We start from the raw sequence: 288,358 nt of genomic DNA, 5'->3' as shown, positions 1-288,358 counted from the left end.
CCACATGTTGGATGCTACAACAGCAGATGGAGTTGACGGAACACCAACGGAAAGCTCATGGGAACACATGACACACACATGACATAGTCACATCGTGGCACGCTGGGAGTCACATGTCAGGTGTAATTATCCATGTACCTGGCATCAGGGGACAGTTGCGGGTGTTGCTGACTGTGCCATACCAGTGATGCAGTGCTTGACACGTGTGTCGTACATGCACACATGTGCAAAGTGTGAAGGGGAAGTGTGCCACGTAGTGCCCCATCACACATGACATGTGTAAACAGCTCATCACACATCTATTGTGCCACAACATGAGGAGACATGTGCCACATCACTGCCTGACACACCTAGGCCCTGCACATGAAGGACTGCACTGACAATGACTTGATGTACAGCCTTGTGCGAGTCTGACACCTCCATTCCTTTCGTGTGCGCCCCCTATCACCAGTGTAAGCAGTGAAACGCAGTACACACGCTCTGAGGGCATGTGAAGGGCCCATACTCAAGCGTGAGTACCTGCCGTACACGCGTGAGTACGTGCCTATCACTATAGTCATGTTACTTTAGGTCCGAGTGATACGGCACGTACTCACGCGTGTACGGCCCGTACACGCGTGAGTACGTGCCGTTTCACTAGGCCCTACGGTACCCCCAACTATAGTGATAGGCATGTACTCACGCGTGTACGGCCCGTACATGCGTGAGTACGTGCCGTATCACTCGGACCTACAGTAACACGACTATAGTGATAGGCACGTACTCACGCGTGTACGGCCCGTACACGCATGAGTACGTGCCGTATAATTAGGCCCTACGGTACCCCCAACTATAGTGATAGGCACATACTCATGCGTGTACGGCCCGTACATGCGTGTGTATGTGCCGTATCACTCAGACCTACAGTAACACGACTATAGTGATAGGCACGTACTCACGCGTGTACGGCCCGTACACGCGTGAGTACGTGCCGTATCACTCGGACCTACAGTAACACGACTATAGTGATAGGCACGTACTCACGCGTGTACGGCCCGTACACGTGTGAGTACGTGCCGTATCACTCGGACCTACGGTACCCCCAACTATAGTGATAGTCACGTACTCACGCGTGTACTGCCCGTACATGCGTGAGTACGTGCCGTATCACTCGGACCTACAGTAACACGACTATAGTGATAGGCACGTACTCACGCGTGTACGGCCCGTACACGTGTGAGTACGTGCCGTATCACTAGGGCCTACGGTACCCCAACTATAGGGATAGGCACGTACTCACGCGTGTACGGCCCGTACACGTGTGTGTACGTGCCGTATCACTCGGACCTACAGTAACACGGCTATAGTGATAGGCATGTACTCACGCGTGTACGACCCATACATGTGTGAGTACGTGCCGTATCACTCGGACCTACAGTAACACGACTATAGTGATAGGCACGTACTCACGCGTGTACGGTCTATACACGCGTGAGTATGTGCCGTATCACTCAGACCTACTGTACCCCCAACTATAGTGATAGGCACGTACTCATGCGTGTACGGCCCGTACACGTGTGAGTACGTGCCGTATCACTTGGACGTACAGTAACACGACTATAGTGATAGGCACATACTAACGCGTGAACGGCCCGTACATGCGTGAGTACGTGCCATATCACTCGGACCTACGGTACCCCCAACTATAGCGATAGGCACGTACTCACGCGTGTACAGCCCGTACACTCGTGAGTACGGCCCGTATCACTGTAGTGATGGTGCCCTAGGGGTACATGTGAAACACGCCGTACCTGTGTGGGGATTTAAGAATTACAATGGGGACACATGAGGGACAAGTATTAGGGCCTAAATGCATGCTGGTTGTCATGGATACCGAGTTTCAAGTTCAAAATTTTACATCATGTGGTCTGGAAAAAGCAGTTGGCCACATTTTACATTGTTGCAAAGTGGTTGTTGACTTGACATGATGCTTCTAAATCGAAAGATGCAAAGGCTGTCACTGGTGTATGTTTAAAGGGATTGGAGGAAACGTAGGATGCAAATGTGTCTGACCAATCACTCTGTACTCCTGTACATGAAATAGGCCAGCAAGGCAGATATAAGGCAGGCAGAACCCATGAGAGGGCACTTGCCTGCACAACATGTCAGTCGATACCACTGCTGCTGTATTGTCTCCCTCTGGCACCATGTCAAGGACTGTGGAGAGGGCCCAGCCTTTCACCCAGGAGGAGAACGAGGCCCTGCTGGATGTGATCCTCCCACGGTACCCCATGTTGTATGGTCGACCAGGGGAGCAGGTGAGTGCTGACTCCACTACCTTTGCCTGTGCACCTTTATTGTATCTGTCACTTCTGGCATTGTGGCCAGGTGTGACAGACATGCAATGTTGGGTGGAGTGGGTCCCAGGGGGGAGGATGGCTTATGTCTCTCATGCAGGGCTTGATGTAGTTCATGTGTGCACTCCTCACTTGCATTGTGCTTACTGTGACATTCACTGCATAGTACATGGCACATTCCGCCAGCCTAATCCTCTTGGGCATTCTTGTTCTATTGTCCTGCGGTGAGTCAGTGGTCACCCTGGTGTGACAGGTGACTGCACCCACAGATGTGTGTGAGAGTTGAGTGGAGCTGTGGTGAGAGTGGTGAGAGTGTCCAAATGATGTGTACGCCCTCTGGACATTGATGTGTGTGAATGTTTCTTGTCATGTGGGTGAGTGTCTATGTGGAGTGTTGCACCACAGCTGCATGGAGGAGGCAACTGCTCAATCCATCTGATGTGTGAAGTAAGCCGTGCTGTATGTCTGACTTGCTGAGCTAGCCCCACACCTGTGACCCCCCCCCCTGGCAAGTGGCACATGTGCAGAGTGAGGTTTGCATCCGCTGTTGCCAATGGCAGGTGATTGATGTATGCCTGTGTGTGTCTGTGTACTCTGCTGAGGTTTCGTCAGTGGCCTGGGGCATGTGACTGCTTTGCGGTGCTGTACATCAGCCTTGTGTTGCTTGGGATGCACAGTGTGTGCCATGATCAGGGATTGTGTCGCACCCCTCATGCCACCTGTGTACTTACTATGCCATGTAGTGCATTGGTGCGTCCCCCGTGGAAAAAGTCCCTATGACTAAGGTGCTATTACTTGCGAGCATACTATGCCCTGTTGAACAAATCTAAGATGTTCAAATGTGTGTCTCTGTGACATGGTGCAGGTGTAGTGATGTTGTCCCACTTTGTCATCCACACAGGTATACCCCTACCACAAGGGAAAGATCTGGAAGGATGCCGTCAAGGCCGTGCAATCGGCGGAGGGTCGCAGTCGGCGCCTGCCACAAGTGAGGAAGAGATGGCAGGACATCCGGTGCTGGACCCGGAGGATCGCCCGGGTCATGCTGAAGGAGGAGGCTCCTCGCAAGCATGGCGGGCGCCGGCGCCTGACCCACCAGATGCGGAGTGTCCTGGCGGTGGTCTTCCCTGACCTGGATAGGCGGATACAGGAGTTACAGCAGCAGGAAGGGGGTAGGTACATGTGTGTTTGTTGTGTGTCGCCAGCTTTTGGAGCTGCTCAGTCGCCTGGATACACTGCCAGGCTATATATGTGCAGTGCATATCCTGTACCCCAAAGTCAACCTGTGCTGTTCTTCCTCCCTTCCCCTCCTTGACATGTGTTACCTGGTCTGTGTGTTATCACTATTGCACATGGTCATCTAGGCTGCCAGTTTATCAAGGTGCACACTGCTTTCAGCATCATGTGTGGGGGTGGTCTGCCTGTGCCCTGTCCTGTTCAGTCATTTGGGGGTGCATAATTGTTGGCACTGATGCTGAGTCCCAACATAGGAGTGTGAGGGTTCAAATGAACAGACTTGCTGCATGTATTACCAATGTTGTGGCCTCAGACATGATGTGCATGAGTGGGATATATGCATAGTGCCGGGACGGTTGCTCCTGTAACAGTCAGCTCATTCCAGGACCATGGAGCAGTGTGCACACTACAGTCCCCTGACACAGCCTGCCCTCCTACTCATGTGTGTCATCCAACACTGTGCACATTCACTGTGGGTTCATCATGGCTCTGCCTCTGTGGCATTGTTCCCTGGCCTAGGTAGTAGTTTTCACATGTGTGATACATTTGCCCACTGGACAGGGATACACCAGTTTGCTTGTGCATACTCACACTGGGCAGTGCCTGTGTGGCTATTCACAACAATCTGTTGATGTTTGTTTGTGACCAATATGTTTTGCCAGCCCTACAAGGTGATGTCGTGTTAATGAAGCGAGTTTTCAAGCACAGTTATTGTAACCCTGAATAAGAGGTTTCACTTCTTGATCGGTATCAGTCACATTGACTCAGGTATGGGTGTGTGTATGCGGGAGGGGCGTACATGTTCAACCCTGATGTTTCATTGCCAGTTCTGACTTGTGTGTGATGATTCGCAGTACAGAAAGTCATTTTGCAGTGCCCCCGTGATGTTGGCCAGTGCTTAATGTTCGTGATTCATTGCCTGTGTCAGTTTTTGACAATCATGTATCCTGCTTGTACATTTTTGGCACCTGTGTGTGGTTCAGATGCTACACAGTTGTGACTTTGTGTGCTGACATCTGTGGGTACATTCTGGCTTGCCATGAGGGGGAACCCAAAGTACAGCTAGGCTTTTTTGCTAAACAATTGCAGGCCCATTAGCTTATGCATTGTCCTGGGTGTGGACATGTGTGCCACCCCAGATGACAGTCAGTAGGTCATATGTGTAGCCAACTGTGTGATCAGGTGACGGATAGCCATGTGACAAATGACATTATTCAATTTGTTACTCAGAGGAAATGTCCATTGGCACTCACTACACCTGTCAACATGTCTCAATGTTTCATATGCTTGACCTTGTTGTTTGGTTGTGAAGGACAATGATGTGCCTGCATGACAGATGTCTCCCAAGGAAGTGCACAAGACACCACCTTTACACTTTCCAGAGACACGCTGGCACATTTTAAAGTAAGGCACAGTTTGAACGAAACTTGTTTGGAGTTCACACATATACATGTTCCCACAGTGTGCTAGCATTTGGGTTAGTCCTTGGTTGTTGCTGATACCAATTTACGAGTGTCAAGTCATCCAGATCACCCTGGTGCCATGTATATTTACTTACTGATACGCCATTTCTGCCTAACAGTGGCTGATTTGAATGAGTCTGGCAGCTCAGACAATGACTGTGTACATGTAGTTTGGTGTGCACCTCCTTGTGTGACTTCTGCTATACAGACACATGTGTGTTGTGTTCACAGAGTGCCACATTCACACATGCTAGACATGTACATTGTGGAAAGGGTTGTGATTCTCCAGGAGTCACAATGTATTTCTTTGGGGTGTCAAAAGTACTCACAGGTCTCTGAGTGTGGGGACACCTTCTGCATTGGCATGTGGTATTTGGCCTTGGTTGCGACAATACTGTTTGGTTCACAGTGAACAAGAGGCCTTCATAGTCTTGCTGTGCTCAACTGATCCCAGACACTAGCTTCTCATGATCTTGTGATTTCAAGTAATTTGCTGTTGTGTCCTAATTTTCATTTTTTCCAAGTGGCATGGTGGGTCAACCAACTGGGGAGTGCAGGGCTTACATATGTGGGGAGTATCCTAGATGTTACTCATGATGCCTTTCCTGATATGCACTGTTGCCTATTTTGTTTGGACTCATGTGTCAGATGTATACAGGTGACTGATTTTTTCCTGTCTCTTCACCTTGCCCACAGCATCATCGGAGGACACCGAGGGAGACACCGGCACGGACGTGGAGGAGGGATCGAGCAGTGGTGCCACCACTGCTGAGGAGTCGGTGGAATCTAGTGGCACAGAGGGCGAGGGGAGTGAGGCGGAGGACCTGCCCAGTACCAACACTGACTACGAGGCAGACTGGTCAGAGGCTGAGCTCCCAGAGGGGGCGGAGGCTGCTCCCACAGCTGAAAGCAGCAGTACATCTCTCGCCGCCCCCTCCATTCCCATCACTGCCCTCCCACTTGCTCGGGTCTCTTCTGTCCGTGCTAGGCCACACCGTGTCTCCTTCGTGCCAGGCACCGCACCCCCTGCCCCTGTCCCCCCTGCTGCCCTCACTGCCGAGTCTGTGGACATTCAGCGGCAGTTGCAAGTTGGGCATACATCGATCCTGACTGTCCTCCATGGCCACACCAGACTGCTGACCCAGATGGTGTCATACATGGAGGGCATGTCCTCAGCGATGTCTGACCAACGGATGTTGCTGAGGTCCCTGGACTCGACACTGACGGCAGTAGCGAGTCACCTGCAGCACTGCGTCCCCCCCACCCCTGCCCCATTCACAAGTCCCACACCCATGCCTGTCCCAAGCACACCAAGACATCCACACACACGCACCCCACCAGACAGGAGCAACACACCACCATGTAAGGGCAAGCGCACACCTCCTGACACGCACACTCAGGGGGAAGCAGGCACACCCACTGGGTCTGGGGCACACAGGCAGGCACGCAGCCACAGTCCACATGACTCACTCCCCTGTCCCTCCGATGTCACTCCCCTTGGCTCCCCTGCCCCAGATTCGGAGAAGGAGGCCTACTTTGCTGGGCTGGGCCTCAGCCCCACTAGTTCACCTGGACGCAAACGGTCAAGGCACTCCACAGGTAGGGGAGTTAAGTCCCCCAGCCCATCCACCACCTCCCCCAGTAGCGCTGCAACCCATCCCTCCGACCCCCCCACTCCTTGGGGCCTGTTGTTTCTCCGGGTGCAGGGGAGACACTTGAAGAACTGGCAGAAGTGTGCAGCGCCGAGCTCGCCTCCACCTTTGGCGCTGCCCCACCCCCTGTGGTGGAGTCGTCCGTCCCTGCACCCACCACACCTACCCTTCCCCCTCCTGTCCCTGCGGTGCCTGGTCCTTCCCCACATGATGCCCCTCCCAGTCGACGACACAGTCTTGTGATGTGCAGGCAAGCTAGGGGAGACTCATGGCCATGTGTCCCCCCCCCCAAGGACTGATGATATGGACTGGCCATTGGCCTTTGTGAATAGTCTCGTTTACACATTAATATTTTCATGCTGAATAAAGCATTTTCTTTTTTGTTTGACAAGTCTTGCATTTCAGGTATTGATGTTGATGCTGATGCTACAGGAGTTGGAGTTGTGGGCATGTGTTATGTTTCAGGGAAATGTTGTAGTCTGCTGCTCATGGGGTGGAACCTGGTATCTGCGTGCCATCACAAGGTCTCTGCAAAGATTCTTTGTCGTGTATGCTCTTTGTGTTTGGAGACATAGTCCCAAGGAGTGTTCCTTCCTCTGTGTCACCTGACATATCCCCTGCAGAGAGTTGCACAATTGTTGTGTTGCCCTATGTCTACATTTCCTTTGTTGGTGATGGATCCCTTCAACTCTGGCCATGCCTGCTCAGCAATGTGTCCGGCTGCATCGTCTGTGCCATCCTTGGTACTCACTGTACTTGTGTATAGAGTATTTTGCCATGCCTTCATGGAGAAATTGTCCCTTTCCTGCACAATGCATGTGTGTAATCCCAGCCTAGTACACATGGTACTTGTTATGCTGGGGATTTGAACACCTGACTCACAATTGTGGCCATTGTATCTGTGGGAACTCCACCCTATTCCTTCCATGACAGACAACATCTTGGTGGCTAGCCCAGCACCTGAACATTCCTATCAGTCCTGGGATGTGCGTGACAGTGTGTGTTCTCTATGGCTCTCTTAGTTTATTAGGCAGTGACATGACTATACAGTCTTGTGGCATGATCTCAGTGTGTGTATTGTGCTGCATCTGCCAGGGGTGGGTATGCATGTGTTATTTGTCCTCACACCCACATGTGGTGTGTCATGCAGTGGGGGAAAGACATCCATCCTCCTGGGAGTGGGACACTGCTGTCAGTGATGTGTTGTTATGGCACTATCATCATTGTCCTAAGTTAGGGATACGTACATTCACCCATGGAGCGGTGGTCATCTGATAATGATGTACACCCCCCCATGTCTCTGTCCACTGCTTGAAGTCCTCTGCACCCACCCCCATGTCTGTGTCCACTGCTGGTATTCCTCTGCACCCACCCCCATGTCTCTGTCCACTGCTGGGAGTGATGAGCACCCACCCCTCACATGTCCCTGTCCACTGGTGGTATTCCTCTGCACCCACCCCCATGTCTCTGTCCACTGCTGGGAGTCCCCTGCACCCACCCCCATGTCTCTGTCCACTGCTGGGAGTGATAGGCACCCACCCCTCATATGTCTGTCCACTGCTGGGAGTGATAGGCACCCACCCCTCATATGTCTGGGCACTGCTGGGAGCGATAGGCACACACCCCTCATATGTCTGGGCACTGCTGGGAGTCATAGGCACCCACCCCTCATATGTCTGGGCACTGCTGGGAGCGATAGGCACACCCCCCTCATATGTCTGGGCACTGCTGGGAGTGATAGGCACCCACCCCTCATATGTCTGTCCACTGCTGGGAGTCATAGGCACCCACCCCTCATATGTCTGGGCACTGCTGGGAGTCATAGGCACCCACCCCTCATATGTCTGTCCACTGCTGGGAGTGATAGGCACCCACCCCTCATATGGCTGGGCACTGCTGGGAGTCATAGGCACCCACCCCTCATATGCCTGTCCACTGCTGGGAGTGATAGGCACCCACCCCTCATATGTCTGGGCACTGCTGGGAGTCATAGGCACCCACCCCTCATATGTCTGTCCACTGCTGGGAGTGATAGGCACCCACCCCTCATATGTCTGGGCACTGCTGGGAGTCATAGGCACCCACCCCTCATATGTCTTTCCACTGCTGGGAGTGATAGGCACCCACCCCTCATATGTCTGGGCACTGCTGGGAGTCATAGGCACCCACCCCTCATATGTCTGGGCACTGCTGGGAGCAATAGGCACACACCCCTCATATGTCTGGGCACTGCTGGGAGTCATAGGCACCCAACCCTCATATGTCTGGGCACTGCTTGGAGCGATAGACACACACCCCTCATATGTCTGGGCACTGCTGGGAGTCATAGGCACCCACCCCTCATATGTCTGGGCACTGCTGGGAGCGATAGGCACCCTCCCCTCATATGTCTGGGCACTGCTGGGAGTCATAGGCACCCACCCCTCATATGTCTGTCCACTGCTGGGAGCAATAGGCACACACCCCTCATATGTCTGGGCACTGCTGGGAGTCATAGGCACCCAACCCTCATATGTCTGGGCACTGCTTGGAGCGATAGACACACACCCCTCATATGTCTGGGCACTGCTGGGAGTCATAGGCACCCACCCCTCATATGTCTGGGCACTGCTGGGAGCGATAGGCACACCCCCCTCATATGTCTGGGCACTGCTGGGAGTGATAGGCACCCACCCCTCATATGTCTGTCCACTGCTGGGAGTCATAGGCACCCACCCCTCATATGTCTGGGCACTGCTGGGAGTCATAGGCACCCACCCCTCATATGTCTGTCCACTGCTGGGAGTGATAGGCACCCACCCCTCATATGGCTGGGCACTGCTGGGAGTCATAGGCACCCACCCCTCATATGCCTGTCCACTGCTGGGAGTGATAGGCACCCACCCCTCATATGTCTGGGCACTGCTGGGAGTCATAGGCACCCACCCCTCATATGTCTGTCCACTGCTGGGAGTGATAGGCACCCACCCCTCATATGTCTGGGCACTGCTGGGAGTCATAGGCACCCACCCCTCATATGTCTTTCCACTGCTGGGAGTGATAGGCACCCACCCCTCATATGTCTGGGCACTGCTGGGAGTCATAGGCACCCACCCCTCATATGTCTGGGCACTGCTGGGAGCAATAGGCACACACCCCTCATATGTCTGGGCACTGCTGGGAGTCATAGGCACCCAACCCTCATATGTCTGGGCACTGCTTGGAGCGATAGACACACACCCCTCATATGTCTGGGCACTGCTGGGAGTCATAGGCACCCACCCCTCATATGTCTGGGCACTGCTGGGAGTGATAGGCACCCACCCCTCATATGTCTGGGCACTGCTGGGAGCGATAGGCACACACCCCTCATATGTCCCTGTCTACTGCTGGTATTCCTCTGCACCCACCTACCCACCCACTTGCGCCCTGCTGTCCTGGGCATACACCACCCCCAATTTACAGCTGATGTGCTGCACCAAGCCGTACACCTACATCCGTGGCGTGTGTACGCCTTGTATCCATCATGTAATGGGCCTGTAGGGGTACGCGTGGTACGGCCCGTACCCACGCTCTGAGGGGCGTGGGTATGGTCCGTACCACCATTGTAATGGTGATGTAGGGGTACGCGTGTACGGACCGTACCCACACTCTGGGGGCGTGGGTATGGTCCGTACACGCGTACCCCTACATCACCACTACAATGGTGGTACGGCCCGTACCCACGCTCTGGGGGGCGTGGGTACGGTCCGTACCACCATTGTAGTGGTGATGTAGGGGTACGCGTGCACGGTCCGTACTCACGCTCTGGGGGCATGGGTACGGTCCGTACACGCATACCCCTACTTCACCACTACAATGGTGGTACGGCCCGTACACACGCTCTGGGGGGCGTGGGTACGGTCCGTACCACCATTGTAGTGGTGATGTAGGGGTATGTGTGTACGGACCGTACCCACGCTCTGGGGGCGTGGGTACGGGCCGTACACGCGTACCCCTACATCACCCTACAATGGTGGTATGGCCCGTACCCACGCTCTGGGGGGCGTGGGTATGGTCCGTACCACCATTGTAGTGGTGATGTAGGGGTACGAGTGTACGAACCATACCCACGCTCTGGGAGCGTGGGTACGGGCCATACACACGTACCCCTACATCACCACTACAATGGTGGTACGGACCGTACCCACGCTCTGAGGGGCGTGGGTACCTCCCGTACCACCATTGTGGTGGTGACGGGTACGCGTCCAAGTCCACTTCCGTTGTGGCGGGACGTGGGATTGGTGGACACGCCCCCCGAAGTGACCAGACCATGGAGGTAATTAATGTGCAGGATGTATTAGTATTTTGTGGGGTGTGGGTTATATTTCCTGCTCCTTGCACCCCCCCCCCTTTGTCCCTGGGGGTTGTTCTGAACTTCTGCGGCATCTGCGTCGGTTTCTGAACACGAGGTCGTAGGCTATGAGGGCTGGGATGATGCGTAGGTTGGGGTCCATCGCTGTCCGTTGCGTACCGGTGCTCCTTGTTCGTGTCGTCCTCAATTTCCCGGCTGTTTTTGTCTCCCGTAAAAAATGCTACGTGCGGAGTGACGTCGGCACGAATTGTACTTGATGGTTCGTAAAACGCTGCCTGACTCCGTCCGGACATCGCGTATGCGCCGTCCAGAATCAGATTTGTAGGTATTTATTTGCCGGTCGGTGTTTTTTACGACTCGTACGGAAATGGTATTTCTGTGCGAATCGTACTTGCGAGTTTGTAAGGTGTTTTTCCCGGGTACGGACGGAGAAAACGCTCCGTACGACCATTTGTACCCGGGTTTTACCGGATCGGAATCGGCACCTAAGTTGGGCAGCCCGGGGCCAACAAATAGACATACACACTGGGTTCTGGTCAGTATGCACGTTCTTATGGATAGAGTAGTTCAAAATGTGTGTAAAGGGAGTAGAGAAGAAAATAAAATGAATGAATGACTCACACCCTCTACCAGTAAAAGTAAGATTGATAGCCTTAGTCTCCAGGGACAACTTGTTCTTGGCTAAGGTTAAATCAAACTCATTTACAATGGCATTCAGTAAATTATCCTGTGACGTATACTCCATGTGCAAGCCGGACAATCGTGCACAGCCTGTATGTTTAATCCCTTCATGTCTCGAGGCCCAACACATGGGAATATTAAAATCGCCTGCAATCACAAGGTTAGCGTAGCTCTGTTTTCTCGAACACAGGTTTCTCAGAAAAGAGCCCAGGCGGGAGATATGATAGTCTTTGGCAAGGGAGGATGCAGAATTATAAAAATTTAAAACCAGCAACTTATTGGTCCCCCTAAAAAACAACAAAGCCTGCAGAGTGGAAAGATCCGTGGTCACCGCTGCAAGACTGCTACAAACAGCCAAAGAGACAAAGCTAACCAGACCCCCCTTAGTTCTGCCCACACTAGAGGGAGTGGCTGGTACAAAGAAGCTCTTAAATCCTTCTAGAAAAAACTGTTAACGGTGGTCCACATTTCCTGAAAGCATATCACATCATCCTGTTTTATATAAAGCATCCAGCTTGGATCGTGAAACTTACTCGCCAACCCTGCGAAATTCAAAGAGATACATTTGCAATCAATGGATGCCGGCATGACCTGTCCCAGAGGCATGTTTAGCGGCTGGTTCAAAAGGATTTGGGGTTCTGATATGGCTCCAGCAGGCAGTCAATCACAGCATTCTAGTGATCCCAGTGCATACCTATTGTACGTGTCAATGCCAGAAGCAACCCCCTGCCATGTCCCCTGGCCCAGATCATTGGGTCTACACAAGATCCTGGAGCCAGAAAAGAGCAGGTAGATTGGGCGTCTGTAGAAGTAACCCAAGAGGAGGGCCATAATGACTGAGGTGGTTCCGATTCTCATGGACTGTAAAGTTAATGAAAGTATTCTGCCCACAACATGGGGATTTTTAAAATTAATGACGATACAATTGCCATTCCGAACCCTCCTGGCCCTTCCCACCCAGCTTATTCTCTTCAACATAATGATATGACTTTCCACCCTCAAGCCTGGGGCAGTGTTGGAGTTCAGCCAATGCACCACTTTGTTCTTGAGTTGACCCTGATGTCACACATCTGCGTACTGCAACATGCTGGGATGGATGAGGCAGTTGTGCCTCAAGTCCTTGCACCGGCTACCACAGGATCAACTTTCTAATGCTGTTAGGCATTGGACAATGGGATCTATTTTAAGGTCCAAGGCAGCTGTCAAAGAAGCCACAAAGGACTCCAAGATGGCTATCAGGACAAGTTTGGATATACCCGACGTTTCTGGAGAACTGGGATGCACTCCTTTACTCTTTCATCGTTTGGCGTTACTCCAGATGGGGGGGCTCTTCCTTTTGGCTCTTGCTCCCTTCCTCACCCCAGGATCCTGTGCAGAAATCTCTGGAGTCACCCCCCTGTCTGATATCTGGAAGTTATCTTGATCCGAACAGAAACCAATTCCCCTACCCTCAATCAAAACAGTGAATAACAGAACAGGAACTATGGTGGGTTCATAGTGATCTGAGTTATGAGGGAAGAGGCACTCATATGGCCATTGAGTACATGATTTACTAGGGAATTGGAAAGACTTCGGGCAGCTAACTCAATGTTCTCATCCAAGATGCGACAGCTCTTTGTAAAAAAAGCGTCTATAGTTGACACTGTGTTCGCAGGCATTTTGGATGTTCCCTCCGCTAATGCGCTTGCCCATGAGAGCATGCCAACAGGGCCAAGATGGATTCAAAATATATACTACAGAGTTAATCACAGTCCCTCAGAAGCTACTTAGCAGCTTGGGTTAGAAGGGTCCCAGGATGATACCATGTCATAAGCAGTAGGTCAGGTGAAAAAGTCTATTAATTATAAAAGGGCCTCGTACAGGCAACAGAGAAGATGCTTATGCTAATGCTAACAGTGCAACAGGATGACAGGATAATGTCCAAGGTAACCTAGGATGGGGGAAAAGAAGGGCGAGGACCCCCTTCCTGGCTCCACAGAGGATTCCAAAATTCCAAGTTTCCTTTCTTCGTGGTCCAAAATCTGCTCCTCTCTGACGGAAGGATGGGACCAGGTCTGAGGACCGAAGACAAAAGGGGATGCCCCAGCCCATTCTCCTTTGGTCTCTGACGGGCATAGATGGGCCCGCCCTTGGTCCGAGTATGGCCCGCGCCACAGGAGGTGTAACGCACATTTAAGTGCAGGGCACTCGCATTACAGGTGCAACAGCACAGAATTCTGGGACAGCGGGTACCTCATCAGCTTCCTGGGTCCTCTCTAAAACCTCACAATAAACAAAGGCATCCCGCGCCACGGGAGGTGTAAAACACTTTTAAGTGCATGGCACAGGGATAACAGAGGCAGTAGCACAAGATTCTGGGACAGTGAGTCCCTCACCAGTGCCCTGGGTCCTCTCGAATACCTCACAACAAACAAAGGCGTAAGTTATTATTTCCTATGAACATACATTGCGTTCAGGAAGTTAATACCTTGCCATAGCTGAATAACCTAGACCAGCTGTCTAACACATGCTTTGGTGATCACTGCCCAAAGCACTTAGTGTTGCTGAGATTGGAAGGCTGTACTGTCCAGCCTGACCCCCAGTGCACCATATTAGGGAGTAGGGCTCTCTTCTGTCATCTGCTGAGGAAGAATGAACATGTACTGCTGAAGGGGAGAGAGGAATTTGCTCATCTCCCTCTGAAATGAACTGCAGTGCTAGACAACCTGTCGAAGGAGCTCTTTGACATCCTTAGCCAAATGGTCAAAGTGGGCAGTATCGGCAGGGCACAGCATGCTCCTACCCCTTTAATCCAATTGCTTCCGTTCCCCTACTTTTTTATTTTAAATTTGCATTCCTGGACGGTAGAAATAGCAAAGGCCAATAGATGAGGCTCGGCGTTCATGGCCATTTGGGGATGGGCAAGGCAGGCAGAGAAGGAAAAGGACTCTGTCTTTTCCTTTTTGCCAAGAGAAGACAAGGACAGTGTCCACTTCTGCTCATCCGCTGGCAGCTGTCCCCCCTCTCAATGGAATCATGCGCAGTTTTTGTAAGGATTAGAAGAAATGACGACGAAGAGGAGGAGGGCCGCCCGGGGATGCTGCACTACAGGTAAGTGGGTTTTAATTTTCTTTTAAGTACTAGAATTCATTGTTAATATAGGGGGGGTTGAGGGCGGGGCTGACCAACTCCGCTACGCTGCAGAGTGTGTGAAGATTTGCCTTCTCCGCTTTCTCCGCAGAATGCGGAGAAGGCAAATCTTCGCACGCTCCGAGGGCAGAGCGGAGGTCTCTGCCCGGGGCTACTCAACAACAACACATCCTTTGTAATGCAAGTGGGTTCACACCCAATCAAATCTTACACATTTGTGGTGGGGTCTACGCCGGTTCCTAAGACGGATGGCTTTTCATATTTGGGGGTTGTGTTTGACGCCGCCATGAACTGGCATCCCCTTATCAGTAGGGAAAAAGCGGATTTTATTAGGGCCAATACTGCCATTTTCAACTTGCCATCTAGTTAGGACAAGGCCAGGTGTATCACTAAGGTGGCCTATGGTAGTGAGATTTGGGTATATATGGAGCATGCAGAACTCCAAATTGTCAACAACATTTTTTTAAAAGGACTATTATGTTTACCGCAGAGTATCTCCTCCATTGTAGTGCATGAAGAACTATTGATGGTTTTTCTTTCTGACTTGTTGTTTTACCGCCCCCTATCACTGTGGATAAACTTGTGGCTTAGGAAGAAAATTTGCATTAAGTAAGGATATTTTAATTGACTGGCTCTCTCTGGATCATTAGCTCTGTATTCCCTGGCTCAAGTACGTCAGGGATTGCCTTACAGATTTGGGCAGTGTCGACCTATTTACCAACCCAGAGAATATGTGAAGAGATCAGTGTTTGGTGAAGGAGAATTTCTTTAAAAAACTGCAGATGGATTGGGGACAATGGGAGCTGAGGAAGCCCAGCGTGCATAGGTACTTTCAGTTGAAAACTGTGCCACGACTGAGCATTACCTTCTATGGCTTAAAAGCAACCACAATTGATTTTGATTGACTAGGTTTCGTTTGGACTTTTCTCATTATCTCCTGGCCCATCTGGGTGGGGCACAAAGGGGCCAGAGTCTCCCTCCCTGTGGCTGCGAAGGGAAGTCTCCACAGGACATGATGCATTTTTTCTATGTTTTGCAGTTTTTATGCGGTACCAAGAAAGTCTTACCTCATTCTCATTTTAAAGAAGGCAACGTTTAGGCAGGATAGAATAGCTTTTAGTTTTTTACAAATGCTTTCCAGTAACTCTCTGCTATATGTCCTTAGTTTTTTTAGGTCTGCGGTCAGGCTTATATCTAGTTGCGATTAACCTATATAACTGTGGCAACCAAGGAATGTTGTGATTGTTAGATATGATATCTTTAGTTTGTGCCATAGACTGTTTTATTATCCTTGTAACTTAGGGGGCCGGCATTTAAGAACTGTACTGTTAAAAGTCTTTAGAATTGAATCCATTCCCATTTAGACTTTTATGGGCATAACCCTTAAGATCATTTTTGTAAATTATGAGACATGATAAATGAACTGTACCACCACAAGTCCATTATATTGATGTACACTGTGTGGTTTTAACTTAACTTATTCCTTTTTTTCTTCCGCTGTAAACATTGTTCATAGTTTTTAAATGAATTTTGACAATCTTAGGAGAAATGTTGGCAGGTGGGATTGCATAGCGGAACCCTAGTCGAGGTTTTTGCTTTTCCCCCCTCCCCTTTGATTTTAGCTCTATAAATATAAAACTATCCCTAGGGTATTTTTGACAGGCATTTGATGAAAAGACAAAATATCGCCATTTTATGAATCTTTTTAATTATGTACTGGAAAACATGTAGTTGCTTATTTATTGTATTGTGAATATTTTTCTTCTTTTTTGTACTTGTATGGTCTATCTTAATAGATCAAATAAAGTTTACTATGATGATGATGATGAGATATAGTTCAGCTAACTATAACTCGTGCCCCCACAATGCACTGCTGATGATGTCCAAGGGTTGGTGAGTAGCTACATGAGTGTCTATTTGTGTTATTGATTTGTTGTCTGAGTATCTGTATGGGTGCCTGAGTGTCTGTGTTGTGTGACTCTATGCATAGATGTCTGAGTGGGTGATTCACTGGTTGTATGGATTCAAAAGTGCATCTGGGAAGGGCTGTATGGGTGAGTTAGAGTGTGTATGGTTGTGTTGGTGAGTGAATGAATGTCTCAGTGGTATGTGTGTGAGTAACTACATATGTTTTAAGGCAGTATATGTGAGTGTTGGAGTATATAAATGACTATACGTGAGAGTAAGTTATTTGAAGAGTGGGTGTATAAATGAGTGTCTGCTGGTATCAGTGATTGTATAAGACAGTAAGTATGTGTTAGTATCTGCATAAATAAGTGATGTGGTGTGTGTATAAATAACGGAGTTGGTGTGTATAACTATACATGAGTAAATGGGTATGTGATTAATTCTTTGCATGACTGACTAGGTGTGTGAGTAACTCTATGGATGAGTGGCGGAGTGTGACTGTATATATAGGTGTATGAGTGCATATTATAGTTCTGTATTGATGAGTAACTGCATGAATAAGTGACTGGATGCGTGTGTAGACCTAGGAAATAGCGGCTGGTATGTAGTATCTGGCATTGTTGTGTGTATGGTTTCAAAAATAGTAGTCTGTATTTTAGAGTGCGTGTATCAAAGTTTATATTAGAGCATCAGTATGTGCTTCAGAATATCACGTGGATGATGTCATCAGTGATGTCATCAGTGATGTCATTTGAGATGTCATCAGCGATGTCACTGACCATGTCATGAGTGATGTAATATGTGACGTCATCACCAGTGCATTGCGGGCGCGCAAGTTATAGTTAGCTCAGCTAACTATAACGGGCGAATTTCTCTGGTTTTATATGAGTCAAATGTCCAACTAACTATAACATCCCTGAAACCTATGGTTTTTTTCAGTGAATTTCTAAGGTTTTTTAAATGCTAATTCCTAACTATAACGTCTGTAAAACCTATGGCTTTTTCAGTAAATTTCGAAGGTTTTTTTAATGTTAATTTCATATTTTAATATTTATAAAACCTATATTTATTCTATTTTTTTTTGTAATGTTTTGGAACTCTATTATCCTTTTATTTTAATTATGCAATTTTTAATATCTTTAAAAAAAAGTATGCATATCTTTTTTTTTTTTTTGAGAAAACTGGACTCCCGTACCGGTAGTTTACCAAGCTCCATCAGCACGCGAATCCTCTCCGCCATATTCCTAAACTCGTAAAGGATGTGCATTTCATATCTGACGGCTTCGTGGCACCGCATCTCGCCTAACATCATATATGTATAAGTCGCGCCAGCTGCTAGTTTGGTATGCGACGGGTGCGCGGTACCAAGCCGTGCGTTACATCATATACGTATGGGGTCGCGCCGGTTGTGCGTTCTTTATGCGACGAGTGCACGCTGCCAGGCCCTGTGTTACATCATAGATGTATGGTGTCGCGCCGGGTACGCCATTCCCTAATTTTTTTAATGTCTCAAAACTATATCTAAATAAGTTTAAAGTGTATATGAGAGCAAGCGATAATCTAAAATATTTTAAACATTTATATATTTCTAACTGTAATAAACTTATATTATGGTAAATACATTTTCTCATAATCACGTCGGGTGCGGCCTCCTTGCACGCTCGGTGCGCGATTGCCATGTGACCTTAAAAAAAAGCATTTGATTGGCTCATAACATTTCCCATTGTAACAGTTGGAGGACTCTACCCATTTTAGTCATTCTCTCTACAGCGTTTGATGAGAGACACCTCTTCTGCTTAGAGAGCTTTTTTGAAAAGCTTTTTGCTGTGTACACATATCTTATAGTACACACAACATGCAACGATCATCTTGATCAATATTCACGCTCTGTACAGTAGCCTTCCACGAGAGATGGCCATGCATCTGAAACGTTACATCAAAAAACAAATGTGTGTTACACGAAGCCCTGGGTGTGTGTGCGCATTATTGTGCTGCCTTTCGGCCTGGGTATTGGTGGCTCGAAGAGGTATCATCAGCCACGGGCAGAGTGCACATCCTAGATCACATGTGACAAACAGTAAAGAGTAATGTGTAGATTTGTGTTGCAGTATGCTCTGTTGTCAGGCTTTACCAGTATAGTAGTGTGTCATATGTGAGACATTCAGATTCACGTTTGACATGCATTGCTTGACTGTAATGAGCGGTATCACTGTGTATGATGTAGCCTCACTGCTGATCCTCCCGCCATCTGAGCGCATTCACATGTGTGCGCTTCGCAATAGCAACACTTTCAATAATACCGCACACCATTTACATGTGTATCTATGCATATCCACAAGCTTGACAATGACATGTGATGTTGTCCATTCATTTTGGACAGCATCTCATTAGCGATAGTTGCCGCCCTCCCGGTACATGCTACACTAATGTAAATTACAGATTGTGCGACGTCAAAACTGCAATAGGGACACACACATAAGTACACTTCCTGCCCAGGCAGGAACTGAACAACACCCAGGTCCCTGGAATAATTATTCACACCCCTACGCTGGCCTGGCATACGCAAGCCCAGCCCACTTTGCATATGTATAAATAGGATAACAACGACGCCACATGTCCCAGTTCTTCCACACTGCCTCAGGTGATATGGCCGCATCCACCTCGCATATCACAATCCGCAATAAAAAAAAGGGATCCATGAAGTTTACACCATCCTGGCAATCAAAACTAGATCTGAATTGTGAACCCTGCTGGCCGTCGTGTTTGGACACACACCAATAACAGCAGGTGAGCAGTGGGGCCTGGGTGCACAGGGGCTGCAACTGAGCGCGGTGCGGCGGGAGGGGTGGGGTGCATCAGCCTGGGTGCACAGGTGTGAACAAGCGATATTGCCGTGCGTAATGATGTGATCTCTGACCTCATTCAGTCACATCTCTGTCTCATTTTAAGGACTTGCTGGACCGTACTGTAGGCCTGAGCCAGCGGGCAGCGCTGCCCTACAGACACGTGGCATTGGCTTTTGGGATACTGTAGTGAGCTGATTACTAAGTGTACATGCACACAGGCTTGCGCCACTGCATTACATGCACACATTATGCTTCTAGCATGCACTCTGTTCCTTTGTATGTGAACGTTGGCATAACATATTATTATTTAACCTTGTGTATTCTCGTGCACTCCAACTCCTCTTGGAACCACGATTACCACTAACAGTTGGTAGATCGTACTTCAAGAAGGAAGGATGCACTCAACTGATGTTCTCTATTAAGCTTGAAATAAACCTTCATTTGCCTCAAGACGTTTCCAGCATTATATTATTTCTCCCTTTTCAGACACTGAGTTAGTGGCACCAAAATCGGCGGTGCGGATGCTCAGCCCGTGATGAGGCCCTGGGCATTCTGACGCCTTCCATCGTGGTATCAAGACACCGTCCCCGACCGGAGACCTGCTGTGCCACCCTGAGAGAGGCACCCCGGAGTTAGAGCTCACACCGGCACGTCGTTGGACACACCAGTTTGGCAGGTGAGCAGTGAAGCCTCATTGCGCAGGAGCTGCAATTGAGCACAGTGCGGGGGAAGCGGCTGGGGTGCAGCAGCCTGGGTGCACAGGTGCAGGCAAGCGATGTTGCCATAGATAATAATGTAATCTCTGGCCTCATTCATATCTCTGTTTCATTTTAAAGACTTGCTGGACCGCACTCTTTCTCGTGGACCCCAGCGTCCCAGACACACGGGTGATGGGAGGTGAACAGTGAGGGCTGGGTGCAGTAGGCTGACGCTCTATCTCCTCCTCCCTCTGTTCTTTTGACTCTCTCTCCCTTTCTCCCTTTCACCCACTCGCTCTCTGTCCCATTCTCACTTTCTTCCTTTCATTCTGACTACCTTTCTTTTTCTCTTGGACATGGCACACATACTTATGTTTATTTATTGTCTTGCAGGTTTTGTACGCTGCTTCCAGAGGAGTCCCATCCACTTATTTCATGTTTTACTGTTGTTTGTTCGAATAAAGTTTGTTTCCATTTATTTGTGTTGTTTTTTTTACCAATAAATAAGTGAGTGTATGGGTCTCCTTTTTCTGACAACACTTGTCTGTAGTTTATTGTGAAAATCGGCGGTTGATAGGAGGTTATGAGGGAAAACATTAGTAATATTGCGGTGCACCTACCAAATATAAACAAACAGACTATTACATAAATGAAGCCTAGGTAATTCTACAACAGCAATGGTTCTATGAGTGCATCACTTTATAACACTATGAATGCTGCCCATGTGATTACAGAACCAACAAGGCACTTCCTAGGGCCACCGAGGCTTCAGGAACTGGCGACACCCACCCTGCATATTTAAGTAAAGTCCCAGAGGGTGGCGATCCCCAGACTTGAGTTGGCCTCGAAGCCCCCGAACAATTATTAAACAATACCCGGGAGGTGGCGATCCCCTAGGCTGCGGAAAGTTTCTGTGCCCTCCTGCGCCTAATTTACATGTGAGATTAAGGTCCCCAGTGCTGCAGAGACCCAGCAATATAATAATAGGATTGGCCCCGGAACATTACCCACCAGGGGGCTCATTTAAATGAACGGGTGAGACCCCGCTTCATTTTTTTCTCAATTTTTACCATCTGGATCCGCTTTATTGAAGCGATATGAGGTTTTCCTCCTCTCGCTTCAATGAGGCAAATAAGGATTTGCTATCACAGGGTGGATGCCATGCTCCCGCCCTGTAATAGCAAACATAAATGTCCCGCACATGCACAAACCGGGACATAGTATGATGCGCCTGGGAGGTGGCGCTCCATAGGGCCATGATGCATTGGTTACTGCATAACTACAGAATTAGTATAAATGCATACTAACACTACTTGCACACATGTTGTACAGCGACCAGAGTGTAGTGAAGAGGCAGAGGAAGCCCAAAATCCAAAAATGTAAATCCTACCAGAGGTCGGATGACATAGTTCGATGAGCCGACTACCCTGGGATGAGTAGTACAGCTTCACGAAGAAAACGGGTCTTCAGCCGAACGCAAAGAAGCTCAAAATATTGGTGAGTGCTGCCTTCTTTTTACCTTCTCCCGCTCGTCGCCAAATTTATCTAGTGAAGAGGAAGATAGCAGTGGATCCAATAAGTAGATTTATTGAAGGAAAAGAAGAAAGCTTAAACAGCCACCAACAGGAGCAGACAGCAAGGCAACCCCCTTCTCCAGCACCGGGTACAAACTCCCCAAGATTCCCCTCATGACAGCCCTATATTCTAACATTACATACTTACATTCTAGTAGCATTACATACTAACATTCTACTATGACTTACATTGGAATACTACACAGAGCACATGACTTTACAGCAATGAGCTCATGGTTTCATCCACGAGTCTTGAGACCGGTAGGGGTGAGTAGTTTGCCTCCAACTCCCTGTATTGTATAAACGCAAACTAACACTACTTCCACAGGTATGCTACAGCGCCCAGAGCACATCACTTTAAAGCAATGAGCTCACGGTTTAATCCCCGGGTCTTCAGACCTGTAGGGGTGAGTAGTTCACTTCCCACTCCATGTATAGTGTAACCGCATACTAACACTACTTACACAGTTATACTACAGCAGCCAGTATGCTACAGCGTCCGTAGTCCATCACTTTACAGCAATCAGCTTGATTTGATCCCCGAGTCTTCACACCGGTAGGCGTGAGAACTTCGCTTACCACTTCCGGTATCTTATAAACACACGTTAGAGGTCAGTAGTTCTCTTCCCACTCCCTGTATGGTATAAACGCCTACTAACACTACTTGCACAGGTATGCTACAAAGACTAGAGCACATCACTTTACAGCAATGAGCTCACGGTTTAGGCTCTTGGTTTCATTTCCGAGTGTAGCAGCATCTCATCTCAGCACCATGTCACTCTGAGCAACACCGCACTTTCAGACCGGTAGGAGTGACTACTTCGCTTCTCACTCCCCCACAGAGGTTACATTACTCCTATCCTCCTGTTTCCTACTCTTCTTGCCCTTTTTTCCCCTTACTCGTTTCAACGGAATCACAAAATGGCTGCCAACACTTCCTAGTTGCAACAGATCACAGCCAATAAGCAGCAAGCTCTTGCTCGTAACGCCTCAGCCAATCAGATGGCAGAATTCCCAAATATCGATATCTGCAAATTTCAATATTTTTCCAAAACTACTGAACGGATTTACACCAAATAAACAAAAGTGTGCTTTCTAGACCAAGACCTTTCTCCCTGCCATATTTGGGGTAATACCGTTCACCCGTTCGACCTGTGGCCTTATCTAAAGTTTCCTATGGAAATTGCATGGAGAAAACATGTTTTGTGACCCCCCTTTATTCTCGCCCCCCGTTAACGAATCACCCCCAAACTTTAAACATAGGAGCTGATATGAACAAAGAATTAGTTTGGAAAATTTCATGATGATTCATCAAACGACGCTAAAGTTATAAGCAAAACAAAAATGCTCTTCCTATGAAAACTTGGTCCTAACTATAACTACCTACTGGCGACCGCCAGCAGGTAATATATATATAAATATTCACTGAAAAAACCATAGGTTTCACACATGTTATAGTTAGCTGGACATTTCACTCATACAAAACCATTGAAATTCCCCCGTTATAGTTAGTTCAGCTAACTATAACTCACGCGCCCGCAATCCACTACTGATGATGTCACATATTACATCACTCATGACATGGTCAGTGACATCACTGATGACATCACTGATGACATCTCAAATGACATCACTGATGACATCATCCATTTACTATGTGTTTCTGAACAGTTTTAATATGTTTAAAATATATAGGGAAAGGCATGTTGAAGAATGAGTGGATGTACAAGTTTGTGAATGGATGATTTTCTAGTTGCGTAACTGATTCTATATGTGAGTCATTAAATGTATATTACTGCATACTAGAGACTAAACTGTGTGAATCTCTGTATGTGTCTGTGTGTTTGTGTATAACTGGCTGCATGGTTTTGTGAATAGCTGTATGAGTATCTATATGGGTTATTTATTGGTTGTCTAAGTATCTGTATGGGTGCCTGAGTGTATTAGTGGGTGAGGTGTGTGTGACTCTGTGCATAGATGTATGAGTGCGTGATTCTATGGGTGCATGGTCTTTAGAGTGCATCTGTGATGAACTGTACGGTTGAGTGAGTGTATGTATGGGTGTGTTAGGGATCGAATGTATATCTCAGTTGTAGATGTGACAGTAACTACATATATGAAACACATTGAATATGTGAGTAAGAGTATATAACTATCTATATCTAAGAGTGTGTGATTGCGGGACTGGCTGTATGGATGAGTGTGTGCTTGTACTAGAAATTGAATAAGAGTATCAAAATGTTTTAGTATTTTTATGAGTAAGTGAACTTAAGTGTGTTTAACTGTATAGGTGAGTCAATTGGTCTGTGTTTAATTATTTGCACAACTGACTAAGTCTGTCAGTACCTCAATGGATGATTGGAAGTGTGTGAGTGTCTATATATGTGTATAAATGCATATGATAGTCTTGTACGGAGTGACTGTAAGAATGAGTGACTGTACAGGTGAGTGAGTGGAGGTGCATGTAGATGTAAGAGTCAATGAGTGGGTATGTAGTTATTAGTATTGGAGTTTCTATGGTTTTCAAATTGGTCATCTGAAAGTTTGAGTTGGTGTTTCTAAATTTATATTAGGATGGGAGAAGATGTACTATTTTTTCACATATATGACGTCATCATTGATGTCATCAGTGATGTCATTTGAGATGTCATCAGTGATGTCATCAGTGATGTCACTGACCATGTCATGAGTGATGTAATATGTGACGTCATCAGCAGTGGATTGCGGGCGCGCGAGTTATAGTTAGCTGAACTAACTATAACGGGGGAATTTCAATGGTTTTGCACGAGTGAAATGTCAAGCTAACTATAACATGTGTGAAACTTATGGTTTTTTCAGTGAATTTGCAAGGTTTTTTAAATGCTAATTCCTAATTATAACGTGTGTGAAACCTATGGTTTTTTCAGTGAATTTTCAAGGTTTTTTAAATGCTAATTCCTAACTACAACGTGTGTGAAACCTATGGTTTTTTCAGTGAATTTCAAATGTTTTTTAAATGCTAATTTTTGAATTTTTTATTATATTTTTTATATATTTCTTTTACAGCAAGTTACCTATGTATATATTTATAGATTATCTGTATCCTTTAATTTGGAATGGCTCATCTTTTCTTTTTTTTATTTGGATAAAGTTGAACAGCACAGTTAATATCTTCTATTAACTTATATACATTTTAATTCCTTCATTTTTTTTTAAAGGTTTTTTTTTACCGTGCGCGCTCGGTGCGCGCACCCAGTACGCATGCGTACATTTTACGTGTACGCATGCGTACGTTATCTACGTACGCATGCGTATGTCATAGCGCGCGCTCGGTGCATGCACTAAGTACGCATGCGTACGTAGATAACGTACGCATGCGTACTTTCTCCACGTACGCATGCGTACGTCGTGCGTGCTCTGCGCGGTATGTTCGCGCATGCGCACGTACTACGCGCGCTGAGTTCGCGCATGTGCGCATAGTACAATCGCGCATGCGTGCGTGCTTCTTACGCGCGCTACGTACGCGCGTAATACATACGCGCATGCGTGCGTGGTTCGTATGCGCACTACGTACGCGCGTAATACTACGCGCATGCATGCGTACTCGTTCGCGCATGCGTGCTTGCTCCGCCGTGCGCGCACCGAGCGCGCACCACAAGTCATGTGATTAAAAAACAACACTTTTCATTGGTTCATACTAGTTTCAGTTTTAGATTCTTCCAACACCACACCCACTCCCCTCATGGCAAGTCATGTGATCAAGAAACAACACTTTTCATTGGTTCAAAGTAATTTCAGTTCCAGATTCTTCCAACACCACACCCTCTCCCCTCATTATTACTTCTGATTCACTAGGAGAAGGAGCTAATCTGTTTTTGAGATACAATGGCAGAGCAGCAGCCATCTTCTGAGAGTGAACAGGATACTCTTGTGAGACTGAGTCAGAGGAAGCAGAAAGACTCCTTCATATGGCAGTTTTTCACTTTTCCAGAAGGCCAAAAGAAGGCGAATGCCCCAAAAGTCACCTGCATTCTTTGTCAACGGACCTTATCACGTGGAAATGCTAATAAGAAATACTCTTTTAGTATTCACACAATGTTAAGGCACGTTGAAAAAGTGCATCCTGCGACTTTTGCTCGAGCTGTTAGTGAAAACCCACCAGCAGCTCATCCGAGCACATCTGCAGCAGCTCAGCCGAGCACACCATTGGCAGCTCAGCCGAGCACTTCTTTTGCGGTGGTGCCTTCTCCTACTTCTACACCTCTAGATATCCGCCCTTCTTTTGGGAGGCTGTATACACGGTGCATGGACTGTCATACTCTCATTTCTCTGGGTGAGACCAGTATTGATCTCATTGAGAGGAAATTAGAGCAGCACTTATGCACCAGGCCATAGTTTTTTCATTTTTTCGTTTTTCTCTTCCTCTGTCCCTACATTAACACAAGGGCTCTTTTAGAGCCACCTAAAATCTAAACACAAACACTTGTTTTTTAAATCTATTTCTCTATTTTTTTTTTAGGGTGCGCGCACCCTATGATTTTTTTTAAAAAAGTTATCGTTTTTTCCACTCTTTGTGATCTTTCAGGGACTCCCTGACAAAGACTAGGGGGTCAGGAAGTCTCTACCATGCCCCCTTTCCATGTTCTCCACCTTTGTTTTAAATTTAAACACATATGTAAATGTTTTTTTTAAATTGCAAGTAAAATGGATTACATTTCCTAAATTTTCTTTCAAGATCTGAAAAAAAGAAAAAAAATATTAATATTTAACAATACACTTTCTTAAGCAGTACATATTTTTTCATATTTATCAAAGCAATTTTTTGCCCTTTTTTTGCTGTTTTCAGAATGTATTGAATTTCACTGAAAATAGTGATATCAATTGTTTTCATCATTTAACAGCGGGGAAAAAAAAAACAATCTGAAAGATTGTTTAAAAAAAACCCTGAATCTCTTCTCACTAAAACAGACCTTGATAGAAATGTCGCAAATATATTAAAAATACCTTCTAAGAACAATAACTATTTGCAATAAATAACGTCTGTAAATCTTGCTGCTTAAGCACGTACACCAAAATAATATCTGTCAAACAAGACCACAATTGTTACCTTTACCTTTCCTTGAGGCCAAATGCTAATTTTAAAATCCTTTGTAAGTGAAATATCCAATGTTAATCCTATAAAATTGAAATAATGGTTTCTTCAGATGCTGGAATTTGTATCTAAAATTTTGGTTTTAGAAAAATTAAGTAACAATTTGGTAAATCATAAGGCAAACGTTGCTTGAAAATCAATTGAGAATCATTACATAGTGTCCATCCTTTTTCACATTTAAGATAAACTGTGTAATGACCAGAAGTTATAGAAGGTCCATCATGAAAAATAATTGCAACTGCAACAAAAGTTTTACCTGATATTGATAATTGATTTCCTACAAGCTTCTTTAGTAAAGTTTCCACTTTAGTTCCATCTGCTCTACAACGTTGCATCATTAAAATTACATACTGTCCATATTTATGTAAAAATAACGTTGATAACATGTCTGATTTACATTGAGAACATTCCATGTTGTGATTTGCATCTTTAACTAATTTACTAAAAGTCACTGTTTTACTCTCTGGTAATGTTAAATATATGAACCTTTCAGAATCAACATTACTGCTGCATGTGTTCATACAGTTTTCACAACAATGTTCCCATTTATATGAGACACCTAATATATTTTCTATTTCTACCCCTTCATCTTCCAGTACCATAAGCATATACATCAAGAATTCCTGTGCATCTTGCTGGACATCTTGTGTAAACTGTGTACATCCAGACATTCATCTAAAAGATTTCTAACATCAGAAGCACTTTCTATTTTAGTTTTATCATTACTCAGCTTCTTATAAAGGAGATTCAGCAGAGAACAGAATGTTTTTTCATGATTTACTATTATCTGCTCTTGCAAAATTTGAAGATAAAATACAACATTGAGCACTACATTTGCGTAGCAGTTGACACCAGAGCTATTTTCAAAATGACAACCAACAACCTCTTCAACACTGTCCTTTTTCTTTTTGCTTGCAGTCACATCACTCTCTTTTTGTTTTCTCTTCTGTACATCCTCATTACAGATATTCTCAAATCTCCTTTTCCGACAAACAACACGTTTTTCAAACACAGGATACTGACCTAAATGAGGAGCATAGCTCCTTCTTAATCTATTATACTCCTTTACACAGTTTGCATCAGCACTTACTTTTGAGTCATCAAAGTCTATCATGAATAAACCAGATATTTTTTTCACGCGTGACAAAGCAACATATGCCATACCTTCTTTAAACACAGTAGATCCAATGTTTACAAATGCACTATCTACAGTTAATCCTTGAGATTTGTGAATAGTTACTGCATATGCTAGAGAAAACGGAAACTGCTTCCTACGTACATATAAGTCTTTCACAAGCAAGAAACGAACTGAACAACGACAAATGTCATTAACCTCTTCAATCGGATCAAATTTTATTTTTAAAATTTCAATTCCAACTTTTTTCTGGTAATTAACAAAACCCACAACTTTACCCATAGCTCCGTTCACTAAACCTTTTTCTACATCCAAATTACATCTTAAAATTACTCGACAGTTCATACATACATAAAGATTCTTTTCTAAACCGGCTGTTTTCGAGATGTTTTTCTCTAGAGAATCCAATTTACTTGTCAATTTGTAGGTCAATATAATAGTTATTCCTTCATGTTGTATTTTATCCACAGCTTCCAGTTTGACAATCTCTTCATTTTCCAATTTCAAAAGTTCTTGATTGAATATAGAGCATTCATGTAGTGTTGGCATTAAGCAGATTACAGTATTTTTTCCAGCAATGTTCTTGTATATTTTCTCTGGAACTATTTGTTCTGTTGGAAACACATTACATAGCAATCAACTCTGTAAAGCTTTTCTGCCATGTTCTCTGAGTAGTCCAATTCTGATATCTTTGAGAATACTTGCATAATCCTCATCATTGGCTTGCCGCATATTGGTAATGAGTTCTTTATACTCAAAGTATGTCCAAATATTCACATTACCTATACTTCCTAATGACTTTTTCGTGTCTTCATGTGTAAGGGTTTGAAATACTGGTTGTCCTTTAACTGGAGTAAGCTGCAGAAGATCCCCAAAAACTATAAAATGTTTTCCTCCAAATAGCACGTTATAGTTTGTCTTTAGAATTTGCTGCATTCTTAAATGCACAAAGGAAAGCATTAAGTTTGATACCATGCTTACCTCATCAATGATGAGAACTTTCATTTTTTTCAATACTCTTGCAACTTCAAAACATGCTTCTCCTGTTAGCTTGTGGTATTGTATTTTGTTCTCGTGCTCTACTGGTAACATTAGCAAACAATGGAGGGTAATTCCTTTTATGTTATATGCTGCTAACCCAGTTGGAGCAGTAACAACACAAGACAAAGTCGAATCTGTTTTTTGCTGTAGGTAGCTTCTAATTACTATAATCAAGAAACTTTTTCCAGTTCTGGCTTGTCCACTCACATACATTCTGATTGGTTGAAACAATGTGCATGAGCACTCTTTATTTTCATGTAGTAATCCGTGATCAATTTTTTTTCTGACTTCCTCATAAATTTGTTGTTGTTCAACATTCAGTTGTTGTTCCATATTTGGTAAGTTTATTAAATCTTCCTGAGCTTGATTCATAGCTGTTTCGACTTCAGTCATGGCTATTGCAGCTTCATTTTCTATGATTGGTTGTCCTAGAGGATCTTGACTGAACGTCCCAGAACTTTGACTGTCTTGAGAACTGTCTCTAGCTACTTCAGCTGCAATTGTTGCTTCTTGTTCAATTTCTTCATTTAACATTTGAACATAAGTTGAGAAAGTACTGCATTCTATGCTATCTTTGCAAGCATCAAAGGAATCTTCATAGCTCTGAAAATCTCCAAGTAGTTCGTCCTCTGAACGCCATGGTTTAAACAGCTGTAAAAGTGCCAAGTAGTAAAATTCCTCTTTGTCAGTAGTGTCACAACTCAGCTTCCGGTGATTAATCAAACTTCCTTTTGTTTGTTTTACCAAACATCCTTCCTCACCAGTGACTTTATATTTTCCATTGTTGAAGTCTTCTGTGGTATTCCGTTTACAAATGTAGTTCTGCAGCACTTCATATAGACACATGTTCTCAAGATGATGACTTCTTTGTGGGTAATATGTGTCCAACATGTTTGTTCTTAAAATGTCTGTACTCTCAGGTTCGTACTCTGCTAAATATTCAATTTCTCGAACAGATTTCAGTACCCGATTTCTCATTCCTGCAAGGCCTAAACTTACCCAAATTATTCTTCTGGATTTGGAGTACAGACTTGCAGATGATAACCTATCTGAGCATTCGTAGGATCCAATTTCTCGATGCGATAACATCTTTAAACTGAAACTGTATAGCTTTTTACTGACAATCTTCTCGTGAGAAATCTCTTCCCACATTTCTTTCAATTCTGTTTTCTCAGATTTAGTGATGTAAGATGTGACATACCGAGCAACAGCAATAGAATTGTCATCTACATACTGTATATCCATGTTAGCATTCCACATGGATAAAATGACTGGGTTGTAGTCATTTATATATTTTGACTCTTCTTTTCTTCTTAGGTTGTAGATATTCTTAGGCGATTTTCTTGTAATAGTATGTCGCACAGCTGACATAAAACTGTTTACTCTTCCTTTCGAAAGAACAGGTCGTGGAAATCCAAATCGACATTTTGTGTAGAATTTATCTTTACTCTTGTACTTTCGTCGACAGTATTTTCCACACTGATGTCTTTGGAAACGTAAAACTTGCTCTTTTAAGTTTTTTTCTTCTGTGCTTTTAGGTATAGCACATGTTGCATATTCTTCAATGAATGATAAAACTGCATCATCAGAATCTGTTCCAAATTTTGGGGCATCCTTGATCCTCAACAGCATATGAATATGACGAGCACCTCTTGCTTGGAACTCTTTTCTCCAAAAGAAATCCACAACTTCTCCAAGAGGTGGATTTTTTTTATTGCAGATGAAGGACATCATAGCCTCAAATCTATGATTGAAATATTTGCAAACATTAACCGGATCCAATGAGCACAATTCTCCTGCTGTCTTGTATTGGATGTTTTCAATATTTGAATTTGCCTCTCGAAGAAAATCCAGTAAATCATCCCAAGCGTACTCAGCACAGCTTAGGGTAAGGAACCATGTAGGAGTTCCTAAATTCTGTAATATACATTTCAATTCTCCATGGCGTCGGTACCAATATTCATTAGTTCCTCGCTGACAAGCCATCAAATTTATCAATTGAGATTCCAAATGATCATCTCGCTGTTGCACTTTGTTCATAAAATCCTTTGCAGACATATTATGTAGATGTACTCCAGTTTTTAAAATGTGATTTACTGCATAAGATAGTGCAGACAAGTCACTTTCAAATAAAAGATGGAACAAATATGGAATACTTTGATGAAATCTTGGATCTTCTGCATATAACCTTGTAGTCCGATACTCAGAAGCAGGAATCTGTACTGGACGTTCATCATATCGTCCACCTTTTCCTGTAGGAAACAGCTGGGGAAAACAACGAGCTTCCAAGCTCTCCTCCCATACACTCACGGGAGTTCCTTGTGCTTTTTTCATCTGAAACAGATCAATAGTGTTTCCCATAACTTCTTTAGAATGAAGAGGATGTATGCTGAAATGTTCATAAATTTCTTCTTCTTTTGACTTATCCACTTTTTCAGATTGCCCAGCTGGTATTCCTGAGTCTGCTAGTAAAACTTCTTCATCTTCATCCATATAAATTGTTTCATACCATTTATTATTTCTTTTCAAATATAAATTTGCTCTTTGTACTTTTCGTACATCTACCAGCTCCTGCCACATTTTCTTATTCTTTGTTGGTACTCCATTAACCAGAATAACTAATGGTTCAGTTTCCAATCTATCTGCATCAATTGTTTCCATATTTGTTTTCAAATCCAATGGCAAATAGACAACTCTTCCTTTTAAACCTCTTTGTAAATCCGAAGGAGATAATTTACCTGTTTTTGGCTCCATACGCACTATGGTCTGAAACGGATGGACACATTGAATGAGTATAGACTCATACGTATTTAAATCAGAAAGTTCTGCAGGAATATCAACCAATTCTAAATTATTATGTACAGCTCTGGCTGGCATTCTATTTTCTTCTAACTTGTTATAACAGTATTTACAAATACGCTGATCTTCACCCAAATCAAAACTATTTTCCAGAAATATATATGTTGCAAAATCCTTCCACTTATAATTTTCTTGATTTTCACTTTTTTTATACAGATCAACATTTCTTGTTTGAATTTTATAATGGCTTCTCCGGCAACAAATACAAGTAATATTTGGTCTTTCATTAGAGATGATAGCAAATTTTGTCATTTCAGCTTCAAAATTTTTACTAACAGTGAGTTCTACATTCTCTTCCACATTTTCCTCAATAACTGTGTCATTTCCTGCACTTTCTTGCTCTTGACCAAAGTAACAAAACTGAATATCATCAGTAACCTTCACTACATCTGATACAGATCCACGGAACAGAGCACTATTCAACTCATTTAACTTTAGTGCTGGACTTTTAGCAAAATACAATGTTCTCACAAACTTTCTCATTTCAGTACGATGAACAGCCAGCATCCTAAAATGGTGAAAAACACTTTGGCAAACTTTCCTAGATAGACAAGCAAGAGAATGTCCTTGCAAACCAGTATTCTCTCTCACTCTGCATGGGTCTAGTCTTTGAAGCACCTTAATCTTCTGTTTAACACTCTTTTTACTATATTCTCTTAGGAAGTCACGTAATTTATCAATAGATTCCTGTCGCACAGTGCAAATACTACTACAATTCCAAGTGTATACTGGGGCTTTAGGACGTCTCCCCATAACCTCATCAGCTAACACTTCTTCCTCATTTCTTGGAACCATTTTCTCCTTTTCCATTACACAACCATCTTTAACTTCATAAGCTCGACCATTGGTGTCAACTGCATGCAACAAACTATTACTTTGAAGATAACTCTCTTCATTAAAAAATGGCTCAGTACTTGAACTATGCTTCCATTCTCCTAAGAACACTTTACAAAAGTTATTTTTTTTCACTACTCTTTTCCTTTTGCTTTGTGACTTCATTGCTTTGACTAATTTTTCTAATCTACGCATCCTGTTCAAAATTAAAATGAATAGTTTTCGTTTTATTTCCAAAGCCTTAGCAACAATTGTTTCAATATATTTCTTTTTTTTATAAAATTAGTTTTTCTTCTTATATTTTTTCACATCCTTTAGCAAATTTAACATCACTCTTCTCTGAAACATTTTTCTACGAATGTTTTTAAAATCTATTTTTCGTGTTAAGTCACTCTTTCTTACTTACTTCTGATTCAACATTGGCTTTTCGTATTTTCTGTCGACTCTGTTGTTGGTTTGTACTTGAAACACTATTTGCAGTGGATATATTCTTAACATGTTTTCTTTGTTTGAAGATATTTTAAAAAAAATCCTTAGTCTGCTTACCAAAAGACTTTTTCTTTTTTCCAACATGAGGTTCTTCAACTATTTTTTTTGGTCCAGTTTTCTTCAAATATAGATGTTGTTGCTGTTCTTTTCTCTTTCTTGACTTTATAGGCATCTTTAATTAATTTCACTGTTGTTCAGCAATAACGGAAAGAAACTAAAAAAAAATACCTTTATGTAATTTTAATACATTACGATTTTTTATCAGAGCTTTTCAAATCCTATCATATGACCTGTCCCTTTCCTTCAACTGCAAGTCTGACAGAACAAGAGCAACACTTATTATATCTCTAACATCAATTTGTGTGTGCACACAGACTCATGGTGTGATTCTAGGCAAAAAACGATTTTGGTTTGGCAATTTCAAAGCACATTTACTACTGTGGAAGAGTAAGTGATAATTACTATGGCAGCCTGGCACATTTTCCTTATATTTTAGAGAGGCAGTAAAGAGTACATGTCCTAACAGCTACTTGAGACCATCAGCATGTGTTACAGGGTGAGTGATTAGAGTAGAGCAAAGGAAATGAGCCTTGGTGACGTTGAATGTGTTAGCATTACACACTGCTATCTGAAATACCACACAGAGCTGAATAGTAAGCATGAGAGTGCAGGAGAAGCACCTGTCTGTGTGCTTAGAGCGTGCTTCTGGAGACCGTGTATTGTCAGGTGCAACACAGATCTGCATGTCCGCTTGCACAACTGCATGAAGACTGCAGACATGTATGTAAGACTACATGTGTGGTAAAGGTTAATTGGACTTTTGAACATGTAAAAACTACCTCACCCATTGCGGGAGTGGAAGGAAAATGTACCATGCTAATTTCAAATGTGTTAGCATTTGCCTCTCATTTGTGAGAAAGTGATTTCTGGTAAATGCTAACCATCACAGTTCTTTAAAACAAGCTCCCCCTTTCCTGTGAGTGCAAGTCTAACAAAGCAAGAGTAACACGGAATAAATCTCTGAGAAGAATTCCTGTGTGCACATAGACTTATGGTGTGATTCTAGGCACAAAACAGTATTTCTGGGTGATACCAGTACACCTTAACTTATGCTGCAGACATACTCCATAATATCTTTCAAGTTAAAGGCACTTAGATATCTTCCTTAACATAAAATGTAAAACACAACTTTTAAAGTGGTAGGAAAATGTACCATGCTCATTTCAAATGTGTTAGCATTTGCCTCTCATTTGTGAGAAAGTGATTTCTGCTGAATGCTAACCATCACAGTTCTTGAAAACAAGCTGCCCCTTTCCTGCGAGTACAAATCTAACAGAGCAAGAGCAACACAAATTAAATCTCTGAGAAGAATTCCTGTGTGCACACAGACTCATGGTGTGATTCTACGCACAAAACAGTATTCCTGGGTGATACCAGTACACCTTAACTTATGGTGAAGACATACTCCATAATATCTGACATGTTCAAGGCAGTTAAATATCTTCCTTAACATAAAATGTAAAACACAACTTTTAAAGTGGTAGGAAAATGTACCATGCTATTTTCAAATGTGTTTGCATTTGCCTCTCATTTGTGAGAAAGTGATTTCTGCTGAATGCTAACCATCACAGTTCTTGAAAACAAGCTGCCCCTTTCCTGCGAGTGCAAGTCTAACAGAGCAAGAGCAACACAAATTAAATCTCTGAGAAGAATTCCTGTGTGCACACAGACTCATGGTGTTATTCTAGGCACAAAACAGTATCCTGGGTGATACCAGTACACCTTAACTTATGGTGAAGACATACTCCATAATATCTTTCAAGTTCAAGGCACTTAAATATCTTCCTTAACATAAAATGTAAAACACAACTTTTAAAGTGCCAGGAAAATGAATGTACCATGCTATTTTCAACTGTGTTTGCATTTGCCTCTCATTTGTGAAAAAGTGATTTCTGCTGAATGCTAACCATCACAGTTCTTGAAAACAAGCTCCCCCTTTCCTGCGAGTGCAAGTCTAACAGAGCAAGAGCAACATGATTTAAATCTCTGACAACAATTCCTGTGTGCACACAGACTAATGGTGTGATTCTAGGCACAAAACAGTATTTCTGGGTGATACCAGTACACCTTAACTTATGGTGAAGACATACTCCATAATATCTGACATGTTCAAGGCAGTTAAATATCTTCCTTAACATAAAATGTAAAACACAACTTTTAAAGTGGTAGGAAAATGTACCATGCTATTTTCAAATGTGTTTGCATTTGCCTCTCATTTGTGAAAAAGTGATTTCTGCTGAATGCTAACCATCACAGTTCTTGAAATAAGCTGCCCCTTTCCTGCGAGTGCAAGTCTAACAGAGCAAGAGCAACACAAATTAAATCTGTGTGAGAAATTCCTGTGTACAGACAGACTCATGGTGTGATTCTAGGCACAAAACAGTATTTCTGGGTGATACCAGTACACCTTAACTTATGGTGAAGACATACTCCATAATATCCGACATGTTCAAGGCACTTAAACATCTTCCTTAACATAAAATGTAAAACACAACTTTATAAGAAGAATCACATTTCTATTATTTATATCCAACTACACTACATACATCCCCTCTCAAATTCATAACTCACCTTTAAAAGTAGTTAGTTGAGAAAGAAATGTGCCACTCACACAGCAGATTAGCAGAGCCAGAATCTCTGAACTGTACACCTCTCAGCAGAACCAGTAAATGGCAATCTTTCCCTCTCTTTTTTCACACATATACATGTTAACTTCAAATCACAGTGTTTCCCACATTTTTTCAAATGGAATCACACATTTCTATTGCTTGCAAATTTCAACCCTTTTCCAAATGATCCCTTCCCCCAACATGACTTCTGCCTGCTACCATAGCAACAGGTCATGGAACACTGGTGTGAGCAGAGAGGTCAGAAGTTCAGCACACAATGTTTCAAATCCAAAGAGCAAGAGTGCTTGACTTTTCAAACCTAACAGCAAATCCAAACTAATGTTCTGTGGGAACACATTTTTCTGAACCAATACAAAACATGCTTTTAAAAATGTAAACATACAGCCTAGTTTTTAGTGTTGAATGGTCTTAAACAGCCAATGATTTCTTTTTATTTTGAAAAAAGTATGTATTCCTCCATTTTACATCTATCTTTCCTTTCATATTGCCATTCTACTGAAAGACACCTTCTGAGTGCATCCAGATCTCCTTGGAAGATGTTCACAGTGTGGATTATAGGTCACAGCTATGTCTTCTGGAGTGAAAAGTTTGCAGAAAAAAGAGGTATTGTGAAATATCTTGCTTTGCCAAATGTAGACATTAAATGGATTGGTCAGAGAGGGTTAAAGTGGCACCAATTAATGCCTTTGGTGAAAACCTTTCTACAGCTCCCACAGCCTAACCTTATTATTGTGCACTGTGGTGGAAATGACCTAGGCACTTTAACTGGGGTAGGTCTGGAAATGCTTATTAAGGACACCTTTGTGCAATTGATGTCACTTTTTCCACAAACTGCCTTTGTATATTCTAATATATGCCAAAGGCAAAAGTGGAACTGGTCCAAGCAACATTGTCCGCAGATTGAAAAAGCAAGAAAGCACGTCAATAAGTCTGTTTCTGCTTTCCTCAGAGACTATAGTATGGGTTCTATATCCCACAACAACTTGCGTTACAACATGCAAGGCATTTATAGAGGTGACAGTGTAAATTTCAATGATGAAGGGAACAGAGTCCTCCTCTTGAACTTTAGACTCTGCATCGGTACTTACTTGTAGGTACCAAAAAACACTCAAAAAACACAACGGCTCTTTTTAGAGCCACCTAATATCTAAACACTTAATCTTCATTTTTAAATCTTTTTTTCAAAATTTTTTTTTGCTGTGCGCGCTCGGAGCGCGCACCTCGCGATTTTTATTACAAGATTAAAAAAAAATTTGCCCTTCGGGGTCCCACTGTGACCCCCTGACAAACGCTAGGGGGGTCAGGAACTCCCTACCCTGCCCCCTTTTCACATTCTCCACCTTTCCTTTTCAGTGTGACAGACAAAATGGCGACCGACACTTCCTGATTTCGACCGATTTGAATGTTTACAGACATATAACAACCAATCAGAATTTCGCTCGCGCACGTTAGCGTGCGCGCACCGTACGCATACGGTGCGCGCACGGTACGCGCTTATAGATATTTATATGCTTTTAAATGCTATTTTCTCAGGAACTACTGAACATATTGACACCAGACCTACAAAAGGCACTTCCCTGACCTGAGGACTACTTCTCTGCCAAATTTCAAGTAATTCTGTTCAGCCGTTCGGGCTGTACCTTCGACTAAAGGTCCTATGGAAAAATGCATGGGGAAAACGCATTTTGGGACCCCCCTTTTTTCTCAGCCCCTGCTTGACGAATCACCCCGAGACTTTCAGGGTAGGAGCTGAGCGGAGCGCCCCATTAGTTTTGAAATTTTCGCGCGGATTCGTCAACCGGCGCCAAAGTTATTCAAAATAGAATTTTGAGATTTCCTATGGAAACACGGTCCTAACTATAACTATCTACTGGCGACCGCCAGTAGATAATATATACATATATATATATATATATATATATATATATATATATATATATATATATATATATATATATATATATATATATATATATATATATATATATATATATATATATATATATATATTATCTACTGGCGGTCGCCAGTAGATAGTTATAGTTAGGACCTATTTTCCATAGGAAATCCTCAACATTCTATTTGGAATAACGTTGGCACCAGTTGACGAATCCTCGCAACATTTTCCAAACTTTTGGCCAGCTCCGCTCCTACCCTGAAAGTTTTGCGGTAATCCGTCAAGCGGAGGCCGAGAAAAAAGGGGGGTCCCAAAACACGTTTTCCCCATGCAATTTCCCATAGGATCTGTTGTCGCAGCTACAGCCTGAACCACTGAACGGAATGACACCAAATTTGGCAAAGAGGTAGTCCTCAGTTCGGACTCGTGCCTTTTGCATATATGGTGTGAATCTGTTCAGTAGTTCCTGAGAAAATGAGGGTAAAAAAGTTAGTGATATCTATGGCCGCGGAGGATCCGCGGACCGTACCCGCACTGTAAGCGCACCCTCCCCGAACCGAGAGCGCACCCTCACGATCGCGCGCTGAATGCTAATTGGCTGTCGAGTGTCTCTCTATATTCGAAACCAGGAACTATTGGCGGCCATTTTCTGCCTCGGCAGAAGCGAGGCTGAAGATGCAAGGGGAATAAGTGTGTAAAACATATAAAGGGGGCAGAGTGGAAATACTCTGACCCTCTAGAGGTGCTTAGGGGGTCCCAGAAGGACCCCCTGGGGCCCCCGTTTTAAAAAGAAAAAAATACGGGAAAATGCGCGCACGGTGCGCACATCCTATCGCGTTGGATGCACGGATTCTTTCGCGGTGGGTGTGCGGATCCACGGCAACGTTTTTTGATAAACGACAAGAAATCATTGGTTATATGACAACTTTCTACACCGAAAGGTAGGGTGTATATTTCTGTTTTTTAAAGGTATGATTGTTATTGGTTAACAAAAACAGATTGTAAGGGACATTATATATGATAAGCTGATATGTTGAAAAGTCAAGCACACTTCCTGTCTTGTGTAGGAACATTGTGTGCTGAACTTGTGACCTGTGAGCTCAGTGCAGTGTTCCATGACCTGTTTCTATGGTAACAGGCAGAAGGCAGATTGGGGGAAGGGTTGAAATGTATTTCAGTTGGAAAGGGTTGAAATGTTTAACCAATAGAAATGTGTGTTTGCTTGTGAGTTTATGTGCGAAGGATTGTGATTTGATGTTTACATGTATATGTGTGGAAAATGAAAGGGAAACTTTTCCATTCTTTGCTTTTGCTGAGAGGTGCACAGTGCAGAGATTCTGTAAAAGAAAATATGGTGAGTGATTGATATACTTCTTAATCTACAAAATAACTTGAAAGATGAGTTATTTAATTGTGAGGGGATGTATGTAGACTATTTTGATTTTAATCAGACTAATGTATTTTTCCTGCTAAAGTGTAAGGAGTACTTTTTTTCTCTACAATGTGTGTGCATGTAGAAACCATTCTGTGATAAGCATTTGTGTTTTTCATGTGTTTGTAGACAGATAACTGTGCTGTTTTTATATTTTGGGAGAATTACAAACCAGTCATTGTTTATGAATTTGTGAAATGAGTTATGTTATGTTTCTATACTAAAATGTAGTACTACTTCTAGATGAAGAAATGAGTTTTGGTATAGTGCAAGGGATAGTGTTGTTTGTCTAGAATCACACAGTGAGTCTGTGTGCATTTGGGAACCACTGTGAGAGAAGCATTTGGTAACATCGTGTATTTGCTGACAGATAACTGTTTTAACTTGTCATGTTGTGAAGTTTTAGTAGCAATAGAAGACAGTTATGGCTTCTGATTTGATTAAATGAGTCAGGCTTTGACATAAAAGTGCAGTCCTGAAATATGTAGATTGTGTGCAGTTCCCTTACCAGTTGCACTGTAGTGAATGAGTTTTGGTAAACTCCTAGGGATAGTGGTGCATGTCTAGAATCACAGTGTGAGTTAGTGTGTATTTGGGATCAGTGTGAGAGAAGCATTTGGTGATATCATGTATTTGCTTAGAGATAACTTTTTTAAAACCTGTCAAGTTGTGAGGTTTTAGTAGCATTAACGCCAAATGCGATGCAGCGAGCGCAACAAAATTTGTTTTATTATTTTTTTTAGTAACTTACCTGAAATCGGCCTTTTGCCGCGTTTTGCAACCCCCCACCCTGCCCCTCCTCAGTGCCACGTCAGCGCCCCGGTAAAACGCCCTACACGGGCCGTCACTGCCAGCACTAAATCACTTGTCCTCTCTGGACTTACTAGACATCGAGTTTGTCAATCAAGGAATACATAATCAAAATGAAAAAACTCTCTGAACCTGGAGGACAGCAGACATCCCCTCATTGATACTAACTGCCGCACCCGAGTCCAAAGCATTGGGTATCAAGCTTTCAGTTCCTAAAAAACAATGGCGCCATTGCTCTACCGTCAAAGGTTGAAACAGGATGATTCAGCCGCAACCCGAGTTCCCTCGGTTTTACAAAATGCTAAAGGTAACCAAGGCACGATTGGCTTAAAACTTAATCTACAAGGGAAAACACACAAAAAACTGATGGAGCCAGAAAGGGCATTAAACAAGTATGAAATATAATTTAAAAATAAAACAGCTCAGGGATCATCACTTAGCCTTTCATTATGGAATATAGCAGGCGCAAACCAAAAATTGCGGGATTATATATTTCCAGACTGCGGGAAGAAGTATGAAATAATAGCCCTTCAAGAAACATGTCTGACATCTCCAATACAAGTTGCAGGATACATTCTTTACTTTGAAAAAGCCATAAAACCACAGAGGTATGGCAGACCAAAGGGTGGTCTTGCCGTCTAGATTTCCGCTGCACTAAATACTACTTCCATCCACATGCCAACCACCACCGCAGACATGCAAATAATAAATATGGACTGACAATAATATGTCAAGCACCATCATACTCTTTAATGTGTATGCTCACCCGATGCGAGAAACGGAAAAAAATCTTATTCAATAAATTGATAAGGGCAATAGAAGAAATAAGGTTTGAACACCCAGCTTGGGACAATAGTAACCGGCGATTTTAACTCAAACCTAATACACACACCGGATGAGGATGAGGATGTAATAACAGCAAATACAATATGGGCAGTGCAACCCCAAGATCGTCCAGTGCACAAATGCCATGATTTAAATTGGCAGAAACTGGTAGCAGACCTAGAACATCTAGGGCTTTGGTTATTGAATGGAAGATCTGAGCAAGACAAACCCCCGATGTGTACTTATCACGGCCCTAGGGCCAGATATCCCATAGATTATACCATTCTTACCCTGCCACTACTTGAACAATAAAAGGACTTTTCAGTCAAATATACCACTGAAAGTGACCATTCAGCCCAACACCTCGTGCTGGCAGCTTCTCTCACTAGACACGCAATAGTGTCACCCAAACTAGGATCAGTAACATCATTTAACCTAAAACGTCTAAGATGGACAAACAACTTCCTGCCAAAAATCTCCTCAAGGGCAAAGGAAGTGATTGTAACCCTTGGTGCACAGGAAGGCTTACTGACAGAAGTTTGGATCATATTCAGAACAACACTACTGAAGGAATTTTTGCAAACCTACCATTGAAGCCCCATTGTACGCGACCAGGGTAGGCATCTGAGTAAGACAGCATTAAATCTAAGAACAGAACTAAGAAGAAGAATCAAACAGACAAGGGGAACCACAGTGTCGGAAGCCACTTGGGATCAAATAAAAAAACTGTCGAGGCAATATAAAAAACGAATTTGGGAAGATAAACAGATCAAAACAGATAACTTATGGTCAAAGATTTTATTTAATGTCAAAAGATCGAACACAGGAGCTTTTTGGGAACTAGTGAACGGCATTACAAGACCAAAACCGGCAATAAATAACACCTGTGTAACTGAGCTAGCCTGGATAACATACATAACCTAAACCTTCTGCATCACGCCAGGTAGAAGGGCTGAAGATGTGGAAAAATATAATCACCCCAGCACTAATCTCTGCAATTCATTGATCCATCCATGCTCAATAAGTCTGACCCTACCGGCTACACTAGTTGAAGAAGCAGGACAAAAACAACATTTAGACGCAATACAAACAACGGTTAGGGAACCCAAAGTTCCAGTAAACATTTCAAATGTCATGACGGTAATAAGCCCGCAATTTCCTCAATACACAGTAGAACAAACAACCAAGGTGATCCAGGCAGGCAGACGTGAAGGGGCCCAAGGCCCAAATGGGATCCCAAAAGCAATCTACAAACAGGACCCTAACTTTTGGCCAGTCCCGTTGTCTCGCCTCTTCCACGAGGTGAGTAACCTACATAGCCTGCCAGAGAGTTGGAAGGGATCAATAATTAACCCTGTATATAAAGGAGGGGATTGAGATGACCCAGCCAACTACCGAATGATTGCCTTACTTGATACAGAAGCCAAATACTATGCATCACTGATTCTATCGGATCTCCTAGACTGGTCAGAGTCTAGTAATAAAATTCCTTGTAACCAGTCGGGATTCCGCAAAGGCGGGGGCACTATCGCAAACCTTCTTGCACTAGGCTTAATGGCAGATAAGACTTTACTGCAACATAAGAGCCTAAATCTCTGCTTTATAGACTTTTAAGCTGCATTTGACCGAGTAAACAGAGGTTTACTGTGGCATAAACTAGAGCAATGGGGCCTCCCAGAAACAATATTAAGAGCCATCCAGCTACTATATACGAATACCTGGATCCAAGTCAAATTTGCCGATGGCAGCAACCTTACCAAGAAGATCTATACAAGTGCAGGTTTAAAACAAGGGTGTGCTTTGGCCCTACTCCTATTCAATATTTTCATGCCCGATCTCTCACCAAAGCTCGGTGAGGTGAATTCACATCCACCACCCCTTGGTATATTGCCCATCACCCATCTATCCTATGCAGACAACATCGTGCTGCTAAGCCAGACACAAATAGGGCTACAAATGGCAATTAATTGTACTGGCGCAATTTGCCAAAGAAAATCTGATGGAAATTAATATTTCAAAAACAAAGGCCATGATTATAAATCGTCGTGCTCGGAAACATAGCCAATTTCAAATTGGCAATATGTACCTGGAAGAAGTTAGCACCTATAAGTATCTGGGAGTGCTTGTGGATAATCAACTGTCTTTTCAAAACCAGAATGAGATGCAAACGAAAAAAGGAAATGGCTAATAGTCACCTTCTGTTCAATGGCAAGGAGCCTGAAAGGTCCATCGTTCACTCCACTGTTAGCAGTTATTAAAGCCAAACTCCTCCCCACAGTGGCATATGCAAGTGAAATCCAGCATGGGAAAGATACGGCTACATTGGACACCTTACAAACGAAAGCTTACAAAATAGTATTTTCTCTATCCCGTAATTCCTCCCCGGCCCAGGTGAGGTTAGAGTTCGTGTTGAAGCAGCATACTATTAACATACTATTAAAACATGGTATAAAATTTGGTCTAATCAGCAAATCCCACTCAATAATGCGGATCACTGACAAAATATCGACGGACCGAATATCGAGGTACCAGAATATCGACTGAAAAAATCTACACCATTATAAGTACAAACATATCGGATAAAAATATCGATGTCAAAAATATAGTTGTAAAATGTAATGTTAAAAATAATGTCAAATAAAGCAAATAATACATATAATTAAAAGAAACATAGTTAAAAATATTAAACCATGTTTAAAAATAATAACTAATACATATAATTTTAAAATAAATTAAAAATATACATATATAAAATAATATATATACTTACTCCACAGAGTGCATCAGTAGAGAAAGTGTTGGATAGCGTAGGGGTAAAAATTACTATTCCAACTCCAGAGAGTGAAACAGTAGGGAAGGTTTCGGATAGCGTAGGGGTGAAAATTACTATTCCCACTCCAGAGAGTACAACAGTAGGGAAAGTGTTGGATAGCGTAGGGGTAAAAATTACTATTCCCACTCCAGAGAGTGCAACAGTAGGGAAAGTGTTGGATAGCGTTGGGGTAAAAAATACTATTCCCACTCCAAAGAGTGCAACAGTACAGAAAGTGTTGGATAGCATAGGGGTAAAGATTACTATTCCCACTCCAGGGAGTGCAACAGTAGGGAAAGTGTTGGATAGCGGAGGGGTAGAAATTACTATTCCCACAACAGTAGGGAAAGTGTTGGATAGCGTAGGGGTAACAATTACTATTCCCACTCCAAAGAGTGCAACAGTAGGCAAAGTGTTGGATAGCGTAGGGGTAAAAATTACTATTCCCACTCCAGAGTGTGCAACTGTAGGGAAAGTGTTGGATAGCGTAGAGGTAAAAATTACTATTTCCACTCCAAAGAGTGCAACAGTAGGGAAAGTGTTGGATAGCGTAGGGGTAAAAATTACTATTCCCACTTCAAAGAGTGCAACAGTAGGGAAAGTGTTGGATAGCGTAGGGGTAAAAATTACTATTTCCACTCCAGTGAGTGCAACAGTAGGGAAAGTGTTGGATAGTGTAGGGGTAAAAATTACTATTCCCACTCCAAAGAGTGCAACAGTACGGAAAGTGTTGGATAGCATAGGGGTAAAGATTACTATTCCCACTCCAGGGAGTGCAACAGTAGGGAAAGTGTTGGATAGTGTAGGGGTAAAAATTACTATTCCCACTCCAAAGAGTGCAACAGTAGGGAAAGTGTTGGATAGCGTAGGGGTAGAAATTACTATTCGTACTCCAAAGAGTGCAACGGTAGGGAAAGTTTTGGATAGCGTAGGGGTAAAAATTACTATTCCCTCTCCAGAGAATGCAACAGTAGGGAAAGTGTTGGATAGCGTAGGGGTAAAAATTACTATTCCCACTCCAAAGAATGCAACAGTAGGGAAAGTGTTGGATAGCATAGGGGTAAAAATTACTATTCCCACTCCAAAGAGTGCAACAGTAGGGAAAGTGTTGGATAGCGTAGGGGTAACAATTACTATTCCCACTCCAACGAGTGCAACAGTAGAGAAAGCATTGGATAGCGGAGGGGTTAAAAATATCATACTTATAAATTAAATAATTGTTGTAATTAAATAATGATGTATTAATAAATTAACAATAAATTAATTAAAATACCAATACATTAAAATTAGTTATTACTTGAATAACATTAAATTACTTTCCACCCTATTCCCCAATAAACACACAACCCACTCTGCAGAAAGTTTCACACAATTAATTTAATTATCAATTAATCAATGAATATCAATTTATTACAAATTAATAATTAATTAAGAATACATTATCAATACCAATAAATAATAATTAATAAAAATGAATTCACAATTAATAATTCATTAACAATGAATTGAATATCAATACCCAAAAATAAAAATTAATACTTACTTAATTACAATTAAATTACTTCCCACCCTATTCCCCTATAAACCCACAACCCGCTCCAATAATAAATTAATACAATTAATATAATTATCAATTAATCAATTAATAAAAATACAATTACCAATTTATAATTAATTAACTATAAATTAATTATCAATACCAATAAATGAAAATTATTAATTACTTAATTACAATTAAATTACTTCCCACCCTATTCCCCTATAAACACACAACCCGCTACAGAACTAACATGCAAAATTTAATTAGAAATATTAATAATTCCTAAAAATTATTATTTAATTTACTATATTTATATTATTTCCCACCCTATTCCCCTATAAACCCATAACCACTACGGTACTAAAACGCATAATTTACTAACTTCTAAAAATGTTATACATATATTTAAAAAAACAGAACAATACTTAACAAAAAGTATAGAACATATACATATAAAATACATACTAAAATACATAACACTAATTTAAACATCAATAATATAAACATCAATATATCTGCTATCGATATTACTAACTTCGATATTAACACAAACGATATTTCTTACCTTCAGTTCGATATTCTGGTCATCGATATTCTTGATGTCCATATTCTGTCCATACGATATTTAAAACTCAATATTAATGTAGTTTGCTATTAAAAACTCAATATTATGTCTATGCACCCAGTAATGCACTATGGAGGGCTCTAGATAAGGATCCTCATTCTGCCTATACTAAGTACTTATGATCATCCTTAAAACTTACAAAAACTACGGGGCAGATTTACAATGACTGGCGCATCCCTGCATATCAGCAGGGATGCGCCAGTTTTTTTGCGTCACGGCAGAAACCTCTTGTTTCACTATGGATGCGCCGCATTCACAATGCGGCACACCATGGCGCAAGAATAGACAGATGCGTGACGCATCTGATGCCGTAAAGGTGACATAGTGCTGGAGTTGTGTCGCAAGCGCGACGCAACTCCAGCACTGCTTGGGGCGCCCTATACTTGCTGTGCTGCGTCACTCCTTACGCCTGCTACAAGCAGGTGTAAGGTTTTGACGCAGCAGGGTCGGAAAAGTGACTGAGTGAAATCTTGTAGATTTCACTCAGCCACTTTTCCGAGGCGGTCCTGCGCCGGAACGCCCCCCCCCCGCGCCTGAAAGCCCACATGAAACTTGACGCAGGTTTCATGTGGCGCAGGGCTTTACAACGTGAAACATCTCCCTAGATACCCCACAGCATGGCACTGCCTTTACGCCGCCACTGCGTCACAGAAGTGACGCAACGGCGGCGCAAAAGTGGCATGCAGGGCTTGTAAATCTGCCCCTACAAATCTTTGGCAATTGAATCGTCGATTCCCTTCCTTTCAGCGAATGCTAAAGAAATTGGCTATGAAGCACTAACTAATAGAGGACAAAACAAGTTTGAGTAAGAGATCCCACACAAGGATGGTTCTGCAATCATAAACCAACCTACAACCAGCAATGTATTTTGGTGAGACATATGCCCCGTATCTAAAAAACAAAGTTCTTAGCACCACATTTTGGCTCAATTCTATCAAATGCCGAACTACTAAGCTGGCAATATAAAGGCCCGAAAGCATGCAGTCTTTGTGGAGCATTGAATCAGGATCTAATACATTTAATCTGCGTCTGCCCCAACCTAAAGCCATATCGCCATTGGTTACTGAAAAAAACATTTTAAAACATGTGGCATTCGCACTTGTAGAGCAACAATATTAAAATGCCTCGATCCAAATGATCCACACCTCAATTGTAATCTGGTAAAATTTTTAACCCTGTATGAAAAATTCATAAGATCCGGCCTAAAGGGAGTTACAGAATAGCAAATTGGTGGGCACACACTCTACAATGGCACTCGTTGGTACGGTTCTGCATTAATACCCCAAAAAGCCCAAAGAATGAAGACTGTACCTCATAAAACAGACTATGTTGGCATGCACTCTGAATCAATTGATGTTTAAAAAAAAAGTTTTTGTGTAACTATTTTCAGCTTTATTATAATTAACTAAAGCACATTGTTATGGTTTTAATTAACTAAAACAAAACAAACAAAAAAAATATTATTTTTTTAATTTTAGACCAAATAATTTTGGATCCTTTATATTTCGTACACCACATATGCGGTGTACGTAGGTCAATTGCCTACCTTATAGGTGAAAAACGAAGTCTACAGTTTATTCTCCACTCTGCCCTGAAAATAACCATTAGTAACAGATTGCCTTGCAATACCAGGCTGGAAAAACATTTCCTCAGTCAATTTAGGCAAACTTTTGCCTCAGCTCTGCAATATTTCATAAAACTAATAAAAGCAAATCAAAGTTCGAGTGGACACAATTAAGAAATTGAAAGTAAACTTTTCATCAGACGTTCAATTGCATAGTCTGTGATAAATTGCCTGCCCAGTCACCAGGAGATAGGATTTATCAGTATGTTGCCATAAAATAAATTTAACATAATTCTGTGTGAAACCATCAAGCTGTTGTGAATCTGCATTTCCAAATTAAAAGTGCGTTCTGCATGTACAAATGTTTATTGGGCACAGCTGCATATGCAGATTTCTTTTTCTTGGTCGGAAATATCTTTCCCCGATTGAGAAAGCCCTTTCACTACATACCCACCTATTGGCAAAGGATCTAATCCTGCCCTTTAAAAAAATCTCCGCCATTGTTTCAGGATGAACAGGGTAATGAAAATAATTTAAATACCCAAGTTTGTGGTTGTTCCCAAACTTTTCAGGGCTTTCTCTTCCTGGAATGCCCGTGGTCTGCCCTTGAAGTAGGATTTACATCTATCTAATAGAGTAAACCATTGTATAGTAACATTGCACATGAGCATACTGTTTTGTGAGTACAAGTTCACGTTTTGTGAATATCTTGCATCACTTAAACAAGCCACGTGCCATTGTGGACTTCACTGTCTGTTACCTGCTGCTGATGTCTTTATATTACACTGGAATGGACAAATCAACTCAATCTTTTTCTAGTAGCCAAGTTGGACACAATGTCACTGGTTTCAGCCAGCTATAAAATGCTGAGGTTGAATTCAGTCAGTGTGAAATATAATGCCCTCCTTCATCTTTATAATTTTTTTTTACTTTCCATCCCCATGATGAAAAGATGGAAATGCGAACAGACCTAAGTGCATTGGTCAAGCCATGTAAGAGCTCAATTTCAAAATAATTTTTATGTATTTGTTATTTTTTTGTCATCTTATTTTGTCTGATGAATTGCACTTTCAAATGGGTGGCTTTTCTATACCTGCATCTGGCGGAAAAGGAGAAAATAAGATTTCATACCATCTACATATAACCCCATGGCAGATACATTTCCTCTCAGTAGGATTCTGGTCAGATGGAAGATGTAGGTATTCATATTCTTCTCACTATGATTGGGGTGTGATGAAGGACTAGAGGCCAGATCACAAAACATATTTGACTGAGGCTATTACATCTCATTGGTGGTATGTAATGCAGTGCTTGGAGGAAAATTCCCTTGTCAGTGTATTATGGGAAAAAGGTTTTTTCACGTTGGTAATGTCTGGCAAGAAAAATAGCGCCCACTTGTTGAGTTGCATTTTTTTGTGGTGGATGTGAGGTGTGTGTTTTTGTGCTTTTGTGTTGTGTTTTATAATGTTCCAAGGGACTGCTGTGTTGTCCTGTTTTTTTAGATTGTGTTTTGCTGCACTGTGTTGTGTTTTAAAAGGGTTGTTATGTTGTTTTGTTTTATCTTATTGTGTTATGTGTTTTACTTCATGGATGTGAACAAATGCAGATACATTTCCAGCCCCAAAAATACACTCCTTTAAAGTTTCATTCATAAACAATTATTCACCAGTGACTAAGGTGGTAAAATAGACCTGTTTCAGCTCTTTAACTATTTCAGATACCAGTCAGCCCAGAGCAGTGGCATAGTGGCATAGTGCCATCTTAAATAGAACTTTGGGTGCTCAGTTCATGTGATACAGCCACTGGAATTCACTTTCTTACAGTTCTTCCTTCAACAGTGAATCGAACCAGGCCCCTTCCTTAAAAATGCAAGGTCAGATTTACTAAGGGCTTGTGTTGTCCGTGCATAAAGCAACATGATGCAAGGTAATTCATGCTTTTAAGTGGCATGTATTAAGGCATGCAAATCCACCTTGCGTGGCTCAATAAATCTAAGGTAACACAAGGCAGCTTGTTTCGCTACCTTGCGTTGAATTGAGGCAGGGAGGCATTCCTTGGATGAAGTGTGTCCCCCCACTCATCCACCTGTAGATTTTGGTGCATTCCAAGAATTAGAAAGAGTTGTAAACCTGGTAATATGTAAAAATGGTACACCTCCTAGACCCAGGCGTAATAAGGAGACATATATTTATTTCTCCACGTTACTTCCTTTTTCTAAGTGTGACTCATTCAGCATCACACATAGAAAGAGGAAATTGCCTCTAAGTATTGTTTTTCTACAGGAAGGTGTGCCTTCCTGCACAGCAACAAATTGCCTGTAATGCATGCACCCTTGAACCATGGCACAAGGGTGCCTGCGTTGGTGCTAGGCAGCACACAGTGCACGAGCACGGGGAGACAGCAGAAATGCCCCATATCTTTGTAAATATGGTGCATTTCTACTTCCTTCTTTCACACAGTGCAGCGCTGCAAGTTTCCTTGCTGCGGTGCGTTGTGTGAAATGTTAGTAAATCTGCCCTGCAGAATTGACACAATCAGGAAGGAATCTTTTCAATGCATTTCTTATTCTGGTTGGAAGCCTTATCATAGAAGCAGTTATTCATATGGACAAAGGAAGCAATACATATTGTTTAAAGTAATAGATAAAACTCACTGATATTCTTAAACCCCTATCAGCAATATACAATATAGACGATCCCTTTTAAAATCAATCACGAGCTAAGCAAAAACAGTACAATATTAATTAGAGTATACCTTGCAAGGGGAACCCAGGTCAATATAAAATGACCAAAGATGGTCAAGGTAACATTTTAATTACACTGCTGAAATTTTCCCCAAAATTTCAAAGTTTTGCATGATTCAATTCTGCATAACTTTTTATCACCTCGCATAAAAAAAGACTTGGACGATACCGACAGGAGACTTATTCGCACAGATAATGTTCCTACAGGGTCATTTTCAGCCCGAACCAGTCTTTTAACTGTAACGTGCTTGAATTGTTTACGCTTAATAAAGTCACGCGAGGTTCTGGCAAATAATATTGTGCTCTGAGAGCATAATTTAGTGTAATGTCACAAAATCTTTATCAAATGTCACAAAATATCTCAAAAAGGAAATTACTAATTTCTGCACAACCTTATCATACTTTTGCTGGAAGCAGGCAATGAACGATATAGTTTGAGAAAAATATCCCCATGGGCAGGACTTCTCAGGCAAGCAGAAAATACCTAATTCCCCTATCCCACCCCGGTGAGATCCACACTATAGCAAAAGAGTCTGAGGCCTTAGCAATTGCAATCAAGCAGGGTTATTATTAGGTTATTAGCAGGTTGACCAGATATAGCCAGTGCTTAATTTGAGCAGGTGCTTTCCGGTGCTCAGCACCGGCACTTGATTGGTTTCCGGTGTTCGGCACCTAACTGTTCTAAGTATGGTGTTGACATTCTACCACATGGTGGCGCTGCTCATCTAATTTAGAGATGAGCCGAACAATGGATGTTTATGCATACAATATACCTTAAAATTGCTAATTCCTGCCTCCCCAGCCATTCCTTTAGCTTTGGGGACCTGGAATAATCTGAACTGTCGCATTTACATGCAAGAGAGATGGTTAGTGGTTGTTTTGGCAGCGATGACAGGGGCGATGGGTGGCACAAGCTGCAGTGGCCTCCTGGTCAGAGCCCTGGCACTTAATATTTTACAAATTAAGCACTGGATATAGCCATGCTTACTATCCCCATATGAACTATTCCAGGAAAGAGGATGCTGCTCGCGGAAGACTGTGCAAGGAGCTGCAAAAATTGGATTTATGAATTACTTATGTGATGCTTTGCAAGCGATCGCCCTCCGGCTCCAATTACCTATAGTGGTTCTGGATAGGAAGGCAAGTAAGGTCCATGGACAAGCACAGAATAACAATGTTCAGCATTGCATTTCCTCATTGCAATCAGGTATGTTAGCAGGTATCTGCCTGATTCTCCTTTACTTGTTCATTAAGTGTAGGCTTCTGTTGATTTACAGGAGTGTTGTAATCATGAACCACCCAATTACAATCACCGTCGAAGCAAGGAGCTAGTAATTGACTCCTGAAGCGTCTACTGTGAAAAAGAAAAAGGCTGAATTGTCCTGAATGGTTTGTCTGTACCCAATTATGTTTCCATGTCATTTTCTGTTATTGTTTACAGAAACTGGCGCCTACATAAGTGCAAAGTGAAACAATGGGCATCATCTCAACCCAGTCGCCATGGTTCACTGGGCTGATGTTGTTATTCAAATCTCGTGAAATATTATAGCTTCTGATTTCTTGTTGTGAACTATCATTCTAACTTAATAGAGCCCTCATTACGAGTTACTAGACTGAAAAGGCGATTATAATAGTTCTTTTTTAACCCCTTGGCTGCGGCAGGAATTCCGCTGCAGCGCTGGGGGGGGGTTTGGGGGCACTGCGGCGGCGCCGTGCTCATGACGGAACCACTCCGTCCTGAGTCACGGGCGAGCTGTGCTCATGACGGAGTGGTTCCGTCATGACGGAGTGGTTCCGTCATGACTCCGCCCACTGCGCTAATCGCCCGCACAGGCGGGGAATTAGCGCCGCGTGGGCGGAGCGGCCGCCAACGGCCGCAGCATGACGGAACCACTCCGTCATGAGCACACGGCGCCCGTGGCTCATGACGGAGTGGTTCCGTCATGAGCACGGAACAGGTTAATAGAGCCCTCATTACGAGTTACTAGACTGGAAAGGCAATTACAATAGTTCTTTTTAAAAATGTGACACTACTGGGGTCGGAGTTTAAAAGGTAAGAACATTATCGCCTCTTACATGTTGTGACCTTGAAAATGGGGCATAACATGAGTGTTTTGGTACTTTGCACACCAAAATCAGTACGTACTGGTATCTACCATGCATTTCCCCCTAGTAAAATTCGGCAGGTTTTACCTGCCAAAATGTATCTGGTTAAAATGGCGAGTCATGAGGTTTCTACCACAAAACTTACAATTCCTATTCCTGTGCAAACAGCAGTTTGCACAGGGACTGGGAAAGAATAAGCCACTGGTAATAAGGGTATAGGCGTTTTATGAGCCCTTACACAAGTGCTGCACTACAGAGGGATGGAATCCTTCTTTACCTATTAACTAACAGCAGTAATTCTTAAAAATTAAAAAAATCAAATGGTTTAAAATGAGTCCCTAATAAAAAAAAAGACGTACCTTGAAAGATATCAATGCAACCTGGCACCTGCTATCCATCTGTTATATGATTTACCCAGGGCCTAATATTTAAAGGTATTTTAAAAGTTGCAAAAGTGAGCAATTAACAAAATCACAGGGTCTGTGATAGCAAAACAAGTTTTTACCATTTATAAAAGACCTTTTATGAGTCAGAAAAGTTTTTCTGACTTGCAAAAGGGGTTTTGTCACCATGTTTAAATAGCAAATCAAAGAGGTCATGAGAGCAGCGGTGGCTGGTACAATAAGGGACTCATTACGATGTCAGTCGGAAAGCCTCAGACCAACAGTTGGATTCTCCTAGACCGTGTCAGAGTCCATCCGCCCGACTTGGGGGCCGATTACGATCTCGTTAGGAAAACATTCCTACTTAGCCGGGTTAGGAATCCTTGCCATACGCATCGCACTCCTAGAGTCCGACCAACCTAGTACGATGTGCCCGTATGTGTATGGACTCAGTTCGTTCGGACTCCCATTGAATTCAATCGGAGCCTGTGTACCCAACGTGAACACAGGCTCCCATTGGAAAAAGGGGTGGGTGGGGAAAAGCGTGCACCCTGTCGCAGGCCCCAATGGTGCCAGCCACACTGTGTATGCATGGAAAGGGGGGACCCACGGGTACCCCCCTGCAACCGATTTGGAGGGCCCAGTTGGAAGGGCGGCCTGCTACGGCCCCCCCCAAGTCCAATTCCCACAGCCTTTTCATCTTGTCAAAACCGATTTGCTATACCTGTCAGAATCGGTCATCATACTCGCTCTTTCGGAAACCGTCCCCATTGCTCTACACAAATCGGCTCCGAACGAGTCGTAATGACTGAATCACGTTTGGAATCGATTCGGTCAGTGCGGATGGCTTCCTCGCGTCGTAATAGGTCGTTCGGAAAGGGGGACGATTCATTCATAAACATAGGCTCCGAATCGGATTTGCTTTTTCCGAAAGCTTTTTGGAACCCTTCCTAACGAGATCGTAATTGGCCCCTTAGTCGGAAACAATTACCGGCCAACCGATTATGATGCTCGCGGTCTGAAGGGTTCTGACCGGCAATCGGAGAACCCGAATTGGTCGGAGGCGATGCATACAGCTCTACGGACAGCCTTTCAGACCGACTGATTACGATGTCGGATTCTGACAGCCTTTCCGACTCGAATCAAGAGAGAGGAACAAAACCCACTGTCTACACTAAACTGATTTCACTATGCCCAATCATGGGTCAGATTTGTAGAAAAGAGCCAAGGGCCAAGACAGACTCGGGAAGATAAAGAGAAAAATAGGATATAACAAAGCAAAATGTATTTAAATGACAAAATGATAATCTTTGCACAAAGGATGAGCAATATAACATACAATCCAATTTACACATAAACGAAAGTCCCACACATAGAACAAACATAGAACAAACATGTCATTCAGACATCATACTCATGTATAGGACGGAACAAACATATGTACAAAAATTATACACATTAATTTCCAATTAAATTTAAAAATAACATCAGCATTATATGAATTTAGCAAAATAACAGTTCAAACAGGCTCGTGCGTTCCCAATTCATAAGGGCAGATGGAATCTTCTGATGGGCATGAGAAAATAAGAGCCAACGTACGTTTCGGTGTTTGCCCATACAAGGCTACACCTTCATCAGGGCAACGGTGATAGAAGGCGTGTGTGACAACACAGGAGAAACCTTTCAATCAGGTGTGCTATTAAAAATCAACTCTTCAAGGTAACGTTGGAGGAGCAATATATATGCATCAAATAAAAAGGCACATCAGTTCCAAGGTTGGGTCCCGTAAGTAGCGGTCTTCAAAAGCGGCCAATGTGAGGCTACTCGAGGAGGGTTTAAAGCATCAGGGGTAGATTACTCTGAAGATAGAAGATATGTGTATCAGGAGGGGCCGAGACCACAAGAAGAACTGTTCCGAGCAGAGAGGGCCGCTGTCGGGCGGAACAGTAAGCTTAAACACACCGCAAACTGATCGCAGTCGTAGCTAGACAGATGAGAATAGAGAGCATCTCAAATCCGGCCATATGATGCAGGGCCATTTAGGTAAAGAGCTCCGTGGCTTTGAGGCAAGATCTATACATAAATGCACCGCTCAGAAGTAATAAGCCTTTCCGACTCGGTCTGTCCCACACGAAAATGCTGTTGGAAACTAACTTTGGGGACCCCTAGTAGGCCCCCCTTCATCCTGAGTCCTCTGGTTTGGGAACGAGGGGCTACCCAAGGGACCCCACCCCTGTAAAACCATGCACAGTGTGGCAGGCACCATGGGTGCCTGCCACAGGGTGCAAGGTTTTCCACAGACATCCATTTAACCCATAGGAGCCTGCGTTGTCAGTCAGAACACAGGTTCTCATTGAAGTCAATGGGAGTCCTTCCGAACGGGGTTCGGAAGCATCATAATCAGTCAGGCGGAACAGCCGACCATGAGTCGGTCGGAGCCGAATCCGACAAGGAGTCGGGCGGTTTGGTTTCTGACTGACATCATAATGAGGCCCTAAATATTTAGTGGGGCAACCAAATATTTAGGGTACCAGCCACCACTGTGTCAAAAGAGAATATTGCGCGGGATTGTTGCGTGGATAATACTGTGTCATAATAAAGTACAGTGCACTTTCCAGCGGAGAAATGGTAACAACTTTGTCACTCTTTTCAGGTCTGTCCTTTGTAATCTAGGAAATCTTGCCGCTCCAACATGAGGCATTACTGAGTGGAGGTCCAATCCAGATCAGATCGGACATTGGACAGAATCTCTTCCAAGAGGTTGGGATTCATTTCCACTTTTCACATGTTTTAACTGTTTTAAAGGCTGTTAAGGAGCATAACAAATGAAAACAAACAGAAAAACGGAGTCATACCAGCACATGGTGCGTTAAAACAATGCCTCCAAGCCTGGAATTAGCGTAAGAAAGGAGCCCATACAAGAGAAAAAAGAGCAATACAGAAAATGGTGGAATATACAACGGTGAAGTAGCAAATACAACATGTATGAAAACAGTACAATCACGAGGATCCAAAATTAGATCTGACTCCGACACTTCCTGTTTGGGAATCAAGACAGTAAAATCAAGTAGCCCAGGCATTGGCCAGAGGACAACTGACAGCTTTGAGTGATATCTTTCCCCCCAAAGATCTCTTTTAAAAAAACATACAGATTGGCACCATCCCTTCAATGGACACGGATAATTTAAAAAAATGTTCCCTTCTTCCCTGTACTTGCAGGCCTTCGCAGAGGATCGCAAACTGTGCCCTGCATAATTAATATTCACTATTTAGGTCATTCTGTGGCTTACTGCAAACTCATAATTTGTAATGCGACAAATCAGTACATTGATCACAGCTGCAAATTGCATTCCCATTCGCAAACCAGTTGGTGTGCAAATTGCACATCCCTTTGATTACAGATGGGAAAAGTACATCAGCACCCTACTCACTTCAGAATTTAATAAAAACAAGCTATCGCACTTTGTTTTATGTACCAACATTGTAAATTCAGGAAATGTGAGCAACACCAAATAAATTAGAGTTAGTGCAATTATTCAGTTACCAGCAAATGTGCCTGATTCATTTTCTTAATTTACGTTTATTTTTATTGCTTTCAAGCAAAAAAGATGAAACGCACATAAACCGGTTGCAATACCTGGAAAAGATACATGGGTAACATTTTGATGCTAAGAGCTTTAATCACAATATATATATAACATGCATCATACTCTGGACAGCGCTGTAAGGCATAACATCTGTAGCGATCATCACCTAGGGCCAAAATATGAGTTTGGCAGTCCGATGAACTGTCAAACCCATGGTGGTCGTGCGGCAACCACCGCATCGTCAGTCCAACTGCCCTATTAGGAGTTTGGCGGTCAAACCAATATTGGACCACTGCAACCGTCTGGGATCCATGGTCCCTTGGTGATGGCACAGCGGTTAGAGGGTCCCAATATGCTGGCGGTGCCCCAGCAGCTCAGCCAAGCATATTACGAGTTTTCTCACCACCACAGTTTTCATGGTGGTGAGCCTGCCATGAACAATGTGGTGGTGAGGAAACAAAGAGGGCCCTACAGAGCCCCCTGTTACCGCAATGCCTGGAGATGCATGCATGTGGGCACATGGTGCTCCCCCGTGTGCATGCACCCACTGTTCCTGAACAGCATGAACTTCACAGTCCATGCCGTGCAGTAACAGGCTTTGACGCTCCCACAGCGCTGTCTTGCTAAGGCTCACATATGAGCCTTAGCATGGTACCACCATGAGACCACCAAAGAACCGCCCGCAAGAACAGGAGAAAACTCCTAATCTGGCGGGCAGTCGGTGGGCGAGTTTGACGGCCCGGGAGCAGGCAGTGGCATGGTGGCCCAATCCCACAACGTCAAACTCATAATCAGGCCACTAGTCTTGTGAACCAAGAGAACACGGCCAGATCACATATGATGATTGTTCAACGTCATTCAGAGTGATTTATCACTGGATTTATAGTTCATGGAGTTGACAGAATGGGATAGTGTGATAGTGTCCTATTCCATCACACCACAGGTTTCTATTGGCGTGGACACAGCAGGCATATTGAGGACTTCTCCACTTGAGCACATTTGGGAAGTACAGAGCTCCATTTATATATATATCAAGTTTCTGTGAAACCTTCCAGTGAACTGGAATCAAATGTTTAGATGTAATCAATGCTAATTATTTTGGCATGTTACAGCCATTGCATTAAACCCAGTAGGCAGACCATAGCATTTTGTTCATTTGCTTTGAAATGTTGTTTGTTCATAATACGATAATACTGTAAAGGATTTATTAATTATGATACCTGAATTTATGTTTTGTTCTGTATTTATATGCTATTGGTTTATTTATGAAAACTTTGTTAACGAAAACACATGAATCAGATTTTTATTATGTTTAAAATTTGAATAAGTTCCGTTGCTGGGAATATATTTTCTGATATTCATTAAATTTAATTTACATTTCAATGTTTATGCTTGTTTGTTTTGAAGCATGCCATTTTTGTGTTAAAATATTTGGAATGGTGGAATAAAAAAAAAAAGTTCCTAATAGTGAAAAGAGTGATCGAATATATGTAAAGTTATTATGAATTTATGGGTTTGTATTTTACGTTAGTGTCTTTTTAAAGTAATTTGTATTTTATTTTATAGTTAGGAAATTGGGTGCAAGCATGGAGTATTGATTGTGTATGCCCATATGTCCTTTTTTCTTTAACTCAGGCCAACCCTGATGTTATTCTATCATCGTGTTTTTGCAGTGTTTGCACTTGTACAGGCACTTTTTCTATCGTCTACTGGGGTCCTTCTAACTGATAGACTTTCTTCATTGTCCTGCTGTTGTCCATGTTATGACTACCTTGCAGAGCCTGTAATCTAGCTTGTGAGCAATCCTTTTAATACAAGCCGCAAACCAGCCTAACTAACCTTACAGGGTTCGCAAGCAATGGTAGTATACAGCCTGAACCCTTTGAGGCTGGTTGGGCACATCGTCATGGGGAGGCGTAAGCAAGCAGGAGGTTTGTCAAAAATGGCTATGAACTCAGTCTCTCTCTCGCTCCCAGTGAACCAGGCACTTAACTGCCCCTTGATCCCCCCCCCCCACAACCTCAGTTCATCCCGATTCCATCATGGTTTGGGGCTCACCAGGTACTGATTTGGTTGAGGGCAGCAGAATTGGTTCACATTTGGACCAAGGTACCTCTCAGTCATTCGACAGGGGGGCAGCCTCAGCAATACCCGCACAGTACTCTGAAACAGGGAAGGGAGCGAGAACCAAAAGGAAATGCCCTCCCATCGGGAGTAATAACAAATGACAGAAGAGCAACGGGGTGAATCCCTGTTCCCTTGACACTCCGGATATATCTAAATCAGACCTGACTGCCATGCTGGAGCCCCTCATCGCCTTTATCACAGCTGTCTGGACCTTAAATTAGATCCTATTGTTGAACGCCTATCTGCACTAGAAAGGTGTCTTTCCTCCATGAATTTGTCTTTTCAAGGCAACTTTGGGGCAGAAGCTGCAAAGCCCCTGGCTCTAACTGCTTTATCTATCTCAGCGACTTGCATTGCACAGGCATATAACTTTAGAAACCCATCAGCCCAGCCCCAACTCCCCCTTGAGTCAGCATTGGACGGCACCTCCATCCCCCCACGTTTATCCCGACCTCCTATTTACCCACCAACCTCGTCCATAACATCGAAAGAGGTGGTCCCTTCTTACCCCAAGCGTAATTCTGGAGAAGCTGTGACACCCAGAGGAGAGGCAAATAACCTTGGTCACGAGGCAGCTAACACCATCACTCGATGCACAAGTACTCTCCATCTACCACCAGAATCTACCCCCTTGTAGTAGTTCTTGCAAACGTCCCAGCTCTCCCAGTATGAGCAGAGGAAGAATTTAACTAACTAAAGAACAAGATGGTGAATTGGCTGAACTCCAATGCTGTTCCAGGACCGAGAGTGGAAAACCAAATCATCATGTTGAGGAGAATAAGCTGGGTGGGAAGGGTTAGGAAGGTTTGGAGTGGAGATTGCATTGTCATTAATTTCAACAATCGCCTTGTTGTAGACAGAATACTTGCGTCGATCTTGCAGCCTACAAGTATTGGCCAACTTCGGCCATCAAGGCCCTCCCCTTGGGTCATTTTTATAGGCCCTTGATCTACCCACTCCTTTCCGGAGCTAGGAGCTTGTGTGGACCAAACGCCTGTGACAGGGGGTCACGGCAGGTGTTCGCTCCTGGCATTGATACATACAATAGGTATGTACCATTGAGATCGCTTGACCTTTGTGATTGACTGCCTGCCAGAGCCTCTTCGGAACCTAAGACGTTTTCTAACCAGCAGACAACCGGGCCCTTGGGGCAGGCCAACCAGGTTTCTTCTGAATGCAAATTTATCTCTTGGAATATTGCTGGGCTGGCAAGCAAGTTTCACGATCCAAGTTGGATACTTTTTATAAAACAGAACGATGTAATATGCCTGCAGGAAACATGGGCCATTGAAAACAACTTCTTCATGGAAGGTTTTAAAACTCTCTTCTTACCAGCTACTCCCTCAAGAGTGGGCAAAGCCAAGGGGGATGTCTGGTCAGTTTTGTCTCCCTGGTTGTCTAAAGTAGCTTTGTAACAGTGCCCACGGATTTCCCCACCATGCAGGCTTTGATGTTTTCAAGGGGGCCAAATAAGTTGTTGGTCAGGAACGTTTATAACGCTGTTTCCCCTCTTATTGAAGGCTGTAACATCTCCCGGTTGGGCTCCTTCTTGGGAAACTCGTGTTTAAAAAAACAGAGCCGCACTAATCTTAAGATTGCAGGAGATTTTAATATTTGCTCATGTGGGGATTTGAGGCGAGAAATGATGAACCACATGGGATGTGCATGGTTGCCAGGGTTGCATATGGAGCACACGTTCCACGGCAATTTACTTAATGCCATTGTAATGGAGTTCAATTTGACACTTTCCATGAACAAGTTGCTCCCGGAGACTAAAAATATCAAGCCAGCCTATTTGTGTCTCTACTCCCTTTTTTGCACATATTTTGGACTTATCCATTCAGAAGAGTGATCATAACCCAGTGTGTATGTCTACTTGTTGGCCCTGGGCCACCTGAACCAACAGAGTAGAACCCAGAAGGTTGCTGTCAACAACGGACGGAGGGAGGAGATTGAAGTGAGTACCCATTTCTCCAGATACGTTTTATGAGTCCTTGCTCTCTCAGTGTCATAAAGAGTTTGCAACCTGCATAGATTGTCAGGCTAAGCCATCAGACATCTTAGGGGTTTTTAATGCAATCTCAGGTGTGATTGTTAGCTTATTAAAGGCCCCGGCAGCTCAGCATCCTTCTGGAGCCAGAATGTACACTGAATTTGAGAGTAGCCCTGTGAACAAAACCAAGAAACCAAGAGACCCCTCCACTTATAAAGCTGCTCTGGCTAGCCATAAATCTGCCTTGAAGGAAGAAGCCTGGGCAAATCTAATAGAAGCCAGTACCCTGATGAACAGTTCCAAGTTTTGGAGTATCGTCAATAATCCCTTCCTGGCAGGTGATGACACCAATCTCCTGGACTCGCACATTACCAAAGTTGAATGGGTAAGGCACTTTGAGGACATGTTCTTGTCCCCTTCTCCGCAAAGGTAGATCTGTGCCGAGGTGAGGGGACCCCTATGTTGTTTTTACATCTGAGGAAGTTAGAGATGGTATAGCAGGGCTAACAAAAAAGAAGGCTCTAGGCCCTGACGGGATACCTCCGGACCTGTCCATTCCAAACATGGACACCTGGGTACCGACTCTCACCGTGGTTATTAATGCCGCAGCTGAGTCCGGCTGTCCGGCCTCTTGGACACTATCTATAATTGTACCGGTCTTCAAAAAGAGAGACCAGGATAGTACCCATTGTTATAGGCCGATCTCTCTACTGGAGTCAGTGGTAAAGGTGGTAGGCTGCATCATTCTTAATAGGCTCTCTACTTATGCAGAGGACAATAACATTCTGTCTGATGCCCAATATGGTTTTTGCCCAGGTCGATCCACAGTAGACCAAAGTTTAAACCTGTACATGGTACTTAACATGTACACTGTTGCATGCCCCGGCACAGCATATTTAGCCTTCATGGACCTGACCTCAGCTTTCTACCTTGTTAATAGATCAAAGCTTTGGCAGATCATGTTGTCCTTAGGAGTTAGCCCAGACATTGTACATTTTGTGAGGGACTTACACAGAGATGCCAAGGTGGTGGTACGATATACTAAGGACCTGATAGTCATCCACCAGCTCTTAATTGAGAGAGGGGTTTGACAAGGGTGTATTCTGGCCCCCTTTCTTGTTAATTTGTACATCAACAACTTGGAGCAGACTCTTGTGAAGCTGAAAACTAACTGTCCACAGGTGGTTCGGCGGAGCCTTCCTGTACTACTGTATGCAGGCAAAGCCATTCTCATGGCTAGGACAGCCAGGGGTTTGCATACGTTATTGAATTAATTTGCCCATTTTATGGAGGACCTGGACTTGCTGGTGAATCACAACAAATCCTTCATAATGCAAGTAGGTTCATGCCCCAATAAACTTTATACCTTTGCTGTGGGATTGACACCAGTCCCTAAGACTGATGTCTTCTTAAATCTGAGAGTAGTGTTTGACGCTGCCATGAGCTGGCGTCCCTTCATCAGTAGGAAAAAAGGGGATTTTGTCAGGGCCAACACCGCCATTTTCAATTTTTCATCTAGGTTGGACAGTAGACCTATCGGGCCCTCTTGAAGATTAATAAGGCCAAGTGTATCACTAAGATGGCTTTGGTAGCAAGATTTGGGGTTATACGGAGCATGAGGAACTCCAAATTGTTGAAAATACTTTTTTTAAACGTCTCCCTTTCATCCATCTGAGGTCGTCAAAATGAGTACCATTGAGTTGGGTAATGTTCCCATGATCGTTTGCTACTGACTAGGTTCCGTTTGGACCTTATTCATTACCTCCTGGCCCTCCCTGCTGAGGCACATAGGGGAAAGAGCTCCCTTCCTGTGCTTGCAATGGGAAGTCTCCACAGGACATGATGCATTTTTTGATGTTCTGCAGTTTCTATAAGGTACCTAGAAAATCTTATCTTATTCCCATTTTAAAGAAGGGCAATTTTAGACAGGTGAGACCAGCATTTATCTTTTTACAAATGCTTACCAGCAACTCTGTGTTACACGTCCTTAGCTTCTTGAGGCCCGCAGTCAAGCTTAGATCTAGCTGTGATTAATTGACATGGCCGAGTCCTTAAAGAAAATTGTGTGACCGTGATTTACATAATTGTTCCGGTCCATGTTTCAGTCCGTTTTTATCTCTGTAACCTACCAAGCAGGTGTTCTTAAATTGAACTGTTAAAGATACATCATATTGTTTTTAACTATATATATTTTTATTTTATTTCTAATCGTAATCATTGTATATAGTTTTAAATGAAGCTTGATGATTTAAGAGCAATTGAAATTTATAGTGGATCGCCAATTGAGGTCAGCATCTTTCTCTTTGATTTTAACTGAAATTGTCAAATCATTAACTATTTTTATATTGAACTGGTAACCACTTCATCTTCTTGCATTGTACCGTAACTTCTTTTATTTTTATTTTACTTTTATGGTCTATCTTGATAGATTGAATACAGTTTTGTGATGATGATGATGATTGTGTATATTCAATGTTCAGTATGTAGAGCCTTGCATAAAATCTTTTACAATGTGATGCAAATAGTTAATGTCACCCCTTTAGTGTCCAAAACAATCCTTAAAATAGTTTGATTTTGAGTAAGAATAGTAAAGGCCACTCCATTAGTGTCCAACACCTTCTCCAATCTGGTGCAGATTGGAGTGATCACCCCTTTAGTGTCTAACTCCTCCTTCAAACTGATATATATTGAAATGGAAATAATAAATGTTATCCCTTTGGTGTCCAACACCTTCTCCAATCTGGTGTAGATTGGAGTGGGAAAAGTAAATGCCACCCCTTCAGTGTCCATCGCCTTCCTCAAATTGGTTTAGATTGGATTAAGAATAGTAAATGTCACCCCTTTAGTGTCCAACACGTTATCCAAATTGGTTTAGATTGGAGCGAGGATAGTAAATGTATCCTTTTAAAGCCCAACACATTCCCCAATTTGGTTTACATTGGAATGGGAATAGGAAATGTCATCCCTTTATTGTCAAACACTTTCCCCAAACAGGCTTATAATGGAGTTTTAATAATTTGTGTTACCCTTCTAGTTTCCAACAACTTCCCTAAATGGGTTTAAATTGAAGAGGGAATAGTAAATGTCACCTCTTTAGTGTGCAACACTTTCTTAAAAATAGTTTACGCTGGAGTGTAATTATTTTGTATAATTTTAGTGTGAAATCCTTTGTTTTAATCATTTTTGTTTGTAGTAGAAATAGTTATTGATATTTACTTGATATTGTTAGTGTTTAGAAATATAATACAAAATAGTTGCATGTTTGTAATAAATAATATTATTAATTGCATATTTTTATAAAGACATACCACATTTTCAGAATTTTAGTTATGTTTTTAACCTTTATTTAGTGTATATTGTTACATTTTCTAACATATTGATATAAACTTAAAAATAAACATTTATATATAGATAAATACACTTTTTTGAAAGATTTTTATTATTGCATACAAAAATGTAAAACTTAGTTAAATAACAGTGTATGTTGTAGATTTTCCACTTTCTTTCATTGTTTAACTTTTTTAAACATTTCTTACATTGTTTTATATACATGTTGTAAACATAATTTTAACATATGTTTTCATTATATATTAAATAATTGTTTATATGTTATACTAATATTTAATTTATAGTTTACAATTTATTTACATTTATGACATGTTTTACATGTTAAATATTGTTTAATATTTTGCTTTTTTTTACATTTATTCAACATTTTTATTTTATTTCCCCCCCTTTCCTATGGGGAGATAGTCTTTTTTTTTCATTTACCAGCCATTTTGGAGTCTGTTTGTGTAATTTTTAGTGTGTTTTTGAGATCCAGGTCAGGGTAAGGTACTGCTGTTTGTCAGAACAGGTAAGTCCTTTTTAAAGGTTTATTTAAGAGTTTTGAGGGTAGAGGAAATGTAGGGGGGAGATCTAGAGGTTATTTATAATTTAATTGTGGGGGAATTGTACATAAAGGGCCTAATTACGATGTCTGGCAGACCATTGTGGAAAGGAATCGCCTGACCTTATGTTGGTGGTTCAGACAACATGATTACGAAAAATCCATTTGTCAGTGGAAGCTTGTGCAGCGGGCGGAAAAGGCCTGCAGCACAAGCTTCCATTGATAAATGGATGCTTGTAAACATTCCTGTGCTGTGTCACAGGCACCTCATGGTGCCTACCACGTGGTGCAGGGATGTTTAGGGGGAACCATAGATGCCCCCAAGCCCCATTGTGGAGGGCCAGGGGGGAAGGGGGCCCTGCTAGGGGCTTTGAAGATACTTTCCAACAGCCTTTTCAAGTCCGAAAGGTCGAAATGAAATGGCTGTCGGAAAGTGCCATCATAATCCCGAGGGCGGAGCCGGGCCAGGCTCCACCAGCATTAGGGGTCTATGGTGGCTTTACATTGCTCCGATATGCTCCTTGCGCCCATGGGAACCGCATCAGAATCCCCCCACAGGTTTCATTCTGTCCGCCGTCATCCTTATACGGCGGTCGAAATGAAACCTACAATGTCATAATCGGGCCCTATGTTGTATTAATAATAGTGCTTTTGACTAGTGTCCAGTTTTGGGTTTTAGTAAACTGTATTAGTAATGTATTGCTATGGTATATTATTTTTCTGTTATGTTACGTTTTTATAATTAAGTGTAATGTATGTGTATTTTAGGCAATGTAATGTGTGGTTTGCGGGTGAGTTTTCTTTTACTTTACAAGTTTTTGAAAGTTTCATGAATTGGTAGAGCACTTCTATCGGCAGATGAAAGAACGGACTTCGCCTCCCATAAAGCAACGTCCTGCTGCTGAGGAGGCACCACTCCAGAAGCAGGGGGCCACGAAGACACAGAGTAAGTGGCTTTACATGTGGGGCACAAAAGGTGGATTGTAAACAAGTTGCGCTTCCCGGGGCACATGTGGAGCCTTAATTACAGCATGAATTGGTAGAGCACTTCTATCGGCAGATGAAGGAACGGACTTCACCTCCAATAAAGCAATGTACCGACTCAATCAGAGCAGCCAATCAATGGCGTACAATATGGCTAAATTGGAAGGCAGGGCCCCACAAGTTCTCTAAAGACTGTGATGCCGCTGAAGAAGGGAACCACCCTAAACCCGTCCGGACAGCAGTCTGATGCTTGATGGTCTGGCGAAGGCAACTGTTTTTACCAAAATACAGCTGTTGGGGTAAAGCTCTTCTGTGCTCCAATGCTCCTCTATTGTTGGACAAACCCCCTGAGCACGAATCTAAAGCGGCCGTCCTGCTGCTGAGGAGGCACCACTCCAGAAGCAGGGGGCCACGAAGTCACAGAGTAAGTGGCTTTACATGTGGGGCACAAAAGGTGGATTGTAAACAAGTTGCGCTTCCCGGGGCACATGTGGAGCCTTAATTACAGCATGAATTGGTAGAGCACTTCTATCGGCAGATGAAGGAACGGACTTCGCCTCCAATAAAGCAATGTACCGACTCAATCAGAGCAGCCAATCAATGGCGTTTGATATGGCTAAATAGGAAGGTGGGGCCCCACAAGTGCTCTAAAGACTGTGATGCCGCCGAAGAAGAGAACCACCCGAAACGCGTCTGGACAGCAGTCTGATGCTTGATGGTCTGGCGAAGGCAGCTGTTTTTACCAAAATAAAGCTGTTGGGGTAAAGCTCTTCTGTGTCCAAGTGCTTCTCTATTGTTGGACAAACCACTATATATATATGCAAAAAAGAAGCAGAGAACTCTGGGTAGTTCTCAAGTTTATACATATATATTCAGCTCAGGAACTTCATTTCACTGCGCAAATGAAGGGACCGCACTCAGTCAAGGTTCTCGGTTCAGTTTATTCACAGAGAATATTTACCAGGATGCGTTTCGGCGTTTGCGCCTTTTTCGACTGTTTACAAAGTGCGTTATGTGCAACAGAATTATATCCGGTTTACCCTTAGTGTTTCCGGTTCAAGAAAAGTAAACATAATAGACAGACTCCAAAACATAATCACGAGTGAAGGCACCAACATGGTGCAGCTCATAGTATCATGGTAATACAAATCATAAATCATTATTACAAGCAGCTACATTTTACAGTTCATTGAAAAAACATTTCTGTTATAACTGTTCCTAAACTAATCTTAATGCATTGCACAGAAATATCCAAATAGAAAATTTCCTTATCTAACTGTATCTGCAGAAATTCATAATGGAACCAGTTGTTCCTAAATAAACACTCAATCATATAATAAAAAAAATAAAAAAAATAAAGAAGGGGCGGAGGAGTCTCGTGAGGAGAAAGCAGGGATAGCATTTCATTTTTATCTAGATATCAAAATGGTTATGGATCAGTACTCCAACATGATATATTATTACATTCATTACACATATAATGATAGATTTTACATTTTATGCAGCTAAGTGAGAGAGAAAGGACAAGATCACGTATCCTAGCCTAAATGACTAGCTAATTCTTCTTCAGTGTTTAGGCCATTAGGGGCGGTGGTTTGAAGATCAATTATAAACCGGGATTCTAACCGCCTTAATCTAAGCTTTCCATTGCCGATCCGGTCACTGATTGGTACATGATCTAGACAAAAAAATGTTAATGAGTTTCTGTCGCTATTGTGAAACTTGTCAAAATGTCTAGCTACGGGGTACGTAAAATCCTGATTCTCAATTGCTCGTGCATGCTCTAGAATACGTCGCTTTGTGGGATGTATCGTGCTTCCAACGTACTGCTTGCCACAAGGACATAGCAAGCAGTACACACAGAAAGGCGTATTGCAGGTCAAAAACGTATTAATGACCCTAGCGTTCTTCATACCTGGGATTCTATATGTGGAGACCTTTTTACTCAGTTTACATGCCTTGCATTTAAGGCAAGGAAAAAAGCCAGTGAGTTTGCTGATATGTGGAACAAATGAATGGATTCGTAATGGCTTTTCACCAACGTATCCTTTAGGGATTTTCTCCTTCTAAAGGTTAGCTGTGAATATTCCGGAAGTACATTTCCTATCACCCCATCTGCTTTCAAAATATGCCAATTACGGCACAGAACTTTTCTCAATGGGCCTGTTTCATTCGAGAAAGTTGTAATAAGTCTAAAGGTTTCCTTCTCTTGCTCATTGATATCCTCTCTAGTCCGTAGTAGGCATTACCGTGAAATATTATTCACTTTAATTAAAGTTTTAGCCAGCAGATCCGGGCAATAGCCCCGCAATTTAAATCTTTCAATTGCTGCTAGTGCCTCATTCAGAAGTACAGTTTCTTTTTAATCATAATAGTTGTCCGTAGGGTATACTGTATTTTAATGATTTTTGATGGCTACTGTGTGCTTCGAGGACGGAATTGCCCGCAGTTTCTTTCCTAAAGAGAGTTGTGCAAATTTTACCATCTCTCACAAACACTTTAAGATCTAAGAAAGATACTTCTGTGGTGCTTAAGTGCCCACTGAAATGGAGATTCACGGTGTTATTGTTCAATTCCGCAATGTAATTTTCTGCTTCAGTTTTAGAACCCTTCCACAAAATAAACAAATCATCAATGTATCTGTGCCATGCAGTGATACACTTAGTCCAATGATTGTACTGCTCGGCCCAGGCCACCTGCTTCTCCCACCAGCCAACAAACAAGTTCGCATAGCTGGGGGCGAAGCAGGTGCCCATAGCTGTACCCTGTATCTGGCGATAGTGTGGCTTGTTAAACAGAAAGATATTATTCATTAGACAGAATGTGATAAATTCCGTCAGCATAGCATTATGTTCTGTGAATTGTTAAGATCTTCCCTTTAAAAAATACTGTACAGCATTCACTCCTTTAGTATGTTCGATACAGGTATACAAACTTGTTATATCTAGGACAATCATCAACATGTCTGATTCCCATAGTATATCCATGATATTTGTGGTGTCTTTGATGTACAAGGGCAGCATGTGTACAAATTCTGCCAGGAAAAAATCAATGTACTGAGACATATTTTCTGTAAGACAGCCCTTAGAGGACACAATTGGGCATCCCGGTGGTCGAACAGCGTCTTTATGTACTTTTGGCAGGTGATAGAATGTTGCCGTAACAGGATAAGGGCACGTCTAAAACTTAAATTCATTGTAGTTGAGCATCCGTCAATCCGCCCATTTTTGGATGAGCGAATGATATTCATTGATGCTCTCAATATACTCGGTCTTTGCTATTGGAATATAACATTTCTTATCCGACAGTTGTCATAGTGCCTCTTGTTCATAGTACTCTCGTGTCATCAACACCACATTTCCACCCTTATCAGAGGGTTTACAAATCAGGTCAGGATCACTTGTTAATTGTTGAAGTGCCATACGTTGCCCTATGGTGAGATTGTTCTCTAGATTCCTTGGCACTGTGGATCTCAATTTCAGCAAATCTTTTTTGACAGAATCCTCAAATATGTCTATAGTATCAAAAGGAGATATTGGCATATAAGTGGATTGAGGTTTGAAATTCGTTCTTGGTGCTTTCTGTTTTATGCCAAAACTCCTTATGCAAGAGACCTCTTGGGTCGAGCCTTGTGCGCCATCATCAATCTGGCTAGATAGGATTTTTAATGTCCTGAGGTCTTCCTCCATGAGAGAGTCTGTTGAACTAGGTAGTGCAGTGTCTGAACTTGATACATTTAATTGTGCTGCAGTCAAGTGTTGTGTGCCCTTCAACTGATCAACTGAAAAAATTTATGTAATTTTAACTTCCTTGTAAAGAGGTAAAGGTCAATGCGAGTTTGTGTATATTCTAGTCTCTTTGTTGGGCAGAAGGTTAGTCCTTTCTTTAGTACGGTTTGTTGGTCTTCCGTTAATTTTTTCAGAGTCAAATTGATAATAGTTAGAACTTGATTTGGTATTATTTTTTGGACCCCCTCTTGCTGCTGGTTTGTCCCGCGATGCCTTGACCTTGCTGTTGATTTTTTGCGGCTGCCCCTTCTCGGTTTCCTGCGGCATCTTGTCTTCTCGTTGTCTGGGTTCTGCCACGTCCCCCTCTCTGTCGTGAGTCCTGCATCAGCTGGAATTGTTCTAAAAAATGATTCCGTGCAGAGGAGGACGCTGTAATATCCGCACTGTCATCGCCCGATTGTTCGGCGTCTGTGCTCACGTTTGACTCCAAGGTATCCCTTGTTTCTGTATTACGGGGAGTTGCATTCTTCAATGCTTTACGCGGTCCGTCAAATTTGCGTGCAAAAGTAAGTATTCTCCCCTGGGCGTAATCTCTAGCGTCTCTATTAAATTTAGTGTGTTTTCTTGCCTTGATTTTCTCTTGATAACTAATAAGGCGTTCCTTCATACCTTGTCGCAATTCGTCTTTCATTTTAGTGTCCGGGCTCAATGCAATGAGGGCTTCCAGATATACATACATCCAAACAGAATTCGGTATGGGTAAAGGCTGTCAATCAGGGCGGTCCTCGCTCAGGGTGCTGGAAAACCTGCAATATACGAACAAACTTCTGAGATCCCATATATATATATATATACAAACAAACTTCTGAGAACCCAGAAAAAAGCAAGGACACCTTGGAAGTTGCAGTGTATGGCTTTACTGACTGCACGTGATCAAGGCGAAAGCTGAAACACGTTGCTTGTGCAGTCAGTAAAGCCATACACTTCAACTTCCAAGGTGTCCTTGCTTTTTTCTGGGATCTCAGAAGTTTGTTCGTATATATATATATATATATATATATATATATATATATATATATATATATATATATATATATATATATATATATATATATATAAATATATATCTAATATATATATGTATATATATATATTCACTGAAAAAACCATAGGTTTCACACATGTTATAGTTAGCGGAAATTTTACTGATAAAAAACCAGTGAAATTCCCCCGTTATAGTTAGCGCAGGCAACTATAACTCACGCAACTGCAATCCTCTGCTGATGCTAATACTGTATTTAGACACTTATTTGCCCATGTCTTCTTCCATACATTTTTAGCTATACATATATTACAAATATTTTTTTTTCATAAAGACACATATGTCATCAGCAGAAGATTGCAGTCGCGTGAGTTATAGTTGCCTGCGCTAACTATAACGGGGGAATTTCACTGGTTTTTTATCAGTAAAATTTCCGCTAACTATAACATGTGTGAAACCTATGGTTTTTTCAGTGAATTTGCAAGGTTTTTTAAATGCTAATTCCTAACTATAACGTGTGTGAAACCTATGGTTTTTTCAGTGAATTAGTACGGTTTTTTAAATGCTAAGTTTTTTTCCCTTATAATAAGCCCTGTACATTTGGTGGCCTTCGGCCACCAAAAGCACAGGGGGTGGGGTAAGTGTGGATAGTGTTTTTTCCCCTTAACATAAGCCCTGTACATTTGGTGGCCTTCGGCCACCAAAAGCACAGGGGGTGGGGTAAGTGTGGATAGTGTTTTTTTTATTTTTATTTTTTTACCGTACGCTTACGGTAAGCGTACGGTAAGCGTACCCCGCGAAATTGCCGAAAAAAAAATAAAACCGTTTTTGCACTTGGGGGATGTTTGGGGACTCCCTCAACATGACTATGTGGGAGGGAGTTGTCAAAACAGCCCCTTTACATGTTTTTGGGCTTGATATTTTAAAAATCACTCTCAGTGCGAGAGACAAAATGGCGGCCGCCGCTTCCTGGTTTCGGCCGATTCGAATGTTTACTAAGATCTAAGAGCCAATCAGAATCGCGCTCGCGCACGCCACCGTACGCTTACCGTAAGCGTACGGTAAGCGTACCGTAAGCTGGCTCAGATATATATATTGATTTAAAGGCTATTTTCTCAGAATCTACTGAACAGATTTACACCAAACCTACAAAAGGCACTTCCTTGACCTAGGGACTACCTCTCTGCCAAATTTTGAGTAATTCTGTTCAGCCGTTCGGGCTGTAGCTCGTTCTAAAGGTCCTATGGAAAAATGCATGGGAAAAACGCGTTTTGGGACCCCCCTTTTATTTCAGCCTCCGCTTGACGGATCCCCCCGAGACTTTCAGGGTAGGAGCGGAGCGTAGCGCCCCACCTATTTTGAAAAATTTGCGAGGATTCGTCGACCGGCGCCAAAGTTATTCAAAATAGAATGTTGAGGTTTTCCTATGGAAACGTGGTCCTAACTATAACTACCTACTGGCTATCGCCAGTAGGTAATATATATCATGTGATCAAGGCCGTGGCAACACGGCCGAAACGCGTCATGCCGACTGACATAAACGAATAAACCTGTTCGAAACATATTTCTCAGCGTGTGGTGGTCTGTACCTGTTCCAGTTATCTGCTGGAGTCTGGGAACTCTTCTTGATATATATATATATATATATATATATATATATATATATATATATATATATATATATATATCCAGAAGACTCCCGCAACCTCCAGGTGGCGATGAAGGAGACACAGACGCCGCAGTAACAGGCAAAATGTTTATTTTACTTCAGATCTTATTCCCACGCACAACGCGTTTCGGGCTTCAAGAGCCCTTGTTCACATGCGGAATAGCTTCGCCATATTGGTTTTTTAAGTGTTTGCTTGGTGTACACCCACCTCCCAGGCTCCGTGTCACATGACCAACAGAGGCTGTAGACAGACTACAATCTTAAAATGCTAAACAACATTGCATTGCATTATGTATTTGTATTGCACAAAAGTGTTAGTTTGAAAAACAGCATGAAATTCGAACAAATGTGATTCTTTAAATATATACATAAATGTAATATCACAGTACTATTATGTTTAAATACATGGCTTAACCATTTCCTAATATCCTCTTATTAGAAGCTGTATCTCATTGCAGTCAATGACCGCACAGCGACATGGGTTAAATCCCCTGTAAACAACACTTATAATGCAAAAACAATTATTTGCTGTCATACAAAATCATACCTATACAGTTCCGATGGGGACATTGGAGTAAAGTGCATAAATGCCTAGCAACAAAAAACCTAATGTGCAAAATGGTGCAAAAGTGCAAATATGTAAGCGCAAAAAATTGCTAAAAGTTGATTAAAATAGTGTTCAGTATAATTAAATGCAATTTTCATATATATATATTAAATAACAGTAAAATCCGTATACAGAAAATACCATTAAAATCATATAAATATATTGCTGTAACTCATTATACTAAAAAAAATATTCTATTATTAGGAAATGTAGGCTGCAGCAGATGAGGATTATCTTGTTATTTCTTTTCTTATTCTTATTACTGCACAATATACAACATATTGTTGTTCTCTGAATCATCTTATAAATTTGCCAAGTATCAAGGGAGTAACGCAGAGCTAGAAGTGCTTCAAGACGCTATAAGTAGCACAGAGCGGCATCTAAGCATACATATTAGCATTAATCAAAGAAAGTTATGCATATCTTCTGTGTTATTTAATCCGTGGGGCCATTTACTGTCGAATTCCAAAATCATTTTAGTTTCTAATTGTCTTAATTGACGCTCCCTATTACCCCCTCATCGTGGTTTAGGGATAGCATTGATGACAAAGTAGGATAGACAGGTTACATCATTATTGTGGATTCTTTTAAAGTGTCTTGTAACCGGGTAGGCTGGATCACTGTGGAGAATAGCTCGTATATGTTGCAGTATTCTGATGTGCACCTGTAGCTTCGTACTACCGATGTAGTTAAGACTGCAGGTGCATGTCAGAACATAAACTGCGTATTCAGTTTTACAATTAGAACTGCCAGGAATGGAAACAGGTAAATCACTGAAAGGAGTTGAATAGTGGGTCTTATTGCAGCCACATTTGCAAGCCCTGCAAGAGGAACATTTCTTAAAACAAAAAATGGTGCAAAAGTGCAAATATGTAAGTGCAAAAAATGGCTAAAAGTTGATTAAAATAGTGTTCAGTATAATTAAATGCAAATTTCATCTCTATATATTAAATAACAGTAAAATCCGTATACAGAAAATACCATTAAAATCATATAAATATATTGCTGTAACTCATTATACTAAAAAAATATTCTATTATTAGGAAATGTAGGCTGCAGCAGATGAGGATTATCTTGTTATTTCTTTTCTTATTCTTATTACTGCACAATATACAACATATTGTTGTTCTCTGAATCATCTTATAAATTTGCCAAGTATCAAGGGAGTAACGCAGAGCTAGAAGTGCTTCAAGACGCTATAAGTAGCACAGAGCGGCATCTAAGCATACATATTAGCATTAATCAAAGAAAGTTATGCATATCTTCTGTGTTATTTAATCCGTGGGGCCATTTACTGTCGAATTACAAAATCATTTTAGTTTCTAATTGTCTTAATTGACGCTCCCTATTACCCCCTCATCGTGGTTTAGGGATAGCATTGATGACAAAGTAGGATAGACAAGTTACATCATTATTGTGGATTCTTTTAAAGTGTCTTGTAACCGGGTAGGCTGGATCACTGTGGAGAATAGCTCGTATATGTTGCAGTATTCTGATGTGCACCTGTAGCTTCATACTACCGATGTAGTTAAGACTGCAGGTGCATGTCAGAACATAAACTGCGTATTCAGTTTTACAATTATAACTGCCAGGAATGGAAACAGGTAAATCACTGAAAGGAGTTGAATAGTGGGTCTTATTGCAGCCAAATTTGCAAGCCCTGCAAGAGGAACATTTCTTTAAAAAAAAATATATATATATATATATATACACACATATCCACTGCAACCCCATCTCCACTCAAGAAGAAGGCATGCACAAAAGGCCTGCAAGCTAAAGGCTTCTTTATTTCATGGGGCATCCCTCGATCCTGCATCTGAAGCAACGTGTTTCGGCTGCCTCAGCAGCCTTTCTCACTCTAGCAAGCACCATCAACATAGGAACATTTATACCCCTTCACAGTCATAGACATAGAAAAAATGTATGTAATTTAGAAAACAGAAAGGTTAATCCGGAAAGCAGTATTTCTACTTCGACAACTAGCAATAAGTATTGCTGAGTGCTGGGAAATATCAAAACAATGCAATACATTGTGGCACTGAATGTGACTAATAGATTGCGTCGTCAATGAGCACTAAATATGCATAGTGCAAAGAAATAAAAACATCTTAACAGTAGAATACTTTATTGACCCACATTGCCATAGGTGGTATGCCCACTTCTCACTGTTGCATCCGGAAAACATTACCTGCTTCTGTCAAGGACATGTGATGCTAAAGAGCCTAGTTTGTTTACACTACAATGTGATGGCGCAGACTACTTCAGAAAATGCTCACCCATTAAAATAGAGTAAAGTAAAACAGAGTGTACAGCATGTAAAACATATAATATCAAAGGAGACATCATTCACCTAAATTATTGAATTAATGGCAATCACATTTCACACAGGCTGGATACGTAACCCTTGTTCCTAATTAAAAAAGGGGGCAATCTGATGTGAATCAATTAACTGCACATACTGAATGTATTAGGGCAACCATCTGAAACACCTCTGGAGGCACTGAACACATAGGGGTCTATTAGGATGGTGGGCAGATGGCCGCCATCGAAACCCAGAAAACTGCCGGTCCGATTAGCATCGCGGTCGTGACCGCCGCAGTGAGATTTCCCACCCGCCACTTTTCCGCCAGTTGCAGTCCGCCCACTTGCCTGGCGGGCGGAGATGGACCGCTACAATTGGTGCGGATCAGGGCCAATCACTGCCAGCACGATTATGATGCCGGCGGTAGCCAGCCTTTCCGCTGCGTTGGAACCGCCATGGAAAGGCATGCGGAGTCATGTTCCGGGGGCACATTGCGGGCCCCCAATGTATTGGGGGGAGTGTTGGTGCACTGGGCATGTCCCTGTACCAGGTGGCAGGCACTGTGCAGTGCCTGTCACGCAGTGCAGTGACATGCATGACATGCTCCTTTTCACACCGCGGCGGTGCTGCTGGCAGCAGCATCCGCCGCAATGTTAATCGCCAGAACCTGACCGCCGCGGTTGGATTTCGACTGCGGAGCATCCTAATTGGACCGGCGGTTATGCCGCGGTCCTTGCGGGTGGTCTTTTCCTGCTACCATGGTGGTCAGGGAGATTTTCCGACCGCCATCCTAATAGACCCCATAGTGTGTACTTTTGGACTAGATTGTCGGCCTCCAAGTTTAAAAGTTGCAACAATAAGGAACTACCTGTCCCATAATGCCCCAAGTCTTGCAGTGAAAACATAGGCAAAAACCCAAGTCTGTGGGTGCCGTCATATTTCAATTGTTGTGTAAATGTTTGTAGTTAATTGAAAATATTTTTTGTTTTGGTTGTATTGCAAAGAATTTAGTAATATATTCTATTGTTGTGAATTTTAAATATTTTCGTGATGTAATGTATATATTTTTATTTTGAACATGTGTATAAAATATGTTATGTTTATGTAATTTAAATAATTACTTTGTGTAAAAAGTGCTATTTTATGTTTCTTAATGATAATTTCATTGTTTGTGTGACATTATTGAAGTCAATATTTTGTGAAGTGATAATTTTGACATATTACATGTTTATGCAAAGCTGACAAATTCTTTTTTCCAACAATAGTTTTTTTCGATATAAGTAAAGATTGATATTTTTAACAATGACATTTGTGTTGTCGATATTTGTGGTGTTATTAATTAAGTAAAGGAAAGCAATATTTTTCTTAACAATGTATATTTTCTGATATTTTTGTATTTTGATAATGTATGCATAGATGTTATGTCAGTGATCTGTCTGTCTCGGCTTCCCATTCAGAAGGCCCCTAAAGAAATATGAGACTTACCGTAAGGACTGCATGTGTCAAAAACTGAGCAGGAGAAATTGTTTTTTTTTATTAAAACTCATAAAGGGCATGAATTTCTATAAGTGTCCCATCTGAGTGATGTCTGCATTGGTCCATGCCATGCAAATGCTCCAATTAGCTTGGCTCTCTCAATGCGACAACCATATGGGTAGTTCTAGGGCATATGATTGAGACTGTTTGGCCATTTGAAGGTGCCTGCACCAGCAGTGTTGAACACCAATCCAAAAGGAAGACTCGCCACTGGGGAGTTGACCCCTGCTGAATAAATAGGAACCATATCTCAGCGGAGAAAGGAGACCAGGGGAAAGGAGAAAGGAGAAATTAACCATGGAATTCTCCATTGAAAGTGTGCCGGCTCTATAGAAGGTTTCCAATATGGCTTGCCAAGACCCCATTCTTCAATTGGTAGTTTGGGTAAGGCTAACCTGTGTTTGCTTTCACAACAGCGAATTCAACTCCAGGAAAAACTGAGTCTTCAGAACTACCAAGATAGTAGTGAAATAGTGTAAGAAGAGGGTTAGCAATATCATTTTAGATAAGCAAATCCTAACAATTGGGGATAGTGGTAGTTTATGCCACAGGTTCACAGAGGTTTAGGCATTAGCTATCTTCCTATTTAGGTTAGTGTCCAGTATGTCAGAATACTGTCTGAAAAGATTGACTCTCAGGAATCTTATTGAGTGTGAGGACAGTTTTAGGCCACCCATATGCATGCCAGTCAACACATCTACCCCATTGTCAGTAAAGTAGAACACATATAATTTAAATGTATTTATGCAGAGAGCACACGCCCTCCTAAAGTCACCAAGGTTTGGAGGACCAATGGTAGTCCTTGATGAATGTTGCTCACATAGAGTTGAATATTCCTGATTATTGAGTGTTTCTCCACAACATAATGGAAATTTGTGCTCCAGATGAGCAGTTGTGTCATGGAACAATAACTATATAGCAGCTAATTGAGCTAGAAGTGAAATATGCCATGCAATACTGAAGGAAAGAGAGTGAGAGAGAATGTGTGTGTGTATATATGTATGTGTTTGTGTATTTCTATTATTGAGTATGTCTTAATTTTGCATGCAATTCTAGTGTGCCCCCCCCAAGATAATTTGAGTATTTTTCCTCCAGAACCCGAAGCCTAGGATTGCAGTTTGCCTTCACTGAAATCTGTTGCAGTGGCAATTTTGCACCATTTCTCTCCATGTTGTATTTATTTTTTGAAGTGTTCAACTGGCTTTATTGAAGGATCTCAGCAGTGAGTTATCTTCCTCATCATGACTCACAGTCCAAAATCCAGTTTAATCTGCATATGTATTTCTTTGTAAGGGAAAGTGAGCAGATTCGGACTGGAGCGAAAAATAATTCTGGCACTAAAATAAAAGTAGCCACGTTAGCGAAACAGATAGCCAATATATGGGTAGCTGCATGCTTTTTTACTGGCTGCATGCAATGTTTGTGGTGATTCCAGAGATAAATCGGCCCAAAAGACCATAAAGCAGGCCCACAAACACCCCAAAACAAGCCCACATGCTGACCTGTCAGACCAGCCTTTCAGACACTGCCAGATTGCTCTATAGGCCAGTAAATCCCTGAAGGCGAGTCACAGATGGCTTGTTTTGTGCATGTGTTTTTTTTTTCCCTGAAGGTGAATCAAAGATGGCTTGTTTTGTGTGTGAGTTTTTTTTCAGGTAAGGCTAGCTTTGTTCCCTATCCATGAGCTAGAGATGCTTACTGCCTGCTTCTCATATCCGTCTTGAAGTTGACCTGTGTCCTGTTGATCCAGCTGGTTACCAGCTAGAGATAATCACAATCCACATACTCACCTGGGCCCATTAAACACACATTGCCATGAGCTAGTAAAGTACCGCTGGGGTCAATTTGTTGTTCTAATACCTGTATGATGAACTTATCTTATTATTTCTTACCAAACCTTTCTGACCGAATGTACTTTCCTCCGGTCAATGGACCTTTTAGTTATTGTAATCTTTTAAATTGCCACAGACTTGGGAGAGTTTTAAATGTTTATCTAGTTAAATTCATGTGAGCCAAGAACACAAATACAATTCGTACACCGTTTCTCCAAGGAAGGGAATCAAATTTCAAGTCAGGAAAATCATTAAACAATGTTATTATGATGACAGTACCTGAATAGGGAGAAACAGAGAGAGCAATACAATAACATACTACACAGATTTATAGTTACCTAGGATGGTGTGGAAACCAACCCCTTGGCCAAGGAGTTGGAAAGGGTCCCCTGGGACAGATCAGTGACAAAGGTTCAGGACAGGATTCAGTGACAGGATAGATGACCTCTTCTGGATACGACGCCTGCGTCGCACCCCTCTCTGACACTATCTTCCTCCGCGATTCTTCTGCGATCTTCTTCTAATTATGTGCATCCTCAATTCTTCTGCAATGTTCTTCTAATTATTTAGGTTTAGGCTCTAAGTTCTGTAGTTCCGATTCTTCTTCAGCATTCGTTCACCTCTCGGACAGCATCTCGGTCTCTCAGCATTCTTGGCAGTATGAGCATAACTAACTAACTAAACTACCTCAATTATGCCCCTCTAAAGGCATGTACCACCCCTAAATGTTTCAAATTGATGACACTCCTAATTCTGATTGGACAGGAAAGGGGGGATGATCATCACACCATGCTAAGTTTTAATAATTTTCTTTAGTCTATTGTTCAGCGCTCCCGCCCCTTAAATTTATTTTCCCAATCTTTATTTCCCACCCGCATTTCCCATTTTTATCAATAAAAAGTATACATTTAATAATTTTCTCATTCATCACTCAGGATGTCAACTGCTTTCCCAGGACATGTTGCGATCGTGGCCTTGGCTGAGGTTCAAGAACATCATCATGGTTCCTGGCGGGTTACGAGTGCACGTGCGTAGAGTATCACATGGGATATGGACTTTAGTATTGCTCTGAGGCCCAAATACAAACTAAATAGAAAGAGTCAAAGATACACGTTGGAAATCAAAAAAAATGATTTCACTGTATGCCACCTATCTACTTTAATCCCATTTACTTACAAAAATCTTTCGCATTAGCATTTTAATAAAGTTGCATGGTTTTGATTCAGCAAAAGCATGTGCTTTAACATGTGAGTTCCAAGCGGCCATCTTAGAAGCAATTGCGCAGCTGCAAAGATTTCCCCCCAAGCAAAGACTCGTCATAACTACGTAGATGTAGTTGATGCATGCGCAGTACAGAATTTTGCGTTAAAAGCCATTTTAAGTCACACTTGGGGTACTTGTTAGTATGACACATATGCAAGCTTCCCCTAAGCTTAAATGTATGAACTGTAATGCATGTTAGTATGTACCAACATAATTATTACGGTATTACAAGTTATTTTGAGAGGATTGCATCTGAGTAAGTCTCTTTTATACGAGTCCTTGCTCCATCAATCCCCTCTCTGATGGCATTTTATGCCATCAATAATTTCCCACCACCAAATCAGATGCCAACTTTAAAATATCTCAATTCCTTCTTCAACCTTTTCATTTCCTTCTTTTTCGTTTCTGTACTGTAAACTCCTCATCTTTTTATATAGATCTCCTTTAATTTCTTCTAATTGTATCTCATTGTACTTTCTTTTCTTCGCCTTTTCGGTCACTTCATATCTCTTTCTTTTCTTACAACATTTCAACCATATCCTTATTGCTAACAGTGTTATTCCAAATATTGGAAATATTATTTGGCCAATAATGCTCTTACCTATGTTAGAATACCAGCTCCCAACTTCCAGTGGTTACAAATCTTCCTCCAATTATGTAATATTTTTAATATATCCCCCAATTTCAACACTTTTGTCCGGAATGTAAGTGCAACAATGTTGCACTTTCAGCATTTTACAGACTCCGCCCTCTTTTGCCAATAATATATCAAGAGTAAGTTGATTTTGCAAAACCATAGATCTAATTGCAACCATTTCTGTGTTGATCATCAAAAATCCTTCAGCAGTGTCAGTTGATATCCAAACAACTATTATAGATAACTGACAAATTTTTCACGAATTCTGAGTTACTCCCACTGAAGGTATCAATGCACTAAGTATATAACCTACTATTTCTCAAAAACTAGCTCTCTTAGTATCTGTTAGTTCCTTTGCGTCTTCATTGCTTCCAGTGATTCTTTTCACATGGTACACTTTTGGGAACGCAATTCCAAAATAGCAACTCCTGTACCAATGAGCAGGCTGCCTGAAATAGGCTTTATTGCCACACACAGCAAAACCAAAGTGAATGATGGACGGAGTGTTGAACAATGCAAGCACTCACCCCCAGTCAACTGATCTCGGTTTAATCCATCATTATTCTTTAGCTCACTCTGTCAGCCCAGTTCAGACATGGCCATATGCAAATCAGTCTGACCCTGTGCCTCATGGGAAAAGTCCAGCCCGAACTGCTAAGCCATGTCTTCTCTGGACCGGAAACAAGCATCCTGGGACCGGTTTCTGGCTATGCCACTGGAATCAAGCTATCCTGGCTGAAGAGGGGTGAAACCCCGAAACCGGTCCTAGGATGCTTGTTTCCAGTCCAGGGAGGACCTGGCTTGGCAGTTCGGGCTGGACTGCTCCCATGAGGCACAGGGTCAAGACTGATTTGCATATGGCTGTGTTCAAACTGGAACAGCATGGTGAGCAAAAAAACGATGGTTTTAGGCCCAGATCTCTGTACTGGGGTGAATGTATGACATTGTTCTGCATTCTGTCCTTCAACTGTTGTTTTTGCATTTGTCACCCCGAGTGGGAAGGGTATGACCAGACGTGGGTCCCGTGCTAACCATGCCACTGGAATCAAGCTATCCTGGCTGAAGAGGGGTGAAAACGCGAAACCGGTCCTAGGATGCTTATTTCCAGTCCGGGAGGACCTGGTTTGGCAGTTCGGGCTGGACTGTTCCCATGAGGCACAGGGTCAAGACTGATTTGCATATGGCTGGGTTCAAACTGGACCAGCATGGTGAGCAAAAAAACGATGGATTTAGGCCCAGATCTCTGTACTGGAGTGAATGTATGACATTGTTCTGCATTCTGTCCATCAACTGTTGTTTTTGCATTTATTGCCACACACATAATAAACTCCAGGAAATACTGGATCTGTTCCACCTTTTAGTCCCCATCCCCCAATAACCAAGAAATTATGTTCACATTCACTGGAACCAATAAATGCATTGTTATATTCACTCTTTAATCTATGGAGGCAGATCTTCCCTTTCTTTTCAAAGTCCAGGGACGTAGTAGCAGGAGTCTTGCCAGTTGTATACATTTCTTCTTTCTCATCCCATTGAGGTATTTGAGGTTTCGGTTCAGAAGTCCTTCTCTGGGAGTCCTGTCTCCTTTGCTCAACTAAATCCAAAAATATATTTTCTTCTTCGTGTAATGCATGTTAAATTGTGCTTGTGTGCTTCAGCTATATCTATTGTTTTCATAGCTAGAAAATATTCTCCCATGTGCATCTTTAGTACTAAGAACTGAGCTCATGATGTTTTGCATAGGAACCTCAAAAAAAATCACATCTACATTAGAATAATAATATTGTAACTTTCCTGTTCTATAAAACAAACTTGCTAAAATACTGCAAGAAATACCATAGGTTAATGGAATATGGAGATATGTTACACCTTCTGCTACTGATGCAAGTAATTTCATACACACATCACTAACTTCCATAGTGTCCAAGTATTGCACTAATAACTTTTTGTAAATACATTTAAAGTAGTGTTGGTATTTGTCACAGTGTGGTGTATATCTAACTCATCTGGTGGGCCTAAGTCTACTCTGTCTCTTTTAGCCTTGGACGCATCTGGTGCTTCTAATGCTACTCTATCTCCTTTAATGTTAGCCACACTTTCATGTGTGTTTGTGTTATTTTTTTCTTTTGTAACCATCAAATAAGGGATGGCTACTGTTCGTACCTTCAAATTATAAGTACCAAAAATATACTACATATGCATATTCTACAACATCTTTTTACACAATTTCGTTTTGGTTTTCCAGTAGCCCTATCATCAGCCATTTTGAGCTAAGAAGATTTCTCTTCTTTATTTTTGAATTATTTATGAGATATAACTTCTTGGGGATTTTTGAGGTTGGCCCCACTTTTTCGACAATCTGTTCTGCATATATTTCTTCATCACTTTCTTCATTTAAATCTAGATTCTCGAATTCTTCAAGAATTACATATGTCCATTCAGGACCCTTGAACTTATTGTTCAATACTTTTAATCTTTGGCTTCTTCATTTTGGCTTATCAGTAGATGTTCCAGACAGACTAGAAAATTTGTTTACCTGTTCAGGTTCTTCATTTAATGTCTTGAAATTATACTTTAAACTTTTAACACCACCTGGCCAGTTATCACCCCTTCTGACCCTTTTGGCTTGCACTGCACTGTTACTGTCTTCGAGTGTTCTTTTATTTCCATTACGGTGTGGCACAATCTGGTTATTTTTGTTTTCAGAATCCCTCTCTCCCTGTCCTTGTCGAGGGCTTATTTATGTAACGTCATTTTCTGCCTGGACGCGTTATTCTTCCCTGGCCTGACCCTGTTCGGGTTTTTATTTTGATTTTCTCTTCTTCTTCTACTTGAACAGGTTCTTCTTTTCCTAACTGGTCCTGAACAGGTGTTACTGCACTTTGGTTTTCAGCAGCCTGAATGTGTTCTTCTAGACCTATCTGTCCCTCCTCAGACTCATGAATGGTTTCATCTACCTCTGTCTGAGTATATTTGTAGGAGAGTAGGATCTGCACTTTTGTTGCCCCCACTTTTTTTCTGATGTATACACTAGTTTCTGGCTATAGTCTGGCTTGGTCCCTGCTAATCAGGGCCCCAGTCTCTCTGTTCTCTCTAAACAACTTGGTATGCATATTAGATGCACTAGTGACTGGATACTGTGGTTCCTTATGAGCCCCTAGTATATGGTACCTTAGGTACCTAGGGCATAGGCACTTCACAGGCCTACCAGGGGCTGCAGCAAGTATTATGCCACCCCTGGGAAGCATTTTCAATCTGCCACCACAGGCCTGCTACTGCAGCCTGTGTGAGGTAATGTTAGCACTCCTCACTGAGACATAGGTTTCAATATCTCACCATACACACACATATAAACCTATCAGCCACCCCTATAGCAGGCACTATCAATCCTGAGGGCAGGGTGCTTGGTTTACTATGTGAAGGGGTGCCTCTGCATGAGCAGGACCCCTCTGCAGCTGGCAGAGTCTATTCTCTGTGGCTGTTTGTGGATGCGGTTAAACCATATACTCTTAAGTGCATTATAACCCAACTGCAATTGCTAACTTTGGAATTACTGCATCAAAACATGTCGTGTTTGGTGTCAAACAACTTGGGAATCATACCCCCACACCAGTAACTGGTGTGGGAGTATGATCCCACCCTTCTAGAGGGGACGACATGTACCCACTGTACTAAAACGACAGAAATCTAAAAGAGCCCTGGCATCACAAAATGGATGCCACCAGCACAGACACTGGGCTGCCCTCCTGCTGCTGACTGAAACTCGCAGTGGAGGAAGCCCAACAAAAGGCATCCTCTCACAGGGAGGTGTTACCACCTTCCAGACAGGATTTAGTGTATTGGAGCTGGGTGGGTGCACTCCTAGAGTGCTTTGAAGCCCTGCACTGGGGAAGCAGTATGCTCCTCTGTGCATATGACAGCTCAAACCGGTTCAGGGGCTACCTGTCCCTGCTCTGGAGTGAAACTGGATAAAGGGAAGTTGGTGTAACCACCCCCTACCCTGACCTTCCTAGAGGAGTGGTCAAAGAGCTAGTCCCTCTCCTATCTTCACTATAAGATAGGAAACTTTGCCATTGCAAAGCAGATAACCCTGGATGACGCTCTACAAAGAAGAATCCTGGCCCTTCGACGTTCCACTACCTTTGGAAGACAGAAGAATCTCCCTTGGAGTCAAGGAGTGACTCCCCTGCTTGGCAGGCACCAAAAACCTTAATCAGCAGTTGAAAACTTTCCCTCTCCCGCTGGTGTTCGAAGTCCCTGCTGCCCTGAAAGTGGATTTCCTGACCTCTCAACGGCCATTGTGAGTCCCCAGCAAAGCTGTGGCGAGGGAACCCCACGAGTGACGAGGAACAGCAATACCCGGGGACCGTGCACTATTGTCAAGTGCAATCCCTTCACGACGTTCAATGAACTTGTGCTTTGGACCACTTGTGGCCCAAGCCTCCAGCAGGTTTTGCAGTTAAAATCAGAGGCCTATCCCATCCCGAGTGACCGTGGGCTCCTGAGAAGCATTTCCTGAAGAAGCGTCTTTGTGATCACTTGCCCAGTAGCTAGGGGGTCCCCCGAAGACTTTCCTATCAACTTAAAGGGCTCCCTTAGTTGCTCCAGGCCTGCCCTCACTTACCCTTCCTGGTTGAGTCCCTCAGATCTTGCTTGTCTGCACAATCGACTTTCTTCAGTCTACACAAGATTTGCAGTTGCCAAGGCTTATTGGCTCCAATGCGGTTGCCAACACCGCCATCAGCTGCAGATGTTGTGGGACACTCCGAATCCAGCTGCTGGTCATCATTGATCCTTCCTGGACCTCGTGAGTGAAGAGTCAAAACACCATCGACGACCTGAAATCACCCGACATCTGTGGTCATCCATCTTCCTGGCCACCGGTCACTGGCAAGTGACTTTGAACACTATCCCTTCAATTTTCAGGTCTTCTGCATCTTGAACCCACCCTTGGATTCCACTGGACACTTCTTCAGTCGACGCAAGCAGCAAGTCTTCTTTGGTGTCCGTAGAAAACAGCGACGCGACCCGACACCAAAAGACACCTATGCACCCGGCTTCCCTGGGTGAGGTAACTCGTGCACTCCAGTGCCCTTGTGTGTGTTGGCCCTCGAAGTACTTACCTTGTAAGTGGTTTGCTTGTAGACTTCCTCGAAGTACCCTAAAACTTTAAAAATCAAACAGCGACTTGCACCAATGTAATCAATAGGGAACCCGCGGCTGTGTTCACACACTGCACGCGTCTCCCGTGGGCCTCTTACTTACCTGCTAACACTGCAGTAGTGAAGCTCCAGTGATTCCCCAGGCCCTAGGCCTTGTCATTTTGCAAGTCGACATTCTTATACCATTTTTTTAGTATATGGTCTGGTATGCCCCTAGGGCTCCAGCCATATTTGTGCTTAATTTATTGTGAAACGTTGACATTTGAATGTGTATCCGGCTTCTAATCTCATAAAGAGATTAGTAGAGTGTGTCTAGTAATAAAAACATATATATTTGATATATATACCTATGTGGTGCCCTTTCATTTGGTGATTCAAGAGATTATAAGGTAAAACAAGCTGCTTTACCTTCCTCTGAGACTTAGCCTGAAGGCTGCTCTCCACAGCTACCCCTAGGATAGCTTTCTTTAAAAGGTTGTCTTAAACCTATCTACCATAAGAGTCGAATTGGACTGGTGCAAGGTGGCCACTATCACTAGTGACCAGCATATGCCAGGCCAACTTCTCACAATATTGTTCTCCCCTTGTCTGATCCTGCTCAGGTTCTCCAACAGTTGTATTTTCACTTTCCTGAGCTTGTTCTTCTATACCTATCTGGTCCTTACTATTCTCCTGTCTCTCTAACCGGGTTTGGCTTCTTGTTCCCACATTTTCTTCAGGTATGTCAACCACTGGTATCCAGTCATCCTGACTTATGCTCGGTTGTTCTTGGTCAGCTACCTCAGGATTTGATACTCTAGATCCTTCAGCTGCACAACCTTCTGCAGCCTCAACTGCTTGAGTCAGTTGGGGTCCTTCCTCGTGAGGTGCTGGTACTCTCTTAGTATGGCTTGCATGAATCCAATTAGGCAAGCATGCACATTTCACTTCTGTTGTTTTCACCAATATAACCTGATGTGGGTTTTCCCACATGGGTGCTAAGCACGACTCTCGAGTGTGATTCTTCACCAACACCCAGTCACCGGAATTCAGATCATGTGCTTGATCCGGCTGCCTGGCAACTGCGTCCTCTCCAACCTGGTGAGAGATAGGACGCACTAGGTCCGCCAGTTCTTTGCAATAGTCCAATACCAAATCATCAGATATATTCAACAGTTTGTGTCCTGGTATACATGCTAGCCTCATTGCTCTTCCCATGAGTATTTCATGGGGACTCAATCCTGTGTTCTTGTCAGGAATGCTTCTGAGTTTCATCAGAACAAGAGGTAAAGCATCAGGCCACTCCAGTGGGGTGGATGCACACACCTTTGCCAGTCTTGTTTTTATAGTGCCAATAATTTGTTCTACCACTTCAGAAGCCTCTGGGCGATATGCACAATGCAGTTTTTGTTCAATTTTAAATGCTTCACAGATTAGTCGAATTATTTCATTATTAAAATGAGACCCTCTATCTGATTCCAAAGTCACTGGAAAACTAAACCGTGGAATCAGTTCTCTCAACAAGAGTTCGGCAACTGTTATACTGTAATTTCTTCTAGTAGGGTATGCATCCACCCACCGTGAGATTCAACAAACTATGACAAGTATGTACTTCAAACCTCTGCAAGGTGGTAATTGTATGAAATTTAATTGTAGCCTTAAAAATGGACCGTCTGCTTTTCCAATTCATCCCATACTGACCACTATTTTTGTGCCTGGATTCATTTGTTGACAGATTAGGCATCTCTGGCATAGACTCTCTGCTACATTCCTGAACCTTGGATTAAACCAATCCTGCCTAAAGAGTCTGATCATTGCATCCCTGCCTATATGGGTGTCTCCATGATACATCCTAGCCAATTGTGAAAGCATACAGTCTGGCATTACTGGCCTGCCATTTAGGTAAACCCACACATCATCTTCTGACCACCCTACTTTTTCCCATTCTTCTCTTTCTTTCCCTTCTACCTAATCTTGTATTTGTCTTACTTCTTCGCATGTTTCCAATCCTGAGAGTAGCATAAGTTGGCAGCTAATTCTACTTTTTTTGATTTTCTTGTTTACCACCAATTTATTTCTGGCACAGTATTGGGCAACCTGGTCAGCATACCTATTACCGGCTGTCACATAGTCATCTCCTGACTGATGTGCGGCACACTTGATCACTGCCACTTCTTTTGGAAATTGTATTGCTTGAAGCAGTTCTTTTACAAATTTTCCATTTTTAATTTGGGATCCTAAAGAAGTCAAGAAATCCCTCTGCATCCAAAGCTGGCCAAAATCATGCACTATCCCGTAACCATACTGACTATCAGTAAAAATGGTTATTTTCCAATTTTTCCCAATTTTGCAAGCTTTAATCAAAGCTATCAATTTGGCTACTTGTGCAGATTTGACTCCTGGTAAATAGGATGCTTAGACTATTCCAGCCAATGTACACACAGCGTAAGCAGCACTTAGTCCTCCCTCCTCATGGCGCATACACGAGCCATCTACAAATAGCTCAGGTTCAGCGTTCTTCAAAGGCTCTTCCTGTATGTCTGGACGGGGTTTGGTGCACAGTTCAGTCACATCCAAACAGTTGTGCTTGACTTCATCTCTCACTTCTTCTCCATATACATCTGGTAATAAGGTGTCAGGATTAAGTACGGTACATCTGACTATTGTCTCGTTTTCAGCACCCAATATGATTCTTTCATACTTAGTCATCCGACTAGGAGTAAGATACTGAGTTCAAGGTCTTGTTAAAAGAATCTCAACTGAATGTGGAACATGCACCCTTACAGGACATCCCATCACAATTGATTGGCTTTGTTCCAGACTCATACAGGTTGCAGCTACTGCTTTTAAACAACCAGGTAATCCTGAGGCTACTGGGTCCAAAGTAGCAGAGAAGCATGCCACTGGACGTCGCATTAGACCATGTCTCTGTATCAAAACTGAGAGTGCACAGCTATTTTTTTCACAACAGAACAGTGCAAATTCTTTCGAGTTATCTGGCATACCTAAAGCAGGGGCTTCACACAAACACTTCCGTAATTTCACAAATGCTTCCATACTTTCATCATCCCATTCTATAGGATCCTTTGCTCGTTTCTTGGTCATTTGTATTAGGGGTTTCGCTAGCAGAGAAAACCCTACAATCCACTGCCTACAGTATCCCACAACCCCAAGGAAAATTCTTATTTCTCTCTGGGTTTGCGGCAATTTCACTTGTCTTAGTATTTCTATTCTTTCAGGGGTCACTTTCCTTACTCCACGTTCTATTTGGTGTCCCAGATATCTTACTCCGGGTTTTCAAAACTGCAATTTTTCAGGGTGTCATGGGCACCCATGCCCTGGACCATGCCAGGGTCTCTTGTTAGACTAAATGGTGTTGTTGGTATCAAGATTGTACTGTATTCAAATTAATGTATAATTTATGTTAGCCCAGAAGTACATCAGAAAAAGCACTTGTACAGACTCGGTTATTATAAGCATCAGGTTTAAATTGAGCAAAGTACTTGGGACTGTTTGTATTTCCATGAACAGAATGTGATTACAGTTCGTGTACATGTTTTCCCGTGCCAACTGTCAACAAGTGAAAGCCGGGCCCTTGAAGACTGACGCGAGCGGCCGAATATACGTTTTCACGTGTCAACTGGTAACACGTGAAAGCCGGGCCCTTGAAGACTGACGCCAGCAGCCAAAGGTATTTAAGCCGCTCGCATCAATGCCCACACGCTTGGTCTCGTAGCAACAGAGAGACAACGCACTTACCCGTATCTCCTCCCTGAACCGAGACAGGCTCTTCCTCTTGCTGCTTTGAGTCGCAGCGCTCCAGGCATTTCTCTGTCTCCCGCTGGGGCGCATTCCGGACTGCTTCATCGGGCGTTTTCTCCCACCAATATTTTCCTTCGCCTCAGCACTCCAGCAGCAGTTTCCGGCCAGAGAGCTTCACTTCCCCTACCGATCTCCGGTGCTTCCGGTGTCATCATTAAGGACCTGAAAACAAAGGAGAAAAAACAAGCACAGATAAGTTCAATCAGAAGTACAAATTATTGCTGATTTCTGGTGAGTTTCCTTAAAGACTTTATTTTCAAAAGATCAAAGGACCTAGTGAAAAGACAATTCAAGCATATGAAAAAACTGTTTGCTAGTGCACGTTTGTTTGCTCAATCTTGGAGAAGCAATCCAAGAGAACGTAGTAATTTTCTGCACACATAAAGGCAGAATTGAACTGGTTTTAAGACTTGAAGACTCTGCGCAATCTTTTTAGTGGACATTATTTACCAAGCACGTGCATATGTTCAGAGGTACTTACACTAGAGGAGTTTAAAGCATTCATTAAGGTTCATTGGTATCAGAGAGGTGTGTTACAACTTATCGTCTCTTTACAGAATTCCTAAGAAGAGCCTAAACGGCAATTCAACAGTATGCACTCATACAAGAGAGCTATACAGAGAGTCCTTAATCTAGGTATATGTAATTTATAGATATTGCGTGCTAAGATTGTAATGATTCGTTCATACGCTAGTGAATTGTGTACTTACCACTTATACTTGTGCATTTCTTCAGATCGCAGTGTCCCGGTTGTCAGTGGCTCACCCCCTTAATTCGGGATTACAGAAGAAGTCTCCTGATACGTAAGACGTACCCAGCATTCCAAGTGGACTTTCTCTCTCTCTTTTTCTCTCCCATTCCCCCTTTCCCTTTGGGGACTTCCCAGGTGACAGAGTACAAACACATTCCGGCTCTTGGGGAGTTTTCAGGTGGATTGGAGTTCGCTTGTTGTCACCAAGAGCGAGGAGTACAGGTAAGCGTCTTCCTTGACACAGGGGACACTTTATGTCTACCATCAGCCAAATGATTTAACAAGGCAATTGTATTAGTAACACAGTCATCTCTTGTCTTAGACGCGACTAACAAGTCGTCAATATACTGTACTAGTACTGGTCTCCTGGGAAGCACTAAGGTTTCTAAGCACTTTTTCAATATTTGATTAAAAATCAAAGGACTTTCAGTATACCCTTGAGGAACGCAATTCCAAACTAAAATACGGTCCTCAAACTTAAATGAAAAGAGATACTGGCTGTCTGGGTGTAATAGAATGGAGAAAAAGGCATGGCATAGACCAATTACAGTAAACCATCCTGCCTTCCATGGTATCTGGTACAAAATTACTGCTGGGTTGGGAACTACAAGGCAACAAGGTATATCAATCTTGTTAATCTTTCTTTAATCTTGAACTATTCTATATTTCCCGCTGGGTTTCTTAATGTAAATTATAGGTGAATTACTGCTCATTATTTCTTTTAGAATGCCTTGTTCAATCATTTGATCAATTTGTGCTGCAACACCAGCTTTAACTTTGGGGCTTATTTTGTATTGTTGAGTGTTTGGATAGACTACACCTACCTTCACAGTTACCTTCGCTGGGTCTACATTTGCCATTAACCCTACTTCCTTTCCTATAAAATCCAACACATCAGGATTTACTGTCGTTTTGACCTCATCTGGTAAATCGTCTTTTGTCATCAAGGAATACATCTCGCCTACTTCTGTGCCTTGTTTGGCTAACATGATTTTGTAGACTCCGTCTTCATCTGGGGTTTGAATTGCAACACCATCCGGCGTGCAAACAAAATATGGTGCAGTTCATTTTGCACAGTAGATCTCACTCCTTTTCCTCCCCCCTCAGGCACCGTCATTGGTCGCTGTAATCAAAATAAGTGTCCTGTACAAGAAATTGTGATGTTACAGAATTTTTCTTACCACTTCCTCCTTGAAATCCGGTGTCCGCACTGTACTTGGCCTGGTTCACAAAATTTGACATGGGGACAGGTGGCAACTGACTCTGTAGATTTACAACCTGCTGCGGTTGACTCATTATCACCTCATTCTGCGTCTGTGGATTTAAATTTTGAATTGGGCCGTTATTTTTCTGAATATTTTTACACTAGTTTTTCCAATGCCCCAATTTTCCGCATCCATGACAGGGAAACTTTTTCTTTGCCTCCTCTCTACTCATTCATCCTTTTTGGTTTCCCCCATTATTTTCACTTTGGCCTTGCGCCTTCCCATGATTTCCTGTCTGACTGTTTAATTGGATTTCCTGCTGTTCTGCTGATTTTACTTGGGCCCACATCATCTTTTCTTCTAACTTCTTTCGTCTATTGTCAATTTCATCACCACAATACTTTGCATATTTAAGAATGTCATCTATTGTTCTCACTTGCCAACACAACATGTGTTGACGAATCATGTCTCCAATTTCTGGTTTTAATCCTGTCAAAAACTGATATATAAAATGTCCCATATCTTTATCTCCAATATTCTCAAACCCACTATACCGTTTAAATACCTGCAGTAAGCATTCATAATAAGTGTGTACAGACTCATTTCTATCCGGGGTCGTTCTATAAATCTCTACCCAATCAGTTTCCTTTGGAGGAATTTTCTCTTTCAAGAAAGTGATCACCTGGTGATATTTCTTCATTACTTCTTCTGAAGGGGCTCCTGTTATCTCATCTCTCAGGTATTCATCACTATGCCAATCAACAGTAATTTTACTGTCCATAAATCAGCAGGTACCACTATGCCAAATAAGCCATCCAAATCTTTTAACAATACTTTAGAAACCTTCACAAATCTTTCAACTTGCCAATACCATTCAACTGGTTTTTCTCTTAACTTCGGGAAAACATTTGGAAACGACAAAATATCCTGTCTGGTCCATGAAACATGTACATATCCTCCTCCCGGTACCTCTCTCATTGGACATAATCTTTCTACCTTTCCTGTTTCTTTCAACAAAAATTCTGAAGTTGTTCGATTGGCATGTGCTTCTTCCTTTTTTCTCATCCATTTAGCTTTCCATTTGTCGAGATCACCCCATTTTCGTAAAATGGTCATTAATTCTTTAACCTGTAATTTTCTTCCAGACACATTCATATTTTCCAATTCCTTCACTGAATTCTGCTCTGTATGGATTCTGTAATACCTTGGATTTCCTCATTTCAACTCCCATTTCAGAGGCTAGGTCTGTCAATTCCTCATGGAATACCTATGTATTTCTGGTGATACTCCTACAAATGAAAAGCAATTCTTCTTCAGTGTAGGTATTTAATCTATCTAACCCTACATTTCCAGCTATCATTTCTTCCAATTCTACTCTCAATTTATAAACATCTAAAATTTTCAGTGGCTGTTTTAGCTTGTCTATTCCCTATGCCCATCTTTCTATTTCTTCTGGTGATACTATTGTGGCACTCTTGACTCCTGTTGAAGTCTCTATTTGTACTTCCTTTGAACAACTAGGTGTAACTCTTCTTGGGGTTTCATTTATCTGTCCTCTTATCGGTAAATCCATTAATTATGTCACCGAATCACATTCACTGCCTTGATCATCAATTATTATATTCTCTTTTCTGGATTCAGTTGTAGGTGTGAACATGACAGGTTGTTTGTGACCGATTGTTGTATCTCCATATAATGGAACCCCTGAACCTATGGTCACTGGTATAGTCAGTGCTTCATGGTGGGTACTCAATTGGGTTATTTTCTGTATTCATTCTTCTCTATTCTTATTTATTTCCTCTCTTTCCTTTTCCTGAAGTACCCTTCCATTATTTGGGTCATGTATTACTTGTGGAACCAATGGTGTTCCCAAAACCAGGGCACTAGGAGTAGTTCTACTGAGTCCTTCTTGGTAAGGCGGAGGGTTTTTCATTAAAATGTCCTCCATAAAATCATCTTCTGATTCTCCACTGCCTGTCATCGTTAAATGTGTGGTTTTCTCTGTGCACTTGCCTCCTGACTGTTCCTCAGCCATTAGTACAGGATATAATCCTTCAGTCACCAGTGCATGTCTCCATTGTTTCATCTGATTATCTTGTGATTCGCACAGTATTTTTGGATAAAACCCTCTAAAGCTTCTGCTACTTCAGGATCTATCGCACTCAAATGCTTCAGTCTCCCATTCTTCTAAAGCCTCATATTGTGTTAATCTTGGTCGGGGCTCTAATTCATTCATTCTTAATCTCAGGTTATGTAGAATTCTCCCATTAAACGTACCATGTTCTGGGAAAGCTAGCACTCCATCCCTTTTTATATTCTATCCAATTTTCCAACTATACATAAGCATTATAGCCTCTTTCCATCATCATGTATGATGCAGGAGTTTTCGGGGGAGGGATAAGAATTCCCTCTCTAGTCTTAATGGGTTAATCCTTTTTAAAATAATTTTTAATTTTCTGCATAAATGTTAGCTTTCTTTTTTCTCTGTACATTTTGGGTGTCGATCCTTTTATATATTGTTCTCTGGCAAATCCTAAATACCTCCTGTCTGGGCGATGCCCTATTAATGTTGGATTGTATCTCCACTGCAAAGCCCACTGTCAATTATTATTGTAGCTTCTATTTTACTAACCAATCAAATGTTGGCCTTTACTCTAATAATAGACCAATAGCAGCGCGGCTTCTATTCTTTCGGTCAATCAAATTCTGTTTCACGCTATGCGTTTAGCCAATACTAGCACGCCTTTTCTGTGACGTCAGTATCACTCCTTACTACTGACCCCTCCTTTACAATTTCGCGTCAGTCACACGCCCGCTGTTTCAACCAATCCCAGCGCGGCCCTCTGTGACATCAGTGAAGCACCCGGAACTGACCCCTCCTTTACAAGGTAACACGAATAACTTATTTTTCTTGCAATTTACATACAAAATGAATTAAATGACAACATAGAAACATTTGCTACTCTGTTTGTTCCGCTAAAATCAAAAAGTCGATTTACATTTACTGAGAGTAAACCCTTTCCGCTTACTCTTCACACACTACGAGTAAAACTCTTGCTCTTACTCTTCACTCAAGCGCCGACGAACCTGCTACTCCTTCGGTATTACCCTTTTTAGGTGATATAAGACCAAAGTTTCACCAGCGAACTCTTTGCTATCAATCACACTCACTTTTATACAAATTAATCCCAAAATCAGCACTGTCATCCTTGCATAGCCTTACAGCGCTATCTTTAACAAACGAGTAACCTCACTGCAGTGTGGTTTCCATTCACCACCCGCTATTCAATATTGCCGGGAATTTCCAGACAACATAATTCAAAATTCAATATTTTCACACATACTAGTTAATAAAATAACCATAGCTCTGCTACCAGAAAAACTGATCCAGCGGGTTACCAGCTAGAGATACTCACAAACCACATACTCACCTGGGCCCATTAAACACACATTCACATGAGCTAGTAAAGTACCGCTGGGGTCAATTTGTTGTTCTAATACCTGTATGATGAATTTACCTTAATATTTCTTACCAAACCTTTCTGACTGAATGTACTTTCCTCTGGTCAATGGACCTTTTAGTTATCTATTGTAGGTAAAAATGGATAATAGAAAATAATCTTTTAAATGACCACAGACTCGGGAGAGCTTTAAATGTTTATCTAGTTAAATTCATGTGAGCCAAGAACCCAAATACGATTCGTACACCGTTTCCCCAAGGAAGAGAATCAAATTTTAAGTCAGAAAAATCATTAAACAATGTTAATATGATGACAGTACCTGAATAGGGAGAAACAGAGAGAGCAATACAATGACATACTACACAGATTTATAGTTACCTAGGATGGTGTGGAAACCAACCCCTTGGACAAGGAGCTGGAAAGGGTCCCCTGGGACAGATCAGGTGACAAAGGTTCAGGACAGGATTCAGGGACAGGATAGATGACCTCTTCTATATACGACGCCTGCGTTGCACCCCTCTCTGACAATATCTTCCTCCTCGATTCTTCCGCGAACTTCTTCTAATTATGTGCCTCCTCGATTCTTCCACAATGTTCTTCTAATTATTTAGGTTTAGGCTCTAAGTTCTGTAGTTCCGATTCTTCTTCAGCATTCGTTCAGCTCTTGGACAGCATCTCAGTCTCTCAGCATTCTCAGCAGTACAAGTATAACTAACTAATTAAACTACCTCAATTATACCCTTCTAAAGGCATGTACCACCACTAAATGTTTAACATTTATGAAACTCCTAATTCTGATTAGACAGGAAAGGGGGGATGATCATCGCAAAATGCTAAGTTTTAATAATTTTCTTTAGTCTATTGTTCAGCGTTCCCACCCCTTAAATTTATTTTCCCAAGCTTTATTTCCCACCCGCATTTCACATTTTTATCAATAGAAAGTATACATTTAGTAATTTTCTCATTCAGCACTCAGGATGTCAACTGCTTTTCCAGGACATGTTGCGATCGTGGCCTTGGCTGAGGTTCAGGAACATCATCATGGTTCCTGGTGGGTTATGAGTGCACGTGCGTAGAGTATCACATGGGATATGGACTTTAGTATTGCACTGAGGCCCAAATATGAACTAAATAGAAAGAGTCAAAGAAACATGTTAGCTATCTCTACTCTAATCCCATTTACCTACAAAAATCTTTCGCATTAGCATTTTAATAAAGTTCCATGGTTTAGATTCAGCAAAAGCATGCGCTTTAACATGTGAGTTCCAAGAGGCCATCTTAGAAGCGATTGCGCAGCTGCAAAGATTTCCCTCCAAGCAAAGACTCATCATTACCACGTAGCTGTAGTTGACGCATGCGCAGTACAAAATTCTGCGTTAGCAGCCTTTTAAGTCACACTCGGGTTACTTGTTAGTACGACACATATGCAAGCTTCCCCTAAGCTTAAATGTATAAGCTGTAATGCATGTTAGTATATACAACCATAATTATTATGGTATTACAAGTTATTTTGAGAGGATTGCTCCGAGCAAGTCTCTTTTATACGAGTCCTTGCTCGGTCAATGTCGACACTATACTTTGCTCTCACCATCTCCTGCTGTCCATCTCAGACCTGTGCACTCTGTGTCCTTCTGTACATTTACATAGCAATCTAAGTTAACTAGATGAATGCTACTTTTTCTGTGTATCTCAAATAAGCCACTGCAATGTCCAGCTAAATGACCTTAATTCCAGATATTCTTCCGCCTTGGAAATGTTGGTGACAATATATTGGATACCAACAGTTTTTGTTGTATCGTTTTTCTGTCAATAGTTTGGAAGTGAGTGAGCTGAGATGTTAAGCATGCCATCCAGAATGGTAACCCATAACCTAGAAGTGATCATTCATTTTAGAGGGGGATGGATGCTCTCTAGATTAGTAATGTGAAGAATAGCTCTGTTGCCATTGGTCTGAATTGTGAGATGCGTGTGATGAAAAGGGTGGATTTACTGTCAGAAAACATGTCTGGATTCATAATAGATCTGTGTAATCCAAGGGATAGATTTACTGTCACAAAACATGTTGAGTTATATCGTGTCAAGTTAGCTGTTGTCAGAGCGTAGAGCCTGCATGACCTCTGCAACCTGAAAGTGCCCTACTGTCAGCTGCCAGCTCCTGTTAAATGTGTGTAAGCTATGGATTGTATTTGGTATCTATATTCTAGGCTTGGGGTATAATTGTAAACTGACCAATCGTTCTGTTTCAGACCCATGAAACATTGACGGATATTCATTTATTTCGCTTCATAACATAGTTGGTAATGGCCGGTTTCCACGTCACAGTGCTAGTGAAGCAACATGTGCAGCGCCACCCCACCTTGTAGATCCCTTGATAAACCTGCACAAAACATCCATGAATCCTACGAGCTGGGTTTACATGGATAGTTGAGCTTCATTTAACTTTTTTGTTGGGTTGGGAGGGTGGTAGATGTGGGACACAAGATTGCTTTTCTTAGGTCGTTAGACAGCCTCATGGAAGTTTCTCATGCCACTTGTTGGATAGCTCTACTGTCACTGGCAGGGGCGGCCCTCAGTTTGAGGGCAGGACCGTCGCCCCACTGAAATGCCCCCAAAGAGAAAAATATAATGGTAATGTAGTTAATTAATTACCATTTTATTTTTCTTCAACCCGGAAGTGGGGCAGTGCTGAATGACCTGCAGAGAGAGCAGGTCACTTTCAGGTTAAAGTGCGCATGTCTTTTTGTCCGGCCGCCTTGCAATGGCCGGCTACACATGCGTTCTTTAAACTTTTCTAACCCAGCTGTCTTAAGACAGCTAGGTTAGAGAAAGCCAAAGCCTGAGCACTGTGGAGCACCGAGTGAGGCCTCTCCCACAAATCCTAGCACTGCTCTCATGCTGGTGAGAGCAGTGCTAGGATTGGTGAAGGGAGTTTGGAGCCTGCCTGTCTACCTGCCTCGAGGAGAGAAGATCATTGAAGAGGATAAGTAGAACATCGCCTCACGCTCACAGGTAAATTGTTTTAATTTAAAAAAATGAAAGATTTATGTCCTACCTGCTCTGCTACCCTCTGGACATGCCAGACACCACTGCTCAGTGGTATTTAGTCTGGACCACATTCCAGTACATCATATTTTTTGCACACTTTGCCACTGCAAGTAGAGACCAGTCAGCTGTAAATCAGTTTTGGTCTTGCTCCAGATGTGTCCCATATCTGTTCATCCAGTAATCAAACAATGAATCAAATTTTGTCTAAAGCGTGACTACTCACCCATTAGAGTCTCAAGACACTGAGAGGTGGGGAGATCTGAGGTTCAGTGGAAGAGCCAGTTCTTGAGGTCTTTCATGAATTGCAACAGTGATGGTGATTGCCTAAGGTGCAGAGGCAAGGAGTTTCAGGTCTTTGCTGAAAGGTAGAAGAAGGCTTTTCCTCCAGCCATGGTCTTGCGGATCTGTGGGATTGTGGCCAGGGCCAGTTGGGCCGAGCAGAGATGTCTGGTGGGAGTGTAGATGGAGAGGCGGTGGTTGAGGTATGCAGGTCCAGTTTTGTAGAGGGCTTTATAGGCATGTGCAAGGAGCTATTATAAGGTAATTATTTTGTTGATAAGTAGTCAGTGACGGTCTCTCAGGTAGCCAATGATGTGGCTGCAGCATGGGATGAGTCTGGTAGGAGCGTTCTGGATGTTCTGCTGTTTTCTTTAGGAGTTTCTGGGTGGTGCTAGTGCTGGTGTTGAGTGTTTTGGCGTAGTCGAGTCTGCTGCTGATGAGCACATGGGTGATCCTTTAATGGACAAGGTTTGATCCATTTGAAAATCTTACAAAGCAGTCAGAGCGTGTGGAAGCAGGAGGATGAGAAAGCGTTGATTTGGCAGTTTATTGAGAGCAAGGAATCCAGGGTTGTGCTGAGATTTTGTGAGTGGGCTGTGCATGTTGGGGGGCTTGGAGCAGTGCGAGCCACGAGGAGTTATCCCAGGCAGAGGGGCTGAAGACCAAGTTGAGGACTTTGGTCTTGTATGAGTTGAGCTTGAGGCTGCTGTCCTTCATCCAGGTGGCAACTGCCTTAATTATTTTGCTGAAGTTTATCTTGGCGGCTGTGGGTTCATCTGTGAGGGAGAGAATCAGCTGTGTGTCGTCAGCATGGTAGACAATGTTAAGTCCATGGCTTCAGATGATGGCTGCAAGGGGGGCCATGTAGATGTCGAAAAAGGTGGGGCTCAGGGAGGATCCCTGTGGCACTCCGCAGCTGATCTCTGTGAGTTCTGACATGAACGTTGGATGTCTGACTCTCTGTGTTTGACCGGTGAGGAAAGAGCAGATCCATTCTAGGACTTTGTTGCAGATGCCTGCGTCATGGAGTCTTGCGCAGAGGGTGTGGTGGAAGATGGCATCCAAGGTGGAAAAGATGTCGAGGAGGATAAGGGCAGCAGTCTTGCCTTGGTCAAGGAGGATGCGTAGGTCATCTGTAGCAGCGAGGAGAGCTGTCTCAGTGCTGTGGTTGCTTCTGAAGCCCAATTGGGAGAGGTCCAGGATGTGATTAGTTTCAATGAACTCGGAGAGAGCTGGGGGTTGATGGCTTTCTCAATGAATTTGCCTGAGGAGGGAAGCAGAGAGATGGGTCTGTAGTTCTTGAGGTCCTTCGGGTCAGCTGAGGATTTCTTCAGTAGGGGGTTGATCTCTGTGTGTTTCCAGTTTTCATGGACTCAATGGAGCAGTTGATGGTGCGGTAGAGTTCTGGGGTGATGTAGGAGCACGCTCGGTTGAAGATGTGGTGAGGTCAGGGATCTGAGGGGGCTCCGGAGTGGATGTTCTTCATGATCCTGAAGGTGTTGTCAGAGGTAATGGTGGTCCAGTTGGGCAAGGTCCACTGGGGTCCGGAACTGTTGGGTGTGGTGTTTGCCGGTGGGGTGGGTGGTTCTTGGGTTGCAAAGCTTTCGTAGATCTCCTTGATCTTGCAGTGGAATAAGGTGGCGTGGTTGTCACAGAGGTCTATAGGGAGGGGAATGTCTGCTGGATTTGGCAAATTCTTTGACAACAGCGAAAAGTTCTTTGTTCTTGTGTGCATTCGTGCTGATGTGTTTCTTTAAGGCGGATTTTTTTGTTGTTCTAATGAGGTGGTTGTGTGCAGTGACAGCGGTTTTAAAGGCTGCCTGGTCTGCCACGATCTTGCTGCTCCTCCATCTTTTCTCAAACCGTCTGCAGGTGCTCCTAGACTCTTGGAGAGCGAGGAGAACCAGCTGGCTTTCTTTGAGGGCTGCTTGCCTGTGAATTTCTTGATGGTAGCCAGTGTGTTAGCGCAGTCAGAGATCCAGCAGTGAAGGTTGCATGCTGAGGTGTTGAAGTCTGTGGATGTTGGAGGAGGGGTTTTGCCGAGGGAGCTGGTGAGCTGGTCTTTGGTGATCTTGTGCCAGCTTCTGCGAGGATAGCGTGTGCGAGGTGGTGTACAGTGGGTTTGGTGAAGGAGCAGTGGTGGTTGGTCCAATGTGGCTGAGATGTGTGGCTAATGGCGATGTTGCTTGTGGTGAAGATCATGTTGAGTGTCCTTCTGTGTGGGTTGGGGCTGTGACCAGTTGCTTGAGTCTGATGGTGGCGAGGTTCTCAAGTAGGGATGAGATGTTGTTGTCATCAGGGTTATTCAGGTGGAAACTGAGGCTGCTTTGGAGAATGTGGTCCGGGGTGGGGTCCAGGTCTTAGACAAGGGCACCGTGGAGGGTGGTGTTCAGGTTGGTCTGGATCTGGAAGTTGAGGTGTTTCATGTCGGGTGAGTGGTCATCAGAGCTGGTTGTGAGGCGTAGAGTGTTTTTGTGTACGATGGCGATGCCTCCTCCCAGATGGTTGGCGTGGACCTTTTGGATGATTTTGTAGCTGTTGGGATAGCAGTTGCGATGTCCGCGCTGAGGAGGTGTTCATCCAGGATTCCATGAAGAAGGCAAAGGCGGGTGAGATGAAGTCCAGCAGGTCCCAGATCCCCACAGCATGTCTTTTGAGGGAGCTGGTGTTCAGCAGGATGCCACCTAAGTGGTTGGGTCCGGTTCTTGAGCGTTGTGCGGTTGGCGGGTCTGGTGTGTGGATGGAGGCGAAGGCACAGTTGCGGCAGGTGATTGGGCCTTGGGTGTTCTTCGGTAATGCGAGGTGGCAGGCCTTGGAACATCCAGGGTTGAGTGCATGTAGGGTGCTGGTGTCTCAGCAGTGAAGGCTTCAAGAACCAGGGTGGGTGGTGCTGGGCACGGTCCAGGCACGGACGGACACAGATGGGCTTGCCTTCAGCACGCCTTTGCACGCCGCCAGCACGGCCCCACCACAACCGCCATTAAGTAGTAATGGGGAGGCAGCAGGGCTGGTCAGCTGGGAGGTAGTAAGTGGGAAAAACATTGCTTTGTAGGGGGCTGGGCCATGGGGAGAGAGCAGCAGCGAGGCAGGAAGGGGGAACCGGAGTGAAAGTGAAGGACAGAGGCAATAGGCAGCTCAAAGAAATACAGAAGGCAATGAAATAAAATAAAGGAAAAGAAAGAGTAGCAATAGTATAAAAAAGAAAAGAAAATAGACAACAGCAGACACAAGAAGAGATCACCACTGGGCCACCAGGGATGAGACGCAGGGGGGAGCTTGAGAGTGGAGGAGGGCCTCGAACTGTGAGCCAAGGGCTCAGGAGGGAAGTGCTGCGCAGTGGTGGCAAGGTTGACAAGACGTTGACAAGGTCAGTGAGGTTGTTGCTTTACCACACTGTGGCCACCATTAAGTATTGCTGGGGAGGTGGAAGGGCTGGTCAGCTGGGTGGCGGAGGTGGGGAAACAGCACTTGAAAGGGGGGAGTCTGCCGGGAGTGAGCAGCGGCAAAGGCGGGAAGGGGAAACTGAAGTGAAAGTGAAGGACAGAAGCAAGAGGCAGCACAAAGAAATCCAGAAAGTAATTAAATAAAATAGAGGCAGAAAGGCAATGAAATAAAATAAAGGAACAGACAGAGCAGCAATAGAATGAAAAATAAAATAAAATAGACAACAGCAGGCAGAAGAAGAGCTCTCCACTGGGCCACCAGGGATGAGACACAGGCGGGGGCCTTTGGCTGTAAGAGGGCCTCGAATTGCGAGACAAGAGCTCAGGAGGGCAGACCACTGCCGGGTGGAGCTGGGCGTTGGGGGAAGCAAACACACACTGACAAGGTCATTGATGTCGAAAAACAGAGTGATGAAGTGAACAGATCCCTTCCTGCAATGGGGCTGCATGCCCATTAGCACTTAGGAAACAGTCTGTGGTTAGAGGGATTATAAGCAAAAGAGATAACATGGATTTAGAGTGTGAAAATCTTAAGGCACAAAGTTTTATCAAGGATCACTCTACACACAAAGTTTCATTAAGATTGGTGGATAACCTAGCGCTGATGAACGCTCTGTTCGTTCAATAAAGCTGCAGACCGAATTCATTTGTTAAGGCTGGTGAACAAACAAAAACCGCATTAATTTTCGCCTTGATCTGATTATTATCTGCTCGTAAATTCTAAACTCCCAGGATGGATGGCTCATTTAAGAAGACAACATTGTTTAGCACCAGGGTGACGCTCCATCACGTAGGTTTCCAGACGTCCCTTGATAACCAGGAGCTTGGCAGAGATCCTATTGATTTGCCGCGCGCCCCTGGATCGTATGCTCTTTTGTGCACCAGGCATAGATTTTTCTTAAGACTTTCAAGTTTGAATACATTTTCGGAAAGCCTATTTGTATCGCTCAAGAAACTGATTTGTTAAAGGATAAAATGTAAATGAGTGAATGTGTGTGTGGCTGAGTGTAATAACAACTTGTTCTTGTATAGCGCTTTAAGCCACACTTCTAAACTATAACATAAATAATAAATATTACTTTTTTGAAATGTATGGTTACTCAATTCACAGGCCTCAGAAGAACGAGCCTTCCTTCCTTTGATGCACATTTCTGATGCTCAGATCACCACCTTTGTCAGTAGGGAGTGATTAGCTCTCTGAACCATCCTTTCTTCCTGTTCTACTAAGGGGGATCTTGGTCATAGGTAAAAGGCCAGTGAATAGTATAATGTGTACTCCAATCTCAAATCAGGTAATTGTACTTTAAATTCAACGACATCATTGCAAGTCAGTATCCTAAAACCGAAACATTACAGTAAAGTGGAATTTAATTGCACCAAAATAGGAGACGGGATAGGAAGATGGAAGAGGTTCTACCACTGTTTCGAAATGTTTTATAAGAGCTTGTTGATGCCTTATGCTGAGGGCTGTAACAGTTTTTAATTTTTTAGCCATCAATTATAGGCCAATGAGGAATGTGAGGGCGCATAACAAAGATTAAAAGCATATAAACACCCCATTTTGCCCCTCACACGTGGGCAATATTCAGGGCCGGATTGAGATCAAAAATAGGCCCTGATGTTTCCGAAAACATTGCCTAGTTGGAATGAGGGTGCTAATGTTTGGAGAAATGTGTGGTAAGTTAAGCATTTTGAAGCTTGTAGGGTCAGTAACATTGATTGAGAATTGAAACACTGCAGCTGTAAAAACTCAGGGCCTCATTTATGAAAAGTGGTGCATCGCTGGTTGAAAACAGCGATTCAACACTTTTCATTGCGCCCTACTTGCGACACCATGGATGCACCGTATTTAAACTACGGCGCTCCATGTCGCAAGGATTGAACAGATACGTCAGGAATCTTAACGTATTTGTTGGCGCAGTATTGACGCATTGCTGGAGTGTGTCGGAAAACAGACGCAACTCCAGCAATGTGTTATTACACATGGGATGAGTCCCATGTGAAAGGCCCTGCATCAGTCCTTACACTTGCTTGAAGCAGGCGTACGGATTTGAAGCAGTGCAGTCATAGAAGTGGCGCAGTGAAATCTCATACATTTCATTGGACGACTTCTACGAGCCTTTTTTTAAGGGGTAACGTCCACCCTGCATACATTATACCTGACGCAGGTGTAGTGTAGCACAAGGCTTTACAAAGTGGCACATCTGCCTAGATGCATCACTTTGTAAATAGGGCACAGTGTGACGCATTGATTACACCACCTCAGTGTCACAGAAAAGTGATGCAACTGTGGCATAAGCCTTTCATAAATAAAGGCCTTAATACTTATTAGCAGTCCCAACTCCTTGAACTAGGGTGTAATAGGATGGAGAAATGATTTGAATAGGCAACTTTAAGTGTTTTGCTTTATCTCTCGAGGCTGGAAGAAACTGTGTTCCTGCCATGAAAGTCCACGTAGGGCTAGCAGTTGAAGCATAACAGACCAAACAGTCGGTCTGGGCCTCCTCAACCACTGTAATTCGGCGTACTGCCATGCCTATTCACTCAGAGTGCTTGTCAACCCTCTCTGACATCCTGTCCAGTCGATAGGCCAAGGAATCGATCTTCGAATCAATTGCGGTCAGACCTTGCTGCATGGACGCAATAGTTTGTTTAATATCGCTAACCGGGTCTTCAGGAAGATTATCTGGTTCAGACCCCGTGGCCACAGCTGCATCCTTGCAGCGTCGGGACTTACGCTGCACGAAAGTAAGCTTGGGCTGAGACTTATCTGCTTTATTATAACAATGTTTCTCAGTGCACTGGAGTATTCCTGGATATTCTGCTTTAGGATATTTCGTGTTGTGCTACAACATCTGTCGAACTGTGTCTGGCAGTGCCCTTGAACATCCAATTGTAAGTGGGGCAGGAACTCCTTTCCCTTAGATGTGAGCACGTTCAAATTGAAACAAAATGTTTCTCCACCTATTGATAATAAAATAACTTCAATGTGAGTCCTTATACATTTTGTAAATATTCACCATTTATTTTATGCTTCAATTTCCTTCTTAAATAAAGAACTTTTCTTTTTTTAGAATTTGTATTCTCAGATGCACAAACATTCAATTATAATTCCATTTCCAGCCAATGCATTTCGGGTCATGTGCGGCTTTCTTCAGGGGTCTGAAAACAAATACATTATAGCACAGATCAAGTATCGTGTATAAATCAAAACAGATCTGATTATGAACTTCATTCTTATCAGGAAACACAGACTACTAAGTTTAACCAGAATATTAAGGTAAAAAACAGTTCTCATTAACTTGACCTATCTGGTTTACCCATTGTAACAGCCACCGATGCGTAGGCCTCTCAAAGAGCATGTGGACCAGAACTAGACCACAAGAAGGCCACTAGCCATGTATATTGCCTCACCTTCCCAAGGGCACAACAGGTAGAAACATCAGCATGCCAAGATTCACTGTCTATACAGTTGCTTCAATGTAGGGTCTCCACCACACCCCACTCCCTAATGGAAGTTTCCCAGCAGGAGGGGCAGCAGAAGGAAAATGGCGGAGACGTCCTCTCCCAGCAACAGTGTTCAAACGGAGCTGGCTATTTCAGGCAGGAGGCAAGCCAAACACCAAGATTCAGTAATTATACAGTTGCTTCAATGTAGGGTCTCCACCACACCCCACTCCCTAATGGTTTTGATTGATAGGCTTTATTTCGATATATAAATATCATAAAAGCTTTACAACAAGTAAAAATAGTCACAGTTATTACAATATATACAAAAGAGAAAATAAAAACAGTGACATGATCCAATAAAATACAGTTAAAAATAGAATTAAATTGAGACTGACAGCCTTTTTTCACGAATCAACCAAGACCACTTTAGAAATTTTGACACCCCACAAACCACCAAGGTGGATGTGTCGGACAATAAGATGCGTAGGGCCACAATATGCTGGCGAGTACCTAAAAGTCTACACAGTGGTTTGAGCCAGCGCCTCCTAGGTGTACAATAATCTGGGCATTCAAAAAGAATATGTGCCACCGTCTCGACCCGCGTGGGACAAAGGGCACAGAAGAGGGAGGACTGGAGGGATGATTTCCACCGGGCTGTTAGGTCGCCTACAGGTAAAGTCCCCACTCTAAACTTGAAATACAAGGCCCGGTCAAAGGGAATGCGAATCATGTCGAGATATGGTTCATAAGCCACCACGTCTTTAATCCTCAAAAAGGCTGCGGTGGAATTGCAATGACGTGGATCGACAGTGAGCTTATAGGAGACCCATTCCCAATACAATTTCTTTATCGTGGCTTTAGGTGGGGCAGATCGAGTGGCCCAAGCTTCACCAAGACCCAGCTCCCCTAAGAGGCATTTAACGTCCCTTAACCATTTGATCCTATGCCAGCCCCCCATTGCCATAACCTCGGACAGTGCCTCAGAGTAAGAGGATAATTCGGGCACCCTCCACAACCGGGCCCACAGGAGCAAGGGACGAAGTCGTGCTTGGTCTGCAATCGATCTGCAGCCTAGATCCAGCAGCACAGGAACTGTGGGCGTGCTCAAAGGGAGAGCCATCAGGTCTTTCAGAAATTTGCTCTCAGATTTTTCTAGTACTTCCAGGTTACATGTATCCACAACTCCACCCCGTATAAAGCAGCGCTAGCCCCTCTGACTTTATAAATCTCCACAACTGGGGCGATAGGTTTAATTGTGGAAGAACGTTGTTTCCTCAGCAAAACACCACCCAACCTTTTGTGGGTGAGGAGCATCTTATGGATGTGCGGGGTCCAGTTCAGTGAATCGCTAGGGCGGATTCCCAGGTAGTGAAACTCTGATACCCTTTCTAAAGGAACAGAGTTCAAGGCCAGGAGACGCCCTAGTTTCTTAGGAGGATTCATGATCAAGAATTTGGTCTTGTCGACATTGATCACCAACCCCCTACGGGAACAAAACTCCTGGAAGCGGTTTAAAAGTTTTTGAAGGCCCTGGGGGGTCTTTGAAATGAGGAGGGTATCATCTGCAAAGAGCAGTGTTGGAATCCGTTTGCCCGCCAGGGAAGGTGCGTCTGCGGGTTCTTTTAGCAGATACTCAACCACCCCATTCACATAAAGGGAGAATAGGGTGGGAGCTAGCACACATCCCTGGCGGACACCCCTCCTCACTGGAATCCTGTCAGTTTTCTCCCCATTCATACCCCATCGCACCTGCGCATAGTTGCCTGCGTGTAATTTCATCAGGAGCGATAGGATATAAGGGGGCAACCCCAGGCCCTGCAAGACCCTCCACAGTTCCTCCCTAGGTACCAGGTCGAAGGCAGTCTTAAGGTCAATAAAGGCCAAATAAAGACTGCCCTTGCCCAGCACAACCACCTTCCAGTACAGGAGGGCCAATCTGAAGGCCTGCTCAGTGGTCCCAGTTCCAGAGCGGAATCCAGCCTGGAGATCTGACAGAATGTTGTTGTCATCCAGCCATTGGAGCACCCTCCCCAGAATCAACTTCTCTACCACCTTTTGGGATGAGTCAATAAGGCTTATGGGCCGATAGTTGGCGGGGTTGTCTCAACATCCCTTCTTAAATATAGGGACAACCTCCGCCCCCTTCCATGATTCAGGTACAGGGACCCCCCCAAAATAGCATTAAGTAGGGTGGAAACCAGCTTCCCCCATTCCTTAGGCTTGGCACTTAGCAAATCACCAGGTATCCCATCAGGCCCAGCAGCTTTTAGGGGTACCAGGGACTTGCTTACGACCTCTGCTTCTCTGGCGGTAAAAGCATCACCCTCACTGACCCTTGTGTAGTCGGCCAGAGGAAAGGAGTCGATAAAAAACCCCTCAGGAGGAGTATAGAGGAACAGGAAATGGTTAAACCGGTTCTGGGCTGGGATGTTGCACGTCAGTAAAGTGCCGACAGGGCTGTCCCTAGATCTTACCAGACTCCAAAATCCCCTAGCATCCCTGCCCAAACTTGCCTCCAGAAGGTCTGCCCAGAACTTTTCCTCCCACTCTCTTTTTGCTACTTTTATAGTCTGGGAGTAGTCATTCATTGCGAGCCTAATTGCAGCTTGAGATTTAGCTTTAACAGCACCTACCAATACTTTTTTCTTTTCCCTGCATTTTTTGGTAAACCATCCCTCCACTTTAGGCGGCTTTTTCCTATTACCAGCGCGGGGAGCCATGCTTGGGACAATGAAGAGATTGCTCAGGGCCCTGGTTAAGTTGCAAAAAGTCATAGTGACTTCCTCAGGCAAATGGGTCAGCGAGTCCAGCTTACACTGTGCTGCAGCTAGGAGCACCCTCTAATGGAAGTTTCCCAGCAGAAGGGGCAGCAGAGGGAAAATGGCAGAGACGTCCTTTCCCAGCAACAGCTGAGCTGGTGATTTCAGGCAGGAGGCAGGCCAAACAGCAAAATACGGAAACCGGTGGAGAAAGACCGGGGCAGAGAGAGGCATAGCAGTCCCTGAGCACATCCAGATCGCACAAGCAGGCAGCTAGTCAAAGGAGGCCCCCCGCAGCGGCGGGCACCGGGTCTCACCCTGCCGCCGCCCACAGACACCGCTCCTCGCGGATGGGGGCCTCGCTTACCAGTATCACGTCCGCTCCGGCTCTGAGGCAGCCAGCGCCTTCAGGAGACGCACCGCAGGACGTCACACTCTGCCGCTGGCAGTATAGGCCCCACGCCACAGCCAGGCGTCCAGGATGAAGGCTTCGGACGGGTAAGAAGTGAGACAGACCCAGCAACCGGTGCCGCAGGTAAGGAGCCTCAATATTACCGGGCTCGCTGCAGAATCTGTTAGATGGAAGCTACGGATAATTAACGTATTGTTCTGGTGTGTGGCAGAGCACAATTACAGCGCGGCCATCTTAGGGTCAGGCAAGCTCCGCCCCTCACATATGAACTAATGAGAGTCTGTGGCACAATGCTGGTGCTACCATACTAAAGATATTCATGACATTATGGAGGGCAACAGGGCATAAGGGGCAAATGGAGGAAGGCGACTATGACAAAATGCTGGTCTTGACATACTAGTGGTCATTTTTACATATGAGTCATTCATCCAAATATAGACGCACTCAGTGGCAAACTTCTGGCACTGGTATGACATTATTGTCATTAATTGAGTGCTCTGGCATATGGGAGGCATACATATCAAATTTCAGACCCAGGCACAATGGGGGTAATTGTTGACCTACATGGGCATCTACTGCAATTGTTAAAATGGCTTCAAATCCTGTGAAGCGTTTAGCTTCATTGACTTGGCACATCCTTAAAGTACTCAAATATTTGATGAGTGCCTTTCAGGGCCTATCATTTTTGGTTATATATAACTGACCTATCTACATAGAATACAAATCTGTGAGTTGCATTTTACACATTGTGCTTAGCAGCAGGCGCATTAACCCTCTTGCTAACTTATGATGAGTCAAAATTGTGACTACACAAAGCACAAATCTTTCCAGCAGTTCATCGCTCTCTGAAAACTGGATATGTACTTGTAAGTTAATGAATGAAATTTAGGTAGGTCGGGCCGAAGTGACAATGGACCAAATGCCACAACAACTGTCCTGACTTCCCACGGAGGCTTGTCAACCCTTGTAGACTCCCCTTTCCCTTGGACACTTGGCCTGAATGTGACTGCCTGATTGAGAAGGAGTCTGGTTCAAGATATTTGCTTCCTTGCCAATGCAGTGGGGCCAAGGTGTAATGGCCCAGTGGCCAGACAAATGACCTGGCCTCCAATCGAGGCCTCTCAGCCTGTTCACACTCTCCAATGCCCCACCCACCATGGCCTCAGCGTAACGGCCTGGCAGAGGAGGGGTTTGCAAAGACAGCGCTTCTGTGCTGGGCCTCCCCACCAGCAGCCTCCAGCCTTACAGGAGTAGTCGTAAGAATGGCCCAATGGCCAGAGCAACACCTGCCTCCCCCCACCCCTGTGATGTGGCTGCACTCACCTTCCTCCCACGTTCATTATGGTCTTAGTGAAGGGAGGGCAAAACTGAAGATGGCCCAAATGCAGCCAGAAATACTGGCCAACAGCTAGCACTCAGGCACCATTCAATTGGCCAGTAGCTGTTTGCCCACTGTGTCAATCCGACCCTGGCAATAACATATTGACATCTATTCCCAATCGCACCGCCACCACGCAGAAACAGGCAGAAACACAGAGCCCCATTGTTTCAAGTTCTTTACATTTGCTCCAAACTTTCACTAAACTTGCAAGGTGGACAAATAATACTGGTTGCTAAGTATCTATAATTCTACCCTAATACATCATGAAATGTTAGACTGAAGCCACATGTAAACAGCCTCAGTCATATCCTCGCAGTTGTCTTGATAACTGAAACCACAGATGACACGTCACAGGAAAATTGCTTGCTATTTGGGGCATCCACACTCCATCCTGGTCAGTGTCAAACTGCACCTAGGTCACAGTCTACTGTGACCATTGACTATCATAGGCACTTTGTGCTTTTTTAATGAAAACTTTAAAAAATCAAATATCCGGTTTTGTCATTTTGGTGTCATTTTGTTGAATAAATTGTTCTCTATTTTTCTGATTTACTGTGAGATTTTAATTGTTTTACAAATTTACATTTAGACTTTATTATAGCTATGGTACTGCATAAATACTTAACACATTGCCCTCAGTTAAGCCTGTTTGCTCTGTGCCTTAGCTATCAGGATGTTGAGCTCAGGCTAATTTAGTGACTTTGAGAGTTCACCCTGACAAGGGCTGTGATTATTACACAAGGTGGGTACCTACCCCTTCATATAATTTTCTAATGTCTTACAACGAGTAATTCCAATTCATTGTTTATGCACCTGAGTTCACTATTAATTTTTCTGAGGTGTGAAATTACCAGGCCATTATGAGTGTTTCCCTATAGAATGAGATATTACTAGGTAAAATAGAAATCCCAGACATAAAATACTCCAGGGATGACCTTAGAAAGCGGCCCATGGTAACATCTGAAGTATCAGCATATAAGGAATTACCACAAGTGTTATTACAATATTCGGAATACTTTATTTATCGAGAAACTCTGGTTACCATCAAATTTAGAATTCTTTGCCTCTCAGAACAAGAACCAGTGTCCTCACTGCGAATGTATTCACATACCAGGACTTCAAAATGTCCCATTGAAGGTGCTTCAGGAGTATTTCTCATTTAGAGTTGGAGGCTAAAACATGCTTAGCACCTCGGTTGGTTCCTGGGTACTAAAGACCGCTTAGATTGAATACGGACAGGTTAGGTCATCTTTCAAAGCAAACACAAGGAGATGATGGCTGGATTGCTGAAACATTTCAGACACTCACCCCCAGTCATAGATCTGGGTTGAATCTATCATTGTTCTTTAGCTCACTTTGCCACCCCAGTTCAGACCCAGCTATATGTCAATCAGTCTTGACCCTGTGCCTCATGGGAGCTGTCTAGCCTGAACTGCCAAGCCAGGTCTTCCCTGGATGGTAACCAAACATCCTGGGACTGGTTTCGAGGTAACACCCCTCATCATCTAGGCTAGCTTGAATCTAGTGGCAAAGTGAGCAAGAGACCCATGTCTGGGCATACCCTGCCAACTTAGGGCGAACAAACTGGAAAGGCGTAAGGAGCAAACAAAAGCGATTGATTTTGGCCCAGATCTCTGTACTGGGGTGAATGTTTGACATTGTTCAACATTCTGTCCGTCAGTTGTTCTTTTTGCATTTGTCACCCTGAGTGGGACAGGTATGCCCAGACGTGGGTCTCGTGCTCTCTATGCCACTGGAGTCAAGCTATCCTGGCTATTGAGGGGTGAAACCCCAAACAAAACCTGTCCTGGGATGCTTGTTTCCCGTCCAGGGAGGACCTGGCCTGGCAGTTTGGGCTGGACTGTTCCCATTGGGAGCAGGGTCAAGACTGATTTGCATATGGCTGGGGTTTTACTGGAATGGCATGGGGAGCAACAAACAATGGATTTAGGCCCAGATCTCTGTACTGGTGGGAAAGTTTTGACATTGTTAAACATTCTGTCTATCAATTGTTCTTCTTGCAAAAGTCATCTTTCAAAAAAGGCTTCACAACATGATCCAGCAAGGTGAAGCCTCGAGGTGAAAAGCACCGGACACGCATTGTACCTACAGGACTGATAAAATTAGATGGGGCAGTAACACTTTCTAGTGGTTCCATCACAATCGGGAGAGCACTAGTTACGAAGCACTGAGAGTGGAAATTACTTCAGCATTCATTTTGGCAAACCTCCACCGAAAGTCCCCAGAGTCTGCTCATAATCAGATAGCAACACAATGAATCTGGTTTGTCTTCTCTTGTTTCAACCGAAATGGTTTTAATAAACAATCTCTCTTTAGAAGTAGCAGTGGTATAGCAAGGGGGTGAGGGGGGGTGGCTGCTGGGGGCAGTCTGCTTTGGGCGACACAAGTATTGGAGGCTCTCACCTGTGGCCCTGTGGGGTGGCAAACGCAGGAATTGATTGCCACAACCTCCCCTCCCATCACCCCCTGCTCTTATAGCTGCCGCCGGGTGGCAAAGGTTGGGACCGCCACTGGCGGCAAAAGGCCTAGCTACGCCACTGAGAGGTAGTACTATTCATTTGTGTTGATTGTCAAAATCACCCTAATCAAATCAGAATACCCCTGATCAAAACAAACCTAGGAGTACTTTACACCACCTCCAATCCAGTTTGATTCGCTGATGTATTCACAAGTAACTTGCTGGTTATATGAATAATGGTCTCAGACTTCAAATATCACATTATTGGCTTTTCAACCAATTATGTTAGCAGAACCCAGGCTAAGAGTGCTACTGCTGACTAAACTTCAGATCAAAGCACTATATGAGTATATTCCATGCAACTTCCACCCCAAAATATATCAAAATAATTTTAATTAGTTTGGGTTGTCCAACAACCTGCTGTTGTGGTAAAGACCTCGGGGCAGACTTACAAGAAACTAACGTAGGGCAGTGCCGCAAGTCACTTTGCTGCGCTGCCCTGCATTAGTTTTGAAGCACAAGGATGTGACATATTTACAACAATATGTTGCATCAATGGGTTTCCCTCTGCACTGGCGCACAACCTGCTGCCATGTACCGGCGCCGGCCCCCTTGCACCATGGTGCAAGGATGCTTGCATCGTGGGGGGATTGGTTTTGTGCATGAAGGGGGACGTTCCTGCACAAAACCAATCAATTGAGGTGATTTCGTCTTCCAATGTGTGCTGTAGAATGCAGCACGCATTGAAAGAGAAAAAAACCGAGGAGAAATGAAAACATTTCTCTTCATTGCACCGGGCTACGCCAGGGTGGTGCAGCATACTGATGTATTTCCAAATTTACGATTCCTTGTAAATCTGGAAATGCATCAGTGGATATGGGTGTTGCGTGGGAACACCCACAGCAACACCCATGTCACGCCCCTAACACGCTAAGCGTTGCATGAAAAGGGGAAATATTTACCAGCACAGGTAAAGTCACCCAGGGTGGCTTTACGTGTGCGTTTAAATATTACTCAGCAGGTTGCGCCGCCGGTGTGTCATGCAATGTGACACACCGGTGATTAAGGGGTTTGTAAATCTGCCCCCTCATCTTCAGCCGCCTGGGACATGACCACCCAATACATTTACTGATCGCTGCCTACTTGGCTCTTCTTATCGAAAGTGCTTCTGCTGTCCTATGAGTAGCATTTTGATCAAACTTGTAATGCTGGCAGGATATCTTGTTGTTTTCCAGCAGTGAGCCCTATTAGCTGGGATTTGTATCAAAAATACAAATCAAAATAGCCCGGCCCTGTCCTGCAGGAAGGTTTCTCATTGCATTCAGGGAATATTGATATTTTTTCCTGCCCAAGTCTATAGTGTCTCACATTGTGGTTCCAGTCAAGAAATATGCGTTGGAAAACATGTCTTATGTATGAAAGACCTTCTGATGTTTTGACCCTGTGGCCCTTTGGGATATGGTCCACCAGGTCACAGGTTTTAAATTCTGGAACCACTTGAGGCTGCACAGACAGAAACCTAGCTGTTTCACCACCTATCATTGAAGCAGTGTTGCCTGGTGAGAGCCACCTTAAACTATGGCTGTGGCTTCTGCTCCGTCAAAGGTGAAAGAAGCCCCAAATGCCTTAAAATAGGATGATGAAATCAGATAAGCAGTTTAGGATCAGATTGAAATAACACATCCCTGCTTACGCTTCTGATGCAGATTTTGTAATCCGCCTCTGTACTTATTCGTTTTTAGTCCTTAGTTTTTTTACCACTACCATACACAACTGTAAACAGAAATTTGTTTGGATGAGTTAATTTCCCAGCCCGGGCCCACTTCACATAGCCCTGTGTGCACCTAAGTTCACCTCAGATGGATAAATGGCGTGATTTATGAATATTTATATATTGAGGTGTTTTATGAAATAACAATGTTTAATCTTACAATAAAGTGTGAGGGCTAAAATTCACACTCTGAATTCACAAAGCATGCATTTACACTTGTAATTTGATTTGCTAAAATTTGGCATTACATCACAGAGTATATTTATCTATATGTGGTGCAGTGCAGCACAGTGCAGCAAGCCACCTTGCTTCACTGGATGACAGGGAAAGGGCAGGAATGTGCTGTATTTAACATAATACACCGCATTCCAGCCTTTTCCCAGCGCTGGCGCACAATGTGCTACCTAGTCCCAACACAGGCACTCTTGCACCGTGGTGCAAATGTGCCTGCAGTGTAAACTGTATTGTTTTAGTGAAGAAATGGACACCTTTATGCACAAAATAATCCCCGGTGGCATTTCCATCGTTCTGTGTGTGCTGCAGAATGTATCACATATAGAAAGAGGTAATAACGAGGAGAAATAAACATATTTCTCCTTGTTATGCCTCCTCTGGGAAGGCGTAGCATTTTGGCACTTACCCAGGTCTATCAGTAATGCTACATCTGGGAGTGCGTCAAAATCCATGGTAGTTGCATGGGAACAGCCTTGCATCTCACTTGGAATGCCCCCCTGGGGCAGAGAAGCACAATGCAACGATTTGCTCTGTGTTACTCCAGATTTATCAAGCTACTCGGGGCTTGCCCCTGAGTGACTTGATAAATCTGAAGTGACACAGCACAAATCGCTGCATTGCATTACTCTGCCTGAGGGAGGCATTCCATGGCTGGAGCGTGGGTGTTCCTATGCAACACCCATGGAGTTTGTCACATTCCTAGATTTACCATAAGTGGTGGACCTGGGAATGCATCAAAACTGCTGCATATCCCCAGGGGAGGCAAAACAAGGCTAAATATGATTATTTCCCCTTATTTTTTCCTCTTTTTATGTGTGCTGCACATAGAAAGAGGAACACACCTCGGGAGTTTAACAAATCCAATTGGCCGCACTCTGCTCGTCTTACCAGCAAGTTGCCCCAAGGAACTATGGTCCATGTAGTGGCGACGGCGAGTACGCCTGTGCCACAGTGTTAGAAGAAAGTAAGTGTTGCATTACATTTTGGCAGTCCACACGGCACCCCTTTACACTGACCTGCTCCCTGCTGACGAGAGGCAACTACCTCGAAACACGTGTCCAGGGATGGCTAACGCAACACATACTGTTATTTTTACACATCGTGGCATAGGCGTACCCGCCATCGCCACTACATTTACCATAGTCAAGTTCAAGTTCAAGTTCAATTAACTTTATTCGATTGTAATCCTTATAATCATAAAAGCACAATTCATAAACAAACAGTCATAGACACATTTCATAAACATACAGTTAGACAAACCATCCAATTCATTTATGGGACAAATAATTTACATACACAATTATAAAGCAAAGGTAACAGGCAGGATAGACTGGTTAAGAATATAAATATATATGCAAGTTAAAAAAGGTTAAAAAGTACAACGACGATAGCAGCATAATTATCCCTCCATACTTTTCCTGAAGGTAATAGCTAATTTCAAAAAGCTGCATACAAATAAGGTGCAGTAACAATTCAGGAGTTGAAGGTAGTAAAGTGCTGGTTTGATCTGTGTAAATTTTAGATCTTTTAGGCAAGGCTTTAAATATAGTTTCCGAGGTACTGTGTAATAAGGACAAATAAATAAAAAGTGCGCCAGATCTTGCGGAGACTTCCCGTTGCAGCCGCAAGCAGGCAACACTTGGCCTCGATGGGCCCCTCTTTGTACCCCCAGTAAGAGGTGAAACAAATCAAAACGGAACCTTGTCAATAAGTATCGATCATAGCCAGACATAGGCCATGATAAATATGGTTCCATTTGTAAACATGTTCTAAGTAGGACATGTTTCCTAACGCTGTCTTTCAAAAGCTCACCCTCCTCCCGGGCAAAATACCTAGTTATCATAAATGTTTTCTTCACGAAAGTGACATCTGCTTTAGTTATGGTATTTGGGGATGAGAACAGGTCCGGCCGTCCCATTTCAGTGAGGTGGTCGTTAATATACTTCAACCACGGAACCTTGAACCTACCATCCCAGGTTAAAGCTTCTTTCAATATATCATGTGTAAGAGGTATATCGTTGTTTAGCCAGGAGTTCAACCAAAATAATAGGGGATTTGCTGCTATTTTGTCGCTAAGAAAGGGTACACCTAACTCCTCATGAACCGAGAAGTTTCCGGTTCCCCTTGGCAGCCTTAGTACCTTCTTTAAAAAGTTGTTTTCTACAACCTCCAAATCTCGCGTCTGGCTATAGCCCCAGAGCTCGCTACCGTAGCTAGCAACTTCAATGCTCTTGGCTTGGTATAATTTAAGCAGAGCAGCCACCGGGCTATTTCCCATTTTTCTCGCAAAGCCAAGTATGGCTGCGTTAACGCGTGTTACCTCGCCCTTCTTTTTAAGAACAGCAGGGCCCCAAGATAGTTGATCATCAAGAAGCACCCCGAGGTATGAGAAAGTTTAGGAGGTTGGAATTTTTTCCCCGTTTATGAAAAAAGAGTTTGGTTTACGCGACCCCTGGCCTATTTTCATAGCATAGGACTTAGAGATGTTAATACTTAGGCCTCGAGACTCCATAAAGTCGTAAAACGAGTTTAAGAGTGTCTGGAGGCCAATTGCTGTCCTTGAAATGAGGACAGCGTCGTTCGCATAGAACAGGACTGGAACGCCTTTTCGTCCTACGTGGGGTAATCCGCGCAGTCCACACGGCACCCCTTTACACTGACCTGCTCCCTGCTGACGAGAGGCAACTACCTCGAAACACGTGTCCAGGGATGGCTAACGCAACACATACTGTTCTTTTTACACATCGTGGCATAGGCGTACCCGCCGTCGCCACTACATTTACCACAGTCCTTTGGGGCAACTTGCTGGTGTGACGAGCAGTGTGCGACCAACTTTTGCACAATTTATTACGGCTCCCTTGAGCCAACGGGCTGACGAGCCTTGGATCTGCACCTGCGCGCAATGAGAGGTACTTGACCTGTTTTTAATTACATTTTGGCAGTCCACACGGCACCCCTTTACACTGACCTGCTCCCTGCTGACGCGAGGCAACTACCTCAAAACACGTGTCCAGGGATGGCTATCGCAACACATACTGTTCTTTTTACACATCGTGGCATAGGCGTACCCGCCGTCGCCACTACATTTACCACAGTCCTTTGGGGCAACTTGCTGGTGTGACGAGCAGTGTGCGACCAACTTTTGCACAATTTATTACGGCTCCCTTGAGCCAATGGGCTGACGAGCCTTGGATCTGCACCTGCGCGCCATGAGAGGTACTTGACCTGTTTTTAATTACATTTTGGCAGTCCACACGGCACCCCTTTACACTGACCTGCTCCCTGCTGACGAGAGGCAACTACCTCGAAACACGTGTCCAGGGATGGCTAACGCAACACATACTGTTCTTTTTACACATCGTGGCATAGGCGTACCCGCCGTCGCCACTACATTTACCACAGTCCTTTGGGGCAACTTGCTGGTGTGACGAGCAGTGTGCGACCAACTTTTGCACAATTTATTACGGCTCCCTTGAGCCAACGGGCTGACGAGCCTTGGATCTGCACCTGCGCGCCATGAGAGGTACTTGACCTGTTTTTAATTACATTTTGGCAGTCCACACGGCACCCCTTTACACTGACCTGCTCCCTGCTGACGAGAGGCAACTTCCTCGAAACACGTGTCCAGGGATGGCTAACGCAACACATACTGTTCTTTTTACACATCGTGGCATAGGCGTACCCGCCGTCGCCACTACATTTACAACAGTCCTTTGGGGCAACTTGCTGGTGTGACGAGCAGTGTGCGACCAACTTTTGCACAATTTATTACGGCTCCCTTGAGCCAACGGGCTGACGGGCCTTGGATCTGCACCTGCGCGCAATGAGAGGTACTTGACCTGTTTTTAATTACATTTTGGCAGTCCACACGGCACCCCTTTACACTGACCTGCTCCCTGCTGACGAGAGGCAACTACCTCGAAACACGTGTCCAGGGATGGCTAATGCAACACATACTGTTCTTTTTACACATCGTGGCATAGGCGTACCCGCCGTCGCTACTACATTTACCACAGTCCTTTGGGGCAACTTGCTGGTGTGACGAGCTGTGTGCGACCAACTTTTGCACAATTTATTACGGCTCCCTTGAGCCAACGGGCTGACGAGCCTTGGATCTGCACCTGCGCGCCATGAGAGGTACTTGACCTGTTTTTAGTTACATTTTGGCAGTCCACACGGCACCCCTTTACACTGACCTGCTCCCTGCTGACGAGAGGCAACTACCTCGAAACACGTGTCCAGGGATGGCTAACGCAACACATACTGTTCTTTTTACACATCGTGGCATAGGCGTACCCGCCGTCGCCACTACATTTACCACAGTCCTTTGGGGCAACTTGCTGGTGTGACGAGCAGTGTGCGACCAACTTTTGCACAATTTATTACGGCTCCCTTGAGCCAACGGGCTGACGAGCCTTGGATCTGCACCTGCGCGCCATGAGAGGTACTTGACCTGTTTTTAATTACATTTTGGCAGTCCACACGGCACCCCTTTACACTGACCTGCTCCCTGCTGACGAGAGGCAACTACCTCGAAACACGTGTCCAGGGATGGCTAACGCAACACATACTGTTCTTTTTACACATCGTGGCATAGGCGTACCCGCCGTCGCCACTACATTTACCACAGTCCTTTGGGGCAACTTGCTGGTGTGACGAGCAGTGTGCGACCAACTTTTGCACAATTTATTACGGCTCCCTTGAGCCAACGGGCTGACGAGCCTTGGATCTGCACCTGCGCGCCATGAGAGGTACTTGACCTGTTTTCAATTACATTTTGGCAGTCCACATGGCACCCCTTTACACTGACCTGCTCCCTGCTGACGAGAGGCAACTACCTCGAAACACGTGTCCAGGGATGGCTAACGCAACACATACTGTTCTTTTTACACATCGTGGCATAGGCGTACCCGCCGTCACCACTACATTTACCACAGTCCTTTGGAGCAACTTGCTGGTGTGACGAGCAGTGTGCGACCAACTTTTGCACAATTTATTACGGCTCCTTTGAGCCAACGGGCTGACGAGCCTTGGATCTGCACCTGCGCGCCATGAGAGGTACTTGACCTGTTTTTAATTACATTTTGGCAGTCCACACGGCACCCCTTTACACTGACCTGCTCCCTGCTGACGAGAGGCAACTACCTCGAAACACGTGTCCAGGGATAGCTAACGCAACACATACTGTTCTTTTTACACATCGTGGCATAGGCGTACCCGCCGTCGCCACTACATTTACCACAGTCCTTTGGGGCAACTTGCTGGTGTGACGAGCAGTGTGCGACCAACTTTTGCACAATTTAATATGGCTCCCTTGAGCCAACGGGTTGACGAGCCTTGGATCTGCACCTGCGCGCCATGAGAGGTACTTGACCTGTTTTTAATTACATTTTGGCAGTCCACACGGCACCCCTTTACACTGACCTGCTCCCTGCTGACGAGAGGCAACTACCTCGAAACACGTGTCCAGGGATGGCTAACGCAACACATACTGTTCTTTTTACACATCGTGGCATAGGCGTACCCGCCGTCGCCACTACATTTACCACAGTCCTTTGGGGCAACTTGCTGGTGTGACGAGCAGTGTGCGACCAACTTTTGCACAATTTATTACGGCTCCCTTGAGCTAACGGGCTGACGAGCCTTGGATCTGCACCTGCGCGCCATGAGAGGTACTTGACCTGTTTTTAATTACATTTTGGCAGTCCACACGGCACCCCTTTACACTGACCTGCTCCCTGCTGACGAGAGGCAACTACCTCGAAACACGTGTCCAGGGATGGCTAACGCAACACATACTGTTCTTTTTACACATCGTGGCATAGGCGTACCCGCCGTCGCCACTAGATTTACCACAGTCCTTTGGGGCAACTTGCTGGTGTGACGAGCAGTGTGCGACCAACTTTTGCACAATTGATTACGGCTCCCTTGAGCCAACGGGCTGACGAGCCTTGGATCTGTACCTGCGCGCCATGAGAGGTACTTGACCTGTTTTTAATTACATTTTGGCAGTCCACACGGCACCCCTTCACACTGACCTGCTCCCTGCTGACGAGAGGCAACTACCTCAAAACACGTGTCCAGGGATGGCTAACGCAACACATACTGTTCTTTTTACACATCGTGGCATAGGCGTACCCGCCGTCGCCACTACATTTACCACAGTCCTTTGGGGCAACTTGCTGGTGTGACGAGCAGTGTGCGACCAACTTTTGCACAATTTATTACGGCTCCCTTGAGCCAACGGGCTGACGAGCCTTGGATCTGCACCTGCGCGCCATGAGAGGTACTTGACCTGTTTTTAATTACATTTTTGCAGGTCACACGGCACCCCTTTACACTGACCTGCTCCCTGCTGACGAGAGGCAACTACCTCGAAACACGTGTCCAGGGATGGCTAACGCAACACATACTGTTCTTTTTACACATCGTGGCATAGGCGTACCCGCCGTCGCCACTACATTTACCACAGTCCTTTGGGGCAACTTGCTGGTGTGACGAGCAGTGTGCGACCAACTTTTGCACACCTCGGGAGTTTGTTTTTGTGCAGGAAAGTGCCCCTTCTTGCACAAAATTATACTGCCTACAAAACAGGCACCTGTGCACCACAGTGCTAGAGTGCCTGCATTGGTGCTAGGCAGCACATTGTGTGCCAGTGCTAGGAAAAGGCAGGAAGACGCCATATTGTGTTAAATACAGGGAATTCCTGCCCTTTCCCTATCATGCAGTGCAGCAAGGTGTCTTGCTGCACTGCACTGCACAACATATTGGTTAATATGCCCGTACATGTCACTCAAACACCAGAAAATATGTCAAAGTTGGGCCACTGTTCTGCCTGAGATTGCCAGAATGCACAATATATGACAAATATATACAATTATAAGGTCAGGTACAGAAGGAACAGTTTCAATAATGTACATAATATATGATGGTAACACCATTATTATTTAAGGGATAAAGTATCCCCTACCACATATTATAGGGATATTGAAAGTCACTGAGGAATTCAATAACCATATAGGGTTCAAAGTCAAAGGCTGAGTTCCTTAAAAAGGTTATGGAACTCCGAGGTGGCTTGCAAAATCCATGTTAAATAGGGCAGGGGGTACTTTATTCCATATATTGCATGGGCACACCATCCACTTTTCCAGCAACCACCTAAAACATTGGTGCTTTGCTCTTTCATGTGAAAGAGACAGCATTTTTGCAAACATGAAGAATAAAAATAGAAACTCTCATCCAAAATTAAACACATCTTAAACCTGCTAGATATTTGTTGCAAAAATATATATCATAATTAGTTCAATACAAGGAGGTTTTTAAAACAAATGTTGTAGTAGCTCAGAATGTGTAGAAACAAGAGGAAATACACTAGCGTTTCTATAATTATCTAAGGAATGTACAACATTTTTTAGAAATGTGGGTCTCTAGTTGGCAGAGGTATGCACCTTGTCCAAGTAGGGACCCTTCCTTCTAGTCAGGATAAGGGGATTACACACTTAGCTAACCCCTGTTCACCCTCTTTGCAGCTTGGCATGAGTAAACAGGCTTATCTCAAAGGTGATGTGTAAAGTATTTGTACAGAAGAACACAGTAACTCAGAGAAAACACTACAAATGGACGGGGAACAACCTTTACAACGCAACTTTTACAACGCACTACCATTTCAACGCATTTTTTACAACGCATAATCCATTACAACGCATGACATTACAACGCATGACACTACAACGCATTTTTAAAAACTACCTTTACAACGCATTCCATTACAACGCATACTACCATTACAACGCATACCATTACAACGCATAATATTACACTATACTATCCAACACTTACCCTACTGATGCACCCCCTGGAGTTAGAATAGTAATTTTTACCCCTATACTATCCAACACTTACCCTACTGATGCACCCCCTGGAGTTAGAATAGTAATTTTTACCCCTATACTATCCAACACTTACCCTACTGATGCACCCCCTGGAGTTAGAATAGTAATTTTTACCCCTATACTATCCAACACTTACCCTACTGATGCACCCCCTGGAGTTAGAATAGTAATTTTTACCCCTATACTATCCAACACTTACCCTACTGATGCACCCCCTGGAGTTAGAATAGTAATTTTTACCCCTATACTATCCAACACTTACCCTACTGATGCACCCCCTGGAGTTAGAATAGTAATTTTTACCCCTATACTATCCAACACTTACCCTACTGATGCACCCCCTGGAGTTAGAATAGTAATTTTTACCCCTATACTATCCAACACTTACCCTACTGTTGCACCCCCTGGAGTTAGAATAGTAATTTTTACCCCTATACTATCCAACACTTACCCTACTGTTGCACCCCCTGGAGTTAGAATAGTAATGTTTACCCCTATACTATCCAACACTTACCCTACTGTTGCACCCCCTGGAGTTAGAATAGTAATTTTTACCCCTACACTATCCAACACTTACCCTACTGTTGCACCCCCTGGAGTTAGAATAGTAATTTTTACCCCTACACTATCCAACACTTACCCTACTGTTGCACCCCCTGGAGTTAGAATAGTAAATTTTACCCCTATACTATCCAACACTTACCCTACTGTTGCACCCCCTGGAGTTAGAATAGTAATTTTTACCCCTATACTATCTAATACTTACCTTAAATGTAATTTAATATTATGCGTTGTAATGGTATGCGTTGTAAAGGTAGTATGCGTTGTAATGGTAGTGCGTTGTAAAGGTATTTTTTAAAAATGCGTTGTAGTGTCATGCGTTGTAATGTCATGCGTTGTAATGGATTATGCGTTGTAAAAAATGCGTTGTAAGTGCATGCGTTGTAAAAGTGTGCGTTGTAACGTCATACATCCCAAATGGACACCACACCAGTTTAGAAAAATAAAGTATATTTGCCTGAACCAAACAAGAGCTTGATGACAAAAATCCAACATGCAAATATCAAGATATCACTTTGTAGAATGAATATTGCAAAAATGAAGATCATAGAAACATAGAGCTCCAACTAGGGCTATTACGATGTCGTGACAACCACATATCCAAAGTACTGCACCGACCGCAAGGTGAGTAGTATGGGCAGGGAGTCGCCCTGTCCCCCAAATAACATGTCCTTGGAAATGAAGTCAACAGACAATGCACTGCATCATGGAAGTGAGGCATCGAAGCCAAGGCAAGGCTGGCTCCTTACTACCACCTGGGAGGAGAGGCATCAAATTATGAGGAGGCAAGGCCTTGAGTCCCGGCTAGCAGGGGAGGTGAGGTGGCATTGGTGGTAAGGCGTTGGTTCCATTTGGCAGTGTGATGTCAATGAGTTCTTGAAGTCACCCACGTCGGTTATCTGATCCACAATGACGAGATTGAGGCACTGGCAGCAACAGACATTGGTGTGACTGCTGGCGTAGGAGAGGTCGATAACTTGTAGGCATCCGCGAGTGTCAACAGTCGTCAGAGCTGCTGTGCAGGCAGAACGGTGCGTCGTGCACTTCACGATCGGTGCCCGCAGCCTCAGCGCAAGTCGCGGCATCACTGACACCGGCACTGATGGAGTCGGTTTTGTTTTTCCAGGGTTCCAGTCTCAACTACACGATTGCAAGGGCCCAGGAACTGGAATTGGCACCCTTCCGCAATCAGGAGAAATCCAGGTGCTGTTTAGCAAGTTGCTGGTGAAGTCTTAGTGTCCCTGATATTTCAGAACAGAAGGCAAGCTCTACTTGAAGCCCTTGGAGAAGCTTCTTAAGTAGGATACCACAAAAAGAAAAAGTCCAGTACTTTCCACTGCCCACAGAGCGAAGCAGCAACTGCAGGCCACCTGAGCAAAGGGTGTCTAAGAAAAGGAGGGACCAGGAGCTGTATTTAAACAGGCCCTGCACACAAGCTCCAAGGTAGAACTGTGTATCAAAAGGGTGTGCTGTTCCTAACAGGAGGTGCGGGGAAAGGGAGGTCTTTCTTCATGATGCCCTCACACACCCGAGGGATGTCATGCTTCATCATTGGGCCATGCTCCTCATCAGCCGGCACTGCTGTGCCCGATGGGCTCCCATAAATGGGGCTCTTTGGCGGAGATCTTTTGAAGAAGCTGTGGGGTGCGTGCGGGTGAGAAGGCTGGGTAGTACACAGGTAGATGGATTAAAATAAGTCTGGAACAGTCCTATTCTGATATGATTTATTTGCTAAGGTAGCTCCATCTTGATTAAAAAGTGTTGGCGCCCTAAGTGGATGTCATGTTCCTAAAGGGCTGTCACGGTGTAGTAGGTCAACATTTTTCTTGCCTAATCTGCTCCTGACGGGTCATGTGGCACTTCATCAGGACCTACAATAGTGAGTGGTGCACTACCATGAGTCAGGTTCCCTAGATATGGTTTGATATCCAGACGTGGTAGAGTGGTACCCTAGTAGACTTATACTGGGGTAGTGTAGACTTATTAGAAATGGGCAAAAAAAGGGGTGGGAAGAAAAAGAACAACAATGGAGTGTTTAAAAAGGGACATGCGGCGCAGTGCTCTTAGGAACAGTAAAAACAGCTATGGTGTAGCTGTCATGTCAGGCATATGGTGCTATGCATTTGTGTCAGAAATGCATGTGGGAGTACACTTACTTTCACTAAGTGGATATCCATACTTATCACCTTAGCTTGAGTGATGTCGGCAGGAAGTGAGATGCACATACATGTGCTCGTAACAGTGCTATGGCTTTCACTATGTGGGTTTTCCACTTTCCAAAGCAGGCATGAACTATAGTACTGAGATAAGGGTGACTAGCGTCAGGCATTGCGTAAAGCCAAAAGCCCATGTCAGGTAGACATGCTGAGGTAGAAACCAGAGACTATGATGCACGCGATCCGATACAATGTCGTGCATGTGTACGGGAGTATCATGATTGTTTCTTTTCTTACAAGCCAGTGCAGGCGGTAACCACAGATATATAATTGCCACTAGCGGCGTGCCTGGTGACGGAAGGCTGCCTGAATGGTCTGACTGCATTGCAAACATACACACATAATACACGCACACAGTGGTATAGGCAGTAGGCTGGACATGATTAGGAAGTAGCGCAGCTATTACAATATGCCAGAAACATGTGTGGAGATAATGCAGCACATAGCTACTCACCCCCAGTATAGAAGTCTACAGCTTTACGGGGGAGGCAGAGCACGTCATTGCTCTGAGGCAGTGAAAAAAGTTATACATTGCGTTACAAAACAAGCCAGCTGCATCGCTTACCGGTTGTCCCAATGGCGTAGGAATATACTCACAGAAGGGTGGTGGGCAACTAGTGTCGGCTGCTTCCGGGTCTGGAGCTTTTGTCAGCAGAACGTGCATCAGAGGCATCCCAGAGCTAAAAGGGTAACTTTGGCGGCCATCTTAGGAGTATGTCTATCAATGCAACTTTATTGATCCCTGATTAAAAAACTGTATTTTTCCAATAGGGTCTAGGTGGACCAAGTAACTATAGTGGGGTTATAAATGAATTGTGGATAATTGCCACATATAATGCAGCAGTATGTGTTAGTCTTGGATGGCAAGCCGAGCGTACTCTTGTGTAAGAAAGAGCCTAACAACACCCATGTAGTCTCGGAGGAACCATGTAGGATTCCTGTTAGTGCAATTGCTATGTATGTGGTCTCTAAAAATTAGTACAAACGGTTTGGTGAACTACTTTGAATTAAAGGATATATCATTGTGGTGTCAATGAATACCCCATGTAGTGGAGCAATATGCACGGTTCTTGAGCAATTGGGGGCTGGGTGAACTACTTTGGATTAAAGGATATATCATAGTGGTGTCAATGATTGCCACATGTAGTGGAGCAATATGCATGAGTCAAAAAACTAGCAAAGCCTAGCAGTGTCCAGGGGTAAGGGGTTAGAGCACTAAAGAGGCTGATGATTCGCTCAATAGGCTCAGAGGAGGGGTTGGTATTGCACTCAATTGCAATGTAAAGTAGTACCTTGTGAAGGTCCGTCATGGTGTTAGACAGCACGAGGGGGGTGCTGATGGATAGGAGTGTGTAAAACCTATATTGGATTAGTTAAGTTCCATACAGACATGATACTCAAGTGCGAGGAGGGGGATGCTTATAGGAGTAATAGTGGTTGAGGCTCACCCTTAACGGTTTAGTTCAGCCCAAGGAATATCATTGTTAAGGTCCAGGGTGTCGGAAAATAGTTTAAACACCCAGCCTTGTTCCTTCCTAAACAGGGCTTCTTTTGTGATGCTCTGGAAGGCTTCCAAGATGGTCCAGTGTAAATCATTTGGAGTATGGTTGTGTTCGGCATAGTGTGCACACATCTTTGTATTGGTCTTTCTACATCTGATGTTGCTTCAGTGTTCTGTAGTCCTTGTTTTTGCTGGACGGGTTGTCAATCCGATGTATTGAAGGTGGCAGGGGCAAGTGATTAAATAGACGCAATTGTGTATATTACAGTTAGTATGGTTGTTTTGCCTCCATGTCCAAGTGTTAGTCAGTGGGATTGTCTTTGTTGCTTGGGTGAGGGGACAGACTACACATTGTCCACAGGGATAGTGGCCAGTGACTGGCGGCAGGTTCCATAAAGTATTGAGAGGTAGTGGTACACTCCTTTTGGGTCTGGTGTTGATGAGTAAGTCTTTGATGTTGGAGGTGCGTTTAAACGCGAACCTGGGCTTACTGTGGGACTGATCTCCTACTTGGAGAATTTTCCAGTGTTTATTGATGACCCTTTTTATCATGTTTGAGTCTGATGTGTAGGTAGTTACACATGTGATAAGGTCTGACTTGGGTATGGTGTGTGTTTCAAGTAGAGCCAGTCTGTTGGTGTTCCGGGCTCTTTTCTGGGCATTTTTTATTTTGTTGATTGGGTATTGTCTATGTGCTAGGTGAGTGCTCAATACATAGTTTTGTCTTTTGAAGTCCTCCACACTACTGCAATTTCTGCGGATACGCAAAAGCTGCCTGTAGGGGAGGTTTTCCCTTAGAGCCTTAGGGCCAAAACTTTGGTAGAGTAGTGGGCAATGGCTGTCAGTAGGTTTTTTGTAAGTGATAGTTTCAAGCCTGTCTTGTTTTCTGATAATCAGGAGATCCAGGAAGGGTAGTTCTTTTTCGGAACTGTTGGCTGTACATTTAAGGTAAGGATTGAGGCTGTTGATCCAAGTGAGGAAGGCAGGGATGTTGTCTGTATTGACTTTCCAAAACACCAGGATGTCGTCTATATAGCATCGGCACGGTTGGACATTGTCCAGAAACTGATTGGGGTCAATACGCAAGTACTTGCCATCAAAGTCTGACATTTAAAGACAGCCAGACTTGGGGCAAAGGTACTGCCCATAGATATCCCCTGGGTCTGGTGGAAGAGATGATCCTCAAATTGAAAGAAGTTTTCTGTTAATGCAATTTGTGCACATTCCATGATGAAACTGATGGCGGGAGGTGAGGTCCATGGGTTGTTGTGTAGGATTTCCTCCACTTCCTCAAGTGTGATCTGTTGGGGGATGTTGGTGTAGAGTGCGTCTACATCTAAAGTTAAGAGAACGTCTGGTTGAGTACCTTCTTGGTTAGTTATCTCTATTAGCTTGAGGACGTCTCTGGTATCCTGGAGAAATGTGGCTGTGGTGCGGACGAACGGTTGGGAGAAGTGGTCGCAGAATTTGGAGAGGAGTTCCGAGACTGACCCTATGCCAAAGACAATGGGTCTTCCGGGGAAGGGGTGTTACCCCTTTGTGGATTTTGGGCAGAGTGTTAAAATAGGGCAGTCTAGGATTGTCGTTGGTCAGGAAATCAGCCTCGTTTTTGGTAATCCATCCTTGTTTGAGAGCTGCAGAGACCAAGGAGTTGATGGGGTGATGAGGCATGGTGTGGGGTCCTCTGTGAGGGGGGTGTAGTAGCGGTCATTCTGGAGTTGGCGCAGGCATTCATGCCTGTAATCTGTGGTAGCCATGATAACGATTGCTCCGCTCTTGTCAGCCTCCTTGATAGTGATTGTCGGGTCATTCGCCAGTAGTTTGATTGCCTCAGCTTCTAATTTCGATGTATTTGAGAAGCTTTTGGTGGTTCGTTTTTCTACTATGCTATCTCCTTAAGGACAGTTCTCTCAAATGTTAGAACCTCTGGGGGGACCATGCTGGAGTTTGGAGTGAAGGTCGAGGGTTTCCGTAGGCCAGTGTCTTCTGGTGTGGATTCTGGTTGGTTAACGAAGTAAGCTTTAAGGAGCATTTTCCTAAACAAATTTTGGAGTTCACAATTGGTGGGAAAATTGTCGATGTCGGGTGTGGGTACAAATCCCAAACCGCGTTTCAGTATGGTGCTTTCTATGGCCATGAGTGGTCTTTAGGAGAGTTCCATAATTAGTTTTTCTTCTCCAGATGGCTCCTCAACTCCATGTGCATTTGTTGAGTTTGATCCTGCCATTGCACTTGCTTGATACACTTGCTTGATACACCTGAGCAAAGCAACACACAGCAAAGGAGCAGTACTCCTACTGACAGCTTTTCAGCTGTTCTTCTTGGCAGGGTCCTCTTAGTCCAGAAGTAATTCAAAGTTCAGGGGTCTATGGTCTAATGTTTATACTCCATTTTCTCTTCATAGACCTTGTTTCAGAGTTCCTGAGATAAGTGCTGAGGTTTCTTGCTGGCGGTGGCAGAGGTCTTACCATCCTCACCTCCTAATGATTTGCTTGGATGTCCCCTGGATTGGGGGGGATGCACAGCTGGAGGTGCTGGTGGATGAAGTTGGTTCTTCTGGTGACAGGGCCTCTCTTCCTGTGGCTGTAGGCGATGTCAATGGCTCTGATGTGGTAGGACCACAGGAAGGAATAGATACTGCTGGGAAAGCCCTGCACATGGGGGTGTAAATGTCCTCAAGCACACAAATCAGGGAACTCATATTGGAATTATGGGCCTCCATCTGGTGGTTGTACTCCCTCTGCAGCTGTTTCATCTCCCATAGCTCAGAGAGAACCTGGACCATTATGTCTTGAGACTGATGTTAGACTCCCAAGACTTGGTCGATGGTGGTCTGGGAGTCAGTGACCCCAGTGGACTCAGTACTCTGGCCCACAAACACCTTCCCATGATCCATAACCCCACTACCCTATGCCCTTGGGCTACTGTGTCCCATCTGACTGGTTCCTGGGTGAGCTGGAGCTGGTGGTGGTGTGTGGTCTCAATATCCCCTGGGGCTGGGAGGAACACTATGGGTGTCATAGTGGGAGGGACGCAGGATGAGGAGTCTTCATGTTTCTGAGATGTCACAGCTGGGGTGGGAGGTGTTGGTGTGGGTGCAGGGAGTGTCACCTGAATCCGTCGGCCAGACTGACCAGATGTACCAGGCTCCTCAAGCTCCTCCATATCACCATGAGTGCTGTCCTCACTGAAGGCTTGATCCTGGGTTGAAGTGGAGCGTCCCTTAGTGGATGTAACCTGCCAGTGTGGTCGGCCAGTTTGATCTATTGAGAAACGGAGAACATTCTTATTAAAAAAAGTGTGGATTGTACATTCAAATCTTTTGAAACAAATAATTTAGATGCCTAGAAGACAACATAGGTAGAGATTATTGTGATAATAGCTTCCAATGGTATTGAACATATTACCCAAACCTTTTTTCTATTTCAAACAGTAGAACTTCAAATCAGCAGGTAATTAGATATCCTGAAATGTTCATGTAGTGATTAGGGAGTATATATGACATCTCCAAACCATTCAGCCCAACGCAGTGGAGACGTGGAATATGTAATGGATAATTCCATGGCCTAGTTGACTGCAAAACATCCATTTCCACTGCTTGGATGGATGTTTGACATTAGTCATCATGTGAACAGTGCAGCACCAATATTTGTAAGTACTACTTGTATTCTCAATAGTCACTTGCATACTTGACAAATTTTGTGTCAACACAGTTTGATTACTGAAAGTCTTGACTTCAGTTCAATTGGTTGAGTAGTACAGGACAACATTCAGAAAATAACACACACTATTTTCATAAGAGAGCATTGAAAAGTGATTGATCACTACGTGACAATTTACCATGTGTTGAAATCTGTTATGAAAGAGAGAATGAGCAACATCACATAGCAATATTTTTTTGAAGAACAGAAACAGGGCATCATGGTAGTTGTAGTCCTTTCAAAGACAACTTCCCAACATTTGCAAAATGGTTAATGGAATATTCCTGTGAACAATATGCAGTGGAAAAGGCCCAGACACATTTTGATTCAGATATGGGTAATGGGTTATTTGGTGTTGTAACACTTACAGGCACCATAATATCTTGTGACATGTAATTAAGATTGACACCTGTAATCTTAGATGCAACACAATGCATTCATAAAAGCAATTATAATTATCTTGATACTTTGAGATTTGTATGCAACAGCTGATTTAAGAACTAACAGGACATTGAGGTTTATAGTGATATTCCACAGTGTCACTGACCAGACTCCACCCCACCAGGATTTCAGGATGTAGGATCTGAAAGATCTTCTCCTCACAGGGCATGAATAGTATTGGGTGCCTGGGAAACCCCTACCAGTCCTGTTAGCCTTTATGTGACACTTGGAGGCCAGGGAATACACCCTCCACCACAGGTCATTCCACCTCTTCCTAAGTGCCTCCTGTGTGCACAGGTTGTTTGCTATAGCATTCAATCTGTCAACTACTCTGGCCCACATTTACCTTTTCTGTGATAGGGGTCTATTTTGGACTTTGGCTCCAAACAATTGTGGCTCTACTCTTAGGATTTCATCCACCATGATTGACAATTCTCCCTCAGTTTCTGGGGCCTGGCATTGCTCACAAAAGGAAAATTAGTACAATATTACCCACAAGGTACCAAAAGAATGGAGATGAAGGGACAGGAGACAAGGAAAGTGAAAAACAAAAAGACTCACTCCTCTGGCAGAGTCTCTGGGATCAAACGTTGTGATGGAGCTGAAATGGCAAAGGATCATGGTCTGAAATGGGGTGCGTTCCATAGTGTGGTATGCAGGTGTTTCCATGTGGCCAATTGGCATCAGATTGTTCTCCTAGCATCCATTCAATGGCCATAGTGCTGGTACAAGTTTTAGCATGTTTGGGACCCATCGCTAGGAGACAGCTGCTAGTAGACCGCCAGCACAACTGTGAAATCGTAATCTGTTCGGCGGGAACTCGGTGCCCTGACAGCGACAGAGTAGTATTTACCAGCATAGGAGTCCACCGCGTTGGAGGCAGTGTGCCGTGAGCTCAGCGGGAAACACTCTGTCAACATGGACAGTGGGGCAGCCTGAATGCATCTAAATACAGTGAACAAAAGACAGGTGACACAGCGGAGTACTAAGGACCACCACAATGGCGGTACGGCGTTTATACCGCCAAGATCTAAGTCAGGCCCTAAATCTAAATAGGGATCCTTATTGTGATGGCAGAAAGAAAAGAAACAACTAATTTTCTTTTGTGATAACACTTTTGGACGCGAGAAAGTGCTTTATGTATTTTATTTACAATTATGCATTGTTATAGAGCTGCAAAATAATATTTACGCACATGTTTGCTTTTAAACAACACATGTTTGGTTTTAAACAATGAAAATAAAATAGTGTTTAGTATCCAAGCCACTATGGCCCAGATTTGTCAAGTCTTTGTGTTGAACTTGAGTCACTAGAACCGAGGCACAAGAAACCAAAGAAAAAATCTTGCAAAACATGCAAAGGGGGCAGGGTAGACGCACTCTGACCCCCTAGGCCTGCTCAGGGGTCCCACGAGGACCCCAAGGCCCAAAACATTTTTTTTTTAAATCGCGGGATGCGCGTAGGATCCGCGCATCCCGCTGCCGAAAAAAAAAACGAAGCGCGGGCTCCTGTGCTTCGTTTATAATTAGCCCCCGGGGGAGCCAAGTCCCGGGGGCATTATATTATAGTTATGGGGGGCCCACAGGGGCCCCCAGTCCCAGGGACCGCCACCCCCCAGAGCTTTTGAGAAATATGTGTGGGGGCTCTTAGCCCCCTCCAGCGCCGAGGACCGCCACCCCCGGGGCTTTAGAAAAAATGGGTGGGGGCTCAAAGGCCCCCCAAGCTGCGGGGACCACCACCCCCGGGGCGTTATGACATTAAATGCAGGGGGCTCATGGCCCCCCCAAACCCCGGAGACAGCCACCCCCCGGGGCTTAAAATGTATTGTGCAGCAGGGGGCACATGGCCCTCCGCTGCCCCGGGGACCCCCACCCCCGGGGCTTTTTTTTAAATAAAATAAACCTGTGTGGGGGGCTTGTGACCCCCCACTTGCCCCGGGGACCGTCACCTCCCCGGGGCCCTAAGTTTATAATTTGGGGGTCTGTTATGGACCCCCAAGCCCCGGAGATCACCACCCTGGGGCTTTTCAAACGGTGGGAGGGGGGCCGCGCGGCCCCCCCTCCTGGAGCCCTTGACGGCCCTGGGGAACGCCACCCCCTTCCCAAATTTTTCAATTTTTAAGAAAAAATTGGGGGCAGGCCCTGGGGGATGGGTCCCCAGGGCCAAAAAATTAGAAAAAGAAGGGGGGCTACACAGCCCCCTTCTTAATTTTTTTTAAACGGGATCACGGCAGAAAGCCACGCCCCTTCATTGCACCACTCTGCAAACGCGCCCCCTGGCGCGTTTGCAGAGGGGGAACAAATTCCACTTGAATACTAGGGGTCCCTGGGGGCCAACTAGCCCACCAGGTACCTCCAGTATGTGCCAGGGGGCTGCGTTGCAGAGAGGAGTTCTGAGGCCACGCCCCTTGTTACACCTCTCTGCAACGCAGCTCCGTGGTGCTTACTGGAGGTACCTGCTGAGCTAGTTGGCCCCCAGGGGACCTCAGGATTGAAGAGGAATTAATTCCCCATTTTAAAACGTGCCACAGGGCGTGTTGGCACACATGTCACCTCAGGCCCGGCCCCCTTCCTTTACCATTGTGAAAACGTGCCCTGTGGTGCGTTTTAAATTGAGGAATTAATTTCTCTTCAATCTTGAGGGGTCCCTGGAGGCCAACTAGCCCACCAAGTACCTCCAGTATGCAACAGGAAGCTGCGTTGCAGACAGGTGTTGAGAGGCCATGCCTATTTTTACACCTCTCTGCAACACAGCTCTTTGGTGCTTACTGGAGGTTCCTAGTGGGCTAGTTTGACCCTAGGGACCCTTAGGATTGAAGGGGACTTAATCTTTCAAATTAGAACGGTGACAGGGTGCGTTTACACAATGGTGAATCGAGGGGACGGGGCCTTACGTGATGTGTGCAAACACGCCCTGTGGCGCGTTTTAAGCTAGGGAAAAAATTCCACTTCAAACCTGAGGGACCAGGGGGGCCAAGTAGCCCACCAGGTGCTTCCAGGAAGCGCCACTGCGCTGTGTTGCACAGAGGTGATGCAGGTCATGCCCCTTTTTACATCTCTCTGCTACGTAGCTCTGTGGCGCTTACTGGATGTACTACGAATTCAGATTTACTCACCTGTTATCAGGAGAGACCTCAGTGCTGCATCTTTGAGCTCAGTACTGATCCTGAAAAATAATTCTAACCATACTTACCAGTAACTTGAATTTCCTTCCATAGGCTAACATTGACTGGTTTCACTTGAAAATTCTTCTAAGTGTGGAGTTTTGGAACTTTAAAATATACACCTAAAATCATCAGAACAACGAATTCCAATTTACTCACCTGTTATCAGGAGGGAACCCAGTGCTGCATCTTCTAGCCCAGCACTGACCCTGAAAAGTAATTCTAACCGTACTTACCAGTAACTTGTATTTCCTTCCATAGGAATCCATTGTCTAGTTTTCAGCAGAAAAGTTTCTAAGTGTCTATTTTCACAAACTAAAAATATTCCTAAAACATCGCCTGTATGACTTAAATGCATTTTTTCAACTGTTTACATGAGATGCACCAGTGCTGGATAGAGGATCTACCACTGAGTAACAAAAAATAACGATAACAATACTTACCTGCTAAGTGAATTTCCTTCCATAAGGTAAAATTGACTGGTTTCACTTGAAAATTCTTCTAAGTGTGAAGTTTTGGAACTTTAAAATATTCCTATAAAATCAGCAGAACTACGAATTCCGATTTACTCACCTGTTATCAGGAGAGACCTCAGTGCTGCATCTTTGAGCCCAGTACTGAACCTAAAAAGTAATTCTAACCATACTTACCAGTAACTTGAATTTTCTTTCATAGGCTAACATTGACTGGTTTCACTTGGAAATTCTTCTAAGTGTGGAGTTTTGGAACTTTAAAATATTCACCTCAAATCATCCGAAGAACGAATTCCGATTTACTCACCTGTTATCAGGAGAGAACCCAGTGCTGCATCTTTTCGCCCAGCACTGACCCTGAAAAGTAATTCTAACCATACTTACCAGTAACTTGTATTTCCTTCCATAGGAATTCATTGTCTGGTTTTCAGCAGAAAAGTGTCTATTTTCACAAACTAAAAATATTCCTTAAAAATCGCCAGTATGACTTAAACGCATTCTTTCAACTGTTTACAGGAGAAGCATCAGTGCTGGATTCAGGATCCACCACTGAGTAAGAAAATGTGACGATAACACTACTTACCTGCTAAGTGAATTTCCTGCCATAGGATAACATTAGTGATTCTATGTGAAAAAATGTCGGTCGACTTTTAAAATACAATAATATTCCTTAAAAATCACTACTGTAACCAAAATGCTTTTACTCAACTGTTTACAGGAGACGTCCAAGGACTGAATTTAGGATCAAGTCCTGTGGTTAGAAAAGTAATCCATAAAGTAACTAATTGCATTTAACTAGAAATTCACATTGAGCTCAATGTTGCATTGTGTTTGAAATTGTGTTGCCCATTGCAACAACTGTAACTACTGTACTTAAAAGTCTATTGCCTATTTGCAAAGTATTTAAATTAAAGTAATTCATTCTGAGAGAGTATATTTTGTAATATAATGTAATTATAATGTAATTTAAAAAATAAAATATCTAAAAATAAATAGTTTAAAAAATGTAGTAAATCAGTATCAAAAAAATAAATATAACAATTAATACATTTAAAAATTGTCATTTACAAAACCTTTGAAATTCACTGAATAAAACATAGGTTTCAGACATGTTATAGTTAGGAATTAGCATTTAAAAAACCTTTGAAATTCACTGAAAAAACCATAGGTTTCAGGCCTGATATAGTTAGGAATTAGCATTTAATAAACCTTAGAAATTAACTGAAAAAACCATAGGTTTTAGGGGTGTTATAGTTAGCTGGATATTTCACTCGTACAAAACCATTCAAATTCCTCCGATATAGTTAGTTGTACTAACTATATCTCGCGCGCCCGCAATCCACTGCTGATGATGTCACATATTACATCATTTATGACATGGTCAGTGACATCACTGATGACATCTCAAATGACATCACTGATGACATCACTGATGACATCATCCAGTGAATGTGGTTTGGTTTGTTATTTAAATATGTATTATACATATATATATATATATCAATTTGCATTGAAGAATGAGTGGATATATAAATATAAATATCTGGATGGAGGATTTAGTAGCAGTGTGATTGACTGTTTACTTGACTAATTTATAGTGTCTCACTAAATATATTGGATAGTGACTAAACTGTGTGCATATCTGTATCACTTTGTCCGTTGTTGTGTAAACTGCTTCTCCAGATGGTTACTAGCTATGTGAAAGTCTATATTAGTTATTGATTAGTTAACTGAGTATTTGTATGGGAGAGTGAATGTGTGTGTGGTTCTGTGGGAGGGGTGTGACTGCACAAAGATGTGTGAATAGTTGATTCAGTAGGTATATGAAGTTAAAACTACATGTTATAACAGTTCTTTGGGTGAGTGAATATCTTTATGGGTGTGGTGATGAGCAAATATATGTCTCAATGGTACATGACCTATTTTTTTTTTAATTTGTCAGGAACTACTGAACAGATTTACACCATTTAATAAAAAGGTTTCTTTCTGAACCAAGGGCTACCTTTTTGCCAAATTTTCCTATAGAAAATAACATGGAGAAAACACGTTTTGGGACCCCCCTTTCTTCTCGGCCCCCGCTTGCCGAATCACCCCGAAACGTTCAAGACAGGAGCTGACTGGAGCGCCCCACGAATTTTGAAAATTTCACGAAGATTCGTTATCCGGCACCAAAGTTATTGGGAAAAGAAAAAACGCTTTTCCTATGGAAACTAGGTCCTAACTATAACTATCTGCTGGCGACTGCCAGTAGATAATATATATACATATATATATATATATTTATATATATATGTATGTATGTATACTATATTCTACCATGACGCACTGCAGTTAGACTTTTATAAAACACCCAAGCATAATTATACCAAATTCAGCAATACAACACACTTAGAATAGTACAGTAGTAACAACACATTGAAAGACAGCAAAAGTGTTCAGCCAAATCAACACTGATTTAATTTTGTTGATTAAATGCAAAGGTTTCCAAACAATGTCTAACCAAAACTATGGCCTTATTTAGAGTTTGGCAACCAGGATAATCTCAAAATCTGGAGGATGCCTGATCCACCATATTTGAAATGCATTTTAGTTTTTGGCGCTTGCATTATAGTGGATGGGATATCCCCTACGTTTTGATGGAGTATCTCGTCCGCCAAACTCTAAATAAGGTCATAGGTTTGCTATTATCAATCAGTGATCATTTGTTGCTGAGCACACGGACGTTCTTGAGTGAAAATGATGATAGTGATCAAAATGGCTATCACAGAGACAGCAGAATTTCACTCTCTGTGTTTTGCTGACTCTGAGCCCGCCCCCAGGATGATATATAGTCAGTCGTACAGAACAGTGTTGTATTTCATTCAAGGGCAGAATGATGTTTAAGTCAGCAGAAGCCCAAGAGGGCAATACATCTTTGCCGTACTCAAGTCAATCTGTGCATTTATCATCTTCTGCCATGAACAGGAACATCTTTTATTAAGTGTTGATACGTTTTTAAACAGCAAAACTAAACAAGGAGGGGGCATTTTGATTAATGCAAGTCAGTAGTAATGGGTGTAGTTGAAGGACTATTGACGATTTTCAGCAATAACAGGATCATATGCAGTTAAAGAGAATGGTGGTGAAGGGCTGGGTTTTTGGTCTGTGGCTAGAAGTGTTGTTAGTGTAAAAAATGAATTCATAGGATGCATTCTAGCAATTAAAACATTTCCAATAATTTGGGATAGAAGAATAAGAACTTTATTAAAGGCACGCAGATTAATATTACAAAGCTTCAAAGAAATAATGTTGAGCACGGTATTAGAAATGCAATGTGGGCCAGATGTATCATTATTTGATACAGCGCAATGCGGCACAACAACATATGGTGAATTCCTGCTCTATCTCAGTGCAGCCTAGCGCAAATGCAGGCACCCGTGCGTCATTGCAAAGGTGCCAGTGTTGCAGGCAGGATTGTTTTCATACAGAAAGCAACATCTTCTGGCACAAGAACAGTCACTGTGAGTATTTTCCTATTTCTAAGTATGCTGCAGAATGCAGCACACTTAGAAAGAAGAAACAACTGAGAGAAATAAAGATATTTCTCCTTGTTTCACCTCTATCCGAAATCTGGGAATGTGCCAAAATACATGGGTGGATGCGTGGTAACACCCACTCTCCACCCATTTAATGCCTTTCTGACACAGAGTAATGCAAGGCAAGTCGCTGTCTTACGTTACTCCAGATTTACCAGCAACGCAGGACCACACGAGGTGGCCTTACGTGGCTTGGTAAATCTGACTTAAGGATTGTGTTGCCTTTTCGCCACCCTATGGAGCACAAGAGAAACGCAATCCTATGACAATAAACCTGTCCCTGGATGCCACCAATACCAATGATGCTTGAGTGAGCGCCTCAACATTTTTTCCCTTTCTTTATGATGACCTAAAACTAAACCAAATCAATCCCTTTACGCAGGGGCGGCTCCTCCACGTGGTAAATACAATTTTATGCTCCTGGTTCTCGCACTGAGAAAAAGCAGAAAGGTATGCCTGATTGGGGGCAGGTGAGTGGGCATGCGTGCTCCAGGCAGGGGAGGAGTGGCTTGCCCACTGTTGTGGGTGCTGAGTGTTTGGCCGGCCCCAGGGACGACCAAACCAGTCATGCACACTCTTCATTGCAGCCTACATAGAGAAAATGGCCTCCCCATAGACGCCTGTGGGGTCGGTGTCCTAGCCAATCACAACACTGCCATTGCAGCGTTGTGATTGGCTTAGGGGAGGGAGGAGAGGGAGGCTGCCTGCTTCCTGTGGGGCGTAAGGCGCAGAGAGGGGGTGCGACGCGGGACCAGAGAGGAAGGTAAATTTAAATTTACAATTGTGTTAATCAACCCCCTACCCCCCCCCCCACGCGACCCCACCACCACTCCCCACCCGCAAGTCATGCCGGCCACGACTGGCTGGTCCCGCTTTGCTTTTTTTTGTCTATTTGTGTGTTTTCATGCTTAGTCCTATGTGTGTGTTATGTTATGTTAATTGTACTTGTACCGCACACGGCTACTCATGAGTGTCTCGGTGCGATGACTTAAAGAGGAGCAGGAAAGTAGCAGATGAAAAGATGCATTTTGAGGATTTTCTTAAATGCAGACAGGTCTTCAATACTGCTTAGAGCCAGGAGAAGTGCATTCCACGCTGCCACCGACCTCCGAGTCAGAGACCTGCCGCCCAGCCTCTGGAACTGAAATTGGGGAACTGTTGCTAGTCGGAGGGATGCCGATCACAACAGTCTTGAGGGCATGTAGAATGCGAAGCACTTTTTCCGATAGGATGGACCAGTGCCATGAAGGGCACGATGGGCTAGGACCAGCGATTTAAACTTAACCCGTTCTGCTACGGGAAGCCAATGGAGCGAGCGCAGGTGGTACCGCACAATATGTCTGGAGGAGATGCCCAGCAGAAGTCTGGCTGCCGAGTTCTGGACAACCTGCAACTTTTTGATCAGGTAGCCAGGGATACCAATGTAAAGTGCATTGGCATAGTCCAGCCAAGACAGGATGAGGGCACAAGTGACCGTTTCTCTTGCTGCGTGAGGCAGGAAAGGAAAGAATTTTCTTAGAGTCTTGAGAAGGCCAAAGCAGGTGCCGGCCAGCTTCGAGATATGGAAAGAAAAGCGAAGACTCTCGTCAAATCAGACCCCCAAGTTCTTCGCTGGCTTCCCATCAGAGGATGGCAGGGGAAAGTCAGGTGGCCACAAAGTTCCCCTAAACCGAGGAGGGAATTTGCCAAACAACAAAACCTCCGATTTCTCCTCATTGCATTTCAGTTGTGCTCCCGAGAGCCACCTGAAAATGGAGGAGAGACAGTGATGAACTACAGTAACCGAATTGTCATCCCTGTCCCAGGTGAAGAGCAACTGCATATCATCGGCGTAAGCCATCACCTTAGCCCCCAAACTCTCAGCCAGATAGACCAGGGGGGTCACGTAGATATTAAAAAGAAGGGAACTGAGAGAGGACCCCTGAGGGACTCCCGTTGTAACCACCTGATGGAGAGAGGCCGATCTGCTGGGCCTGACACTCAAGAAAGGACTTGAGCCAATTCCAGGCCGACCCCGACACACCTATCCTGGCCAGACGCGAGAGAAGGAGAGAGTGGGAGACCGTATAGAATGCCGCCGAGAGGTCAAGCAAAATCAATGCAGCCCTCCCGCCTGCGTCCAAGCACTCCCGAATGGCCTCCACAACCTCCACCAGCACAGATTCCATGCTAGGAGCTGTACGGAACCCTGACTGAGCGGGATGCAGCAGACCCTCTCTTTCGACAAACTCCGTAAGTTGTTTGGTGACAACCTTCTCACACACCTTGGCCAGACCAGGTAAAAGAGAGATAGGCCTGTAATTACCCAAACTGCACGTGTCTAATGATGGCTTTTTTAGGAGTGGTAAGATCTTGGCCTGTTTCCAGGATGCAGGGACACTAGCTGTGCAGAGGGACAGATTGACAATGCTATTTACCTCTGCATTAATAGTTTCCGCAGCTGCTGCTAGCAGCCTGGCCGGACAGGGATCAGAGGGAGAGCCCGACTTTAGATTCTTGAGGATTTTAAGTGAATCAGCCAAGTTCACCGGAATAAAGGCATTCAGGCCGTGTATAGTGTCCACCGGAAGGGTCGAGGGCATTGCCTCAGTCTCGTTAGCACCTGGTAAGAAAGCTACCTGAATCGTGCCGATTTGGTAAAAAAAAAACGCAGACAGAATCTCACACCAGGCGACTGAAGATGGAGATGCACTCGCCTGGGCTAGAGGCGACGTTAAGATCTGTACTATCGAAAAGATTTTCTTAGGACTGTTTTTTGCAGAGTCGATACGAGCAGTGAAGAATTCCCTCTTGGCCTGAGCTATGGCCTCATGATAGATTATTTGCTTGGCTCTGAGCTTTAGCTTGGCAGCCAGGCAGTAGTCACTGCGGCGTCATGCTCGCTCCAGAATCTTGCATTCATGTTTCAATTCTCTAAGTGCTAGGTTGTACCAGGGTTTAGAGGGAGAACCCCTGGCGGGCCTCATTGAACTCAGTGGGGCAAGAGAATTGACAGCCATTGGAACCCAGCTGGTGAATTCATCTAGAAGGCTCTGCAAGTCACCCGAGAGGTTGGGTCTAGATGATTCCAAAGTATGAATAAGAGCAACGGGGGCAATTTTGCCAAAAACCGGTTTATGGACGGGGCACACTGGAGGCTTAGCATTACGCACCTCCCATGAAAAATATATCAGGAAATGATCGAACCAGGAGACCTGACACGGGTCCTTCATCACGATGGGGAAGTTACTACAGATTGGGTCTAAAATGTGCCCAGCCAGATGGGTAGGGAGCCCGACCTGCTGGATTAATTCTGTAAATATTCCATTCCTGTACTGAGCCCTGATCAGCATTCAGTGAACTCTCCACAGCAGACCGCTGACATCCACCACATCTCACTGCAAAGCACTGGGAGGGAAAGGGGCTGCAGGATTTCACAGGCGATCACTCGTGTTTGTACGTTTAGGTCTCTCTGGGATAAATCGCAGTAAAATCTCCAACTCGGCCCGATGGAAGGCCTCGCGTGAGCAGATGGCAGCGCTAGCCCACACGCGCTTCTTTTCACGTATGTATTTTCGTGCTTTGTCGAGGTGACGGTTGTGCGGGCTTGGTGCGTCCACCCGCAGCATGTGATCCTGAACTCACGGGGCCCCTCGGCAGGAGGCGGTCACTGCGGTCTTGCCGGGTTTAGCCTGCTCTCTGTTCACCATCTTTGCGAGCAGCTCAGAGCTAGGCCTCGAACAGGGTGTGAGCTGTGGAGCCGCCTGGGTAAACCTGCCAGATGTTCTGTGCACGAGCACCGAGCCAGAGGGGAAGTGAGGGCCTTAGTGCTCACACGCGAGGCAGAGACACAGTGCAAGCAGGGGGGGCTGGGGGGTATTAGGCTTAACAATGTACACTGGGGCTACAGATCACACTGACAAATGGAAGGGGTGGGGGCCTGGGCTGTACACAAGCGCTCTTCTGACCCTCCCTCTTTTCCGTTTTCAGGGGCCTGGACACATCAAAGATGGCCACGCAACACTATTTGTTTTGCCAATTCTCGTGCCACAACTTTATAACCATTGGCAAAGCTATTGCTGGCAGAGGTGAGTGGTGGACGATAGCACTGGCAAACCTCGACAAGCTGGCTTTGCTAGTGCTTGTTTATGCAGGCCACGTTTTCCCTTAAATCCCCACTGCTCCTTCTGCTGATTGTGTAGCGCCACAAGGCAGCTTATCTTGTAGTGTGCGCTGCTTACATTATGTTGCCTTATTTTCCCTTTAATGGAAAAGAAAAATGAGAGGCCAGTAGGTTGGGAGGAGAGGTTGACGAAAGGTGAAAGAAGGAGGAACACTGTTCCGCCCTCATTTGAAACGAAATTCTTATAGTTTATTGTGGGAATGGGGAATTTTTATATCGTGGATGTTGAGGTTAGGAGTGGACAAAAAAAAAAATATTTTCACAAAAGCGTAAAAACTGTGTCCAGCGAATACAGATAAAACTGAACTGAAGCAGTGTGTTTATGTGAAAATTGCGTTGTTTCGCCATCGTTCCATTTTTCACAATTGGTTTGCACTCAAGAACGATTCGTTTTTATACAAATCAATTCATTTGAGACATAATTTGATCAATTCATGTAAGCTTGTATTTTCAGGGGAATTTTACCATGCAAAATAGTGGTGAGCATGTTGCCTTATGGTAGGGAGACATTTGCCATGATTGATAACATTGGTAATTATTTTATCAAATGTAAACAACTAACCGATTTGTCTATCTCACATTGTTTGAGCCTGTGGTCAGCAGGGGATTGCCGAGCTTTGCACCACGTGCATCTACCCACTCAGTTAACCTACAGGGCATTTCCTGTGGCATGCAGGTTATCACAGCTGAAGGCAGCAGCAGTAGGTGCAGTCACACAGAGGGCTATCTTAGGGGCATATTATCAAGGACCGGCGTTAAAATTATCGACGCTTTATCGGCAGAAAACTGCAGCTAAAGCGGCGATAATGGGTTTGATAATATGTCGCAGAGAATTCCAATAGAAGCCCATGTTGACACCAGAACATATGGTCTGGTACTTACCTATGTCCCCTAATCTAACTACAGACCCTGGGGTTATATATGGCATTTCCCCCCCTCCAGCATAACAATTTGGAAACCACACAGATAGTTTTAATTTTTGGATTAGGGGGGAGTAACCCCCCCGGCCGTATTTATTAACATTAACAAACAAATTAAAACATTATATGCAGAAACTTTACGCAGAAAGTACAGATACATTTTGATAGTCAGATATTCCACGGCTAACCTTAACACAGTCTAATACACAAGACACTCCTACCGTAAATCTATCAATGAATGTATTTACTTTCTGCGTGTCCCATCTAGAGCCAACGGCAAAGTCATTGACTGGCAGCTCCCCCGGTCTCCGTGTACTAATAAGGTTGCGCAGGGGGTTACAGCTTATCGGATGGATACTTTCCCCCGGGCCCCCCCCTATGCCCTGTGCCTTACACTCCATTACGGGGGGGCTGCAGACTTCTGCAAAATGGCGCCTTGATGCGCATGCGTGTGCGGGGGGGGGCCCCAGGCCCACTGGGAAGGATGACTCCCCGGCCCCGCACCCCGACAGCCTACCTACCGGCTGTCACTATCCCCTGGAGTTACATTGTGGTGACCGCCAAGGACCGAAGACTATGCTTACCAATCAAGACCTTACCGCCTGACCAGAGACACTCTAAATACGACAATATCTAACTGAAAGAGAGAAATTCGAACTTGTGCCTTTATTTATACATTAATACAAAATCAATTTACATACAATCGCTTTGTTCCCTACCAATAAATTTGGAAAAAAGGGGGACAAAATAATTATTAACAACACACAAATGAAAAACCAACCTTCCAATAATACTTGCCTTAGGGGATGGTGGGTGGGCAAAAGAAAGAAGACGTTATGGGCCCGCAGCCGGCTCGGTGAACCCTGTCTGTGGGGAGCAAGAACAAGAGACTGTTCTGCTCCCCACCACCTCCTTTTAAAGAGGGCGCCCAAGCTGACCGGCTGAGACTGGTCGGCCTGGGTGCAAACTGGAGGTTTCTGCGCTGGAAGCACTGAAGTGCTTCCAGTGCACAAAAGCCGCCTCGCTCATTGGTCGATGCGGGGGGGGGAGTGCCGCGTCACTTGCTTACGCGGCTTCCCTCCCCCTTCTGGTGGCCGGGGACTGGTGCAACCGCCATAGTGGCGGCACGGTCTAGTCAGCCCTTGCCTTTTCCATGGGCTTCTAAGGGAATTCTCAAAGGCATATTATCAAGCCCATTATCGCCGCTTTAGCGGCAGTTTTCTGCCGATAAAGCGGCGATAATTTTAACGCCGGACCTTGATAATATGCCCCTTAATTCGGCTGAGATATTCCACCCTGTGGGTTATATGTATTTCTAAACAGTAAGTATAGCACAGACGTCTTTATGGGGTACAGGCCGGACTAACGGTACCTCACCGGGAGGCTGGAAGGGGGTGGGTGTGGTTTTGTAGCAGTACAGTAGTTTTGAAAGAACCACCACAGAGTTCCCTGTACATTCAGTAATTTTTAGGCAACAATAAAAGTGTCACAATAACTGGTGATTGATGTTCGTCCTGGAGAGAGATTGCAGTTTTGTGAAGGGGCAGTTTTGACTCATCTAAGTTAGTGCAGAGGGTTACAATGCCTTCTTTAAAGAACATGTACTATGCAGATCACATAACAATATTTTATGTGCATAGCTTAGTGGGTTACTGCTTTTGTCACAGAGGCCCTTTTGTTACTGTGCAGTTCATAAGTTACAATCATATCTAACACAGTGACCTATGAAATGCCATCAAAGAGCTGCATGCAAGCTACATGGTACAGGTTGGAAAGTTCATTTATTTTCCAAGTCTTTCATTATCCTAATGTTGCTAAAAAGGGTTTGTTTGGATAGAAAAAAATTCTTATTAGCAAAACTAACAATAACCACTGTGTTATGTTCTGAATCCTGTGTTTGTGCTTCTCCATAACAGGCACTCGTAAAAATGCCTACCAGTATGGATGACATGAATCCTACACCTTGTAGTCCCCTTTGTCTTATGTAATATTTTCTATACAGTGATCTACACATATATAAGTCACTGTTATCTCAAAGTCTTTTTTGAAGTTCTATGGTTATACAGAATAAGCTGCTACCTACATCATCATATGAAATCTCTTTATTGATGTCATAACTACACTTTCACAATTGCTTTAACCTTTTTGCTTCCTCAAATGTGCTTGAAAATGCAACATTTGCCCACTCTTGTTAAAAAAATTATTGGGGGGAGAAGCCCCCCAAACTACCTTTATGGAGGTCAGGCTAGCTCGCTATGCTCACTCGCCACAGGGCACTCATACAGAACCTTTACGCCTCACCACTTTCAAATGTCACCAGCCACTATTGCTTTTACGCTGGATCTTAAATAGTGAAACAAAAAATCTATACGCAAAAGTCATAGCTAAACTCCGTCATGGGGCACATGTTCATATTTAACATGAGAGAAAACAAACAGGGTGAACATTCTTGACCCGCAACATATTGATTCAATATGAGTACTTCATACTTAAAAGCCAATAAAGATAACATTGACATGCACCACAGTAGGCTTCAGTATTCTCATCGCCGAAGGCAGTGCTACATCTTCATGCATAAAATATGTATATAACACCCCAACATCAAGTGGATGAAGGATACTTTATATTACAAGTACCCATATATGATTTCTGTCCACTGTGGAAATCTATTATGAAAGAGCAAATGTACTGGTCAGAAAAAAACTGTAATCAAATTTTGGTGGTGCTATATAAGAAACAGTTCAGATGTAAAGGGCTTGAAATAAAATGCCAATTTACCGCAAACATTTTTGTAAATTAATTCTTATTCTAGAGATCACAGTAGTGGCTGTAAACTTTGAAAGTGGTAGGGCACAAGACCAATTCAGAATTTTCATGCACAGCGGACCAGCACAGCCCAAGTGTTCCAATGGGGGGGTTGTAGAGATTCTCCCTGTGTCATTTAAAAAAAAGAAAATATGAGGTAAATTGTGAATTTTCCTGCACTATTTCCATTTGAAATTGACAGAAAACACAATAGGTGTTACATTTGTTTCTATAGAAAGCCTCATGAAATATTTGAGAAAATTCCTGGTTTGCAGGCGAGCCTAACGTCCACAGTGGTAGTCAGCAGGACTTGGGATGACCTCTGAGAAACGTTTATAAGATTTATTTGTGTTCTAAAGAAATAGGGATCCTACTGAATATGCTGGTGTTCTGTTACATCAATGTGCATGGTTGACAGACTGACAGTATGGCAGTCTGAGAAAAATGGCTACTTATAAGGCAAGTCCTAGAGATTGTGGGAGTGCACTTCCTGGTGACAGATGCAATCAGGAGCCAGGTGCCAGGCTAGGGCACACTTTCATCACTTCTTCTGGGCTGCAGACGGAGTGATGACCGACCAGGTACTATGACTGAATAGCCATCATAGGTGGTGGGCACACCCCTTTTTCTCCAATATTTTGCATTGTGGTTGTTTCCTGGAAACCCCCCCTACAAGACCTTTTGACAACTTAAGGCTTATTCTTGGTCAAATCACCTTTGAGAGCAGCAACGGGTAACTTCTAGAGCATTTGCCTTTGCTTCGTTCATGATTGCTCCACTTGGGTGTTAGGGAGCTTACGTCTAGTCAAGGCCACTACAGTCAACTGTTGTAAAGTAACACCACAAATGTAGACAAGAAGGTGTTAGCTTTTAAAAAATTCTCTAAAAAGCTTTTGTTGGTAGGGAAAGGGTAACGCCTGAGCAATAAAATGTCATTTTCCTTTGGGCTCCTAAGTATCCCTGCTTTAGAGCTGCTCTGGAGCTGTTCAAACAGTGATGAAACCATTTCTTGAAGAATGTCGACTTTAGGACCTTGGAGGATAGACTAAATGGGGGCAGAAAAATGGATGAGAGAGGTGGGGACAGCCCAATATGTCACTTAGCCAGAGAGGGGATAAAATGGTGCATAGCTTTGGTGAGGTGAAAGGGATATGTAAAGAGTACAGGGTCTGGCCCCTGTAGCCGGATATGGGCAAACTAGGTAGTTCTGTCACATTTATAAGTGACAAAGAAAAATGCTGGACAAGCACTTGCCCGCAAGACTGCTGTTCAAATGTATAGTGCTTGCAAGTTTCTACTCAAGAGGGAGGAAATGAAGCATGAAGAGCATGGAGAGGAGAGGAAAAAATACAAGAGTTGTAAATGAACCTCTCTCTTTTACACACTATGTGCAATCAAACATGAGATCCAAAACAACATATTATGCAGCTCTCACCAAAAAGGCAGTCTTTGTGGACTGCTGTCGAAGCACCATCATGACCCTGCAAAAGCATTTTGCGTCTACAGTTCAAGATATTATACATCCAGTCCAACAAAGTCTCTATGAGGCAGCCCAGAGTTGGGGAAAGTTGTTTCTTCAATCCAGCGAGGTGGTGCCTTCAGCAGATCTACTTGCCAGGTTTGTCCAGGTCCTACACAGGTCAAAAACAAATTCTAGGTCAATGGTTTCCGGAGATGTTAGGAGAAGTCAGTTAGGCACAGCCAAGGGTTCCAAGTCCTCGGAAACAGCAATTAGGGGTCAAGACTCACTCCAGCCTAGGCCACTAGCAGGTAGGCTGGGATGGGTATGCTCAGACGTGGGTCCCATGTACACTGTGTCACCGGAACCAAGCCATACCTGGCTGTTGAGCCCTAATCAGAATGAAACACGTACTAGGTTGCTTGTGATCTTATTCAGGGAGGATCAGGCCTGGTAGTTTGGGCTGGCCTGTTCCATTGAGGGTCACTGACATAATGTTAATGCATACAGAAATGGGGGTCTCCAGTTGGCAAACATTTGCTCCTTTGTGTAGGGATCCTTGCTTCTAGTCAGGGTAAGGAAGTTGCGCCATTAGACAACCCCTGCTCACCCCCTTGGTAGCTTGGCACGAGCAGGCAGGCTTATCTCAGAGGCAATGTGTAAAGCATTTGTGAACACTTATATAGTAACACAGTGAAAACACTACAAATGGACACCACACCAGTTTAGAAAAATAAGAAATCTTTAGCTAATCAAAATAAGACCAAAAGGACAAAAATCCACCGTACATATATATAGATATCATTATAAATAGGTTATTCACAAAAATAAGGCTTGTAGCTACAAGGCTTGTAGCAACAAATAGCTACGAGGTCGTGACAGATGAAAAATCCCAAAGTATGGAGCGGACTGCAAGGTGCACAGCGTGGGGCCCGAAGTCACATGGGCCCCAAAGAACAGTACCTTGGCAAATGTTGAAAACAAGGACGGTGCACAGCGTCGGGGAGATGATGCATACTGGGCGCTGGGTGACGTGGGTTCCTTAAAACCACAGGGGAGGTGAGGCATTGGTTCCTTACTGTTGCCAGGGAGGTGGTGTCACGATGGCAGTGAGGCGGTGGTCCCTTATGATTGTGTGGGGTCAATGGATTTGGGAGCCCAGCCACATCAGGTATCAGCTTCGTGATGATGAAACACCGGCATCGGTGAAGTCAAGACTGCGGTGTGAGTCAGGGAAGTGCTTTGTTAGCGCCACGAGCAGTGCCCTAGGCTCTAATCAACTTTTGGTCTTGTCTAGTCTAATTTAGTTGATTTTTTGGATCCTTTCACCATCTGGACTTTTATCCAACTTCTTAACAAACTCTTTGGCCACATTAGGGCTGTTGGAAATTCTCACCAATTGTTGTTATAATCTCGGGAATAACTCTTTGTATAAACAACAAACAAAATGTATGGTATTTACTTTTCCAGCCTTGAAAAATTCTATGAGTAGACGAAAACACGTGTTGGCAAATGGCCGATTCCTTGCTGGAGTACCAAAAAAAGAATAAATCAACAAATTGAATCTTTGGACGTTCTAGGACTCTTTCAAATACTACTAACTCACACAACATCAGTTTGCTTTGATACTTAGGTGCCGATTACGATCCGGGAAAAATTTTCCCCGTACGACTCGTATCCGGTCTTTTTACCGTACGAATCGTACAAGTGCCGTACAAACTGCCAATTACGATTCGCATGGGAAAAAGACCATACGAATCGCATTCGGAATAATTCCCCACACGTCCTCGGGTCGGAAAATGTGTCAGACACGTCCTCGGACGATTTACCGTACAAATGTGAAAAGTGAAGTCCGACCGCGGAATCACGATCCATCCCGTGCGTCCGATGTTAGAACCGTATGGAAAAAACACCGTCCGCACCGAACTCCCATAGCAACCATGGAGACATGGGCCCGCATACGCGCCCAACACCACCCCCAGCCCCCGTACGTTCGAGTCGTACCCCCGTGTATGTACACCCCACCCGTGTATGTACACCCGTGTACGTGTCGTACCCCCTGTGTACGTTCGTGTCGTACCCCCCCGTATTTACACCCATGTACGTTTGTGTCGTCCCCCGTGTATGTACCCCGTGTACGTGTCGTACCCCCCCTGTATGTACACCCGTGTATGTGTCATAGCCCCCGTGTATGTACACCCGTGTATGTGTCGTACCCCCGTGTATTTACACCCGTGTACGTGTCGTACCCCCCGTGTATGTACACCCGTGTACGTGTCGTACCCCCCGTGTATGTACACCCGTGTACGTGTCATACCCCCCCTGTATGTACACCCGTGTACGTGTCGTACCCCCCATGTATGTACACCCGTGTACGTGTCATACCCCCCCCTGTATGTACACCCGTGTACGTGTTGTACCCCCCGGTGTATGTACACCCGTGTACGTGTCGTACCCCCGTGTATGTATACCCGTGTACGTGTCGTACCCCCGTGTATGTACACCCGTGTACGTGTCGTACCCCCCCTGTATGTACACCCGTGTACATGTCGTACCCCCCGTGTATGTACACCCGTGTACGTGTCGTACCCCCCTGTATGTACACCCGTGTACGTGTCGTACCCCCGTGTATGTACACCCATGTACGTGTCGTACCCCCCGTGTATGTACATCCGTGTACGTGTCGTACCCCCGTGTATGTACACCCGTGTACGTGTCGTACCCCCCGTGTATGTACACCCGTGTACGTGTCATACCCCCCCTGTATGTACACCCGTGTACGTGTCCTACCCCCCGTGTATGTACACCCGTGTACGTGTCGTACCCCCCGTGTATGTACACCCGTGTATGTGTCGTACCCCCCTGTATGTACACCCGTGTACGTGTCCTACCCCCCGTGTATGTACACCCGTGTACGTGTCGTACCCCCTGTGTATGTACACCCGTGTACTTGTCGTACCCCCGTGTATGTACACCCGTGTACGTGTCCTACCCCCCTCTACGTTTGTGTCGTACCCCCGTGTATCTACACCCATGTACGTTAGAGTCATACCCCCACCCGCCTATGCATGGAGTGTACCCCCACCACAACATTCTAAGTACGGAGCGCACCCCAGGCCCCAACATCACAACCGCATGTACGAGTCGTACCAAGCCACACACAAGGACAGCACTGTACAACAAAATGGCCCATGTACACACCGTACACACGCAAAAAACGCACGTACACAACCAGGACAAACCAAAACGACACAAGAATACACCATTCGAATGGCACAAAGCCACAAAACATGTCCAACAACCACTAAAACAACACATTCACTGACCTGCAACTGCCAAAAACAAACAGAGGCCCAAAACACAACCACTCCTTATAACACACCCACCCAAATTCAAACACAGCCACACCCAACAATGGACCAATAAAAAGGGCCCACACACACAAACCATGAGCCTTTGCAACAGGCTCACTGCTGCCAGACCCCACAGACAACCTACAGCACCATACTAGAAGCTTTACCACACCTTACACTTGCACACCTTCACACACACACCTTCACAAACACCCCCTCATCACATTCACACACACACCTGCACAACCACACCCACACACCCACAACCATCCACACACACCCCCCCACCATCCACACCCACACCCCTCACCATGCTCACTAACAAGAATCCAAAGTTCACTAGCCGAGAGTTGGAGGTCCTTGTCGATGAAATCCTCAGAGTCGAGCCACACCTCTTTGGAACATTGGTCAGACAGACCAGCACTTCAGCAAAAACAGCCATGTGGCAGACCATCGTCGATGCTGTGAATGCTGTTGCGGACACCAGAAGGAACAAGCAGGAATGCCAAGCCAGGTGGTACGATCTGCGGAGGAGGGTCCGAGCCAAGATGACGGATGAACACAACCAGGCCAACGTCACTGGAGGAGGGCCGTCCCGCAGACCCGTACACTACCATCCCTGGGAGGAGAGGGTGATGGCCATACTGCCGGTGGAGGCAGTGGACGGATTAGGAGGACTCCGAGATCCGGGTGAGTACACAAACAACGCACCTCACATGGGGGGAACGTCATCCACAACCAAACTCACAAACAGGCACGTAACCACCCCAAGCTATCGCATGACTCAACCACACTCCATGAACACGCACATGCCACTGGCGCCACCATGCCCCATGCACCCAGCTGGACAATGTAAAGTCACAGGCCACAGAAGACACCAACACATGACACGGTAAGCCGGATGGCGGGAGGGTGGGCCCCAAAATCACATAGTGCAACTCAGAAGCAGACAACAATGCCCCCTGCCCATATGGCCTAGGTCACAGCCAGACAAACAGTGTGTCCCAACACAGGAATGACTTGCCAGCAAATGGCGGACGCCTTGCATCAACACATGGGGGTGACGGCACGTTCTTGCACATGACAGCAGCTAATGAACAGCCAACACTGTGAAAGAGTGGCAGCCCACACCACCACAGCAGCAGTGCAGACACAGACACAACACCCAATGGGTGCCTGGAGATCAGAAACAAACTCACATCAACAATCCAAGGCCCATTCAAAGATCTGCTAACAGTGTGTGCACAGTAAGCTGGGCTGAGGTGACAGAGGGTGACACACAGAGGGAGGGAGAGGGGGACAGAGAGGGAGGGAGACACAGGGAGACGGACAGAGGGAGGAGGCTGACACACAGAGGGAGGGAGAGGGGGACAGAGAGTGAGGGAGACACAGGAAGACGGACAGAGGGAGGAGGCCGACACACAGAGGGAGGGAGAGGGGGACAGAGAGGGAGGGAGACACAGGGAGACGGACAGAGGGAGGAGGCCGACACACAGAGGGAGGGAGAGGGGGACAGAGAGGGAGGGAGACACAGGGAGAGCAAATCAGCCTTGTGGTGTGTGGGAATGTCTGCTCGTCAGCAGGTGGACTGCGTGCATGTAGACAAGGGTGGCCAGTGCCAGCACCCCCCCTCTCCTCCATGGCAAAACACAGGGCCATGTCACAACCTGTGCACGAGCACAACGACAGCTACCTGCATCATATAAGTGTGTGGAACAACTTCATGTGCCCACGTACAGTGCTACACGGAAGGCGCCAATGCACGGCTCGCCACACCTGCCCACTCCACTGCTGACTGCAGTCACACTTGAAGCAGCAAGTAAGACTGTGCCACACATAGGTAAAGTCGCCAAAGCTGTGCCCAAGGGACATACCCATGCACAGGTGCACTGTGAGTGGAATGCAAGACATATCCAAATTCCCAGAGGAAATGTTCCAACTTTGAAACTAATGAAAATGGATGTTGCATGGAACAAAATTAACATTGTCTCTCTCACACACAGGTCAATGTCGTGGATCACCCCCCAACACTGGGGGGGAAGACTCACAGGACCCGGCTCGGCGGGATGAAGGAGCCACCGACAGCGACGACTCTCACCACTCTGTGGACCAACCCGACCCCGACCAACCTGGCCCCTCTGGTGTCCAACGACCTGCAGCACCTGCGTCAGGTACAACGGGGCTAACCACCACCCCCACTCCTGCCACATCCCAGGAGACACCCAGGATCCCTGCCCCACCACCACAAAGCAGCCAGGCTGGCCAGGAGGGACACGGTGTCCCGGGCACCCAGGAGGAGGCAGGCGACAACGCCAATGCCACCCCTCAGGGGTCCCGGAGACCCGATGTGCCCACAAGGGCAGGCCAGGTGCAAGTGGGCAGGGGTGGTGGGAGTGGAGGACGGCGGAGGCGCCAGCCTGACCAGTTGGCTGGGGAACCGGTATATTCCCATGTCCGAAACATCCTGGACACATACCGGCAGGACACCACGGGCATGGCCCAGGTTGTGTCCATCCTCGAGGGGATCAAGACCCAGCAGGCCCAGCAACATGTGGAGCAACACGCCTGTCTACTGCAACACCAACGGAGGATGGAGGACAGACAGGCTGAGCTCGTGACAGTGTTCACGGGAATTCACAGTACACTCCGTCGGATGGCCGACAACATGGGCAACCCTCCCTGTGCCAGAAGGCGTAGAACATCACCACCCACAGGGAGGGATCAGGAGGAGGAGGAGGAAACATCCGATGGAGCATCCCTGCTACTGAGGGTCCCCGCAGGAGGGCGGGTCGTCCACGTAAAAGACCGTGAGGGTCGGCGCTACAGCACCATCTCCCAGGACACCTGGCCTGGCACCTGGCCCACTGGAGCAACAGCAGCACAGCATCAAAAGACATTCTCTGCCACATGGCCTTGCTGGTCACTGTCTGACCAATGTTGACAAAGACTGTGGCATGGACACCAACTCCCCTAGTGAACTTTGGATTCCACACACCCGGAAAGCCCCTCATGTCAAACCCCCCCCCCCACTAAAATAAAAAGTCACACCATGAAGAGAAGATGCCTGCTGGTTGCATTATTACCTTACATGTGTCTTGTAAAGTCTAAACATGCCTGAGTTCTCATTTGACTTCAACCATCCACACCCTGGGGCCTGAGTCTGGCACAGGACACACGGGTCACAGTGTATTAGGCAAGACAGACATGGAGCACCATACACACCCGTGATGGGCCCAACCAGCTGAGGGGGTGGCCGCACAACCGTGCCGACAGACATATTGAGTACAGCAACAGTCATGCGCAGAGGTCAGGGATCATGTAGAGTGTCCTGGGGGGCACCCAGGTATGTGTAGACAGGTGGCAGAACCATGTCCTGCAAGCTTGAGTCAGGTGGATGCAGAGAATGGTGGCCTGGCCAACGTTGGATGCATGGGGATGGCACATGTCACAATACCCACACAGTCATGGACATCATGCACAATACACAGTCTAATCCCACACAAACAGCTTGCATCTTGCTACTCGACACATAGACACTATCACGGAAAACCATGCCAGACATGCCGGAAGCACCGTGGCAACACACCAGCATTGACTGAGAAGAGGCACCTTGGAGGCATAGGGACACCTTTATTAGTCATGTATTCGGGATTGCAGAGGCAACTAGGAGTACACATGAACGGGTCATGTGGAGTAACATGTGGGTCCAACACTGGAACCCCCCTTCTGCAGCACAAATGCATGATAGCCATGGAACTGGCACACAAGTGTCGGCTAACAGCTAAACACCCCCTGCTGCTCACGGAGAGACTGCCATACACCATTGATCCGCTGATGTGGAAGTCCCACAGCATGTCAAGCCAAGGCAAACCGTATGTGTCCGAGGGCAGTGTAACACACAATGATGCCATCATCACATTCCACAATCCCATCACTGATGACTGTCAACAAGTCAGACCATCTATTCAGGTGTACCCAGCTGCATGTAATGTGTACCATGGTGATGCGACATGTCTGCAGAGGAACCAAACATCGACAGGGGCAGTGTGCATACATCGTGAACAACTGCCACACCCAATACACCCCTGATGCATCCCTTACCCTAAGGAGACTTCCAAACTTGTCCGTGCGTGTAACGCTGAGTCAGCACACGATGACGTGTCCATGAGGAATAGCAGTGCCACAACAATGCAACCAGCAGACGGCATGCGCAAGTACCTGGGGATGAGAGACACACAAGAAGTCAGCCACAAAAAGCACAGCCACTTGCATGTGCATGTACTCGACACATGTAAGGATGACAACATGCCAGGTCACAATTATGACTGGGGAAATACACATCACTGCCACCATCACTCCAGTGACACATCCACACACACCTCTGACTCACGTGGCATACATGCAGATGGACACACACATGGCAACACATGCCACACGGGGACCAATGCGTGCACACACAGACACTGGTACTCACCACTAAGCAAAGAAGTCGCGTATGAGCCGACTCCGGATGTCCTCTTGCGGCTCCACATCCTCCACATCACTAGCCCCATTGCCAAGACCTTCGTCCTCCACGGGTGGATGGTCCTGATCATCTTGATTCAGGATGAGTGGCACAGCTTTCTCAACTGCCATGTTGTGCAGCATGCAGCAGACCATGAAGATTTTGCAGACCTTCGCTGGGGCATATGGGAGCGCGCCGCCGGTCTTGTGGAGGCATCGGAATCGGCTCTTCAGGAGGCCACACGTCCTCTCTATCACTCGCCTTGTCCGGCCATGGGCGGTGTTGTAGCGGAGCTGGGCCGGCGGGATGGGGTTGCGGAGAGGTGTGATCAGCCATGGCATGTTGGGATAGCCAGCGTCCCCTACATGGAAAGCACATGGACATCAGTAGGACAGGAGAAGCGGTCATGCTGGAAGTCTACGCAAAATACAGGACAGACAGACTGTACCCACCAACAACACATGCTCGTTCGTTGCGCAGCTGCGTCATCATTTCAGGCATCCTGCTACGCCTCATGATGTAGGCATCGTGTGCTGATCCTGGAAAACCAGAACAGACATGTGAAATCACCATGTTGGACAGACACACCACAAGGGCATTGATGGAGTGGTAGTGCTTGCGATTCCTGTACGCTACCTCCTGTGCCTGTGGTGGTACCAAAGCCACATGTATCCCATCTATGGACCCAATGACATGGGGCATCCCTCCCAGGGCATAGAATCCACGCTTGACCCCAGTCAACATTTCAGGGGTTGGGAAATGGATGAAGTCATCCAGGTGAATCAACATGGCCTCTAAGAAATCATGCAGCACACGGCAGAACATGCTCTGGGACATGCCACCAACATGAGCTATGGTATTTTGAAAGGTACCCGTGGCAAGAAAATGTAGGGCTGCCATTACCTTCAGCTTGGGTGTCAGTGCCGTAGGATACCTGTGCAGCGGTTGCAGGTGTGGTGCCAGTCTCGCCGTCATCTCCAAAATCAACCGTTGGGGGAAGCGGTAGCACCGGATACAGTCATTCTCCCGCATGGCAGCCAAGTCCGGAATTGGTCGTGGAAGAGGCGGCGCTCTGCAGTAATTTGGAAGTGACAAGGAAGAGTGAGTGCACCACAACAACAATTATTTGTACTGAGCACATGTTAATCTGTCAATACACATATGCTACATACGGAGTCAGGTATGTGCCACATGCCCTGGATACGTATGGCTGCGACACTCCTACCAAGATCCAGCTACACACGGAGATTGTGAACCTCCACATGCCATGGCATGGGATTAGCTGTGTCCCAGTGTAAGTGAACAGCCAGACGCAAGACAGGAGTGACATACATCCACACATCAGCAGAAGTAGGATGTTGATTGCAGAGACTGCGAGCGGTACACTAGAGCCACAGGTAACTTGACATTACACTAGGACAGCCCACACACCTTGCCATGAAGGTGTACATGTGATGACTCACCACACATTCATAGAGAGGATGCAGACATGTCCTAGTTACGCTACTCCGTGTCCCATGCATACATACGCACCTCACATCCGAAACCACATGTGGCATGGTATGCGGAACAGTGTGCCATGTCCATCTACACACAGACACATGTTGGTTGCTGCAACAGCTGCAGCTTTTGAGGGAGCTCCAACATCAAGCTAATGGAAATCCCCCACACATACATGACATAGTCACATCGTGCACCGTGGGTAGTGACATGTCAGGTGTGGTAACCCCTGTACCGGGCCTCAGGGGACACTTCCGTGTGTTGTTGTCCGTGCCATGCCAGTGACGCTCATCCCAAGTGTGCAGTACGACATGCACACATGTCAAAGGAGTCAAGGGCATGCCTGGCACACATTGCACCGTCACACATTACATGTGTACACATCTCATCATACATCTGGTGCCTTCTCGACTCTGGAGTAATGTGCCACATCACAGCCTTTCACACCTGTGCCCCACACATGTAGTACTGCCCAGACAATGCCTTGATGTCCATCCATGGACAAGTATGTCAGCCCTATTCCTTCCTGTGTGCTGCCTGTCACCACTGTGATGTGTGAAAACCACCGTACTTTCGCAAAGAGGGCCTGTGTACATTCCCGTATCACTATGGGAGTGCTGCCGCAAGAACACCCATAGTGGTACGGACCGTACACGCGTGCGTACGTTCACTATCACTATGGTTGTTCTCGCGTATGCGTACTCGTAGTGGTACGGCCCGTACACACGCCTGTACGTTCAATATCACTATGGGTGTCCTCGCGTATGCGTACTCGTAGTGGTACGGCCCGTACACATGCCTGTACGTTCACTATCACTATGGGTGTCCTCGCGTATGCGTACTCGTGGTGGTACGGCCCGTACACACGCCTGTATGTTCACTATCACTATGGGTGTCCTCGCGTATGCGTACTCGTAGTGGTACGGCCCGTACACACGCCTGTACGTTCACTATCACTATGGGTGTCCTCGCGTATGCGTACTCGTAGTGGTACGGCCCGTACACACGCCTGTACGTTCACTATCACTATGGGTGTTCTCGCGTATGCGTACTCGTAGTGATAGTGAGCGTACAGGAGTGTGTATAGGCCGTACCACTACGAGTACGCATACGCGAGGACACTCAGAGTGATAGTGAACGTACAGGCGTGTGTACGGGCCGTACCACTACGAGTACGCATACGCGAGGACACCCATAGTGATAGTGAACGTACAGGCGTGTGTACGGGCCGTACCACTACGAGTACGCATATGCGAGGACACCCATAGTGATAGTGAACGAACAGGCGTGTGTACGCGCCATACCACTACGAGTACGCATACGCGAGGACACCCATAGTGATAGTGAACGTACGCACGCGTGTACGGTCCGTACCACTATGGGTGTTCTTGCGTATGCGTACTCATAGTGGTACGGCCCGTACACACGCCTGTACGGGCCGTTGCTATGCATTTGGGGTGCCCTAGGGCCCCGGAACGCACCGTACCTGTGTGTGAAGCATTACATAGGGGACACATGAGGGACAAGTATTAAGGCCTACATGCATGCTGGTTGTCATGGAGACCAAGTTTAAAGTTTGATTTTGTTCTGGAAGGTACACAGCAGAAGTCAGTTGGAATGAATCTACTTTGTTGCAATGTGTTTGTGGGGTTGACATCATGCTGAAGAAAAAAACACAATAAGAACCCACTGACTGTGCTAGGTTTGAAGGGATTGGAGGAAACATAGGATGCAAATGTGAGTGACCAATCACTCTGTACTCCTGTGCATGAAACAGGCCAGCAAGGCAGATGTAAGGCAGCCAGGTCCCATGAGGGAGCACTTGCCTGCACATCTCTGGATTCCACGACCCAGCTGCTGCTACTGATTCCCTGGAACCATGTCAAGGTCTGTGGAGAGGTCACAGCCCTTCACCCTGGAGGAGAACATGGCTTTGCTGGATGTGATCCCCCCACAGTACCCCATGCTGTATGGGCGATCAGGGTATCAGGTGAGTGCAGAGTCCACTAGCACAGACTGTGTCCCTTTTTTGTGACTGTGACTGTGACTTCTGGCATTGTGTCCAGGTGTCTCACACATGCTATGTACTGTAGGGGGGGTCCCAGGGGGGGAATGCCTGATGTCTCCCAGCCAGAGCATGCAGTGGTGCATGTCTGCCGTCCTCACTTGCATTGTGTTTACTGTGACAATCACTGCATGGTGCATGCCACATTCTGCCTGTCTTATCCTCCTGGAATGTTGCCTCTACAGTCCTCATGTGATTATGTGGTCAGCCCAGTGTGACAGGTGACTGTACCCACAGATGTGTGTTAGTTCTGTGTACCTGTGCTGAGAGTGTCCACATGATGTGTTCGTACCCTGGACATCGGTGTGTGTGTAAGTCCCCTGTCATGTGGGTGGGTGCATATGTGGAGTGTAGCACCCCAGCTGCATGAGGGATGGATATACCCTGTTAAATCAATGAGGACATTGTTCCATGTTGGCGGTGAAACAAAAATAGCGATCACCTGCTCAACACAAGTAGAAAGAGAAGAGAAAGTGTAGAGGGGAAGGGAGGTAGAAGGGAGGTGAAAAGAGGCAGAGAGAAATTTCCCCAGTCTCAAGGATCCAATCCCGAAGGGGAGGACTCAATGTAGCCTCTTGTTAGCCCTCACACACCCCGAAGGATGTCTTGCTTCATCATTGGGCTTGTTGTTGCTCCTCGTCGGGCCGGCGCTGCAATGCCCGACGGTCCCCCGAAGGGTCTCTTTGTCGGAGGTCTTTTAAAGAGAAAAGCCGTAAGGTGAGTGGGGGTATGTGGGCTAAAAAATAATAATGGTGAATCCGAGAGGTAAGTGGTTGCGTGCGTGCAGGGTGTGTGAATAAAAATGCCTAGGGGTGTCCAAAAAATATTATTTTAATGTTGTGGGGCCCCTGGCAAAATAAAAAGACCAAAAGGTCACAGGGTCACTTATAAGCGCAAGGTGCTAGTGTGACTTATAAAAAGGTCGACATGTTTCACGCCTAGTATGCCCAGGAGGGTCAGTGGCGTTTCATCAGGACCAAACTAAAGTGAGAGGTTGTGCACGGTGAAGACGACGGTTCCAGTGATTGGAAAGGTAACCTGCGTCTGGCAAAGGTAAAGAGCGGTACGGGGCTGTGGGGTACAGTGACCTAGTCAGCAGAAACAGAAAAAGCGTACCAAGCTAGTGTAACCTGTAAGGGTAAATAAACGGGGAGGGGGGGAGAGGTAAGGGGGCGGGGGGGAGGAAGTTGGGGTTAAAAGAAAGAGGAAAAGAGGGGGAAGGGGGGGTGACAGACACACATGGCTGGTTTAGACAGAACTGGTACAAAACTAAATAACAGTTTATCGAGAGAACACAGCAAAGGACTGTCTGTGCCCCCGATTGCCATCCACATCGTAGTTGTGCAGTCACACCAGTTATCGTGTCCAAAGGAACATACACAGATGCCAAGTCAGTCGTACAACATCGGTGTCAGACACACACTTCTAACCGGGTGGTAGAGTGTCGCCCATGGGTTGGGGGGCGGTGTAAGAGATGAACAAGGCACGTAAAATGTGGATCGAAATAAATGCCAAACAAAGAAACACATTGTGAAGGGGCAATATCAAAGCCAGACCAAAAAGCACGTTGTGAGTGAACAGTTTGAGAGCATGGAAAGTGATAATGTTAAAAATATGGATGATAACACAGAGGTCAACCAGCATATGGAGTCCACAGAACACGGATACGGTACCACTATGCTCGTGAGTGACGAGTAGTGATAAAAATGATGGCTCAGAGCATACGTGAACAATCTGTCCATGTCCTAGTGGTGAATATTAAGTTAGCATTCAAAGATACAGATACACATACCGGACTTGAAAAAACGTATACCAAGATCCTTACCCTCGTGTATGTAAACGTGGGCTTCCTAGGTATTGCCGTGGCTGCCTGCGCCCTATTTGCTAAAGAAACCAAACAGAGTATGGGTAGATTAAAACTGGGGTCCCTAAGCAAGGGTGGGCTGCGCATTAAGGATCGTGCGGCGTCTCCCATGCGGAACCTGCGTTAGTGAGTACTTACGGTTGCGTCGGGGGCCGGCTCAGTCAGCACCTACCCTCTGCCAGCGGCTGCCTGTAGATAGTGCCGGTAGCATTCAGAGTTCCATTTAAACGGTGGAAAGGGCGTGGACCACTTCCTGATCAGGAGGAAAAACACGGGGAGGTGCCCGCGTTGGTTCTGGCGCATGCGTGGGTGAATGTGTCCCGATAGGCGCGCATGCTCAGGCAAAAAGAACAAACAAACGGGGTGCGCATGCGTTCTAAGTTAACCACAGTGCCCTACTCAGAGGTGGACTGCGCTTGTGCGACTGATGGGGCTAGTGAGTCCTGGTGGTGCCCAGGGTCTAGCAAAGGATTACAGAGTGGCGTGCCCAATTCAACTGGACAGGACGTGTCCGAGTGTATAGTGCCCACTATAATCTGGAAACCCAAATACATACTGGTCTGTGTAAAAATAGGGAAATAAGGGGAGAGCCAGAGATCCTCAACCCCTAGGAATGCCCCTTAATCAAGAGCCAGAGAGCCCATGTAGAGACACAGATGTTAAGATATGTGCCCAACGGAGGGAAGGTATGTGTAAGGGGCTGGTTAGAGTTCCACCCACGGTATCTCATCATTAAGTCCTTTCGTGTCAGTGCGGAGACGGAACACCCAACGTTGTTCTTGGCGTAAGAGAGCTCGGGCATTCCAGAGAGGTCTGGATTCTAATATAGTCCATGTTAGTTGTTCACAATTATGCCCAAGTTCAAGAAAATGGTTAGTGAGCTTGGTGGCTGTTCGTCCCCGTCGGATGGTGCTCTTGTGCTCACTTATACGTATTTTGATGGGACGTGAGGTCATGCCGACATACCTAAGACCACATGGGCATGTGATAAGGTAGACGCAGTTCTTGGTGTTACAGTTGGAGTGTCCTCGTTGTTCCCATGTGAAGTTCTCCAGGGTAAGTTGTTTGCTGTGAGTTGTGGTAGAGCAAGCGTGGCAGTTCCCACACGGATAGTGGCCTGTCACAGGGGCTAGGTTCCACAGTGTGGTGTTAGGTGGGTCCCGTCTACTTTGTAATGGTCGCGTGTTGACCAGTCTGTCACGTAGGTTAGATGTTCTTTTGAATGCGAATCGTGGTTGTTCCAGTTCCAGTGTGTCGGTATTCAGAATCTTCCAATTCCGTTTTATGATTTGTTTGATTTTATTGGACTGGGGTGTGAAAGTGGTGACACATGTGATGGACTCACTGGGTGCCTTGATTCTCGTTTCCAGTAGTGTCTCTCTATGGTTGTTACGGGCTCTTTTTCTTGCGTGTCTGACTACCCTCTTGGGGTAGTGTCTGTCCAAGAGGTTTTTTTCAAGGTGGTTTGCTTCGGTCTCATAATCCTGACTAGTTGTACAGTTGCGTCGTATGCGCAGGAATTGGCCGTACGGACGATTCTCCCGAAGGGCCTTAGGATGGTGACTGTTAAAGTCAAGGAGACTATTACAGTCCGTCGGCTTCTTGTGTAGTGTAGTCCTCAGGGCGCCGTCCTCTAGGATGATCTTAAGATCCAAAAATGGGATAGAGGTGTCACTCATAGTTCCTGTGAATCGAAGGTGTGGGTTCAGTCCGTTAGCCCATTCCAGGAAGGTCTCACAGGATGATCTAGTACCCTTCCAGAGGATCAGGATGTCATCTATGTACCGCTTCCATGTGACGATGTTGTCCTTGTATGGGTTAGTGTCTGAGAAGACATAGCTGTTCTCAAAGTGAAGTAGTGAATTTTACCTCACCACTTATGAGCACTTTGCACATCCCTCTCCATTTTGATATCTGGACGCTACTGTAATATCAGTTGGTCTACCTCCAGGTGGAGGACAGCATACTAACAAAAAGAAACCCAATGAAGATGCTGTGACAGTACACGAAGGCGGAGAAGCAAGATACACCGCCACCGACCTGTGTACTCATATGAGGGTTTTCTTACACAGACTCCTAAGATCTCAGACCCTGATAGCACAGGACAAGTGATCCATTCTCCCAAAACTTGATTTTTTGTGTTCTCAAAGGAAGCCATGTACAGACCAGCCGGACTCGGCGCGAAGGTACTACCCATACTGGTACCTTGTACTTGATGGAAGATTGAGGTTTTGTACATAAAGAAATTTTCTTTCAGGGCTAGTGTAATTAGATCCATGATAAAGGCCACTGGTGTGTTAGTTGGAGGTTCCGTCCTCTGGAGTAGATCGTTGACAACCTCGATGGTGGCGTCTTGAGGGATGTTGGTGTACAACGCCTCTACGTCCATAGTTAGAAGGAGGTCAATGGGTTCCGTATTCTCTTGGTTGATGATTTCTATGAGGTTGAGGACGTCTCGTGTGTCCTTGAGATACGCAGTGGTGTTCTGGACCAGTGGACGGAGGAAGTAGTCGCTGAATTGGCTCAGTGGTTCCAGGAGGGAGTTGATGCCCGAGACAATGGGTCTTCCTGGAGGCGGGATTACCCCCTTGTGTATTTTGGGGAGGATATAGAAGTATGGTGTTTTGGGGTCATTATTGATCAAAAATGCCGCTTCCTGGGGGGAAATCCACCCCTCCGTGCTGGCCTCATTGACCAATATCTTGATCTTTTTAGACAAATCATCTGTTGGGTCTTTATTCAATTTGCGATAATATTTGGTGTTCCTGAGTTGTTTCTCACATTCAGCTTCGTAGTCAGAGATGTCCAGAAGGACAGTGGCACCCCCTTTGTCTGCAGGCTTTATGATGATCGTCTCATCTCTTCTGAGTGACTCCAGAGCCTGGCGTATCTTATTTGGAAGGTTATTATACGGCGACCCTTTAATTAGTCGAGTCGTCTCTTTAAGTACGGCCTTCTTGAAAGTGAGGACCTCAGGTGGAACCATAGCGGTGGTGGGTGTAAACTTGGATGGGGGTCTAAGTCCAGAGTCATCTCTGTCTTGGGGTGGTTTCCCCTGAAAAAATGCCTGTAGTCGAATTTTTCTGAATAGTTGGTGTAGTTCCTGATTCATCCTGAAGTCATCCTCCTTGGGGGTAGGGACAAAGCCGAGGCCTAGTTCAAGGGTCGTGGTTTCGTCTTCATTCAGCCGTTTCTTGGAAAGGTTGACGATCAGGGTCTTTGATTTGTCATGCTCCTGGTCTGTCTCTGCTGTTGTTGTTGTTGGAGTTGTCCGGCGTCTTGCCATTGAACCTGCTTCTGACCTCTTCTTCTCCCTCTGCCTCGCCCCCTGCCTCTGTACTGAAAAGGAGGTGGTGGGTTTGGGAAAAATGGTTGAGGGTAGCCGGGCTGTACATAGCCTGGTTGTGGTCCGTTGAATGCAGGGTACCACATTGGGCCTTGAGGTGGATAAGAGGGATGGTGAAAGCCATACGGGTTAGGTGGCATATGTTGGGCTGGGGGGAGAAGTCCCGGTTGTTTCATAGCTCTCCCCCAGCTCCTATCACTTGAGTTGCTGTAGGAAGAATGTCCCGAGTGATTGGATGATGTTGAGCCATCTTCCGAGAGGGCATCGTTGTCTGTGGTTTGGTAGTCATCCTTGATATAAGGGTAAACTTTTTCCCTGTCAAATTTTTTGACATCTTTCTGGAGTTTTGTGATCTTTTGTTGTAACAGGTAGTCACGGTGTTCATTCATCTCGCTATTGATCTCTGCGAGACGTGTTTTGAAGGATGATATGTTGATTCCCGTTTTCAACCCATCTTCAGTGATTTTGATCTTAATGATCAGGGCTTCTGATAGGCGTTTGGCTGTGCTAATAATTAGTATTAGCCAGTCACGAGTACACTTCCAAGCAATCTGGCTCCATTCCCTTTTGAATACCGGATCGTCTGAAAAGATGCGGGGGGCTGTCCGTACAATAAGGCCATTGGGGGCCGCATTTGCCCTGAGATATTCGGTCATTATCTGGCCGTGGAGTGTGACCTTGACCAGTGTTTTCTTAAGAGTGGTTAACGAATTCCAGTCTCCTTGGGAGCTGGAACATGCCATGTTCCCGTCCGTGTCAAGTATAGACGGTGTTCTAAGGATTTCAGAGACCATGTCTTCGCCGAACGCGAGACCCAAGGTGTCCCCCATGTTGGGTGTCGACATGTTCACAGAGGTGTAGTGTCGGGCCTAAAAAGAAGGGTGAGAGGAGGAGACAGGAGATAGAGGGGTCCCTCGGCTGAGCCGCCGTGCTAGTACTGAGTCAAAAAAAGGAGAGGGGGACCAGGAGCTGGTTGTGGTCCAATGTCCGTGCTCCACCAATGACAGTTAAATCAATGAGGACATTGTTCCACGTTGGCGGTGAAACAAAAATAGCGATCACCTGCTCAACACAAAACCTCAATCTTCCATCAAGTACAAGGTACCAGTATGGGTAGTACCTTCGCGCCGAGTCTGGCTGGTCTGTACATGGCTTCCTTTGAGAACAGCCATGTCTTCTCAGACACTAACCCATACAAGGACAACATCGTCACATGGAAGCGGTACATAGATGACATCCTGATCCTCTGGAAGGGTACTAGATCATCCTGTGAGACCTTCCTGGAATGGGCTAACGGACTGAACCCACACCTTCGATTCACAGGAACTATGAGTGACACCTCTATCCCTTTTTTGGATCTTAAGATCATCCTAGAGGACGGCGCCCTGAGGACTACACTACACAAGAAGCCGACGGACTGTAATAGTCTCCTTGACTTTAACAGTCACCATCCTAAGGCCCTTCGGGAGAATCTTCTGTACGGCCAATTCCTGCGCATACGACGCAACTGTACAACTAGTCAGGATTATGAGACCGAAGCAAACCACCTTGAAAAAAACCTCTTGGACAGACACTACCCCAAGAGGGTAGTCAGACACGCAAGAAAAAGAGCCCGTAACAACCATAGGGAGACACTGTTGGAAACGAGAATCAAGGCACCCAGTGAGTCCATCACATGTGTCACCACTTTCACACCCCAGTCCAATAAAATCAAACAAATCATAAAACGGAATTGGAAGATTCTGAATACCGACACACTGGAACTGGAACAACCACGATTCGCATTCCAAAGAACATCTAACCTACGTGACAGACTGGTCAACACGCGACCATTACAAAGTAGACGGGACCCACCTAACACCACACTGTGGAACCTAGCCCCTGTGACAGGCCACTATCCGTGTGGGAACTGCCACGCTTGCTCTACCACAACTCACAGCAAACAACTTACCCTGGAGAACTTCACATGGGAACAACGAGGACACTCCAACTGTAACACCAAGAACTGCGTCTACCTTATCACATGCCCATGTGGTCTTAGGTATGTCGGCATGACCTCACGTCCCATCAAAATACGTATAAGTGAGCACAAGAGCACCATCCGACGGGGACGAACAGCCACCAAGCTCACTAACCATTTTCTTGAACTTGGGCATAATTGTGAACAACTAACATGGACTATATTAGAATCCAGACCTCTCTGGAATGCCCGCGCTCTCTTACGCCAAGAACAACGTTGGGTGTTCCGTCTCCGCACTGACACGAAAGGACTTAATGATGAGATACCGTGGGTGGAACTCTAACCAGCCCCTTACACATACCTTCCCTCCGTTGGGCACATATCTTAACATCTGTGTCTCTACATGGGCTCTCTGGCTCTTGATTAAGGGGCATTCCTAGGGGTTGAGGATCTCTGGCTCTCCCCTTATTTCCCTATTTTTACACAGACCAGTATGTATTTGGGTTTCCAGATTATAGTGGGCACTATACACTCGGACACGTCCTGTCCAGTTGAATTGGGCACGCCACTCTGTAATCCTTTGCTAGACCCTGGGCACCACCAGGACTCACTAGCCCCATCAGTCGCACAAGCGCAGTCCACCTCTGAGTAGGGCACTGTGGTTAACTTAGAACGCATGCGCACCCCGTTTGTTTGTTCTTTTCGCCTGAGCATGCGCGCCTATCGGGACACATTCACCCACGCACGCGCCAGAACCAACGCGCGCACCTCCCCGTGTTTTTCCTCCTGATCAGGAAGTGGTCCACGCTCTTTTCACCGTTTAAATGGAACTCTGAATGCTACCGGCACTATCTACAGGCAGCCGCTGGCAGAGGGTAGGTGCTGACTGAGCCGGCCCCCGACGCAACCGTAAGTACTCACTAACCCAGGTTCCGCATGGGAGACGCCGCACGATCCTTAATGCGCAGCCCACCCTTGCTTAGGGACCCCAGTTTTAATCTACCCATACTCTGTTTGGTTTCTTTAGCAAATAGGGCGCAGGCAGCCACAGCAATACCTAGGAAGCCCACGTTTACATACACGAGGGTAAGTATCTTGGTATGCGTTTTTTCAAGTCCGGTATGTGTATCTGTATCTTTGAATGCTAACTTAATATTCACCACTAGGACATGGACAGATTGTTCACGTATGCTCTGAGCCATCATTTTTATCACTACTCGTCACTCACGAGCATAGTGGGACCGTATCCGTGTTCTGTGGACTCCATATGCTGGTTGACCTCTGTGTTATCACCAATATTTTCAACATTATCACTTTCCATGCTCTCAAACTGTTCACTCACAACGTGCTTTTTGGTCTGGCTTTGATATTGCCCCTTCACAATGTGTTTCTTTGTTTGGCATTTATTTCGATCCACATTTTACGTGCCTTGTTCATCTCTTACACCACCCCCCAACACATGGGCGACACTCTACCACCCGGTTAGAAGTGTGTGTCTGACACCGATGCTGTATGACTGACTTGGCATCTGTGTATGTTCCTTTGGACACGATAACTGGTGTGACTGCACAACTACGATGTGGATGGCAATCGGGGGCACAGACAGTCCTTTGCTGTGTTCTCTCGATAAACTGTTATTTAGTTTTGTACCAGTTCTGTCTAAACCATCCATGTGTGTCTGTCACCCCCCCTCCCCCTCTTTTCCTCTTTCTTTTAACCCCAACTTCTTCCCCCCCCCGCCCCCTTACCTCTCCCCCCCTCCCCGTTTATTTCCCCTTACAGGTTACACTAGCTTGGTACGCTTTTTCTGTTTCTGCTGACTAGGTCACTGTACCCCGCAGCCCCGTACCGCTCTTTACCTTTCCCAGACGCAGGTTACCTTTCCAATCACTGGAACCCTCGTCTTCACCGTGCACAACCTCTCACTTTAGTTTGGTCCTGATGAAACGCCACTGACCCTCCTGGGCATACTAGGCGTGAAACTTGTCGACCTTTTTATAAGTCACACTAGCACCTTGCGCTTATAAGTGACCCTGTGACCTTTTGGTCTTTTTATTTTGCCAGGGGCCCCACAACATTAAAATAATATTTTTTGGACACCCCTAGGCATTTTTATTCACACACCCTGCACGCACGCAACCACTTACCTCTCGGATCCACCATTAATATTTTTTAGCCCACATACCCCCACTCACCTTACGGCTTTTCTCTTTAAAAGACCTCCGACAAAGAGACCCTTCGGGGGACCGTCGGGCATTGCAGCGCCGGCCCAACGAGGAGCAACAACAAGCCCAATGATGAAGCAAGACATCCTTCGGGGTGTGTGAGGGCTAACAAGAGGCTACATTGAGTCCTCCCCTTCGGGATTGGATCTTTGAGACTGGGGAAATTTCTCTCTGCCTCTTTTCACCTCCCTTCTACCTCCCTTCCCCCTCTACACTTTCTCTTCTCTTTCTACTTGTGTTGAGCAGGTGATCGCTATTTTTGTTTCACCGCCAACATGGAACAATGTCCCCATTGATTTAATTGTCATTGGTGGAGCACGGACATTGGACCACAAACAGCTCCTGGTCCCCCTCTCCTTTTTTTGACTCATGGATATACCCTGGCCATGTGATGTGAGCAGGGAGCAGTGCTGTGTGTCTGACGTGCAGAGCCAGCCCCACACCTGTGAGCCCCCCAGTCTAGTGGCACATGTGCAGAGTGAGGTTTGTCGCTGCATTTGGCTATGGCAGGTGAATGTCCTGTGCCTGTGTGTGTCTGTGTACTCTGCTGCGGTAGCGTCAGTGGCCTGTGGCATGTGACTGCTTAGAGGTGCTGCACATTATCCTGGTGTAGCTTGTGATGCACAGTGTGAGCCTGGATCATTGATTGTGTAGTTGCCCTCATTCCACCTGTGTCCTTTCAATGGCACGCACTGCTTTTGCCCTTCCCCAGAGGATTATGTCCCTATGACAAAGGTGCAATGCGTTGGATGCATACTATGCCTTGTTGTAAACAGCAAATGTGTACGAATATGTGTCTCTGTGGCATGTGCCAGGTGTATTGATGTAGTGTCACTTGTTCATCCTCACAGGTAGGCGCCTCTGCCAAGGAGCAGATATGGCTGACCGCCGTCAGCGCCGTGAGGAGTGTGGATGGTCGGAAGCGGCGCCTGTCCCAGGTGAGGAAACGCTGGCAGGATATCCGGTGCTGGACGCGGAGGATCGCACGGGTCCTGCTGGGGGACTCACCTGAGAGCCATAAGAACCGCGGGCGCCGCCGACTGAGCCACATCCACAAGCGTGTGCTGCCGGTGGTCTTTCCAGACTTGGAGAGGCGCTTACAGGAGATGCAGCAGCAGGAAGGGGGTAGGTACATGTGTGCTTGTTGTGTTTCACCAGCATTTGTAAGTGCACAGTTGCATGGATACACTGCCAGGGTTTAAAGGTGCTGTGCAGATCCAGTTACCCACTGTATAGCTGTGCTCTCCTGCCTCCCTTCCCCTCCTTGCAATGTGTTCCCTGGTCTGTGTGTAGTCACTCCTTCACAAGGTTATCTAGGCTGGCACTTTCTCCACGTGAACTATGCCTGTAGCATCATGTGTGGGGGTGGTGTGTAACAGGTTTTGGGACCTTGCCTGTGCCCTGTCCAGTTCAGTACATGTGGGTTCCATGTCAGTTGGCACTGATGCAGAGTCCAGACATGGGAGTTAGTCTCACAAGTGTCATGCCTTACAGTGCGCATGTCTTATGTTGTGGCCTGTGACATGATGTGCATGAGTGTGCGATACGCATAGTGCAGGGATGGTGGCGTGTGTTGCAGTCATTCCCATTCAGGACCATGGAGCTGTGTTGCCACTACTGTCCCCTGGGTCATATTTTCCTAGGTGTCATGTGTGTCATCACAAAACGTGGACACTCTCAGTGTCTACAGCATAGGTTGTGCTCTGTGCCATTGTCCCCTGGCACCATGTATATTGACGTGAAATGTAGTACAAGTGTCCACTGTACAGCCTGACCTGATTTTCCTTGTTCATAGTCACAGTGGCCAGTGCCTGTGTGTCTTGTTACAATCATCTGATGCTGGCCATTTGTATATGATTATTTGGACAGGTGCACCTCTGGTATTTGGTGTCCAATCTTGCATTTATGCATCCCCTGTGTATTTCACCCAGACTAAGAGATGTAAGTGCCACCTGTGTCTCAACAAATTGTCTCATGTAGGGGGTGGTTGGTGCGGGGAAAGCCTACATGTCAAAACCTGAAATCTCCTTGCTAGTTCTGGCCTGTTGGACAGGCCACACAGAGGGCTTGCTCCCTCCCCGCACGACAGGGCCCGAGCTCCGGCCCACCAGGCATACCCCACGAAAAGCACCTGTACCCCGTCTCCCGACGGATCTTCTGCCCTCGGACCTCTACTCATCACGGGGTCCAGCCCCACCGGCTTCCCCGGCCGGGTCAAGCCGCCATCTTGGGCCCTGCACCACGAGGCCGCGTGGCCTCACCCCGACCCTAACCCCGGGCCTGGCCGGCCCCGACATCCCGGCACCACCATCCACCCAGGAGGTGAGCGGACCACTTGGCAGGTCAATGGGAGAACGAAGTGTCAAGGGCTCTCCCCCGCCAGGTGCCGATCGCCTCCAGCTCCCCCAGGCACTGGCTCCACCCCCTGCTGGGTGTCTGGACACCTTCATCCCGGACCCTCCGACCTCCAAGTGCGAGGGTCCGGACATCAAAGGGCACCAGCCCTATAACTGGGGCAGCTCCGGAGCAGGAAGGCAGTTGTATCCTGGAGTCGAGAGACACCGAGAGAACTCAGCCTGGACGGACTACTGGCGCTGCCGTAGCCCGCTCTTGTGAACCATCGTTCTGCCTGCTGGCGCTGCCGCGGCCTTCTGCAACATCCATCCTCGTCGGGACCTGCTGGCGCTGCCGCGGCCCGTTGTAACGACCACCCTCGTCGGGACCTGCTGGCGCTGCCGCGGCCCGTTGTGACGACCATCCTCACCGGGACCTGCTGGCGCTGCCGCGGACCGTACATCGACCATCTTTCCGGGACCTGCTGGCGCTGCCGCGGACCGTGTACCGACCATCTCAACCGGGACCTGCTGGCGCTGCCGCGGCCCGTACCAACTAAGCCACCAAGCTCGAGGATTGTGAGCTAGTCATCATCTCATCCGAACTACCTGACTGGTAGACAGACTGTCCCGCTACCCCTTACCCTGCTTTGAGAGACTTGAATCGAGGGGACCCCTGAGTCCAGACCTCCTTGTACCATTCAACCGTACCTTAAGAAGTGCTTATAAAGACCACTGAACCTTATCCGTGTGTGGTATCTGTCTGTGGGGGGGAAGTTACTTGTCTGTACGATCGCTGGAGACGGCTCTCCCCGGAGACCTCTCCTCCTGACCCCGGCCGACCCTCCCGGTCCATCTACCCTTTCTAACATTGGTGGCCAGCGGCGCGATCCGAATCAACGCGTAATCGTACAGAGAGTAGCTCACCCCACGACAAAAACACGATGTCAGCCAAAGATAGCAGCTCCACCGAGAATTTCCAAATGGATAAATTAGAAGAATACAACCACCGCGAACTGAGACAATTCTGCATAGAACTTGGCATTGCTACCACCGGCCTGAGTACCAAGGATGATCTAAAGCACGCCCTAGAGTCGTGGACAGAAACTGGGGTCGCCGGACCCTCCGACCAAAGCAGCATCACACCAGAGGGGAACGCCACGGCTCCCGAGGAGCGGGGAACGGGCCTCTCGCAGGAGGAGATCCGAGAGAGAGAAAGAACCCGATTGCACGAGTTGGAAATGGCACGACTCAAGATGGATGGGGAACTCAAGTTAGCTGAACAGAAACTCAACCTCGAGCATATGCGGCTCCGAGATGAACGAGAAGAGAAGCAGAGACAGAGAGAGCTGGAGGAGAAAAAAATAACGCTCGAGCACGAGCGCCAACTAGCGGAGATAGAACTTCGGAAACAAAATAAAGAACTGGGGGTGCCTGAGCGACCACATACCCCGGGGCCAATCGAGAAAAAAGTCCACATCCCCAAGGATGTTGTCCGCGAGTATGTCCGAGAAGACGACATACAACAGTGGTTTAAAGCCTACGAGATCGCCATGACCTCCCACCGGATCGACCGGAGTGATTGGGGAGCCGGACTTTGGGGGAGGTTTATCAACGAGGGTCGCGATGCCCTACTGCAGCTCCCAGATCACCAAATGTCGTCCTACGACCACATGAAGGCTGCCCTCCTCACCCGCTACGGCCTCACACCCGAGATGTACCGCCAGAGGTTCAGAGATTGCACCCGGATCCCAGGTACAACTTGGGTAGAATACGTGAACTATTTCAGCCGTGCCTTCGAGGGTTGGATAAGGGGGAGCCATGTCACCACTTACGAACAACTCTTTAACCTTATGGTGTGGGAGCACCTGTCGAACAACTGTTTCGTCGAGCTCAGGCAGCACCTCCTCGACAGTAAGCTGACTGACCCCCGGCAGCTCGCCGCCGAAGCTGACCGATGGGAAAGCACCCGAGTGGGCCGGAGGGGGCCACACGAACAGAACAGAAGCAACCCAGGACAGCACCGTCCTCGGGGAGGAGGAGGGGGCCAGGGGCGAGGAAGAGACGCCTTGCCAACCACACCCGTGGCCAGCACCCCGCCTCCGGCCGGCCGGGGCAACCCCCCGTGGCGTCCTGGGGCCCGAGCCAACGTCACGTGCCACCGATGCCAGCGAGTCGGCCACTACGCCAATGACCCGAGCTGCCCGCAGAACCAAGCACCCAAGCCCCGCCAGGTAGCTGCCGCCGCCCTGGGGGAAGAGCGATCATCGGAGGAACCAGAAGAGTATGAGCCGGCCCAGCAAGAGTGGGAGCCGGCCGCCATGGTCCTGGCGTGCTTAGGGGGAAGAGACATGGTCCCGCGGGCTCCCCTACCCGCTAACACCAGGAAATACGGTCAGTGGGTGACCATTAATGGACAGCGAGCCGAGGCCTTGCGTGACACAGGCGCCAGTGTGACGGCCGTCCGCTGTCACCTGGTGAAGCCCGAGCAGATACTGCCGAACATTCTCTGCCCCGTCCGCTCGGCAGACAACTCTGAAAGTATGTGTCAAATGGCCTGCGTCCCATTCGAATGGGGTGGGGTCTCCGGCCTGTTAAAGGTGACGGTCCGGGACGATGCCCCCGTGGACTGCCTCCTGGGGAATGACCTCGAGAGTTCCCCGTGGGCCACCGTTGAGAGAAGAGAGCACCTGGGGATGCTGGGCCTCCCGGACTGGGCCTGCATAACCACCCGGTCCATGGCCGCCCGTACCGTCCCTCGATCAGAAGAACCGGAATGGCCGGCACCTCCGCCCCCGGTCGCCCCAGTAGAAGACAACGACAAGGCCAGCCCCCCAGACCCGACGACCGAAGGGGACGCGCAATCCCAGGACCTTCCTGACCTGGCTCAGTGGCGTCAAGAAGGGGGGCCTACCCAAGAACAGTTCCGCCAGGAACAAAAGACCTGTCCCTCCCTCGAGGGACTCCGCCAACAAGCCAGCGCCCAGAATGCAGGGGACGCCACCGGAACTCACTGGGTCTACTGGGATAACGACCTGCTATACAGCGAGCAAAGAATCGCCGAGCTGGGGGCCGGTCGAGTACTGGTGGTACCTCTCCGCTTCAGAGACTTTCTGCTCAACCTGGCACACGATGTCCCCCTGGCTGGACACCTGGGCCAGGACAAAACGTACAGCCGCCTAGTAACCCACTTTTTCTGGCCGAAAATGAGGAACGACGTCCTGAACCACTGCCGATCTTGCCCCACATGCCAAGCCAGCGGGAAGAGTGGTCGGAAGCTGAAAGCCCCTCTGCAACCCTTCCCTGTGGTCACCACCCCGTTCGAGAGGGTGGGGATAGACATTGTGGGGCCTCTGGACCCCCGCACGGCACAAGGACACAGGTTCATCTTAGTACTGGTGGACCATGCCACCCGCTACCCCGAGGCGGTGCCCCTACGGACCGTGACAGCTCCGGTGGTTGGCCGGGCCCTAATGGGGATCTTCTCCCGGGTAGGCTTCCCCCGAGAAGTCGTCAGCGACCGAGGCACGAACTTTATATCCAAATACATGAAGTCCCTCTGGCAACAATGCGGGGTCGCCTACAGATTCACGACCCCCTATCACCCCCAAGGGAACGGACTAGTGGAGCGTTTTAACCGCACTCTCAAGGGGATGATTGGGGGATTGGAAGAGCCCCTCCGTCGCCAGTGGGATGTACTACTCCCGTGCCTCCTCTTCGCTTACCGAGAAGTTCCCCAGAAGTCCCTCGGGTTTAGCCCTTTCGAACTCCTGTACGGGCACCCTGTGCGAGGGCCCCTCAGCCTAGTAAAAGAAGGTTGGGAGATGGCCCCCCTAAAGACCCCTCCAGACGTCTTCAAAAACATCCTGGCCCTACGCAATCAGACCCGGCGCTTCAGACAGATGGCCAAGGCGAACCTCGAGGCCAGCCAGGAGGACATGAAGAGGTGGTATGATCACAATGCCTCCTCCGTTGAGTTCGAGCCTGGACAACAAGTATGGGTGATGTCCCCCACCGAACCATGTGCCTTGCAAGATAAGTGGACGGGGCCCTTCAAAGTGGTCGAGCGCAAAAGCCCCGTCACTTACCTCATCGACATGGGGACCTCCCGGAACCCCCTTCGGGTCCTCCACACCAACCGACTCAAACCACACTTTGTGCGCTCAGAACTTAGCCTCCTGATGGCTACGGACAGTGGTGCAGAAGAAGACTCCGAACCCCTCCCGGATCTCCTGAAGACTCAGGAGAATGACGGCTCCGTGGACGGGGTCCGGCTCTCTGACGCCCTCACTTCGGAGCAACGCCAGGACTGCCAGAACCTCCTGCTGCAGTTCGCTGCCCTGTTCTCCCTCACCCCCGGGGTCACCCCTTGGTGTTTGCACGACGTAGACACCGGGGACAGTCCCCCTGTCCGGCACCGGGCCTACCGCGTACCAGATCGGGTACGGGCCTGCATACAGGAGGAAGTGGCCAAGATGCTCACGATCGGGGTCATCGAGCCCTCGGACAGTCCCTGGGCCAGTCCGGTTGTGTTGGTTCCCAAAGCCGCTGCCCCCGGCACCGCACCTGAACTGAGATTCTGCGTCGACTACCGGGGCTTGAACGCTGTCACCCGGACCGACGCTCATCCTATCCCCCGAGCAGACGAGCTGATCGACCGGCTGGGGGCCGCCCGCTACCTTAGTATCTTCGACCTAACCGCGGGCTACTGGCAGATCGGCCTCACACCCAGGGCTCAGGAACGGTCAGCCTTCTCTACCCCCGATGGCCACTATCAATTCAAGGTCATGCCCTTTGGCATGAAGAATGCCCCCGCCACGTTTCAACGCCTTGTGAACCAGGTCTTGGCGGGGCTCGAAGAGTTCAGCGCTGCCTACCTGGACGATATCGCTGTATACAGCCGCCACTGGTCCGACCACCTCCGTCACCTCCAAGAGGTCCTACAAGCCCTCCAGCGGGCCGGCCTCACCATTAAGGCCGGCAAGTGCCAAATTGGCCAAGGGTCTGTGACCTACCTTGGGCACCAAGTGGGAAGCGGGCTGGTGGCCCCGCTACAACTTAAGATTGCTGCCATCCAGTCCTGGCAGCCCCCCGTCACCCAGACCGAGGTCCGAGCCTTCTTTGGGCTCACCGGCTACTACCGGCGGTTCGTGAAGGACTACGGCAGCATTGTGGGGCCCCTCACGGGTCTCACGTCCAAGAACCACCCGAAGCGGATTAACTGGACTCCTGATTGTCAAGCGGCCTTCGAGAAGCTGAAGGCCGCCCTGTGCACCCCCCTGTGCTCCAGGCCCCCGATTACAGTCGGGAATTTGTGGTGCAGACCGACGCCTCCGACCACGGCATCGGAGCCGTCCTTTCTCAGTTAAACCCCGAAGGTCATGAGCAGCCGGTGGCCTTCATCAGTCGACGTCTCCTGGCCCGAGAACAGCGTTGGAGCACCATCGAGAGGGAGGCATTCGCAGTAGTGTGGGCCCTCAAAAAGCTCCGACCCTATCTCTTCGGAACCCAAAACTCTTGCGCTGGTCCATTTCCCTGCAGGGAATGGACTTCACCGTGGAGCACCGACCAGGCCAACACCACGCCAACGCGGATGGCCTGTCCCGCTTTTTCCGCCTCGACGAAGAGAGTCCCCAAGGAGATGGGTGACTCTCCCCGCCTTCAGCTGGGGGGGACGCATGTTGGACAGGCCACACAGAGGGCTTGCTCCCTCCCCGCACGACAGGGCCCGAGCTCCGGCCCACCAGGCATACCCCACGAAAAGCACCTGTACCCCGTCTCCCGACGGATCTTCTGCCCTCGGACCTCTACTCATCACGGGGTCCAGCCCCACCGGCTTCCCCGGCCGGGTCAAGCCGCCATCTTGGGCCCTGCACCACGAGGCCGCGTGGCCTCACCCCGACCCTAACCCCGGGCCTGGCCGGCCCCGACATCCCGGCACCACCATCCACCCAGGAGGTGAGCGGACCACTTGGCAGGTCAATGGGAGAACGAAGTGTCAAGGGCTCTCCCCCGCCAGGTGCCGATCGCCTCCAGCTCCCCCAGGCACTGGCTCCACCCCCTGCTGGGTGTCTGGACACCTTCATCCCGGACCCTCCGACCTCCAAGTGCGAGGGTCCGGACATCAAAGGGCACCAGCCCTATAACTGGGGCAGCTCCGGAGCAGGAAGGCAGTTGTATCCTGGAGTCGAGAGACACCGAGAGAACTCAGCCTGGACGGACTACTGGCGCTGCCGTAGCCCGCTCTTGTGAACCATCGTTCTGCCTGCTGGCGCTGCCGCGGCCTTCTGCAACATCCATCCTCGTCGGGACCTGCTGGCGCTGCCGCGGCCCGTTGTAACGACCACCCTCGTCGGGACCTGCTGGCGCTGCCGCGGCCCGTTGTGACGACCATCCTCACCGGGACCTGCTGGCGCTGCCGCGGACCGTACATCGACCATCTTTCCGGGACCTGCTGGCGCTGCCGCGGACCGTGTACCGACCATCTCAACCGGGACCTGCTGGCGCTGCCGCGGCCCGTACCAACTAAGCCACCAAGCTCGAGGATTGTGAGCTAGTCATCATCTCATCCGAACTACCTGACTGGTAGACAGACTGTCCCGCTACCCCTTACCCTGCTTTGAGAGACTTGAATCGAGGGGACCCCTGAGTCTAGACCTCCTTGTACCATTCAACCGTACCTTAAGAAGTGCTTATAAAGACCACTGAACCTTATCCGTGTGTGGTATCTGTCTGTGGGGGGGAAGTTACTTGTCTGTACGATCGCTGGAGACGGCTCTCCCCGGAGACCTCTCCTCCTGACCCCGGCCGACCCTCCCGGTCCATCTACCCTTTCTAACATGGCCAGTGTGTGATGTTTGTCTGGACATACACTCAAGGTGCAGTGAGCCAGTCATGTTGGGCATGTTTTCAGTATTACCTATGCAGCATGTGCCTCAAGCTCATGGATTTGGTCCCTCCTCATCCCTATTGTCGGCAACGCTGTGTGGTGCAGAGGCAGTGCTGGATTGTCCCCAGGGCCTGGCTCCTATGTCAAACTCCATTTCATGTCATTTGCTATTGTGTCATGCTCTCCATGGATTTTCATTGGCATGGTGGGTCAACCAACTGTGTGTTGCATGCCCCACTTCTGTACCTTGTTTTGTAGATGTTACTGATCTTTCTTTGCAGGCTATGCACTGTAACCTATGTAGTTTGGACTCATGTGACATATGTATACAGGTGTGTGATTAATTGCTGTCTCTTCACCTTGCCCACAGCATCGTCGGGGGACACGGAGGGAGACATGAGCACAGACGGAGCGGAGGGACCGAGCACCAGTGCCAGCGTTGACATCGTGGCTGGCACATTGAGTGGTACAGAGGCGGAGGAGAGTGAGGCCAAGGACCTGTCCACTGGCACCACCGAATATGAAGCAGACGGGTCCGAGGATGATCTCTCCGAGTGCGCGGAGGCTGCACCACCAGCTGACAGCGGCACAACATCGCACCCCGCCCCCTCCATTGCCATCAGCCGCCTCCCACTTGCTTGTGTCCCTTCCCAACGTGCCCGGTCACCACATGTCTCCTTCCTGCCAGGCACCGCACCCCCTGCCCCTGTCTCCACTGCTGCCGCCAATGCCGAGTCTGTGGACATCCAGCGGCAGTTGCAGATTGGTCAGGCTGCGATCCTTAATGTCCTCCATGGCCACAGCCAGGTCCTCAACAACATGGAGGCATACTTGGAGGGCATTCACTCATCGCAGGCTGACCAACGCAGCTTGCTGAGGTCGATAGACTCGACACTGACTGCAGCAGTGGGTCTCCTGCAGCACTACGTCCAACCCCCTACCCCTGACCCATCCACACCTCCCACTCCCATGCCTGTCCCACGTACACCCAGACATCAGCATGCACCCACCACGACGGACACAGGCACCACACCAGCAGGGAAGGTCACCCGCACATCTCCTGGCGCGCACCCACTGGGTCGGGGGGCAAACGTAAGACACGCAGCCAGAATGGGAGTCCGCATTCCACCAAATCCACTCCCTCCAAATCCCCTCCCCTCAGGTCTCCTGGCCACATATCACACAAAGACTCCTTCATGGCCGCTCTGTCCCTGAGCCCCACAGTGACACCACCCCGCAAGCGGTCAAGGGAGTCCCCGGTCAGGGTGGTTGATTCCCCCCCCCTGTCTACACCCTCCCCCAGTGGCGCTGCGACCCATCCCTCTGACCCCCCCCCTCCTTGGGGCCTGTGGTTCCTTCGGGTGCAGGGGATTCCCTGGAGGACCTTTCTAAGGTGTGCAGCGAGATCGTGGCCTCCGCCTTTGGCCCTGCCCCACCCCCTGTGGTGGAGTCCTCCATCCCTGCACCCACGACGCCTACCCTTCGCCCTCCTGTCCCTGCGGTGCCTGGTTCTTCCCCCCCACATGATGCCCTCACCCCTGTGGAAGACGACGGAATCTAACTGTGCAGGCAAGCTAGGGGACACGCATCCCACTGTGTCCCCCATCCAGCTGTGACTTCTGGACTGCCCTATGGGCTTTGTAAATATTGAACTTCCTACAAACAAGATTTTTTGGTTCATGCTGAATAAAGCAATTTATTTTTTTCCCCTTGGAACACTACTGCTTTGCTGGTATTGCTGTTGGTGGGGGTGCTACATGGTTTTGGGTGGTGTTCATGTGTTGGGTGTGTGGGAAATTTTGTAGTGTGCTGGTCATAGGGGGGACCCTGGGATCTGTGTGCCATCACACGGTGTTAGCTAGGTTTCTCTGTTCATGTAAGCAGTTGCTGCATGGTGAAATTGTCCAAAGGTGTATTCCTTCCTCTGTGTACCCTGACATCTTCCCTGCAGGGTGTTCCCAATATTTAGCGCTGAGCTGTGTGTACATTACCTGGGTGTGTGACGGACTCCTTCAACTTTGCACATGCATGCTGAGCAATGTCTCCACCTGCATCATTCGTGGCATCCTTGGTAGTCATTGTACTTGTGTATGTGGACTATTGACATGACTTCATGTGGACATGTTTTCTTTTCTGCGCTATGCATGCGTATACTCCCAGCCTCGCACACATGTGGTACATGTACTGCAGGGTCTTTGTGCACCTGACTGAAATTTGTGGGCACGGTATCTGTGGCTACTCCACCCTTTGCGTTCCATGGGCACTGCTGTGAGTGTTAGGCACACACCCCTCCTGTCTCTGGGCACTGCTGGGAGTGTTAGGCATCCACCCATCCTGTCTCTGGGCACTGCTGGGAGGACTCTGCACCCACCCCTCTTGTGTCTGGGCACTGCTGGGAGGACTCTGCACCCACCGCTCCTATGTCTGGGCACTGCTGGGAGGACTCTGCACTCACCCCTCCTATGTCTGGGCACTGCTGGGAGTGATAGGCACCCACCCCTCCTATGTCTGGGCACTGCTGGGAGTGATAGGCACCCACCCCTCCTGTGTCTGGGCACTGCTGGGAGGACTCTGCACACACCCCTCCTGTCTCTGGGCACTGCTGGGAGTGATAGGCACACACCCCTCCTGTCTCTGGGCACTGCTGTGAGTGTTAGGCACACACCCCTCCTATGTCTGGGCACTGCTGGGAGGACTCAGCACACACCCCTCCTGTGTCTGGGCACTGCTGTGAGTGATAGGCACCCACCCCTCTTATGTCTGGGCAATGCTGGGAGTGATAGGCACCCACCCCTCCTGTGTCTGGGCACTGCTGGGAGGACTCTGCACCCACCCCTCCTATGTCTGGGCACTGCTGGGAGTGATAGGCACCCACCCCTCCTGTGTCTGGGCACTGCTGGGAGTGATAGGCACCCACCCCTCCTGTGTCTGGGCACTGCTGGGAGGACTCTGCACACACCCCTCCTGTCTCTGGGCACTGCTGGGAGTGATAGGCACAAACCCCTCCTGTCTCTGGGCACTGCTGTGAGTGTTAGGCACACACCCCTCCTGTGTCTGGGCACTGCTGGGAGGACTCTGCACCCACCCCTCTTGTGTCTGGGCACTGCTGGGAGGACTCTGCACCCACCGCTCCTATGTCTGGGCACTGCAGGGAGGACTCTGCACCCACCTCTCCTATGTCTGGGCACTGCTGGGAGTGATAGGCACCCACCCCTCCTGTGTCTGGGCACTGCTGGGAGGACTCTGCACACACCCCTCCTGTCTCTAGGCACTGCTGGGAGTGATAGGCACACACCCCTCCTGTCTCTGGGCACTGCTGTGAGTGTTAGGCACACACCCCTCCTGTGTCTGGGCACTGCTGGGAGGACTCTGCACCCACCCCTCTTGTGTCTGGGCACTGCTGGGAGGACTCTGCACCCACCGCTCCTATGTCTGGGCACTGCTGGGAGGACTCTGCACCCACCCCTCCTATGTCTGGGCACTGCTGGGAGTGATAGGCACCCACCCCTCCTATGTCTGGGCACTGCTGGGAGTGATAGGCACCCACCCCTCCTGTGTCTGGGCACTGCTGGGAGGACTCTGCACACACCCCTCCTGTCTCTGGGCACTGCTGGGAGTGATAGGCACACACCCCTCCTCTCTCTGGGCACTGCTGTGAGTGTTAGGCACACACCCCTCCTGTGTCTGGGCACTGCTGGGAGGACTCAGCACACACTCCTCCTGTGTCTGGGCACTGCTGTGAGTGATAGGCACCCACCCCTCCTATGTCTGGGCAATGCTGGGAGTGATAGGCACCCACCCCTCCTGTGTCTGGGCACTGCTGGGAGGACTCTGCACCCACCCCTCCTATGTCTGGGCACTGCTGGGAGTGATAGACACCCACCCCTCCTGTGTCTGGGCACTGCTGGGAGGACTCTGCACACACCCCTCCTGTGTCTGGGCACTGCTGGGAGGACTCTGCACACACCCCTCCTGCGTCTGGGCACTGCTGTGAGTGTTAGGCACACACCCCTCCTGTGTCTGGGCACTGCTGGGAGGACTCTGCACCCACCCCTCCTGTGTCTGGGCACTGCTGGGATGACTCTGCACACACCCCTCCTGTGTCTGGGCACTGCTGTGAGTGTTAGGCACACACCCCTCCTGTGTCTGGGCACTGCTGGGAGGACTCTGCACACACCCCTCCTGTCTCTAGGCACTGCTGGGAGTGATAGGCACACACCCCTCCTGTCTCTGGGCACTGCTGTGAGTGTTAGGCACACACCCCTCCTGTGTCTGGGCACTGCTGGGAGGACTCTGCACCCACCCCTCTTGTGTCTGGGCACTGCTGGGAGGACTCTGCACCCACCGCTCCTATGTCTGGACACTGCTGGGAGGACTCTGCACCCACCCCTCCTATGTCTGGGCACTGCTGTGAGTGTTAGGCACACACCCCTCCTGTGTCTGGGCACTGCTGGGAGGACTCAGCACACACCCCTCCTGTGTCTGGGCACTGATGTGAGTGATAGGCACCCACCCCTCCTATGTCTGGGCAATGCTGGGAGTGATAGGCACCCACCCCTCCTGTGTTTGGGCACTGCTGGGAGGACTCTGCACCCACCCCTCCTATGTCTGGGCACTGCTGGGAGTGATAGGCACCCACCCCTCCTGTGTCTGGGCACTGCTGGGAGGACTCTGCACACACCCCTCCTGTGTCTGGGCACTGCTGGGTGGACTCTGCACACACCCCTCCTGCGTCTGGGCACTGCTGTGAGTGTTAGGCACACACCCCTCCTGTGTCTGGGCACTGCTGGGAGGACTCTGCACCCACCCCTCCTGTGTCTGGGCACTGCTGGGAGGACTCTGCACACACCCCTCCTGTGTCTGGGCACTGCTGTGAGTGTTAGGCACACACCCCTCCTGTGTCTGGGCACTGCTGGGAGGACTCTGCACACACCCCTCCTGCGTCTGGGCACTGCTGTGAGTGTTAGGCACACACCCCTCCTGTGTCTGGGCACTGCTGGGAGGACTCTGCACCCACCCCTCCTGTGTCTGGGCACTGCTGGGAGGACTCTGCACACACCCCTCCTGTGTCTGGGCACTGCTGTGAGTGTTAGGCACACACCCCTCCTGTGTCTGGGCACTGCTGGGAGGACTCTGCACACAACCCTCCTATTTAACAATATGTACGCTTAGAACATACACGTGTGTGGGTTCGCTCCATGGGGGTACGGGTCGTACTTACACTGTTGGGGTGGCAGTACGCTCCATACGTATGCGGGTGGGGTACGGGTAGTACTTACACTGTTGGGGTGGGAGTACGCTCCATAAGTACGCGGGTGGGGTACGGGTCGTACTTACACTGTTGGGATTGGGGTACGCTCCATGCATACGAGGTGGGGGTACGTGTCGTACATACACGGTTGGGGTACACTCCATGCATACGCGGGTGGGGGTACGGGTCGTACTTACACTGTTGGGGTGGTGGGTACGCTCCATACGTATGCGGCTGAGGGTACGGGTCGTACTTACACTGTTGGGGTGGGGGTACGCTCCATACGTCCGCGGGTGAGGGTACGGGTCGTACTTACACTGTTGTGGTGGGAGTACGCTCCATACGTACGCGGGTGAGGGTACGGGTCGTACATACACGGTTGTGGTGGGGGTACGTGTCGTACATACACGGTTGGGGTGGGGGTATGCTCCATGCATACGCTGGTGAGGGTACGGGTCGTACATACACGGTTGTTGTGGGGGTACGGGTCGTACATACACGGTTGGGGTGGGGGTATGCTCCATACGTATCCGGGTGAGGGTACGGGTCGTACATACACGGTTGGGGTGGGAGTACGTGTCGTACATACACGGTTGTGGTGGGGGTACGCTCCATGCATACGCTGGTGAGGGTACGGGTCGTACATACACGGTTGGGGTGGGGGTACGGGTCGTACATACACGGTTGGGGTGGCGGTACGCTCCATACGTACGCAGGTGAGGGTACGTTCCGTACATACACGGTTGGGGTGGGGGTATGGTCCGTACATACGCGGCTGAGGGTACGGGTCGTACTTACACTGTTGGGGTGGGGGTACGGTCCGTACATACACGGTTGGGGTGGGGGTACGCTCCATACGTGCGCGGGTGAGGGTACGGTCCGTACATACACGGTTGGGGTGGGGGTACGGTCCGTACATACGCGGGTGAGGGTACGGGTCGTACTTACACTGTTGGGGTGGCGGGTACGCTCCATACGTACGCGGCTGAGGGTACAGGTCGTACTTACACTGTTGGGGTGGGGGTACGCTCCATACGTCCGCGGGTGAGGGTACGGGTCGTACTTACACTGTTGTGGTGGGAGTACGCTCCATACGTACGCGGGTGAGGGTACGGGTCGTACATACACGGTTGTGGTGGGGGTACGTGTCGTACATACACGGTTGGGGTGGGGGTACGCTCCATGCATACGCTGGTGAGGGTACGGGTCGTACATACATGGTTGTTGTGGGGGTACGGGTCGTACATACACGGTTGGGGTGGGGGTATGCTCCATACGTATCCGGGTGAGGGTACGGGTCGTACATACACGGTTGGGGTGGGGGTACGTGTCGTACATACACGGTTGGGGTGGGGGTATGCTCCATGCATACGCTGGTGAGGGTACGGGTCATACATACACGGTTGGGGTGGGGGTACGGGTCGTACATACACGGTTGGGGTGGCGGTATGCTCCATACGTACGCAGGTGAGGGTACGTTCCGTACATACACGGTTGGGGTGGGGGTACGGTCCGTACATACGTGGGTGAGGGTATGGGTCGTACTTACACTGTTGGGGAGGGGGTACGGTCCGTACATACACGGTTGGGGTGGGGGTACGCTCCATACGTGCGCGGGTGAGGGTACAGTCCGTACATACACGGTTGGGGTGGGGGTACGGTCCGTACATACGCGGGTGAGGATACGGGTCATACTTACACTGTTGGGGTGGGGGTACGGTCCGCACATACACGGTTGGGGTGGGGGGTACGCTCCATGCATACGCGGGTGGGGGTACGGTCCGTACATATCCGTACCCACACTGTGGAATGCTTGTGCGGGCCGTACCCACGTGGGTACAGCCGTCCCGCCATTGTTGGGGTGACGTAGGTGTGGGCGTGGTACGACTCGTACCCACGCTCTTAAGGCGTGGGTACGGGACGTACCTGCATTGTTGTGTTGCCGGTTCGCGTCGTCAGGCACTTCCGTTGTGGCGGACGCTGGCTTTGCTGGACACGCCCCCACCCCCTCGTAGTGACCAGGGCCTGGGGGTCAGGTATGTCCAGGGCATGTGTGCTGTGTGAGTTTGGTGGGGGTTTTGTGGCCTGCCCCTGGTCCTGCCCCCCCCCCTTTCCCCCGTCACTTTGTTGTTCTGACCTTCTGCGGCGTCTGCGTCGGAACCTGTAGAGGAGGCCGACTGCTATGAGGGCCGGGATGACACGTAGGTTCGGGTCCATATCTGTCCGTCGCGTACAGGTACTCCTTGTTCGCATCATACTGATTTCCCGGCAGTTTTTGGCAGCCGGAAAATATTGTCCGTGCGGGATGATGTCGGTGCGAATCGTAATTCCTGGTTCGTGAATGGCAGGCTGCGTGCGTCCCGACGTCACATCGGCGCTTTCCCGGATCGCATTTGTATGTTTATTTTCGTCGGTCGGGGTTTTGTACGATTCGTATGGATATTGAGTTTCCGTGCGAATCGTAATTCCATGTTTGTATATTGTTACGACCGGGTACGCGTCGGACGGAGAATATGCTCCGTCCGACGGTTCGTACCCGGTTTTTACAGGATCGTAATCGGCACCTTATTGTTTATTGATTGTGCAGTAATTTCCCATTGAGGGACTACCTACCTCTATATTGTAAAAACTATAAACAACTTTAACCAACAAAATCAAACAAACAATTAAATCAACTGTGTAAATGGCACACTAAGTAACTGCTTCAAAAATGACAAATGCTGCAAACGAGGAAACTCTGTTGGATTTTCTCATCAAACCATTACAGAAAAAACATAAATTTCAACAACTACTTCACTAAGTAAGTAAAACTTGTATTTATACTAAAACATAATTGTTATTTAACTTAAAAATCTTAAACAACAAATAATTAATTAAATACTCTCCGACTTCTATATTTTTACATAGACTTCCTAAAAGAAAACCCCATTCCTGGAACCAGTGAAAAAATTACTGAAAATAACAACTATCAAAAAGCCTCAAAAATATAAAAGAAAGTAGGTATACATTAATTAATACATATGTATAAACTCACCCAACAGCAAGCAAAAATAAATATAATGACCTCAACGTCTGTAAACTAACAAATTAACATTTAAAGTGAAACTTGTGAGTTTTTTTCATTCAACAGAAAACAAAGCACCAGCTCCATATAAGAACACACCCAACGGAAAAGCTGCAAAAACGTGAAAAACATCGACACACAACATACATGTAAGTATACAAAACAGAAGCGATTGCATAATTTTAAATGTGAATAATAAATATACAATTGTTAAAATATTCTACATATTTATACTATGATACTACTTTCAGATACAATGCCAGAAACTACAAAATGTATCACTTCACAGAAAGGAAAGCAGTAACTAAATCACATGGGTTACAACTACTGCCAAGAACCTGAATCAACAGGAACTATAAACTAGAAATGTACTAAATATTATTCTAATTCATGCTGTGGGAGGGGCACTACAAAAAATGATGAAATTCATGAAAAAAAGCACAACCAGCCCCCAAATGTAACAGAATTAGTAAGAGAGATATTGAAAGATTTCAGAGAGGCAAGCACTAACTCTCAGGAACCACAAGAAAAACCCTTAAATATATGCTACCTAGAGTCCAGAACATATAAAATGCCAACTATAAAACATATAGTTGCAAGAACTAAAAAACCCATCAGCGATACCCCACCTGCTCCTAGAAGATATCAAAGACATACATATACCTGAACACCTAACAGTGACACAAAATGAAGAACCTTTCCTTTTAAATTACAATGGCGGGACTCTGTATTGCTGGGGCTTCTGTTTATTTCAAAGTGCAGGACTGCATCTCCCACATTGCTCTGGCCTAGGTGGAGGAGCCAGGGTCCAGCTGCCTCTCATGTTCTGCCATGCGCTATAAACCGCCTCAAGATCACTCGCGGCATGGGATGCATGCAGGCCAAGCCCAGGCAAGGGCGATATGAGGTTGGGCCAGTCTCCCCCCTTGGTGTGTGGATTTGGTTCCGGTGCAATCTTAGAGGTAGGCAAACCTTTTGCCTATTTGCAATATCTATGTAAAGATACTTCCATTACATCACATATCATGATTAAAAGGAAGTTAACTCAAGGCTGAGATGGGAAAAACCCAAGGATTTTGAAGTCCGTTAATGCTATCACAAACTACTTAACAGACATTATGGCCTGATTGAGAATGAAATCATAAATGTTAAAGAAAGAATAGCTGCAACCAAACATGCAGTTAATAAAGCCCCTGAGTGACATTGGACAATTTGGGAAGCCCTAATTTGGCAACTGCTTGTCTTCTGGCCCCAAACAATACTGCAAATTTCCCGGAGGCAAATCACACCCTCTGTGTCTCATATCAGTAGCCTGTTTATTTATGAATTATCAGCCACCTAGGACTTAACCTCACAGTCTGCGAAAAGGAGGAAACAGCCGGCGAAGGAACCAATCTGGGAGCCATACACAAAAAGACGCCTAAAACGTCTGGAGCATGTATGCCAATAAATTGCAATAATAATAGGGAATCCAAGAGTGAACATGACCTATCTGTCCAAAATAGCCTGGAAGTGACATTAAACAGACTATTTATCAAGCTAGATTTCTTTGAAAGTAAAATCCTTACAGAGTTAAATGAGGTTTAAAAGGTGGTCGCTATAATTGAGAATACTAATAATCTCCACCAGAGCCCACTTGGGAGAGGATTCACAGTGCAATCAAAAAACCCAATAGCACATGAACCGAAAACTCTCAATTATCCCACACTAATAACCTCTGGCTGGGTGTCTATAATACCAAATCAACAAAATGCAGGCAGTGGTAACCAATTGAATGGGATAGGTACAACAAAAGTATCCCCTTCAGTAAAGGTGAGGAAAGAGACACATCATAAATATAATGACCAGGCCACACCTCGCGCACCCGTTCTAGACATGATGCATTTGCCCCCCTGATACTGCCCCCTATGTTATCGTATTGAAAGGTGTCCCCCTTTTGGAGAAAAATGGCAAAGAAGCTGGTCTAGCCTAAAGAATGAGGTGACTTACTGGATGTCTGGCCATGGATGTAATGGAAATCTTCTGCATCACAAAAATATTATGGTAAGTAGGACACGCTGGGCAGGTTATGGCCTGAAAACTGGTGATGGTGACTGTATAACAGTTAATTTTAGAAACCCTGCAGTGGTAAAGTCTGTATTTAGAAATCTTCAGTTAAGGCACACGAACCAACGACGCTCAGGGTGAAAGGTTGTTGCTGTACCACTGGGTTTTTTCTACACACCACCAGAGTTTATATACAGATCCCAAGGCCCTCCGACACTATTTAATCAAGGTAATCACAGTACCTATTTTACTGTGCCAACTGTAAACAGTTTTGCCTCCTCTCAAGCCTTGAAGAACAAGACTGACTTCAGGAAATTGATGGAAAAATGGACAAAGACACCACTTTAGACTCATACTTTAATCCTAAAATCCTGGAACGTTGCAGGTGTACAAAATACGCTGGACAATAAAGACTGGCAATCTCATATCCATACTGCAGATTTGCTGTTTACAGGAGACATGGAATTCAGATTTTTTTTCAATTGATGTTTTTGTAGCAACGGCAACCCTGGCTACCCTATCAGTCCATGAAACGGTAAAGGGAGGTTTAGACATCTTGGTGTCAACCTTAGCTCCAGTGTCCCTTAAAAAGGCTTATACCAATTCCCTCTACTGTCAGCTGGTTTTGTTACAGTCCAATATGAGTCTATATTTTGTATTGATAAATTATTATAATTATATTTTTAATGGTAAATGATATGAGGCTGTGGTGGAACTTGATAAAGTACTGGAAAAATTCACAAAGCGCTATGAAGCAGAATGTATATACATTTGGGTGGGTGCTTTTAATATTAGTCCCCGTGTGTATTCATGAGCAAGAATCTGTGGTTACATTGATGATAGAAAAAACATACAGGCTCATTTTCCCCACAATAAATACAGTGACTGTATTAACAGACGACTATAGAAGTACAATAAATAATTCCTGCAACAAAGTGCTGATAGAGGTAAAGCCCCTCTACCAACTTTTCAGGAGAGTAGGAGCAGTTCTTCTATAGACCATGTATTTACCTCAATGAATGTGTAAACCTCGTATCTCACTAGTTTAGTAGCTACTTGCTTTAGTGACCATTTTCCACTCACACTTACCTTGACTTTACCAAATAAGCTGAGTGAACTACCCCAGATTGCTGCCCATATAGATATTGCAAGGAAACATGGGATCAGTCTAAAGTGTACAGGGATAAACAATACAGCTCTTCTTGAAAAGGTGGTGAAAAGCAACAGGGAGGTCTTTTTAGTTTCTACTGACCGAAGCCCCCAAGATGAAATTGTGCTAACTTTTAAGTAGATTGCATCGGCATTTCCAGATAACCTAAATAAGACCAATAAGAGGATAAAGAAAGAGAAATTGGATTGGTTTGATTATCATTGCACACAAGCCAATTGCAAGTTAAAAAGGCCCTACGGCAAACACAGAGGGATAAGGAAGAGATTAAAAAACATAGACTTAATTATAAGCAGGTAATAAGCCGGAGAAGAAAAGAATTGCAAGAACAGGCATAGGTTGGCCTGAACCAGGCTGCGGCAACTTAAGATAGCATATTAATCTGGAAAGTTATTCATTCCCTGTTCCTTAAATACAGCATGGATCCGAGAGTAGAGGCCTTTGTCTCTCCATTTGACTGGATATGCCATTTTAAAAACATGTTTAATCCTCAGATTGTACAATCTGCTGTGGCTGAAGGGGCCAATTTTCCTCTGACGCGTCTTCCCTTACATGCAGTCAGCTTAGAAGTGGAGTCTGCTATCGAAAAGTCATCTACCAGGATAGCCCCTGGGTGTCAGTAGATGCCTTTAAGTCTTGTTTAGCATAGTGGGCACCAATTTTGATGCTGGTCTTTAATACAGCAGCACAGGGTCTTTTCTGTCTACCTGGACTGATTCCATAACAGTTCCTATTTTTAAAAAAGGGGACAGGGGGAATGCCAAGTGTTATCGCACGATATCGCTTATGGATTCATCCAAATTAATTTGGACAGGTTAGATACCTGGGCTGCCAATAACCATGTCTTAACAGACTCCCAGTGTGGATTTCAGAAATATATCAGTACACTACAGCAATGTATCAACCTCCACCTTTTAATTTACAAGTACGCAGCAGCCAAATAGGGACACATTCATCTGTGCTTCGCTGACCTAAGCAGTGCTTTAAATGTGGTTAATTATACCAAACTGGGGAGCACTTAGTACGAAATGGGTGCCCCAGATGATATTATATCATATCGGTCCCAGATTTATGCTCACTGACAACCCGAGTGATATAGTGGTTAGAGGGAGAATGATTCTCAAACTTTAGTCACTAAAGGTATAAAGCAAGGCTGCCTCCTAGCCCCCCTCCTTTTTCCCCCTATATATGAATAGGGTTGACAGGAGGATGCAAGAAGAAATAGCACCTGATGCACACAGACTAGGTCCCCACCCCTTTGCTACTTTACGCCGATGATGCAGTTCTGCTTTCCAGAACCGTAAATCGTCTGCAACAGCTAATTGACGGCTTTGTCCATTTATGGAGCAGAAGAGACTTCAAACTAAATCTGGCAAAAACCTTTATCATGGTGTGTGGAAGGGGGAAGACAAAGAAACAAGTGCATTATGTGAGGAGCTATACATTGGAAGAAGTTCACAACTGTTCCTACTAAGGTGTACTCTTCTCAAAATCTGGATCCTAGGGAACCCATGTAGATTTAGAAAAGTTTAACTTTAAAAGGACAATAGAGGATTTGTTTATATTTGCCACCGAAATTGGAAACAAACCAATAGGTGACATACTGCAGCTGGATTGGGGCAAATGCATTTATATATGGGGCAACCCTCTGGGGTATGATGGGGCATTTAACTTTGCAAGAAGAGGATTTCTCATTTCTGTGTAGACTTCTTGCAGTCTCCCATTCAGTTCCAGCCTACATCACACATAGAGAATTGGACACAATTTTCCCAGATGATATTGTAGATCAGTGCCCCATAATAGGGTGGTATAACATTTGGAGTAAAGCTGGAACAAAATTCATAAGGGATATAATCAGCGGTTGCCTCGCCCTTTGTTCTTACAATAAGATAAGATGGTTGGCACATGTGGGCAGATTACTTAAGGAGACTGATATAAATGTTTCTAACAAAAGCCCTGCTAGCATCTTGCAATACACCAAAAAAAGATCTTTGCCAACAAACGAGATGTAGAGAGAGAAAATAAAGAAATGGAAAAATCTATTGTATTCAGATATCTGGGAGGGCCTATATATCAAGGTTTGCAAGGGTACCTAGTAAAGGTAAATGATCTACAGAAGAGATTCTATCTTACTAGATCACAGGTAGCTTTCTTGCATCACCTTGATGCAATTCCAAAAAGAGACACGTGGACCAATAATTTACCAAAGTGTCAATGTGATTATTGGAGTGATTACCACCCAACTCATTTATGTCTTCTCTTCACATTTTCTTTACAATTTCAGTGCATGATATACACCTATTTCTTCATAAAGTGGCAAATTGTTTTAGCTCCAGATAGAAAGAGTGAAATCCTATATTCGAAGCAATATAAATTGTAATTTGTTTTAACTTTCATTAATGGACCCGAACAATCTGAATAAAGATTAAATCCTAATATTCTCTACAGTGGATAACTTACTGAAACGGAGGCAATTTGATGCGTGTATGATGGATGGGACCTTCATAATGTGTCCCAAACCATTCAAATATCAAAACACAAAAAATCTCTTTTATATATGCTCTACTACCAGATAAACAAAGCATCACTTGCTTCTAGATTCTAAACCATTATAAACACAAAACAAATATTATGAAGGACCAATTCAAACAATACCCATACCACAAGGACTTTCTTTGAAAAAATCAATCATTATTTTTGTTTTTTTGTAACTGGAAAAAATCGAAATACATATATATATAGACATTTACATCACAAACATATATAACACATGAACCTTTACCCTTGCCCTGAGGAGGCCCGGAAGAAATGGGGGACGAAATGCGTCGAAAGTTCTGATGGGAGGAGTCAACTTGGAAACACGATTATTGTATTTCAAGGCACATTCGATAGATGTTTGTAGAGGTGTTGAAACCTTGTGTGCATAGAGGATTACCTCACAGTGTATTGCCTAGATTTAGTGTGTGAACACTGATTATTGTAAAAATAAGTGGGTATAGGCAACAAAGATTTTGTTTATGTTCATGTGTTATATATGTTTGTGATCTAAATGTCTATATGTGTATTTATATGATTGATTTTTTCCAAAGAAAGTGCTTGTGGTATGTGTATTGTTTGAATTGGTCCTTCATAAATTGAAATGGGACAGTGTACTATTGATAGGGTAATTTGATGTCCCCTATGAGGAAGTAAATGAAGAAATACCTGTTCCTCCTTCCCATTTTTTCTGCACAATATGTCGTTTCTTTGCCCAGGTATAGGAGGGTAATTTGGACAAACCCCGCTGGATTTGTATCATTGTTACTATTATTTCAATCAAACACCTCCATCTGCAGATGGGGCTTTATTACGAGTGCAGCAGTCCGTGAACTGCTATAACCGCGGTCCAAAAGCCGTATTATGAGATGGGAGTATTGTAATTGCAAAGACCACGGGTGTACCACCAACAGGACGAGCACACCGCTGAATACAGGGGATTCAGTCAGGCGAAAGCAGCTTCCATAGGGCAGTACAGAGGAGCAACACTGCCATTCGTATTATGAGGACTTTCGGATAAGCTGACCGCAGCAGTCGGACCACAGTCTAAAAGTCAGTGGAAATTAAGGATTTGGGGTACATACTCGCTCCTTTTCTGTTCTTTCCAGCAGATTTTGACATGGATCTCTTTGTCCAGATGCCCCATTCACAGCAGCATCTTCACCCCAAGGAATACGACCCTGTCTGCGATGATATACAGGTAAGTGCTTTTCCTACCATATACCCATTGCCTGGACTGCCCAGTCTGGTAATGGGTAGGTGGTATTTTTCCACATGTATCATGCATACATGTGCATTCGACACACAAGCAGTCAAAATGTTCGCACCGCCATAGATAGATATGGTATGCCCACCACCGCAGCCAAACCATGGTCTCCTCGTAATATGGCGGTCAGAAGACTGCTAGCACTGCGTTTTTCTCGCACGAGCGGTCTTTATGTGGTCAAACCTCCAAGCTCATAATCAGGCCCTAAGTGTTTAATATTCTAACAACAGCCAATTTTCCTTTGAAATGAAAAACATGATAGGACTAGCAAATTCCCTGTCGCAGTGGTAGCCAACCACTACAATCTACTAATAGAAAGCCCTTTCTACCACCAAAATGAAGATAAACTTAGCCCCTGATGGAATATTTTGAAGACGCTTGGGTTGACAGACTGCATCACTCAGTACACAGACGCCAACCCAAATTCCAAATACCATGGTGGAATATCTATGACAGCACCTTGGCACAGGAAGCCAAAACAAACAACGCAGTGGAAGGATGACACTATTCCTTCCAATCCACATTAGGATGAACCCAACCTCCACTTTACAAATTTTTAGAACCATTACAAAAAGAGCAAAGTTACCAACAACTAAGAATGAAACAATCTGTTACCTTTATTGTCCCTAAACGTACCAAACAAACCAAAAGAATGTACAATATGCTACAATTTAAAGTCAAACTCTTACTAAACAACAAAGAAGTAGATTACTTAGAAATGATAGCAAAATGCATATTATAAAATAAATAGCAACCTACCAAAATCCTCAAAAACTAAGATAAATTCTAAACCAGCAGCCCAAATGTTTTTTTGTTTAAATAGTGAATATTATATTTTATTATTTCAGTCAAAAAAAACAATTAAAATACCATTATTAATAAAGACTGATATAATAAAACTATATATTAACTCAAAACGCTTAAAGAATCTTTAAAAAAAGGGCTTACCTGTTCAGGATGAAAAGCAGCACCTTACCGTGACCTGGTAAAGGGAAAATATACTAAAATAACACAAATAGATTACAAAATAAAAGGTAGCGTTAAAAGGAAAATGACCACTAAATGAAACTTAAAAATGCCTGTCAACCCATAGAAACAAATAGGAAACATTGCAAAAATGTTGAATAAATGTATGAATTTTTTAAAACATATTACCATGTAAAACATGTCAAAAGGTATTATAAAATGTTTCAAATCTATAAAGTATAAATTAAGTAATATATAGTATAAAATATGTATAATTGATAAAATATTTACACTTATTTATTATATACCTAAAAATCGAAAGATAAAAAAATGTTTAAAATGTCTATATCAAAAAAGGTAAAAAATGTCATAAACTGTTCAAAAATGTCAATAAAAGTTGAAAATGTACAACACACTATGCTATGTTTATATAATTTCCATTTGTTTTATTAATAAAATATTTTTTAATGTTTTATTTATTTCAATGTTTTTATATTTTATAGAAATGTTTGTTTTGACATGCAATAAATATAATGAAAAATGTCAAAATATACAATTAACAAAGTTTGAAAAAATAAATAAAAGATAGAAATGTGTGATTCGTCTTTATTACATAAAACAATGTGATTAATATTATTTTTGTATAAAAACATCAACCTAATTTTTTTTAATTGTATTTCTAATGGGCAACGATAGTAATATAATAACACAAATTATTTCTACAATATACAAGTTAAAGTAAAACATTGATAGACACTAAAGGGGTGACATTTACTAGTCCCACTCCAATCCATCTATACAGAGGGAAAGCATTAGACACTAAAGGGGTTACATTTACTATTCCCACTCCAATCTAAACCAATTTGGGGAAGGCGTTGGACACTAAAGGAGTTACATTAACTATTCCCACTCCAATCTAAACCAAATGAGGAAGGTGTTGGACACTAAAGAGTGGTATTTACTATTCTCACTTTAATCTAAATCAATTTGGGGAAGGTTTGGACACTAAAGGGGTCATATTCACTAATCCCACTCCAATCTACAAAAAAATCTAAATGTTTTATTTTAATATAAATATAGCAATATATTTTTATTTTGTGCAATTAAAAAAAATATTGTTTTATCAGAAATATATATATTAATGTAACCAGAAATATTAATATTACAAAATAAACTTTAAAAAACAATGTTATTAATAAGCATATTTCCAAAATTGATAACATACATACTTTTTTTTAAATTATCTCACCCTTATCCCCTAAGAACCCAATATTCGACTTCTAAAATAAATGATTTAAAAATTATTTATATACCTAAAAACATCTAAATATAGAAGTTTCAACGTTCTCATAACTTAAAAAAAAAAACCTTACTAAAAACACAAATATAAAAAAATACAATATAACATAGTAAAATAAATTGCATAGTTATCAACACTTACAAACAATATCACATACAAAAATATGTATTTTTACAACGATATTAAAAACAACACTAAAACGATATTTTTGTCTTAGATATTCCAGACGATGATATTTTAGATATCCCTATATTCTTGACACAATATTTTTGTATCACAATTTCTTTTTTATATTCTCTCCAAACACCCCAATCAGAGTAGGCTCAGGACTGAATTGATATGGCTGGGTCAAAACTGAGGTGGCGCGGGGTCCAAAAAAATGATGGGCTGGAATGCAGCCCTGAGTAATCACTAGTGGCTAAGATTCACTCAAGCAATCCTTCTATCACATTTTTTTATACTTTAGTGTTTACATTTCCATGTTGTATTTGTATTTTATGCACCTTACCCTATGGTCTTATGGAAAAGGTAAACATATCAATTAGGATTGACATGTTTTAGTGTAAAAGTGTTTTCACTGGGCCCTTGATAGGAGTATGCTGAGCCGCAGGCCAGGACCTGTGACCAGCTCCTGTTGTGCATGACTGAGGTCCCTGTGGAGATTTGAATAAAGTGTATTATTAAACAGAATCACTAAAATAGAAACCGAGGTTCTAAATCAAACGTGAAATACCACTGAAATTTGCCAATTATGTTATAGAATACAAACAATGCACAGCCTCACTGACAAGCACAAATCATCCATTTTCAAATGGCCCTGTAGAAAGACAAATTAACAAGAGTTAAAAGTTGTGAGAGAGAAAGCAATGTTCATGACTTCACCCTTGGTGAAGCAGATCCATTAGCAAATGTTTGGCTATGTATTGTTGTTTAGTTGCATTTCTCTTTTAGGTGTTTTCTTTTTTATTGGTATAACTACTGTGGGAACATAAGCAAAGCATTTGGTGTATGTGTTATGATTTACATGGCTGTTACGCTAGATATGGATTGTGCTCCTAACCCTCACTTACGGATTTCAGTGGTTTATCCATTTTAATTCATAAACATATCTCTTTTACTGTCATTTTTATGGTGAGCTTGGGATATTTTTCGAACATAGGTTTAGGTGTTCTAACCAAAACTAATCATACGTTCACTTTAACCTTCGAATTCTTCAGTGAATGTTTTGAGTATTTTAATGATATACCACAACCAAGAGTTCCTGACTCCAAGTCCTCTGAAAGCAGCCAACTGCCACTGCATATAGCCTTCTGCTGAATATAGGCGGGAACTGGTCACATTGCCAGGGATTTGGTTAGGCCCTGCACCCAGCCTTCCGTGCACAGCCCTCAGCCATACTCAAAGGGCAGTTGAATACAATACATATCCTCTGGCCTGGACCTCTATCCAACCCAAGGTGGATGGCAAACTCCAGCTATGTGCAGCCTTTAACCATGCCCAGTGGTAGTTGACCACATGGCCTGACTCCAGCCTGGTTTTTACTCGGCCCTCCATGGCAGACAATTGTTTGCAACTGGGCCCATCGTCAGCCAAAGCCTTGCACCCAATTCTATGGAGGCATCCATCCCATGCTGCACATGGCTTTTCATCATGCACAGTGGGGGTTTGGCCACAGGCCTGGTCTCTGATCCTCCAGCAAGAATGTAAACCCAAACTTTATGGGCGGCCACCAGTGAGCTGTGTGCAGCCGAGAGTTGGCTACATGAACCAGCTGGCAACCAAATCCTAGGGGACACATTCTTCTGCTGTGCACAGCAAGGTTGGCCCTCCATCCAATCTTCCACTGGGAGTCAAACATAGGTGAACATGATCCACAGCCAACTCAGCTTTCTGTGGGTAGTCAACATGCACTGCATACAGCCTTCGGCCATGCACAGCAGGCATAGGCTGCAAGGCCTGCACCTAACACTCCATGTGTGGCCAACCCCAACTGAGCCAATCCCTCCACAGATGCCTAAGAACTGCTACACGTGGCAATGGCGATGTACAGCTAGGGTTGGTTCTATGCCTGGTCTCCAGTCAGGCCTTGTACCTAACACTTTGCAGATGGCCAACCCTATAATTTATGTGAACTGCAAGGTTTTGCAGTAGGGCCTGGCCTCCAGCCAAGCCCAGCACCCAGTATTCTGAGGAAAGCCAACTCCTGCTGCATGTTTGTGCAGCAGGGGTTAGCCACAGGAAATTGTCTAATTGATCCACAAGATCCAACAACAGGTCAACAGTGGCCTGTGAAGCTTGCCCTGGCTTTGTGGTACCATTCTGTGAAGCTTGTCCTGGAGGAATGGTTTCCAGCCAGGCTCTGCAGAACCATGGGTCTTGCTGGGTACTGTGGCCTCATCCGGAGGATCTGCGAATCCCTTGGCAATTTATTTTTTCTTTTTCATCCACGGGGATCCCTTTGGAACACCCCACATGTGTCTGGAGGGGAATATGTGATCATCCTGCCCCCTAATATGCCCTTTCTTTTTTAGTTGCACAACACTGGGAATGAGCCCCCCACATACAGTAATGGTGGCAGCAACATTTTCCCCAAAATCTCCTGTCCCTTATTCCCCTATCAACCTGGGATCCACAGTACCCAAATGGCACATTGGAGGAAAACCCCCATCAGCATATCAGATCTGAATATTCCTTGAATGTTAATATTTATTTTTTAATACGGCGAGGGGCCATGTGTCACGAGAGATGAGGTCATGATGTCAGACCATGATGTACGCAGTACTATCTGCTTATATGGTTTCTGCCATGGATTATCTCAAATGTATTTAACGAAAAACAGTATATGAGGGGTTAAATCTGTGCAGAAGTTAAACTTTACATTTAAAAGACCTTGCAACTATTAGGAGAGTTGTTTTACAGTGCTATGTAATCGTTACCTGCAATTTGTAAGGTAGTAACAAGTAATTTTCTCTTGTCAGTGTTGCTGTACTTGTATAAATTGGCACTGCTGTAATAAATGCCTGGATATTGGTTTAATAGTTCAGATGCGGCCAACAACATGAACTATTTGGCTAAATTTTCACTGCATGCCATAAGTACATATTAAAACTGCATATACCAGTAACAGTATTGCCTTCCCATGCAGCGGCGGTGGTCCATTAGGGCGCTGGGGCATTGCCCCGCTATCGCATCTGCACTTTGGCAGCTACTGGATCGGCGCTGTGTGAATTGGCAAAAACAAAATTTCATCCTCCAAAATGATCCTCTAAATGAACAAATTATCCAATCCGTCTGGCCGGTCACCGGGCCATGCCCGCGGCTTGAGGCAATGGCTCTCTCTGAAGGGGGTGTGGTGGTGTGAGGCGCACGCACACTGGCAGCAGGTTGACAGTAACCAACACATGGTCAACAAGTTACAAGACAACATGCAGCAAGGGGTCAGTGCGCATGTTCGGTTTTGGGCTGATAATTTTTCAGACCAGCCCGAACATGCGCACTAGGCTGCACATTAGGAGACCGAGGATAGTTGCATGCCACAGCCCCCGGTCTCCTAATGAGTGGGGAGTATCCCCTGATCAAGCCAATCATGGCGCTGCTGACGCAGCGTCTGGATTGGCTCATTGGGCGCGGTGCGTGGGTGGCACTGGTGTCTAAGCATGACCAATCACTGTCATGGCTTATGAAGCCATGTAGACAGTCATTGGCCATTTCCAGTCAAGCATACTGTTAGCATGACTGATGAGCTACATGACGTTGGAGCATACCCCGGCATGCACCGCAGACACCTCATGCGCTGCTTGCCTACCTGCTGCTGCTCGCTTGCTTGTGCTTGGGTGTTGGGTCACCACCGTCGTTGATTAATTAATATAATCAGATTCGGATCGATCGGCGTCGCTAGTGAGTAAACAAAACTAATTTAATTAATTGGAACATAAGTGTACATGTGATCATGTGACGTGATGTCGTCTGGCGGCCCAGAGTCAGCCTTTATCTGTGCCCATGCCCGGAGTAAGCCTTTGGTCTGACCGTCGTAATGAAGTGCAAACAGGGGCTCCGGTCTGCGCCAACGTCAACATCAGAGCGCAGTCATTGTTCTCAAAATACAGTGGCGCGCTGCCTGGCTGAAAACAGAACACTGGCTTCACCTAACCAGAGAACATTGTTTTAATGGGTCGCATCAGACGCATTAACACCATTATTGCAATGCCATTCACAGTATCCATACCAGCTGTGAAAAAGCACGATGCAAATGTGGCTTGCTAGAGCATCCAAAGAAGTGTAGAAAAACATTATCAAAACTTTAAATACAATAAGTTGAAAAACAAATACACACTTGGGGTCCATAGAGGCAATCTTCTTCCCTGCCGCGCTCACTGCGGGGTAGCGGGGCTCCCGTTGTAAATAAGCCTCCCATCTGACATAGTCAGGCCCCGGCATCCTCCTGAAACTGCTTTGTTTGTTGTGGGCAGTATGTAAACGCCCCCCACAGGAACAACGCTCTTGCTTTAGGCCCTGCGGCCTGCAAATTTGCACTAAACTGGCCCCAATCTATCTGATAACCCTCCCTCAACCTTTCTCCTCCTCCGAGACAAACTCTCCGCTATCAGATACCGCCGCTTCCAGCTGTAAGCCGGTCTGTGTGCGGTGAAATCCTGCCCCCCCACAAGCCTCATTAGCTTTGGTGTGCTAATGCCCCTGCCCTCGAGGGGGGGGGGGGGTTGCTGGGCCAACCCTAATCAACACAGAGCCCCACATCGGATGTTGGGGAAAGTGTCGGAGGGGTGTTCAATTCTTCCGTGGCCGCATCTGTAGCCCAACGCTCAGACGGAGCAGGGCTGAGACTTGAGACTGAGAGAAGTGAAGGGCCGGGAGACGCTAGCCGGGCTCCCCAAAAACAGGGTCTCGGGATTCTGAGATTCCCAGTTGTGGTGGAGGCATCATTCAGCATTGGGTCGGGCTTAAGGAGATTCGGACATTAACAGAGATGTCTCATCAAAGACAGGTGAGAGGGCCTGCCCTCTGGAAACGCAGTTCCCCCCTGCCCGGCAGACTCAAGCACTGACCCCCCCAAACGTCTGCCCTTTCTGAGCTCATTCTGTTTTTTCAGTCTCCCCAACCCTGTCCAGTCTCACTTCACTCTCCCTTCCCTTACCTCATTCTGCACCACCAGGCTCCCCCTATGTCCCCTCAAATCTCAGCCTGGCTCATCAGGCTCCGACCGTGTTTCCCATCCCCACTTTGCCCTCATACCCCTCTCTCCCTGTCCAACCAGCCTGTCCCACCAAGCCCTTCTCCCAGATTCAGACCGCCGTCTCATGCCCGTAGACCTCAGCCTGTGACCTTTCAGAGGCCTCGTTTATGGCTCTTCCGACCTCCGGAGAGTGTTACAGGCACCACCTATCTATGCTGGGCACTCTGTGAGCCACCCCAGCCTCCCATGGGGCCAGAGATGAAGGATTTGTTGTTGCGCAAAAAAAGAAACAAAAAGTAGGCTGCAGAGACCAGAAGGGGGTATTATTTACTAGGAAAATGTAAGACTTGCGTTACCGGCATTTCCTAAAGAACTCTGATCATGTCCTATGTCAGTGTATTTTTACACGAAAATCTAGACAAATATTTTATTTGACAAAATACACATTATATAAAAGATTGGTCTTTTGGTATAACGTGCGGGTAGGCAGAGATGTAATTGGCACAAAACATCTTTACAAATGGTGCGATTCAGTAAAAGAATTTGATAACAACAAGGGACTCCTGATGAGTCTTTACTAAAGAACACACATGACACTGCAAGAATCATTTGACATGCTTCAAGACAAAAAATTGAAGAGATTTGTGAGACCATATGTCAGAGCTTTAAATGGAAATATAGAAGTGCAGGCACTTACTATTAAGAGTACCTTTTTGCTTCAGAGAAGTGCCGGTACACTCCCACAAAATGTATTGCAGTAGTGCTGAGAAGTGCAGGTACTCTCTCTTTCAAATTAAAAACGGGCAGGTACTTTGCCTTGGCTTTTCTTATTCACTTGAGCTATTCAGGGTTATGATAGATGTTTCATCACTCAAATAGCCAAAATGTAGGCAGTACTACAAGCTACAGTATTTGAGGCAGGGTCAGACACGGAGGCTCATATTTGATTCTGTTTTTAAAGAAATTTATTTTGAACTTGCTGAAGGTTTTGAGGTGGTCATTCACACCAGTTTCCAGTGTAGTATTTTGCCATTCCCAACAGCATGATATATCCATGTGGTGATCAATGCCCTTGTCTATGATATATGAATGCAATGACAATATAATGGGCTTTTAGGCATTCATAGCATGCTGTGTGCAGTGCTTGTATGTTTGTGTCACCATTTAAAATGGGATAACACGTGTGAAAACAGAAAGTTGCAACCGTGCTGATCTAATGTAGCCATTTTAAAGTCTGTAGTATTGTAATTATTAGACTCAACCGCTTGAGTATGCCCATCCTGAATGAGAAGCATTTGCCACTTAATCCTTCATCTGCTGCATAATCTCCAGATTTTAACAAAAAATGTGTTTCTAGCTCAAACGTATATCAAAAGTTACTAAAAATGTGGTGATGTGTTCGTACCTAGTGCAAGACACTTCACAAAGGTTATCTGGGTGTGAATGGATGGGTTGTCGGACGGACTGATTCCTGCATGTGATTGTGAAGGCTGAGGGGCGCTGTCTCATCTGTGAGAGGACCGTCTGTGTTTGGTTGATTAAATTGTTATATTTTTATTTTCAGCACATGGTAAAGCCTGACAACAGCATTACCTAATTTTTGGCCCATTTTTGGACGAAGAACAAGAGGCCCCAACCTCCTTTGCTGCTCTTTCACCCCGGCTACAACCCAACATTGGAATTAAGGCTATGTATGTGGTCACTCTACATGGTGGTTGGGGTGGGTGCACATTTTGAACATTGTACCCTCAGTGGATGGAATTTACTAATAGCCTTAGCCCTTTGCTTTGGGCAATAGCGGTTGTTAAAGGCACTATCTATCCCTTGCCTTGTTAAAAGCCCTCAAGCAGTGTCTGTTTCAGTGCCTTCAGCAACCAGTATGGCACACAGAGGCAGCAGGCAGTAAGGATGAACTTTTAGCAGTCATGTTGTGCAAAGGGGAGCTGTTGGAGATCTATTGCGATAATGCACAAGATATATGTATTTATACTGAAATTTGATATAATTACACCAAACGTTATACGTTGCACTTTGATTATTAACTGGTTTCTTTAATATTGGTTAGGCCCACATCAGCATGAATGCAGTAGAACAGCTACTTGCAAGGTCATTCTTTGGACGGACACATGAAGAGAAACTACATATAAAGCAATTAGGACCTGATCGGCCTGACCTGAAACTACAACTAATTACCCAGGACAGAGGAAAGACTTACAAACATACATTCTCACACACCTGGTACACAAAAGTTGATTGGCTTACAGGGTGCGTGTCAAAAAATTATCTGTTCTGCTTCCCCTGCATGCTGTTTGGTGGTGAATTGCCTTGGACAAAACGAGGAGTAATAGACCTGATCAAGAAGAATGCACACACAAGAATCCATATGGAAAACCTGCCGAGACTGGGAATGTTGGGCGACACACCTATTGAACACCACATAAACGACACATACTGGAAAATAATACAGAAACACAATGAAGCAGTTGATAGGAATAGACACATACTATCAAAATTAATTGATTGTATTTGTTTCTGTGGTGCTTTCGAACTGGCATTGCGAGGCCATGATGAATCGGAAAGTTCCTCAAATCCTGGAATATTCAGAGGCCTTGTGGATTTAATAGCAAGCATAGACCATGATATGGAAGCACATTTAGCAAGTGCTACAGTCTTTGAGGGCACCTCTAAAACAATACAAAATTAACTTGAGTGTATGCTGCAAATATTGAGAAGCCATATCGTCCAAGAGGTGCAAAACACAGACTTTGTGGCTATTAATGCTGATGACACCACTGATGTGGCCACAAAAACACAGTCCGTATTAGTCTTTCAGTACCTTGACAATTACAGTAAAGTTGTGGAGAGGTTCTATGGTTTCACACATTTAACCCCTTCGGTGCTCATGACGGAACGGTTCCGTCATGAGCCACGGTTGAGCTGTGCTCATGACGGAACCGTTCCGTCATGACCACGCCCGCGCAAGATTCCGTCAGCACAGCGGCGGAATCTGCGCAGCATGGAAGGGGTTAAGAGACTCTAGTGCAGAAAACATTACTTCAGCTATACTGCGTGAACTAAACTTCATTTTTCCAGATCTGCCTAAAAAAAAAAAACTTAGCGCACAAAGCTATGATGATGCGTCCGTAATGAGTGGAAGCCTTGGTGGAGTACAGAAAAGAATTAGAGATGTGTACCCTAATGCTCATTATGTGCACTGTTACGCCCACCAACTTAATCTTATTATGCAACAGGCAGTATCAAGGATCTCCGAGACACACATTTTCTTTCAGGGTGTAAGCGGCATGACAGCATTCTTCTCACGTTCCTCCAAAAGAACGGAAGCACTTCAGGAGATTGTGGACAAAAGGCTTCCAAGGGGATCCTCAACTCGTTGGAACTTTAACATACGCACAGTCAACCTATTAAATAAACATAGGGAGGACCTTGAGAAATGTTTGATGCCATAGAAGCCAATGATGCCTTTGAATACAAAAGTCAGACTGAAGCCCGTGGCTTTGCTAGAACACTACAAGACAGAGAGTTTCAGTTCTTTCTGTTTTTAGTTCATAAAATAATGTTTTATGTCAACATATTATACAACTAGTTACAAGCATGAGCCATAGATACTGTCCCTGGGCAAAGAGAAACCAGTATGTTTGTCACCAACATGAGCAAAGTGAGAGATGGGGTTGACAATTTAGACAGCAAACTGCCAGAGGATTCTACTGTTTCAAACCGCAGGAAAAACATCAGCAGTCTGGTCCGAATTGCAAAAGAGATATGTGACATTATAATTGTGCATGCACAGGAACGTTTTTCTTTCACTAAACATTTGGTGAGTGCGGTATTATCGCACAGTAAACACTTTGCAAAATATGATCAATCCTTCCCTGAGCAAGCTCTGAAGGATGCTGTGGAAGCTTATCCTATGCTCAACAAAGAGGACCTGAAAACTGAGTTGACTGTACTGTATGAAATGAGTGTATACCGGAAGGCCACTGGTGCCATTTCTTTGCTGGCTTAGATTCAAAAACTTAATATGGAAAATTCACTTACAGAGACAGTGACTTTACTAAATATTGTCATTACCACTCCTATGACAACACAAGAGTCGGAACAATGTTTTTCCACCGTAAACAGAATTAAGACATTCCCGAGGAACACAATGATTAAGGAAAGACTGAATGTTTTAGCAATGGTCTCTATAGAGAGCGACCTAGTTAAAAGAATCCCAGCCTTTAACGTTCAAGTTATTGAAAAGTTTGCTGCTCTTAAAGACAGATGTGCTGATTTTAACTACAAAAAGTGAACAATGTTGAATGCTGCAAGTTTGCGACCTGTTTAGTGGTTTGTTAAATAAAAAACATCTGTGAGGTACTCAGAAATGCATTAGATCTCTAAGTCTGTTATGAAGCTCTGTGGTTATACTGAATAAGCAGCTACCTATGTCATATGACATCTCTTTATTAATGTAATAACTGCACTTTCACAATTGCTTTATTAACCTTGCTGCTTTCTCAAATTTAAACCAGATTGGTTGCACACTGCTACACCTACCAGTCGTGTTCCCCCAATGAAAATGGTCCCTGAAGGTCAGCGTCGGCGGATATACCTATGCTCGAGTGTGAATGCAAGTATGCGTGGCGTGTGCCATCCCTGGACACGTGTTTCGAGGTAGTTGCCTCTCGTCAGCAGGGAGTAGGAAAATGTGTGGGGTTGCTGTGTAAGCTGCTAAAATCGTTATCAGGTCTAGTACCTCTCGTAGCGCGCAGGTGCGTAACCATGAGTCCGTCGACTCCACCGGCTCAAGGGAGCCTGAATATAAAGTTAAACCAGATTGGTCGCACACTGCTACACCTACCAGTCGTGTTCCCCCAATGAAAATGGTCCCTGAAGGTCAGCGTCGGCGGATACACCTATGCTCGAGTGTGAATGCAAGTCTGCGTGGCGTGTGCCATCCCTGGACACGTGTTTCGAGGTAGTTGCCTCTCGTCAGCAGGGAGTAGGAAAATGTGTGGGGTTGCTGTGTAAGCTGCTAAAATCGTTATCAGGTCTAGTACCTCTCGTAGCGCGCAGGTGCGTAACCATGAGTCCGTCGACTCCACCGGCTCAAGAGAGCCTGAATATAAAGTTAAACCAGATTGGTCGAACACTGCTACACCTACCAGTCGTGTTCCCCCAATGAAAATGGTCCCTGAAGGTCAGCGTCGGCGGATACACCTATGCTCGAGTGTGAATGCAAGTATGCGTGGCGTGTGCCATCCCTGGACACGTGTTTCGAGGTAGTTGCCTCTCGTCAGCAGGGAGTAGGAAAATGTGTGGGGTTGCTGTGTAAGCTGCTAAAATCGTTATCAGGTCTAGTACCTCTCGTAGCGCGCAGGTGCGTAACCATGAGTCCGTCGACTCCACCGGCTCAAGGGAGCCTGAATATAAAGTTAAACCAGATTGGTCGCACACTGCTACACCTACCAGTCGTGTTCCCCCAATGAAAATGGTCCCTGAAGGTCAGCGTCGGCGGATACACCTATGCTCGAGTGTGAATGCAAGTATGCGTGGCGTGTGCCATCCCTGGACACGTGTTTCGAGGTAGTTGCCTCTCGTCAGCAGGGAGTAGGAAAATGTGTGGGGTTGCTGTGTAAGCTGCTAAAATCGTTATCAGGTCTAGTACCTCTCGTAGCGCGCAGGTGCGTAACCATGAGTCCGTCGACTCCACCGGCTCAAGGGAGCCTGAATATAAAGTTAAACCAGATTGGTCGCACACTGCTACACCTACCAGTCGTGTTCCCCCAATGAAAATGGTCCCTGAAGGTCAGCGTCGGCGGATACACCTATGCTCGAGTGTGAATGCAAGTATGCGTGGCGTGTGCCATCCCTGGACACGTGTTTCGAGGTAGTTGCCTCTCGTCAGCAGGAAGTAGGAAAATGTGTGGGGTTGCTGTGTAAGCTGCTAAAATCGTTATCAGGTCTAGTACCTCTCGTAGTGCGCAGGTGCGTAACCATGAGTCCGTCGACTCCACCGGCTCAAGGGAGCCTGAATATAAAGTTAAACCAGATTGGTCGCACACTGCTACACCTACCAGTCGTGTTCCCCCAATGAAAATGGTCCCTGAAGGTCAGCGTCGGCGGATACACCTATGCTCGAGTGTGAATGCAAGTATGCGTGGCGTGTGCCATCCCTGGACACGTGTTTCGAGGTAGTTGCCTCTCGATCGCAGGGAGTAGGAAAATGTGTGGGGTTGCTGTGTAAGCTGCTAAAATCGTTATCAGGTCTAGTACCTCTCGTAGCGCGCAGGTGCGTAACCATGAGTCCTTCGACTCCACCGGCTCAAGGGAGCCTGAATATAAAGTTAAACCAGATTGGTCGCACACTGCTACACCTACCAGTCGTGTTCCCCCAATGAAAATGGTCCCTGAAGGTCAGCGTCGGCAGATACTCCTATGCTCGAGTGTGAATGCAAGTATGCGTGGCGTGTGCCATCCCTGGACACGTGTTTCGAGGTAGTTGCCTCTCGTCAGCAGGGAGTAGGAAAATGTGTGGGGTTGCTGTGTAAGCTGCTAAAATCGTTATCAGGTCTAGTACCTCTCGTAGCGTGCAGGTGCGTAACCATGAGTCCGTCGACTCCACCGGCTCAAGGGAGCCTGAATATAAAGTTAAACCAGATTGGTCGCACACTGCTACACCTACCAGTCGTGTTCCCCCAATGAAAATGGTCCCTGAAGGTCAGCGTCGGCGGATACACCTATGCTCGAGTGTGAATGCAAGTATGCGTGGCGTGTGCCATCCCTGGACACGTGTTTCGAGGTAGTTTCCTCTCGTCAGCAGGGAGTAGGAAAATGTGTGGGGTTGCTGTGTAAGCTGCTAAAATCGTTATCAGGTCTAGTACCTCTCGTAGCGCGCAGGTGCGTAACCATGAGTCCGTCGACTCCACCGGCTCAAGGGAGCCTGAATATAAAGTTAAACCAGATTGGTCGCACACTGCTACACCTACCAGTCGTGTTCCCCCAATGAAAATGGTCCCTGAAGGTCAGCGTCGGCGGATACACCTATGCTCGAGTGTGAATGCAAGTATGCGTGGCGTGTGCCATCCCTGGACACGTGTTTCGAGGTAGTTGCCTCTCGTCAGCAGGGAGTAGGAAAATGTGTGGGGTTGCTGTGTAAGCTGCTAAAATCGTTATCAGGTCTAGTACCTCTCGTAGCACGCAGGTGCGTAACCATGAGTCCGTCGACTCCACCGGCTCAAGGGAGCCTGAATATAAAGTTAAACCAGATTGGTCGCACACTGCTACACCTACCAGTCATGTTCCCCCAATGAAAATGGTCCCTGAAGGTCAGCGTCAGCGGATACACCTATGCTCGAGTGTGAATGCAAGTATGCGTGGCGTGTGCCATCCCTGGACACGTGTTTCGAGGTAGTTGCCTCTCGTCAGCAGGGAGTAGGAAAATGTGTGGGGTTGCTGTGTAAGCTGCTAAAATCGTTATCAGGTCTAGTACCTCTCGTAGCGCGCAGGTGCGTAACCATGAGTCCGTCGACTCCACCGGCTCAAGGGAGCCTGAATATAAAGTTAAACCAGATTGGTCGCACACTGCTACACCTACCAGTCGTGTTCCCCCAATGAAAATGGTCCCTGAAGGTCAGCGTCGGCGGATACACCTATGCTCGAGTGTGAATGCAAGTATGCGTGGCGTGTGCCATCCCTGGACACGTGTTTCGAGGTAGTTGCCTCTCGTCAGCAGGGAGTAGGAAAATGTGTGGGGTTGCTGTGTAAGCTGCTAAAATCGTTATCAGGTCTAGTACCTCTCGTAGCGCGCAGGTGCGTAACCATGAGTCCGTCGACTCCACCGGCTCAAGGGAGCCTGAATATAAAGTTAAACCAGATTGGTCGCACACTGCTAAACCTACCAGTCGTGTTCCCCCAATGAAAATGGTCCCTGAAGGTCAGCGTCAGCGGATACACCTATGCTCGAGTGTGAATGCAAGTATGCGTGGCGTGTGCCATCCCTGGACACGTGTTTCGAGGTAGTTGCCTCTCGTCAGCAGGGAGTAGGAAAATGTGTGGGGTTGCTGTGTAAGCTGCTAAAATCGTTATCAGGTCTAGTACCTCTCGTAGCGCGCAGGTGCGTAACCATGAGTCCGTCGACTCCACCGGCTCAAGGGAGCCTGAATATAAAGTTAAACCAGATTGGTCGCACACTGCTACACCTACCAGTCGTGTTCCCCCAATGAAAATGGTCCCTGAAGGTCAGCGTCGGCGGATACACCTATGCTCGAGTGTGAATGCAAGTCTGCGTGGCGTGTGCCATCCCTGGACACGTGTTTCGAGGTAGTTGCCTCTCGTCAGCAGGGAGTAGGAAAATGTGTGGGGTTGCTGTGTAAGCTGCTAAAATCGTTATCAGGTCTAGTACCTCTCGTAGCGCGCAGGTGCGTAACCATGAGTCCGTCGACTCCACCGGCTCAAGGGAGCCTGAATATAAAGTTAAACCAGATTGGTCGCACACTGCTACACCTACCAGTCGTGTTCCCCCAATGAAAATGGTCCCTGAAGGTCAGCGTCGGCGGATACACCTATGCTCGAGTGTGAATGCAAGTATGCGTGGCGTGTGCCATCCCTGGACACGTGTTTCGAGGTAGTTGCCTCTCGTCAGCAGGGAGTAGGAAAATGTGTGGGGTTGCTGTGTAAGCTGCTAAAATCGTTATCAGGTCTAGTACCTCTCGTAGCGCGCAGGTGCGTAACCATGAGTCCGTCGACTCCACCGGCTCAAGGGAGCCTGAATATAAAGTTAAACCAGATTGGTCGCACACTGCTACACCTACCAGTCGTGTTCCCCCAATGAAAATGGTCCCTGAAGGTCAGCGTCGGCGGATACACCTATGCTCGAGTGTGAATGCAAGTATGCGTGGCGTGTGCCATCCCTGGACACGTGTTTCGAGGTAGTTGCCTCTCGTCAGCAGGGAGTAGGAAAATGTGTGGGGTTGCTGTGTAAGCTGCTAAAATCGTTATCAGGTCTAGTACCTCTCGTAGCGCGCAGGTGCGTAACCATGAGTCCGTCGACTCCACCGGCTCAAGGGAGCCTGAATATAAAGTTAAACCAGATTGGTCGCACACTGCTACACCTACCAGTCGTGTTCCCCCAATGAAAATGGTCCCTGAAGGTCAGCGTCGGCGGATACACCTATGCTCGAGTGTGAATGCAAGTATGCGTGGCGTGTGCCATCCCTGGACACGTGTTTCGAGGTAGTTGCCTCTCGTCAGCAGGGAGTAGGAAAATGTGTGGGGTTGCTGTGTAAGCTGCTAAAATCGTTATCAGGTCTAGTACCTCTCGTAGTGCGCAGGTGCGTAACCATGAGTCCGTCGACTCCACCGGCTCAAGGGAGCCTGAATATAAAGTTAAACCAGATTGGTCGCACACTGCTACACCTACCAGTCGTGTTCCCCCAATGAAAATGGTCCCTGAAGGTTAGCGTCGGCGGATACACCTATGCTCGAGTGTGAATGCAAGTATGCGTGGCGTGTGCCATCCCTGGACACGTGTTTCGAGGTAGTTGCCTCTCGTCAGCAGGGAGTAGGAAAATGTGTGGGGTTGCTGTGTAAGCTGCTAAAATCGTTATCAGGTCTAGTACCTCTCGTAGCGCGCAGGTGCGTAACCATGAGTCCTTCGACTCCACCGGCTCAAGGGAGCCTGAATATAAAGTTAAACCAGATTGGTCGCACACTGCTACACCTACCAGTCGTGTTCCCCCAATGAAAATGGTCCCTGAAGGTCAGCGTCGGCGGATACACCTATGCTCGAGTGTGAATGCAAGTATGCGTGGCGTGTGCCATCCCTGGACACGTGTTTCGAGGTAGTTGCCTCTCGTCAGCAGGGAGTAGGAAAATGTGTGGGGTTGCTGTGTAAGCTGCTAAAATCGTTATCAGGTCTAGTACCTCTCGTAGCGCGCAGGTGCGTAACCATGAGTCCGTCGACTCCACCGGCTCAAGGGAGCCTGAATATAAAGTTAAACCAGATTGGTCGCACACTGCTACACCTACCAGTCGTGTTCCCCCAATGAAAATGGTCCCTGAAGGTCAGCGTCGGCGGATACACCTATGCTCAAGTGTGAATGCAAGTATGCGTGGCGTGTGCCATCCCTGGACACGTGTTTCGAGGTAGTTTCCTCTCGTCAGCAGGGAGTAGGAAAATGTGTGGGGTTGCTGTGTAAGCTGCTAAAATCGTTATCAGGTCTAGTACCTCTCGTAGCGTGCAGGTGCGTAACCATGAGTCCGTCGACTCCACCGGCTCAAGGGAGCCTGAATATAAAGTTCAACCAGATTGGTCGCACACTGCTACACCTACCAGTCGTGTTCCCCCAATGAAAATGGTCCCTGAAGGTCAGCGTCGGCGGATACACCTATGCTCGAGTGTGAATGCAAGTATGCGTGGCGTGTGCCATCCCTGGACACGTGTTTCGAGGTAGTTGCCTCTCGTCAGCAGGGAGTAGGAAAATGTGTGGGGTTGCTGTGTAAGCTGCTAAAATCGTTATCAGGTCTAGTACCTCTCGTAGCGCGCAGGTGCGTAACCATGAGTCCGTCGACTCCACCGGCTCAAGGGAGCCTGAATATAAAGTTAAACCAGATTGGTCGCACACTGCTACACCTACCAGTCGTGTTCCCCCAATGAAAATGGTCCCTGAAGGTCAGCGTCGGCGGATACACCTATGCTCGAGTGTGAATGCAAGTATGCGTGGCGTGTGCCATCCCTGGACACGTGTTTCGAGGTAGTTGCCTCTCGTCAGCAGGGAGTAGGAAAATGTGTGGGGTTGCTGTGTAAGCTGCTAAAATCGTTATCAGGTCTAGTACCTCTCGTAGCGCGCAGGTGCGTAACCATGAGTCCGTCGACTCCACCGGCTCAAGGGAGCCTGAATATAAAGTTAAACCAGATTGGTCGCACACTGCTACACCTACCAGTCGTGTTCCCCCAATGAAAATGGTCCCTGAAGGTCAGCGTCGGCGGATACACCTATGCTCAAGTGTGAATGCAAGTATGCGTGGCGTGTGCCATCCCTGGACACGTGTTTCGAGGTAGTTTCCTCTCGTCAGCAGGGAGTAGGAAAATGTGTGGGGTTGCTGTGTAAGCTGCTAAAATCGTTATCAGGTCTAGTACCTCTCGTAGCGTGCAGGTGCGTAACCATGAGTCCGTCGACTCCACCGGCTCAAGGGAGCCTGAATATAAAGTTCAACCAGATTGGTCGCACACTGCTACACCTACCAGTCGTGTTCCCCCAATGAAAATGGTCCCTGAAGGTCAGCGTCTGCGGATACACCTATGCTCGAGTGTGAATGCAAGTATGCGTGGCGTGTGCCATCCCTGGACACGTGTTTCGAGGTAGTTGCCTCTCGTCAGCAGGGAGTAGGAAAATGTGTGGGGTTGCTGTGTAAGCTGCTAAAATCGTTATCAGGTCTAGTACCTCTCGTAGCGCGCAGGTGCGTAACCATGAGTCCGTCGACTCCACCGGCTCAAGGGAGCCTGAATATAAAGTTAAACCAGATTGGTCGCACACTGCTACACCTACCAGTCGTGTTCCCCCAATGAAAATGGTCCCTGAAGGTCAGCGTCGGCGGATACACCTATGCTCGAGTGTGAATGCAAGTATGCGTGGCGTGTGCCATCCCTGGACACGTGTTTCGAGGTAGTTGCCTCTCGTCAGCAGGGAGTAGGAAAATGTGTGGGGTTGCTGTGTAAGCTGCTAAAATCGTTATCAGGTCTAGTACCTCTCGTAGCGCGCAGGTGCGTAACCATGAGTCCGTCGACTCCACCGGCTCAAGGGAGCCTGAATATAAAGTTAAACCAGATTGGTCGCACACTGCTACACCTACCAGTCGTGTTCCCCCAATGAAAATGGTCCCTGAAGGTCAGCGTCGGCGGATACACCTATGCTCGATTGTGAATGCAAGTATGCGTGGCGTGTGCCATCCCTGGACACGTGTTTCGAGGTAGTTGCCTCTCGTCAGCAGGGAGTAGGAAAATGTGTTTGGTTGCTGTGTAAGCTGCTAAAATCGTTATCAGGTCTAGTACCTCTCGTAGCGTGCAGGTGCGTAACCATGAGTCCGTCGACTCCACCGGCTCAAGGGAGCCTGAATATAAAGGTAAACCAGATTGGTCGCACACTGCTACACCTACCAGTCGTGTTCCCCCAATGAAAATGGTCCCTGAAGGTCAGCGTCGGCGGATACACCTATGCTCGAGTGTGAATGCAAGTCTGCGTGGCGTGTGCCATCCCTGGACACGTGTTTCGAGGTAGTTGCCTCTCGTCAGCAGGGAGTAGGAAAATGTGTGGGGTTGCTGTGTAAGCTGCTAAAATCGTTATCAGGTCTAGTACCTCTCGTAGCGCGCAGGTGCGTAACCATGAGTCCGTCGACTCCACCGGCTCAAGGGAGCCTGAATATAAAGTTAAACCAGATTGGTCGCACACTGCTACACCTACCAGTCGTGTTCCCCCAATGAAAATGGTCCCTGAAGGTCAGCGTCGGCGGATACACCTATGCTCGAGTGTGAATGCAAGTATGCGTGGCGTGTGCCATCCCTGGACACGTGTTTCGAGGTAGTTGCCTCTCGTCAGCAGGGAGTAGGAAAATGTGTGGGGTTGCTGTGTAAGCTGCTAAAATCGTTATCAGGTCTAGTACCTCTCGTAGCGCGCAGGTGCGTAACCATGAGTCCGTCGACTCCACCGGCTCAAGGGAGCCTGAATATAAAGTTAAACCAGATTGGTCGCACACTGCTACACCTACCAGTCGTGTTCCCCCAATGAAAATGGTCCCTGAAGGTCAGCGTCGGCGGATACACCTATGCTCGAGTGTGAATGCAAGTATGCGTGGCGTGTGCCATCCCTGGACACGTGTTTTGAGGTAGTTACCTCTCGTCAGCAGGGAGTAGGAAAATGTGTGGGGTTGCTGTGTAAGCTGCTAAAATCGTTATCAGGTCTAGTACCTCTCGTAGCGCGCAGGTGCGTAACCATGAGTCCGTCGACTCCACCGGCTCAAGGGAGCCTGAATATAAAGTTAAACCAGATTGGTCGCACACTGCTACACCTACCAGTCGTGTTCCCCCAATGAAAATGGTCCCTGAAGGTCAGCGTCGGCGGATACACCTATGCTCGAGTGTGAATGCAAGTATGCGTGGCGTGTGCCATCCCTGGACACGTGTTTCGAGGTAGTTGCCTCTCGTCAGCAGGGAGTAGGAAAATGTGTGGGGTTGCTGTGTAAGCTGCTAAAATCGTTATCAGGTCTCGTACCTCTCGTAGTGCGCAGGTGCGTAACCATGAGTCCGTCGACTCCACCGGCTCAAGGGAGCCTGAATATAAAGTTAAACCAGATTGGTCGCACACTGCTACACCTACCAGTCGTGTTCCCCCAATGAAAATGGTCCCTGAAGGTCAGCGTCGGCGGATACACCTATGCTCGAGTGTGAATGCAAGTATGCGTGGCGTGTGCCATCCCTGGACACGTGTTTCGAGGTAGTTGCCTCTCGTCAGCAGGGAGTAGGAAAATGTGTGGGGTTGCTGTGTAAGCTGCTAAAATCGTTATCAGGTCTAGTACCTCTCGTAGCACGCAGGTGCGTAATCATGAGTCCGTCGACTCCACCGGCTCAAGGGAGCCTGAATATAAAGTTAAACCAGATTGGTCGCACACTGCTACACCTACCAGTCATGTTCCCCCAATGAAAATGGTCCCTGAACGTCAGCATCAGCGGATACACCTATGCTCGAGTGTGAATGCAAGTATGCGTGGCGTGTGCCATCCCTGGACACGTGTTTCGAGGTAGTTGCCTCTCGTCAGCAGGGAGTAGGAAAATGTGTGGGGTTGCTGTGTAAGCTGCTAAAATCGTTATCAGGTCTAGTACCTCTCGTAGCGCGCAGGTGCGTAACCATGAGTCCGTCGACTCCACCGGCTCAAGGGAGCCTGAATATAAAATTAAACCAGATTGGTCGCACACTGCTACACCTACCAGTCGTGTTCCCCCAATGAAAATGGTCCCTGAAGGTCAGCGTCGGCGGATACACCTATGCTCGAGTGTGAATGCAAGTATGCGTGGCGTGTGCCATCCCTGGACACGTGTTTCGAGGTAGTTGCCTCTCGTCAGCAGGGAGTAGGAAAATGTGTGGGGTTGCTGTGTAAGCTGCTAAAATCGTTTTCAGGTCTAGTACCTCTCGTAGCGCGCAGGTGCGTAACCATGAGTCCGTCGACTCCACCGGCTCAAGGGAGCCTGAATATAAAGTTAAACCAGATTGGTTGCACACTGCTACACCTACCAGTCGTGTTCCCCCAATGAAAATGGTCCCTGAAGGTCAGCGTCGGCGGATACACCTATGCTCGAGTGTGAATGCAAGTATGCGTGGCGTGTGCCATCCCTGGACACGTGTTTCGAGGTAGTTGCCTCTCGTCAGCAGGGAGTAGGAAAATGTGTGGGGTTGCTGTGTAAGCTGCTAAAATCGTTATCAGGTCTAGTACCTCTCGTAGCGCGCAGGTGCGTAACCATGAGTCCGTCGACTCCACCGGCTCAAGGGAGCCTGAATATAAAGTTAAACCAGATTGGTCGCACACTGCTACACCTACCAGTCGTGTTCCCCCAATGAAAATGGTCCCTGAAGGTCAGCGTCGGCGGATACACCTATGCTCGAGTGTGAATGCAAGTATGCGTGGCGTGTGCCATCCCTGGACACGTGTTTCGAGGTAGTTGCCTCTCGTCAGCAGGGAGTAGGAAAATGTGTGGGGTTGCTGTGTAAGCTGCTAAAATCGTTATCAGGTCTAGTACCTCTCGTAGCGCGCAGGTGCGTAACCATGAGTCCGTCGACTCCACCGGCTCAAGGGAGCCTGAATATAAAGTTAAACCAGATTGGTCGCACACTGCTACACCTACCAGTCGTGTTCCCCCAATGAAAATGGTCCCTGAAGGTCAGCGTCGGCGGATACACCTATTCTCGAGTGTGAATGCAAGTATGCGTGGCGTGTGCCATCCCTGGACACGTGTTTCGAGGTAGTTGCCTCTCGTCAGCAGGGAGTAGGAAAATGTGTGGGGTTGCTGTGTAAGCTGCTAAAATCGTTATCAGGTCTAGTACCTCTCGTAGCGCGCAGGTGCGTAACCATGAGTCCGTCGACTCCACCGGCTCAAGGGAGCCTGAATATAAAGTTAAACCAGATTGGTCGCACACTGCTACACCTACCAGTCGTGTTCCCCCAATGAAAATGGTCCCTGAAGGTCAGCGTCGGCGGATACACCTATGCTCGAGTGTGAATGCAAGTATGCGTGGCGTGTGCCATCCCTGGACACGTGTTTCGAGGTAGTTGCCTCTCGTCAGCAGGGAGTAGGAAAATGTGTGGGGTTGCTGTGTAAGCTGCTAAAATCGTTATCAGGTCTAGTACCTCTCGTAGCGCGCAGGTGCGTAACCATGAGTCCGTCGACTCCACCGGCTTTCTCAAATTTGCTTGAAAATGCACCATTTGCCCACTCTTTTTTGAAAATGTTAGCGGGGGCAACCCCCCCCGAATCCCTCTTAGGTTGTTCGGCCTCGCTCGCTAAGTTCGCTCACTACGGTGCAGTATGAAAATCATTTTACCCTTCACCACTTTCAAATGTCACCAGCCGCCACTGTTCTCATGCTTTTGTAAATATACTTAAGTAGATATATTGATAATACAGAATACGTGTGTACTCAAAGGAGATGTACTTCATAACCCGCTTCCTGAGTCACCCGAACCTACTCTGTCAGGTAAAAAACCTTAAATCTCAACTCATGGCTCTCGCCTTCGATTTTTTTTCCTGGAGTTTATATAGTGCTAACTTGACCCGAAGGTATCAGAGCGCTTTGGGTGAGCACCAGTTGCGTTAACCAAGGACACTTTCATTTTTGTTAGGCACGGGGAGATTAAGTGATTTGCTCAGAATCACAGGGTGATGAGCGTCATTGCCAAGACTCTAAACCGGATCCCCAAATTTGAGGTCGACCGCCCTACCGTTAGACGACATCCTCTCCTAGCTTCTCTGTCTCATTCATCTCGTATGGTGGCACAAGACCGGGCACCATAGCCAGGTACATTTTGTGGGCCCGATATCCCTGTTTTTTTTATGTGTGCCACTGTACACCTGTTGGAAAAAACTGCAGGTCTAGCTTGTTGGTGGATCTCGTGCTCATTCCACATAAAGGAACATCATTGGTGGGCGACTGAGTGCCCTTTATAAGGCCCAGGGCTTATGCTTCCACTGACAAATCCCCAAATTACAAACGCCTTAATATTAATGACGTTCATCATTTTAGGTTTCCCTAAATACGTCCTCAGATCGACAGCTGAAGTCTGCGCCATCAGCTGTTAATGTGGAGCTAAGTGGAATTTTCAGCACTTGAATTTCTCTCTGAAAAAAAGGATGGAATATGCCGATGCTCCTAAAAACAAAAAGTGTTTCCACAGAAACCCAGAAGCAATACTGTATTTCACATGCTCTCCTTGACTAGTGTGGAATTTAACTGCTGCTGCAGTTATTTTTTGACCTTGTCACCAAATGTAAAATAAAACAGAATAGGTTCATTGATCACACTGGAGCACACTAAATAACAAAAGCTTACATTATTGGTAAACTCAGTGAATTAGTATGTTTGAAACCCTCCATGGCACACACCGGAATGGGCAGTTAATAGACCAAAAGGGAGAAGACAGACACCACAATAAGAGAAAGGGAAGGTTAATTGCCCATTTATGAGACATTGATTTTTGGCGGGCTTTCTGCGCTTGCTGGAAAGATTAGCAGGACAATCCGTTTTATTCTCACTACAGGCTTTGCTTTTCCGTACGAACTGATCATTTGCTGCACAATACGTTTCAAATGATGATTATATCTTCACATGTGAGGTAATGGTTTCTGTGCATCGGCTTTTGAGAAGCCAACTGGACATGAACTGACCAGTGACCTTGAGAATGTGTCTTGAAGGTTTTTGGATCACTGCTTACAGAAAACACAGCCCTTAGAGCTCATTCAGAGTTCATCAGGTGACAAGCACTCGCCCCTAGCAAGACACACCTGAGAGCTAGGTAACATTGATATTGGGCACACACGTTTTTATGCCAGATTATATAGTGCATATTGCGCGCACATTTCAGTGGGGCCTGGGATTTGACTGCATATATAGAGGTTTAGAGTTAGATCTGTCTTAGAATTTGGATACTCGTAATTACGATTCCTGGGATCTGAATTGAGCTTTACACCTGTAATCAGGGCCCATGTCTATAAGCAAAGAGACCGATGTGATAAATAAACCTTATGTAGGTAATGGTATTTACCAAATGTGGTACATAGCTCACTTATTCCAACAAACTAGTAGTCAGATCCACTATTTGCTTATTGTCATGCATGGTGTGGTTTCTATAAGAATCATTGCAAATGTTTCAAATGTTTACAGTTCATTGTTTAGGTCTCGGCAGGCGTTGGAGCGCATGCGCTCCTCGCCTCGAGACCTATAGTAATCAACTAAGTTTAGAGAAGGGGACTCGTGGCGTGCCCCTCATTTTCATTGGGTAGCGTCAGCTTTTATGTTAAACGCTAGCTTCCCATTGAAAAGGAGGGTTTTAGGTTGCCTCCCTTTGGCTTTTTGTCCCGGCCCACTTGGACTGGCCTGCCTGCCTTCCTTCTGGCGTAAACGGTTTCTTATCTTTATGGGGCCTGGTGTTTAAACACATGGTGCTCTTTCACTTTGAAGCAGGCACAGAGCGCAAGGGGTCACGGGGAGGACAGGCTGCTCTCACTACCCACCCTCCAAATTCGACCATCCTCCTGTTCATCCTTTTGTCCTCTCTCCCTCGTTAATATCTGCCCGTCTGTCCCTCGCGCTCACCAGGCCTGCACACTGATCTCCTTTCCATCAGTCCATAATCTCCGTTCCTCGACCTGGTGTTTTTGAGCCACTCTTTTGCAGGACAAGATGGGGTTGTGAGCACGCGTCCCGCAGATGTGTAAATTAATGTGCATTAAGGCTTTGGTGAATACGTGCACACGAGTGACTTGCTCATGAGAAGCACTTGTTTGCTCTTCTGGGGTGTGGGTATTTTGCCTTTTGTTCCTCTTTATTTTAACCGTCCGTCCTGAGGGACTCAAGAACCTGGCATAATTTTTATGGGACAAAATTAATTCAATCGGTTTCGGGAAGGTTAGAATTCACAGTTCGCTCTGCACATAATAAAACTATTGACGTGCAGTTACACCCCGCTCTCCTCAGTGTGCGCTCTACCCACTGAGTTAGTTCCCAGTTCACGGCGTGGAAAGCGCTGCCCATTAATCACTCAGAAGCCTGGCTTCTCTAGAGGGGACGGGCATTGATGGGGGGGAGGGTATGAGAGAGCAGGGGTGCTATCATATTTTTTCCCAGGCCTTGCACTCTGATATTTTCACGTGGGTGGCTCCCTCCCAGCTGCTCGCCTAACGAGCGAGGTGTTTAGAACGAGGAATGGCGTGGGAGGGGGGCGCATTAGGCTTCAGTGCTACCTGGTTGGCCTAGCCACACAGCGGCTTCGTAAGGCAAATTCCCGCGGAGAGTAGGGGGCTGATGCCAGCAGGCTATGCACTGTGTGTGTGTGTGTGTGACACTGTGTGTGTGTGTGAGACTGTGTGTGTGTGAGACTGTGTGTGTGAGACTGTGTGTGTGAGACTGTGTGCGAGACTGTCTGTGTGAGACTGTGTGTGTGAGACTGTGACTGTGTGACTGTGTGTGAGAGACTGTGTGTGAGAGACTGTGTGTGAGAGACTGTGACTGTGTGTGAGAGATTGTGTGTGAGACTGTGTGTGTGAGAGACACTGTGTGTGTGAGAGACACTGTGTGTGTGAGACACTGTGTGTGTTTGAGGCACTGTGTGTGTGTGAGGCACTGTGTGTGTGTGACTGTGTGTGTGTGTGAGACTGTGTGTATGTGTGAGACTGTGTGTGTGTGAGACTGTGTGTGTGTGAGACACTGTGTGTGTGTGAGACACTGTGTGTGACTTTGTGTGTGAGACTGTGATGCTGTGTGAGACTGTGTGTGTGTGAGACTGTGTGTGAGACTGTGTGTGAGACTGTGTGTGTGAGACACTGTGTGTGTGTGAGACACTGTGTGTGTGAGACAATGTGTGTGTGTGTGTGAGACACTGTGTGTGAGAGACACTTTGTGTGTGTGAGACACTGTGTGTGTGTGATACTATGTTTGTGTGAGACTGTGATACTGTATGTGTGTGAGACTCTGTGTGTGAGTCACTATGTGTGTGTGAGACTGTGTGTGTGAGAGACTGTGTGTGACACTGTGTGAGACTGTGTGTGTGAGACTGTGACTGTGTGACTGTGTGTGAGAGACTGTGTGTGAGAGACTGTGTGTGAGAGACTGTGACTGTGTGTGAGAGATTGTGTGTGAGACTGTGTGTGTGAGAGACACTGTGTGTGTGAGAGACACTGTGTGTGTGTGAGACACTGTGTGTGTTTGAGGCACTGTGTGTGTGTGAGGCACTGTGTGTGTGTGACTGTGTGTGTGTGTGAGACTGTGTGTATGTGTGAGACTGTGTGTGTGTGAGACTGTGTGTGTGTGAGACACTGTGTGTGTGTGAGACACTGTGTGTGACTTTGTGTGTGAGACTGTGATGCTGTGTGAGACTGTGTGTGTGTGAGACTGTGTGTGAGACTGTGTGTGAGACTGTGTGTGTGAGACACTGTGTGTGTGTGAGACACTGTGTGTGTGAGACAATGTGTGTGTGTGTGTGAGACACTGTGTGTGAGAGACACTTTGTGTGTGTGAGACACTGTGTGTGTGTGATACTATGTTTGTGTGAGACTGTGATACTGTATGTGTGTGAGACTCTGTGTGTGAGTCACTATGTGTGTGTGAGACTGTGTGTGTGAGAGACTGTGTGTGAGACTGTGTGAGACTGTGTGTGTGAGAGACTGTGTGTGTGTGAGACTGTGTGTGAGACTGTGTGTGTGAGACTGTGTGTTTGGGTGAGAGACACTGTGTGTGTGTGTGAGAGACACTGTGTGTGTGTGAGACAATGTGTGTGTGTGAGACACTGTGTGTGTGACTGTGTGTGAGACTGTGATACTGTGTGTGAGACTGTGTGTGTGTGACACTGTGTGTGTGACACACTGTGTGACACTGTGTGTGTGAGAGACACTGTGTGTGTGAGAAACTGTGTGTGAGACACTGTCACTCTCTACTACTCTCTACTCACTCTCTACTACTCTCTACTACTCTGCTCACTCTCTACTCCTCACTCTCTATTACTCACTCTCTACTACTCTCTACTATTCACTCTCTAATTACTCTCTACTAGTCACTATCTACTACTCACTCTCTACTACTCTCTACTACCCATTCTCTACTACTCACTCTCTACTACTCTACTACTCTCTACTACTCACTCTCTACTACTCACTCTACTTCTCTCTATTACTCACTCTCTACCATTTACTCTCTACTACTCTCTAATACTCTCTACTCACTCTCCACGACTTACTCTACTACTCTCTACTACTCACTCTCTACTACTCTCTACTACTCTCAACTCACTCTCTACTCACTCTCTACTCACTCTCTACTACTCACTCTCTACTACTCTCTACTACTCACTCTCTACTACTCACTCTCTACTACTCTCTACTACTCACTCTCTACCACTCTCTACTACTCTCTACTACTCACTCTCTATTACTCTCTACTACTCACTCTCTACTACTCTCTACTACTCACTCTCTACTACTCTCTACTACTCTACTCTCTACTCACTCTACTACTCTCTACTGCTCACTCTCTACTTCTCTCTACTACTCACTCTACTACTCTCTACTACTCACTCTCTACTACTCTCTACTACTCTCTACTCACTCTCTACTCACCCTCTACTACTCACTCTACTACTCTCTACTACTCACTCTCTACCACTCTCTACTACTCTCTACTCACTCTCTACTACTCTCTACTACTCTCTACTAATCACTCTCTACTACTCTCTACTACTCTACTCTCCACTCACTCTACTGCTCTCTACTACTCACTCTCTACTACTATCCACTACTCACTCTCTACTGCTCTTTAATACTCTCTACTCACTCTCTACTACTCACGCTGTACTATTCTCTACTACTCTCTACTACTCACTCTCTACTACTCACTCTCTACTACTCTACTACTCACTCTCTACTGCTCACTCTCTGCTACTCTCTACTACTCACTCTCTACTACTCTCTACTACTCTACTCTCCACTCACTCTACTGCTCTCTACTACTCACTCTCTACTACTCACTCTCTACTACTCTTTACTACTCTCTACTCACTCTCTACTACTCACTCTGTATTACTCTCTACGACTCACTCTCTACTACTCACTCTCTACTACTCTCTCTACTCCTTCTCTACTACTCTCTACTACTCACTCTCTACTAATCGCTACTACTCACTCTCTACTACTCTCTACTCACTCTCTACTACTCTCTACAACTCACTCTCTACTACTCAATCTCGACTACTCACTCTCTACTACTCTCTACTCACTCTCTACTACTCACTCTCTGCTACTCACTCCCTACTACTCACTCTCTACTACTCACTCTCTACTACTCTCTACTCACTCTCTACTACTCACTCTCTACTACTCTCTACTACTCACTCTCTACTACTCTACTACTCACTCACTCTACTACTCACTCTCTAATCTCTACTACTCACTCTCTACTCTCTACTACTCACTCTCTACTCTCTGCCTCTCTACCTCTTACCTCTCTCTACCTCTCGCGCTACCTCTCGCTCTACCTCTCTCTCTGCCTCTCTGTCTACTACTCTCTACTCTCTACCTCTCTCCCTCTACCTCTCTACCTCCACCTCTCTACCTCTCTACGCGCACACATATGCATATATATTTATATGTATATATTAACCCTGGGCGTAGTTCGCGAAGTAGCGCTATGCGTAGCTACGCAAAGTGCACTTCGCACTATGCGAGCTATGCGTAGCAGTTCGCAAACTGCGTAGTACCCTGTTCGCACTGTGTAAGATGCCGTTTTCAATGATTGCACAGTGCGGACAAGCATCCGGCACTGTGCAATCATTGAAAACGGCATCTTGCACAGTGTGAGCTGTAGTTTTCTGCTGCTCGAGTAGATTTTTACTCGAGCGACAGCTTTCTCAACGCGGACTGGTAGTTTCTCATCGCGAGCGGTCGCGAGCATACGCGACCACTCGCAATGAGAAACCTGACCTCCCCACGTTGAGAATCTCGCCAGGAGGTTTATTTTTCACGCTCGCGATCGGCAACTTTATGATGCTGGTCGCGAACGAGGAAAAAGATGTCATTTTGCTTGCTCACGGTCGCCAACTTGACGTTAAAGGCCGCGAGCAGGCAAAAAATTACCGCTGCACCACACTACATGACGCTACGCGTGTTTGCACTGTGCTACGTGCAATTCGCGTAGTGCGAAGTAGTGCAAACTACGCAACTTCGTAGTGATTTGCCCAGGCTTAGTATATATATGCATATGCATTTATATATATGTATGTGTATATATATACATACATACATACATACACATATAAACATATATAAACATCTGCATATCTATATAAATACAAAAATAAATGCATGCATACATATACATATACATATACATATATGCATACATATGCATGTTATGTACATGAAAGTTTGAAAGACACTAATAAAAGCAAAGCTAAAAAGCCACCTAATTACAAACAGAATTGCTTTAACTTAAACGAGGGCGAGACCTATTGCATTTTCAATGCTTGTTTTATTGTTGATTTTGATGTAATGATTTTGATATTGTTTGGTTTGGTACATTATACATATTTGGCATTATTTGCAGAGATCCTGTCGTCTTCCCTTTCATCCCCTCGCCTCCCTCTCCTTTCCTTTTGTCTCCACTACTGCTACTTAACCCTTCTTTAAGGAAATGCCCTTTTCTGTACCGTCACCCCCAAGTTTTTTGACCAAAGCTGCTGGTTTTTTGACCTAGAGTGTGCGCTGAGGCCTGCTAAGAGGATCTCAGTGTCAATCCCTGACCCTAAAGTGCCTGTCGGATTGGCTGTACCCAATTGGAAATGGATAACCTACCTGTGATTTCCTAGTAGATGGTAGTTTTGTACCCAGGGCATGTAAGTTAGAGGGGTACCTCAGTGCTTGCAGAATTAGTTGTGTCACCCTGGAGGTGCCCCAAGTAAAGCAAGTCCCACAGCCCGCCACTGCAGACTGATAGAGCAGTCGTACACTGCTAGCCTGACTTTGCCATTGAAAGCAATGGCAAAGACACCACTTCCCCTGAACACGTGTGTAAGTCACTCCTCTGGAAGGCCTTTCGAGTCCTAAGGGCAGGAAGAAACATGTGACACAGGCAGGACATTTATTGTACATGTCCTGACAGTAAAACAAGCAAACCTACCAGTTTCACTGTGGAACACTTGGCCACCCAGCTGACATGTACAGAGTTACACACTGACTGCTCAGCCGTGCCATCTACAAAACAGGGAAAACAAAGTGGGCACTCAAAGGTATCAAACAACTCATTACATTGAACGGCTTCCCAGTGAATATTAGTGTCAAGGGACCAGTCCCTCTGTATGTCCACCACTGAGACCATTGGTGTCTCCTGTGCTCCTTCACCAGCACTGATTCTGCTACTGTCTCTGCAAGCTTTCTTTGGTCCGCCCGTTGCACTGCCACATCATGGGCCACTGTCTCAATTTTGTGTTCCAGGGAAGTTTTTGTATACTGAATGGCCACTTGTATAATGGCTGTGTGTATCCTTGGGCCCTATGCCTCGGGTGCCACCCCCAGCGGAAACCCATCCTCCCACAGGCAGGGTTTGTCCATTTCCTGTGGTAGGTTTGCCACTTTAGGTCACACCATCGTTGCTATGGTGCCCCCCCATAATCATGTGGCTTGTTATCACTACTCTCCCAGCTGCACCCTTCAAGCTATCTAGGCCACATCCATATCCCGAGGCTTCCATCAACGGGTGTCCCTGCTGAGGATAGGCATGTTGCCGCAGGGTCCAGTAGTATTGCCCAGTAGTAATGTGTGTCTCGTACTTCTCCCTCACAGGTCTGCTCGGCTATCGCACCTAGGGCTCGAGAGTCCCTCACTGCCCCTGTTCAGCTCTCACACTGCCGACTCTATGTGCCTCATGCGACATCACAACTACACAGAACTTTCCTAATCGCTCACTTCAGACCAGGCACCACACAAGGGCTTCATGGTCTGCATGATCTGCAGTACTCTTACAGTAGATTTCTACATAGTCTAATTTGGGTATTAAATTAATCCCTGCATGTTTCTGAGGGTCAGGTTGAGACTAATGAGATAACATTTTACTAATCTACTGAAGCTTTTAATAAAAATAAAGGATTTCATTAAAAATAAAAGAGATACTGGCCATTATATTTATTGTGTGTCATTTAGCTACTCCTTGTGTCTGAGTTTCTACGCTACACCAACTTAAAAAATAAGCCTTGAGAGCTTGCCCTTGCTAGCCCCTTTGAGCTTGAAAATCAGGTTATTGTTACAGTTAGTGACCTCACAATGCTACCTGGTTCCTGTGATTCCAAGGACAGCAAGTAATTATTGTTGCAAGCATTAGAATTGTATATTTGCTTCTCAGTTCCCGTCGTCTTGTACAATCAGTTTCCATTCATGTGTATGTTCATGAGTCTGTAGCATTATAATATTGTAGCAATATGTCTTCCATCAATTTACAGTTTTCAGCAGTTTCTTTTTGTAAATTAAATCTATCTTTCCATGCCAGTCTTTCTTCTCTGTGTGTTTCCAGGCTATTTTGAGTCATACTAATAATGAATAATAGTCTGCTATTCACTATTAGGGTAACAAATAATGGAGCAAGAGTAGGTGTGACTGGACATACAAGACATAAAATGCTCATAAATGTATGTTATGTGCATGAGTGCAGGTGAGTGTGTGTTTGTGTGAGAGCGCATGTGTATGTGAGTGCATTTGTGAGAATGTCTATGAGTGAAAGCGAGTGACAAGTTGTTATGAGAATGAGTGTCAGTCATTCTGACACTCAGGCTCATTTACTGAGTATGAGAGTGTGAGGATAAGAGTGACTTCAAGTGTCTTAGAATGAATAGGTAGGAATGAGTGTGAGGTAGTGTTAGAGAGTTAGTGAGAATGAATGTGAGTGAGAATGTGTGACAGTGAGTGAGTAACTGAATGAGAATTAGTTATTTAGAGTGAATGAGAATAAATGAGAATGAGTAACTGTGAGTGTGAGTGAGTACATTATAGTGTAAGTGAGAAACTATGGGTGAGTCAGTGAGTGAGAATGAGTGGGAGTAAGAGTAAGTGCATGTGAGAGAGGCTAAAGGAGTGAGACTGAATGAATGAGTTTCATTGGGGGAGAATGAGTGTGAGTGAGTTAATGTAAGTGAGTATAAGTGAGAATATAGGATTATGTTTGTGAGATTGCTGTTGGCCCGGCTTTCTGAATTTAATTCTTGGCTTAAAGAGGCACTCATGGCAAAATACTGGCACTAGCATGTTATAGGTAGTACTTGGTACTGGCATAATAGAGGTAAAACTTGGCATATCAAACAGCCTTGAAAAAATGCCGGTGCTGGCATATTTGATGAAATGTTTGGTGTAGGGGCACCAGTAGAAAATTGCTGGCACCGCTAAATTGGAGGCAATGTGTAATATAAGGGAAGACAATCATGACAAAATATGGACTCTGACATACTAGAGGAAATACATGGCATGTCGGACACCCATGGCAAAATGCTGGTATTGCATACTGGAAACATTGTAGGCAGAGGGGGCACCAGTGGCATAATGCTGGCACCAGCACATTGCAGGTAATTCTTGGCATAAGGGAGGAGAGATGTGGCATATGGTGGAGGGCAACCTGACAAAATGGTGCCCCTGACTACAGGTGCTTTCTGACATACCTTTCAACATAAGAGCCATCCATGGTATATGGACAGAAATGTATTTCAAAATTCTGGCACTGTATGTAAGTTGTAGCCTAAGTGGGTACCATGGCATATGGGGAGCAACAGTAAAGGTTGTTTTTTACTTCCTTTGGGCACCAATCGCAGATTTTTAAATGCATGTAGAACATCAGGTTTCATTGGCTTGAAAAACCACGTCCAAACTTAACCAGTGAACTTTTAAGGTGTGTGGCTTTGAACACATTTCTATTAAAATGGTGTTTAAAATGGTGTTTTAAAATGCACTATTCGACCCAATTTATTAACAAAAAGTTCTTGGGAAAAGAAAGACACTTCCTAGAAGAGTTCAGACTCACTCACTTTACTCACTCACTACAGTTCAGGGCAAGTATTATACCCTACTTCTACAAGAACAGAAGGTGAACAAGGTTGTGAATTCTAAGGTTATTTTTTTTTTTCGCTGTGGCGCGAACATTACGTTTTGTGCAACGATAAAAAGTGGCTTGCAAACGATCATAAAACAATCAATCAATCAATCAAAAATCTTTATTCGGATATTGGTATAACCATAAAAGCACAAGTCACATAACAACAGAAGGGATTACACAAATCCATTAGTCATGAAAACAATAAGATAAAATCGTACGTAACTAACATATTAAGAAAAGTAAAAATAGTTAACAATAAAAAAAAAACTATAAATCATATGAGGTATTGTGAGCTGATTAAAAATGAATCCATAAACAATATTCATTAAGTTCATATAAAACATTACCACAATATATCAAATTATTTCAATAAAACAAGCTACATAAAGTGCACATTGTGTTTCGGGCACGTACTGCAATATTTAGAAAAGTGCCTACACGAACAGTTAATTCATCAACTTTCAACTTGTGAATTTCCATATAAGCTGCATCTAGATGAATAGGCGACTGTTTTTTAAAGAATGGAATCAGAAACTGTTTTGTGTATTCTTTGTAGAACTCACAAAAAAATAGGAAGTGGAGTGTTGTTTGCCCACTCCTATCATCACATGGGCATGGTAATTGATCTAAATTAGCAATGTACCCCAAGGGGAAACACAATAAACATTTCACTGTATCAGCCCTTAAACGGAAGAGGAGTCCTCTCTCCCAATGGCCTATTGATTTTAAAAGATAACTATATGGTATGTTTGATGCATCTGCAATGGGCATATAGATTGCTACAGACATTTTCTGGGCCTCCCTTTCGTGTCTTATGGTTCTGTATTGATCATAAAGGGCCCCCCGGAGGACTTTTTTATTCATACTATCAATTTCTGTGGGATTTGTAAAAACCAATACATGGTTTATACTACTCAAGCTCTCCTTCACTGTGGCAAGCCATAGTATTTCTGTTCCCTTGTCACACTTGAGACAGCCTCTTATTATCTTCTGGTGAGGGATGCTGCAGGGTTTTTCCAGATAGAGAGCCAAAAAAGGGCAGGGCGAGACTTTATGTAATCTTCAACATAGTACGATTTTAATTTGGCATGGCAAATATATTGTGAGGTTGAGATCGGTGCTCCCAAGATTTTCCGACAGAATCTATTTTCTTCGAGCTGGATATTGTTACTCTTTATGTAGCCCCATACCTCCACGCCATATGTCGCTGTTGGAATGTGTTTTATACAGTTTCAAGAGTGCTAACATTATCCCTGTCCTTTTGGGCTGTGTAAAGCAAGAATTGAATTAATAGCTTTGGAGAACTAATTCCTGCTATATGCCACATGGTCAACCCAATAACTATTGGCAGAGAAAACTAGCCCCAAATAGGAAAAAGAGTTCATAAATCATAAAGCATTACCAGTAAGGAAATATATAAGCCAATGTCAGAATTCATACTGAATATATATGTTCTACATCAATTAATATATGTGGACATAACTGCAATATTTATTTCCTCACCTAAGATTTATCAATACCCAGGGGAATCATGACAGTTTGTATTATGCGACGAATACATAATCTTTTATGTGATACAAAGGGAAGGAAGTAATTCTCTCCTGACATATGGTGCTAGCACCCTAATATAGATGAAATCTAAAATAGACATTTGTCTATGTTGTGTTGCGATATTAACCATGCAGGCATTATGGAATTTTAGTAATGTCAATTATTGTGTTGTTATCATGGCTAATTATGGGACACGTCTTCCTGGTAAGACTTAGTGTCAAAGGTCATATGATATCACTAAGTTCAGAGGGTGTGTGATGTCACTCCCGCTACACATAGCATTTTGCCAAACTGACATGCATGGGCACAGGTAGAGCACCTTTACTTATGGGACAGTGAAAGACCAAAATATATTTTGGAGTTGATCACCTTATGAGGCAAAAAAGGCAACATACACATGTGCTTACATTAAGTGGAAATTCTGTGAATAAAGGCAGATTACATCGCATGTTCTGTAGCGATACTTTATTGCTAAAAATGAATCCTAATGCTAAAGGAAATCATTTATGCAACACCTTCAAATTAATTTAACTTGTGCACCTCCATACACAGCGTATTGAACTCGGTAGCCACACTCCACTAAAGGTAACTCACGCCTTCTCGATACAATGCTTATACCCTTTCTACTTATACCATCTAAAATATTTGCATTTACAATGACACATGACAACGCAAATCCCATCATTTGCGACAATACAGTGCATGGTCAGGTGGCGAGTTATAGTTAATATAAAGTGGCTCCTAAGTTTAATACACTGTGGATGGAGGTGCGCAGCTCAAAATAATTTTAAGGTGTTGTGTAACTTATAAATGAGAGGTATAAAAAGTATAAGCATACGTTTTGAATTTACAATTGTTGTGTAGTTGACCTTTGGTTTGTATCTAAATAATACAATAAAGTTTACAGTAATTTAAAGGGGGTGCATAAATTATACATTTATGGTGTAGCTATAACTTTAGATTTTGAATCGTTTGTGTAGTTTAGGTTAGGCTTACATAGAAAGAATAGTGTTTCTAACTATAGCAAATATTTAACCTTTTGTTTTCCCATTGATTTTTAATGCTTTTCTATTCTAATAAAATGTATTTCAAAATGTACAGTTTTGTGTCATCGAGTGGAGTTTGTTGAGTGTATTGTAAAGTATAGTGGAGGACAGTGTCATGTATTGGGGTGTCATAGAGTGTAGTGTTGTAGAGTGGAGTAAATTGTGGTGGAGTAAAGTGGAGTGTGGCATGGTGGAGTGGTGTGCAGCGTGTGCAGCGCAGTGTAGTACAGTAGAGTGGCACACAGTGGAGTTCGGTGGCGTTGAGTGGCTTACAGTCGAATAGCATGAAGTGGAGTGGCGTAGATTGCAATTGCCTAGTGGAATAGCGTCTAGTGGACTGGTGTAGAGTGGAGTGGAGTACATTAGAGTGGCGTACAGTGGAGTAGCATAGGGTGTAGTTGCATACAGTGGACTAGTGGTAAGTAGCGTGTGTTGAAGTGGAGTGGAGTTGTAATTACTGGAATGGCATGGAATGAAGTGGCATAGACTCGAATGGCATAAAGTGGCTTGAGTGGAGTGGAGTTGCGTACAGTGAAGTGGCATATAGTGGAATAGTGTACTTCAGAGTGGGTTAGAGTGGAATGGTATAGACTGAAGTGGTGTAGATTAGAGTAGTGTAGAGCTCAGTGGCGCAGAGTGTAGTGTTGTACAGTGGAGTGGCATAGAGTGCTGTCTGGTTCTGTGTAGTGGTATACAGTGGAATAGCGTAGACTGAAAATTCAGAGAATTGAGTGGCATAAAGTGGAATGGTGTAGAGTGGAATAGTGCAGAGTGTAGTGGTATAGGGAGCAGTGCAGTAGAGTGGAGTGGCATACAGTGACGTAGCATACAGTGGATTTGAACAGAGTGGAATAACATTGAATGTAGTGGTGTACAGGGGAGTGACGTAGAGTGTAGTGCAAAATAGTGGAATAGCGTTAAGTGAAGTGGCATAGAGTGTAGCACCTTCAAAGTACCTTACACAATAACATAAATCTAGAACTTAGAACACTGTAGTCCATAATTAGACCCTTCAGAGAACATTCTTTTTTTATAATGCAGCGAATAATCATTCTTCCTATGTAACTCCATCTTCTCTGCTATCCGCCATGTCTTCTCTCCTTTCCGTTATCTTCATTGTTACTCTGCGGGAAAAATACTGAACCTGTCACCAACATTTACATAATATATTATTCCTTTTCCGTTAAACATACTATTTTTCCATACCATTCTATAGCATACTTATTTGCACTTTTTCTTTACCCTTACTACTTATTAACCCCGGGTGTAGTGTGCATAGCGGGGCTACGCGGAGGTCCACGGAGTTTAAAACAAACTCCAAGGAACTCCGCTTCGCTACGCTATGTCACCCGCCTCCACCCCCATTATAAAAAGTAATTAAACATTATTAAAAAATAAATTTAAAACCACTTACCTGGCATGCTGCGTCTCCTGGGCTGCCCTCCTCCTCGTCAAGAGCACAGCGGCGACGCAACCCCCTCCCGCACCGTGGGGGAATTACCGCAGCAGGGAAGGGGTTAAAGCAGAAATCTGCATTAAAGGGAAACATTTTTACAAGGCAGTATTAAGTCCAAAGAGTGGCTTAGTGCTGCCTAGTAAATATGGAGCAGGCTGTGTCACAAAAGTAACTCACCGTTGGCGCAAGGGGCTTATAAATAAACCCCCTAGTTCTTAGAATCTGTTCAGCCTTAACGACTCACCAACTACGCTGGACATAGTTCTTCCACAACTCATTCACTTCAAACCTGGAAGAAAGAATGTGAAAGAGGATGCTCTTTTTTGTTATGGGTATGTAGCTAGGGAATGAAAGGTTATTTTATCATCAAACATTTAAGGGGCACTATCTTTCAATGCAGATTCTTACTACAGGCACAACAGGAAAAAACACTACAGACGCACAACTGGTTATTTCAAACCAACAGTTTAGATAAAATAGACAGGGTTTAGAGGACATATATCACTTGCTATACTTACTATATGGGATTCACAAAGTCAAGCCCTGACATGGTGTCACAGACGTGCACTTGCAGGGCATCAAATTGAAAACAAAACCTTAGAGTTATTACAAAGGTATTTTTGGTAACCAGACATATTCCTAGATGCAAAGAGATTTGTTGAAAACTGTTCTGTGTGTGCACAAGGGAAAAGCTCCCATCGAACCTCCAGCCGGCCTTCTGTTGCCTCCACCAGTTCCATCCAATGAGTGGCACATGGTCTATTTGGAATTCGCAGTTGAAATACCTAGGACCTCTGATGGAAATACCACAATCCTGGTTACAGTTAACCACTTTACTAAGATGGCACACTTCACCCCTCTTAAGGACTTACTGAACTCAAGAAACTAGCTACTGTATTCTTGCAATCTGTGGTATGTTTACACAGGCTTCCATCAGTCCTTATCTCTGATCGAGATCCACAATTAATTTCTAAATTTTGGTTCTCTCCTTGTGATCTCATTAATATGGATGTGTGATTATCTTCCAGCCATCAACACGCAGATAGGCAAACAGAAAGAATAAACCAGTGTATAGAACAATACTTCATGCTGCCAAATCCAGGAATCAGATCAAGATTGAGCAGAATGGTTATGGGCTGCAGAATTTGCCTATATTAATTCTGTAAGCACTTCGCCCAATTTTTCTCCTTTTTATTGTAATTATGGTTACTATCCAAAGATGTTACAGGTGAATGTGTTGCCTACTACTTTGACACCACCTGTTCAAGACTTTTTAGAACAGTTGACCCTTGCACAAACCACAGCACAAGACAATCTTATCTTTGCTAAACAACAACAAAAGTTACATGACGATAAACATTGCCATCCTGGTCCAGACTTTGGTGGAATGTCAGTCAGCATGTTTGTCAACCAAATTTCATTGTTTGAAAGGGGCCGTGGAAATTCCAGCCACATTACATTGGTCCTTTCAAAATCCTTAAAAGCGTGAATGAAGAAGCAATGAAATTGGATTTACCACGTACATTGTCCGTTCACCCAGTGCGCCATGTATGATTGCTAAAATCCATGCCCAAGTCATTCACATACCAAAAGGACCTCCTCCCCTTCTGATGAATAGTAATCTGGAATACGAAGTAAAGGTGATTTTGGATTTCAAACGGGTACAAAACAAGCTATACTACTTAATTGACTGGAAAGGTTATGGTCCTGAAAACAGCACGTGGGAGCCAGTCGGACATGTTGCTGCTCCACATTTGGTATGTCTGTTTCATCAAAGAAATTCTGCTGAGCTCAAACCCATTCGGGAGCCCTGGAAGGAATGTACTGTTGGGCCCACTCCTTCCCTGGCAATTTTTAGGGACCCGTAGTCTCCCCCATCGTAGACTTGAGAGTATCGCTCAATGGGGCTGCGGCAGCAGGGAAAAGGGCCGCATTCTAACACAGTCAACTTCCTATCTTCAACCGCAGCCTACCTCTAGTGAGATTTGGAAATCTTGCAAGAGTGTGCAGCCATGTTGGGTGCAACTACTATATAAGGATGCACCCACTTCACAATGGTGCTTGCTATTGTTACACATACCTGAAGGAGTCCACATTCTGTTGCTGCTCCACTGCACCTGGCTTTTTTCAACCCATGCAACTCCACTACAATCAGGAATCTCCGGAGGGTGACTGCAGCATCTGCAGAAAGGAGAAAATCATCTTCAGTTCTCTACAATATAAGAAGATGACACACTAGCGATGATTGGCAACAAGGGAACTCACCACTTACCACATAAGTGATGTTGGTAGTCAACATGAACCTCTAAAAGCAGAAAAGAGATTTATTGACAACAAGAACTGACACAATGTTGTTTATGTGCACAATGCTGTGGGGCAGATTTACAACCCCTTTAGGCCACCAGTCTGTCACTTTTCATGACTCACCGGTGGCGCATTTCTCTGCCCCATATTTACAAGGACAGGAAAAGCCACCCTGAGAGACTTTTCCTGTCCTTGTAAATACGGCCCCTTTACATGCGACACTTTGCGTGAAAAGGGCGTTGCATGGGTGTTGCTGTGGGTGTTTCCACGCAACACCCATAGAATCTGACACATTTCCAGATTTATGAGGAATCGTAAACCTGGAAATGCCTTAGAATGATACACGAGGCCCAATGAGGGTTTCTCCTCGTATTTTTCCTCTTTCAATGCGTGCTGCAATCTCCAGCACGCATTGACAGAGGAAAATGCCTGTAGCGATTGTTTTTGTGCAGGAAGGTGCTCCTTCCTGCACAAAAACAATCTCCCCATGACACAGACATCCTTGCACCATGGTGCAAGGATGCCTGTGCCGGCGCATGGCAGCTGTTTGTGCGCCAGTGCAGGGGAGTGCACAGGAATACGACATATTATTGTAAATATGTTGGATTCCTGTGCTTTGGAAGTGCTGCAGCGTGGGCAGCCAAAGGGCTTGTGGTGTCGCGCTGTGGCACTTTCTTGTAGATCGGCCCCTGTATGTTTAATATTATACAAATATGTTTTGCATTTGAAACTAATCTGTTCATTGGCATTGTGTGAGCGCATTCATGTCAATTCTGTGTGCAGTCTGAAATGCTATTATCAGGTTTTGAGTGTGTGTTGATGATAACGGTCTCATTAGCTAATGAAAAGAGCTACAGTTCTTTGTGTAGCTAATTCAAGGTTGATTAATATATTTGTGGTGCTGCTACTGACCCATTTAATTTGCTAAAGCACTTCCGAAAAAATAATTGGAACTGCCATCGTTAAAGTGCTAAGGAAGGAGTTGGAAGACTTAGATATAATCAGAAGTTTCTGGCTTGTAACTTGACTGTAATCTTTGTTTCATATGCATGGGAGAATATGCAGAACATTTGCTTGCAATATGTTGTGTCTTTCAAAGTTGTCCATCCACACTCCTAACCCCTATAAGAGAGGAAAAATCAATCTCAGGAAAGAGGGAATAAAAATGTACATATTAGAGTAGCAGGGGTATGGCTGGGAAAAGTTGGGTAAGAAAGATTATCTAATTTCTCTCATCATATTACAGGAAGACCAGCTTGTGAATTCCCAGACATACAAAGAACAAGCATTGGCATAGCCAATAGGTCTCGCCTTATAAGTGTTTAGCCATGCAATAGTTGCATAACTAAATACTTATAAGGTCCCAAAAGCGAGACCTATTGGCTATGCCAAGCGGCCGTGCGGCCAAAAGTGAAAGTAATCGCGGTCAAGTGCGGCGCGTGGGCCCGCGCACATGCACTGTAGCTCTAGGCTGGCCTGGTAGCACTTTTTGGAGCCCTCTAAATAAGCCTCGCCAGACCAGCGCATGCGCTGGGTCACGCGAGACCTAAAAAACGAACTCTGCATACCACGGACAGGACTGGTAAGGAACACCATATCAATACTCTCTCTCGTCATCCCCTTCCAATTTCCTGTTTTGGACCCACGTTTCAGCTGTGTGCCTTGGTTTAGAGGTAGAACTGGGGCTCATCATCTTAGACCCAACTCTTACCCCCTCAAGATATCCGGTTAGTGCTTGGCATCCCCATCATGTTCAGGAATCAGTAGAAGGCAACCCACTTCTACTGAACCCACTTCTACTGAACATTTCCCTTTTTAACTCTGCTACTCAATAATGAATATAACGGCGGAATAGAGTTACATCTAACTTTGCATGCAAATAGAACGTTCCTCAAAGAAGTGCCTTACTTGTTTTTTTGTCAATCTGTTTTTAGAAATTGCCCTTTAAAAAAATGTTGTGGTCTGGGCACGAATAGGTAAAAGATATCAGGAGAGCAATCACAGATCTTCTGTGGCTTTACAAATCCCTGGAAGATCTGCAAATCCAATGAAAAGAAAACGAATTCAGACCAGTGGACTAGGAGCTTGTCTCCCATCATGCATTTTAAATTTATGAATACAGCTATGGATTTGCAAATCTGCCTCAAACGGATGGCTGGCCATCACAGAAAATATTCTGTTGAAGTCTTCATTACCCAACACTGGGCACAGTGGCAAGCAAAATGAAAAACAAAGAGAATGAGGTGGGATTCATCTACCTTAACCACCAGTCCCATGTCAGGGGGCGAAAGGAACCACAGCAGCAAAGGCAATACAATATTTTTATTATGGAGCTTGTGAATCACAGACTCTCCTGAGCCTCAGGATATGAGAATCATGTCGAAACAGGTGTAAAGTTTATTTAGAGGGTGGTTGACAACCTGGGGAGAGTTGGTCAAAGGGCCTGGAGGGAGAGATTGCCCTGTGGCCAACACAGCCGTGCATGAACAAAAGTCTTGTGTAACAGGGACCTGCTTCTTGCAAAGGGTTTAGCACAGGACTTGGGGGCCAGGTCCTCTGGTCAACCCCACTGTGCATGGCAAGCAGTTGTGCACAAGCGAGGTTAGCCACCCGCTATTAATGGCTACTGACTAAAAGCAAAAATAAATGGAAATTCACAAGTTATACTTATGAATACAATCTATAACTTGCACAATAAATATGCAAACCATAACTCTGACATCAAATGCAACAAAGCCTTGAATGGGTCGTAATGCTCCTCGCGATGGTTCACTTATGGCATTTTGTTCATGTGTATTTGTTTTAACCAAACTTATTTAACCAAAACCAGAATGCATCGGGTTATCTTTGCATACTTTGTTAAAATCACATTGAAGAGGCTTTAGTGATTTGATTTAGAATTTTATATAGTGCGCGAAGGCCCTGAAGCGTTTTGGCACTGCTGCTTTCATGAGAGAGAAAAGACAATGAAAGTAATGCCGCTCTAATGACTGAAGAGCCAGGTCTTCAGAGACGTTCAGAAGGGCAAAACATCTGAGAAGTTTTTTAAATTCAAGGTTGAGAAAATTCCATGCCCATGCTTGCTTGACATTAGGCAGCACTAAGTGCTTTGCTTTCGATGATCTTAGGTTCCTGGGTGGGGTGTACCAGACAAATCTCTCCTGAAGATAGTCTAGACCAATGTTGTGCAGAGCCTCAAAAGCGATACAAAGAGCCTTAAATGTAATTATTTTTGCCACTGGAAGCCAATATAGCTTAATCAAGGCCTGCAACACTGACTGGTTTTTGAGATTCCTGACAGATGCCGGGCTGAGTCAATCTGTATCATCTGAAGTACATTGAGGGAATTTTTCTGGATGTCGTTAAATAGGGCATTCTCATAATCCAATTGGGCTAAGACTAGAGTAGTGACCACCATTTTTTTTTAGGTCAGGGGAGATGAAGGAACAGATTTTCCTAATTATTCTTAGGGTAAAAAACTTCTGATGAGGCAAGAGCATTGACCTGATCTTCGTAGTTAAGTTTATCTTCAAAAACTATCCCCAGGTTCTTCACTTTCCCTACTGGTGACAGAAAAACCCCCATATCCTGAGGCCACCAGCTTGGCAACCAAAAGGAATTGTCTTTGGCTAGAAAAGGACCTCTGTTTTACCAGAGTTAAGCTTTAAATATTTTAGCCTCATCCAACAAGATATCTGAAACATACAAGAACTACATTTTAAAGCAGTGTCTTCTAGATTGCTGGATATCGATACCATTATTTGGGTATCATCGGCATATGATACCATTGAGAATCCAAATGATATAATAAGTCTTGCCAGTGAGCTGACATAAAGACTGAAAAAAGTAGGGCTCAATGACAAGCCCTGAGGCATCCCACATGAAAGGCAAAACTAGTCAGAAATGAATTTGCCCAGAGCAACATGATTTATTCTGTCGGCTAGGAAAGATGTTATCAGCTTAAGCGCAAGACCGACTATTCCTAATTCAGCGAGCCTGTCAGTCAAGATAGTATGACTGACCACATCAAAGTCTGCTGAAATTTCCCTTGATATCAGTGCCGACCAGCCGCCTTTATCTAAAATGGACCTCAACTCCACTGCTGCGGCTATCAACGCTGTTTCTATACTGTGTGCCTGTCTGAATCCCTATTAGGTGGGGTCCAGAAGGCTGTCATTATCTATAAAAGACATAACTTCTATATTCAAACCCTTCTCCAATAGTTTGGTTGGGAAGGGTAACCTAGACATGGGCCTGTAACTACTAGTCCATTAAGGATCCAAGTTAGGGCCATAGGTAGGTAAAACGTGTTTTGCGATTCTCTAATTGCAATTTTGAGGGAATCGCAATTAGAGAATTGCAAAACGGAATGTAGGTAGGATTAGCAAAATATTTTGCGATTCCCACCTATTCCTTATTTGCGAATCCCAAATTGAGATTCGCAAATACGGAATACCTTGCCATTCATTCCTATGGGCTAGAAGGCCCATAGGAATGAATAGAAAGACATTCTCAATTTGCGATTCTCAATTAGAGAATCGCAAATTGAGAATGCAATTTCAAGGTTGCAAGGGTGTCAATAGGACACCCTTTTGCACCCCTGAAATAAACATGTGTGCACATGTGGCGCACATACATGCGCTAAGGGCATGTATGTGCGCCACATGGCACTTTGAAAAATGCAAAAAAGTGCATTTTTCAAGGAAATCGCAAATTACCACCAACCTGAGGTTGGTGGTAATATGCGATTCCTTAAGCCAAAATTGCACAACTTGGGTGCTTCCTACATTGCATTTAAGGAATCGCAATTTGGGATTCCTTATTTTGCGTGTGGGTTTTTGTGTGCTACATAGCACACTGCCCAAATTGCGATCGCAAACGCCGAAATTCGGCGAATTTCAGCATTTGCGATCTCAATTTGGCTTCCTACATATGGCCCTTAGTCTTTTCAGTAAAGGTAGAATGGAGGCTTTCTTCCACTCAGAAAGGAAATATCCAGTGTCAATAACTTCATTAAAATGCAAAGTCAATTTAGTACTTTAGATCTCTGGGACAAGATTCAATTTTTTGGGGGAACGGGTCTAGTGGCGATCCAGATTTAGTGGATCTAATTAAATAAAAAACCTGCTCTACACTGAGAAAATAAAACTTGTCAAAGGTGGCAGGTGAGCATTGTGGCCATTAGGAGGGATGTTTCCTTGTATAAAGCAATTGATACACACAGTGTGTGTGGCAGCAAACAGTGTGTTTCACATGTCAGAGTTTTTTGGAGAAAGAGATCCTTCCGACCTAACCTTCAACACAGAGCAAGTTACACAAATCATAGTTGCTTCCAATGAGAGGCCCTCAGAGATGTTTGAGAAAGAGAGATGCTACACCTCATGCGAGTACTGTTTGTATCTTTCCAGATTGCAGTCAAGCAACTCATTGGAGGAGGAGACAATTGCAGTGGAGAAGTGTGGCTCAATGATTAGAGCAGCAGACCCTGATGCAGAGGTCTAGCCCGGGACCAGGGTTCAATTCCCCGCCTCGGCGGGTCTTGGGCTAAAAAATTCCACGGACCTGATAATTCTCGCCTCGGTGCCATTCCAATCATGGAGTCCCACTCTGCAACTCTGGGCAATAGCTTGCTTAATCTCCACAATGGCCCCCACAATGCTAAGGATGCCTGGCCTCCACCTTGGGGGTGGCCAGGAGTGGACGCCTCACAGGGAAAGCCAGGATGGGTTCCACAGCGGTATTCGTACAAGCGCCTTGAGACCCTTGCGGGTGAGTAGTGCGCTATACAAGTATCAATTTACATTTACAGTGTATCAAAAATACTTTCTCAAATGGAATCTTGTGGAATCCCTCTGACATCCATGAAAACTCAGAGTTAAATTCAATAGGTAAAGATATATTGTCATGCTGGTGTAGGCAGTGGAAGCTTTTCTGGATGCTTACCATAGTAAAGCCAGAAGGTCAGAACGTGGGAAAAAGCTGAGAGTCTCATTATGTTTTACTTTGAAAGGTACACTTTTGTAGGATACAGGCACAAAAGTACTGCTCTTGATTCTGCCTAAGTGGGACACTTAAACCAATAGCTCACAAACTACAAATTGAGTGTGGGATTCAACGCTTACCCTGAGATATGATTAGGTAGTGGTCCCTTCTTGATTACTTAACCCCTTTAAACTTATCCCCTGGATTTACCCTCGGGTGGTTGGATGAGTTTAGAAACCAGATCATTTGCCAAGTGATGAGTGTTCTATTTAATTGGAGAAATGATATTAATTCATATTTTGAGTTTTTAAGATCCAATGTATTTCATGAACTTATTGTCTAAATTCTAAGTAGTGAGCCTTTGATTCACTGGCTTCTCTTTATTACCCTACATCTGAGAATAGTTTTCGCTTGAACATGTCCCTCAATTTACCACACATTGACTGCTTCAATCCTTGCACAGACCTGTGTACACTCTTAACGTTAAATGCCCTAAATCCACCTTCAGAGATAAGGGCTGTGCCACCCCAGAAATGGAGCCTAGTCTTTTCGCTCTCTGACCATAGACGGGCATTTACTGCTCACTTGTGTGCTATAAAGATAAATTCTTTGATGTAGTCAGCCCCCTGATCAGACTATTGGATATATTGGAGTATGTGGTCTTCTCCTCTGATATGGTTGACTTCAAAGCCATTAGAGATAGGGTACAAAGTGCAGTTTGTCACCAGTTGTCTAACACTGCCCTCTCTAGCAAGCACAGGAAATCCATCCTTATGTGCTTTCATCCCAAGATTGTTGACAAGGGTTCTGATGAATACGATGACACCATGGATGTCCATCTTTTTCCTTATTCCATCTGAAAGGGTGTTTCTTAGTATCTTAAAGTGCTCTCTTCACTCTGTTTTGTCCTGCATTTTGAATTTATATAAGGATGTGCAAGATTGTCTTTTCTCCAGGCCCATTATGCTTACATGTCCTTCCTCAAAATCCTTTGGCAAGACAGTGTCACATTCACCCTCTCTGTCACCCTATAGGATGGGGATCCCTACACCTGAAGCTCCATGAAGGTAGCTTCATTTCAATTACCAATTTAAAGCCAAGGTGTTCTTTTCTTTTTTATTTGTAGGCTGCAGCATCATTTATTAAGTCAAACATGTACATAGCATCAATGTCGGTGCATATGTTGTATATACTGTGCTATTTATATAGTGAGTACAAATCTGTTTGGGGAAACCAAATATGACAAGTAACAGTTTAGCATTAGCTGCAAGCACAAAAAGGCACATACCAAGTATTATATATGTGCCAATTTACAGCTGAGTGGGCAGTTTACCATTTAGTGTTTCATTTTCGCTACAGTTTTGAACTTTTGAGTAAGTCGGTGACACAAACATTCAACAGTAAAGGGATCCGTTGAAATTCCTTGGCAGATAGAAGGCTCCTTAGATACACTACTCCTTCCGAGACTGTCACCCTAGAGAAATGGCAATAGAGACACCTGTTACACTGCGTACTCTTACACAAAGAGGTTCTCACTACCAACAATGCACAGAAAAAAATTGATGTTCAGTTTTAGACAATATAGAACACAGCAGTACAAATAGTTACGACCAGAAACAACAAAGTAAAATATAGCCGCTGTTTGTTCACTTCACTGATGTGGGACCATCGTATTATATACTGCTGGTATCACATGAAATTCACCTCATAGTTCATTTAGCACTGCGTACGGGTGGTCATTATGGGTCATGCAATAGAAAGATGGCGGAGAAGACTGAGGATTTGTAGTCTTAGTGATTTTGAATATGGGAACCAGTAAAGCATTTTATGCCAATGGTTAAGTGAGAATTAGACAAATCTAAAGCTTGGTACATATGTATTAGTAGCTCTGCTATGGCCTTAGCGCTGAATTAGACAAGGATAACATCACATTCAAAGAAAGCAGAAATAATGAGAAAACCTGTTCTGATTTTAGATATTTTCTTGTTTGGGAAATTAACACCGAGGATCCATCTCCTTTTCCATTTCCTGGATTTATAATATTCAGTTTTTATGAAAAAGTTCAATGAGCGGTCAGTTCATAATCGGATCTAACTTTTAGTTGAAACTGCCAAGCAAACATTCTGCTTAATGGTGTTTCCAGTTACCATATCCATACAAAGTACACAGAATCCATTAGAAAATAATATCCCTTATCCAAACACTAGCTCCTCAGTTCAACTTTTCTTTCATCTTGAAGGCAACAACAGCTAAACTCCAGTGCATCCCACAATCTTTATCTACTAGACTAGAGACTTGAAAAAGAGTGATCAGACTGGAAAGGCATCTTGGATCTTCTGAAAAACCATGTCAATGTTAAGGATGCTATAGGAGTATTAAGGCTACCTTTATACTCTGGAATAGACTAATCTTTGGGACCAAAGATAGGGACTTAGCCACCCTATTAGCTCATGCACACACCTCATTGTCTCTGTGCATCCAATGTTCTACACGTCAGTTATTACATTATTAACATAGAGACGACCACGGGTTCATATGAGATCCTGTAATCTAGGTCCCATCTTTTGCTTTGGAAGTAAGAAAGGCAGCCCTTTTATAAGAAGGAGCCTAGGAAAGATTTTAGGTCAACACTGGTCTGTGATTGTTTCAGGCTTGGCTCTTTTTTAGGATACCTGAGAGGTCAACAGTGCCAGACACCCCCACTTATTCCTCTGTCACAATCAGCCTCTCACTGACCATTCCAATGTGCTATCACCGGCAACTACCTGTCAGGCTGATGTTACCAGCGCAGGGCGTTTTCATACAAATTCTTTGCATCAAGTGCACTCACGTTAACCAGTCTCCCTTTACAAATTCTTTTTTTTAATGTTTTTATTTTTTTATTGAACAGAGCATCGAGAACAGAGCATTCACATGTGAAATACATTAACAGGAATTGTTCATGAGTTAACATTTGGATAAGATCAATTAATTTCTTATATATCAATAAAAGCAGAGAAGCCATCTTAGATGAAGCAATCATATTTAGCTGCCGGTATATATTAAGAGCTTAAGGAAAAACGTGCAGAAAAACAAAAAGATAACCCCGTACTAAAGTGCTTGAGCTAAAGTGCTATAGTTAACCAGAGAGCCCCTCCAAACTCTTTTGTAGATACCACAAATTTCACCAATCTTAAAAATTGTCGAGAGCATAAATTCCATTTCAGTATAATACTCCTAGTGAGGCTAATATTACAAATTATTTAAGAACTTCCAATTTTCATTAAACTGCTTGGATGCGCCCACTTGCATTACATAAGCTTCCTCGAAAGCCCTTGTCCGTTTAATTATATTGAACCATTTGTCATACGTGGAATCTTCCCTCAACCTCCAATTCTGAACAAATTAAAGAGCGGGCTACTAAGGAGGCGATAGAAAGAAAGATCTCTTCAGCCTTCCTCAAATTAGGCCTATATTTACTAATTCTGAACAGGGCCACCTCAGCCTCTGGCAATATCCTTTTCTTGATTGCCCTGTTTAAAGCCGGAAAAATATTCCCCCAGAATGGCCCTATTCTAGGACAAGTAAAAAATATATGGAGCCAGGCCCCTTTGCCTTCTGCCTGACTAAGAAAGCATCTGTTTTTGACTTCCGGATATTTTTTATTTAGTGCTTTCGGTGTAAAGTAAGCCAGCCACTGAGATAGGAAGGCCATTCTTTTAAAATTGGCTGCTCTCAGAGCCTTACTCCCTTGCAAACATATGACTTCCCATTCTTCATTGAAGAAGGTACATTGCGTTTCCCGCATCACCCTTTCAAGATGGCTCTCCACCAATAGGGGTTGACCCTGGTTACGCAACAAGTGATACCAATTCCCGACTCCTTTTAACTTAGCTCCGAAAAGGGCTGTCACCAGTTTGGTCGGTGCTCCAAAAGAGAAATTCTGTCGATTCAAAAAATGAACAATCTGCAAATACTCAAAAAAAGCTGGGTGCCTCTGATCTCTACTTCCCAGCAGCACCTCTTGCCAAGTGATTACCCAATCTTGAATTACGAAGTGTCTTAGCTCTTCTAACCCACAAACCTTCCAATTTCTTAAGTGACAAGATTGGATTTGAAGGTCAAGGTCTCTTCATTCCCTCAATTTTAAATAATGAAACCCACAGGAGCCCGTTCCCTTAAAAATGAATTGAAGTCTGATGGAGTAATCCTTCAACATCTTATATCTCGTTTTTTTTGGGAGTTTGGAGGTTTTTAAAAATATTGGAATCTGACCCCGGTTTCCTGCACCATTTTATCCCCCAAAAAATTATCTTTTAACCCATTAAATCTAATAAACGAGCTGATAAATCTAAGAAAACTGCATCATAGTATGTACGTACATGCGGTAAGGCCAGTCCACCCTGTTCAATGGTTAATTGTAACGAAGACACCTTAACCTGTGATGTCGTTTTACCCCAAACAAACTGTCTAAACATGGTTTCCAATTCTTTAAAATAGTTAATTTTAATTTCAATAGGTATATTAATAAAAAGAAAGACAATTAACAGGAGTTTGGACATCTTTATAAGAGATACTCGTCCTACCAAGGTTAAAGGAAGTAGCAGCCACCTATCCAACAGTCTCTTAATTTTACCCTGCATTTTTTCATAGTTCAACTTATATAACTGTTGGTATTGATCAGGGACATAGATCCCATAAATATCGTATGGGGTTGGGCTTTGCTGCTTGTGACTTAAGGTTGGCTGGGAGAAAATTTGTGTCAGTATTCAATGTGAGAATTTCAGTTTTATTTTGATTTATTTTATAGCCCCCAATTAAATCAAATTCGCTAAATTCCCTCAAAGCCAACTCCAGGTTCTGGCTATTGGGTTTCAGGTGTAAAATGATGTCGTCCACAAATAGCTTTAGCTTGGCCATACCAAAGAGTGGGGCATTAATTGCATAATTTTCTCGTATTCATATGGCTATGGTTCTATAAAAAACGTAAACAGTAAAGGGGAAAGCGGACACCCTTCTCTTGTCCCCCTATTTATTTTTACTGTACCCACCCGTTTTGCATTTATTACCACCGGAGCATGAGCCCCCTGATAAATATTTTGCAGCATTAGAATGATCCGGGGAGGTATGCCAAACCTACCAAGAGCAAAAAACAAAGTATTCCAACTTACCAGGTCGAAAGCTTTTTCAGCATCAACCATCATAATACAAGCCGGGGTTAGGTTGGTATTGCAATAATCCAATGCCTGTATTAAAAATTCGGTGTTTGCAGCCATAGATCTACCAGCTATAAACCCGGTCTGATCTTTATGGATTATATCCTGTACCGCGGTGAGAAGCGCTGCGCCCAAACCTTCATTAGGATCTTATAGTCCGCGTTGAGGAGGCTAATGGGTCTATAAGAATTTATGTCTTTTGGGTTCTTGTCTTTTTTCACAAAGCTGACAACGGTCGCCTCTTTGAAGTGCGAGGGCACCAGCCCACCATTTTTAATATAATGAAAATGTTTTGTCAAGGGAGGGATCAATTCTTTTGGGAATATCTTGTAGAATTCTATTGGGAGTCCATCCTACCCACACGCTTTAGCTCCAGCTGTTGATTGTAGGGCAGCCAAAATTTCTGTACCTTCTAGATCTGATTTTAACTGATCCACCAAAGAATTGGATAGTCTTTGGAAATTTACTTTATCAAAATATCTCTGTATGATATCTTCTCCAACCGGAAATTCCGTTGTGTAGACCTGCTGGTAATGCTCCATAAAAACCTGTGCGATCTTGTCACTATTTAATACCTCACCTCCAGTCTTGGGACCTATCACCTCCGAGATTAAAGATGCTTCTTGTCTAGTTTTTGTGGAGCTAGCTAACAATTTTCCAACCATTTGGCTATTTTCGTAGACCCGTGGTTCGGAAGCTACTGATCTCTTCGAATAAAAAGAATTCCCTCAGCGCCTGTTTGGCATCTTCAAGCTGATGAGAACCTGACACTGTTCTCAGGACCTGTGCCCTTTGCACTGCCAGCTGAAGTTTAGCTATTTTAGCTTGTCAAATTCTCGACTAGGCGGCTGCGAAAGAGATAATTTGTCCTCGCACTGCTGCATTGAAACCCCCCCAAACTGCAAAGGGTTCCGCCGTCTCCTCCTTGATCCTAAAATACTCAAGGATCCATACTCTAATGCCCTCTAACCATTGTTGATCCTGAAGGAGAAGGCGATCCATCTGCACCTGGATCGCTCCCCTCTCCCCTCACCAATTTCTAGTTTGAGCCTAATATAAGAATGATCAGAGAAGGAGTTAGGCCCAATGCCTACCTTTAAGATGTTAAATGATCTAGATAAAAAGAAAAAATCAATGTGGGATACAGTCTGATAATGGTGGAAATGACATGTGTAGGAGTTTATCGCCATGGATCTATTAGTTGGTAATCATACTTGATGGCCTCAAACACTCTTTTAGTGTTTGGTTTCAATTGTTGTTTTCTTTTATTTGAGGTATCCTTCTTTAGATCCTGTATATAATTAAAATCCCCCCGATAATAATCTGACCAGGGACACCCATTATTAGCTCATTGATCTTCGCCAACCCCATGCATCATCCATAACCGGACCATAGTAATTTACAAAATTTGAAATCCTCCCATGTAATCTTGCAGCTACCCATAGCCATCTCCCCTGTGGATCCCTATGAACTTGCTCAAATTCCCAGGACATATTTCTAGAACAATAAATGGCTACCTCACTCATAGCTAACCAAGCAGACGCAAAAAAAGCCTCAGAAAATGTCCTCGGTAGGTAAAGCTTAGGTGAATTGGACTTGAGATGTGTTTCTGGAAGAAACATAACTTGGGGCGTGAAGGAGGCCAACCATCTGATGAGCCCACCATATTTCTGTTCGTTAAGGATCCCATTTACATTGACTGAGAGAATACTAGCAATTTCTATTTCTTAAATAGGCTTGGTATTTGATCAAAAACGACATCCTGTTTTCTCCAGTCTTTGTTACTTTTTCTACTGCTCTTTTCCCTACTGAGAATTCCTCCAATACACCCCACCACCCCCATGAACATGTGAACCCCTCCCCTGAAATGTGAAAAATCCCACTAGCCACGCTAGCCACATTTCATACCTCCCTACAAACCTTTTGGATGTCATGGAACTACACCCTGGTGACCCTGCTACCCCCAGCAATAAAGAAGCTTAAACTTCCTGTTATACACACAGATCATTTTTAACTTCTAGAAGAAATTTCTTTCAATAATCCCTGGGCATCTTCTAAATTTGAGAAAAGATTAAACTTCCCCTTTACAAGAACGCAGAGCTTTAATTGTTGCGCTATAGAGGCCTGAGCAGCCTGAGCTTTAAACAGGTATAGCATCTTCACAAATTCCTTCCGCCTACGTGCTGCCCCAGCTAACATGTCAGAAAATATATGACATTTAATAGATTCATTTATAGAAAATTGTCTTTGCTGTATTATCTTCACCAGTACCCTCTCCTTAACACAAAAGTCATCACAATTCAGCAGGATTGTTCGTGGTATCTTGGAATTTGGCAGAGGGTGAGAGGGAACTCGGTGTGCCCTTGTGATTGTAAAATCCCCATCAAATTCTGGATGACCCTTTTGTTTAATGAACGTAAAGGCCCATTGGAGAGTTTGGGCTCCCTCAATCCCTTTGGGGACCCCCACTATTCGAAGATTCAACCTTCGGGAGTGATTTTCGAGTTCCTCGAGTTTGTTCTCCAGAAAAGTTGAGGGATTACTGCTATCTTGGAATGTCTTCCCATCAGGCTTTTGATTTACGGTTAGCAGAGCCTCAGTCTCCAGACAGGTTCCGCCCACTGGCTGCCCCTGTAGCTGCCCCTGAGACTGAGGCTGGAATAAAGCCTGTGGCTGCAACTGTTTTCGAGTCTCTACTAATGACGTTGTTATAGGCACTGATAATGGCAACGCTGACTGAGTCAAATTCAGCACCGTGCTTGCTTTAGGAGCTGGCAGTGCTTCTTGATCGATCGAAGAATTGTTCTGATTTTGGTCTGCCAAATCCCCCTTTGAGGAAGAAGATAAAGTCTGTCTAAGCATCTGAGCTCGTGGTGGAGGTGTCAGGGCCTGTGATGAATCCTTTAGCAACTCTCCTGGTACTTCTTGTGATTTTGTTGTGAGGTTAGGAGGACCCGGTAGAGATGCTTGTTTTTTTAAAAAGAGGAAAATCCTTAGCGCCTCTCAGATCCTTCTTAAAGCCCCCGGTTGTTAGAACTTGTTGTTCCCTTCCTAACGATGATATGGCCTCGTATATTTTTGTACCGCTAGTGTCTCTCCTTCTAGCTCTACCGGAGACAGGGGCTGCTCTTCTTCTGAGCTTTCAAAGCTATTGTTTACACCAGGGAAATTTGTTCTCGCAAGAAATGCGCATGCGTGGGCATCCGCGCATGCACATTTGTCAGAAGAAGTTGGAAACCAGGAAGAGGGAGCCCCGGAGACGCCACGCTTCAGGTAAGAGTCTTTACTTTTATTTAATTTACAATAAGGGTATGTTTTAAAAAGGAGGGCGGGCGGGAGGTGGGTGATGGGTGGCAGGCAGCTATGCTTCGCCCTGGCGTGTGCGTATCGCTGCCTGCTTCGCCTACTTCGAAAACTGCGAAGCAGGCAGCGCTACGTACATTACGTGGGTGAAGCGTAGTGTCTCGCCCAAGGTTAGAATCAACCAATGCCACCGCACTCATGTGTTTTAATTGTTTTCCCATTTTCAGCCTTGATTTCAGTCCTCTTATCAGAAAATGCCAAGTGTACCAAATACCTCCCTAATCATCTATAGTTACTTCCTAATTGCTCAGTCCCGTATACCTCTAGGGCTACTTTCATCCGTTGGCATCGTTTGACAATGTTTGGATTTTAATGAGACGCTTCTCCTACCTCCTAATTGCTCAGTCCCGTATACCTCTAGGGCTACTTTCATCCGTTGGCATCGTTTGACAATGTTTGGATTTTAATGAGACGCTTCTCCTACCTCCTGCTTCCTGCGTCCTGCCCGGACCTCTGCAGCTCCTCAATCTCTTCAGCCAAAGACCTCAGTGGAAATTCCGACAGTATTTCCCGCTATATCGCCCCCTCACTCATAGCCCCCAAAAATGGCCCGGCAAGGAGAGAAAAAGTTGTGGCACCGCGCATCTGCCGGGGGGAGAAACAAGGGCTGGCAGCAGGAGCTCCGCTCTCCACTGTGTGCTCACTCTGAAACGCCGAAACTCCATTGCTGGGGGCGGAGCAGCGTCACCTGTGGCTACACGGAGGCATGGTTCTCCGCAGCCATCCCCAGCACTTCCTTGTACAAATTCTTGAAACAGAGTACAATAAATACCCAGGGCATGTATAATAAAGACACAGTCAGAAAATAGACTCACCACATCATCAAATAAATGCTTTCACGAATAAAACATTGAGAGAGTATATAAAAGGGGCTACATGTCCACACCTTAAAGGCACATGCAGCATCCTTGGTGCATTCAAAAGGAAAACAAAAGCTGGTATGAGAGTGGATCAGGAGACCCACTTTCATCAGTATACAAACATAGAATAAATGCATTTAAATCCATGGATAGTACTTCAAAATAAATCACTTTCTCCCAATGTCCATCTATAGTTTTAGTTTCAAAACAATATAGGCAAAAATTGTGCCTGCTGGCATTTATTGGCACGAGAAGAGCGAAAGAACAACACTGCATCATCAGAGTGACAGGTATCTAATGCCCCCAGTTTTTATTTTGCTACACATAAAGGTAAAAAAGGTGAAGTAGGGGCGTCATAACCCTCACTCTCTGGTAGGCAGGTGAGACGGAAGAGGGAATCAACATGAAAACAAGGTAGGGAATTGTTTCAATTATATATCCTTGAAAGCATGAGGACCTATTATATGAAGGAGTTGTTTTATATGAAACGTTTTTTCCTATGTACACAATGAACAATGCATTTCTAGAACACAAAGCAATATATATTTTTTTTTTGAAGAATCATGAAGCTATCCTGATTTGAATGTTAATTAGGTTGACTCTTGGTAACTACGTCCAACTTTAATAAAACCATGACAAAATATAACATTTTCAAGGCGCCCCAAAATTATATTTTTCACTGAAGAATCTAATAATGTTGCACAGAAATGATCATAATGATACAATGGCATTTATTTTCAATACTAAATAGAAACTAAGAAACACGTGTTTTTGTATTTCATTTTAACATGCGACATCCTTTTAAATGTTCGTTTTTGTATTTCCTGCGCTTGTTTAAAATACACTTTACAGACGCAAAGGCTTCGTAAATAATTCATATTTTTCAGAATAAGCTTTTAAATATCAACTTTCTTGACAACAAGAATATAGTGTCTGACAGAGGCTCAGCACTGCCTACGGCAAGTCCATGTAACTAAGCACTAAAAGGCTTTTATAAAGATGCTTATAATTATATATCCACTCTGTAACAACGAGCAAAACATTTTTGGCCATTTAAGTATTTTCTGTGTTTAGGACACAAAGCAACCCAGACTAAGTATATTTTCAGTATATAGTCCAACAATTATACATTTCATGGCCTCTTTCTGTTTGTGTCATCGATTTTAATTCCCATAGACAATTTTGACAACACGTCACCAGCAAAACAAACCATGCTGACAATTACGTTTTATGAAACCTCACATTATTTGTCCCAGTGAAAACAAAATGGCCACTATCTAGAAACAGAGATAGAAAAGAAACAGAACTTAATAAAATCAGCAAATATGGCGATTATTGCCTGATCCTTTCTCCCTCACAGCTCAGTTGTGTTAAATTTAAAAGCTGCTGTTGACACTTATACCAGTGCTTTAAATGGAATAAAGTAAGTGCAGGTACTCACTAAAATAGAGATGTGGCAAGTGGGCGGGGCTAGGGGGTGGTCTAAGGGCAAGATATGATCATACTTTAATGACTTCTGTACCATTTGTATCAAAGCACACGAGAAATGCGTTCATGTCACTAAAACAGATTAACTCATTACAAGCTCCTCGGAAGCAGAGCTGCATTTGCCCTGCACTGGAGGGAAAACCGAATCTGCGCCTGCCTTGCTGATCATGGTACCGGTACTCTCCCTGGCTACAGAGAAGTGCCGGTACTGACGGCAAAAAAGATCGGTGGTGCCGGTACTCAGTACCGGTGAGTACCGGCCCATTTAAAGCACTGACTTATACACATACATAATTAAAAGTCAGTAAAACATTTTATATGCTGACAAATCGATGGGGCATTGGGAGGCCAAGAAATGAGTGTAGTGAGGGAGAAAGTGCATTCAAAAATATCGAAGAATTCGGTTACAGTGTAACTAAAACAGTTGCGATTCTAGGTGGGGCGGGGTCTGTAATGGATTGCCAATCCTAGAGAATAGATCAAAAGAGAGTTGCCCAAGAGCAATTACAGACCAGCTAGGCTATGACTTTCTCAGTGTGCCACACAAATCAAGCTGCTGGCAAGGCCTAAGTGGGTTGAAATAGTTCTGGGGTTGTGCTTGTGTTCCCATCTGGAGGTGATCTGTTCTGGCAATTAAGAGAGTTTCTATTGGAGAAGGGCCAAGACTGATCTGCATATTGGTGGTCTTTGTCGAGTGGCATAGTGTGTGAAAACCAAGGTCTGGTTTGTGGGCTGAAGCTTAATACCAAGGTGAAAACAATAAAAAAAATTGGAATTAAATATTGGGAATGTGGCCTTCTTACGCACCATGAGATGCAGAGCAAAGTCCAAGAAATGACCACATGCCCCACAAATCCCCACTTGAATTACAGAAACAGACCGATGGTGAAAGCACTGTCGTGACAAACCAACCAAGGGCAGAAGGTGGTGTCACTGCTTTGACTGCATGGGATGCAGTCGTATCCTCTCTGCTTGAAAAGAATGATGAGAGTTCCCCCCCGCCGACCCCCAAGATGAACTGTGATCCAGTAAATAAAGAGGCAAACCCCAGACTGACTGTATAAAAGTGAAAATAAAAAAAGACCTGAATGACCGTCAACCACTTTAATTATGCATTATAACAACGTGTGTAATAAAGATACTTAGAAAGGTAATCTGAGACAAAAGTCTAACTTCACGACTTTTGGTATTCACAGAGATCATTTACGAGTCGTATCGTTACGTCCGCAGTCGGGCCATACTATCTGACACGGGCCGTACGGTCCGGCTCGAGCTGTACTCTCCGGCTCGGGCGGTACTCTCCGGCTCAGGCTGGATGAAGTGTAGTCAGTGGGCCAGAATGCAATTTTTACAAAAGGGAGCATTAGGAACATGTGATAAATGGTAGGGGAGGTCATGAAAAGCAGTTTGGGCAGGGAAAAGGGTGTGGTGGGACATTGCATTATATCCCAGAAAAGTTTGCTCCTTTGCAACATGGCACATGCAGTGCACAATTTGCGCTCCCCTCAGTGTTAACTGTAGTGTCAACACTACAGTCAGCACTAAGGGGAGCGCCTTAGGGGGATATTCTCAAGAACGTGTGATGATTATCGCAAAATTAGCTTCAAACGCAACTTCGCACATCGCAGTCTATCACAACAAAAGAACATGTGTTAACATTGTGTTCTCAACCCGGCGGCACCATGCGAGTCTCACCATAATGCGCCAAAGGACCGCGTTAAAATTAGCGCGACGCCGAAAAAATGCAAAACGTAAAAAAAAAGTTTGGATGCGCCAAGTCACGATACAAAAATCAGCGATAACCAGCGACAGGCCTGCAATTCCAACGCGTCATGCGGGAAATTCACCATAAAAGCAGCAAAAAAAACCACACCAAAACCAAAATAAACTGCTTAGCACCATGGATGCAACCGGACCGAGTGCAGAGGACAACTCGAACCCAACAGCATGGCTGCCGTCAAAATACATGACATGGTGCACGACACTGAGGTGGCCCAGTGTGGATCACATCCTCAGAGGGGCAGGCCACACCCTGACACATCCACGTGCACATACAACCCCTGACATCAACAACACATCTGCAGACAAACAATGCACAAGAGTACAAAAACCGTCCAAGAGCACAAATGACCCAAGTCGCCAACATCTCTGCACCTTAAAAGCACACAAGTCAAAGGCACGCCGCCTCAAAGGGATAAGGGGCCGCTAAGTCAAAGCTGCAGGGGCAACTCACCCACAATGCAACACACACACATAGCAATCACAGCACATCAACATTGATGACAATGTGGTACAAAGTGCAACACTTTCACTACAGAACAGAGGACACAACTGGTGCTGCTTGTGCGTAGAAACTGGCCAATCACATCTGGCATAGCAGGAAACTGTGAGATGATAATGTACGAGTACAACCTCACATCCGTCATGTAGTCGAAATGTCCACTGTCTCCCATCAAATAGCCAGCTCCTCCAAAACAGTCACAATGTACATTGTCATGCAGTCTGTATGCAAACATGTACAATGTGTCAGCATACATGGAACACACTGTTAACCTGCATCTCCCCTTTACATTGCAGAGGGACAATCAACACCTCCTGCAGAGCAGACCAGACATCTCTTCAGTGATGATGAAGAGGACCCCCTGGCCATCTGCTCTGACACCCTCCAACGGCTTGTGGACAGCCTCCACACCCCACCCCCAGGAGCAGGGCAGCCTAGCTGCATCGAGGTGACCCCACCCCCTGCACACACCACACAGCAGGAAGCACCCACCAACACGGCTGCCTCCCACCACTTCACGGAAAGACACATGGCATTTCAACGCCATGTGTTAGACTGCCAGAAAGAGCTGGCTGAACAGGTGCGGGTGGGTTTCGACCTCATGGCAGCCAAACTAGATGCCATACGTGGGTATATAAGTCCCATCAGGGACCACTTACAGTCCCTAACGGACACCCACAGTCCGTTCCATGCACTACAACAATCCTTGGCTGACCTCGCTGGAGCCATTACTCGGATACAGGAACTGTCTAGTCAGACAGGCCCCAGTGATGACAGCACGAAGTTGGAACAGCTGTGGAGGACAATGGAGAACATGGATCGGATGCAGGCTGGAAGGATGGCTGCCATGGCTGAACACCAGCGAGATGTAGCTGGGATCTTCCATGCGCTGCAGATCCTCATCTTGCCATTGCTGCCACAGAGCCTGTGCCAGATGACTGCTGTAGGAACTTCGACACACACATCTCCGCCCCCTGATGTGTCAGAAGCACACAGTGATGCAACCATAACACCTCCGCCCCCTGATGTGTCAGTGGCACACAGTGATGCAGCCATAACACCACTACACACACCTGACACACCTGACACAGAAGACATATCAGAGGACTAAGATGTGGATGGTAATGACTCTGTGTGCGAAAGGAGGTTGTAGCATTCATCCCCACCATATGGCCTGTTCCTGCTTGGTTCAGCCCACTGCATCATGCTCTGGAACAAAACCTTCCACTGTCCCCTGAAACACTCTGCGACATTCACCTGGACCCCGACATAGACTGCCATATCTGCTCTGATTACTAATGACACAGCAATCAGGCTGCGGACTGAACTCTTCCTCTTCCGATTAACTTATCGTTCCCCAAAGGAGCCTGGTTGGCCCTCCACTGGGCAACCATGTAATGTAGGGTTTGCATGGCCATGTACTGCTCCAGCTCCGACACCCTACAGAATGTGAATAAAACATTCCAAAACACACAGATGTGTCATGTCTATGTTCAATCAAGTATAAAAGTTTGGATGAATGTAGGTACATTGATTGCACAAAAAGGTACACCCTGGGGAATGACATCAATGCTCATGTTTGACCCTGACCAACATGGCCAATTAGATGACTGTGAAGGTGTGAACTAGCTATGGCCTCATTGCTCATGAACAACAATCTCGCAACCCCCCAACGTAGCCTCACGTCCATGTATTATATCGGGCTGTGTGTAAAAATGTCAAATTTGGTAGCAGGCCCGAAGTGGTGTCCCCCATCACATGTGACAACAGAGCATCTCTTTGCATACCTACTCACACTCAACTGTGTGGACACAGCCTGTTTTGATGGATCACATTGATCCACATGGCAAGAAGTTGGACACCATACTCACATTGCTGAAGACACGTAAGAGCACAGATCTACCAGCAACTATCCCAACCACAATGTCTGGCTCACAGAGGTGGAGCTGTCAATAGGGTCTCACCCCCAAGTGAAATGCTTCAGTCAGTCCCTCCCTGTGTACGGACAATGTTCATTGAGGCATACGATTTGTCATTCTAATCAACACTCATCACAGTTGAACACTAGTGAAGTTGCGTAGACTTTATTAGCATGTGTGTGTCAGTACGTGCAAGACAAGGGCCACAACATGCAGTCCAATGCTTCAGACACTAACAGGCAGCATAGGAACATGTAGAGGGGCAAGAAATGGGGAGGCAAAAATGAACACGAATCATTACGGATGGCAACGGTCTCAGCCCCCCTTGCCTTGCTGGATGAGTTATGTGATGTTTGGCGTATGCTCATTGCCCCGTGTCAGGGGACACGACTCGCAGCCCATGGGATCTGCATAGTGCTGTACCACCGGACTGCGCTGACTGTCTGCTCTGCTGACAGTGAGCAGGTGAAAGGGTCCAACAAGGTCACATCTAGTACTACATTGCCATGTGTGTACTCTCTCTCCAGCAGTATGTCAGATTTAGGAACGTTGTCAAACGACGCTGTGCAGCTCCACCCATGGGACTGCCTCACCTTGCACAGGTGTGTGTCAACATGCGTAGGTGCACGCACATGCATTCTGAGTCCAGGCAAATTCAGATATGTCCACTGTTGTGGTGGGATATGTGACCATTCCTCCAAGATGCAACAAGGTATTGGGACCTGTGTCCTGGGTTACAATCAGTTGTGGCTGCAGGAACATAGTTACTCGTCCATGAATTCAAGCGCCGATTCCTGGGCAATCAGTTCCAAAAGTATGTCATTGTCGAGTTCAACGAACACGAGGGTGAGCCAATCCATTAACTGGTCTGGACAGATGTGCTCCATCCACGCCGTTTCACCAATCAGCAACACAGACCAATAGGGGAGCGCCTCGATGTGGTCACTGCACATGAGGACTTGTGCAATCTCCCATGCCCAACTGCCAGCATGTAGCCAAATATCAAGACATCCCATGCACGTGTATCACGCTTACACTCCCGGTCGTGGGCCAACAGGCGGCACACACACGTCATAATCCAGTTCAGCTACTGTTGTGTTGGATAGGCAGACATCTATGGGCCACTCGAATGTGCATGATTGACAGTGGATCCAGGCCTGGATGCAGGTGACGTACGCAAGATGTAAGCTCAGACGGTAACTGATGCGCAACACTGCCAGTGACAGTGCCCACAACAAATGCAGCATACGTGCACGGTACAATTCCACGTGACAGGGGCTGTGCATGTGCCCAGGATGTCCTGCCATTGCATTGGTGGCTCTCGTAGTACCGGCACTCTTTTGACCTGCAACAGTTATGTGGAAGACATGCCACAGCTCAGAGCAATGAGTCGTATGTGTGTGCAATGTTTGGAAGTATGGGTTTTTGTCTACGTAAGTGGGTGGCAAGGGCCACCCATGCAGGAGTACCTCAAGCCAGGACTTCTGTGGGTGGGGTGTGGATACGTTGGTCTTTTATTAGTGCTGTGCGTGGTGTGGGAGTTGTCATCATCTGCACTGGTATCTCTCTCAGGAGGTGCCAGCCACATGCCAGACGAAGGTCGGAGGTGCAGATGCCCTTCCGCCTTATTTATTGAGACAAAGGAGCTTTCATCACTAATGTTGGTCTGACTACTGCTTCCATTCTGGAAATGTGATGTGGCTTTCGCGCTGCCATTGAGGCTGGGCCTTAGGCTCATGGTGCACCAATAGCGATACACACACAACAGTTGGCATGTATGAGCCAAGAGCCTGAGCGGCCTTGCAGTCCTTGTACAATCTCTCTCCCTCTCTTTCTCTCTCTCTCTCTCTCTCTCCCTCCCTCTCTCTCTCTCTCTCTCTCTGTCTCTCTCCCCCTCCCTCTCTCTCTCTCTCTCTCTCTCTCTCTCTCCCTCTCGCTCCCTCTCTCTCTCTCTCTCTCTCCCTCTCTCTCCCTCTCTCTCTCTCTTTCTCTCCCTCTCTCTCTCTCTCCCTCTCTCCCTCTCCCTTTCTCTCTCTTTCTCTCTCTCCCTCTCCCTCCCTCTCTCTCTCTCTTTCTCTCTCCGTCTCTCTCCCTCTCTCTCTCTCCCTCTCTCTCTCTCACTTTCTCTCTCCCTCTCTCTCCCTCTCTCTCCATCTCTCTCTCTCTCTTTGTCTCTCTCTCTGTCCCTTGATGAGCGCATTACACACCTTCTTGTCTTGAATTTGTCTTGCAGGCTTTGACTTGAAGATTGTCCAGGGAAGACCCGCCATGACTCTTCCAAATAGTCGTTTTGAGTTGAATTTGGATGAAATATTATGTTTGGAAATTCAAAGATGAATGAATGATTCTCCTTTTTCTGATCACACATGAATGTGAATTGTTGTAATTGTGCGACATCAGGCAAATTGATTTGTTCATGATTTCGTAAAGTTGGGGGTGGCGGGATTGGGGGTGGTGGCGGTGGGTGTTGTGGCCCTCTTGGGGCCCCGATCTGCATGATCAGTAGCTCCATGGCATCTGTTGTTCTTCAGGTGTGGCTCTGGCTTGGGGCTCCCTCTTATGGTGCAGGTTGTCGTCCGACTTATCACCAGGTAAGTGTTAAATCCCTGCTGCTAATGCACCTTATTGCATGTTTTGTGATTATATCGCCAATCTGGCTGGTCCCTGAGAATGCTGCGCAGTGGTGTTGTTGCTTTTTGCACGGGAACGCCTACTCTGCATATCATTAGTGTTAGTTGCCGGTGTCATCTGTGGCGATTGTTTTTTGTGGCTGCTATCGGGGGAAAACTGGAGATATCGGCTGTTAGCACAAGCTTGTGAATAGAGCGATAGATTTATCACCACTTTGGCTGAGATAAAGTGCCGCTAACTCTGCTATGAGTCCTTGAGAATATGCCCCTTAGTGTTGACTGTAGTATTGACACTACAGTCAAGACTGAGGTGAGTGCAAATTGTACCATAATGCAAAGGACTAAACTTTTCTGGATTCTGTTGTAGTTTCTGGCCACACCTTTTTCCCTGGCCAAACTGTTTTTCATAACCCCTCTATCATTTATCACATGTTCCTTATGTTCCTTTTTGTAATAATTGCATTCCAGCCCATTGACTACACTTCATCTGGCCCAAGCCGGAGAGTACTGCTTGAGCCGGAGAGTAAAGCCCGAGTGCAGAGAGTACGGCCTGGGTGCAGAGAGTACGGCCCGATTGCGGACGGAAAGATAAGACTCGTAAATGACCTCTGTGAATACCTAAATTCGTAAGCTTAACTCCTGAGGCGGAAGCCGGGAGTCTTTTAAAAACGATTGTGTTTGTGATTGTGTTTATTTTATGAAAACTTTGCAGACCAGCTAAGTTCTCCCCATTCCCCAGCACTGCTATTAAGGGCTTACCTCATCAGTCTATCTCGCCGTCCGGAACCTGCATCGGCGCTGCTTTCGCGTTGCAGGAGGATTCAGGCAGCATAACCGGCAGACATATTGGGTGGGAGTGTGGACAGCGCTTCAGACGCTATCAGCTTGGGGGCATAAAAGCGGTAAGTGCGCAAGCGCGCGGCACAAAGCTTAACTCCTGAGGCGGTAGCCGGGAGTCTTTTAAAAACGATTGTGTTTGTGATTGTGTTTATTTTATGAAAACTTTGCAGACCAGCTAAGTTCTCCCCATTCCCCAGCACTGCTATTAAGGGCTTACCTCATCAGTCTATCTCGCCGTCCGGAACCTGCATCGGCGCTGCTTTCGCGTTGCAGGTGGATTCAGGCAGCATAACCGGCAGACATATTGGGTGGGAGTGTGGACAGCGCTTCAGACGCTATCAGCTTGGGGGCATAAAAAACGACGATGACGCGAGCGCGCAGCGGACGTGCGCAGCGGCGCGCCGAAAGCGCGCCGAAGGCGCGCTAAAGGCAAGCCCGTCTGCGCCCGTCCGCGCCCCTCCGTGCCCAGGGGCCAGTCATCATGGCCATTTAGTCTCTTACTCATCTGCCAAGTTAAAGGACATGCATACTTTCTCATGGCAACCTTCTAAAGATACTCTTTCTTCCATAGTAGCTCACAACTTACTGTCTAAACGGGATTGTCTTCTGGAATTACAGTCTACTGCTGCTTATACTCAGGGATCCCCAATCCAGGCTCCTTATATAGCTGCTCCCATATCAATATACTATCTAAACACCCGATCCCTGGTTAAGCATCAGCTGGAGATTTTCCTACTCTTGGCGACTGACAAACCAGATATTCTGCTCCTGACGGAGACCTGGCTCACTAATGACTCTGCCCCAGATATACTTGCAGCACTTCCCTCTGACTATTATATCATGTCTGCCAATAGGTGCACGGGCAAGTCAGGGGGGGGAGTGGCTGCTGTTATCCACAATGATTTAAGATTCTGCTCTCTGACTTGTCTTTCTCTCACTGATACAGAGAATCTAGTGATAAAATTAGAATCTACCAACGACTCTTTGGTCTGTGTCCTATTGTACAGACCACCTAAGCAGATGCCTCTCTTCCCGCTGGCTCTTAGTGACCAGATAGCCAAACTGGTGACAGAGCACGCTAAGATCCTTCTTGTGGGAGACTTTAACTATTGGTACGGCGACCCCAATGAAGGACCTCAATCCGCAGAAACGTCTGATTTGCTCAAGAGTCTAAATTTTTCCCAGATGGTCTCCTCTTCGACCCACTCCAAGGGACGAATTTTGGATCAAATCTGGGTTATCGGCGCAATCATTTCTATCCCTATTGCCTTACCCTGTATCTGGTCCGACCACTATCTCCTTAAATTTTCTCTCACAAGAACATCGCCTCTCATAATGAATGCCACAGAAGGAGGCCTGGTTAAAAAATGGAATCTCATTAATAAAGTGGACTTTCTTAAAACTCTAGCTGCCACTGCCCCACCTCCTGACCATGATGTCAACACCATGGAAATAAAAGTATCCAAATGGCTTCTTGACGCCAGTAATAAACACGCCCCATTTAAAAAAAATTAAATTAGTACGGCGGGCCGAAGCAAATAGATGGTTCTCAGCTGAGCTCAAGTCCCAGAAATTGGTCTTGCGCCAATTAGAGAGACAATGGCGCCAGCAATATGCTCCAGAAAAAAGATCACAATATATTGCTACTCAGAAAGAGTACAAGAAAAGTATTCTGACTGCCAAAGCAGCCTTTTTCTCCGATCGCATTCTGCGTTCCAATAAAAACTCCAAGGTCATCTTCTCTGTAATAGATGAACTTTCCAACCCTGAGCGCACTCTCTTGAAGGCTGCCCCCTCCCAAGATTTGTGCAACTCACTGAATGACTATTTTATCGACAAAATCTATTTAATAAAAGCTAGCACCCCAACTCTTTTGCCTCCTCTGGGCTCCCCTAGTTCACATTGTAATGATAAAACCCTAAGGTGCTTCCCCATCATCAGTGATAAGACCTTCCAAGATCTTTTGGTAGAAATTAAATCAGGCGCTCCCTCTGATTGCTGCCCCCCTCACATTCTTAAAGAATGCCTTGCTGTTCATCCTGGCCCTGCTCTCACACTACTGAATGAATCCATTACATCGGGTTCAGTTCCCCTGGCTTTCAAAAGAGCTACAGTTGTTCCACTTCTGAAAAAACCGGGAGCAGACCCTGCGCTTCTTTCCAACTACCGTCCGATTTCCTTGCTACCCTTCCTGTCTAAAATCTTGGAGGGCCATATAGCAAAATGTCTCTCTAATTTTTTGGAGTTGTCAAAATACTTGGACCCACATCAGGCCGGCTTCCGACCCGCCCACTCCACCGAATCGGTGATTCTATCGGCGGTGGATAGTTTGCGGAACTTTGCTGATATAGGCTGCCCTCGAGCCTTGGTTCTGCTGGATCTGTCTGCGGCCTTTGACACGGTCGACCATAGCATTTTGGTCGACCATGTGAGGGGGGCGGGAGTCCGGGGGACGCCGGCTCGCTGGCTCACCTCCTTTTTGGAGAACCGCTCACAAGCTGTTCGTCTGGGTCAGTTTTCTTCACATCCTCATACAACCACCTGTGGTGTACCCCAGGGCTCAGCCCTTTCTCCTCACCTTTTTAATATCTACATGGCCCCCCTGATCAAGTCACTTAAAGATAGAAACGTGACAGTCTTTAACTATGCTGACGATCTTCAGCTCCTTCTCAGGGTTGATAGTTCCAACAGCGCTGTTACGGGATTCCAGGATACTATGCTTTTCATCCAAACTTGGATGGACCTTAATCATCTGAAGCTGAATCCTGGGAAAACGGAAATAGTTCTTACTGGGGACAGCCATAAATACTGGGGCCCCCACTATTGGCCCCTAGAACTCGGCCCTCCACCTGCCCCTTCCATCTCAGCTAAAACGCTAGGAGTAACGCTGGACAGTGATCTGTCACTAAAAACCCAGGTTGGAGCCGTGGTGTCTAAATGCTTCTTTCAAATGCGGAAAATCAGGAAAATCCATCGGTTCTCACCCACGACGCTTTGATCCAAGCTATGATTTCCACGGTTCTTTCTCATCTTGACTACTCCAACTCTGTCTACCTGGGAATGCCTCACTATATGTTTAAACGTCTCCAGCTGGTTCAGAATCAGGCAGCGCAACTGATTTTCCATCAACCAGAATGGCACTCTGCCTCCCCACTGCTAAGGAAACTACATTGGCTTCCAATTGCTCAGCGGTGCGTTTTTAAGACGGGCTGCCTTATTTTTAAATCCTTGCATGGCATCAGCCATGAGTTCATCAATAATCTGATACTCAGGTACTCCCCTACACGTGCCCTAAGGTCCGCTCACCAATGTCTTCTTACCATCCCGGACTTTAAAAGGGTACGCCTAGGAGGACACAGATTTACCATTCTTGCTCCTAAAGTGTGGAATACTCTTCCACTTGAAATTCGATCTTGTACTAACCTTCTCCAATTTAGGAAACTCCTGAAAACTTGGCTGTTTAATCAGGTTTAGCTTCTGCCTCAAATGTTAACTTTGAACCCCAGCGCCATGAAGCCAATCGGCGTACGAGCGCTTTACAAATTCCCATTAACATTAACATTAACATAAACAAATGACTTCTGTGAATACCAAAAGTCGGAAAGTTAGACTTTTGACTCAGATTACCTTTGTGAATCCGCCCCATTATCTATATGAGCATATGTGAACACCAGAAACCAAGTTCTGTTTGTTACTGTTGATGTAATCCGTAATTTGGCAGTATGTAGCTCATAATCAAAAGAAATATAGAAACTAATGAGATTTCACACTGACATGAGGATAGTTTTATGTACAATGAAATATATATATATCTATATATTTCTATATATACATTAAAAACTGTTTGAAAGCAGACTGGTTTGTGGCAAGGATATCTGTAAATTGGAACAATTACTTGACAAATTTGCCAGAATCCCAATGGTAACACATGCCTGCACAGAGCCACTGTAAAATGATACAACAAGAACAGACAGTCTAAAAAAATTGGGCAAAATGACAATCTACTATACATTTGTCCATGATAAAATATTGCAGCCCAGTCCTTGTGTCTCACCAGAGTGGATGATCTAACCAGTTAGGTCATCATTACTAGTGGCCTGCTAATTCTGATGGTCCCAGTTGTAGGTGATATGAGGTCCATAGGACATTTGAGTTCATTGAGAGAACTGCTACTCAGTGGTGTTCAGGGTGGAATTCCAGTATTAAACATTTATCAGTCAGCACACTTTGTTTTTTGTAAATAGATCTTTATTTAGCTTTCAGATGATACCAAACAATACAGGTTAAATAATTTGTGCAACAGTGTCTACTGTACAGTGGAGTAATCTCCCAGCTAGGTGTTAGTTACCCCCATTGTCTGCATAAGTAAACACTGTCAACAGTATGATATCAACATAATGTGCACTCATACAGGAATAGCAACATGAACCTTGATGTTTCATGCAGGTTTAACTGGCAATACTCTTACCGGATCACTGGGAGAATATCAGAAACAAAAATAGAGTGTGGACAGAATATTATGTTGAAAATGTTGAGCACTAAAATATCACAAAGGTAAGTGCAAATAGGTGAGTATAGGTGTACGATTCTTATCTCCCGACCTACGTACCTTGAAGATATATATATATCGTCAAGGTACATTTATGTGGATTTATATATAGTAAAACTTTGCTTACCTATAGAAACTTACCTTCACAATATTTTTCTCCTCGATATTCTTGACACAATATTTTGTCAACATTATATTTTTTCTCAGATATTTTGTCTAAATTCCCTCTTAGCCACCAACAGGGGCAATGCCTGAGAAGCGATGAGGGCCCCCATTCTACATTAATCTCAATATGCCATTTTTCAGTTTTACCTCTCTTCTCTCATGTGACCAGCCGCATATCCACCCTTACCCATGCCCACTTACCCTCCAACCCTACCGTTCCCACAGCCATTTTCAGGTATTGGTGTATGTTGTCATGCCTCACTTCCGTTCATGCCATCAGCCTGGCATTTGGTGTACTGTGCTATCTTTGGTCCTGGAACCTGTTATTACAATGAGATTTGGCAGGGACAGGGGCTTTTGGGTGCTAGGAGTTATTAGTTTCTGGGCACCCACACATGTACTGGGAATAGGTGGCCTCACTTTTCCCTTAGCATTTAGCAGTTTATAGTTGCAGTTTTTAAATTTAGACATGCAAAGCTGTTGATGTACTGTGAATACTTTTCTCATATGAGAGAAAAGGCCAGCAATCCATGAGTGTGGGCCCTCAGGCAGGCAGGTTAATGTAATTTAGTACTCAGTTTAAGGACAGTTGGACTCAGGCCTAGACCCAGATTAAGAAATTGTTGCATGCAAGATAGGGCCTTTCCTGTCTGACAGAAAGCAAACATAACCTGGGAGACTCTAACACATCTGCCTCTCCAGAGAGTCTTTCGTTGTAGGGCCTGCTGCATTATATTTTGCAGATAGCTCACACGTGCTACCTGTAACTCAGTAACACCATCTGCAGGATTTAGACCTGGTTAGTAATGAAAAAATCTCTGATTTCTGGGGGAATTAATGTGTCTAGATGAGAGTCCATTTATGGCATTACCTCAGCCAGCACATCCATAAGGTGGGACAAATTCATCAGCAATTAGTACTTCCTAAAGAAACCAGAGGATTTATGTTATTAATCAACTCTACATTAGACCCTATGTCGCCTCCTTCAAAAGTTAGAGAGACTGAGGGCTAGCAAGTGAACAAGTGCTGGCACACCACCTTAGGGCCTTGATAACGGTAACCTATTAAAATCCCCATGATTACCCTCCCCTGAATTTACCATTACAAGGGTGCCCAGTAACTTTGGAGGTGAGGAAACATGGTGATCATCACTTTTTGGGTAATAACATGCAGACATCAGGCTTATTGTGCCAATTTATGTTTTCTGACATATGCAGGTTTTAGAGAAAATGCTATGTTCTCGAGAAGACTTACTTTCATTTGGTTTGCAAAACACGAGGCTATGGTCCATTACCCTTATAAATGTAGCTTTCATGTCCATCAGTTTGACAAATTATGACACTCAGAACACAGTGGTGCACATCATTAAGTGCATCTGTCTTTTTCAAGTGATACATTAGTTGTTATAGCAAGAACCTACATATTGGTAGGTGCCTCTGTTATTGTTACACACCATGGGAGTTAGGACTTTGAATCTTAAATGTATGCTTCATTTAGATAGAGTCATTAAGCAAAAGGTTAAACTCATTCATGGAAATGTTAATTAACCATCCTACCCCTTATCACGAAGAGTGTGATGGATCAGGGCATAACATATGTAAGGGTGCTGCACAAACTTGCCCATGGAAATCAAATATCTTCAAACTGGGATAACCTTTTTGAATGGTGCATAGTCTCATGCAAATTATCACATTTTCTGCTGACAGTCACTTTTACCAACTTTGTTTGCATGAAAACCGTTCCCAAGCTACTTGTAATTTAATAACATTTACGAAGCTTACCAAGTTTGCGTTGTTTTTAAAAAACCGTTTGCAGACTTCTGGTCAGGTTGTGCTTGAACCATTATGTTTCATATTCTGAATTGAAAGCAAAGAAGTAGCCAACAAATTAAAATACCCCCTCAATTTGAACCAAACCATTAAGAGAGAGGAAGTTAAGCAAATAAGCCTGACCCATCTTAGAATAATCACATTCATCCTTATAGCCACCCATATGAATTCATCTTGGCAATCTTCCATCCACAATTCCATTCATACATTCTTTCTTTTCAACTTTCTATTGATTCACCCTTCTATACATCCATCTTTTTATCCCATCCATTCTTTCGCAATTCCATCAATGCACAGACCATTCCATTAGCACATTGATTCATTCATCCACCCACCCAACCTATCCATCAAGCCATTCATCTATGCATTTGTAAACCTTTGCATCAACTCTTTCATCCACCTATCCATCCTTCCACCATTCCATCGTTTGCTGTTTTTATCCATCCTTTCAAGTTTCCTTCTTTTCAAGCTTCCTTCTTTCAATGCACTCTTTCTACTTAATTCCCTTCCCTCTTTCCTTCCTCCTTTCCTATTTCTATCCACCCATCTTTATTTCTTGTATTACCATACCTTTGTAGGTTGAGCCAAGGCAACGCTTGTGCTGTCGCTTAGTGTGCTGCTGTATATGCTTTGTGGGGTTCAACTCCACCCATTGCTTGCTATTGTTTTTATTTGTCTATGTCAGTGTCCTTTAGACATCCTTGCTTGCTAGTGGTCAGTCCTGCCTCTTTGTCCTTCCTTTTCTCTTCCTTTCCTCCCACAGAGCAGGGACTAAGTACTGTGTCATTAAGCTATGATTCTTGGCTTCCTGCTCTGTTTCTGTGTGCCTGTGTTTATCTTTGGCACCATAGCTGCTTACATTATAATATAGCATTCCTCCCTCCAACCTCTTCTTATTGTCACAGTTGTGTCAGTGTTGCCTACCGCGTGTGCCTTCTGCTCCATTGCAAGTATTTTTTGTAGCCTTTTTGGCAATTTTGGATGTCAACCGTCTGTTGGAATTCTTTTAATAAGATATTACTTTGGTTTTAGGCTTCCTTTTGAGAGGCATTGGGCTTGTTTTTCAGTTGCTGTCTAGTGCTCCTCTGTAAGGACTAATCAGATTGCGATTTCTACAGGAACAGAAGTAGCCCTCAATTCCAATCTACTACGGTGTCAGATAAATCTTTCGAATTCACCCAAACACACCAGAAGGCAGCAGGGGAGAAAGGGGAAGTGGGTAAAAGAGAGCCTGCCACTGGGAGTCAGTATTTCTGTAAATGTATGAAGGAATGGTAAAACACTCAGTAGAAATATATTCTTTTTTGTGCGTGTGTGTATATATATATATATATATATATAAATATATATATATATATATATATATATATATATATATATATATATATATATATATATATATTAAAGGATGTCTGTGTCGTGTGGAGATTGTTTTTGTGCAGGAAGGCACACCTTCCTGCACAAAAACAATCAGTAAAGGTATTTTCCTCTTTCAATGTATGCTGTGGGATGCAGCATGCATTGAAAGAGGAAAAAATGAGGAGAAATGAAAACAATTCTCCTCGTTGCACCTTGCTACACCAACTCTAGGATTGCGCAGCATTCACACACATCTCCAGATTTACGATTTCTCATAAATCTGGAGATGTGTCTTGTTCTATGGGTGTTGCGTGGGAACACCCACAGCAACACCTATGGGACGCCCCTTCAACGCAAAGTTCTGTGTATGAAGGTGCCGTATTTACAACGAGAGGAAAAACCACACAGAGTGGCTTTTCCTCTCCTTGTAAATATGAAGGAGTGCCTGGCGCAATCACTACATTACAAAAAGTGACGTACTGGTGGCGCAGGGTGCTTGTAAATGTGCCCATAAGTGCTTAGGTATTGGCAGACTGATACAATAAGAACATAGTGCTGGATGGGTGATTGAAGAATTGCATGAGACTGACAGGAGCATGGGTACTACTTCAGTATTTAATGGAGTGGACCAATAGTATGTATCTGCTTAGAGATTTGTAGGGATTATGCACAGAATATTTTATGTGTACTTTTGTTGGTGCCTAGGTCATTTTATAAGAATACCACTAGTAACTGGAATGATGACAGTGCTGCAAACAGAGTGAATACTTAATTTATAAGTGCTTACTTATTGGTGGAGTGATAGAATAAATAGATAGTGGTAGATAAGTGATTAAAGAAGTGCATGGGACAGACTGGACTTTTCCTAAAGTGCATGAGTACTAACTGGGTATTTAGAAGAGTGTATCAATAGTATGTAGCTAGTTAGAGGTCTTCTTGGATAGTGCACAAAATATTATAGATGTACTTGTGTTAGTAGCTAGGCCATTCCATAAGTTCATGACTAGTAACTTGAATAATTACAGTATTACAAACAGAGTGTATAGTGAATTTACAAGTGTTTAGGTATTGGTGGAGTAATAGGATAAGTAGATAGTGCTGAATGGGTGATTGGAGAAATGCATGGGACAGACAGGAGGATTCCTACACTGCATAGGTACTAACTGGGTATTTAGAAGAGCGTATCAATAGTTTGTAGCTGGTTAGAGGTGTGCATGCATAGTGTACAAAATATTGTACCTGCACTTGTGTTTTTGACTACGCCATTCCTTAAGTATACGACTAATAAATGGAGTAATTTCAGTGTTGTAAAGAAAGAAAGTGCTGAATTTATAAGTGCTTAGGTATTGGTGGAGTGATAGGATACGTAGATAGTGCTGGATGGGTGAATGGAGAAGTGCATGGGACAGACAGATGGATTCCGAGAATGCATAGGTACTAACTGGGTATTTAGAAGAGCGTATCAATAGTATGTAGCTGGTTAGACGTCTGCATGCATAGTGTACAAAATATTGTACCTGCACTTGTGTTAGTGGCTAGGCCATTCCTTAAGTATATGACTAATGACTGGAGTAATTTCAGTGCTGCAAAGAGAGTGCATGCTAAATTTATTAGTGCTTAGGTATTGGCAGAGTGATAGGATACGTAGATAGTGCTGGATGGTTGAATGGAGAAGTGCATGGGACAGACAGAAGGATTCCTAGACTGCATAGGTACTAACTGAGTATTTAAAAGACTGTATCAAAGCTATGTAGCTGATTAGAGGTCTGCATGCATAGTGCACAGAATATTGTAGCTGTACTCGTATTGGTGTGTCTATGGTTTCGAGAATGGTAGTCTATAATTTTGGGTGTGAGGAGGCACATCAGAGGATCACGTAGATTATGTCATGAGTGATGTCATTTGAGATGTCATGAGTGATGTCTTAAGTGATGTCACTGACCATGTCATGAGTGATGTAATATGTGATGTCATCAGCAGTGCATTACTTTAATCCAAAAAGCTGGCCGCCATATTGGCCTGGTCACGATGTGAAAATTCAGGAATTGATACAATAAAGAAAAAAAAACAAGTGTTAATATGCATACAATGTCATTTCAGCATATCTTGCCCCATGACCGCCATACCTGTATGTTCGTCAACGTCACTTATTCATAATAAACATACTTAGAATTGCAAATATCAACATAAACAATGGACTACACATTACTTTAAAGTGAAAGGCTATCGGCCATATTAATCTTGGCACGTTGCGTATTATAATGGTTCTTACACGAAAGAAAAGGAAAAAAGGGGTGTTAATATACACACACTATCCCTAAATAAAGTTCTAGCGATTATAGTTCCATTCCATTCACAGCTCATTAGAGATGTCATGAGTGATGTCATGAGTGATGTAACTGACCATGTCATGAATGATGTAATGTCTGAGGTCATTAGCAGTACATTGCGGGGGCGTAAGTGATAGTTAGCTCTGGTAACTATAACTGCTGAATTTCACTGGTTGTGTTTGAGTGAAATCTGAGTCTATCTATACCGTCCCTGTAATCTTTGTTTTTTTCAGAAAATGTCTAGGTTTTTTTTAACGTTAAGTAAGATGCATATCACAATGGATGGTGGGGGGTAGGAAGCAGGGCCTGGCATTGTGCTGCCCCCATCCAAGCTTGCTGCTCCTGCCTTCCCTCCTCCTAGCCATCCATTGTCCAAGTCCATGTCCCTGCTCCCTTATTACAGCCCTGCATGGCCGTTGTTCTGCCACTGGCCTTCCCACCTTCTCTGAACAGTTAGCTTGCTGCCCCCTCCACCTCCTCCCTATCCTCTGTTGTCTGAATCCATGGACTAGCCTCCTCCCTCCTACCATGCATGGTCTGATGTGCTGCCACTGCCCTCCATTTAGCATGATGTATCAGTCCACTCCTCCTGCCCTCCATTGCCCAATTCTATGCCCCATCATTGACCGCCTGCTTAGCCTCTGTGCTTGGTGTGCTGCCCCTATTCTTCTTCCCCCTGCCCTCCGATGTCTTTGTGCATGCCCCTGCTCCATCCTTTTTGCCCACCATGTTCCATGGACCTGCCACTCCTATCTACTCTGAGTGTTCTGTTGAGCTGCCACTCCCCTCCCACCTGCCTAGCATTGTCAGATGACTGTAAACTGTCCCTGCAACCTCATCCCTGCCTGTCCACATTCCATGCCCCTATCCCCTTCCTCCTGTCCTCCATTGTCCATTTTACTGCCACACCCTTCTGCCCTCCCTGGTCTGTTGTGCTGCAACTGCTTCTCTTGCTTGCCCCATGTGGTCTTTTGTGAGACGCCTTCCCCTGAACTCTCTTGTCTGTGCCCAGGTCCTGACCCTCCCTTCTATCCTCCATGGTCCTTTGTGCATGCCCCTGCACCCTCCTTCTTGCCCATCACAGCCATTGTGCTGCCACTAACCCTCCCGCTTGCCATGCATGGTCTTCTGTGCTGCCACGGCCCTTTCCACCTTCCCTGTGTGGTCAGCTATGTGCTCCTGACCCCCTCCCACTTTCCCTCCATGGTCTGTGTGTATGCCATCATAGTCTCACTGTTGCCCTCCATGGTGTGTCTTGCTACTAGTGCCCATCCTGCCTGACCTCCATGGTCATCTTGCTGCTCCTGCCCTGCCCCCTTGCCCCAGCCCTCTATTTCCATGTGCAGACCCCTATTCCCTCCCTCCTGGCTTGTCTGTTCCATTGTAATGCCCCTGATCCGCCCCTCCTGCCCTTTATGGTTAGTTATGCTGTAGCTTTCTCTCCTGTCTGTCCATTACGGTCAGCTAGTTACCATTGCCTCTTTTCCCTCTGTTCTCTGTTGTCCATGTGCATGGTTATGTCTCCTCCGTATTGCTTTCCATGGATTGTTGTGCTGCACTCCCGTCCCACATGCCCTGTGTGGTGTATTGTGCTGCTGCAAACCCTGATGCCTGCCCTGTAGTGTCAGTTTGGTGTACCTCTCCATGTCCCTCCTGTCCTCTGTAATCCGAGTCCATGTCCCTACCCCAATTCCTCCTGCCTTCCATGATCCAATGTACCATACTTGCAAACATTTTGAACTTGGTAAGAGGGAGATTTTGAAAAAAAAACTGGGAGATTGTAGACAAGAGACAGATCAAATAAAGCCCATTTGAGCTTAAAAACATTGGACGTTTCCTGGCTGAATCGGGTGTGTTGGTATGTATGGTTGTACTACCACTGCCTCTTCCTTCTGCCCACAATGGTCTATTATGTTGCCACAGCCCCTCTTCCCAGTCCTGTATTGTTGGTGTGTTGCCTCTGCCCCCTTTCCACTGCCCTCCATAGTCTGTTGTGCTGCCACTGCCCTTCCTGCCTGCCCAGTGTGATCAAATTGTTGCCTCTGCACTCTCCTACCTGCCTTCAAATTTCAGAGTCCGTGCCCCTGGCCTCTGCCTCTCAACAGTATCCCAATGAACAACTAGATTGCTAACATTCCATATTTATTACAAAAGTGTGGAACGCCTGACGTCATCCTGATGTAATCAAAACTGTAATACCTAGAGCATTTCCTTTAGAAATTACCTATATGAGAGGGTCTTATTTGCATCAAAAATATGGTTAGTGCTCTAAAAAACTAAAATGAGGACATATTATCTGAGCTTTCAAATAGCGACAAAGAACTTTTAAATTATTTGTAATCTTTATGTTCTTTTATCCAGTTGACCACTTGATTAAATGTTGCACCTATGGGAGAGGATGTGGTGTTACTTCCCGAGCTGCAGACTTTGCAACTGGGGAACCAGGTTGGAGTTTCTGCTTCAGCTCAACATTCTGTGACTCTGGTCAAATCACTTAATCTCCCCATGTCTACAACCAAAATGAATTTGTTCTTGTGGGATGTAACCAATGCTCATGTAAAGCACTCCAATACCTGACAAGTCTGCACTATATAAAACTACAAATACACAAAAAATAAGTGTTTTGCACACTTCTGTCATTGGGCTACATGTGGGCTACATCTGGGTGATATTTGTGCTGCGTTTGGGCTCTTTTGTCTCTGGTGGCCATTTTGGGAGACTTATTTGTTATGAAGTTTCCTAATTTCCTCATTTACTACAGTCTCCTCAGTAGGAAATACTTTCAGTTTTTTATTTTGATGCCATCAAGAAGGCATTCAGATGTGTAACACATTTGCCATGAATTCAGAATGTTAGCACTCTAGTTGCTTATTAGATCACTGTAGTAAAGCTACTGCTCACCAGGGAAGTCTGCTGCTGGTATTGAAAGTGCATGTTTCAGTCTGCATGTCAGAATTTTTTAATGAAATAGAAGAGGATTTAAGAAGTCACTCAAAATGTGCCCTAATTTTTCTTTCTGCAGCACTAATCATAATTTCTATGGCAAAATGAACCCCCTCATTTTATTCCTTTGTAATTTAAATGTTTTAAGTGTTAGCACTTTATTCCAATCAAGATGGCTTCAGGTGTGCCATATTTTTGTCATAACTAAGACTGTTAGCGCTCTAGTTGTTCGTTAGAACACTCTGGGACATTCTGTCATTGGGCTATACTTGGGCTACATCTGGGTGATATTTGGGCTACATTTGGGCTCTTTTGTCTCTGGTGGCCATCTTGGGAGATTTATCTGTTATGAAGTTTCCTAATTTCCTCAATTACTGTAGTCTCCTCAGTAGGAAATACTTTCAGTTTTTTTTTTGGTTCCATCAAGAAGGCATTCAGATGTGACACACATTTGCCATAAATTCAGAATGTTAGCACTCTAGTTGCTTATTAGATCACTGTAGTAAAGCTACTGCTTACCAGGGAAGTCTGCTGCTGGTATTGAAAGTGCATGTTTCAGTCTGCATGTCAGAATTTTGTAATGAAATAGAAGAGGATTTGAGAAGTCACTCAAAATGTGCCCTATTTTTTCTTTCTGCAGCACTAATCATACTTTCTATGGCAAAATGAACCCCCTCATTTTGTTCCTTTTTAAATTAAATGTTTTAAGAGTTACCACTTTATTCCAATCAAGATGGCTTCAGGTGTGCAATATGTTTGTCATAAGTAGGACTGTTAGCGCTCTAGCTGTTCTTTAGAACACTATGGGAAGCTGCAGTAGAACACAAAGGAATCAACTGACAGTCTCTGCCCTTGTTGGATGTACATGTTTTACGGAGAATGTCAGACTTCATTCTCACATGACTGAGAAAGATAATGTGAATTTACAGAAAATATGCTCTCAGTTTAGCTTATAGATCACCTTCCAAACCTCTGTGGGAAAACAGTTTTCTCTCAAACATGATTCATGATATCACAGCAGAAGGCTTTTTCACATGGTAAAATCACCTTAGAACACACCACAATTCCTAAAATGAGTATGGTACCATCAACAAATGATTTATAATGTAACTAAAGTCTTAAAACCTTCTATTAACTGCAATGCTTTTTAATGAGGTGCTATCATGTATATTGGTCCCAAGATGGCTGCCAACACTTCTTGGATGAAGTACTGACAGCCAATCAGATCTCACGATGAGATGTGTGGTTAGGCTCCACCCAGATATATCTATCTTTTTAACTCTCATTTTCTCAGGAACTACTGAACGGATTTACACCATTTAAGCAAAAGGCACGAGTCTGAACTGAGGACTACCTCTTTGCCAAATTTGGTGTAATTCCGTTCAGCAGTTCGGGCTGTAGCTGCGTCAACATGTCCTATGGGAAAATGCATGGGGAAAACGCATCGCCAGTAGGTAGATATAGTTAGGACCTATTTTCCATAGGAAATCCGCAACATTCTATTTGGAATAACGTTTGCGCCGACTGACAATCTTCGTGAAATTTTCCAAACTTTTGGCCAGCTCCGGTCCGCTCCTATCCTGAAAATTTCACGGTGATTCGTCAAGCGGGGTCTGAGAAAAAAGGGGGGTCCCAAAACGCGTTTTCCCCATGCATTTTCCCATAGGACATGTTGATGCAGCTACAGCCCGAACTGCTGAACGGAATTACACCAAATTTGGCAAAGAGGTAGTCCTCAGTTCAGACTCGTGCCTTTTGCTTAAATGGTGTAAATCCGTTCAGTAGTTCCTGAGAAAATGAGAGTTAAAAAGATAGATATATCTATGGCCTTGGAGGATCCGCGCACCATCCCCGCACCCTCCCGAGCACGAGCTGAATGCTAATTGGCTGCCAATACTCTGAATCAGGAAGTGTTGGCAGCCGAAACCGGAAAAAAGGCGCAAAACATGACAAGGGGGCAGAGTAGAAACACCCTGACCCCCTAGGCCTGCTCAGGGGGTCCCACCAGGACCCCCAAGGCCCCAAAAGTATTTTTTTTTAAAAAAAACAATCGCGGGATGCACTTAGGGTCCAGCGCATCCCGCTGATGAAAAGAAAACAAAGAGTGGGCTCCCGTGCTTCGTTTTTATTTAGCCCCTGGGGGGCCAAGTCCCGGGGGCAATATGTTCATGATAATGGGAGGCCCAGAAGGGCCCCCCAGCCCCGGGGACCACCACCCCCAGGGCTTATGTGAATTATGGGGGGGGCTCTCAGCCCCCCTAGCCCTGGGGACCACCACCCCCGGGGCTTTATTAAACTTGGGTAGTGGGCTCAAAGGCCCCCCCAAGCCTTGGGGACCGCCACCCCCCGGGGCTTTATGGAAATGTATGCGGGGGGCTCACAGCCCTCCGCAGCCCCAGGGACCACCACCCCCCGGAGCTTGTTTTTAAGAAGAAAAAAAAAACCTGTGTGGGGGGCTCGAGCCCCCCCACATGTAAATGTAATGTAATGTAAAATGTAATGTAAAAGAAATTTGTAAAGCGCAACATACACCGGACGGTTTCTTGGCGCTGATCACTTGCTTAAGGAGAGGCACGGAAGGGGGGAAAAGAGTACTTATGTATAAATGCTGCGGAAGAGGTGAGTTTTAAGAAGAGACCTAAAGTGTAGGTGAGAGGGAACCGCCACCTCCCCGGGGCACTTAATATTTAAAATAGGGGGTCCGTTACGGACGCCCATGCCCGGGGGACCACCACCCACCGAGGCTTTAAATTAAGTGGGAGGGGGGCCGCGCGGCCCCCATCCTGGAGCCAATGATGGCCCTGGGGACCGCCACCCCCAGGGCCTGTTCCTGCAGTGTCCCAGGGTGCCCACCCCCGGGACACTGCTGTTTGCAATGGCAGGGCGGGAGCCTCACGGCTCCCACCCTGCCATTGCAAACTCCTTTGCATCATTGAAGCGAGAGCAGGGAAACCTGCTCTCGCTTCAATGAAGCAAAGCGGATTGCTTTTCTACATGGGGAGCAGCATGTTAGCTGCTCCCCATGTGGATAAGCAATGCCGGCTCCCGCAGGAAGCGGGGAGCTGGCTGGGACCGTGGGCGGATTGGGGACCCCCCCATGGTCCCCAACGAGGTGGCCCGGTCCCGGAGGATGGGGTCTCCGGGGCCAGTAGTGGCCCGGGAGGGGCGCCACGCAGACCCCCTCCTAAAAAAAAAAATGGCCCGGGGGCCTAAAGGGGCCACAGGAGGGGGGGGGCAAGGCAGCCTTCCCTCCAAGAAACATACAAAAAAGTATGTTTTGCTCACATTGGAGCTCTTCAGAGATTTATAGCTTTGCCCAGGCACAAGGGACCACCCCTGCCCCGGGGCTAATACTTTGGAAATGCGGGGGGCACACGGCTCCCCCTCAGCCCCAGGGACCACCACCTCCCCTGGGCTATTTGTAGAAAAATGCACAGGGGGGCTCCAGCTCCCACACAGTCCTGGGTACCACCACCTCCACAGGGCTAGTTTATGTGAACTGTGGGGGGTACGCGGCCCCCAGAGTTCCAGGGACTGCAACCTCGGCAGGGGTCTGTTAACAATAATCTGTGGGGGGTTCCTGCCCCCCCATGCAGCCTCAGGGACCACCACCTCCCCGGAGCTATGTTAAAAAATAATGTGTTGGGGACTACCACGTCTGCGAGGCTTTTTCAAAGATGGGAGGGGGGCTGCACGGCCCTTTTCATTGAGCCATAAATGGCCCTGGGGACCACCACCGCCCATCCTGGCTCCAGTAATGTCTCTGGGTGCCCACCCTGTGACATTGCAGTTTGCTATGGCTTCTCCCACCAAGCCATAGCAAATTCTGCTTTTGCTTCATGGAAGCGAGAGCAGGAAAAATGCTCTCGGCTCCATGAAGCGAAGCGGAATTGTTTTTGGACAGAGGTTGAAACTGGCTTGGGGGCGGGGCCGCGCGGCCCCCCCTCCCTTAAAATAAAGTGACATTTAAAAAAAAATGAATAGCCAAGCCCCGGGTGATGGGGTCCCAAGGGCCAAAAATGGCCCGGAGTAGGGGGGCTGCTCGGCCCCCCTCCCCTTTTGAATTAAAATGTAAACATAGGCCTAGCCCCAGGGAATGGGGTCCCTAGGCCGAAATCATCCTCAGGAGGGGAGCCGCGTGGCCCCCCTCCCTTTTTAATTTAATACATTTTTTTTTAATGGATCAAGCCCCGGGGATGGGGTTTCTGGGGCCCAAAAAAATGAAAGGGAAGGGGGTCCACACAGTCCCCCTTCCTAAAATGCAAAAAAAAACTGAAGCCGGCAACTCCCCGGAGGCCCTGTCCCCTTTCTCCACTACTCTGCAAACACACCTCCTGGCGCACTCTTTGTTGGGGGATGATTTCCTCTTCAATGCTGATGGTCCTTAGGGGCCAACCAGCCCACCTGTTACTTCCAGTAAGCTCCACACAGTTGATTGCTGAGAGGTGGTCGGAGGCCACACCCCTTTTTACACCACTCTTCAAACACGCCTCTTGGTGCACTGCTGGTGGAACAATGAGGTCACCTTCTGTCCCGAGGACCTCAGGACTAAAGTGGCCTCCTTCCGCAAGCAGCAGTGTGCCAGGAGGCACATTTACAGAGTGGTGGAGAAAGGAGGCATGGCCTCTGATCACCTCTCAGCAATCCCACTGTGTGGGGCTTACTGGACGTAACAGGAGGGCTAGTTGGCCCCAAGGGACCCTCAAGAGGCAGAAAGACTTCATACCCCAAATAGTAGTGAGCCAGATGGTGCGTTTGCACAGTGGTGGAGAAAGGGGCGTGAGCCATCAGTGATGTCACTGACCATGTCATGAGTGATGTAATATGTGACGTCATCAATAGAGTATTGCGGGAACTCGAGTTATAGTTAGGTCAGCTAACTATAAAGGCTGAATTTCTCTGTTTTTTTATGAGTAAAATCTGACCCTAACTATAAGGTCTCTGTAACCTTTATTTTTTTGTGTTAATTTCTATGTTTTTTAAAATTCTATTTGCTAACTATAATGTCATTGTAACCTTTGTTTTTTATGTAAAAAATTAAATATATATGTATTTTCAAAACTAACGGCCCGCTCCGGGTGATTCGTCAAGTTGGGGCTGAGAAAAAAGGGGGGTCCCAAAATGCTTTTCCCCCATGTTAATTTCCATAGGAAAAATTGGAACAGGCTACAGCCCGAACTGCGGAACGGAATTACACCACATTTGGCAAACAGGTAGCTCTTGAATAAGAAAGAGACATTTTTTCTAAATGGTGTAAATCCGTTCAGTAGTTCCTGAGAAATTAAAAAAAAAAAAAATATCGATATCTGAACACCGAGGAGGGTTTGCGAACCCTCCTGGGCACGAGCTTCACTCTGATTGACTGTCAACACTCCAAACCAGGAAGTGTTGGCAGCCATCTTCTGACTTTGTAACCGAGTCACAAGAAACCAGTAGACAAAAAGGTGAAATTCCAGAAAAGGGGGCAGGGTAGAAACACTCTGACACCCAAGGCCTGCTCAGGGGGTCCCATAGGGACCCCCAGTCCCAAAAAAGCATTAAAAAAAAAAGAAATCCGCAGAATCTGCGCTGGGTGCGCAAATTCTGCTGAGAAAATTAATTGTAAGCCCCCGGGTGAACCAGGTCCCAGGGGGCAAATTATATAGCAAGGGACCGCCACATCCCTGGGGCTATACTAATTATATACGAGGGCACGTGGCCCCCCTGCAGCCCCGTGGACCACCAGCTCCCCGGGGCTTGTTTAATAAGATGAGGGGGGCCTCTCAGGTCCCCCAAGCCCCTAAAAATAAAGTGACATATTTTTAAAAAAATGAATGGCCAAGCCCCGGGTGATGGGGTCCCCAGGGCCGAAAATGGCCTGGAGTAGGGGGGCTGCTCGGCCCAAATCCCCTTTTGAATTAAAATTTAAACATAGGCCTCGCACCAGGGAATAGGGTCCCTAGGCCGAAACCTCTTTTTAATTTATTAAACATTTTTAAAAATGGGTCAAGCCCTGGGGATGGGGTTTCTGGGGCCCAAAAGGGTGGAATGGAAGGTGGGCCACACAGCCCCCCTTCTCAAAATACAAAAAAAAACTGAAGCCGGCATCTTGCCGGAGGCCCTGCCCCCTTTCTCCATTACTCTGCAAACGCACCTCCTGGCGCGCTCTTGGTTGGGGGATGAATTCCCCTTCAATGATGATGTGCCTTAGGGGTCAACCAGCCCACCTGTTACTTCCAGTAAGCTCCACACAGTTGATTGCTGAGAGGCGGTCGGAGGCCACACCCCTTTTTACACCACTCTGCAAACACGCCTCTTGGTGTACTGCTGGTGGGACGATGAGGTCCCCTTGTGTCCTGAGGACCTCAGGACTGAAGTGGGCTTCCTGCCCAAGCAGCAGTGCACCAGGAGGCGAGGCATGTTTGCAAAGTGGTGGAGAAAGGAGGCGTGGCCTCTGCCTACCTCTCAGCAATCCCACTATGGCCGGGGGATCGCCACCTCCCCGGGGCTGTAAATGAAAAAAGCGTGGGGGGTCCCAATCCGCCCACGCTACCCCAGGGACCGCCACCTCCCCGGGGCTCTTTTTTTAATTTTAAAAGGTGTGTGGGGGGGCCACCACCTACCCAGGGCACTCTATATTTAAATTTGGGGGTCCGTTACGGACCCCCAGGCCCCGGGGACCACCACCTCCCCGGGGCTTTTAAAATGAAGGGAGGGGGGCTGCATGGCCCCCCTCCTGAGCCCTCGATGGCCCTGGGGACTACCATCCCCCAGGGCCAGCTCCTGCAGTGTCCCGTGTTGCCCAGCCCCGGGACACTGCTGTTTGAAATGACAGGGTGGGAGCCGTGCGGCTCCCACCCTGTCATTGCAAACTCTGCTTTGCTTCACTGAAGCAAGAGCAGGGAAACCTGCTCTCGCTTCAATATAGCAAAGCAGGATTGCTTTTACGCAAGGGGAGCTGCATCTCAGCAGCTCCCCTTGTGGAAAAGCAATGTCGGCTCCCGCAGGAGGCGGGGAGCCAGCAGGGACCATGCGGGCATTGGAGCTCCCCCCACGGTCCCCAACGGAGTGGTCAGGCCTGGGGGATGGGGTCCACAGAGCTAAAAGTGGCCCGGGAGGGGGGCCATGTGAGCTCCTCCCCTAAAAAAAATATGGATGGCCAGGCCAGCCCCGGGGGGAGGGGTCCCCAGGGCCATAATTGGCCTGAGGAGGGGGGCTACGCGGCCCCCTCACAAAAATAAAAATAAAATAGAAGCCCAGGCCCCGGGGGATAGGGTCCCTGGGGCCATAATTGGCCTTTGAAGGGGGGCCACGCGGTCCCCCTCTGCATACATTTTTTTTAAAAACAAAGCTGCCAGGCCCTGGGGATGTGGTCCCCCAGGGAAGGGGGCCACACAGCCCCTCTCTCAAAAAATACAAAAAGAAAGAACCAGAAAATCGCCGGAGGCCCCACCCCCTCCCCGCACCACTGTGCAAACGAGCCCTGTGGTGCGTTTTAAAGTGGGAAATTAGTTCCCCTTGAATCCTGAGAGTCCCTGGGGGCCATCAAGCCCACCAAGTACCTCCAGTAAGCGCCACAGGGCTGCATTACACACAGGTGGTCCAAGGCCACACCCCTTTTTACACCACTCTACAACGCAGCTCTGTGACACTTACTGGAGGTACCGGGTGGGCTAGCTGGACCCCAGGGACCCTCAGGATTTAAGGCGACCTTATCCCCCAACTGAAAATGCGCCACGGGTGCGTTTGCACAGTGGTGAAGGGACGGGGCGGGGCCTGATGTGACAAGTGTGCAAAGGTGCCTGTGGTGCATTTTAAGTTGGGGGATTGAGTCCCCTTGAATCCTGAGGGTCCCTGGGGGCCAACTAGCCCACCAGGTATCTCCAGTATGTGCCACAGTGTTGCATTGCAGAGAGGTGTAAAAAGGGTCATGGCCTCGGACCACCTCTCTGCAACGCAGCTCTGTGGCACTTACTGGAGGTATATGGTGGGCTAGTTGGCCCCCAGGGACCCTCAGGTATCAAGGGGACTTAATCCCCCAACTTAAAAAACTTAATATACTCCAACTCTCATATACAGTGCCTTTTACATATGTAGTTACTTAGACATGTACCACTGAGACATCCATTCACTCACCAACACACCCATACACACACTCACCCACCCATACAGCTGTTTCCACATGCACTCTTGAACATCTCCCACCCAACCACACACACACTCAGGCACCCATACAAATACTCAGGCAACAAAACGATAACCCAAATAGACACTCATGTAGCTACTGACCAACCCATGCAGCAGCGTACACAACAACAGACAAAGTGATACAGACATTCACACAGTTTAGTCACTAACCCATTCATTCGGTTAGTCACATTTAATCACTCACTTATACAGTCAGTCATGCACATATTAAATGCTCCATCCAGACACTTATACACCCACTCATTCTTCAATGCACCTTGGCATATATATAAAACATATTTAAACGTTACAGAAACACACAGTCACTGGATGATCTCATCAGTGATGTCATCAGTGATGTGATTTGAGATGTCATCAGTGATGTCACTGACCATGTCATGAATCTAATTTCTATGGTTTTGTACGAATGAAACTAACTATAACGTCCCTGAAACCTATGGTTTTTTCAGTGAATATAAAAATAAATATATATATATATATATATATATATATATATATATATATATTATCTACTGGCGGTCGCCAGTAGATAGTTATAGTTAGGACAGTGTTTCCATAGGAAATCTGAAAATTCTATTTTGAATGACTTTGGCGCCGGTTGATGAATCCTCGCGAAATTTTCAAAACTAATGGGGCGCTCCGCTCAGCTCCTACCCTGAAAGTCTCGGGGTGATTCGTCAAGCGGGGGCCGAGAAAAAAGGGGGGTCCCAAAACAAGTTTTCCCCATGCATTTTCCCATAGGACCTTTAGTCGAAGGTACAGCCCGAACGGCTGAACAGAATTAATTGAAATTTGGCAAAGAGGTAATCCTCAGATCAGGGAAGTGCCTTTTGCATATATGGAGTCAATCTGTTCAGTAGTTCCTGAGAAAATTGCAGTTAAAAGCACATACATATCTATAGCCGCGCACCACGCGAGCGTAATTCTGATTGGTGGATTCATGACAGTCAACATTCGAATCTGTCGAAATCAGGAAGTGTCGGCCGCCATTTTGTGTGTTGTGTGTGTGACAGGGAAAAAGAAAGGTGGAGAACGTGAAAAGGGGGTAGAGAGTTCCTGACCCCCTAGCCTTTGTCATGGGGTCCCTGAAGGACCCTTAACCCCTTCTGTGCCCATGATGAGCTGGACTCGTCATGGAGCACAGTCGCGCTGTGCCCATGACGAGTCCAGCTCGTCATGGGACCCACCCTTGGGGGAAGCGCTGGCGCTCCCCCCGTGATTAGGCGATTTTTTTTTTTTTACTGGGGAGGCAGGGGAAGACCTTCCCCTGCCTCCCCCCGCCCCCCCCGCCCGCGTCATCACGTACTGATGCGACATTTGGGATAGGCAATATTGATGTCGCATCACTAAGTTTTGGGCCCTTGCCTGCCGCGGGTACTTGGGCCTCCCACACAAGTGAGGCACCATTTTTACCGGGAGACCCAGGGGAACGCTGGGAGGTGTGAAATTTGTGTGAGCCCAGTGATGCCACTACTTTCCCACCCCAAAATGTGTGAAAAAAGTGATTTTTTCAGCAAAAATTGAGGTTTGCAGGGGATTCTGGGTAAGGAAACGTTGGGGGATCCATGCAAGCCATACCTCCCTGGAAGCCGCCGGGTGTCTAGTTTTCAGAAATACGTGGGTTTGGTAGGTTTCCCTAGATGGCCGCCGAGCACCGGGCCAAAAACCTAAGTGACCCCCCTTGCAAAACCAGGTGGTTTTGCGACAGGCCATTTTGATGTCGCCTCACTGCGTTTTGGGCCCTTGCCTGCCGCGGGTACTTGGGCCTCCCACACAAGTGAGGCACCATTTTTACCGGGAGACCTGGGGGAACGCTGGGTGGTGGTAAATTTGTGTGAGCCCGGTGATGCCTCTACTTTCCCACCCCAAAATGTGTGAAAAAAGTGATTTTTTCAGCAAAAATTGAGGTTTGCAGGGGATTCTGGGTAAGGAAACGTTGGGGGATCCACGCAAGCCATACCTCCCTGGAAGCCGCCGGGTGTCTAGTTTTCAGAAATGCGTGGATTTGGTAGGTTTCCCTACATGGCCGCCGAGCACCGGGCCAAAAACCTAAGTGACCCCCCTTGCAAAACCAGGTGGTTTTGCGACAGGCCATTTTGATGTCGCCTCACTGCGTTTTGGGCCCTTGCCTGCCGCGGGTACTTGGACCTCCCACACAAGTGAGGCACCATTTTTACCGGGAGACCTGGGGGAACGCTGGGTGGTGGTAAATTTGTGTGAGCCCAGTGATGCCACTACTTTCCCACCCCAAAATGTGTGAAAAAAGTGATTTTTTCAGCAAAAATTGAGGTTTGCAGGGGATTCTGGGTAAGGAAACGTTGGGGGATCCACGCAAGCCATACCTCCCTGGAAGCCGCCGGGTGTCTAGTTTTCAGAAATGCATGGGTTTGGTAGGTTTCCCTAGATGGCCACCGAGCACCGGGCAAAAAACCTAAGTGACCCCCCTTGCAAAACCAGGTGGTTTTGCGACAGGCCATTTTGATGTCGCCTCACTACGTTTTGGGCCCTTGCCTGCCACGGTTACTTGGGCCTCCCACACAAGTGAGGCACCATTTTTACCGGGAGACCTGGGGGAACGATGGGTGGTGGTAAATTTGTGTGAGCCCGGTGATGCCACTACTTTCCCACCCCAAAATGTGTGAAAAAAGTGATTTTTTCAGCAAAAATTGAGGTTTGCAGGGGATTCTGGGTAAGGAAACGTTGGGGGATCCACGCAAGCCATACCTCCCTGGAAGCCGCCGGGTGTCTAGTTTTCAGAAATGTGTGGGTTTGGTAGGTTTCCCTAGATGGCCGCCGAGCACCGGGCCAAAAACCTAAGTGACCCCCCTTGCAAAACCAGGTGGTTTTGCGACAGGCCATTTTGATGTCGCCTCACTGCGTTTTGGGCCCTTGCCTGCCGCGGGTACTTGGGCCTCCCACACAAGTGAGGCACCATTTTTACCGGGAGACCTGGGGGAACGCTGGGTGGTGGTAAATTTGTGTAAGCCCGGTGATGCCACTACTTTCCCACCCCAAAATGTGTGAAAAAAGTGATTTTTTTCAGCAAAAATTGAGGTTTGCAGGGGATTCTGGGTAAGGAAACGTTGGGGGATCCACGCAAGCCATACCTCCCTGGAAGCCGCCGGGTGTCTAGTTTTCAGAAATGCGTGGGTTTGGTAGGTTTCCCTAGATGGCCGCCGAGCACCGGGCCAAAAACCTAAGTGACCCCCCTTGCAAAACCAGGTGGTTTTGCAACAGGCCATTTTGATGTCACCTCACTGCGTTTTGGGCCCTTGCCTGCCGCGGGTACTTGGGCCTCCCACACAAGTGAGGCACCATTTTTACCGGGAGACCTGGGGGAACGCTGGGTGGTGGTAAATTTGTGTGAGCCCGGCAATGCCACTACTTTCCCACCCCAAAATGTGTGAAAAAAGTGATTTTTTCAGCTAAAATTTAGGTTTGCAGGGAATTCTGGGTAAGGAAACGTTGGGGGATCCACGCAAGCCATACCTCCCTGAAAGCCGCCGGGTGTCTAGTTTTCAGAAAAGTCTGGGTTTGGTAGGCTTCCCTAGGTGCCGGCAGGGCTAGGGTTCAAAAACTACAGCTAGTCACTTTGCCAAAAAAGGGTCATTTTTCACTGCAAAATGGAGGTGTGACCACGTTGCGTTTTGCGCCGCTTCCTGTCACGGGCACTAGACCGACCCGCACAAGTGAGGTACCATTTTTCTCGTAGGACTTTGGGGAACGCGGGGTGGGTGGAAATTTGTGGATCCACGCAGATTCCAGAACTTTCCATCCCAGAAATGTGGGGAAAATGTGGTTTTTTTGGTCATTTTTTTACGTTTGCAAGGGATTCTGGGTAACAGACCATGGTGGGAGGCAGTCAAGTCACCCCATCCTGGATTCCCCTGGGTGTCTAGTTTTTAAAAATGTATAGGTTTGCTAGGTTTCCCTAGGTGCCGGCAGGGCTAGGGTTCAAAAACTACAGCTAGTCACTTTGCCAAAAAAGGGTCATTTTTCACTGCAAAATGGAGGTGTGACCACGTTGCGTTTTGCGCCGTTTCCTGTCGCGGGCACTAGGCCGACCCGCACAAGTGAGGTACCATTTTTCTCGTAGGACTTTGGGGAACGCGGGGTGGGTGGAAATTTGTGGATACACGCAGATTCCAGAACTTTCCATCCCAGAAATGTGGGGAAAATGTGTTTTTTTTGTCATTTTTTTACGTTTGCAAGGGATTCTGGGTAACAGACCATGGTGGGAGGCAGTCAAGTCACCCCATCCTGGATTCCCCTGGGTGTCTAGTTTTCAAAAATGTATAGGTTTGCTAGGTTTCCCTAGGTGCCGGCAGGGCTAGGGTTCAAAAACTACAGCTAGTCACTTTGCCAAAAAAGGGTCATTTTTCACTGCAAAATGGAGGTGTGACCACGTTGCGTTTTGAGCCGTTTCCTGTCGCGGGCACTAGGCCGACTCGCACAAGTGAGGTACCATTTTTCTCGTAGGACTTTGGGGAACGCGGGGTGGGTGGAAATTTGTGGATCCACGCAGATTCCAGAACTTTCCATCCCAGAAATGTGGGGGAAATGTCTTTTTTTTGTCATTGTTTTACGTTTGCAAGGGATTCTGGGTAACAGACCATGGTGGGAGGCAGTCAAGTCACCCCATCCTGGATTCCGCTGGGTGTCTAGTTTTCAAAAATGTATAGGTTTGCTAGGTTTCCCTAGGTGCCGGCAGGGCTAGGGTTCAAAAACTACAGCTAGTCACTTTGCCAAAAAAGGGTCATTTTTCACTGCAAAATGGAGGTGTGACCACGTTGCGTTTTGCGCCGTTTCCTGTCACGGGCACTAGGCCGACCCGCACAAGTGAGGTACCATTTTTCTTGAAGGACTTTGGGGAACGCGGGGTGGGTGGAAATTTGTGGATCCATGCAGATTCCAGAACTTTCCATCCCAGAAATGTGGGGAAAATGTGTTTTTTTTGACATTTTTTTACGTTTGCAAGGGATTCTGGGTAACAGACCATGGTGGGAGGCAGTCAAGTCACCCCATCCTGGATTACCCTGGGTGTCTAGCTTTCAAAAATGTATAGGTTTGCTAGGTTTCCCTAGGTGCCGGCAGGGCTAGGGTTCAAAAACTACAGCTAGTCACTTTGCCAAAAAAGGGTCATTTTTCACTGCAAAATGGAGGTGTGACCACGTTGCGTTTTGCGCCGTTTCCTGTCGCGGGCACTATGCCGACCCGCACAAGTGAGGTACAATTTTTCTTGTAGGACTTTGGGGAACGCGGGGTGGGTGGAAATTTGTGGATCCAAGCAGATTCCAGAACTTTCCATCCCAGAAATGTGGGGAAAATGTGTTTTTTTTGTCATTTTTTTACGTTTGCAAGGGATTCTGGGTAACAGACCATGGTGGGAGGCAGTCAAGTCACCCCATCCTGGATTCCCCTGGGTGTCTAGTTTTTAAAAATGTATAGGTTTGCTAGGTTTCCCTAGGTGCCGGCAGGGCTAGGGTTCAAAAACTACAGCTAGTCACTTTGCCAAAAAAGGGTCATTTTTCACTGCAAAATGGAGGTGTGACCACGTTGCGTTTTGCGTCGTTTCCTGTCGCGGGCACTAGGCCGACCCGCACAAGTGAGGTACCATTTTTCTCGTAGGACTTTGGGGAACGCGGGGTGGGTGGAAATTTGTGGATCCACGCAGATTCCAGAACTTTCCATCCCAGAAATGTGGGGAAAATGTATTTTTTTTGTCATTTTTTTACGTTTGCAAGGGATTCTGGGTAACAGACCATGGTGGGAGGCAGTCAAGTCACCCCATCCTAGATTCCCCTGGGTGTCTAGTTTTCAAAAATGTATAGGTTTGCTAGGTTTCCCTAGGTGCCGGCAGGGCTAGGGTTCAAAAACTACAGCTAGTCACTTTGCCAAAAAAGGGTCATTTTTCACTGCAAAATGGAGGTGTGACCACGTTGCGTTTTGCGCCGTTTCCTGTCGCGGGCACTAGGCCGACCCGCACAAGTGAGGTACCATTTTTCTCGTAGGACTTTGGGGAACGCGGGGTGGGTGGAAATTTGTGGATCCACGCAGATTCCAGAACTTTCCATCCCAGAAATGTGGGGAAAATGTATTTTGTTTGTCATTTTTTTACGTTTGCAAGGGATTCTGGGTAACAGACCATGGTGGGAGGCAGTCAAGTCACCCCATCCTGGATTCCCCTGGGTGTCTAGTTTTCAAAAATGTATAGGTTTGCTAGGTTTCCCTAGGTGCCGGCAGGGCTAGGGTTCAAAAACTACAGCTAGTCACTTTGCCAAAAAAGGGTCATTTTTCACTGCAAAATGGAGGTGTGACCACGTTGCGTTTTGCGCCGTTTCCTGTCGCGGGCACTAGGCCGACTCGCACAAGTGAGGTACCATTTTTCTCGTAGGACTTTGGGGAACGCTGGGTGGGTGGAAATTTGTGGATCCACGCAGATTCCAGAACTTTCCATCCCAGAAATGTGGGGAAAATGTGTTTTTTTTGTCATTTTTTTACGTTTGCAAGGGATTCTGGGTAACAGACAATGGTGGGAGGCAGACAAGTCACCCCATCCTGGATTCCCCTCGGTGTCTAGTTTTCAAAAATGTATAGGTTTGCTAGGTTTCACTAGGTGCCGGCAGGGCTAGGGTTCAAAAACTACAGCTAGTCACTTTGCCAAAAAAGGGTCATTTTTCACTGCAAAATGGAGGTGTGACCACGTTGCGTTTTGCGCCGTTTCCTGTCGCGGGCACTAGGCCGACCCGCACAAGTGAGGTACCTTTTTTCTCGTAGGACTTTGGGGAACGCGGGGTGGGTGGAAATTTATGGATCCACGCAGATTCCAGAACTTTCCATCCCAGAAATGTGGGGAAAATGTGTTTTTTTTGTCATTTTTTTACGTTTGCAAGGGATTCTGGGTAACAGACCATGGTGGGAGGCAGTCAAGTCACCCCATCCTGGATTCCCCTGGGTGTCTAGTTTTCAAAAATCTATAGGTTTGCTAGGTTTCCCTAGGTGCCGGCAGGGCTAGGGTTCAAAAACTACAGCTAGTCACTTTGCCAAAAAAGGGTCATTTTTCACTGCAAAATGGAGGTGTGACCACGTTGCGTTTTGCGCCGTTTCCTGTCGCGGGCACTAGGCCGACCCGCACAAGTGAGGTACCATTTTTCTTGAAGGACTTTGGGGAACGCGGGGTGGGTGGAAATTTGTGGATCCATGCAGATTCCAGAACTTTCCATCCCAGAAATGTGGGGAAAATGTGTTTTTTTTGTCATTTTGTTACGTTTGCAAGGGATTCTGGGTAACAGACCATGGTGGGAGGCAGTCAAGTCACCCCCATCCTGGATTCCCCTGGGTGTCTAGTTTTCAAAAATGTATAGGTTTGCTAGGTTTCCCTAGGTGCCGGCAGGGCTAGGGTTCAAAAACTACAGCTAGTCACTTTGCCAAAAAAGGGTCATTTTTCACTGCAAAATGGAGGTGTGACCACGTTGCGTTTTGCGCCGTTTCCTGTCGCGGGCACTAGGCCGACCCGCACAAGTGAGGTACCTTTTTTCTCGTAGGACTTTGGGGAACGCGGGGTGGGTGGAAATGTGTGGATCTACGCAGATTCCAGAACTTTCCATCCCAGAAATGTGGGGAAAATGTGTTTTTTTTGTCATTTTTTTACGTTTGCAAGGGATTCTGGGTAACAGACCTTGGTGGGAGGCAGTCAAGTCACCCCATCCTGGATTACCCTGGGTGTCTAGCTTTCAAAAATGTATAGGTTTGCTAGGTTTCCCTAGGTGCCGGCAGGGCTAGGGTTCAAAAACTACAGCTAGTCACTTTGCCAAAAAAGGGTCATTTTTCACTGCAAAATGGAGGTGTGACCACGTTGCGTTTTGCGCCGTTTCCTGTCGCGGGCACTATGCCGACCCGCACAAGTGAGGTACAATTTTTCTTGTAGGACTTTGGGGAACGCGGGGTGGGTGGAAATTTGTGGATCCACGCAGATTCCAGAACTTTCCATCCCAGAAATGTGGGGAAAATGTGTTTTTTTTGTCATTTTTTTACGTTTGCAAGGGATTCTGGGTAACAGACCATGGTGGGAGGCAGTCAAGTCACCCCATCCTGGATTCCCCTGGGTGTCTAGTTTTTAAAAATGTATAGGTTTGCTAGGTTTCCCTAGGTGCCGGCAGGGCTAGGGTTCAAAAACTACAGCTAGTCACTTTGCCAAAAAAGGGTCATTTTTCACTGCAAAATGGAGGTGTGACCACGTTGCGTTTTGCGCCGTTTCCTGTCGCGGGCACTAGGCCGACCCGCACAAGTGAGGTACCATTTTTCTCGTAGGACTTTGGGGAACGCGGGGTGGGTGGAAATTTGTGGATCCACGCAGATTCCAGAACTTTCCATCCCAGAAATGTGGGGAAAATGTATTTTTTTTGTCATTTTTTTACGTTTGCAAGGGATTCTGGGTAACAGACCATGGTGGGAGGCAGTCAAGTCACCCCATCCTAGATTCCCCTGGGTGTCTAGTTTTCAAAAATGTATAGGTTTGCTAGGTTTCCCTAGGTGCCGGCAGGGCTAGGGTTCAAAAACTACAGCTAGTCACTTTGCCAAAAAAGGGTCATTTTTCACTGCAAAATGGAGGTGTGACCACGTTGCGTTTTGCGCCGTTTCCTGTCGCGGGCACTAGGCCGACCCGCACAAGTGAGGTACCATTTTTCTCGTAGGACTTTGGGGAACGCGGGGTGGGTGGAAATTTGTGGATTCACGCAGATTCCAGAACTTTCCATCCCAGAAATGTGGGGAAAATGTATTTTTTTTGTCATTTTTTTACGTTTGCAAGGGATTCTGGGTAACAGACCATGGTGGGAGGCAGTCAAGTCACCCCATCCTGGATTCCCCTGGGTGTCTAGTTTTCAAAAATGTATAGGTTTGCTAGGTTTCCCTAGGTGCCGGCAGGGCTAGGGTTCAAAAACTACAGCTAGTCACTTTGCCAAAAAAGGGTCATTTTTCACTGCAAAATGGAGGTGTGACCACGTTGCGTTTTGCGCCGTTTCCTGTCGCGGGCACTAGGCCGACTCGCACAAGTGAGGTACCATTTTTCTCGTAGGACTTTGGGGAACGCTGGGTGGGTGGAAATTTGTGGATCCACGCAGATTCCAGAACTTTCCATCCCAGAAATGTGGGGAAAATGTGTTTTTTTTGTCATTTTTTTACGTTTGCAAGGGATTCTGGGTAACAGACAATGGTGGGAGGCAGACAAGTCACCCCATCCTGGATTCCCCTCGGTGTCTAGTTTTCAAAAATGTATAGGTTTGCTAGGTTTCACTAGGTGCCGGCAGGGCTAGGGTTCAAAAACTACAGCTAGTCACTTTGCCAAAAAAGGGTCATTTTTCACTGCAAAATGGAGGTGTGACCACGTTGCGTTTTGCGCCGTTTCCTGTCGCGGGCACTAGGCCGACCCGCACAAGTGAGGTACCTTTTTTCTCGTAGGACTTTGGGGAACGCGGGGTGGGTGGAAATTTATGGATCCACGCAGATTCCAGAACTTTCCATCCCAGAAATGTGGGGAAAATGTGTTTTTTTTGTCATTTTTTTACGTTTGCAAGGGATTCTGGGTAACAGACCATGGTGGGAGGCAGTCAAGTCACCCCATCCTGGATTCCCCTGGGTGTCTAGTTTTCAAAAATCTATAGGTTTGCTAGGTTTCCCTAGGTGCCGGCAGGGCTAGGGTTCAAAAACTACAGCTAGTCACTTTGCCAAAAAAGGGTCATTTTTCACTGCAAAATGGAGGTGTGACCACGTTGCGTTTTGCGCCGTTTCCTGTCGCGGGCACTAGGCCGACCCGCACAAGTGAGGTACCATTTTTCTTGAAGGACTTTGGGGAACGCGGGGTGGGTGGAAATTTGTGGATCCATGCAGATTCCAGAACTTTCCATCCCAGAAATGTGGGGAAAATGTGTTTTTTTTGTCATTTTTTTACGTTTGCAAGGGATTCTGGGTAACAGACCATGGTGGGAGGCAGTCAAGTCACCCCCATCCTGGATTCCCCTGGGTGTCTAGTTTTCAAAAATGTATAGGTTTGCTAGGTTTCCCTAGGTGCCGGCAGGGCTAGGGTTCAAAAAGTACAGCTAGTCACTTTGCCAAAAAAGGGTCATTTTTCACTGCAAAATGGAGGTGTGACCACGTTGCGTTTTGCGCCGTTTCCTGTCGCGGGCACTAGGCCGACCCGCACAAGTGAGGTACCTTTTTTCTCGTAGGACTTTGGGGAACGCGGGGTGGGTGGAAATGTGTGGATCTACGCAGATTCCAGAACTTTCCATCCCAGAAATGTGGGGAAAATGTGTTTTTTTTGTCATTTTTTTACGTTTGCAAGGGATTCTGGGTAACAGACCTTGGTGGGAGGCAGTCAAGTCACCCCATCCTGGATTACCCTGGGT

Source organism: Triturus cristatus, chromosome 7, assembly GCF_964204655.1.
Source record: "Triturus cristatus chromosome 7, aTriCri1.1, whole genome shotgun sequence".
NCBI classification, from domain to species: domain Eukaryota; kingdom Metazoa; phylum Chordata; class Amphibia; order Caudata; family Salamandridae; genus Triturus; species Triturus cristatus.
This window is presented reverse-complemented; position numbering follows the sequence as displayed.